The sequence below is a fragment of the Esox lucius genome, chromosome 8, assembly GCF_011004845.1.
Source record: "Esox lucius isolate fEsoLuc1 chromosome 8, fEsoLuc1.pri, whole genome shotgun sequence".
NCBI lineage: Eukaryota > Metazoa > Chordata > Actinopteri > Esociformes > Esocidae > Esox > Esox lucius.
Genome location: NC_047576.1, coordinates 37,407,776 through 37,696,133, shown reverse-complemented (window position 1 = coordinate 37,696,133; position 288,358 = coordinate 37,407,776). Strand labels below are relative to the sequence as shown.

Below are 288,358 nucleotides of genomic sequence, written 5' to 3'. Positions count from 1 at the left end.
AAGGTGCCATTAATGACTGAGTAACTTTTGAAAAGACCGCTCGGTAAGAGTATAACTTTAGCGTAACCTGTCTTATGGATCCGTATTTCCAGGAGGTAATATGAGACCAGGCGAACTTTCCTATTCATGTAAGTTCGAGAAATTGAAACTGACCACACCTGGGAAGTTATTTATTTTGTTGTCTTTTTTCTTTCTCTATGTGGACGGCTCTGATTTTATTTAGTCAGAGATTTTGGTCCGCGTGTAGAGGGGCCCCTCCTAGATGTAGGGATTCCCCTCTAGTTTTGGAAGTAGAACCCGTACTTCAGAGATGGAAGTCATTAATATTAAGCGTTTGTGTTTATGTGTTAAGTTTCATTTTGTTTTACAGACAGAAGTTCATTAGTTCAGGCCTTCTAGGGATGCTTAAACATCTAGGTAAACATTTTGACTTTCATAATGACTGAAATGCATCATCAAAAATATAGAATAATCACACTTAATGTAAACGGATTACATAATCCTATTAAAAGAAGTAAAGTAATAGCCAAAATGAAAAGGGAAAAACAAGATATTTTGGCAAGAAACACATCTTTCGAATATTGAACATGAAAAGTTGCGGAAATTGGGTTTAAAAAATTCATATTACTCCTCCTTTGAAAGAGGAAGTGCAAGGGGGGTCGCTATACTAATTTCAAATAAGGTAAATTTCCAGTTCTCCTCACAAATTTCTGACAAAGAAGGGCGATACTTATTGGTCAAAGGTTTTATTGACCATAAAGAAGTTACATTAATGAATGTCTATAGACCACCCGGACATGATAAACAGCTGATCAAGAAAGTTTTTAATGTGATCTCTACGGAAACATCAGGTGTATTGATTTGTGGGGGGGACTGGAACATCCAGCTACAGCCATCCTTGGACTCCTCAAATATAACAAAAAATATAAGACCTGAAGCGCTTTATGTTAAAAAATTGCTTAAAGAAATTGGAATGATAGATATATGGAGAGAACTGCATCCATATAATAAACAATTTACCTTTTTTTCTCATCCCCACTCTGCATATTCAAGAATTGATTATTTTTTTATGCTAAATTTAGATAGACATAGGATTATAAATTATGATATAGGGATAAAAGACGTCTCCGACCACGCAGGGGTATACTTAACTTTACATTTAGACAACAAGCCCAAAGAGACTTTGTGGAGACTAAATACTAGTCTTCTGAATGACCCTCAGTGTCAAAAGTATCTAAAGATAGAGTTTAAAGATTATATGACCCATAATGACAATGGAGCAGTGTCTCCAAGCACATTATGGGATGCGGCAAAAGCTGTTATTAGAGGTAGACTCATGATGTGGTCGGCCCAGAAGAAAAAGGAAAAAGAGAAACAAATTAAAGACCTGATTGGGAAATTAAAATCACTAGAAAATAAACATATGGAGTATGATGACCCTAGTGTTCTAAATGACATAATGGACACTAAACGTACCTTAAACAACATATATGAAAATCAAGTAGAGAAGAGAGCTAAACTAATTAAACAAAATTTTTATGAAAATGGCCCTAAATCTAAAAAATTGCTAGCATGGAGAATACGTAAACAGCAGGCTGAGAGATTTATACATAAAGTAAGGGACCCCAGGACCAATGAGATGTATCATAATTTGGAAAACATACAGAATGCCTTTGAAACGTACTACACAAAATTATATTCTCAACCTCGATCAACTGAGTCAGCCGTCATATCATCCTTTCTAAGTTCTTTAGACTTACCATCTATAGGGACAGAGCAAAACAAATTAATAACTCAGGAGATAACAGATGATGAGATAAACAAGGCAATATCAAGATTAAAAACAAATAAAATGCCAGGTGCAGACGGGTACCCATCAGAATGGTATAAAACCCTCCGGGAAACAATAACACCAATGCTAAAGGAATGTTTTAATTATGTTCTGGGAGGTGGTGATACCCCATTGTCCTGGAGACAAGCCGTAATCTCAGTGATTCCTAAAATGAGCCGTAAAAACAAAACAGAATGCGGCTCCTATAGACCTATATCAGTTTTAAACATAGATTATAGATTATATGCGTCAATACTTGCAAAACGATTGGAAAACATAATCCCGGATTTAATAGACACAGATCAGACAGGTTTTGTAAAAAACAGGCAAACCCAGGATATTGTGAGACGGGCTCTCCACCTCATTGACCATATGAGAAACAATGATATGGAATCCGTAGTTATAAGTCTCGATGCCAAAAAGGATTTTGACTCCGTCAGATGGGAATATTTATATTTGGTCCTTAGCAGATTCGGGTTTAATAAACAGGTAATTGGATGTTTGAAATCCCTATACTCTTCTCCTACGGCTAGAATAAAAATAAATGGGGACTTATCTAAAACAATTGTTCTTGAAAGGGGATGTCGACAGGGTTTCCCCCTTAGTCCCACTCTATTCGCCCTCTTCATAGAGCCTCTGACACAGGCAATTAGAGAAGACAATGATATAACGGGGGTAGTAATAGGAGACACACAACATAAGATATGCGCATATGCAGATGACATACTTGTGACACTTACCAGTCCTAATGCAAGTTTGCCTAAATTACTATCTCTTCTTATAGAATTTGGTTCGTATTCCGGCTATAAACTAAACCTACATAAAACTCAAACACTTACTTTCAATTACGAACCACAAGAAAATATTTATAAAATCTGTCAATTTAAATAGAAAAGTAATTCAATTAAATATTTAGGGGTACAAATACCGAAAGAGGTCTCGGCCATTTATGACCACAATTACATTCCTATAACAGCTGATATTAGAGCAGATTTAAACCGTTGGTCATTATTACCAATGAATATGTACAACAGAATAGACGCTATAAAGATGAATATACTACCCAGGCTGCTTTTTCTTTTTCAATCATTGCCCGTTGAAGTGCCCCTCAAGCAATTCAATGATTGGAATAGAACTATCTCATCTTTTATTTGGGGAAAACAAAAACCAAGAATTACATTTCAAACATTACAACTCCCCAAGGACAAAGGTGGTATGGCTCTACCATGCTTGGAAGATTATTATAGAGCAGCGCAGTTACGTTCTCTGGTCTGTTGGTGTGACCCCTTGTGTGATGCAAAATGGAAGGACCTAGAGAAAAATCAAATAAGCATACCTCTCCAGTCTATACTGGGTGAAAAAACTCTCCTGAAAAAACTTCTGAAAAATTTAAATAACTGGATAGCAGTCCCTCTTAAAATCTGGCACAAACTACTTAAAAATAAGGAATTTGAAAGAAATGCACGAATATTACGCTGGATTAAATATGATACAGAATTTGCACCAGCTGGACTGGACGGTAGATTAAAACATTGAACCAATTCAGGTATCACTTCATACTGTATAATATCCTCCACTGACGGTTTGCATACTTTCAAAAAACTCATAGATACTTACAATTTAAGGAAGGAAGATTTTTTTCAGATACCTTCAACTGAGACACCACTTTGATAAACACATAAAAACTACTGGAGAGAAGGGAAAGGACCTGATTAGAGTATTTGTTGATGCATATAAGGGTAATACTAACAGAAAACTGATTTCCAGGTTATATTCATGCCTACAGTTAGAAAGGGGACTTTCAACAATGTATGTAAAAAGGAGGTGGGAGAAAGAAGATAACATAAAGATAAGCGAAGATGACTGGTTGAATATATGTAGGACACAATCTACCACTTCCAGCTCAGGTCTGTGGAGGGAATTCACCTGGAAAAATACTTTAAGATTCTTTATAACCCCTAATATAAAAAAGTCACAGAGTAACAACTCTGAACATGGTCAGTGTTGGAGAATGTGTGGTAATACGTCTGCTGGTCACTTTCATATCTTTTGGGAATGCCCTATTATTTCTTTGTATTGGATAGAGGTGGTAAGGGCAATAAAGTCAATAGTCGGCTCAGAGCTCGAGTTTAATTTCAGTGTTATATATTTAGGAAATCTACCTACAGAGCTGAGAAAAGTAGATAGATATTTGTTACAAATACTTTTAGCAGGTAGCAAGAAAGCAATAACTAAGAAATGGCTAAGTAAAGATTCACCAACAATTGCTGAATGGATAGAAATAGTTAGAGAAATTTATCTTATGGAACATTTGACTTTTGCTCTGAGACATGCCCAAAAGAAATGTGAAATGTATTGGGAAAAATGGATATCTTATCTTAATACAAATTGAGACGTATAAGCCCTTCTTTATTTATTGTTTTTTCTTTTCTTGTTTTCACATGATGTTGGACAATTTTGTTAATCATGATGATTTTGCCTGATGTCCCTTGGTCTGTCTGTCTGCTCCCCCTTTTTTTTTTTTTTTTTTTGTCAAATATAAAAAAATAAAGTATAAAAAAAAAAGTTGTAAATTATCTTTTCAATGTAGCATGTTCTGTCTGAACGTTAGATAGAACCAGTGAAATGACATGTTGTTGTAACTGAAACTTCAATGTTGTTCTCTTTTTATTGGTCTAACTAATCAGCCACATTTGGTATTGCATGATGGTTCAGCAAGTTATTTCAATAACTCATTGCCAACATAAACATGTTTTTTTCATTTTATATAATTTTTGCCAATCTGACTAAATGTTTTTATACTACATAATTAGAAAAGGGCTAAGGGCTGTCAGGTCCCTATACAACCGAAGCAGGAGCTTGGTCCGCATTGCCGGCAGTAAGTCAGACTTGTTCCCAGTGCATGTTGGACTCCGGCAGGGCTGCCCTTTGTCACCGGTTCTGTTTGTAATTTTTATGGACAGAATTTCTAGGCGCAGCCAGGGGCCGGAGGGTGTCAGGTTTGGGGACCACACGATTTCGTCTCTGCTCTTTGCAGATGATGTTGTCGTGTTGGCCCCTTCTAACCAGGACCTTCAGCATGCACTGGGACGGTTTGCAGCCGAGTGTGAAGCGGTGGGGATGAAAATCAGTACCTCCAAATCCGAGGCCATGGTCCTCAGTCGGAAAAGGGTGGCTTGCCCACTTCAGGTTGGTGGAGAGTGCCTGCCTCAAGTGGAGGAGTTTAAGTATCTAGGGGTCTTGTTCACGAGTGAGGGAAGGATGGAACGGGAGATTGACAGACGGATCGGTGCAGCTTCTGCAGTAATGCAGTCGATGTATCGGTCTGTCGTGGTGAAGAAAGAGCTGAGCCGCAAGGCGAAGCTCTCGATTTACCAGTCAATCTACGTTCCTACTCTCACCTATGGTCATGAGCTTTGGGTCATGACCGAAAGGACAAGATCCCGGATACAGGCGGCCGAAATGAGTTTTCTCCGCAGGGTGGCTGGGCGATCCCTTAGAGATAGGGTGAGAAGCTCGGTCACCCGGGAGGAGCTCAGAGTAGAGCCACTGCTCCTCCACATCGAGAGGGGTCAGCTGAGGTGGCTTGGGCATCTTTTTCGGATGCCTCCGGAACGCCTTCCTGGGAAGGTGTTCCGGTCCCGTCCCACCGGGAGGAGACCCCGGGGAAGACCTAGGACACGCTGGAGGGACTATGTCTCCCGGCTGGCCTGGGAACGCCTCGGTGTCCCCCCGGAAGAGCTAGAGGAAGTGTCTGGGGAGAGGGAAGTCTGGGCATCCCTGCTTAGACTGCTGCCCCCGCGACCCGGCCCCGGATAAGCGGAAGAAGATGGATGGATGGATGGATAATTAGAAAAAACTTTTCAATGTAGGATGCTTTTTTTAGGTTTAGATTACTTACGAAGTGGGAACGGGATGTGTATAGCTTTTATCCATGACAATATGTCTTAGTTAAAATGTACCTTTAAAATGCGTTATCTAGTTGATGTTAAATTTCTGTGGGATCGGGGTCATTTCGCAGGCACCAGGGTTTTGTGTGTGTGTGTAGTGAAAATGAATGCAAAAAGACTAAACCAGTTAAGTTAAGCTCTATGACACATACTAGTAACAATTTACTGGGTTATCTTCGTCGTGAGGGCCAGGTTGTTGTCAGCGTATTATGCTGCCTGGCACTTGACCTCCTCCCTGTAAACTGACTTTTCACTGATCAGGCCTACCGCCGTGGTGTCGTCTGTGAACTTGACAATGAAATTGGAACTGTGTACAGGAACTCAGTCAGAGGTGAAGAGGGAGTATAGGAGGAGGCTCAGCACGCAGCCTGATGGAACACCAGTGTTCAGGATCAGGGTGGAGGAGGTGAAGTTGTCTAACCTGACAGACTTTGGTCTGTTGGTTAGGAAGTCCAAAGTCCAGTTGCAGAGAAAGGCACTGATCCCTAGGTCAGGAGGTTTGTAGACTACCATAGAGGGGATGACCATATTGAATGCTGAGCTAAAGTCTATGTACAGCAAAAGCTGTAATGTGTGGCAAAAGCCATACATTACATAGATGCTATTTATGGTGGAGGTAAACATAATGAGAAACTAAATATTCAAACTTGGTGTGATGTTAACGTGTGACCAAGAAATCTAATGTCTAGATGCTATACCAACACTGTACACCTGTATAGCACCATGGTGTAGTGGTTAGACCCATCCACTCATGTGGGAGACCGGGGTCCAAATCCAGTGAGGGTGGTAACCACTTTTATCATATTTAATTGCGGGCCGGCTGAACTAGGCTTGCCTGGTTCCTTTTCTGGTTTAATTATTACAACTTGTACTCTTAAAATGTTCACCCGGCACAGCCCGAAGAGAACTGGTCACCCCTCTGAGGCTGTTTGTCTCTAGGTTTCTTTCTAAATGTTGGGCTTCTTAAGCTGTTTTTCCTAGCAACTGAAATTCAACAATGTGGTTGTTTGCTCTTGGGGTTTCAGGCTGGGTGTTTTGTAAAACCACTTTGTGACAACTGCTGTTGTAAAAAGGGCTTTATAAATACATTTGATTGATTGATTAAGGTATGCCAAGACCAGTCTTTCGAAGCACTTCATGATCGTGGGGGGGAGTGCAACAGGTCGGAAGTCATTCAGACTTGATGCAATCGACTGCTTCGGCATTGGCACAATGGTTGCGGTCTTAAAGCATGTGGGGACAACCACCTGGGCCAGTGACAGGTTGAAAATGTCAGTAAAGCTGACGGCCAGCTGCCCAGCACATGCTCTGAATACACATCCGGGGAGGCCATCTTGGGGGAACTCTGCTTTTTAAAGGCTGGATCTTTGTTGTCCCTGTCAAAGTGTAAAACCTTTATTAAGATTCTTTGTTTAGGGAAGCCTACATTTGTTTCGCAGTCAAACTTAGCTAAGTTACAAGTGAAATAATAGCACTAACAACTTCTTTGTGCCCCATATGCAATATTTTTATGTTATGTTTGTTACTAAGCATATATTTAACTATGCCAACTTAGACCAGGTTGCTTTCATAATGTTAGTCACATAAAGGGAAGTGATTGGGAGATGTATGACAATAACAAATAAGACATTTACTTTGTCTTTAAGCATGGCAAGTTTAACCATTATGTTCTGGATTAGCCATTAAACCACCCAGACAGAGTGATGATACAGTTCGTTCTCTGATCTAGGCTGGAGGACAGGAAGGCAATGGCCACCATGAGGCTATTGGTGAGTATCAATCAGCAACGGAGTTCATTTTGGAGATGGGAGACAACAGAGCATGGATTACCCAAGTGACAACAATATAAATATACAGAATTCAACTACAGAATATAGTACCAGTCAAAGGTTTTTACATGCCTTGAAGGGTTTGTCTTTATTTCTACTATTTTCAACATTTTAGGTAGTAATGAAGCAATCGACATATAGAATTATTCAGTAACAGGAATAATGTTAAACACAATAAAATCCCTCCCTACATGAGATGTCTATTTCACCCCTCTTTCCCAACATACAGGACCTGCTCTGCTAGTCACATCAAATTCCTAGAGCAAACACATCTTTCTGTCACACTTCGTTTCAGTTCTCTTCACCTAACGATTGGCATCATCTACAAAAAATGATAAAACAATCAACTTTTTTAAACATTCCCAGGAAGAGGAGAAGTTACCCTGCCCGGAGGAAGCCTGGGGCCCGCGTCTGGAGCCAGGCCCAGAGGGAGGGCTCACCGGCGTGTGCCTGGTGGCCAGGTCTGCCACGGAGCCAGGTCGGGCATAGCCCGAAAGAGCAACGTGGCACCCCCCTCTCCATCATATGGGCCCACCACTCATGGGAGGAACCGCTGGGGTCGGGTGCGCTGCCATATGGGTGGCAGTGAAGGCCAGGGGCCTCGACGGACCAGACCCGGGCGGCAGGGGCTGGCTCTGGGGAACGTCACCTCTCTGTGGGGGAAGGAGCCGGAACTTGTGAGGGAGATGGAGTGCTATCAGTTAGATCTGGTGGGGCTTACATCCACACAGTCTCGGTTCTGGAACCGTACTCCTGGATAGGGGATGGACTTTATTCTTCTCTGGAGTTGCCCAGGGTGTGAGGCGCCGGGCGGGGGTTGGGATAGTCACAAGCCCCCGGCTGAGTGCCGCTATGTTGGAGTTTACCCCAGTGGATGAGAGGGTCGCCTCCCTACGCCTACGGGTTGTGGGGGGGGAAGTTTGTGCATATGCCCCGAACAGCAGTTCGGAGTGCTTGGCCTTCTTGGAGACCCTGAAGGGAGTCCTGTATGGGGCTCCAGTAGGGGACTCCATAATGGGACACTTCAATGCACACGTGAGCAATGATGGAGACACCTGGAGAGGCATGATAGGGAGGAACGGCCTCCCTGATCTGAACTCGAGTGGTCGTTTGCTGTTAGAGTTCTGTGCTAGTCATGGATTATCTATAACGAACACCATGTTCAAACATAAGGATGCTCATAAGTGTACGTGGTACCAGAGCCTAGGCCGAAGGTCGATGATTGATTTTGTGATCGTGTCATCGGATCTGAGACCGCATATTTTGGATACTAGGGGAAAGAGAGGGGCGGAGCTGTCAACCGATCACCATCTGGTGGTGAGTTGGGTCAGGGGGTGGGGGAAGACTCTGGACAGACCGGGAAAACCCAAACCGGTAGTGCGGGTGAACTGGGAACGTCTGCAGGAGGCCCCCGTCCGAAAGATCTTCAACTCACACCTCCGGCGGAGCTTTTCTGGCATCCCTGTGGAGGTTGGGGGCATTGAACCTGAGTGGTTGATGTTCAAAGCCTCCATTGCCGAAGCTGCAGCGGGGAGCTGTGGTCTAAAAATCTTAGGTGCATCAAGGGGCGGTAACCCTCGAACACTGGTGGACACCGGTGGTCAGGGAAACCATCCGACTGAAGAAGGAGGCCTTCCGGGATATGTTATCCCGGAGGACTCCGGAGACGGTTGCAGTGTACCGACGGACCCGAAGGGCTGCGACCTCTGCTGTGAAAGAGGCAAAACAGTGGGTGTGGGAGGTGTTTGGAGAAGCCATAGAGAAGGACTTTTGGTCGGCACCAAGGTGTTTCTGGAAAACCGTCCGCCACCTCAGGAGGGGAAAACGGGGAACTATCCAAGCTGTGTACAGTAAGGATGGGACACTGTTGACCTCAACTGAGGAGGTAATTGGGCGATGGAAGGAACACTTTGAGGAACTCCTAAATCCCACTAACACGCCCTCTATAGTGGCGGCACAGCTGGAGGCTGATGGGAAAGCATCGTCAATCTCCATGGCAGAAGTCACTGAGGTAGTCAAACAACTCCACAGTGGCAAAACTCGGGGGATTGATGAGATCCGTCCAGAAATGTTGAAAGCTTTGGGTATGGAGGGGATGTCTTGGATGACACGCCTCTTAAACATTGCGTGGGAGTCAGGGGAAAGTGCCTAAGGAGTGGCGGACCGGGGTGGTGGTTCCCCTGTTCAAAAAGGGGGACCAGAAAGTGTGTACCAATAATAGGGGTTTCACACTTCGCAGCCTCCCTGGAAAAGTCTACTCAAAGGTACTGGAAAGGAGGGTTCGGCAGATAGTCGAACCTCAGATTGAAGAGGAACAATGCGGATTCCGTCCTGCTCGGTTGTGGCCAACATAGACATCATATATAAAGGCTAGATACCTTGTCCGCGCTAAAGGCTAATGGAAGTCGACGTCCGCACATGGCGGCCATCTTGCCACAGGCCGCTCGCTCACTCGTAACATTGTGTTTTATGGTGCATGTACTTTTAAATAACCATAACTTGCACATTTTTCTACCGATTTTCAAACGGTTTGGTTTGTTATAAACGTCAGAGATAAAGTTATGACACTGCATACATATGAACCATTAAAACCATGGACTTCCATATGAAAATATCCTTGAACAGAACCAGACAGGTGTAATGAATATACAAACAAGGTATGTATGTGAATATACAAACAAGGCTACAGAATGGCAACAAAACATATACACTTTTGTACTATTATAATAAAATTACTATTATAAAATAATTTTAATTACTACATGTTTTTCTTTATGCCGGATAACAAGCATCTCTGAACTGACCATATTTCAGCCCTCTAGGTCACTTGACATGACTTTAGAAACAACGGAGCCCTAGCACCAGGTCTTGTGAAGCTGTGTGCAAAAGCAGATCAATATAGAATGAAATTGAGTACTTTAGACCATTATTTGCCAAGGTATGGTCATGCGTATTGTAAAATGCCCTATGGAAACTCCCCATAGGACTTTGTCAGACAAAATGCTGACCATAAAATGCTTACTGTGGGGCAACCTCTTCGTGTAGAAGCATAATGAAATCAAATGAAAGGTAACACTGATGTTACTTGTAGACTATTTGGATTGTATGTCAGGGGTTCTGATATAGAATGACTACAAAAAATATGGAATAATTACACAAGTCTCTATTTTTAAACTATTATAAGAGTGACATTTATTTGCACACAAAAAATAGGTACATGATTCCCCTTTACAAATATAAATAAATCATTTATATATACACAAATAAATAAATGCTGTAGAGAGCACTACACTACTGTTGAAGTAAAAGAGGACAGTACCTTGAAAACACATACCTTGGGCTAATGCCCTTTGAAAAGGACAGTTTTATTTAGTTTCTGTCGCATGTTGTTGCTCTGTAAGCTGAGGACTGTAATTCTGGCGATGTGGTGCAGCCTTAACTTAAAAAACAGGGACAGAATTATTTTTAACAGCCTATGGTTGTGGATGTCTATCCCATACTGTCTATCCCAACACAAAAATCCTCTGAACCGATCCTTTTTCAGACAATGTAAACAACCTCAAGCAGTTTGATGGGCTGTGATCGTCTGGTACTGCCTGATGACTGCCGAATGACCCACTCTGCTGCCCTGATGACACTCATGGTTCCCTCTGATGAAATCACCAGACCTCCATTGTTTTTTAAATTCAGCATGTGGTAGCTCTGGTCCTTGATGGCAGATGCAGCATGTCACCAGGCTGGCACGGCAGACATCACACGACAGCTTCTTCAGAGCCTGTCGCACAACAAATCCTGAAATTTTAGTTAGTAATATTATAACTAATAACAATAATCATTAATAAGCATGGGGAAATTAAGGGAACACTTCCCCTTTTTGGACAATCATGAGATTGTTTTTCCCCAGATTGTGACTATTGGCACTTTTGGTTATAGTGAAAATCGACTTTCAGTTAGCCTTCACCTGAAATGTACATGAGAGCGTTGTCCACAAGACCATCGAAGTGGACGGGAAGGTAGCTGTGATCATGTACTAGGGCAGGAATGTCAGCAAACGGGGATGTTCTCCTACTGCTGCAGAGGACACATCTACAGCTGACAGGCTTGTAGAGGTGTCGATGACAGCTGGTAGGGACTCTGTGTCATCCTGGGCAGTCACATTGCCTCTGCATGGTTTAACAACCCCACACTGGGCCATCAGCTTTACATCCTAAAGATGTACTTGAACTGGCTGGCATTAGGGTTGTTATTCGTTTAAGGAAAAAAAAGATATACAAGAATTGTACACAGATATTCAATACATGCTTTAAAATGTTTTATGCTTAAAACATTTTTACAAAAAAAGACTAATTAGAACTAGCCACCCCTGAATGATCTTTCCACATAAAATAGGTTGAATGACACTATCATACAATTCAGACTGTATCAGTGATGATAAGTTCTGCAAACAAATAGTCAAACACAGGCATTTTTCTAAATACTCAAAATGGTTTGTGACACTTCCAGGTATTGTGTGTCTTAGGGTTAGGGTGTATGTCTGCAGAAAACACATGTTACCAAAAGTAAAAAAACATATGGACCGACAAACTGAAAACAATACAAGTCACTTAGTGTTACAGCTGGTAAATATAAATTATGAACCCTACCAGATACTCTGATGGAGTTGAAGAGAAGCTCCAAGTGGTCCTGGCTGAACCTGTAGGTCAGAACATATTGCTGTCCTTCAAGCAACAAAGGAACCCACCGGATTGAAAAGCATGTGCAACTTTGCTGGTTAGCAGCTAAACTGTAACGTTAGCTGCCATAGGTCTCACTCAAAGCTTATTGTTATTAGCCAGCAAATAACTACAACCACATCCACAAATATTGTAATTTATACAAAAGATTAGTTGTCATAAAATCGTTATTTGTGTCAGTAAAACCTCTATAATCGAACAGCTCATTTGTGATAACTGCCTTGATAACTTGCGCAAGTAGCCGTGATCCAACTATGCTGCACAATTTAGATGTTTTTAGAATAGAAAAGTTGCAATTTCAACATTTTCAAGCATTCAGAATTATAGCCACGTTAATAACATTTGTAAGAAACCAAACTGTAAATCCATCAAGGTTTCAGCGAGATAAGAGTATTTGTGTTAGTGCTGATCACTCACCTTATATTAGGTACCACAGAGCCCGACAGGAAGCCTGCCTGTGACAAGATGGCCACCGGTGATGCCGGAAGTGAGTGCGCCTTGAGACATCTAGCCTTTAAATAAGATGTCTATGGTGGCCAATGGCACATTGTGAGCAACATTAAAGAAACACTTCCGGGTCACGAAAATGTGAACATTTTCAAAATAAAAGATAAAATGTCAGCAACAATTGCAAATACACAGTGCCCCTTGATTTTTTTGCATATGATTACTCTATCCACTCTCCTGAACATATCATACAATACATTCACTGCGGCATATAGAATAGTTTTTTCTCTATGAGTCAATGTGTATTTCATATTCATTGAGTTACATTGTGGCCAATGGTATGGGCGGAGTACAATGCCAGCAACAATTGCAAATACACAGTGCCCCTTGATTTTTTTGCATATCACCACTCTATAGAGTTTCCTGAACATTTCATACAGTACATTCACTGCGGCATATAGAATATTTTTTTCTGTATAAGGCAGTATGTGCATGTACAGTCTATTATAGTGTTTTGCATTGCAGCCTAAAGAGGGTGTGGAAAATATTGTGTTGCTAGATGTAGCACACCATTCCCCATGATTAGACAGATTTGTCTTACTCTACACACTCTCCTGAACATTTCCTACGTTTCTTTCTCTGTGGAATATTCAAAAGTTTATGAGGCAATATGTATTCCATATTCTGTAATTTGCATTGTCTGAATTTTGTCTGAATGTTTTAATACCCACTTTTTTAATGACTCTTAAATATGATCAAATATGAATTTCTGTCAATGTTTCGAGAGATATATTTTCTTAAACAATGAATTAACTTATCTTTGAAGTAATACGTTGGCATCTTTTATTTAGAAAAATTTCACATTTTCGTGACCCGGAAGTGTTTACTTTAATGTCGCTCACAATGTGCTGATATTAGTTATGGGAAGTTCGACTCTTTCTACTGACTCGGATCTTGTCGAGTCGTTCAGTAAAATGTTTGATTCATTTCGTTAATTTGAGTCAATAAACAACCGTACAATTGAACGATAAAACTGACCGAGTCAGTCGTTCACGAATCTTTTTACTTAGGCTTGTTTTCATCATGGCATCAGTAATCAAATAACTATATTAATTATGATATTCTGCATTCAATTATCAGTTATAAACATGTCTTCATGATGTTCCTGCCTTGATATATTTTTATCGGCGAATGCACATAGAAGTTGATCGGAGACCTGAGCTGGAGGACCAGGTATGAAGCGATCATGTTGTAGTAATCCGCTGTCAAACGTTCGATACGACACAATTGAACGAGTCACTAGAAAAAAAGGACTCGTGTGTCCCGAGTCACTAAAAATATTATTTCAAAACGATCGAATCGTTCGCGAACTGCACATCACTAGCTGATGTATCAACAGCCAGCATCAATTGAAAGATTCTGTACGGATGTGTTTTCGTTAACCAGGTTTATGTTGCGGCACAGCAATGACCTGTGCAACTATATCACTATAACTATTAGCAAGCCTCTAGATAGCGTGCTACTGTTGATAGCTAACATGTCCGCCCAGCAAGCTCAACTTGCGACCTAAAGCGGTACTTCCTTATTCTGTAGTATTTCTTGATCAGTGAACCAACGTTTCTTTCTAAATAACGCCGACGTTAGGTAACAAAGGCTGAGTTGGCTAACGTTGCTACACAGTGAATATTTTCAAAAGTTTCGTATAATTTATATATTTTGTATTTTTCATAATTAGCACGTTAGCTAGCTAGTGCTTTTGCAATGTATATAAAAAAGCTACCTGTACGCTAACGTTTTCTAGCCCGCGGTTCAGACACAATGTGGTTTCGATCAAGAATATTTTCTGCAGTTTGCGTGTATTGTCATCGAAGTTATTCTTATGTCAGTTAGCTAGTTACGTTTGTACAGGTTGATTAAATTGTCATTTGAATTACGGGTTGTCAGTAGTTAATATTGAGTAGTTGGGTAGCCGTCTTCAAATGAAGATTATCTGTGCTGTCAAGATGCACATCACAGTTCTATGCAGCCTATTGCTTGTTGCTCAAGGGCAGATGGATAATGACGAATGGATTGATCCGTATGATATGCTGAACTACGATGCAAGTACCAAGACCATGAGAAAGCCTTCTGAGGTACAGTACAAGGGTCATTCCGCAGAATCATTGCCATTTGCATGTTGTAACTTTTCAAAATTACACTATTTTTCAGCACTGTGTTCAATAACACCCGTTTAACTATTCAAAATGTATTATGGTCAATCTCAGGCAATTTTTTTGTAAGGTTTACAAGGTTTCTTAATGGAAGGTGGTTGCATTTTTATCAGTCCTGTTACCAAAACTCTTAGAACTTTTAAATATCAATTAAAAGTCATGCCAACTAGTTTCTTTGTTTTTCCCTCAATTAAGAGGATATTTTACAGAAATAAGTGGTTACTTGTTCAAAAAATATATATCTGCAGCTAAAAAGTAACAGCATATGCAGGCAAAATGGAGAAAAATCGATCATGTGATTTATCATACAATTGTTTAAATGATGGCCCAAACATAATTGAAAAATAAATTGTTTATCTTAATTTTTTTAATAACAGGAATGAACATTGGGTAACAGGAATTTGTGCTTGTGAGAATAACTAGATGTCAGTCAACTTCCTTTAAATAAAGAAAACAGAGGTCATTATATTTGGCAAAAAAAATACTGTAGTCTAAAAGGCAATATAAAAGCTGTAACAATTGTGTGCATGCATTTGCAAGTCTGTGTGTAATGAGTGTGGGCTTCTGTGACTGCTTCTTTCCTAAATACAGGTGCTAGTCATAAAATTTGAATATAATCAAAAAGTTGATTTATTTCAGTAATTCCATTCAAAAAGTGAAACTTGTATAATGTATACATTCATTCCACACAGACTGATATATTTCAAGTGTTTATTTCTTTTAATTTTGATGATTATAACTGACAACTTATGAAAAACCCAAATTCAGTATCTCAGAAAATTAGAATATTGTGAAAAGGTTCAATATTGAAAACACCTGGTGCCACACTCTAATCAGCTAATTAACCCAAAACACCTGCAAAGGCCTTTAAATGGTCTCTCAGTCTAGTTCTGTAGGCAACACAATCATGGGGAAGACGACCATTGACACCTTGCACAAGGAGGGCAAGACACAAATGGTCATAGCTAAAGAGGCTGGCTGTTCACAGAGCTGTGTCCAAGCACATTAATGGAGAGGCGAAGGGAAGGAATAGATGTGGTAGAAAAGTGTACAAGCAATAGGGATAACCGCACCCTAGAGAGGATTGTGAAACAAAACCCATTAAAAATGTGGGGGAGATTCTCAAAGAGTGGACTGCAGCTGGAGTCAGTGCTTCAAGAACCACCACGCACAGACGTATGCAAGACATGGGTTTCAGCTGTAGCATTCCTTGTGTCAAGCCACTCTTGAACAAAACACAGCGTCGGAAGCTTCTCGCCTGGGCTAAAGACCAAAATGACTGGACTGCTGCTGAGTTATGTTCTCTGATGAAAGTACATTTTGTATTTCCTTTGGAAATCAAGGTCCCAGAGTTTGGAGGAAGAGAGGAGAGGCACATAATCAACATTTGCTTGAAGTCCAGTGTAAAGTTTCCACAGTCAGTGATGGTTTGGGGTGCAATGTCATCTGCTGATGTTGCTCCACTGTGTTTTCTGAGGTCCAAGGTCAACGCAGCCGTCTACCAGGAAGTTTTAGAGCACTTCATGCTTCCTGCTGCTGACCAACTTCATGGAGATGCAGATTTCATTTTCCAACAGGACTTGGCACCTGCACACAGTGCCAAAGCTACCAGTACCTGGTTTAAGGACCATGGTATCCCTGTTCTTAATTGGCCAGCAAACTTGCATGACCTTAATTCCCCATAGATTTTCTTTAGGGTTGTGATGATGCGATATGCCAGACCCAACAATGCAGAAGAGCTGAAGGCCACTATCAGAGCAACCTGGGCTCTCCTATCACCTGAGCAGTGCCACAGACTGATCGACTCCATGCCATGCCGCATTGCTGCAGTAATTCAGGCAAAAGGAGCCCCAACTAAGTATTGAGTGCTGTACATGCTCATACTTTTCATGTTCATACTTTTCAGTTGGCCAACATTTCTAAAAATCATTTTTTTCCTATTGGTCTTAAGTAATATTCTAATTTTCTGAGATACTGAATTTGGGATTTTCATTAGTTCCATCCATCTTCTTCCGCTTATCCGGGGCCGGGTCTAAGCAGAGCTGCCCAGACTTCCCTGTCTCTGGACACTTCCTCCAGATCTTCCGGGGGGACACCGAAGCGATTTTCATTAGTTGTCAGTTATAATCATCGCAATTAAAAGAAATAAATATTTGAAATGTATCAGTCTGTGTGGAATGAATGAATATAATATACAAGTTTCACTTTTTGAATGGAATTACTGAAATAAATCAACCTTTTGATGATATTCTAATTTTATGACCAGCACATGTAGTTCTTGCATAGTTTGGAGCTTTGCTTTGGGTCATTGTCCTGTTGTAGGAAGAAATTTACTCCAATCAAGCGCCATCTACAGGGTATGGTATGGCGTTGCAGAATAGTGATAGCTTTCCTTCTTCAAGATCCATTTTACCCTGTACAAATATCACACTTCACCACCACCAAAGCACCCCCAGACTATCACATTGCCTCCACCATGTTTGATAGATGGTGTCAGGCCCTCCTCCAGCCTCTTTTAATTTGGTCTGCTTTTCACAAATGTTGTTCCTTGTGATCCGAACACCTCAAACCCTTGATTCGTCTGTCCTAACACTTTTTTCCCAATCTTCCTTATTTGTGTTTTTGTTCTTTTGACCATCTTAATCTTTGCTTTTTATTGGCCCGTCTGAGATATGGCTTTTTCTTGGTAACTCTGCCTAGAAGTCCAGCATTCCAGAGTTGCTTGTGTACTGTTGACATTGTGACTAGTGTTTTGAGGGTACTATTTAACGAAGCTACCATTTAAGGACCTGTGAGGTGTCTGTTTCTCAGACTATTCAATTTAATGCCGCATTTCCACTTGTGCTTTACCCCGGTACCATGGCTAAACCGGTAATTTATGCTAATGTTTACAAAAAATAAAAGGAGATTTTTTTTCTGGTAGTAAAATAAAATAATAACGCCATGCTCAGGTTGTTTACAATATGGTGTTTGAACTTGAGTAATTAAACACATTTCTTCCTCAAACTCCTGCGACCGGCTCCTTCTCCACCTACACTCGTGACACTGCAACTGTAAGCCAGTTCATTCATTATTTAATTTAATAAGTGTTTTGTCAATAGAATATAATTTAATAGAGCATTGATGTAAGTTTGTGTTGTTATAGGTTGTCCTTGCTACATCTTGGTCTCCGCGCTCCGTTTTTCCATTGAGTCAATGGCGTTGTACCATGTTCGGTCGTTCCAACTATTTCTGTTGTGAGTCTTTGCTTCCCTGTACTGTTGCTTTATTTTCTTTATTTTATAAGGGATCTCTTTGTTAGATCAGATGGAAAAACCATTACGAGAAGCCTAAAGCAAACGTTACACATCACAATTCGAAATGAACAACATGCCGTGTTTTCACCGCATGTAACGTGTCAACCTGCAAACCCTGCCCTAAGTCCTAATATCCTAATATCCTGGGCTTGGCACAAAATGAGAGCCGGGCTACTCGGCCACGGCCGAGTATCCGACTGGCGCTGGCCCATGTTAATGGAACCAGAAACATTGCTGGACTTTAGTGTAAAACACCAGTGTTTGGCACCAGTGGAAACCAGGCATAATGTTTTTGTCCGCTTGCTCAGTTGTGCCCCAGGGCCTCCCACTGTGTGAAGGGAGTAGTACACAGCATCTTACGAGGTCTTCAGTTTCTTGACAATTTCTCACATGGAATGGCCTTCATTTCTCAGAGAATAGAGTTTCAGAAGAAAGTTATTTCTCTGGACATATTGAGCCTGTTATTGAACCCACAGTTGCTCTTTCCCAAGCTCAGGATCCTGGGTCTTAACACCTCCCTTAACAACTGGATCCTGGACTTTCTGACAAGCAGATGCCAGGTGGTGAGAATGAGGTACCTCACCTCCTCTGCACTGACCCTGAGAATCGGAGCTGCTCTGGGCTGCATACTCAGTCCCCTCCTGTACTCCCTGTTCATGTATGACTGTGTGGCCACACACAGCTACAACGTCATCCGTCAACACCATCCTGGGTCTCATCTCCAACAATGATGAGACCGAATACAGAGAGGAGGTAAGTGACTTGGGAACATGGTGCCAGGACAACAACCTCTGTCTCAACGCAAGACTAAGTAAATGATTGTGGACTTCAGGAAGCGGCAGCGGGGGATCACGCCCCCATACACATTGATGTGGCTGAAGTGGGGAGAGTCTCTAACTTCAAGTTCCTCAGTGTGTTCATCAAAGATGACCTCACCTGGTCCAGGCAAGCAGACTTCATGGTAAAAACTGCCCGGTATGGTCCGCTGCTGATCGCAAGGCAGTGGAGCTCATCATCGGCTGCCATCTCCTTCTGTGCAGGGCATCTACCATACACAATGGAAGGTCATAAAAGACTATAGCCATCCAGGCTATGGTCTGTTCACACTGCTGCCGTCTGGTAGGCGTTACTGGAGCATCAGGACATGTACTTCCAGACACAGTTTTATTGCACCTTTAATTGGCACAACACTTCGTCTGTGCTAACACAATTGCAAAATAGCTTTCTAATGATCAATTAGCCTTTTAAAATAATAAACTTATTAGCATACAACGTGCCATTGGAATACAGGACTGATGGTTGCTGATAATTGGCCTCTTTCCGACTGTGTCGCTATTCCATTAAAAATCAGCAGTTTGCACCTACAGTAGTCATTTACAATGTTGAAACTGTATTTCTGATCAATTTTATTTTTAATGGACAAAAATGCTTTTCTTTTGAAAACAAGGACATTTCTCAGCGACCCAAAACTTTTGAAAAGTTGTGTATATACCGACATATTTAAAATGGCTATTTCATTCAAACTTCTCACTCCTTACTTTCATTCAGTCCTGTTACTCTTCACACATGCCATCAATGATAGTATCATGAGAAGAGTTAGCACCTTCAAGTGGTTTACCAAAAAAAACATATAATCTAAGAAACAATTTAGGTAACAGGACTGAATGTTGAGATTGACATTCTCGGTCATACATACAATATGATATCAAAATGCAGAAAAAAGTGAGAACTTTTGGTCTTCCCATGGCCTTCAGGAGATTCAGATGATGCTTCTTCCTGTTGCTCATGTGACCTTGAATGTGTCAAGGTAATAGGACTGAGTGCAAACCTGAGGACATTACCTTTTTATTTTAGCTTACATATTATACATATCCAAATGTTTTTTATGTCTAAATTGGAAATAGTTGCACAATAATAAAAAAATAAGATTTCTGAATGATTCTAATCATTTTATTTCATGGTGAAGTGTAGTATTAAAGACTGGGGACGGGCTAGAATAAAATAAATTCAGGGTTCTAGGTAGTTTTTAATAATGTTTTACATGATGGATCATCAAATTACTATTAGGACAAAGTGCAGGGCAATGCTTGATAATATAATGTATTAAACAGATACTTTTCCTGCATAATTATACATATAATGGCCTGGGGACAGAAAAGGCACCGATTTGGTCCGAAGCTTTGAATGTCGTTGGTCACGGGGTGTTGTACTTTGAAACGAGCTATCGATACAATAGAGCTCGGAAAACCGAACAGTGCTTCAGAGCTTTGTGTTCATTCGTCCTATCCCTAATTCACAGGCAAAAATGTATCAAGCTGCTGACAGCATACATAATAATTTGATGCAGGGTTTGTTGATTGGCAAATTCATAGTTTGCAGCTATAAGCACAATATAGTGACAATACTGTATGTCAATTAGGGCTGCATGATTTGGATAAAATACTGAATCGCAATTTCTTTGACAAATATTTCAATTATGGTTGTGATTTGTGATTTTCAAACAAGGTTTTAAACAGTTTAGATAATCTCACTTAAAAATAGAGATCATAGCCTACATAATGTGCTATTAAACTGAATAAAAATCAAGTGGAAGTCCAGTGTTTTCTATTTTACAGTTATTACCAATTTGAAGGTTCAGCCTGTGTTGAACTATTCGTTTAACTGCTAATTTAATGCCATGGCATTTGTGCCATTGCCATAGCTGGTTAGGCAACATTTCTCATCCCTTGAGGTATGTTTTTTTCCCATATTAAGTTTGATTGTAGGCACCGACATTGAAGCCGAAAATGTTAATAACCATGCTGGTGTGTGAGACAATATATTGGTGCCACTTGGTAACTTGAAGCAGATGGAAAAAACAAGTATTTAAACAAAATCCCTTTGTTCTGTCAATACCTAGATCGTACCCAAGGGGCAAGCTGTCCCCCCACCTTACCAAGGACCTAAGGATACTGTAGGTAACCTTTTCAACTCAGAAGGGAGAGACACCATCTGGACAATAGAACAAATACATTGATGATTTAAGCAGATTGAAGGAAGACCCAGTGATCTACTGATACCATTCAATGATGACCATAAACAAATACCAGATCCCCCTCTCCCACATTCCTTTTCTTATCTAAACATGTGGTCTCAGTACTTTAATCATTGAATCCTTTATACATTTATAGAATTAAGTATACATAAGTTCTAGGAATTTCGTGGCAGACTTCTGTTTGGTTTTGCGATTGTCTCAGTCTACATTTCCCTTAAACTTTCAATTTGGGTCAAAGTTACCTCCCTGGCTTGGTAATTGGACTCAACTTTATCTGCTAAACATGTAAAAGAATATCTTTTGGTGTCAAGAATGGTTGAGTCGTGATAAAATAAAATACTTTTCACATCACTCTGTCAACTAAATAGGCAAAAGCAATCGATATCGGGAGCTCTCGGTGATTGTGAAATTTTCCATTAAATTGACAGCTGTCAAAAATGCCTCTCATAAATACTGCACTGTATGTATTTAGTTATTTTATATTGAATAGTTGGGCTCTGATAAGAAGCATGGGGGGTGGTCAACTGTTGCTGGAACAAGACACTGGGGCACCTCCAACCCTATTGGATTGGCTGTTTATAGCAGACAGTACCTATCTTGGTAGATTGTTTGAACTCCGATGGATGGCTGTGTTGCCAGGTGAATGTAACTTGTGCAGTAAATTATGGGTTTTACTTTCTCACCCCTCTGCTCATATACTTGGTTCTGATCCATGACCCAGGGCCATCAGCTAGAAGGCTATATGCAAACAAAGATGAATTGTGAATGTACACAAAGTATGACAAAATACTGTCTTGGTTTATTAATATAATTGGTAAACTAATATTAGTCATTTTCTCAGCAGAGCAATTATCCCAATGTACCCACTAAAAGAAGGGAATACATCCAGGACTCTAATCAAGTGGAATTAAAGGAGTGTAACACTAGACTGGAAAACTTACAAAGAGTGGTAAAGATTACTTTTTTTAATAACAAACATTATTTTGGAAAACATCTCTTAAATGGTTATACATGGCAGTGTGGTGAGAAGGCGATAATTGATCTGTCACTTTCCTGTTTTTTTACACCTCCAGATTGAAGATTACAAGCAGAAGATGAAACATATTTCCCAGCAGCCTTCATGCAACCCAGTGTTCAAGCGATTCCTCACCAAGCTTTTGAAGGAGATTGAAAAAGTTGGCATGGTAAATATGGAATTGGCAAATATGTCAATGGCATCAAATCCTTCGTCATCCAGGAACTGCATACACACTCTGGCCACATGAGGCATTGTCCTGCATCAGGAGGGACCTAGGGTCCACTGCACCAGTGAAAGGTCTGATGATGTATCTGAGAATTTCATCCCGGTACCTTCCCGGTAACAGCAGTCAGGGAACTAGCACATGGAGGTCTGTGTGACCCTCCAAGGATATACCCACCAGACCATCACCTACCCAGTGCCAAACCAGTCATGCTGGATGGTGTTGCAGACAGCATAATGTTCACCACGGCATCTCCAGGCCCTTTCACGTCTGTCACATGCTCAGTGTGAACCTGCTCTCATCTGTGAAGCCATTGAGGAGCCAAAGGTGGACCTGCCAATTCTGTTGTTCTCTGGCTTATGTCAATAGTGCTGCACAGTGCTGGGCTGTGAGCACAGGTCCCACTAGAGGATGTTGGGCCCTCCTGCTACCCTCATGGAGTCTGTTTCTGACTGTTTGGTCAGAAATATGCACACCAGTAGCCCGCTGGAGGTCATTTTGTTGGGCTCTGGCAGTGCTTCTGTTCTTCCTCACACAAAGGAGCAGAAATCGGTCCTGCTGCTGGGTTGATGCCCTTCTACGGATCTGTCTAGCACTCCTTGTGTAACGGCCCGTCTCCTGTTATCTCCTCCATTCTCTTGAGTCTGTCCTGGGAGACACAGCAGACCTTGCGATGGCTCATGGGTGTGCCATCCTTGAGGATCTGGAATACCTGTGCAACCTGAATGGGCTGCCGGTACCGCCTCATGCTACCAGTAGTGACAAGGACACTGGCAAAATGCAAAACTGGCGAGGAATCAGTCAGGAAGGATAATGAGAGAAAAATTGTCTGGCCACCACCTGCAAAACCATTGCCTTTTTGTGGGTTGTCTTGCTTTTGGCTCTCCAGTGCACCTATTGTCTCTTTCATTTGCAACAAAACATGTGACATTGATTCACAATCGCTTATGCTTCCTAATTGGACAGATTTATATCCTTGAAGTTTAATTGACTTGGGCTTGTACTGTGATGATGTGTTCCCTTAATTTTTTTGAGCATTGTATGTTACAACCTTTTTAGGTAGATGCTGTCTTTCACGTGCCGATAATTTGTGCATTTTTATTTCTTTCCATACACCAGGCCAGTGATTTCCTGAATGATATGTACTACGATGCCAAAGTGAAACTTTCTCGGCAAGCATTGGCAGAGATTCAGAAGCTTTTGAAGGGCATGGATAGCTGGAGAACAGGGGCTCTAGACGATGCCCTGAGCCAGATCCTGGTTGAACTCAAACCGCATGACTATGAGGCTTGGAGATGGCACTTTGAGGACACGTTTGGTGTGGAGGTTAACACCATCATAAAGGTGAGAATGTGTTGCAGAGAAGAAGAATGGGTCTTTCCTCTGTAGTCTTTAATGTTTTTGTAGTGACGTATACTACCTTTCGAAAGTTGGTTCTCTTAGATATGTACTTGTTTTCCATGACAACATACATGACATGAGGTTGAATAGGAAAGGTTGAATAGCAAAATTTATTGGAAATATAGTCGTTGACAAGGTTAGAAATAATAATTTTCCTTGAAATAATAATTGTCCTTCAAACTTTCCATTTGTCAAAGAATCCTCCATTTGCTGAATTTTTTGAGGTAAGCTGAGGAGATTTCACCCGTGCTTCCTGAAGCACCTCACAAGTTGGATTGGCTTGAATGGGCACTTCTTACATACCATACAGTCAAGCTGCTCCCACAAAAGTTTAATAGGGTTGAGATCCTTCTTACATACCATACAGTTCAATAGGGGGTTGGTGACTGTGCTGGCCACTCCATTATAGACAGAATACCTGCGGACTGCTTCTTCCCTATATAGTTTTTGCATAGTTTGGAGCTGTGATTTGGGTCATTCTCCTGCTGTAGGAGGACATTGGATCCAATTGGTTTGCGTCTCACGGATGTTCTTCTTTGTGATCCTTTTGCTTTTGCATCATCAATAGTATGATGTGCAACATGCATGAATGGTCTCATCTCTATTCATTCAATCACATATCTGAACTGAGCTAATCTACTAAACCATTTGAATGTAACCTACCATCTAGTCCATTGTTTTTGGAGCACAAACTTTGCCCTGTAGGCTTTAGCTCAAAGCTAAATGTTTCTATTCAATTGATGTCAACAAAGCTAATCAGACAATGGTATATGATATCATTTATTTAACCACTTAAGTAGCATTTGCAACAGTCAATAGACTTGTATATCTAGCTAAATCATATGTCAATAATGGTTGAATGAAGTGTTACATTTCTGGATTTGGATATGGAAACGAGTGAAACACCAAGTCTCCTCTCCCAGGTCCCTTGTACCTTTCTTTGCAAACAAAACACAGTCGAGGCATTTTGCACAGTGACAGAAATATAACTGATGTCCACTGACGATTTTCACGATAATAGGCCAGCTAGAGAAAATCTCACTTCACGTTGCTTCTGTAGGTTAAAGTTCACTCCCACCCCGATTACGTCATTGCCGAAGGACAGAATCTGTGTTGTTGCTGTAGGACATAGTTCACCAGTGCCGGTTTGGATAGATCAAATTTCCCCTGTTTTTTGATCAGTGTACAGTTCTATGCTTTCACAACAGATTACTGAATGTAATTTGAATTGTTTTGGAGTAGTTTTCGGCTTGCAATGCAGTTTTGCTGTAGGGGGAGGAATAGTTTTCTCTTTTCTTTTTATTGGCCTGTCTGAGACACAGCTTTTTTTGCATAATTTAAATGACAAAGAAATCCTCCCCTCTTGAAAGTCATCAGCCCCTGGACAACTTTTGTTCATGGCAGCTACTTTTATCTAATACCTTGCTGGTTAAAACAAACGATTAACTGGTTACAGTCCTAACCTGCTTACCTGTTAAATAGATACAGATCAGTAAACAAAACACGTGTTGGATAGGCATTTGATTTCCAAAGTGGGGAACTTCAACCTACTTACCAATAATGATTAGTTACTTCAGCACGATGGACACAAAGCTAATAATTCTAGCATGGATGGCTGCCTAATCCTATGGGCTATTAAGCTATTGTCTTTTGACGTAACCATCCCATACTTACATTGACAGTGGAATAAAGCGATTTAACGAGGCTTACAACACTACTAATTACAGAAACATGAATACATGGTGAATGAAACCAAGGATGTACAGTACCATTATGCAGTATGACAGGATGCAGCAACACAAATAGACATTGCAAAGCCCAAGTCAATGACATTACAGACACCTAAGAAATAAGAACGTACAACAACGATCCGTCTACGCTGTAAGCCAGGCATCCTTTTCGTAGTTGATCGATTGAAAGTGCCACACAAATCCTTTCCCTGACTGGGACAGGGCTGCAAGGTTGGTTTTCCGCAATTTCCCATGTTTTCTCAAATTGCTTTGCCAGTAAATCCGGCACAAATCAATTCATTCTCCTCCATTGTGTGTTAAAAAACAAAAGGGCTCAGTACAAATCTAAACAGAATCTAACGGAAAGCACTACATGTAAAAATTAAACTAAATCTTAGATGTTCCTACATTATGTACTAACCTGTGTTATCTCAGTTAGGTAGCTGGCTCTCTGATCACACCACCTGAAAAATGCACACATAGACGACTAGGCAAGCTAGAAGGCTGCTACGTGCCAAAGAATAGGCTTATTTTGGCAAACTCAATCTTATTGGTTGAAGAATATGACAATCAACAATATCCTCCCCATTGGCTTCAACAGAAGATGGGATTCACTCGAAATTCTATAGGTCTCAGGATAGATTTTGGAAAATCTGATTGGACAGCACGTGGAAAATCTGATTGGATCAAAGCTCTAATTTATCTGAGCTGCACTGGAGACAGCACAACCGAGTGAGAGAAAAAAAATGAAGCCGTGTCAGTAGATTGATGGGAACGAACTATGTAAAATACAGCTAGTGTTAATGAATATATATATTAAATTATAAAAATATAATTTTCTGATGAAAAGGCCTCTGGTCAGCAGATCAGTTTCATCATTAAAGACCATTTCTGAAATTTCTGACGTAGTTACAAAATACAACCCCATTTCCCAATTATAGTCTACCTTGCTATATTGTTCAATTGCATTATATTTAGTTTTTATTGATTGCAAATGAGACTAGAGTGATCCTCAGGAAAATAACACATCTTAGAAGGTTGCTCAATGAATATTCAGTATACTCTTTAACAGTACTACTGTCCTAAAATAGTTTCAAAATATAATTTTAACCAGTTGAAATCAGAATACTGCTCCATATCTAATAAGCAACATGATGTTCATGGGCTGTTGTGGTGGCAATTTTCGTTGTCATAATATACAATTCTGTAATTGTCAGTGCATTCTGAAATAATATGCATTAAGAAATCACGCTGATGGGCCTTCAGTGATATTTGAAAATGTACTTGTGAAACGGTTTAAATCTGTCATTTGATGCTATAGAAGTAGCGTTTGAAGCATTTTTCACATTCTGAATTGCTGAAAAACCATTAAGGCCAACTTAATGGGTCCCAATTGCAAATATGTTCCTTTGGAAGAGATGGACTTATATACCTCTTTTCAAGATTTTATTTTAAACATGGTGAGCATGGTGAGCTTGCAAATGTGAGAAACCTCAATAGCGCAACCATGTGGCTGATAAACAAATATTTGCAGTCATTATTGTTGTATCATCTTTAACATATGCCCCAAGTATAATTATTATGCCCTTATCCTTGTAGGAGACCTCTTTACTAGTAGTTGCTGTGTTAACTCAAAGTAACATTGAAAAACCATGAAGTATTTAAACAGAATTGGTCCAGGAATTTAAGTAATCTACAAAAATACCTACACCATCTGCGTACGATGCATGCCCTTTTCCTCATGTGAAGCGCATATTATTCACCTGTTTTGGAGCTGGAAATTGTGTAAGTTGGCGATTAAGATATTGTACATGTCAATATCGCAGTTTTGATTATATTTCAATTAATTGTGCAGCCATAGTATGCAATTGAAATAAATCCAAAATAATTGAATTTATTCCAATCAAGTAAATAAGTTACAATACAAAACATAGTTCCATACAAACATAATTCAATGTCCTACCAACTAGTCTAAAAGTCTACCAAGTATACCATAAGTATATAAAACACTATAGTCCGAAGGTGTGCTAGGAGCTTTTGTTAACGATAGACTGCAAGAACTAAGTCAAGCTTCACTCTTTATTCCCGACCACAGACTGATTCCAAACACCCCAATTGCATCTATAGTAGGATCACCTCACCTTGGCGAAAACAACAAAGATACCGGCATTCACACATTTACATATATTCAATTGACACCATCCAAAACTAGATACTTGGTCTTGCATGATTCTTCATTCAGTAAACATTTACCTGTAACAAACAATACATGGAGAGTTGAAACACGCACAAAAAGACCAAACATCAGTGCTGTTAATCAAACGAAAGTCATATTTCTACTTTGTTGATTTGTCCATCCTCACACCTGGTTTGTCTGAGCAGCTGAGGCTACCTTGGCCCCCACCTTGTATATCTGTTTGTTTCAGGAGGTGTATTAAATAGACCCAATGGTGTGAGATTAGGATGTCCCACTGAGTTGTGTGATGGCAATTTCATCCATCAGAACTTTTAAAGGAGTAAGGACAGAGACAAAATTCTCTTGCACAATTTAATAGTTTATTTGCAAATAGAGAGACTCGTCAAATGCTTACAAACTAATCATCCGAGATGTCTCTGAAGTAGATACATGAACAGTTCGTATTTGCTGCCCAGCTGTCCTGTCAATAAAACAAATTCCCTTTGTTCTATCAATACCTAGGCTTCACTCAAGGGGCAGGCTATCCTCCCCCACATGGGTAACCTCTTCAAATCAAGGAGAAGACTCAAAGCATCTGGACAAACAATAGATTGACTCTGATGGGTTATATTTTCAAATTTATGAGTAACCCTATAATCTGCTGATACCAGTCAATAATGACCCTAAAACACCAGATCGCCCTCTCCTACATTCCTTTTCTTATACAAACATGGGGACACAGTTGAGTCGCCAGACATCATGACACCTTCACAAACCTTTCAAAACTCATCTTTCATTACACTGCAACACTGTGTGGAATCCTGCCTGTAAACAATCACAAAACTTGTTTGCTCGCCTTCCCTTACCGAAGAAGACCGGTATAGTACTACCTAGTCCAGTGTGGAATCATGTGGGGAGGATAGTACTGCAAATATCTAAAGCGAGTGTAAGGAGATTGCAAAGTCAATGCAAACTGATAGACGGACTGGTGAGACATTTTAAATGGGGAATATACCAGTCACTTATATTAATTACAAAAAGATTTGAAACATTAACTAAAACAGTGCAGTCATACAGAAAAAAATCTTTAATATTGCCCTTTTAATATTCTGGTGTCCATCAGCTTGTTTCATCCATGCACTTGACCACTAGGTTCCATCAGTATTATGAATCTTTCTGTGATACTCAACAGACTTGGTGGCTGCCTGGGCCCTCTTTATAATGACACTAATTGGTTTAATGTAATGCAAAGTCTTCGTGTGTAGACATCAGCACATCCATATATTATCCGGTTACTTCAAATGCTATCTATCCTTTTAAAGTTTATTTTTTTCCTTCCAGATGTCAGTGTGTGTCATAATCATTGTGGGCATCATCTGCACCGAGCTGTGGTCTACAGTATCCTGGTTTGTCCAGTTCAAGCGAATATTTGCCATCTGCTTTCTCATCAGTCTGGTCTGGAATTGGTTCTTTCTCTATGAGGTAAATTACTAATACAAGACTTCCATGCATTTTGTTACATTCTTACATGCTAATAGGCACTTAATTTTGCTTTGTCATCTAGTAAATAAACAAATGTATTTCAACATTTGAAGTGCTGAATGTCCCCTAGGAGGTTTGCTGTCACTGGCCTTTTTTAGTTTATTGGGTGTCTCAGTGCAGCCAGTGTGCTTTTTCTTGTTCATACACCATGGATCTTGTGTCAAACTGCTGTGGAAGCTACAGCTGGCAGTTGCCAGTACCGTTGTGATCAAAAGTTTGCATACCCTTGGTGAATTGGTAATATACAGTATCTCTCAGAATTGAGTACACCCCTCACATGTTTGTAAATATTTGTCTTTTCATGTGACAACACTGAAGAAATGACACTTTATTACAATGTGAGTGTACAGCTTGTATAACAGTGTAAATGTGCTGTCCCCTCAAAATAACACATCACACAGCCATTCATATCTAAACCGCTGGCAACAAAAGTGAGTACACCCCTAAGCGAAAATGTCTAAATTGGACCCAATTTGCCATTTTCCCTCCCCGGTGTCATGTGACTCGTTAGTGTTACAAGGTCTCAGGTGTGAATGGGGAGCAGGTGTGTTAAATTTGGTGTTATCGCTCTCACACTCCCTCATACTGGTCACTGGAAGTTCAACATGGCACCTCACGGCAAAGAACTCTCTGAGGATCTGAAAAAAATAAGTATTGCTGTACATAAAGATGGCCTAGGCTATAAGAAGATTGCCAAGACCCTGAAACTCAGACCATACGCCGCACACTGCATCAAATTGGTCTGCATGGCTGTCGTCCCAGAAGGAAGCCTCTTCTAAAGATAATGCACAAGTAAGACCGCAAATACTTTGCTGAAGACAAGCGGACTAAAGACATGGATTTCTGGAACCATGTCCTGTGGTCTGATGAGACCAAGATAAACGTATTTGGTTTTGATGGTGTCAAGCGTGTGTGGCGGCAACCAGGTGAGGAGTACAAAGACAAGTTTGTCTTGCCTACAGTCAAGCATAGTGGTGGGAGTGTAATGTTCTGGAGCTGCATGAGTGTTGCCGGCACTGGGGAGCTACAGTTCATTGAGGGAACCATGAATGCCAACATGTACAGTGACATACTGAAGCAGAGCATGGTCCCCCCCCCCTTTGGAGACTGGGCCACAGGGCAGTATTCCAACATAAAAATTACCCCAAACACACCTCCTAGACGACCACTGACTTGCTAAAGAAGCTGAGGGTAAAGGTTATGGACTGGCCAAGCATGTCTCCAGACCTAAACCCTATTCAGCATCTGTGGGGCATCCTCAAACGGAAGATGGAACAGCGCAATGTCTCTAACACCCTCCAGCTCTGTGATGTCATCATGGAGGAGTGGAAGAGGACATCCACATTCAACTGTAAGACATAACAAAATGGCACAAAATTAAAACAAAACACAGCAACAAAGAAAAGTCTAAGATTGTTTATTCCATTAGCCTACTTAAAATATATTAAAATATACAGTGGATATAAAGTCTACACTCCCCTGTAAAAATAACAGGTTTTTGTTATGTTAAAGAATGAGACAAAGATAAATCATGTCAGAACTTTTTCCACCTTCTATGTCCAATAATGTGAAAATTCAATTGAAAAACAAACTGAAATCTTCGAGGGGGAAAAATTAAAACCTTACAATAAACTGGTTGTCATTTAAGTGATGCCGATTAATCACAAAAAGTTCAGCTATTCTAGTAGGATTTACCTAACATTTTCTTAGTTGCATCTCAGAGCAAAAGCCATGGTCCACAGAGAGCTTCCAAAACATCAGTGGTATCTCATTGTTGAAAGATATCAGTCAGGAGAAGGGTACAAAATAATTTCCAAAGCGTTAGCTATACCATGGAACACAGTGAAGACAGTCATCATCCAGTGAAGAAAATATGGCACAACAGAGACCTTACAAAGAACTGGACCACCCTCCAAAATTGATGAAAAGACGAGAAGATAACTGGTCAGGGAGTCTTCCAAGAGGCCTGATGCAACATTAGAGGAACTGCAGGAAATTCTGGCAAGTACTGGCTGTGTGCTACATGTGACGACAATCTCCTGTATTCTTCCTATGAATGGGCTCTGGGGTAGGGTGGCAAGACGGAAGCCTTTTCATACAAAGAAAAACATCCAAGCCCGGCTTAAGTTTGCAAAAACAAACACCAAAAGCATGTGGGAACATGTTTTGCTCTGATGAAACAAATGTTGAACTTTTTGGCCATAATTCCAGAATTATGTTTGGCAAAAAAAACAACACTGCACATCACCCAAAGAACACCATACCCACAGTGAAGCATGGTGGTGGCAGCATAATGCTTTGGGGCTGTTTTTCTTCAGCTGACATTATAATTTCTTACAGTAATCAAACTTTGCTCGTGCTAGGCTACTTCAGCTAAGTTCCATCTCTGGGGGAAACTCTGTGTTTAGAATGTTAGACTATATAAATTCAGAACACAACGTGTACCGACCCAAATGTCCTTGTGGGGAGGAAAATTACAGCTGTTTATGCAACCATGTTATTCATATCGCGTCAAACTGTGATTGCTGTATTCCAAACACATGGGGGAGCTAGAATGCTGAAAATGCTATTTGTTCTCAAAAATCGACAATACACACAATGTTCGCAGTGTTCTCCTAAAATAACAGGTTATAATGAAATTAAAAGCTAAATGTTTCTAGTTGCAACTTCATCACTGATATAATTACGAAAATTTTTAATAAAGAAATACACCAATAGCCTACACAGAAATAAAGACTTTGTTTAAACATTTTAATTGTCTTAGGAAATAATAAAATACAAAGCAGAACTATTTGTTACGATCATAGTTTTGATCTATGGCATTGTAGAAAAACACATTTATTACATTTGGCGAATAGGCTGTCAGAGATTACTGGTATTGTATTTAATAGACATGCGTTGGTCGCTTAAATAGCCATTCTGTATACTTGCCTACATTTAAACGGCAATAAAACACACATATGATTCAACAAATGTTTTTTATTTAAATTAGTCAGCAAAATAAACTCTTCACAATCTTTGGGAACTGATCATACAGTATAGGCGACACCATGATATTGCTATGATCTCATTGTCCTCTGGGTTAATTTTCTTAATCGATCCTCTTCCTCTTTTTAACAGCAAGCCCTAATCGTGGCAAGCAAATTGTGCCGTTCGCTTGCCTGACTCCAACCTTTATACAAAAAAACTAAAAGCAAATCGCAGGTTTCTGTGCTTTTGAAATTGCACATGTTCAAATTGTGATTCCAGATTATTAGTATAAAGGTTGGAGTCTGGCAAGCGAACGGCACAATCGTGTCAGTCTATCTTCAATCGCTCTTACAACACATCTTCCCCTACCTTTTGCTATTTTAAGACAAAGATTTACATTTCAAATGTCCAGCTGTATGTCTCAAATTGGTCAATCAAACTATACAACACATTGTTCTGTTCATGCCTTTCACTTGTTCCAATTTATTAAAAGTATTCTTAAAAAACCCAAATTCCGTGTTGGCTACCGAAAGTAATAGCCACAACCCCATTAAGTAACATCATGCGCTGGTCAGGGAAACGGTACTAGCTGTGCTAGTACTCTGAACAGTAAATTAACTAGTCAGAAACATGAAGATGGGGCGTGGAGCCCACTGCGAAAGAATAGTGCGGAGTAGAGCTTCCTGTTAAGGAGAGGAAGAGGATCGACTAAGAAAATGAACCCAGAGGACAATGAAATCGAGACTAGGGATGATTTGGTGCCAAAAATAAATCAACTGTTGTTTGGGAATATTTATTTGCTACGATCATAGAATATCGGCATGAATAGCTTTACCAAGGCCTAAAGCATGCTTGATAAACTCATTTAATTTGATAAATAAAGGAAAGGATGATTTACAGTGTTAGACATCTGCCATTTTGTATAGTGGTTTTAATAATTATCGCATACCTGTTTGTCAAGGGAGAGAGTAATCCAATTATTTATTGCAGCATTAGAAAGTCTTGTTCATGAGGTTACGGACCTGGTCTTCCTTACACAACCACTTCTCACTGTAATGTTGGTTACAAGCTGATATATACATTGAAGGGTGTGTCTACCTAGCAAAGATCAGGGTTCCAAGACCGTAACCCCCATGCCAAATGGTCAATGTAAACATTCCTGCGGTTATTTGGGTGCAACCTACAGAGAGATGGTCTAAATAGAGGTTTCTGTTGTTCTCATTATCTAGGCACACCCACTTCCAATGAAACATACCTTCACATTGTAATTGTTAATGCTCAGATTCCTCAACAGTGTCACAGTGCCACCCATGATCAAGACAGCCTCCGGCTGCTGGCACAGCTTTCACAGTGCCGCATTCAGTCTCCACTATTAAGCACATCTGTTCCAGATCATCCAGGACTTCCCATCATTATGCACACCGAATCCTCATTACTAGGCCTACAGCTAAGGAAAACTGTGCATCAGGGTTTACGTTAGCCAGCAAATGCTTTTTGCCATTATCAGGTATTCTGCCAGATGAAAATATCAACCGCCAAAATGTCCGGTGGGAAATATGCCAAATTAATTTGGAAATAGATTAATAGGATATTAAATTGCCTAATATTGTGTGACCTATATGATCTGTTGCCAAGAAAACAGCGAGCCTCTGCATACTCTCACAATAAGACATTACTGAGTCATGTGACTAAGCTCGGTGCGAGAATCAAAAGCAACCCAAGCACAGCATAAGGCTCCGAAATGTCGAAGGTGAAGCAGACATAACCAGGCCAGTTTTAAAAAATCTAGTAATTCTGCAACTGGCCAATTATTTAAACCGAAATACAATTATTTGACTGGAAATATAGCTGTTGATTACAACGATTACATTTGCATTTATGTAGGCTAATTGCAGACTTCTACCAAGTACATTACTTTGTGTCAAATCTGTTAAAATTATTGTATTTTATTTTTATTTTTTGGTTTGTTACATTGAGCTCAATGGGGGGTTCCATAGCACATTTCCACTTGTCATTACAGAATATTATTCTTGATTTAGTATAATTACTACTATGCTACTAGTATACTGGTTCCTGTTTATTTTCCTTTTTTTTTTTTTTAAAGAGTTAACAACCAAATTCATGGTGCTAGAATATGAGCCCTGTAGGTAGCATCTTAGGCTGCTAGAATACTGGTGGCCAAAATGTTCATACATTTTTACCCAATGCTAAATAAAAAAAATTGAATTGTCTTGTCCTGTTAGATTGCCTTTGCTGAACACCAAAACAAAATGGTGAAGATGGAGGGCGTTGATGCGAAATGCACTGGAAGAAAGAAAATTGATTGGTGGGATAATTTGAAGGGTGAGATGATGATACAAATAAACATCTGAGCTTGCACAAAATATCTTCCCACATGCATATAAAATTTTCCTCATATTAAATAATGTCAAAGATAATAGTAATTGAATTATGAATATATTGTAAAATGAAAATATTTACCTCTAGTACTAAGACACTGCACTCCTTCCTGCCTTTGCACCAGATTGGGGAAGAGTAACCTTTACTCTCCAGGATGATCCTTGTAAGATGTACTACGAAGTCCTCATGGTCAACCCCATCCTTCTTGTACCCCCAACTAAGGTAACCTGCATTTGGTTCTCAACTGATTATTCTTCAGGAGCAAAATTTGACAATCAGGATTCAGTCGTGACCCTTATTGAATGATAAAAAAAAAACATACTGTATTCATGGGCTTTTTCCTGGTTTAAGTTCAAACGAAATAAAACATGAATATGGTTTTATGGTTTGAAAGACAAAAGATGGCATTTATTCGCCATTAGAAAACAGCAAAATGTTTATCAATTCAAGGGAATTATCCATTATGTATTACATATTTTTGAGGCAGATGTCATAACAGACTTATGTAATAAATAAGGCTTATTGAAAGTGGGACACAACATTTATTGTCAATTAACAGTATTTTAGTGCTAATTAAATCTACAAAATGAGCCTCTCAATCTTCAATTAACTCATGAACCACGTAAATGTTCTGAACAGTATTTTTTTAACCATGACATTTTGAGTGCACTGCGCAAACAAATTAAGGGAACACATAACTCATCACAGTATAACATCAAGTCAATTTGTCTTCAGGGATATCAATCTGTCCAGTTAGGAAGCATAAGCGATTGTGAATCAATGTCACCTGTTTTGGTGCAAATGACAGTAACAACAGGTACACAGAGAGGCAACAGCAAGACAACCCCCAAAAAGGGAATTTTGCAGGTGGTGGCCACAGACAATTGCTCTCTCCTTATCCTTCCATCTCCTGGAGGAGACACCAGGAGACAGGCCATTACACGAGAAGAGAGGGACAGGGCTGTAGAAGGTCATCAACCAGCAGCAGGCCCGGTATCTGCTCCTTTGTGTGAGGAGGTACAAGAGGAGCACTGCCAGAGCCCAATGGAGGAGCTGTGTTTAGCAGTTATGCTGTACACAACTGGTATTAACTACCAGAAGATCGTGCCCAAAACGTATCCATTTTTAAATCCAGGTTAAAATCACTTTTCACATGCCTATGACTGGGCACTTAAACTTAACCACACTGTTTAACCTTATAGCTTCCTATGTTTTTGTCCTGGTTTTATATTTTCTTATTATTTTTGTTATTATTATGTTTTCATTAGGGTTTCAGCAGTTCACTGGTGAAACCCTATTGTGTTTGTGTTTGTTCTGGTTCATTATTATTATTAGGGTTTCAGTAGTTCACTGGTGAAACCCTATTGTTTGTTCCGGTTCATTAGGGTTTCAGCAGTTCACTGGTGAAACCCTATTGTGTTTTTTCTGGTTAATTATTATTATTAGTGTTTCAGTAGTTCACTGGTGAAACCCTGTTGTGTTTGTTCCGGTTCATTATTATTATTATTATTATTATTATTCTGTCAGAAAAGGGTGTTTTTTGCAAATTCCTGTGAGATTAAATGGCTTAAAGGGGCTCATTGTTATAGTAGTAAAGGGGCTATGGGCTGCAACTTCTGGTGCAGTGGCATGCATGTCGGCCTTATGGGAGCCCTGTCACATGCCTCCAAAGTTGCTCTTTTTGCAAGGTCACCACGCCCACCCCTTGTGACCTAGAGTATTGGAAATTAGTAGATAGGTGTATCTGCTCATGATGATTTTTCCCCCCATTGTGTCCCATAAAGAAAACACACAAAAAAACTCTTCAAATATTATATCAACCAGACCATTATGTCAAAAAACATGGATGCTATTGACCAATGAACGTGAGGGGGTGTGGTTTTGCACATATATAGACACATAATTCTACTTGGTATGTATGTTGACAAGGACCATACGGCAAAAATGACTGCAAGGATTTTCTTATCACCCACACGGTGGCACTATTGACATTAGAATGGTCACCATATTCACTCTGTTTGAGGTACAGCCATGAAAAGAAGTAGATAAGTCAGTCTCCTCACAAGGAACATATTTGCCATTGGGAATCATTAAATTTGCTTTAATGGTTTGGCGGCCATTTTTAATTTGTGATAAACACTAAAAAATTCACTTCTCTGGCAACAAATGTCCGATCTTCAAGCACTTTAATATTTGACTTCTATGGACGATGATCTTCAAAGGTTGTATCAATCAGGCCAGTATGTTAAAAAACATGGCCGCCCTTGACAGATGAACATGGGCAGAGGTGTAGTTTTGCACATATATTGACACATCTTCTATAAGGATATTGGTATTATGATTCTACTTGGTGCGTATGTTAAGAAAGATGATACGACAATATTGACTGCAAATATTTTTTTATCAACCACATGGTTGCGCTATTGAGGTTCCCCACATTTGCAAGCTCACCATGCTCACCATGTTTAAAATAAAATCTTGAACAGAGGTGTCCATGTTCTCTAAAGGAACATATTTGCAATTGTGACCCATTAAGTTGGGCATAATGGTTTTTCAGCATTCTGAATTTGTGAAAAATGCTTCAAACGCTACTTCTATAGCATCAAATTACGTATTTAAACATTTTCACAAGTACATTTTGGAATATCGCTGAAGGCCCCTCAGCGTGACAAGTATGCACGGACAATTCCAATATTGTATATTATGACAACATAAATTGCCACCACAGCAGCCCATAAACACCCTGTTGCTAATTAGATATGGAGCAGTATTCTGATTTCAACTGGTTAAAATTTTGAAACTATTTAAGGCAGTAGTATTGTTAAAGAGTATACTGAATATTTATTGAGTAACCTTCTAAGATGTTATGTTCCTGAGGATCCCTCCACTTGTCTTATCAATAAAAAATATGCTAACCAGCAGACCATGGTTTGTGTTACTAATGCCTTTATTTATGTGATTATTCACTATTTCACTAAACATGGTAAAAAATTATGAATTTCCGATTCTTGCATATTTATTAATGGACAAATATGATGAGTGAAAAACACCTTTATGAAGGTTATGTTGAGCTTGTTTGGCTAATTATTGTTTACGTGTGCAGCCATTAATCTGTCATTTGCAACATTAATAAAAACACTACTCTGTTGGAAATATAATGCCATTGAACAAAATAGTAAGGTAGACGATAATTGGGAATGGGGTTGTGTTTATTAACTATGTTGGAAATTTCAGAAATTGTAATTAATGACACCCTAGTTAACATTTTGTCGCTAATAATTACAAAACTTTGAAGACTTGATAAAGTTATTGTTTGGTATACAATAAGATATTTTTCAAAACTGCTGCTGACCAGAGGCCTTTTTTGCTGGCCTAGTGATATCAGAAAAGTTTATATTTATTTTCATTAACGCTAGATGTATTTTACAAAGTTCGTTCCCATCAGTCTACTGACGTAGTTTCATTGCTTTTCTCTCCCTCGGTTGTGCCGTTTCCAGTACAGCTAAGATAAATCAGAGCTTTTATCCAATCAAATTTTCCACGTGTTGTCTCCGGGTGAAGTGTGTAAAGACCTTATTTTCCATCCCTCCACTGTAATGTACAAGGGATACTTTTTGCGGAAAAACTTTTTAGTACCGCAGTGAATGTATTGTACAAAAGAGTTTGTAAAATTACAAATATAATGTGAAATCATGGGGCACTGTGCAAAACTATATATTGTTGTCCCTCTTTAACCCCAAATGCAACACAGTATACTGTACATGGAATTCATATTGCCTCATTAGTTAGCAGCTAGTGGCTTTTATTAGGAGTCTGGCTAGTTTCTGCATCTAAAATTATTCTGTTGACATGGACATTATAACAGACAGTTTAGGTATTAATAATTTTCCCTTTAGATATGTCGTTATGAATTCCAGCCTCAGTAGCTAATTTATCCATTGTTTTGATTTGTACAATGACTTGGTACTAAAGCAAATATTTAGTGGAATGCAATGTTGCCATGATTATTTAATTTTAAAAAGCTACCTAGCAGAGTACAAAACATTGCTAATGTTAGTGATAAATGCTATCCATGTATAGCTAGTAACATTAGGTGAATGAATGCTAGTTTAGCTAGCTAGTAGCTAGTAATGTTAGATAATTGTAATATATTTAACTAACCTCAGTTTAGTATAACATTAGTCCTTCAAAAATCATTTTGGTGACATGAACATTATAACATACGGTTTAGATAATAATCTGAGAGAGTGTGTTGTGTTCAAGCCTCAGTAGATAATCCATTCTCAGTATAGTAATTTTGTATTTTCATTGGTTTCTACACCACCACTTCTGAGGGCTAAATTAACATGAAATCTGACTTGTAATTTAACAATAACATTATCATTTTCATAGTCAACATATTTTTACAGTAAGAATAGAGAGGGTATTTTCCAAATAAATGAACATCTGGAAAGGTATTGGTTTTATTGTTGCCATCTGTATTTTGATCATTGAAAATAAACAATTCTAAAAGAAATAGTTTGCTCAATCATTGATGGTAATATGCATACTTAGGTAAACATACCTTTAAATATTATAATGATTATCTTCTGACCCCTTCATTATCGTACAACAAGCAAAAGCTGAATTCATTTATATGCTCTGCACTGGGGAAGACTGATCAACATCCATAGTTATATTTACCATACAATTATGCTACATTTATTACATTTTGAAAACATCAAGCCTATTTACATTGTTTGGTGCTATGGGTGTTATACTGCTCTCATCGTGTCAGATATTTGAAGTATCCATACTTATTTGTTGCAGAATATTTTATTATAATACCATATGAGGTAAGTGTCCTGAAAACTATTGCAATGTAACATGCAAGTAAATTCAGTTTGGCCATAACACTTTGTTCTTCTTTGTCACTCAGTGAGATTTCATTTGGTGCACATGATCAGGGTTGTGTCTTTACTTTGTGTTAATGATGTTTTCACATGGGGGTGTTTTCATTTGAGTATTTGTTTTTATGTTGTATTTTTATTTTGTTTTCTTTGTAAAGCACATTGAATTGCTTCAACATATGAATTGTGCTATACATATAAATTAGCTTGCTTGCTTACTTACAAAATGACCGCCAGCAGGCTACTGGTGTGGATGTTTCTGATCAAACTTGTCAGAAACTGATTCCATGATGGTGGCCTGACATCCTCTAGTGGGACCTGTGCTCACAGCCCAGCACCATGCAGCTCAATTTGCATTCGCCAGGGAACACCAGAATTGGCAGGTCCACCATTGGCGCCCCATTCTCTTCACAGATGAGAGCAGGTTCACACTGAATACACACGTGAAAGTGTCTTAAGACGCTTATGCTGTCTGCAACATCAACATTTTCCAAAACCCTCCAGCATATTATGGTCATTTATGATTGTGTATTTTTACAAACAACATGGAGTCAGATTATTAGATATTAAATTATATTGTTGGTCATAGATTTTCTTGCACAACATTTTCCTACCTGTCCACTCAGTAAATAGAAAGGGGTTAACCTTTATCGCCCATACTTCATTTGGCCAAAAATAAGTAACTGGTTGTGTCTGTGCACAGACACAGATGAGCCAAAAAGTTAATTCCGGACACTGACTCCAGCCCTCAATCGGTTGGTGATTTTGGTTTCCACTGACCGTTGTTACATCATATTGTTCTCAACGGATTACGCTATGTACAGTAAAGATTTTGATCTGTAATATATTTTCATTCATCGAGACCTGATGTGGGATTTAAGTGTTCCCTTAGTTTTTTAGCTGTGTATATGGAAAAACAAACATGACCCTAATTAGTTAGCAACCTATGGGAGAAATTACTTGTAAATCAGTGGTAGCAACCTGGATGTAAGAGATGGTCTACTTGGGACTGAAGTATCCTTCCCTCTACTTGATAGAGCTGTGCTTTATGCAATTTTGGATAAACAGCTCTGGAAAAAATGAAGAGACCACTGAACCTTTTTCTTTCCTTTCCAAAAAAGTTGAAAAGAAAGGTTTTGAGTGAGGAACAGAAGAGTTAAATGTATAGGGCCACTGAAAATTGAACGCTTCTGGTCCTCGTTCAAAAAGAAAAAGGTGCTGTGGTCTCTTCATTTTCTCCGGAGCTGTATATATTCTTCTTATTTTACCTGTCCAAATACAGTTGGAGAATAACGTTATTTCTGTCTCTGTAGGCAATCACTATGACCATCACCAACTTCTTCACTGAGCCTCTAAAGCACTTTGGCCAAGGGATTAGCGAGTTCCTCAAAGCTCTCCTCAAGGACCTCCCAGTCACCCTGCAGATCCCTGTGCTTATCACCATTGTGCTTTCCATCCTGGTAAGGGCCCAGACAACACAGAACAACTCAAACAGTCTTATCTAATTCACTTTGAGTAAAATATAATTATTATATTATTACATGTTCCCTTAATTGTTTTGAGCAGTGTAGTAACAATGTCATATAAGCTAGCATTTCTGTAGCTAAACTCTTAGCATGAGCCTAGAATATGTTCTTTGCAAACTGAGTCAAAGGAGTTTTTACAGTACTTCACTATGTACAATGTCTTAAACATTACAGAAAATTATAAGCAAAGCTCCTTAAGGCACAAATGTGACAGAATTTGAGAAACTGGGCTTATTAGCAAAAAATTGGGTTTTGCATTTTATAAAGGTCCAGATTCAGAGCTTTGAAATTATATATAAAACAATATTGTTTGATAAAAATATGGTAAAGATATGCTGATTTAAACGTTGATAATGTGCTATACTTAGTTCTGAGAAAAGAGGCTTGAAAGAAGAGGTGCACTTTGTTTATGCCCATTCAGCGCAGCTCACCACCTCTTAGGCCTTAACCCCACCCGGCTATTTAAGTATTTAAATGGGGACACTCTGGCCTTGTGCTAAACTGGTCTGGTTAGTCTCTAATAAACACATACTATATCAAACCAAATAAATATACGTTTTCTTCACATGGACTTCATACATCACGTAAAAACGGTACCATGAAAGGTGAAGTAGGTTAGCAGCAGGATTCATTAACAAGAAACCAGGCAAGCCTAGTTCAGCCGGCCCGCAATAGAAAGTGATCGTGGCTGTCCTCTCAAGATTCAAACCCTGTCTTTTTAACCACTACGCCACAGAGCTGATTCTTTGCAGTGTGTCAGTATAGCATATTGACATTATATAATATTGTCATGCATTAACATCACGTCAAGTTTTAATATTTTGTTAGACACCATTAAGCATCATTTTAAACTGAGTAACGTTTCTTAGTAATTTTACCACCACCACAAATAGCATCTATTTACTGTATGGCTTTTGCCACTGGCCGTTTTATCAGCTTATTAGCCATTCGTGAATGACATTGATATAATAACTACTGTATCAATATAGGTGACGATAACTGACTTTTACTTCAAGTGAAAAGACAAGATAATCGTGTAGCCAGCGAAGTGTTTGACTGTCCTGAAGAAATCCTAAGACATAATTCAAAAATCCACCAGAATAGTCGCAATATTATAGTTAACTAGTGTTGGCTGTTCTTGTAGCAGCAAGATATTATTTCTTACAAAAATGATGCCACCATTGAAGTATATAAGCGATATAGTTAACAATCTAGTTTGTCTATTTAGTCTGTAATTTTATGTTTAATGTCCGTTGCAATGTTGTTCTTGTCTGTTGTTTTTTTACATACTAGATTAACTATATGGCCTTATACATTTCAATTATGGCTTTTATTGTGATAATGAAAATCTTAGTGCTGCCAGTATAATACCATGCTGCTAAAATAACGCTAATGAAGCCTCGTTTGGCCAATACTACAGTAAACAGTTTCATTTTAGGTTTCCCATAGCTACAGAAGGTTGTAGCCAGTTAAGTTTTTGTCTATTCTGAACAAATCCTCTTTTACCACTTGCCGTTTTAACAGCTAATTAGCCATTCATGAATTACATTAAGTATCTATCAACATAGGTGACGATAACTGACTTTTGTCAAGTGAAAAGACGAGAGAATCGTGTAGGCAGCAATGTGTTTGTCAATCCTGAACAAATCCTAATATCCACCAGATCTGTTTTATTTTACGCTTCATATTACATAGTTACAAGGTTATTGCCAGTGAAATTTTTGTCTGTCCTGAACCTCAGGCATAATGCGTTTGGACGGTTACGGGAGTTGAACACGGGACCTGTTGTTCCGCAGCCCGTGTCTCTAACCACTACATTATTTAACATGGTGTAGTCAGTCAGGGATGGACTCACTCAATAAGAGACATTCTAGGCGTGCTCCGCTTACACGTCTGGCAAAAAACAGTAGCAGCAATGTCAGTGCAGATGGACAGCCACTGAGCCATTATATGGTTCTAGATTAGGCATAATCACACACACACCCGGATGAATGACCGGTCAATCAGTTAGCTTATTATCACGTTAAGTGACTTGTTCACTTTTGCGAAGACTAGGCAAACATAATAGCTAAGCATAATCACACACAATCTAGAAACCAGAAAATGTTAGCTAGCTGGTAAGTTAATGAGGTTACCTAGCTAGCTAACATTAACAGTAACGTCAATAGCTATAGCTAGTTAACTAGCAATACAAACGACTTGGACATCTTTTTGAAAGGGAATAATCTGTAGCTATTTAGCAAACATTACACTTACCCATATACATGTATCGCGGCAGACAGAAACAAATATCCTCTGATTACATCCAAAGTTGTTACATTTGTTGTTTGAGTTTAGTCTGTTGACGTTGAGTCTTTTCGCTACCGTTCACACTCAAGGTGTTCAATACTCCAATAATCTATGCATCTTTCGTTGTCGCTATCATAACTGCCATGATTGTCCTTTTCTTGTAAATGTAATCCGTAAACTGTTGTTTTATACAAGAGAAGCAAATGTTTTCTTTCCACCATTGGCACTGCAATGAAATGCCTACATTTTCCCTGAAAGTTTCAAACAGTATCAAAGTCTAGGATTTCCTCATCATTGTCTGGTTCATCTTCTGAGTCATGGCATCATTGTACTCCAGAAAGTAGTATCTCAGAACTTCGTTGATAACACCAGCAAAATTCAGGGCAGCAATGTGATTCTCACAGCTGTAGCAATGGGTTCGCAGTTGTCCATTTTTTTAAATCCCGGAATCACAATGATTTATTAACAAAGCATTCGTATTATGACAAAAGATATTTAAATGATAGACCAATCAGAACTCAGCATGTCCAGCCCCTTCATTATCTCAGCCAATGAAAGAAAGTCCTGTATTTTCTGCAGGTTAAACAAGGGTTTTAGTTTAAAATTGTATTCGCATTTACACTTCGCATACTAGTTTTTTATTAAGTCACATTAAAGTTCACATCTTCAAGAAGGCATTTCTGCAAAAAAGACAAGGTCCCAGAACATGTTTTTCTTATAAACGGCTTTCCAGAAAAATAGTGATTTGCAACATATGCCCAGTTTCCCGAATTCTGTCACAAATGTGAAAAGGATAACAACAAGAGCTAGCTAAACCTCCCTGAGAAGGATTATCAACAAGGTTTTCTATAAAGTCACATGACCTTCATAAAGACTATATACAAAAAATATCCACCAGACGGCACTGAAAACAAATAACATGACACTGCTGTTTCCTATTCCTACTTATTCTTACTCTAAAGAATCTTGACACTTCCAAGTTGGTATTCAGAATTATGTTCTTTAATTACTAAGCACTCAAAAGCTAGTTCATGTTACACCTTTTGGTGAAGATGAACCACGAAGGATCAAACAGTCAGTGAATCAATTGTTAGTTTGGGGGAGAGGTGTTCTGATTCCATATCTAGAGCTAGGAAATATAGCTCTAGATATGTAAGTATATACATAATTGTCTAATTCCCAATGCATTTTTAGTTTGGGAGAAAATATTTATTTTAAGTTTAAAGACCTAAGTAATATATTTATATTCAAATATGTTTTTGTCTGTCTAGTTAGAACAGTGTTTTCCATTGGAACTGCAGCAGCACTATTTTGTTGCAGTGGTTTTTATAAAAAGTTGGAAAACACCTATTCCGTGGTTCAGTGTCTTAAGTTTGATTTAGGTTATTTTGGTAGTTGTTTTAGATTTGAATAGCTTTTGTATTTTCTACAACTGCTGTAATTTAAGTGGGATAAGAAGCAGTTTTTTTCATGGTCGAATGAGAGAGCCCCTCCAAGAACTGCCACGTGGTGGAGGGGTTTGAGTAGCATGAGTGACCCTAGGAGCTATGTTGTCTGGGGCTATATGCCCCTGGTAGGGTCTCCCAAGGCAAACAGGTCTTAGTCGACGGGTCAGACTACGAGCGGTTCAAAAACCCCTTAAAGATGTATACAATTTTGAGTACCGTGACGTCGCCCGGTATGGCGCAGCCGGGGCCCCACCCTGGAGCCAGGCCTGGGGTTGGGGCTCGTATGCGAGCGCCTGGTGGCTGGGCCTTCCCCCATGGGGCCCGGTCGGGCTCAGCCCGAAGGAGCGACGTGGGGCCGCCTTCCTGTGGGCTCACCACCCACAGGAGGGACCATAAGGGGCCGGTGCGAAGAGGATCGGGCGGCAGTCGAAGGCAGGGGCGTAGACAACCCGATCTCTGGACACGGAAACTGGCTCTAGGGACGTGGAATGTCACCTCGCTGGCGGGGAAGGAGCCTGAGTTAGTGCGTGAGGTTGAGAGGTTCCGATTAGAGGTAGTCGGGATCACCTCTACGCACGGCTTGGGCTCTGGAACCACACTCCTTGAGAGAGGATGGACTCTTCACCACTCTGGAGTTGCCCATGGTGAGAGGCGGCGGGCTGGTGTGGGTTTGCTTATAGCTCCCCAGCTCTGCCGCCATGTGTTGGAGTTTACCCCGGTGAACGAGAGGGTCGTTTCCCTGCGCCTACGGGTCGGGGATAGGTCTCTCACTGTTGTTTGTGCCTACATGCCAAACGGCAGTGCAGAGTACCCAACCTTCTTGGAGTCTCTGGGAGGGGTGCTGGAAAGTGCTCCGACTGGGGACTCTATCGTTCTACTGGGGGACTTCAACGCCCACGTGGGCAACGACAGTGACACCTGGAGGGGCGTGATTGGGAGGAACGGCCCCCCTGATCTGAACCCGAGTGGTGTTCAGTTATTGGACTTCTGTGCTAGTCACAGTTTGTCCATAACGAACACCGTGTTCAAGCATAAGGGTGTCCATCAGTGCACGTGGCACCAGGACACCCTAGGCCGCAGGTTGATGATCGACTTTGTTGTCGTCTCATCTGACCTGCGGCCGTATGTCTTGGACACTCGGGTGAAGAGAGGGGCGGAGCTGTCAACTGATCACCACCTGGTGGTGAGTTGGATCCGATGGCCGGGGAGGAAGCTGGACAGACTCGGCAGGCCCAAGTGTACTGTAAGGGTCTGCTGGGAACGTCTGGCCGAGTCTCTTGTCAGAGAGATCTTTAACTCCCACCTCCGGCAGAGCTTCGACTGGATCCCGAGGGAGGCTGGAGATATTGAGTCCGAGTGGACCATGTTCTCCACCGCCATTGTCGAAGCGGCCGCTTGGAGCTGTGGCCGTAAGGTCTCCGGTGCCTGTCGAGGCGTCAATCCCCGAACCCGGTGGTGGACACCGGAAGTAAGGGATGCCGTCAAGCTGAAGAAGGAGTCCTATCAGGCCTGGTTGGCTTGTGGGACTCCTGAGGCAGCTGACGGGTACCGACAGGTCAAGCGGGCTGCAGCCCGGGTGGTTGTGGAGGCAAAAACTCGGGCCTGGGAGGTGTTCGGTGAGGCCATGGAGAAGGACAATCGGCTGGCCTCGAAGAGATTCTGGCAAACCATCCGGCGCCTCAGGAGAGGGAAACAGTGCCCTACCAACGCTGTTTACAGTAGAGGTGGGCAGCTGTTGACCTCAACTGAGGATGTCGTCGGGCGGTGGAAGGAGTACTTCGAGGATCTCCTCAATCCCGCTGTCACGTCTTCCATTGAGGAAGCAGAGGATGAGGGCTCAGAGGTGGACTCGTCCATCACCCGGGCTGAAGTCACAGAGGTGGTCAAGAAACTCTTCTGTGGCAAGGCACCGGGGGTGGATGAGATCCGACCTGAGTACCTCAAGTCTCTGGATGTTGTGGGGCGGTCTTGGTTGACACGCCTGTGCAACATCGCGTGGCGGTCGGGGACAGTGCCTCTGGGATGGCAGACCGGGGTGGTGGTCCCTCTTTTTAAGAAGGATGACCGGAGGGTGTGTTCCAACTATAGGGGGATCACACTTCTCAGCCTCCCCGGGAAAGTCTATGCCAGGGTTCTGGAGAGGAGAATACGGCCGATAGTAGAACCTCGGATTCAGGAGGAACAGTGTGGTTTTCGTCCGGGCCGTGGAACACTGGACCAGCTCTATACCCTCTACGGGGTGTTGGAGGGTTCATGGGAGTTTGCCCAACCAATCCACATGTGTTTTGTGGATTTGGAGAAGGCATTCGACTGTGTCCCTGGCGGCATCTTGTGGGGGGTGCTTCGGGAATATGGGGTCCTGGGTCCTTTGCTAAGGGCTGTCAGGTCCCTGTACAACCGAAGCAGGAGCTTGGTCCGCATTGCCGGCAGTAAGTCAGACTTGTTCCCAGTGCATGTTGGACTCCGGCAGGGCTGCCCTTTGTCACCGGTTCTGTTCGTAATTTTTATGGACAGAATTTCTAGGCGCAGCCAGGGACCGGAGGGTGTCAGGTTTGGGGACCACACAATTTTGTCTCTGCTCTTTGCAGATGATGTTGTCGTGTTGGCCCCTTCTAACCAGGACCTTCAGCATGCACTGGGACGGTTTGCAGCCGAGTGTGAAGCGGTGGGGATGAAAATCAGTACCTCCAAATCCAAGGCCATGGTCCTCAGTCAGAAATAGGTGGCTTGCCCACTTCAGGTTGGTGGAGAGTGCCTGCCTCAAGTGGAGGAGTTTAAGTATCTAGGGGTCTTGTTCACGAGTGAGGGAAGGATGGAACGGGAGATTGACAGACGGATCGGTGCAGCTTCTGCAGTAATGCAGTCGATGTATCGGTCTGTCGTGGTGAAGAAAGAGCTGAGCCGCAAGGCGAAGCTCTCGATTTACCAGTCAATCTACGTTCCTACTCTCACCTATGGTCATGAGCTTTGGGTCATGACCGAAAGGACAAGATCCCGGATACAGGCGGCCGAAATGAGCTTTCTCCGCAGGGTGGCCGGGCGATCCCTTAGAGAGAGGGTGAGAAGCTCGGTCACCCGGGAGGAGCTCAGAGTGGAGCCACTGCTCCTCCACATCGAGAGGGGTCAGCTGAGGTGGCTTGGGCATCTGTTTCGTATGCCTCCGGAACGCCTTCCTGGGAAGGTGTTCCGGTCCCGTCCCACCGGGAGGAGACCCCGGGGAAGACCTAGGACACGCTGGAGGGACTATGTCTCCCGGCTGGCCTGGGAATGCCTCGGTGTCCCCCCGGAAGAGCTAGAGAAAGTGTCTGGGGAGAGGGAAGTCTGGGCATCCCTGCTTAGACTGCTGCCCCCGCGACCCGGCCCCGGATAAGCGGAAGAAGATGGATGGATGGAATGAGAGAGAATTAGTTGAATATAATATTAATATGCTGTATTCTTTTCAAACTGTTTGGGAAGAAGTTGCTTATGCATTTCAGAGTCACATACTATTAAAGCTGGTAATGTTGCAATGCGAGCTTTAGAATTTCGAAGAAATCCCATTATTCTAATTTGAAGTTGAATATTTTTAGAAAGTATAAAATACACACTCCTAATGGATTATTAGGAACACCTGTTCAATTTCTCATTAATGCAATTATCTAATCAACCAATCACATGGCAGTTGCTTCAATGCATTTAGGGGTGCGGTCCTGGTCAAGACAATCTCCTGAACTCCAAACTGAATGTCAGAATGGGAAAGAAAGGTGATTTAAGGAATTTTGAGCGTGGCATGGTTGTTGGTGCCAGAAGGGCCGGTCTGAGTATTTCACAATCTGCTCAATTACTGGGATTTTCACGCACAACCATTTCTAGGGTTTACAAAGAATGGTGTGAAAAGGGAAAAACATCCAGTATGCGGCAGTCCTGTGTGCGAAAATGGCTTGTTGATGCTAGAGGTCAGAGGAGAATAGGCCGACTGATTCAAGCTGATAAAAGAGCAACTTTGACTGAAATAACCACTCGTTACAACCGAGGTAAGCATTTGTGAAGCCACAACACGCACAACCTTGAGGCGGATAGGCTACAACAGCAGAAGACCCCACTGGGTACCACTCATCTCCACTACAAATAGGAAAAAGAGGCTACAATTTGCACAAGCTCACCAAAATTGGACAGTTGAAGACTGGAAGAATGTTGCCTGGTCTGATGAGTCTCGATTTCTGTTGAGACATTCAGATGGTAGAGTCAGAATTTGGCGTAAACAGAATGAGAACATGGATCCATCATGCCTTGTTACCACTGTGCAGGCTGGTGGTGGTGGTGTAATGGTGTGGGGGATGTTTTCTTGGCACACTTTAGGCCCCTTAGTGCCAATTGGGCATTGTTTAAATGCCACAGCCTACCTGAGCATTGTTTCTGACCATGTCCATCCCTTTATGACCACCATGTACCCATCCTCTGATGGCTACTTCCAGCAGGATAATGCACCATGTCACAAAGCTCAAATCATTTTAAATTGGTTTCTTGAACATGACAATGAGTTCACTGTACTGAAATGGCCCCCATAGTCACCAGATCTCAACCCAATAGAGCATCTTTGGGGTGTGGTGGAATGGGAGCTTTGTGCCCTGGATGTGCATCCCACAAGGCAAAAGGGGGTCAAACACAGTATTAGTATGGTGTTCCTAATAATCCTTTAGGTGAGTCTATATCAAAGTTTTATTGAAGCAACTCAATCCGGGCACTTTATACACTTTATTTATGTGCATAAAGTTAATGAGTGATGCTGTTCCTTGGACCGATTTAAAAGTGTTAAAAAGGCTGCTAAATGTTTTTAAAGTATGTATTGTATCAAGATGTTGCTTATAAATCCACTCAATCCAGACAAGCTATTCTAGCTGCCTCACTAATAGTTAGGGGTGTAACGATACATATCCGTACCATACGGTACAGGACGTTTGGTTTGGTACACATTTTGTGAACCGAATTAATGATCCGAAATATTGATATTTTCCAATAGTTGGATGGCGTCGTAGCTAAAAAAATACGACCCCCTATTATACCGAGGTAAAGTTGGTTTTATATTCAGACATTCAACAGACATTCAAAGAAAACATTTAAACTTGCATTCTTCACTGATAACAATGACTTTTCTAAATATTCTGTATTAGGTTGGACAACTTTTGCAAGCCTTTATTTGATCAAACAAATCCAAATTTTATGCACATTCTCTAACATAGAGACATGTTCAACATTTTCAAAATGCTAATATTTTTAACATGGAATTTATTTGAAAAACTTAATTCAAAATATTCTCCAGTAGACTGGAATACTTTCATTACCTTTAAATTGATCTAAATTGTACACTTAGATTTTATGCACATTTTCAAACTTTGATAAATGCAATTGTCACTAACTTTTTCAAATAAATTCAATGTTCAAAATATTTTGGAGTCGGTTGAACAACTCTACAACTTTTAATTCGATGGAAGTAATACACTTAGATTTGATACACATTTTCTAACTTTGATGAACAGGATTATTTTGCAATAACCTTTTCAAAAAAATAATAGAAACTTAATTTCAAGGTCAAAATATTACACAATAGGGTGGACAACTTTTTATTTGTTCCAGACTAGAATCTTCAACATTCCGCAAACTTTGAGTTTTATTGCAAAAACTTTACCAGAATGTTTCATAGAAACTTCATTCCAATTTAAAAATATTCTGCAGTAGGCTGGACAACTTGTACAACTTTAAATTTGACGTAAATCGTACAATTACATTTTATACACATTTTCTAACTTGCAAAATTACTATTATATCGCAATAACTTTTACAAAAATAGTAATAGATACTTCATTGCTGGTTCAAAATATTCTACAGTAGGCTGGACAATTTTTATATGTGGGTGAATTGATTTCCTGCCTGTTGGGCCCTGTCCGGGGCCACCGTGTCGCCGGACCCCCCCGTTTCAGTTCCAAGGTGTTACGCTGCTATATTATTGTGCTGGGGGATATGAGGAATGCACTTTCTAACTTTTCTCAGTCTCCTCCAGTTTAAAATTTTAGGAGGAGATGAGGTCCTGGTCCACACCTGCGGAGTACCTGGTTTGGGGGGCCCGTTGCTGTCCCTGTCCTTGTCCACCTGGTCATACTTTTGACCTAGTCTAGAATCAAATAGACTCTGGATTTAGCCCAGAGAAATGTATTTATTATTCTAATTGGACTCTTAATATCTCCCCTGGCACATCCAGAAGAGGACTGGTCACCCCTCTGAGCTAGGTTTCTTCCTAATATTTGGCCTTCTTAGGGAGTTTTTCCTAGCCACTGAAATCCAACACTACTATTGTTTGCTCCTTGGGGTTTAAGGCCGGGTGTCTCTGTAAAGCACTTTGTGACAACTGCTATTGTAAAAAGGGCTTTATAAATAAATTTGATTGAAATTTGATTGATTATAAACTTTACATTTTTCAAAATAGTACACTTAGATTTTAAACACATTTACAAACTTTGAAAAATAGTTTATCGCAATAACGTTTTTAAATATTATCATAGAAACTTAATTCCAAGTTCAAAATATTCAATATTAGGCTGGACAACTTTTTTTTACCTTTTATTTGATCGAAATAGTACATGTAGGTTTCATACACATTTTCAATCTTTGAAAAACGCTGTTTTAACGCAATAACGTTTTCAGAAAGTATCATAGGGTGAACATTTTTACAGAAATTACCACTGGAATCTTCAAAATTCCGCAAACTTTTGAAAAACACAGTTTCATTGCAATAACTTTACCAAAAGGTTTCATAGAAACTTAATTCCAAGTTCAAAATATTCTACAGTAGGCTGGACAACTTTTACAATTCAAGCCTGCAGGGCACTCTTTTGGAGTTTAACTCCAAAAAGACCAGTTAACCAAAGTTAACCACAGGTTCCTGTTGATCTTATGATGGACATGTGTTGTGATATAAACAAACGAACCGTCAACAATGAAATAAAAGCCTCTTATTTACGAGAGCGGTTTGAGAGACCTCCAGCTTACAGTGTGGTCTCTGCTCAGGACTGTCCGACCGACGAGCTAGCGGCCCGGGCAGGCACTAACTGGCTGTCGCATCACTTCATGGAGCTTCTCAACTCCGAAAACTTTGAAGCAAATTGTCAATTTCTAAAACGTTGTCAGAAGTGAATTTAGTGATTAATAAGATGGCGATGTGGTGTTTGGAGACTCCAAAGCACGTATCACTCTGCAGTTACTGTGCTCAACGAACAGCGGGTGCTGCTGTGAGCCCCTCCCCCGTCCAAAAGCACTCACAGGCGGTCAGTCTCTCAGTAGCCTCGCGCAGCAGTGAGGACACTCACACCACTCCGCGTCCAGGCTGCAAATGAATCGCGCATGGCCGCCGCCGTTCCCGCCCTGATTTACAGAGCGAGGTGTAAATGTGAATGTTTCTAAACTCACTCACACACAAAAATAAATCACTGCATTTGACTCACATACCTGCATTCACTCCAGTCTAGTGTCTTGTCCAAGTTGGCTTGTGCCATCTCTCGCTAGTCTAGTTGTTATCTATCGATATCAATTTACTTCAAAAACCAAACAGTCTTTTTAAAGACTTCCCACAAACAGTCTTTTTAAAGATTATCCCCATCTCGGCCATAGCCAGTAATTGTTTCTTAGCTCTTAGCTAACTACCCCTCTGCCTTTTTCACCGTGTTGCAACACCCATGCGAGACACACACCCACTCACTCACTCACTGACTCACTGACAAAGAACTACAATCGTTAAGTCTTAAAATAAAATTTGCATTGCCCATAAAATCATTATTTTGTTTGTTGAATTAAATATCGTGCCTTAGTCCCGACTGATTAGCCGCCGATACTAGTCTCTCAACATAGCCACACACACGCACACATCTTTACATCGTAGCCTAAACTTTATTGAAAACACAACCAATCCACATCCAAATTATTTTCAAAACCAAACAAAAATGGAGAGATTTGTAGTGAGGACCAACAAGGCAACCGACGCACCACCACCTGCAAAAAAGCTTCGAAGGTACGATGAAGCATAACTGCAGTTTGGGTTTACATTCATGGCTGATCTGAGACGTCAGTGTGTCGTGTGTGCCGAGGTGCTGGCAAACGACAGCATGAAGCCCTGCAAACTTAAAAAGGCACCTCGAAACAAAGCATGCTGGCATTAAGGATAAACCGGCTAAATATTTTAAAAGAAAGGTTGATGGCCTCCATCAGCAACAGGCAGCAATTTCAGTTCACAGCACTGTGTCTAAACAGTGTTTGGAGGCATCGTATGTAGTGGCCAAAAGAATAGCTAAACTGGGTATACTGCTTACAATTGCAGAGACTCTCATTTTGCCGGCCGCGCAAGACGTGCAGAATAATGATAGGGGAGAGTGCAGCAGCCAGGCTCGGTGCAGTACCACTGTCCAATGACACAGTCGCTAGGAGAATTTCAGACATGTCTAATGATATCAGAGAGCAACTGATAGAGTTCATAAAAAAGAGTCCTTACTACGTGCTGCAGCTGGACGAATCCACTAATATTGCTGGGCAGGCAATGCTCCTCACCTATGTCAGGTATCTGCAGGACAAGGCGATTTTGCCGGCCTCTTCAGTCACACACTAGCTCCTCTTGTGAAATGGACACATTGCATGGTCCATCGCGAAGCACTAGCTGCAAAAAAAATGCCAGTTCTCTTTGACTCCATGCTGAACCAATCCGTGAAAATGATAAATCTCATCAAATCACGGCCGCTAAACTCTCACATCTTTGTGGTCCTCTGCCAGGAGATGGGGTCAGGGCACGAACAGCTGCTTCTGCACACTTAAGTTCGCTGGCTCTCCAGAGGGCGGGTGTTACAGCGGTTGTATGAGCTGCGAGAGGAGGTGAAGTGTTTTTTGACAGAAATCAAATCAGATCTGGCGAAGCATCTGGATGACACTATGTGGCTTTTGTCTCTGTCCTTTTTGGGCGATATATTTGACCGCTTGAATGGCCTAAACCTGTCTTTGCAAGGCCGCGAAACTCATATTTTGCTCCTTGCAGACAGAGTGGACACCTTCACACAAATACTTGACCTCTGGCATGGCCGCATCAGTCGAGGGAGCTACGACATGTTCCCCAGCCTTGCAGACTTTATCACTGATGCAGGCACGTCACACGATTTCTCCTCTCTATTTCAGTCAGCGTCTGAGCACCTGTCAGCAATGAGAGAACAATTTGCGACGTACTTTAGAGGTTTATCGCTCTTTTGCGTGGGTTTAAGATCCATTTGTGTGCACAGCAAAGAGCTGTCATATGATATGCAGGAACAGCTTATTGAGCTGAAGAGTGACAGTAGGCTGAAGGAACTCTTTACCTCCTGCCCTCTTTTGTCATTCTGGGCAGCATTGATGCAGGAATACCCTCAACTCTGTGACGTCACCTTGAACATTCTCCTCCCTTTCGCGTCGACATTTGTGTGAGGCAGGATTCTCAAAAATGACTGCACTCAAAACGAAATACCGCAATTGGACACAAATCAAGGATGATTTGAGGCTATGTTTATCAGACATTGCGCCAAGAATTGAGGTTCTTTGCAAGGCAAAGCAGGCTCAGGTCTCACATTAACATCACCTAAAAGCTGTAAAAGTTGTCCACCCTAGGGAATAATATTTTGAACTTGGAATTAAGTTTCTATGATGGTTTTTGAAAAATATATTACAATATAATAGCGTTTATAAAAGTTTGAAAATGTGTACAAAAGCTGAGTGTACTATTTCGATCAATTTAAAGGTTGTAAAAGTTGTCCAGCCTACTGGAGAATATTTTGAACTTGGAATTAAGCTTCTATGATACTTTCTGGAAAAGATATTGCGATATAATAGCGTTTTTCAATGTTAGAGAATGTGCGTAAAGTCTAGGTTTGGTAAAGGCTTGTAAAAGTTGTCCAACCTAATATAGTATTTTCAAAAGTCAGTCAAAGTTATCAGTTAAGAATGCAAATAGTTGTAATGTATAAAGGTTTACTTTGAACCCCAGTTGAACCCCTGTTGAACCTCTGAATTTATAACCAACTTCGGTACCTATTATCGGCGACCTTACCGTTTTGTTCAATAACGTTACATTTTTTATTTCCATTACAAATAACACATCATAACCTTCCCTGAAGTGTTTTCTTGAAAGCTAACTGCATTGCTAAACTTCGGATTAAGAAAAAATGAAGACTGTAGTACAGAGCGCCTTCGTGTGGACCACAAAATCCGATAAATTCAAAAAAGAATTACCAAATAATTTCCCCCCCATTGCTGCTGCCAAAAGCTGTTGTTTTTTCAGGTAAATCTTGTCTTTTAGGTCAATGTGTAACGTTTTTAATACAAAACATGCAGGTATACAGCAAATCATAATTATTAATTAATAGATTTAGTGATGCAGATTAGCATAGACTAAAGGCATTGCAGTGATGCACTTCGGAAAGTTAGAGAAATAATGTTACTGAAGAAATACGCATGTCATACAGTGGGTAGAACAAGTATTTGATACACTGCCGATTTTGCAGGTTTTCCCACTTACAAAGCATCTAGATGTCTGTCATTCATATCATAGCTACTCTTCAACTGTGAGTGACGGAATCTAAAACAAAAATCCAGAAAATCACATTGTATGATTTCTAAGTAATTAATTTGCATTTTATTGCATGACATAAGTATTTGATACATCAGAAAAGCAGAACTTAATATTTGTTACAGAAACCTTTGTTTGCAATTACAGAGATCATACGTTTCCTGTAGTTCTTGACCAGGTTTACACACCCTGCAGCAGGGATTTTGGCCCATTCCTCCATACAGACTTTCTCCAGATCCTTCAGGTTTCGGGGCTGTCGCTGGGCAATACGGACTTTCAGCTCCCTCCAAAGATTTTATATTGGGTTCAGTTCTGGAGACTGGCTAGGCCACTCCAGGACCTTAAGATGCTTCTTACGGAGCCACTCCTTAGTTGCCCTGGCTGTGTGTTTCGGGTCGTTGTCATGCTGGAAGACCCAGCCACGACCCATCTTCAATGCTCTTACTGAGGGAAGGAGGCTGTTGGCCAAGATCTCGCAATACATGGCCCCATCCATCCTCCCCTCAATACGTTGCAGTCGTCCTGTCCCCTTTGCAGAAAAGCATCCCCAAAGAATGATGTTTCCACCTCCATGCTTCACGGTTGGGATGGTTTTCTTGGGGTTGTACTCATCCTTCTTCCTCCAAACACGGCGAGTGGAGTTTAGACCAAAAAGCTCTATTTATGTCTCATCAGACCACATGACCTTCTCCCATTCCTCCTCTGGATCATCCCGATGGTCATTGGCAAACTTCAGACGGGCCTGGACATGCGCTGGCTTGAGCAGGGTGACCTTGCGTGTGCTGCAGGATTTTAATCCATGACAGCGTAGTGTGTTACTAATGGTTTAGTAGTCTCCGGTATCGGTCAAGCTGATAGCACTGCAGGTACAGGTAGCGGAATACTCTGCTTTCAAACGGCCAAAGTAAGCCATGTCAACTGACTGCTGGACATGGGTGCAGTGTGGTGGGAGGCAAAGTAGTATGACTCATTTCCTTTATGCCGCCGCAAGCACCTCTGGTTACGTGTGGCTCTTTTGTCCATCGAAGACTAGAAGGAGAGGGCGCTCCTTTACTGCATGATGTGAAATGTGCTGAAACCACTTCCTGAACAGGCTCCCATCGATGTATCCAGTTGATGACTTTCCATACAAAGCTTGAGGGGGCCTCCCAGTGTGTAGTGCTCATCAGGGAAACACTTGGTGTAGATGATGAATGGGGGGACATCCTCCCCAGATGCATTCAGACAGGCCAGTACAGTTATGTGTTCCCTGATTCCCGGGGCCTGCTGGTACACAATCTTTGTGCCTCGTGGAACCAGCACTTTGTGCCTGCTCTGGTCGCTACAAAACCCAGACTCATCCCAGTTGTAGACTTGTGTGGGTTTCTCCCTCAACCTGCTCTCTTCCAGAATCTTCTCATATGTTATAAAGAAGCTATCCATCGTCGAATAGTTGGCGCACAGAGCTCGCCCTCTGTCCAGGGTGTCTGGCCTTCTAATGCTTAAGTTCCTGTTCCTCCTCCTGAACATTGTCTCCCCTTGGTGCTGAAATCTACAATAGAATATAATCAACTATCCAGGATAAAGCTAAATTTTTTTGCATCACATAACACAAATGAGTGAATGAGTCAATACACCGATCCCCATCTACCTTTGTATTTTGTCGGCATACCAGCCTTCGTCTGGTAAAAGGGAACCCATGTCTGGCCCAGTAGTGACAGTACTGCACCAGAGAATTTTCATCCTCTGGTTTAAGAACTGTCGGGGGTCCACATCGACTGTCATGTTCACTCGGCCGTTCAGCCTGTCTGCCAAGGTCTGCCTAGGTACACCGTAACACCTAGGTAAATTAGAAAAAACTTTATTAGCAGATGAAATATACATAGACAGGTTAATCACCTCAAAACAATAGATAACTAACCTTGGCCGCGCAGCAGAGAGCGATCCCTGCCCCACAAACATCCCTGCCCCGCTGTAACAATCAATTTAACCAAACGTATGCATATGTATCAAAAAGCTGAATAATGTTACTAGTTAAAGTGAATACTGTCAGGTTTCTGAAAAGGCTCAAACAAAATGTAGCTAACAAAATCGCTCTAACTGTGGCTTTTTATATGAAGTATGCATATTTTGGAATAAGTTTCCTTTTCACACTCCCATTATGGTTAGTATTGTGGAGTAACTCCATGTTGAGCCTTCCTCTTGTTTCATGGCACCCATTAAACTCAGTTACTATTTTTATACTCGGTAAAATCCAGTTTTTTTGTGTGGGGGTTTCACCCCAGTAACTGAGTTACAAGGACATTTGTATCTTTGCAGTTACTAGGTGTATTGATACAGTATCCAATGCCTGATTAATATTATACTCCAAGGGATATTCAGTGTCTGCTTTTTATTTAATCTACCTCGGTTTTTGTGGTTGAGTAATTAAAAAATCATGTCAACTGCTATTATTGCACACAGTCCATCCATAAAATGACTTGTTAGGCAAGTTTTTACTAGTTTAAATCCCAGGACTGCCAGTGAAAATAACTGCCTGCTGTTTCAGTTCACTAGGTACTCAGTATGGCAGCCTCTTGCGAGGCTACCTTCCACTCACACCCAGCTCATTACTATGTAACACAAAATGGGTTGCAATGACTAACACACAGCTGATGAAAATGTATTACCCTTACTATTGCCAGTGCTGTCAACATTTGTCTATTATTTCATAGCAAATACTTGCAGCTACACCACATGTACTTATGTAAATGGAATTTTTTTGTTTAGGTTTATGTACTTTATTATATTTTTATTGAATTAACCCTAGCCCTGACTTCACATCGCAGTTATACTAACTGTACAGTTTTTGCCAGTGGAGATGTTTTCCTGTATGTTAACGAAGCAGTTTATTCTTCATCTTCCTCAGTTGTTTATGTACGGTAGCGCGCAGGCGGCCATCCTGCATGGCATTACCAGAACGATGCCCATCGGTGGGCCTATGGACCACCCTCCTCCAGCTATGGAACAACCCCAGCCCAGTCTGAGAGTGTTAGAACACGATCCAATGGCAGGGGGGGATGCGTCTCAAGGTTCCCCTCCTCTGCTCCGATACAGACCAGTACCATCAGTCAAGCAGGAGGCTCAGGATCTGGACAGGGCCTATGTCCCTCCGATGAGGAATCTCCAGGAGCATATTAGGGTGAATGTGGAGACCCTGAGGAATGCTGATCTGCCGTTAAGCGAGGATGAGATCGACTCAAAAAGACAGGAGAGTTTATCCGACACACTGTTGCCGGAGGATGGCTCCAATGTGGAGGATGCCAACACTCCAAGAGGAGAGGATGCCGACACCCAGATTCAGGAAGAACCAGTTTTCTCTGGTGCCATAACTAGAGGCAAAGACTCTCAGGAAGCTAATGCCTCTCAATCAAAATCCAGTGAGAGCAATGTAGCATGTGAATCGAAGGCAGTGGCTGATGGGCAGGCTAAGCAGAACGCCATGAGGCAGCCCATATCTACTATGCAAGGAAATAATGTAAGTGGTTTGTGTTGATCTTTACAGAGTTATGGATACAAAAGTGTTTCCTTTAGAAACATTGGTCACTGGGGGCTAAGCAAATGCAGCCTGACATTCTTGGTTTTCAGCTGCTAGACTGGAAGTAGATACTGGAAGTTGTGCCAGCACAAGCCATTACACTAGCTTTGTGACAAATTCTTGAAACTAGTACCTAATATTAAACTTCAGAGCCAGCACCTTAAATGTGTAAATGATATGAATAATATTCTGTCATTTAATAAATTGCAGACAGATCCAGAGCGTTTCATGAGCATTGTCAATGTGTATGACCCTCAACACATGAATAACACCATGTTTTGTTTCATAAGCTTTCTGTTAATGGGTTCATGAATGTCAAATGACTATTTTGGGTTTGATGATCCTGTCCGTAATGACAATGTTTTGCAGTAACTAACCATTCTAATATGAAATGTGAATGATGGTATGGTGTTGTATTATTATAGGTGTATTCAGATATGTCTGTATAATTGAATATTACTATATACACTGCTCAAAAAAAATTAAGGGAAAATGTAAATGACACAACGGGTAGGAAATACATTTTAAGATCACTCTCTTTCAAAAGTTTAGACTATTCCCAGTTCATATAATGACACGATTATTGATTTTATAGAATTACCGTTAATAAACTATTAGGCTGTATCTTTTGAACTGTTCAAGCTACAAACACAAAACCAACTTTGTTACACCAGTTAAGCTATCCCTAATTCAAATTTGTGAAAGTTATGTAGCTCATATCTACCACTCAAAGATTTTGAAATTTGTTCAGAACAAAATGACGTAACAATGGTCAATGGAAACCAACTGGTTGAGGGCTGGATTCAATCTCACCCCGAAAATCTAAGTAAACAATTGAAATCACAGGCTGTTCCAACTTTCCTCATGGCAACTCATACTGTGACTCAGTAGTGTGTATGGCCCCCACGTGCCTGTATGCACTCCCGACAATGTCTGGGCATGCTCCAGATGAGACAGCGGGTGGTGTCCTTGGTAACATCCTCCAAGACCTGGATCAGGTCTGGGGAACGTGAGGCTCAGTCAATGGCATCAATGCCTTCGTCATCCAGGAACTGCCTACACACTGTGGCCACATGAGGCTGTGCATTGTCCTGCACCAGGAGGAACCCAGGGCCCACTGCACCAGCGCTAAGGTCTGACGATGGGTCTGAGGTTTTCATCCCAGTACCTAACACCAGTCAGGGTACCGTTGGCTAGCATGTTGAGGTCTGTGTGTCCCTCCAAGGATATGCCTCCCCAGACCATCACTGACTTACCGCAAAACTGGTCATACTGGATGATGTTGCCAGCAGCAAAATGTTCACCATGGCATTTCCAGACTCTTTCACATCTGTCAGGTGCTCAGTGGGAACCTGCTCTCATCTGTGAAGAGACTGCTCTCATCATGCTTTTGAGACTGTGCTGGGAGACACAGCAAAGCTTTTAGTGATGGCACGTATGGATGTGAATGGGCTGCAGGTTCCGCATCATGCTACCGGTAGAGACAAGGACACTAGAAAAACACAAAACTAGAAAAGTTACAGTCAGGAAGGATAAGGAGAGAGCAACTGTCTGTGGCCACCACCTGCAAAACCATTCCATTTTTGGGGTTGTCTTGCTGTTGCCTCTCCAGTGTACCTGTTGTCACTCATTTGCACCAAAACAGGTGACATTCACAATCGTTTATGCTTCCTAACTGGACAGATTGATATCCCTGAAGTTGAATTGACTTGGTGTTATACTGTGATGAATGATATGTTCCCTTCATTTTTTTGAGCAGTGTAGTTGTCTTTTCATGTTGGCGTGATCTGTTTCTAAATATCGCTCTTTACTGTTTATAGATGCCGGAGAAGTCATCAGAAAAGAAGACTTCATCCATCTCAGGACAGCATGTTCAAACTGTTGGCCTGCCTGTACCTGAGACTGAACCCACTTCTCTAGCACTGTAGGAAATATTATTGTCATTGATGAACTGTGTTGCTTGCCTTCAGCACCATATAAATCCAGAAGCTGTCGTAGTCAGGGCTTTTTAACAATTCTCAAGCAAATGACTGCCATTCTGAATGTAATTATTTCTTAATAAACATAACACATTTAGTATCTCAAGTTCTTGTTTCATACATTTGGAACATCTATATTCTCAAAAGTGTAATACATCTATAAATTACACCATCAATATTAATCCATTATTTATTTTTGCCAGGTGTTGAGAGGTATGATATGATGGAAATGTATTTGAAAAGAACAAAATATAATTTTTCTAATCATCTTCCAGTGATTCTCAACCTTTTTCGGGCAAGCGCCCCCCTATCCATTATCCGGGGGCCATACTGCCCCCATCAAATAAGATGTAGGCTATTTCCCCTTAATGATTATTATTATGATAAGTATTATTGTTGTAATTATTGTTGTTAATGTTGTCATCAAAAATCATTAAAAAAACACAATTGAATGACAAACAACTGATATATTAGTTTCCCAGAGAAACGAACAGCAGCCAATCAGAAACAGCTAGCAACATTCAATTCTTAACAGCCCATTCATCTGAACAAGGAACATTAAATGCAACCTTGTAATAGAAAACAACAATGACCAGAGGGAATTTAAACAGACATGGACATGTTCTAAGGGTGGCAGATGGCGAACGTGTGACAAACATTAAACCTTTTTACTTTGACGATTCTTCCAAAAAAGCAGGTGTGAGAATTGACCACAGGCAGTGTGAAGAGCCGCATTTCCAGATTTCATTGACAGTATACTGCTCAATCACCCACGGACTCCATAATAAAAACGTTCCAAAGGCTATTTTTTCTATACAACATTATCTGTAAACCACCCCAGTCCATTGTTGACTGCACATTTGTATTTAAAGTAGCCCAACTGGATGGCAAACCTCACCATCTGGTAACATTGGTGAAGAGTGGAAAATCGAAGTGAGCAGGTACATTATGGGTTATTGTAGGCTGGAAGGTGAGGGCTCTCAGCTAGTTTGGCAACTGCGTGGCCGTATCAGGTGTGATTCTATTTGTTATCAGTGGTACGCATACACCTGGGTCATTTCTTCAATGCGATGCAATTTCTGTTCCAAGGAAATATCACTTCTTAAGTCGTGTAAACTCCTGTAATGTGGATTCTAATAGGTTTTAAATATATAAAGACACTGGACAGAAGAAGGACTCTGAGAGCACTTTTTAAAAAGTTAATGTTCCTTTGTGTTATATGACATGTTTTATACATGCTGTTAAAAGTTTTTAAATAAACTGTTAGAAGCAAAATGAGGGGGCCTTTTCAGCATAAAATGCATAAATGTCTTAATGAACTTCAATTTACTGTACTGTGTTTTTCAAATCCAATCCAACAGTTTTTTTTAAGTGCTGTCAAACAATTAAAATAATGAATTGTGAATAATCACCTGTAGTTAGAATGTGTTAATGTGTTCCTAAATAAACACATTTCTGTTTAGAAATCAGTGCATTATGTTAAAGACATTGTTTTATTGTAAACTATGGACATTGTTTTATTTTAAATTAAATAAGTGCAGGAGCTGTCTATTTCCAAGTTGGTCCATTAAAATAATGGCCCTTAAATGTCTCCCCTCAAGTTCTCACAATGACTGAGAGAATCCATTTTTATCCCATGTATATCTAAATAGTAAATTGCTGGTCTATGATCCAATAGTTCCACCATCTTGTACCATTGTGCTCTTGATCAAGGCACCATGTATATTAGCAAATATAGTTGCAAGCAAAAATGGGACGGTGTCATCTTATATGGCCCCGTCCCATATAAGATGAGCCCGTATAATAACCCCATATCACCAGGTATGAGCTGGAAAGGTCAGACACTGACACTAAGTATGAATTGAGAGTTGAAATGGCGTACAGTGTATTGAACTGGATCAAATGAAGTGGGTGGCTAAGAAAGTGCTGCTGGCAAAACCCTGTTTATTTAGCCCCATGAACTGACACGTTATATGGATTCTATATACCCTAGTGATTAATTCACAAATGCCATGTTCCACTTTACAACATTAATTTAATAATCAGCCATTTTGTCTGCTATCTTTTATTTTATCTCTTAGCTGTGAACACCGTATAGGGCAGGGGTAATCAAATGTTACCCTATGAGGGCCGTTGCCTACTGGTTTTCTGTTCTACCTCATCATTAATTGGACCCACCTGGTGTCTTAAGTCTGAATAAGTCCCTGGCAAGAGGGTTGCAATGAGAAAATGGAGTGGACCCAGATTTGAAAACCCCTGCTATAGGTAGACGTGTATAAGACACAGGTATGCCGATTGCCAGGTGATTCAGAGTAATAGTTGATTTTAAATCAATTTTCACTGAACAAAATATCCAAGATGGTGGACATGATTGGTTATTGATGCAATGTTGCACCTCCTGGGGAATTAGGCATGTAGACAAAGACTCAGCAATCTAGGTCAATTGGGCTGGAAATAGTGTAATTGTGAAAGAAGTAAATTAGGTTCCTGTGGCACCCCCTTTGAATCAATCGGGTCTGGTGTCTGTGTGGTAGGTATACATGGTCAATGTTTTCATTGTGGCATAATGTAATGCATGCATGAAGTGTATGTATCGATAAGTTTTGCACTGGTCAGCTATTTTGTTCGCCATCTTGTAATATATCTCTTTGCCTTTACCAATCTATAAGGGGACATTTTTAAGACAAATAAGAGTAAGAACTTCTTCAGTCATTAGCATAACAGTTAATTATTTCAGGTTTAATTGTATATACGGGAACAAACATCATGACAAAAAGAGTACAAGTACATAGACCAACACAGAGTGGTGTCATGACATTGTTCAGATTATGGCATTTCAGATTCAAGCTTATATTTCTCTTTCAGCACTTGCAAAAAATTTACATACAAAGAATTGTTGTTGCCATGATGTAGCCTAGAGAATGCAAGGTTGCATACAGACATAGATCCAGGAGTCATAGGTAATCATAGAATGTCAGTTGCCCAGACAACAGTTGCCCAGAAAACTCACACACGACAGCAGTGGCATGTTACTATTGGTGGTTTTGCTAACTCAACTCTCCCAATGAGGAATAGAGTCCTGTTCACTTCTATAATACAAGGAGCTGGAGCCCCACTGCTGCTATTAAGACGTACCCCCAAAAGGGAGACTTCTTCTAGTGTTCTCTGCTAGGCCCAAGGCATAGTCTACCACACATAGATGCAGACTAGGAGCATTACTCAGCCGACATTCCATTAATTACTGCCCCTGAACACAGATAGAGACATCATGAGTTGATGATAGGGAAAGACATGTTGTTGAGTATATGTAAATATTTCAAGCATACAGAGTACAAAAGCCTTCTAAAGGAAGAAATATCCAAGAAGGCAGACATGATAGGTCCTTGATGCAATTTTGTACCTGCAGGGGAATGAGGCATGTACGCAAAGAACCAGCATTCTTGGTCAATTGGGGTTGAAATGGCATCATTGTAGAAATAACGCATTAAAGTGTGGCATGTGGCGCCCCTTGTGGAGGAATCGGTTTGTGTTTCATTGGGGATAATATACCGTGTCTGTATTTTCTTTGTGCCATAATGTAATGCACACATCAAGTGTATGCATCCATATCATTTACACTAGTCAGCCATTTTGTCCAACATCTTCTAATATATCTCATAGCCTTTACCACCCTATAGACAGACGTATAAAACACAGGTATGCCGATTGCCAGGTTAATCCGAGTTACTGTTGATTTTGAGGACATTTTTATAGGTTTCATATGATGTTCACTGTACAAAATATCCAAGATGACAGACATGATTGGTTCTTGATGCAGTGTTGCACCTCCTGAGGAAATAGACATGTAGACAAAGAATCAGCATTCTAGGTCAGTGTCTCCCAACCTTTTTCCGTTACTGTACCCCCAAAATGTTTTTCCACTGCTTTCATTACCCCTGAAGTACCCCCTCATGTTAATTTCACTAGTAAGCCTATGGTGTCATGAGTGTTTTCAAGTACCCCCTGTGGAGAGGCCAAGTACCCCCAGGGGTCCTAGTACTCCTGGTTGGGAACCACTGTTCTAGGTCAATCAGGGTGCAAATAGTGTAATTGTGAAAAATGTTAATTAGGGCGTGGCCTGTGGCGCCCCCTGTGGAGGAATCTGGTCCAGTGTCTGTGTGGAAGGTATACATGGACAATATTTCCATTGTGCACTAATGTAATGCACACATGAAGTTAATTCATGCATTTGTTTCACGCTGGTCAGCCATCTCTTAGCCTTTACCACATGTAAACTCACCTAAATGATTATTAGGAACACCATACTAATACTGTGTTTGACCCCCTTTAGCCTTCAGAACTGCTTTAATTCTACGTGGCATTGATTCAACAAGGTGCTGAAAGCATTCTTTAGAAATGTTGGCCCATATTGATAGGATAGCATCTTGCAGTTGATGGAGATTTGTGGGTTGCACATCCAGGGCACCAAGCTCCCGTTCCACCACATCCCAAAGATGCTCTAGTGGATTGAGATCTGGTGACTGTGGAGGCCATTTCAGTACAGTGAACTCATTGTCATGTTCAAGAAACCAATTTGAAATGATTCGAGCTTTGTGACATGGTCCATTATCCTGCTGGAAGTAGCCATCAGAGGATGGGTACATGGGGGTCATAAAGGGATGGACATGGTCAGAAACAATGCTCAGGTAGGCCGTGGCATTTAAACGATGCCCAATTGGCACTAAGGGGCCTAAAGTGTGCTAAGAAAACATCCCCCACACCATTACACCACCACCACCAGTCTGCACAGTGGTAACAAGGCATGATGGATCCATGTTCTCATTCTGTTTATGCCAAATTCTGACTCTACCATCTGAATGTCTCAACAGAAATCAAGACTCATCAGACCAGGCAACATTCTTCCAGTCTTCAACTGTCCAATTTTGGTGAGCTCGTGCAAATTGTAGCCTCTTTTTCCAATTTGTAGTGGAGATGAGTGGTACCCGGTGGGGTCTTCTGCTGTTGTAGCCCATCCACCTCAAGGTTGTGCGTGTTGTGGCTTCACAAATGCTTTGCTGCATACCTCGGTTGTAACAAATGGTTATTTCAGTCAAAGTTGCTCTTCTATCGGCTTGAATCATTTGGCCCATTCTCCTCTGACCTCTAGCATCAACAAGGCATTTTCACCCCCACAGGACTGTTTTTCCCTTTTCACACCATTCTTTGTAAACCCTAGAAATGGTTGTGCGTGAAAATCCCAGTAACTGAGCAGATTGTGAAATACTCAGACCGGCCCGTCTGGCACCAACAACCATGCCACGCTCAAAATTGCTTAAATCACCTTTCTTTCCCATTCTGACATTCAGTTTGGAGTTCAGGAGATTGTCTTTACCAGGACCACACCCCGAAATGCATTGAAGCAACTGCCATGTGATTGGTTGATTAGATAATTGCATTAATGAGAAATTGAACAGGTGTTCCTAATAATCCTTTAGGTGAGTGTACATACAGGTGCTGTTCATAACATTTGAATATCATCAAAAAGTTGATTTATTTAAGTAATTCCATTCAAAAAGTGAAACTTGTATCATGTATTCATTCCACACAGACTGATATTTTTCAAGTGTTTATTTCTTTTAATTTTGATGATTATAACTGACAACTAATGAAAACCCCAAATTCAGTATCTCAGAAAATTTGAATATTGTGAAAAGGTTCAATATTGAAAACACCTGGTGCCACACTCTAATCAGCTAATTAACCCATAAATGGTCTCTCAGTCTAGTTCTGTAGGCAGCACAATCATGGAGAAGACTGCTGACTTGGCAGCTGTCCAAAAGACGACCATTGACACCTTGCCCAAGGAGGGCAAGACACAAAAGGTCATAGCTAAAGAGGCTGGATGTTCATAGAGCTCTGTGTCCAAGCACATTAATAGAGAGGCGAAGGGAAAGAAAAGATGTGGTAGAACAAAAGTGTACTAGCAATAGGGATAACCGCACCCTGGAGAGGATTGTGAAACAAAACCCATTCATAAATGTGTGTCCCAGAGTCTGGAGGAAGTGAGGAGTGCCACAGAATCCACATTGCTCGAAGTCCAGTGTAAAGTTTCCACAGTCAGTGATGGTTTGGGGTTCCATGTCATCTGCTAGTGTTGGTCCACTGTGTTTTCTGAGGTCCAAGGTCAATGCAGCCATCTACAAGGAAGTTTTAGAGCAATGCTGACCAACTTTATGGAGATGCAGATTTCATTTTCCAACAGGACTTGGCACCTGCACACAGTGCCAAAGCTACCAGTACCTGATTTTAGGGCCATGGTATCCCATTTCTTAATTGGCCAGCAAACTCGCCTGACCTTAACCCTATAGAAAATCTATGGGGTATTGTGAAGAGGAAGATGCGATATGCCAGACCCAACAATGCAGAAGAGCTGAAGGCCACTATCAGAGCAACCTGGGCTCTCATAACACCTGAGCAGTGCCACAGACTGATCGACTCCATGCCACGCTGCATTGCTGCAGTAATTCAGGCAAAAGGAGCCCTAACTAAATATTGAGTACTCATAATTTTCATGTTCATACTTTTCAGTTGGCCAACATTTCTAAAAATATATATTTTTTATTTGTCTTAAGTAATATTCAAATTTTCTAAGATACTGAATTTGGGATTTTCATTAGTTGTCAGTTATAATCATCACAATTAAAAGAAATAAACATTTGAAATATATCAGTCTGTGTGTAATATATATACTTTTTGAATGGAATTACTGAAATAAATCAACTTTTTGATGATATTCTATTTTTATGACCAGCACCTGTATGTATATTCATTCCTCACAAGACAATTAGAGGACTACATATGATCACTACCCAAACATAAGAGGCTAAAATATTAGTCAATTTAGGAAAACTATTGACTGTTAGGAATGAAGCTAGATTCCCATCAAATGTCCTGTAGTTCTTGTCTTCGGTCTTCGCTGTCTTGTATCAGTGATGTAAAGTTCCAATATCAGTTTTTGCAGTCAGTGATGTGGACCCAGCAAATTGCCTGTTTGTCGTAACAAGTCGATGTAGGTGTGTAGTGGAGTAGTGAGTTTCCAACAGTTCACTAATTCAAGATAAACACCACAACAATGTCTTCCACTGTGTTGGGACCATGTGACCTTTCCAGTCAACAGGCACTGGTACTCTGACCTGTAGTATGTGGAGTCCTTCAGGATTCTCCTCTCATCTTGCTGTCGACGATTCATCTGGAAATGGAGTGTGATGCCAAGTGATCTGACCCTGGCATCGTTCTGCTATGTGAGTGGTCAGGAAGATTTGGAACAGATTTCACCCATGTGGTTGTAGAAATCCTTCTTGAACATGTTGCTGGTACTCGCATACTCAGTTGTCTGTGTCCAGTCAGTGATGTGATTTATCACCAGAAACGGGTTTGTGATGTCCTGATCTGTTGATAGTATAACTGAAAAACAACGATTAGTGTGGTTCAACAGTCCATCTGACTTTCATCCACTGGGTATTGTTCTATCAACTCCCAACAATGAAGACAATAGATCAGTCCTGAAACTTGTGGATCTCAGAAGTTCCATCATCAGGGTGAATCGTACACCCTATTCAGACAAGTTTCCATAAAGCTCTGTCAAATTTCCTTTTCCATCCAGAACTGGCTTGGTTGATGTTTCATTCAATGTGCTATTTTTATGCAGTGTTTTATGCACGCATCCTGGAGGAGGCAAACATAATATTAGCAAAAACAATAATAAACAACCGCAGAAATTTTGCCGGAGCGTTGCACATACCAAAAGGCATTACGGTGTACTGCACATAGTTGTCAGGTGTTACGAAAATGTCTGAAGCACGAGGGGTCAGAGGCACTTACCAGTAACCTTTCAGCAAGTGTAACTTACTCACATATTTAGCAGAGCCTATCCTGTTGATACAGTCTTCCATCCCAGGCAGTGGGAAAGAATCCGGCACTATGACAGAATTCACACGACGATAGTCTGTGCATAAGCGGGACGTACCGTCTGGCTTAGGAACAAGAATACATGGAGATCTCCAGGAGCTGTTACTGGGCTTAGCCATGTCATTCTTTAATAAGTACTCAACCTCACCTTTCATTATTAGCATTTACTCAATAAGGATGTTGCCGAATGGGAGCGGTGTCCCCCACATCCACGTCATGTTCCAGGACAGAGGTCCGACTGGGAACATCTTGAAACACAGTAAGAAAACAGTTTATCAAGGCAATAAGACCAGTCATTTGATCGTTGTTCAAATGCCCCATTATCGAGGGTAATGTCTTTAACATTTCTGCATTACTAAGGTGTTCACACATTTGCAACATATGGCGTAACATCAACCCATCGTCGTTCTCCTCTAGGTCTGTGCCAGGCTGCAGCACCACCGCAGCCACGCTGGAGACGGCGGGCTGGACCGGCAGGCTGAACGAGCCGTCAGAGGAACACTGTGCATGATATGGCTTCAACATGTTAACATGGCACACACAGGAGGAGCGCCTGCGATCTGGTGTCCTTATAACATAATTGGTGTCACTAAGTTTCTGGTCCACAAGATATGGCCCTAAAAAACAGGCTGATAAGGATGAGCCAGGGACTGGCAGTAAAACTAACACCTGGTCTCCTGGCATAAATGACCGATCTACTGCTGTTTTGTCATGACGTACTTTCATGCGTTTCTGGGCAGAAGAGAGAGACCCCTGAGCTAGCACGCATGCGGTGTGCAGTCTCTCCCGCATCTAACTGATGTAGTCTAGGCCATTCTTGGGGGCTCTACTGGGAGTAGGAGACAGGACATGCTCCTTCAACAGTTTCAGTGGACCTCATGGCGTGTGTCCGAACACGAGGTCTGCAGGGCTAAATCCCAAAGACTCCTGAACTGTTTCCCTTATTGCGAATAAGACAAACTGGCATCCATGCAGTACTTCCTAAGCATTGCTTTGAGTGTTTGGTGCCAGCGTTCGAGGGCACCCTGACTCTTGGGGTGGTACGGGCTGGAGACCTGGTGAGTAATAGACAAAGTCTTTAGCACGGTAGAGAACAGTTTGGACATGAAGTTGGTTCCTTGGTCAGTTTGGAGCACTTTAGGAAGTCCGAATGTGGAGAAGAATTTTATCATAGCCTTTACAACTGTTTTAGCCATAATGGTACGGAGAGTGATAGCCTCTGGGTAACGGGTAGTGCTGCACATAATAGTAAGTAGGTATTGATTACCTGGCCGGGTTTTCAGCAGTGGACCCACGCAATCAATGATTACACGCTCAAACGGTTCCCCCATCACTGGGATCGGATGAAGTGGCGCACAAGGAATGGGCTGATTTGCTTTACCTGCGAGCTGGCACACATGACACGTCTTACAGAACTGCACAATGTCAGACTTTAATCCTGGCCCAAAAAAATGCCGGAGGACCCTGTTGTAGGTTTTCGTCACCCCTAAATGACCGGACTATGCAGGATCATGAGCTAGTGACAGCACCTGCTGTCACAATGGTGTAGGAACAATGACTTTCCGAACTGCACTCCAGTCGCTAACAGCGTTATGCGCTGACCATTTACGCATCAAAACCCCTGCGTCTATGAAGTAGGCGGTCTCCCTAAGCTTGGCCTCCTTAGGAGACACTACTGACTCAAAACACTTCATATTAAATGAAGCCACTGTAACGGCACAGAATTGGGCTTATTCTCTAGGCCTTGTAAAAGGACGTGTGAGCCGCAGTACTTCTCAGCAGACCAGGGCAAACTGTCTGTGAGAATGAGTGACTGCGCTGCACCAGTGTCTCGAAGGATCTGAATGCTTTTCTGATCGGCTGGCTTTCCCGTTACCGAAAAACAACCGACAGACACAAATGGAGCATAGACGGGATCTGGGTTTACTGCATCCACAGAGACAACCAATGTGCCTGGTAAACGAGGCACAGTCTGAACGAACCTAACACCTTTTGGTTTAGCGGTCGACGGCAGGGACTGTTTCGGTTTGCCTTTCAAAACCGGGCAGTCCGATATCACATGGCCTATTCGGTGACAGTAAAAACACTTGCGGGCCTCAGGCGAAGGTTTAATGTCACAGGATGAGAACCGAGGCGAACAAGACGCTGATAACGTCGCTGTTCAGCTTTCAGAGCGAATACGGTTTTGTGGGTTAAGGAATACTTGTCTGCCAATACAGCTGCCTGGGACCTCGTCGCCACCTTCTGTTAATTTAAATGAACAACAATATGGTCAGGAAGGTGGTTTTTGAATTCCTCCAGCAGGATTAATTCCCTAATTTCTGTGACGGTTGTAGCCTTGCTGGCTGCACACCAGCGATCAAATAGAGATTCCTTGTCTCTAGCAAACTCTACAAAGGTGCGATTTGAGGGTCTTTTGTAGTTTCTAAATCGCTGCCTATAGGCTTCTGGAACCAATTAATACACCCTTAGTACTGTTGCCTTTACTAACTCATACTGCAAACTGTCTTCCAGGGAAAGACCGGCTACCACTTCCTTGGCTTTCCCAGACAATTTACATTAGAGGAGGAAAGGCCAAACATCCTGTGGCCAATGTAGCGCGGCGGCCACGCGCTCAAAAGCAGAGAAGTAGCTGTCTACTTCGGCCTCCCGAAAGGGTGGCACCAAAGCAATATTCTTGCTGACGTCAAACTGGGCCTGCTGACGAGAAGGTGAGGATGACATACTGAAGCCTGCCTCTAACTCCAGCTGTCGAATTCGTATTCTCGCCTCTTTGTCAGCTTCGGCCTCTATCTCCTTCTTTCGTACCTCTAAATCGAACTCCATCCTTCTGGCCTGTTCCCTATCTCTCAACTCTCTTTCCAACCAGGCTACCCTCACCTTGAGCCTAGCGGCTGCTGAATCAGATCCGGAACCACTCGACTGAGGAGACAATGGGTCAAACTTAGGCGGTGTCAGGGGGGCGCCAACAACTCCCTCCCGTGCACCGTCCTCTGACCGTGCAGGGGAGACAGAAACAACAGCTCCGTTCTCACCAGCCTCCTCTCCGAAGTCCAAGCCCTCGCTTTCCTCATCCTTTAAGGTCAGAACTGAAATATGGTAGTGGGCAGCTATAGCGAAGAGGTCTGCTTTCCACAGCCCTACCAACTGGCCAACCGAAGGTGATTCACAGAAACTAGAGATGGCCGAGTCAGCCATATGTACGCACGCCTGCCTACAGACCTAGACCTGGCGAACAACGAGACAGAACACCTATCTCACGACCACTGCCTCCACACCACAAACACCACAGAGGCACTCAGTGTAGCGGGGTCGTATGGATCGTTTGGATCCCGGACGAGCCCCCACTTATGTTACGGGCGCCTCCCGGAGGAGAGCGTGCAACACCCCGCTACACGTAAAGTACCCTATGACTTGACAGAATGGGTATGGGGTCGTGGGTGCGAGTATGGACGACAGAGGCAGGACTACCGTTCACAGGATTATTTATTTAACACAACGGTAATTCAGGGAAAAGGGGTTGGGCGGAAGCAAAGAACATAAAAATAAACCCAAACCCTCTAACCCTACCTTACCTGTCAAACCTAACTAGCACCTCTTGCGCCGGTGCTCTAACCAAACTACAGGGGGTGTTCCCGCCCAGGTCTGACCTAGTGATCATACATCCCCCCTGCTTTCACTTCATTAAGTCAATGGAGAGTGACACCAAGAGTGAAAGCAGAATCATGGCGAATACGGCCACAAGAGGAGCCATTCTGAACTCACACTAAACCCTCATCATTTCAGGATGGAATTGTAAAATAGAGAATTGGTAATTGGGATGGATCTGGAATCCATTCGATATGGAGTTGCATACTGTATATTCATCAAAACAACAAAATGGAAATAATAAAAACCCAAACATTCACTAACACAATCAAAGAAATCAATGTGCAACACAGTCGCTTGTATGATGGAATTATAAACCATATAACCTATTGACACATTTGTCTTACAGAGCTGAACAACTCTCAAATTCTTTAATTGGCATTTATATGCATTTATAATATCCTGACGTTTCTTGGCAACATGCCTAACTAAATTGGTTTACCCACTAGGGGATAAGCTGTGCAACTAAATTGTAGGAGATAAAAACTCCAGCCCGTGTTCCAGTGGTGTACCTACTGCAACCACCAGGGCGATTGTATTAGCATATCTGCAGCACCCAAATTTAGCATTTTTACAGGCAACAACCAAACTACCTTATGACTAACAATGTCTTGATTAACCTTCTACATTTAAGTAAAATTCTCCAACTTTGATTATTAATTTTTACAAAATTTTTATTCCAAATAGTGGCGGTCAGCCAAACACTAAATCACAACTTATATTTTGACCATGTCTGTGGTTCTATTAACATCAAAATTACTCTTTCATCAACAATAGAGGATGACATTTGGTCTCTACCCTCACTGCAGTTGGTTTCAAAATCATACATTTCAATGTTATAGCTATTGAGTGGAAAATGTGTCCAACTTTGATTATCCCAAAATTGGTTCTCATGCCCATTTCTTATCAGTAGTCATTGTACCATAATGTAATGCACACATGAAGTTTATGGATGCATTTGTTTTACACTGGTCAGCCATTTTGTCCTCCATCTTGTATTTTATTTCTTAGCAGTGATACCCTATAAGGAGATATGAATAAGACACATGGTTGCCAATTGTCTGGTCAATCAGAGTTCTTGTTGGTTTTAAGTCAATTTTTAGAGGTTTCATATAATGTTCACTGCACAAAATATTCAAGATGGTGGAAATAATTGGCTCTTGATGCAGTGTTGCACTGCCTGGGGAATTGGGCAAGTAGACAAAGAATCAGCATTCTAGGCCAATCGGGGTAGAGATGGCACCATGGTAAAAAATTGAATGGGGGCGTGGCCCGTGGGCCCACCTGTGGAAGAATCGGGTGGGGTCTCTTTGTGGTAGGTAGATGTGGTCTATATTTTCCAATTTATAACATTTTGCTATAATGTAATTCACACATGACGTGTATGGATGCATTTGTTTGAAAGTTGTCAGACATTTTGTCTGCTATCTTGCAGTGTGCTTATCTCCTAATGCTTTTTGTCTGCATCTCCTAATGCTTATCACCCTATAGGGGGCATGAATGACACTCTTGTAAGCCAAATGGCAGGTCAATTGGGACTTATTGTTGATTTTGAGTGCATTTTTATAGGCTTTGACAAATTTTCCCCACACAGAAATATCTTTAGGCTTTTTGTTCATCATGAGAAATAAGGCAGGTTACACAAAGAATCAGCATTATAGGTCTATTGATGTGGAAATGGCATCATTAAAAAAAAAAAAAGCATTTGGGTGTGGCCTGTGGCGCCCCCTATGGAGCAATTGGGTCACATCTCTTTGTGGTAGGTACATGTGGTCCATATTTTCAGTGGTCCAATTTATACAATTTTTCACTAAGGACTTTTTGAGTTATTCAGCGGTTTCAAGGATTTTTTTAAATAATAACTAATATATGTCGTCGGGCGGTGGAAGGAGTACTTCGAGGATCTCCTCAATCCCGCCGTCACGTCTTGCATTGAGGAAGCAGAGGTTGAGGGCTCAGAGGTGGACTCGTCCATCACCCGGGCTGAAGTCACAGAGGTGGTCAAGAAACTCCTCGGTGGCAAGGCACCGGGGGTGGATGAGATCCGACCTGAGTACCTCAAGTCTCTGGATGTTGTGGGGCTGTCTTGGTTGACATGCCTGTGCAACATCGCGTGGCGGTCGGGGACAGTGCCTCTGGGATGGCAGACCGGGGTAGTGGTCCCTCTTTTTAAGGAGGGGGACCGGAGGGTGTGTTCCAACTATAGGGGGATCACACTGCTCAGCCTCCCTGGGAAAGTCTATGCCAGGGTTCTGGAGAGGAGAATACGGCCGATAGTAGAACCTCGGATTCAGGAGGAACAGTGTGGTTTTCGTCCGGGCCATGGAACACTGGACCAGCTCTATACCCTCTACAGGGTGATGGAGGGTTCATGGGAATTTGCCCAACCAATCCACATGTGTTTTGTGGATTTGGAGAAAGCATTCGACTGTGTCCCTCGTGGCATCCTGTGGAGGGTGCTTCAAGAATATGGGGTCCTGGGTCCTTTGCTAAGGGCTGTCAGGTCCCTGTACGACCGAAGCAGGAGCTTGGTCCGCATTGCCGGCAGTAAGTCAGACTTGTTCCCTGTGCATGTTGGACTCCGGCAGGGCTGCCCTTTGTCGCCGGTTCTGTTCGTAATTTTTATGGACAGAATTTCTAGGCGCAGCCAGGGGCTGGAGGGTGTCAGGTTTGGGGACCACACGATTTCGTCTCTGCTCTTTGCGGATGATGTTGTCGTGTTGGCCCCTTCAAGCCAAGACCTTCAGCATGCACTGGGACGGTTTGCAGCCGAGTGTGAAGCAGTGGGGATGAAAATCAGTACCTCCAAATCCGAGGCCATGGTCCTCAGTCGGAAAAGGGTGGCTTGCCCACTTCAGGTTGGTGGAGAGTACCTGCCTCAAGTGGAGGAGTTTAAGTATCTAGGGGTCTTGTTCACGAGTGAGGGAAGGATGGAACGGGAGATTGACAGACGGATCGGTGCAGCTTCTGCAATAATGCGGTCGATGTATCGGTCTGTCGTGGTGAAGAAAGAGCTGAGCCGCAAGGCGAAACTCTCGATTTACCGGTCAATCTACGTTCCTACTCTCACCTATGGTCATGAGCTTTGGGTCATGACCGAAAGGACAAGATCCCGGATACAGGCGGCCGAAATGAGCTTTCTCCGCAGGGTGGCTAGGCGATCCCTTAGAGATAGGGTGAGAAGCATGGTCACCCGGGAGGAGCTCAGAGTAGAGCCGCTGCTCCTCCACATCGAGAGGGGTCAGCTGAGGTGGCTTGGGCATCTGTTTCGGATGCCTCCGGAACGCCTTCCTGGGAAGGTTTTCCGGTCCCGTCCCACCGGGAGGAGACCCCGGGGAAGACCTAGGACACGCTGGAGGGACTATGTCTCCCGGCTGGCCTGGGAACGCCTCTGTGTCCCCCCGGAAGAGCTAGAGGAAGTGTCTGGGGAGAGGGAAGTCTGGGCATCCCTGCTTAGACTGCTGCCCCCGCGACCCGGCCCCGGATAAGCGGAAGATGATGATGATGATGATGATGATGATGATTGAAATAAAAGATCTAGTATCTTAAAATATTAGAATAAAAAATTTACAATACAGAAATATTCATGGAAGGTTGACTGAAATGGAAAAGTGTGGTAGGAAAAGGTGCACAAGGAACAGGGATGACCCGAGCCTTGAGAGGATTGTCAAGCAAAGCCGATTCAAGAACTTGTGGGTGCTTCACAAGGAGTGGACTGAGGCTGGAGTCAGTGCATCAAGAGCCACCACGCACAGTTGTGTCCAGGGAATGGGCTACAATTGTCACATTCCTAGTGTCAAGCCACTCCTGGACCAGAGACACTGTCAGAAGCATCTTACCTGGATGAAGGAGAAAAAGAACTGGACCGTTGCTCAGTGGTCCAAAGTCCTCTCTTCAGATTAAAGTAAATTGCTCTGCTGACAAGCTTCATGGAGATGCTGATGTCCTTTTCCAGCAGGACTTGACACATGCCCACAGTGCCAGAACGACTAGTAAGATTGAAAAAATAAGATACACCAGACCCAACAACACAGATGAGCTGAAGGCCACTATCAAAGTAACCTGGGCTTTCATAACACCTCAGCAGTGCCACAGGCTGATTACATCCATGCCACATCCATGATGCAGTATTTCATGCAAAAGGGAACTTGACCAAGTATTGAGTGCATGAATTAACGTACTAAGGAAACCTCTGCAGGTGTTTTGAGTTAATTAGCTCTTCTCATTTCTGTATTATGAATTTTTTATTCTAATATTTTGACATACTGGATTTTTTATTTCCATGAGCTGTAAACCGCAGTCATCAAGATTGAAACAAAAAAAGGCTTGAAATATTTCACTTTTTGTGTAATGAATATAGAATTTATGGAGGTGTCACTTTTAGATTTGAATTACAGAAGAAAATTAACTTTTCCACAATATTTGTTTTTTTTTAAATGCATCTGTATATACTTTCCAAAGCCAGTTTAATGAAAACTGGGGTGCTAATTATTTGGACCCCTATAATTTCTAAAAAATTCTCAAAAAATTGCCACAATTCCAAAAACAACTTTTATTAAAAAGTGATTTTGCACTGTTTTTTATATACACCACACATACATATATATAATGTTGGTCACAAAAAAAGGTGTTTTATAAAAAATATATGTTGATTGATAATGTCCATTAGTCATGAATATCCGTGTGTCATTTAGCTGATGGTCTTCTTAAGGACGACAACGTTTATAAATGTAAATGACTAGGCCAATAAAGTTTATTCAACCCATGCATGAAACCTAACCGCCTTAGGTATTTAGACTAATAGTCAGAGACAAGAACTAACAACACAAATATAATATTTTCTCCAAAATGTGCAACATTGTCAAGTACAATCAATCACTCTTTATGCCACCGTAAAACTTGCATCTAACAGTTGCTTGGCTTGCAAATATTCAGTTGATTTTAAATAGAGGGAGAAGATTCTACAAAGCAACAAATGTTTTGAAAAAAAAAACTGAACTTGGTCTAGTATTTTTGTTTGCAGTGCAAGAGTTAACTGCATAATTAAACAATAGGTTTAGTACCAAATGCACACAGAGTATCATGAAAAGTTGAAAAACTCATTCAGCCTTCTGCATTTAATTGTTTTTAACATTTGATGGTCTAAAAAAACAAAATAAAATGACCAACGCAATGTCATCCCTGTTAGAATTCAAAAAACTCTTTAACACATTTTTCTGTATCAGACACACAGATTTCCTCCTCTTCGTAATCGTCAAAGTTGCTTGTGTCTCCTGGTCCTCTGCACTTTGGTATGAAGGGAGCTTCCACCTCAATAGGAACAGTGGGTAAAAACCACAATAAAATTATACATAAGGTAAAACATGATAAAGGCAATTAAAATGAACATTCCTCTCTAAAAGGATTGAAAACATTTCATAAAACAATTTGGTAACACTTTACTTGAAGTGTAGTGTTATAACATAGTCATAACTCTGTCATAACCATGTCAAAACATGTTGTCAGCTGATGATTTTTTTTTATATTGTGACAAATATTGCATTTGTTTATGACAGGTTATAACACCTACGCAAGTCGGTCAAAACATAATAAACCATCCTGTAACACCAGTCTTCTTATGAACAGTATTTTAATATTACAATTCATTATAAATGTTATACATCAATGTAATCATGCATGAAGTGATGTCAGATATTTACCCAATGCTTTGTTTCTCATGACTAGGATGCCAGCAGTAGATTTTAGGAGCCGGACATTTCATTATTTTTGTGACTAATGACCAATATATGAGCATGTACAGCCAGCTGATAGGCCTATCTGGTTCTAATGATTATGGTCATAATGCTTCTTTTGTATTGTCATAAAATGTATTTTGTTCATGTAAAGTGACAAAGGATGGTCATAATGATATCATGACATTTTCATAAACTGTATTTTGTCAGTTCATGTAAAGTGACAAAGGATGGTCATAATGATATCATGACTTTCATAAACAATTTTGTCAGTTCAAGTAAACTCACACAATGTTTAGTAATTTATTCAAAATAAAATGGCAGGAGGGTCATGGTACATTACTTTCTATAGTATATAAAATATACACTAACAATTGCCTGACTAGTCTCCTTTTGTCTAAAGATAAGGTATAACACATTAATATATACACTACTGTTCAAAAGTTACGGGTCACTTAGAAATGTCCTTGTTTTAAAAAATGTCAGAAACAAATAACTTTCTACTGAAAAGATGACTCTGGGATGTTGACCTTCTAGGCAGAGTTGCATAGAAAAAGCCATATCTCAGACTGGCCAATAAAAATAAATTATTAAGATGGGCAAAAGAACACGGACTGTTACAGAAATATCTTGAACAGATGTATTTTTTACAGGAGATCTGGTCCTCGTTTGTTTGTGACACACATGTCTGAATGATATCCGTAGACAATTGGGTCCTCTGACCATTTATTAATCTTCCTAAACCAACAAGTGTATCTGTTCTTTGTTCTTCAGGAATGTGGCCTACTGTCTTGAAAGGGTCATTTAAAATGTTCCCCTGGCCACTTGGGGGAAGTAGGGACAATTTGCCCATTTGGGTAAACACTTAGGACAGGATAGAGGAAGACAACCGGGGGCAGGAAGGGATACAGGAACATAATTATCTTTACAGGATGAATATGCAGATTCTTACCCCCACCCATTCTTGTATACGTATTGAATGTATTTCCAGCTGACCCCAGAGATGTTTCACGGTTTGATCTGTAAGCTTTGATACCACTCTCCTTGCAAGAAATTGATTGAGTTGGAAAGCACTTGTCCGGAGTGGATTGCGAAACTGGTCAGCACGGCTTCTTGACGGACAATATTGAACTCTGGAGGTGAGGACACAATTCAGTTCACTAACTGGGTGGCGGTTCGACCTTAAAATTTAATTCTGCAGATAAGGCTAGGCCTTGTGGACATGTAAACAATTGTGGATGAAGTTAGGTTTTCCGGTTAATGGCAGTTTTAGTCAAAGGCGGATGCTTTGGCTGAAGGTGCAGTTTGAAGAATATGGACAAGGTAATGTAAAGGAGATGCTGTTGGAATGGTAAGTTGTTTGGAAGACATAAGCTACTATATGTGGAAGGTGAAGGCTTTATGGAAGTTTGTGTGGGGTTTACTGATCTTGTCAACCCGCTCAGGTTGTTGCGGACCTGGACCGTGCCTTTAACTGATCCCCACCCTTCGGTGGGGTTCTGCCAGGCTGATTGCTTGGAGACAATATAGTCATAGCCTACAAAAAAGGGTAAAACAGCCAAAGCAAGTTTATTCCCCATAACAAAATGAGGTGACCATTTTTAAATGCTGAATTGCATAGCATAGCATAGCATAGCATCATCTTCCGCTTATCCGGGGCCGGGTCGCGGGGGCAGCAGTCTAAGCAGGGATGCCCAGACTTCCCTCTCCCCAGACACTTCCTCCAGCTCTTCCGGGGGGACACCGAGGCGTTCCCAGGCCAGCCGGGAGACATAGTCCCTCCAGCGTGTCCTAGGTCTTCCCCGGGGTCTCTTCCCGGTGGGACGGGACCGGAACACCTTCCCAGGAAGGCGTTCCGGAGGCATCCGAAACAGATGCCCAAGCCACCTCAGCTGACCCCTCTCGATGTGGAGGAGCAGCGGCTCTACTCTGAGCTCCTCCCGGGTGACCGAGCTTCTCACCCTATCTCTATCTCTGGGGGAATGCTGAATTGATTTTGGTTAAATAATGCAGTTTTTCTTTGTTTACCAATGATATCTGAAATAACACTTGTGTTTTAAAAACCCAACGCCTGATACTCGTTGATGGAGTTTAAATTCTAAAAGGGTTGATTGATGTAGCTGAGTTTAAGGGCTAGATTGGGTGTCCTTGGGATTACTCATTGAGGTACTTTGATTTTAGTGATATCATACAACTGTTTTCTGTCAACCTCACAATTATTATGAGTTTTCTTAATTTCCACCCTAATGTTGAGTTGCTGTGTAGATATGAAAAGGAACTGCAACAATATTAGATGGGTAGGACAATAAATCTGAACCTTCAGTTAACGAAGGATATCGGCTAAGTTGAAAGAATAACATATCTTACCACAGACACTGAGGACTGTGTCAGATTTTTTATGCGTAGAAACTTACATTTCATATATCTTTATTAACCTCCTAAGACCTGAGCTTTGGTGCAGGAAGCCTAAAATATCCACATACCGGGTCTCAGGAGGTTAAACAATGCATTTAGCCTTTATTTATGGCCTACAATAACTGGGTAAAGCCATGGGGGGGGGGGCAGACCCTCTAGAATGACCCCAACCTTTCCCATTAAATCAGGGTAGCCTATTACTAAGGGTTAAATTTGAGTGTTCAGACTTGTCCCACCTGTGGTAATTTCCTCAACATGAGCTTATTCAGTTTTGGGATAATCAAACATTAAGTGAAAGCTAGATATATTTTCCCCTCAATAGCTTTAACGCTGAAATGTATGGTTTTGAAACCAACTGAAGTGAGGGTGGAAACCAAAAGTAATCTCCCATTGTTGATGATAGCTAGCAAGCAAGCAGGTTTATTTATATAGCATAATTCATACATCGAAGCAATTTAACGTGCTTTACAAAGAAAAATATATGAAAGTACAATAACATAAAAAGAAATACTCAAATGAAAACAACAAAGCAAATGAATGGGATAAAATGAGATAAAAACATAGGAAGCTACAAGGCTAAACAGTGTGGTTAAGTTTAAGTGCTCAGTCATAGGCACGTCAGAAGAGAAGTGTTTTTAACCTGGATTTAAAAATGTATACGTTTTCGGGCATAAGTGCTAAATGCAGCTTCTCCATATTTATTTTGGACTCTGGGCTCTACTAGCTGCCTGTGTTCATGGATCTAAGAGCCCTGCTCGGTTTATATTCTGCAAACATATCAGAAATGTATTCGGGTCCTAAACCATTCAAAGATTTATAAACTAAAAACACCACTTTGAGATCTATTCTCTAACTGACTGGAAGCCAATGCAAAGATTTAAGAACTGGTGTAATGTGCTCTGTTCTCTTGGTCCTGGTTAACATTCTAGCAGCAGCATTCTGAATGAGCTGCAGTTGTTTTACAGTCTTTTTCGGGAGTCAAGTAAAGAGGCCATTACAGTTTCTTCTAGGGATTTTTTAATAAATTTTATTAAAATGTGACATAATAACCAAGTTATGTCTTGGTGGTCAAGGTGACGGTACAGAGTCCTTGTTAGACTGTGTAGATCTAATGTTCCATCTAATACTTATAATTGTTTCACTAATGAAACACGCAGATTCATTACATTTCACAGTGGATATGAGTTCTGATGCAATCTGCTTTATTGGGTTCGTAAAATTGTCGAACATGACAAATAGAGTGCGGGTATTGTTGACAGACTGACATTAAGATAGAACAAGACGTGATCAAGGTATACATAAAGTTGTGATTTTAGGGTTTTGGCTGACCACCACTATTTACTGTAAAATGAGAATGAAACAAAATAGGGGTATGTCCCTAAACTTTTTGCGGTTAATCGAGACATTATGTTGTTTGTCTTTTTTCGGATGAGCGACCTTGTTTTTGATTTTGTTTGTGAATATTTTTATTGACTTTGTATTTTGAAAAATATACATTATGAAGCTCCTTATCGAATGGATTCTAGATCCATCGCTACTAGCTATTTTCTCTTTTTCATATCCATCCTGTAATGAAGGCCCATGCGGGTACAAGATCTTGTGGCAGTATACACTGTGATTCTGCTTTCACTCATGGTGTCACTTTTCCATTGAATTAATGAAGTGAAAGTAGTGGGGAATGTATGATATGATTAATTATGATGGAAAAGAGCTGAACTGAGGGTTCAAAGCGTATCAAATTGGTACTTAAAGAGTTAAATAAAGAATTGGGTTTCACTTGTTTGCATAGTTATAATGGAGCATTGGCATCTGTTATGTTTTACATCTTCCAGTCACAGTATTTGTCTTATTTGTTTTTTGATAATTGCTAGTTTGATGTAAAGCCTAACATGGTCATGGTTGAGTAAAAAACATCTTACCATTTAGATTTGGCTTACCATTTAGATTTTGGGGTTTGATTGTAGTTTTGAGACAAAACAATCAGATGTAATTATATATCAAATGAGTAGATGTCTGTTTGAAATAAGTGAAATCAGCCAATGGAACAAGACCATTTACACAATATTTACGGCATATTTTTGTAATGAACACCCGGACCAGAGTTGTGTGGGTCCAATTGCAGAAGTGCAATGGTAGATTTATTGTTACGTCGCACAAGGGAGTAGGCAAGCCCACAAACGATGAAGACAGGCAGAGAGTCGGAAACCAGAATATCAGTCCTTGAAGGCGAAGGCACAGGCAGGGATGAGCAGAGACGCGAAACCGAGAAACAGGCAAGAAGGTCAGGAAGCCGGGTGATCAATCAGCGGAGGCTACAGTACAGGACGGGAGAGACGGTAAGGATATCCAGGGGCAGGCAGGGAGGTCGGTGTTCCGGGAAGGCAGTCCGTACAGGTAACCACACAGGTAGGGTAGGCAGGGAGAGACACGACGGGCGGACGAACAGGTCAAGACGCAGGATTCTGGAAACGAGGAGAGAGGACGGGACAAGAGGGCAGAGAACACAACAGGCTGGGAATCAACTACTAAGGAGCGCGCGATAGAATGCTTGGCAGGTCCACTGGGAACAATACCTCACACTGGAGGGGAGGAAGAGCACAGGTTAAATAGAGGGGTTAACAGGGCACAGGTGTTCAATATTCAGGTGATTGGGATCTGGAGTGTTGGGTGCGTTCATGCGTGCTGGGAAGTGAACTAGTGACAGGTGCGGAGCGTGGCAGGGAGGAGTCGGACCGGGAGTGACGGGAAGACCTCACAATTTTCTAAAAACAAGCGTTTTAATCTAGCTTGTTAAGAAATATATACCTTATTTTAAGGATGGTAGGGTTTCTAACATGAAAATAAGATAAATATACTTGATAACCCATATATTTTTTGCAGTGTATGAACTGTTTTTGACATTGATACATCAATGTAAGCAAGCTATGTTAATAGATGATGAGTAATTGGAACAGTAATAGGAAATTGCAGTTTGGTTATTTGTTGGTCATTGAACCTATACCAACTATAGAAAATAATTATTTTCTACACTGGCAGAACAGAAGCGCCAGAAATGTTAGTACTTTAACTATTCTGTTACAGTTTACAACTGTTCCAAACTATTTAGGCAACTGAAGCAGAAAGACATTGGATATTCAGGTTTACAAGTTTGTTAAGTGTTTGGTAGGAAGGTGTTCTAATGCATTAATGATAAGCAATAAACTATTGAAATTGATGAATTTCTGATTCTGTACTGGGTAGCTGAAACTAATCTTTTCAAAGAGAATTCACTGACAGGTACAGAAAGCGATTCAGCAATCTCTGGGTTAGAGCCCAGAGTTTGAGTTCGGCTATAAGGACATTGCAGGTGAGATCCAGGACAACTGTGAGATGGGCTGAAATAAGAAACTAGCCCTATGGATCTCACACAGACACATGTACTGTCCCACTGCTGCAAGAGGGTTTTACTCCCCGTGGTGTAAAACGTGGTGCAGAGTCTCTAGTAATGCTTGTTCCTGACAGCTGGACTAATTCTTGATGATTCGGCCTGGAGATGAAGATACATCCAATGATGTATCGAATATTTAAATATTCTCCTGTCAGAGAGATCTTTAATTCCCACCTCCAGCAGAGCTTCGACTGGATCCCGAGGGAGGTTGGAGATATTGAGTCCGAGTGGACCATGTTCTCCACCGCCATTGTCGAAGCAGCCGCTCGGAGCTGTGGCCATAAGGTCTCCGGTGCCTGTCGAGGCGGCAATCCCCGAACCCGGTGGTGGACACCGTAAGTAAGGGATGCCGTCAAGCTGAAGAAGGAGTCCTATCAGGCCTGGTTGGCTTGTGGGACTCCTGAGGCAACTGACGGGTACCGACAGGCCAAGTGGACTGCAGCCCGGGTGGTTGTGGAGGCAAAAACGGGCTTGGGAGGAGTTCGGTGAGGCCATGGAGAAGGACTATCGGCTGGCCTCGAAGAGATTCTGGCAAACCGTCCGGCGCCTCAGGAGAGGGAAACAGTGCCCTACCAATGCTGTTTACAGTAGAGGTGGGCAGCTGTTGACCTCAACTGGGGATGTCGTCAGGCGGTGGAAGGAGTACTTCGAGGATCTCCTCTGTCCGCCGTCACGTCTTCCTGGGAAGGTGTTCCGGTCCCGTCCCACCGGGAGGAGACCCCGGGGAAGACCTAGGACACGCTGGAGGGACTATGTCTCCCGGCTGGCCTGGGAACGCCTCGGTGTCCCCCCGGAAGAACTGGAGGAAGTGTCTGGGGAGAGGGAAGTCTGGGCATCTCTGCTTAGACTGCTGCCCCCGTGACCCGGCCCCGGATAAGCGGAAGATGATGGATGGATTTTTTCCGGGCCCATATTCAGAGGCCATATGTGGCTCAATTTGCATGAAACTTTGCATACCTGTTCCCAAGAGATGCCCGATAAACCTTGACCATTACTTTATCTATACACCCCATTGTGGTGCTGTAGCACTTAGTCAAATTATGAAGGTTTCAGCATGCATTTCTCATGAACCAAATGTCGTAGAGTCATGCAGCCAAGTTCCATACATGCCCCTTCTAATGCTGACCAAATACTTCTCTGGGGTCTTTCACATTCGCCCCTTGGATTTTCCTGAATTTGGTGAAAAACTCGTTAATGACATTTCCTCCGGGACCACTGAACAGATTTGCATGCTGTTTGTTGTGAAGGACCTTTGAACCATTATCTTTAAAAGTTATATAAGAAAAGTTGATATCTCAAATAGTATGGCCGAAATTAACGTATTAAATTGTGCTGGGCTTTAGAAGTCCATTAATCCCAAATGGAATATCAAACAGCTACAAAACGAAACACACTCGTAAATGTGTCTGTAAGGAATGAACAAAAAAAGTCCCATACAGAAATACCTCTTGGGGGCGCTATAAACATCACCAATGTTTCTCACGATTTTGCCGTTAATAAAAACACACTTAAACGACATCTACTAAGAAACCGCTAAACGGATTTGCACACCGTTCGCTGAGATGGACCCCATGTCAAACAATGCGCACGTAATAGGCTAATTACTTTTACATGGGTGTGGCACTTTGTCAGGCAATATATCCCGTCAGGAATATCCGAGACTTATGCCCTTTATCATAGCACTAAACATCAGGTCCATGGTTTAGTGCTATCAACCAAATAGACCATAAGGGGGTGCTACAACGACAACTTTGAGCATTTATGAACTGTAAAATACACACTCTAAGGACATCTCTTCGGAGACCACAGAACATATTTGCATGCCGTGTGCTGAGAAGGACCCTGGGACCAGTTTCTTCAATTTAATTATTTGGAATTTTGATATGTCAGACGATTTGACCACAATAAGTGAATGAAGTAAAATCACCTAAACACCATCTTCTCTGATATCATTGAACAGATTGGCATGCTGTTTGATTGTGAAGGATCTTTGGACCATGATATTTAAATGTTCCATATGAAAAATGTACATCTCAAACAATATGGCAACATTCAGTCCCCAATGTTTTGTGTTATTCTCTTTCTTTATTTTGGACTATTAATTTAAAGGAACTCTTATTTTGAAGGAAGAGCTGGTGTAATGGGTGTGTGAATGTGCTAGAATGTTGAGTTGGAGTTGGTGGTTCTATTAGCAGTTACGGCTATCTTTAAATCTATGGGAGGAGCCATGGCAGTGCCTGTGAGTCAATGGGGAATGGGTGGGTTGTTGGGAACATTGCAGCATTCATTCCTCGAGGGTAATATTCTAACCCTATTGAAATTATTATTCAAAATAAGTCAATTTTATCATTTTATTTTCCCCTTGTAAAGAAGACCTTTATTTTAATATTCGTTGCATTTCTTGTAAAAAAAAAACGATATAATATTTTAGGGTATACCAGGTAATATGTTTGACTAAAGAATTTGTTTCTGTGTTTAAAAAAAAAAGTGAGATTAGTTTCTTGTTAAATGTTACAGAAATCATATTATTGTACACATTGATATATGTTTTTAGCAGATCTTTTTTCTAACTCATTTCCCTTGGTAAGACATTACTTTTGCAGCAGGTACGGTTTTTTGCTATGTCAATTAATAATCAATGACCTTGTCACATCCAGTCTCATCGACAGCTTAATTTCAGAGTGGCAGGCAGGCCAAGGCAACAAAAAAATACTCAGAGCCAGAGGGTATCAAACACTGACATTTCACCTCTTTGTTTCATAATCATTTCTGGTACTTGTATGTGCAGCTAGACTTCTTTGCAACAGAAGCTGCTTGCGCATGAGTTTTCCTGAAGCGAAGCATTATCGCAAAGTAAGGTGAGTTTGATTGAGCTAGTTAACAATCTAATTTCTCACAATGTTGTGCACAAGCAGGTAAAGCATACATTGCCCGCTCTCTCATTGATATAGCGATTTAGTTCCTGTTTCAAACAAGATTGATGGCAGATAACGACCAAATATCTTACAGCTGTTTTGTATGCGTTATGGTAGCTAGCTAATTTACTTATTGAGCAACATGAAGTTCGGTAGGTAGTTGATTAGTGCTGTGTTGGAGAGCTACGCTATAGACAGCTAACAAAGCTGTTTTAAGACAGGCAATAGAGCACTCTACTAGCATCAGTCTAGATGAAATCATGTAAGCTATTGACGACCGATATTAAGACGTTTAAGGAGAGTTATCAGAGGGTCTATCAGTTATCTACCAAATTCTTGAATATTAAAACATTTGTTCACGCTGTAATGACGTTCTACATGTTTCACTGTCATGGTAATTCAGCCTACATGACTTGATGCACCATGTCTCAGCAGGATATTCAATTGTGTACAATTAGAGAATTCAGGAGCTTTACAAAAATGTTTCACCCTCACTTAAAAAAACAAAAGTTCCAACTCTTTATTTTACTAACTTAAATGTCGAAGTTGCTTGGCTAGTTTTAAAATAATTTTAAACTATCTTTGCAATAGTGTTTTCCATTTTCAGTGTGTACATTTGCAAGGTGAATTCTGAAAGACACTAAGGGAAGTTTTTACAACACCTCATCCTTAAATAATTCTAACCTGCTTGTTTGGTACTAGAAAATTGCATCAGTAAGTGATGTTCTAGTACCACATTAGCAATTTGGCATGATCACTCAAGGATAAGGTGTTGTAGGAAATGAGGCCTCTGTAGATTTAATCAAAAATACTTAAATAGTAATGTTTTTACATAATTGATGTCCCGACTATACTTTGAAAAGTTGAATACCACGTTGGTGAATAAGAGTTACAATTTCCTTTCAAAACAGCAACATTTGTAAATTATTAAAAAAAATTGGCCCCCAGTATATAACTTTTATTGTCCTGTTAGATTTCAGATTAATTCCATGGCCAAAATAAAGGTTGCCATAAAATGTATTTCAAATTGACTAACAATATTTGTTTTATAGATGCCACGCCAACCTGGATTTATGTGTGTTTTGTGCGCGTGTTCAAGAGTGAAAAGTTCTGTTTGATTCCCAATGGAGCCAAATGTTGTGTCCTAGGGCAAGGCACTCTACTCTAATTTACTCCAGGAAAATGTACCTGTACTTATTGTAAGTCGCTTTAGATAAGAGCAAACCTGCTAAATGACTAAAATGTATACAGTACATATCTTTTATATTAATGCATTTGATTTGTCTGTTAACATATTATTTTTATTTACAATCTTCAAAGGGGAGTAAAACAAAAATGGAATTTGATTCCTTTATTAGAAACTTGCTAAATTAGCAATAAAAATGATTTGACATAACTACTCAATATTGGTAATGGTGTGATTGTTATTAATGTACAGAAGTCAATTCTCTAATTTATTACCTACATTATCTTGCCTGGCTAGTTTTCATATATCTTTTTAACTTAACCATTCAAGTAGTCATTTTCAATGGGTAGCTTTGAAAAATTTAGCTTTCTACTTTTATTACACTGATGCTTAGAATGTTTTTTTGTAATAATCTAAGCTATTCCACAATCAAAGTCAATTGACAATGTGTGTCATTAGGGTTTCAAACGTATGCCAAAATCCAGTTATGTTTGTTCCAGTTCACTAATATTGTTCTTCTGGCAAAAAACTGTCCTTAAGGTACCTAAATTAATATAGTAAAGCATCAAGAAACACAACTTCTGGTGCAGTGGACATGCCAATCAAACATGCCTCATGGTGGCACAAGCCTGTGAAGTTGGACATTTTAAAGGTTCACCACACTCATCCCTTTTGACCTAGTCTTTGGAAATCAGTCCATAAGTGTATCTCCTCACTATGAACATTTTTGCCACTGAGACCCCAAAAAATCGCCATCGTGGATTTTCAGCCATCTTAGTTATTTTGAAAAACACTTAAAACTATACTCATATGGCAGCAAATGACATATCTTGATGTAATTTGACATTTGGTATATATGTAGGAAGATCTTCAAGTGTTGTATAAACCAGACCAGTATGTAAAAAACTACATGGGGTCACCATTGGACAGGAAAAAACATCCAACATTGGGTTAATGTCTGTACACGTGTGCAGTTTGTCTTTGACCCTACATACCATATTGCATAATTTTCATGCTAACAAAATGCTGAAACCTACTAAATGCTGCTTGCAGCTTTAATTAAAGTTGGAAATGTAAAGACAATTGCTTAGTTACAGTAACATATACATTCCATGGGGCTTCAAAGTTTCCTTTTGTCATTACTTTATCCCCTTAATCGCTGCTTGCAGCTATATTTTATACTTATTTTACTCCAACAGATGTTGGTAGTCAAACATCTCTGATTTAATAAATAAATAAAATGTGTATGTTTTTTAATGTTCTGTTTGAATATTGAATACATCCACATTGTTGCATTTTGAGCTGTAGATTTATTTTCTGTTAAAAAAAACATTCTATTTGCACTCTAAATCTGGATGTATATATGTATATTGTTGTGAAGGATATTAAAGAAATAAATTTGCAGTTGACAGGAATGCAGATGTAGTTGGACATTGTACAGTGAGGATAAAGTAATAAAGATATTCAGGCATACGAAAGTACTGAGTAAACATTAAGTATATGTAAAAAATTGGTAACTGTTCAATTAAAAGTACATTTATACATCATAAGACAGTTTATTATACTGTGATGATGATCAAGCTGTGAAGTGAATTGTGTATTATGTTTATGTACAGCAAAATGAATTTGGGGAATGGAGTTGACCCTTTGGGACATGACAAATTTCCTTAGTCTCCTGAGATAGTTTAAAAAGTGCCCATTCAGGTTTTGTAGTGCCAAACCAGGCTTCATAGAGCACAACCAGGCTTCGTAGTGCCCAGCCAGGCTTCGTAGTGCCCAGCCAGGCTTCACAGGGTCCAGCCAGGCTTCACAGGGCCCAGCCAGGCTTCGTAGTGCCCAGACAGACTTCATAATGCCCAACCAGGCCTCACAGTGTCATTATACTTTGCAATCTCCAACAGATGAACAGTCTATATACATTGATTTATAAACAAAGCTAATCTATTGGATAAAGACTTGCAGCTAAATTCATAGTATAGAATTTAATTCATTCACAGAACACCAAAAAGCAAATGGAAGAATAGATGTATATTAAAAAAATATATATTGTGCTTTATAAACACATGTATGTATGCTATTTTTTTCAGAGACCAAAAGTCTGTAGCAACTTTTTTCTATACTGTTTGCTAAACAAAATATGGTTATTGTTTATAAAAGTAATAACTTCAAAACTGTGAGATATTATTAACTCAGTAGCAAACAACCTGTGATTTAACAGCAGTTGAAGTCCCATTCAAAAGCCCCACAGAGCCCAAGTCCAGCCCACCAGCCTACAGTGCCCCTGCTGACAGTGCCCATCTGCACCCAAACCCTTCTCAAATTTTGATGCAATCTATCTGATATTACTGTGGTAAGAAAATGCTTTCATTAGATGAGCGAAGACTGGTGTTACAGAATGGTTTATGTTTTGACAGACTTGCATTGGTGTCATTACCAGACATAAAAACACAATATATGTCATAATATTTCAAAATATATGTATTATTACAGTGTCGTGACAGGATATGACCGTGTTATGACCTTGTTAGGACACTACACTTAGTGTTATCAACAATTTATAGGACAAACTTATGTCTAGCATAATTTTTATGAAAGTGACATTAATATTATTAATAATATAATAGCCCAGTGTGGTTAGAAAACAAATATTCCTGTTGTGAACACAATGGAAATACCAGAACACCGACATGTAGAATATAATAATAATGACATTTGTGTGTAAATGCTGTTTGATCAAAATGCCAGAAATTTCAGAATGTTAAAGATGGAAAGGAACTATTTTTCAGAATGTTTATCTTATTTTAATAAACCAATGACCATTCATCAGTGGTTAGGCTCTAAGACCATACAGCACAGGTGTCAAACCGGTTCCACGGAGGGCCGAGTGTCTGCAGGTTTTCGCTCTCACCTTGTACCTGATTGATTAATGAGTTCACTAATTGGTTAATTTCTACCCCCACCTGGTTGTTCAGGTCTGACCTGGGAACCAATTTAAAGGAAAACCCAAAGACCTGCAGACACTCGGCCCTCCGTGGAACCGGTTTGACACCCCTGCCATACAGTATCAACCAATCAGGACTGTGTTCATATTAACACTATTTTTTTCATTTGTTTTCCAAAAAACATATAAGACTGAGCGTTTTAAATAATTTAAGGCTTAAAATGATTTTAAAACACAAGAAACCAGTGATTTATAAAATTTATGATTTAAAAGGAATGCAGTTGGGACATACTTTCCTCTCATAGATAGCGATCCAGTCCGTTGTGGCAAACCACTTGTGATTCTTGATGTCATTCACTCCATTCTTCAGGTTGCCATAACGCTTTGTTAGGTCCACCTGGAGCAGGTTCCTAAGCAGGTCTTTCAAGTCGTTGCCGAAGAGGGAGGGGAATCGTACCTACAACACAGAGTTTTGGGTTTTAAATGCATAAACTATTGTAAAGCTAAGACTAAATGTAACTGGGAACCACAGAAGGAAGGTTGGCAAATTACCAGAACATCAACAGATACCATATAGGCTGAAATCTTGTTTGTTTGTATTGCATGTCAATTTAAATAAGCAAATCACCCACATGAATAATAGATTCAATTCAATTCATAATACTTTATTGTCTATCACATAAGGACTCACATAGAATTACAATAAAACACAACAGTTCCTTAAATAATAAGTTTCTCTTTTTGTCCAGAATGTGAATGTTGAATGCTGTATATATGTTGAATGTGAAAGCTGATTCAATAAGTGACCGGTATACTGTTGATAAGATGTCCTGTCTAATATTAAAATATTTCAGCGTTCAACATGCGCTGTTGGGCCTTTTTGTAGAGCTAATCTGCATGTTGTGTGAAGGACACATGGTGGTTGATATCAGTGCCCAGATATTTAAAGATCTCGACCTATTCCACCACCTGCCCCTCCATCCTGAGCGGTCCAGAGAGAGGGTGTTGGGTATCAGGTGCCGGTTTCCCATTGCAACACTGATCTTGGATGTTACTGATATTCAGTTCCAGGGAGCTCTCCTGGAACCAAAGGACCATGTTGTCCACTGACTGCCTATATGCGTACTTCAAAGTGTCAGTCCTTTGCTACTGCAGGTTATAGTGTTTGTATATGTGACAGAATTCCTGAACGGGGTCCTATCACAAAATTTGAGTATGCCTTTTTTATTTTATAAAGTAGTATTAAATGTAGGGTATAATGTCAGAATGGTGATTTATGACCCTAGAGGGCAGGACTTCGAGATTGATGTGACAGGTGGGCGGGACATCTGGTTTGTAGGCTGGGACTTCCGGTGTGACGTATGGACTTCCTGTATGACGTGTGTTAGGGTGGGACTTCTGGAGTGACGTATGCATGTCAGATGACTTTGTAATTTATGATTACATTGATGTGTCCATGTTTGACTATTTACAACGACTGATGAGCAACCCAGACTTGTGTTATAACAAATGGGTCTTAGGGTTCCGGAATGTTAAATTCCCAGACAATAAGTAAGTGTCAGCGGCAATATGATTGGTGTTTAACAAAAGGGTGACAGGATCCAGCAATTGTATAAAGCCCCTGGCATTTTATGTTCGGACAATTGGTGCAACAGATGTAAGTTTACCACCCACCAGTTGTAGGACATGTTTTACAATGTAGCATGGAATTATGTGTGGGAAACTTGCCTTTGTGTAAGATATAAAGAAGGGGGCAGGACTTACAATTTGGAAAGTTTCAGCCCATTTTTTATTTTAACAAGAGATTAGCCTTATGATCAGATGTGCCCAGTTGTGTGGTCCCGTAGGAACCACTAGTACAAACTGTAGTATACGATGGTTGGTTATCATGCCGTATTTCACACAAGGTTTGTAGTCAAACACAGCACTACAGTTAACATTGCTTGAGCAGTGCTTTTATTTTAAAGGAAGAAGCAATGCCTAGGCCAACCAGACATTATGACTAGTGTCACGTCCTGGCTGTGCCCCTAGCCATCTCTGCGCTGGGCTCGGGGCATAGCCAGGACATGACAGGAGGTGGCATTTAGCCACCTCTAATCCTTGGTCTCCCCAATTGGAGGCAGGTGTTGGTCATTGCCTCCAATTGGGGACCCTATTTAAGTTCATTGAGTTGGCCATGCTGATGTGGTTCATTATTATTATTTTTTTTCCCCTGTTCAAGATAACCCACGTCACTGGTTGCTGCTTTTCGTTTTGTTTGATTATTTCTGTTATCAAACATGGATTATTTGAACACCTTCAACTCTGCGCCTGTGTGCTACCACAACCTTGTACATGACAACTAGGTTGATTCTATCATGGTTTGGGTTTGAAATATAGTTAAAAATAAAAACAACGATTCTGGTATGAGCAATGGTGATTTTTGTAATAAAACTGTTTTTTTTAAGTCAGCATTACCATACCATACCATCTTCTTCCGCTTATCCGGGGCCGGGTCGCGGGGGCAGCATTCTAAGCAGAGATGCCCAGACTTCCCTCTCCCCAGACTCTAGCTCTTCCGGGGGGACACCGAGGCGTTCCCAGGCCAGCCGGGAGACATAGTCCCTCCAGTGTGTCCTAGGTCTTCCCCGGGGTCTCCTCCCGGTGGGACGGGACCGGAACACCTTCCCAGGAAGGCGTTCCGGAGGCATCCGAAACAGATGCCCAAGCCACCTCAGCTGACCCCTCTCGATGTGGAGGAGCAGCGGCTCTACTCTGAGCTCCTCCCGGGTAACCGAGCTTCTCACCCTATCTCTAAGGGATCGCCCAGCCACCCAGCGGATAAAGCTCATTTCGGCCGCCTGTATCCGGGATCTTGTCCTTTCGGTCATGACCCAAAGCTCATGACCATAGGTGAGAGTAGGAACGTAGATTGAACGGTAAATCGAGAGCATCGCCTTGCGGCTCAGCTCTTTCTTCACCACGACAGACCGATACATCGACCGCATTACTGCAGAAGCTGCACCGATCCGTCCATCCTTCCCTCACTCGTGAACAGGACCCCTAGATACTTAAACTCCTCCACTTGAGGCAGGCACTCTCCACCACATACGGTAACAAAACCGTTAAAGCACCCATATTATAACTGCTTTTCAACAAGTTAAAATAGGTCTATAAGTTCCATAAAACATGTTTCTGAAGTTGTTTGCTGGAAATAGCTTGTAGGAAAAGATTCTTACCTCCCTCTATTACCCTCTGTTTCAGTCCCTTTTAAAGTTTTCTGTTTTCTGCTGCTCATTGCATATTCATTAGCTGCTGCTCCTTTGCCCACGCCCACTCTAACTGTTACCATGGTAGCGGGGAGAGCATAGTAGTAATGGTCTAACGTAATTTGCTAGCGTTTAGCATTACCTTGTACTATGTGGCAAAACACTAGCTAGCTAAAATGTTAGTTTGCCAAAACACTTCTTGGTTAGTTCGTATAGAATTGCAAAATAAAGACTTGTCTGCAGGTATTCCACGCAAAGTTGGAATTGCGCACTCTTTTAGCAAAAGTTTCTTGGCTAATCCTGCCTTGTACTGACCGAAGTTGGAGAAACAGCCCGTCTCAAAGTAGTTAGCACAAACCAAATTTTTTTGACAACAGTAGCAGGGACATTGCCTTCAAAAATGAATTCAAGCCATGCCGCTCTTCTGTCCTCTGCGGCTGGGACGCGATGGAGTGTTTTGTGCTCCTCTTTACAGCCAACAACAGCACAGTTTAAATGGTGCTTCGACATGGTGCTTCTGAATCAGTAACAACATGGAGGATATCAGAGAAGAAGTTACTGCTGTACCTGGTGGGTGGAGCCTATAGACGGTGGAGACATATTATATATGCTCTGTTGGGTGGGGGTTTAGGGTGGGAATTGTAGATGTAGTGATTGTATGAGTTAGTGAACTGTTGTAAGCTGTTGTAACCAATGTAGATGTATTGATTGTATAAGTTAGTGAACTGTTATAAGCTGTTGTAACCAATGAAGCAGAATATTAATTGTTTGTAATATGAGCTGAAACTGAAGGAGCAAGTAGGAGAATAGGAAACCCTGTTTAAGCAGTTGCCGGGGAGAGAAAGATTTAGTATGTCTGTTTTGTGAGAAACAGGTCACAGGTCAGAGACACACACACATAGTCGGACAGACAAGACAGAAACCAGAAGGGGGGCAAGGGGATACTTGCAGTTATCCTATAAGGAATAGAACTGAGATTGGGCCAATGGTACACACTTTGTAAGATAACGCCTCTATCTTTTTGGTCGTAGTAGAAGTATAAAAATGATGTTTTGAATGTTGATCCTTAGACATTGTGCGGCGACACGTGTCTCCAGAAGCTTCTGTAATAAATGGACATATGATACGGTAATTGACCTGACTCCTGGTGTTTTATTCTCCTTTCCAACAAACCAACTCGGGGAAGTGTTAGACTTCAAAAGAATATTCAAATTTTTCGGACTGTGACGTCATAGTCCGAGGACTTTTCGAACAGATCACCCAGATACTGAAGACAGAGGACATTCAGAAACCCATATCTCACTCAAAACAGCATGGATGTTTTTTTTTTTCAAACTTTGTATGCGTGTGGAAGCACCAGAGACACAAAAGAACACCCCAAAACCCAGAAAAAGTGATTTTTTCATAATATGGCACTTTAAAGGTCTGACCTGTCTCAAAGCAAAAAGTCATTACGCTCAACAGCTACAACACAACCATTGTTAACTTGGAGACGCTAACACGTCTGGTTGACTACTTTGTACATTGCGAGGGTGATGATGATGACCACATCCTCGCTAACGCAGACAGAACTGTGAGAGGTAAAAGAACATTCACATTCAAAAACCGAGTGGTGTCTAAGTGTTTCAGAGTTGTGTACAACAAGCGTGTACTGCTCCCTGATTACAGCTCAAGGCATTACCGGTAGTAAACCACATTCTAGGATGGATAGCGGTTTTGAACCGCGACTTCAACACCCATGCAGCTGTGTCATTATGTCACGGCTTCGGGGTTTAGATGAACAAGGAGGAGCAGGAGAAGGCGTGGTGGAAGGATATTTTAATGGTATCCAAAAGAAATATACAATATATGTTTGACGAAGCGTCGCACAGCTCTTTGACGGTAGAGACAATCACACACAAAGACAGGGGGAGCAGAGGGAACATATATACCGGGGGTAATAGCGATGATGAGGAACAGGTGCACTAAACAGGACACAGGTGAAATGTATGATGAGACGGTGGTGTCAGAAGGCCGGTGACGTCGACCGCTGGAGCCCGCCCGCTGCAGGGGGAGGTGAACCAGCAGAGGTCGCAGTTGTCACACATTAGTGTAACTCGGGTAAAACATATTTTGTGAAGATGTTGTTGGATAATGCTGACGTTTTCTCCATAGAAATTCAGAATATCGTCTGGGTTTATTCACGTTAGCAACCGCTGTATGACGAAATGTTGAAGGTGAGGGCAATTACTTATATATATATAGGTCTACCAACATCGCGGTGTGATGAAAATCTGCTACTGATTCAGAAAAACAACCTTTTAATTATTGGCGATTTAATGAAAAGTGCATCAGAGATTTTGGAGATAGGTTACGGTGGTGTGAATATATCTGAGTGCAATTTACCTTGTTTGTTAAAGGCAAATCTAGTATAACTATTAACTTGAACACAAACTACCTCATCTTGTTTAAAAACCCCTGTGACAATCAGCAGGTCAGTATTTTAGCCAGACAGATATGTACTCCGGTCTTTCTCGATTCTTCATGGAGATTTTTAAAGATGCAAAACATCCGCCTTTTGGTTATTTACTTATTGACTTTAAAGCTACAACACCAGAAGACTACCGTCTGAGAACGGGGTTATTCTCAGGGGATTGGCCTGTTGTGTACGTTCCTAAGAAAGTTTGATAATGTCTAAATGTATTAGCAGAAATGTACCACTTTTGAAGATGTTATTTAAGGCACCATCATGTCAACAACATTTTATTTAAGAATCAGCCTCCACCGACCTCATTCTATCACTCTGTGAAATAGCGCTTAATCTAAGGCGCAAAAATATATAGCCTTAACAGAATCGCAGCTCTGAAAAGTAAAGAGACAAAAAGCCAAAATTATAGAAAGAACTCTTCAGTCGCAAGGAAAAGAAAAAACATCAACCAATCTGGAGGTTTTCTACTACCGTTCCTAAGCGTTCCAGTTCCGTTCCTAACCAGTCTAATTGCATCGAGACTTAAACAACGATCATGCTCAGAAATGTTTTCTGGTGCCACAACATCAGTTAGAAAAATGTCGACTAGCAACAATGTAAGACAATCTGTTGAAAATGATTTGGACTCATCGATTCGCAATATACTGTTGAAACCTGATATGGATTTACATGAGAAAGCTGAAAGATACTCTGCCATTTTACAAAGATTTTTGACTGTTGTGAGACAGGGGGATCTTGATACAAATACACTGACCTTAGGTCTACCCGGGTCTAAGACTGGGGCTGATGTAGTGAACGTGCCTGAGACTAAGCAAACCGTTGACCGAAATGTTAACCTTGTTGATGAAATTTTGGATAATGTGCCTGTGAGGCATAGGAAGAATTTGAATATATTCTTAATAGAATGCACATGTCTAAAGATTTGACTTCATGGAATTCAAATGGTGAACTCATTTTCAAAGTAGAGATAATCAAGGGTTCACACCCTAGATAGAAGGCCGTTGGGGTGGGGAGTGTTTTTAGAGGCTATGGCATGTTTTAACATGCTTTTACAACTATTCCATATGTGCTTGTATGTCGTAAAATCGATTTGTATAAACAATCGTCTGGCGATACAATGGATGATTTAGCCAGTCCCCCAGCAACTGGTTATCAACCAACCAAAGCTTTCCTTCTACCCCCTACCACGGACCCCACAAAATGGCTTCCATTTTAATGTTTTTATTTTATAATTTTTTATTATTTGTGATTCATTTTCAAAGTGTATGTTTTACCTTGAATAATTGTTGTATGAAAAATCCTATGTAAACATTCATGTGGCTTCACAAATTGTTAAATTTTTTAATAATAAAGTTCACATACACATTTACTTTTCTATTTCTTCAACAACCATGACACAAATTAAACGATTCACAACATTGGGCATGTTGTATGCAATTAAACATTTGCTTATCACACTTACTCTGGTACATCTTAGCTTCAAACTTTGAGACTAGGACATCATTTTCTCAAAAATCATCAATATAAAAAGTCATAGCATCTTTTTAACTCAGACCTCTTGTTATTAGATAAAGAACGCACAATGTTGTCCACACGTGGTTGAAACCATGTCCTGTACTTGTTTTGAACTGAATTCAACATTCTCAAAGGTTTGCAGAAAGGCACTGATTGTCTGTTATGTAAACAGCCAGCCAGTGCTCCCCGGGGTGATTGCTCGGGTGTGTTTTAACAATCATCATTGATGCAACATCTCGGACTGGTCCATTAGGTAGTCCATTTTCCTAATAGTAGTCAACCATGACTTGTCGCCGGTTAGACACTTCAATAATGGAGTCAAAGATTGAATAAACAACCAAATTAATTGTTTGGGTTAGTGGTTGTCTGAACCTCATCTCAAGTCGTACATTCCCTGACTTGATGAAGGATAGGTGCTGACCACATTCCTCATCCGGCGCGCAGTTGAATGCATAAAGGGCATAACTGTGTAAGAAGTCAGACCTGTCAATAGCCAAGGCTTAGTCCTTCAGGTGTTTTCCTGAAGCTAAGGCCAATTGGTAAAATTAATGCACAGCTGACCCTGTTGTATAATTTGGTTGGAATGGTTTGCTAGGAAATTGCTGACCGTCTACATACATAGCCATAAACTCCAAATTATAATGTATGATATTAAATGGATATTTTGTGTAACTTCCTGTAAAATAAAAAGGTCATAAAAATAGGTTCTCCTGGTTGCAAACGCGACCCCTAGCTGGTAAACTAAATGTCTTCATACACACTCTTTCAATTGGGTACTTGGCAGTGGTTGAGAGTAGTGCTTGAGTATGTCCAAGTTTCACGTCTGGCAAAACAGACACTTTCTTGACAAATAGTGACGCAAATAACATATGCAAATGATAACGAACATTCCCCTGCCCCCATAAGGCAGAACTCATCTTTACCGCAGACCATCCTAACGTCATTTAACATGAGTTTCTCTTGAAAGAAGATATCGTTATGAACAGGGCCAATCATTTCAAATGTTGTACTATCTGCTGAATAAGCAGCCCTTTTCATCCATAGTTCTCGCCTGCAGGGTCCGTAACATCCATGTGACATGCGGTGTCCTTGTAAAACAATTCAGCTGAAAACTGTGTTTAATGTATCACATCCATAATTCAGAATGCTCTCTATAATGGCTCTGTAGGGGTCTGGGTTGCTACTCTAGCTAATTAAACGATCACCCAAGGAGACATCCACTTGTGAAAATAGGGTGGCTATCAAATAGTTGATAACCCCAACTACGCGCCCCGGCATCACTATTAGTTCCGTCCGGTTTTGTGACTTTTACACGTAGCTACAACAAAGTATTGTTTAGATCAACCTAGTCCATTTCCTGCAATAAAGAACTCCAGAGGGGCTGCGTCTGATACTGCTGATTTCAATGTATGTATTTTTCTCAATAGATGTTGAGAACTCTGTTGGATTCATTCACTAGACATAAGGTGTAGGAGTGCCATCTTCCTAAAATATATTCTTAATCAACTGTTCCCTTTGACTGTCCTTCTAGCTGTATGTCTTCTTTTGACCGTAGCTCTTGTAGTGTGACTTGTCTTACGTCACTGTGACACCTTCTTTCTTTTTCCCTGCATTATGTACAGTTTTCAACAGGGGATATTACTGTTACCAACACGTTGATAATGAATTATATCTGTGTAGATGTATAGGGTGTTAAACCCTGTTGGAGTATTTTCTGGGAATGGGGCATACCACGGGGCATACCACCTTTCGCCTGGTTTTAAGCCTAATATCTGTTCAAACTTTGCTCTAAAATTTTAACTAAAATGGGACTCACCTTTTAGAAACATTCTATTTTAAAATTCTTCATATCCCGCCCGTACACCATATGGTTTATATAACTGTTGAGCTCTGCCACTAGTTTTACTATGCCGTTGTAATAACCAGTGTTGAGTTCATATTTCCAAGTTTTGTCATGTTTTCGAGTCATGTAGTTCAAATGCGTTTTCACCCCATGTAAAAGTCTACCACATATGTGGGTATTGGAATTCTATCAAAGATACTTCCCAATCACCTTTCAAATCAATACCTTTGGCAAATTTTGTGGTATAGCTTGAAATCATATTATTTGGATAGACATGTCTCGATGAGTTACTGGGCAGCGTTATGTAGAAGCCACCGTCACCCATGCTGATCTCTGTCAATGTAAATGACGTGATCCTGAAAATCCTGGAGTTTTATCCAGTTTTATAGGTCAAGCACTTCTTCCGAGGGTATCCAGCTGTTGAATTTCTCAGGCCAACAAAGCCATTTCACAATACTCATTTTCTTCTCTTTTTGTACTTTCTCATCCAAAACTGCTTCCACTTTAAAGGTTTTATCCTTAGCCACGATAATTTTAAGTAATTACTGTTCATAATAGGTCCCAACTATCACATCACCATCGTAATATTTTATTCTATGTACAGGAGGTACCCTAGGAATGCATTTTTTTATTGTAAAATATTCATCAGTGTACCCTTTTTCATAGCTTTTTGTAAACACTCCTCTCAACTTTGAGAGTCTCACAGTATCCCCAACCTGGAACTTTTAGCTTTGATTACCATTTCTCATTATTGTTGTACCATACAGGTTCTTGAGAACTAGTCTAACATTTTCTTCACAAACGTCAACAGGCTTCATGTTAATAGACCGATGGTAGGTATGGTTTTAACCATGAACTAAATCTTGAAAAACCTCTAAATACCGATGAGTTCTGGCAGCTGTGAGAAACCTCCACATGTGTGATTTAATTGTTTTATTAAATCTTTCAATGATACTCACTTTTACATTTCCTGTAGCAAAATGTTTTATGTTTTACTACTTCATAAATATTTCAAAATGTGAATTAAAAAACTCCTTCCCCCTTTTTTTTTTATGGTATTCTTCCTTTTTTTAATGTCTTCAAATGCTTGCTCTACCTCAATAGCGCTTTTATTTCTCAGCACACAAATCCGTATTTGCTTAACACATCTATGCATGTTAACATCAATTTCATGTTATCGTTTTCCACACTGTAAGCACTCATGTCAACCAAATCCAGCTGAAATTGTGAATTTATATCATGAACAATAATTATATTTCTTTGAAAATATTTAGCTACAGGCCTGTGTAGTGTGTATGTATCCTGGGTGAGCAGCCAGTTATCGGCCTCGCCATTTTTGAAGATTTCCCCGGTTTTTCCAAGCACACTCTTTTCAAACCCTCTCTACCCACATAAGCACCAGGGTTTGCCGGGTAGTAGTAAATACTTTTCATAACCTGTTCAGACTCTTTGCTTTCGTTGCTCCATACAGTACCCTCATTAAATTAATCCCGGTTCTCGCTCAGGCTCTGTGTGATGTTCAGCTCATGCAGAAAATGAACATCCGATGCATTCAAAGCCTTGAGCAACACATGTTTCAGGCGCTGTGTTTAAACTGTTTAAACATAATGGATCTCAAAAAAATTATCAGGCAGATCGAGACAAGAATGTCTCGTCTGGCTCTGGTGGTCCACTTCACATCCGATGCATGCTTTGTGGAAAATAGCCGCAACAATGTTTTCCAGAATCATACCCAATGTTGCTTTGATGATCTTTAAAACTTTTGGTGCAATGTGTTTGTCCATTTTGTGATAACTCTTGTTAGCATGTGAAAGGTATGACAGATTAAGAGGTCCTAGCTGATCATCAATCCGGTCAATCCAATGATAGTTTCTTGTTGGGTATGCCGGTGGAATCGAGCTGTCGGGGTCAGGGGTTCCGTAGAAGGCTTCAGCATTGTCACCCCAGGCGTCACACAGCCAGTCCTCAGCCTTGGGTTCTTCAATCACCGCTTGGTTGTGATCTTGAGAATTTTTTTGTAAATTCTTCCGACTGCTTGATAGTCACAGGCGGTATGTCTGTTTTTAGGCTGTGTTGAGGACGGTGTTAGCTTAAGTTGGGGCTTCAGGGTCTTACGCCAGCCGAACAGTCCGCACTTGCAGTCACAATCTAACCCGCTGACATTATAGACAAATAGTTCCAATCTAACAGTCATACTGTTTCATTCCCTCAACAAATTTAAACAATTTCAACATCTACTGTTTTATGTGTGCCCTGTTTTGGCCCCAAATAAAACACTTGTCAAAAGGAGTTCCATAAACTGGCATTAAAACCATTTGATCAGTCACACCTTAAACTCTTGGCCTTCGGGTAATTCATAAAACGCAACCTCCAGTATCTCTGTGTTGAAAATGAATCCACCGATCCGACCGTCATCCAACTTCCATTCCCGTGCCAACATATCCTGGTGTAGTTGATGGATTTGGGTTAAACTCTGTATTGGTTTCTTCTGGGCTGGAATGTTGATTGCATCTCTGCTGTCCATTTGTTATCTCTTACTGACTCGCTGAGCAGCGGTTAAGCGGTTAGCTTTCAATGGTGTTTCACCCAAAATGCTGATCGCTACACAAGCCGCCATGGTTTATTACTCAGTTTAAATACAAACACCACGACAATCATCTCATAAAACATGAAAGGTTAACACCCACCAGTTGTAGGACATCTGTTGTAGCACTTATTGGAACATTAAAAGCCGGGGTGTTATGGTATTGCTGAACCTTGGCGCCCCATTTGTTAAACACCAAACATCTTGCCGCTGATATAACACTTATTTATTGCTTGGGAATTGAACATTCCGGAACCCTAAGACCCCATTGTTAAACATCAAACATATCGCACCTGTTTATAACACTCGTCCGGGGTGCTTATCAGTCGTTGTAAAACATCAAACATGGACATATCAATGTAATAATAAATTACAAAGTTACCGGACATGCATATATCATTCCAGAAGTTCCGCTCTAACACACGTCATACAGCAAGTCCATATGTCACACTGGAAGTCCCACCCTGAAAATTGGATGTCGCGCCCACATGTCAAATCAATCTGGACGCCCCTCCCACCATAAATCACCAAAGTGACACAATATACCCTACATTTACTACTTAAAGGTCCAGATTCAGAGATTTGTAGTGGTATATAATAAAATATTGTTTGATAAAGTTATGGGAAAGGTTTTCTGCTTTAAAAGCTGATAATCTGCTCTACTTATTTCTGAGAAAGAGGCTTGAAAGATTCACACTTGCCAGAGAGCTGGTGTTTGTTTATGCCCATTCAGCGTAGTTCACACTCTTTTAGGCCTTAACCCCTCCCAGCTATTTAGGTATTTAAATGGGGACACTCTGGCCTTGTGCTGAACTGGTCTGGTTGGTCTCTAATAAACACATACTATATCAAACGAAATAGAATAATACAATTACATTTTTTTCACATGGACTTGATACACCAGGTATAAACAGTATAGTGAAAGGTAAAGTAGCTGAGCAATAGGGTTCAAAATAAATTATAGCAGCAATATAAGTGCAAATAGTTGGAGTGCAGGTGAACAGCCACTGAGCCATTATAGATTAGGCATAATCACACACACCTGGATGAATGACCGGTCAAGCGTATTATCAAACTATGTGACTTGCTCACTTTTGTAAAGACTATGCAAACAAGAGTTAAAGATAATCACACATACGTGGATGAATGACCGGTCAGTCAGGTAGCTTATTATCAAACTAAGTGACTTGCACTTTGTGAGCTACCCAACAAACAAGCTAGAAAACCAGGAAATGTTAGATAGCTGGTAAGTTTATGTTGTTACCTAGCTAGCTAACAGTAATGTCAGGAGTTGTACTTAGATCACAATCAATACAAACGACTTTGAAAACCGCGGACACCGCAGAGAGCCGCACAGGCCCGCACAGCCAGGCCGCAAAGGCTACGTGCACCAGCTCAAAAATCTAAAAGCGCGTAGCTACGCGTATGTGAACCGCAGAGCTGCACAAACGATGACTGGTTGGATGGCGGAGGGAGGGTTTTACACAGAGTAGGGAATTTCGGCAACATTTGACTTCCTGTATGAACTAAGATGAAGCAACAATGGAGGCATGGCTCCAATCAATGAACAGTTGATAGTATGGGAGAAATTATGGGCGGAGAGCCCGCAACTTGCCAGGAAGCTGATGAGGGACAAATATGTAAGAATAAAGAAGAAATTGAAGAGTAAAAGTGGCGATGCAGGTGGGAAAAGTACCTCAGTTTTATATAATGCTTTCTTGTCTGTCCGGGCACATAAAAAACAGTGAAACCCACTCCAATTTGGGCAAGGACACCAACATTTTTTCTAATTGGCAAATTCAGTGTTTATTACTTCTACTACAATTATATTAAAGATTTGTATTAGCAACACAGGAAACAAAAACAAAACTTAGTTAAAGTTTTTCTCAATACAGAGAGTTATCCCTATGGATTGGGAATAAACGACAATTTTAGTCACGTTATCTGAGAAACTAAACTGCATCTTAAACTGCAAGTACTAAAAGTCTATACTCCAGTGATTCTGTTGCGTTCATTTTACCAGTTGTTTGTTTGCATGGCTGTGTTAATTAGCTTACTACTCTGTTAAATGTAGTTATTTTTTAGCTATCAATTTTGCTGCCACAATTGTATCTGTAGAAACAGATGTTTTATGTAAAGCAAGTTTGGCTAGCTAACACTAATAGTACTATTTTGCCATACTATCTAGTTCTTCATCCAACATTAAATCCGGTTTTCGACATGATTTTTCTTCAGATGAGTAAATGGTGAAAGTGAAAGGGGAGTCAGTGAAAGTGAAAGGGGAGTCAGGTGTCAGGCAACTTTACTTTAAAATGGAATGAAATTAAGTACTTAATTGAACCTGAATAACTTTATTAATTAGGAGAAATGATTATTACCATCTCTTAAAGGATCTGCTGAACAAGCACACTATATTCTAGTTAAATTGTTATTGTATTGTTTACCAACTATAAATTTTTCTTCTTGTGTGAAGTTTTCGTTCTCTACAAGCGAACATACCAGGTGCAAAGCGTCTTCTCTCTTTCCTTCTTTCCTTCCCCCTCTTCATTTAATTTGACTAGTTCTCTCAAACGCGCCACTCCAGAAACCATCTTCCCCGATCTAGCTAGTTAGCTACCTATTATATTGTTTACCAACTGTACAGTTACTTCTTCTGTGAAGCTTTCCTGATCTACAAATGAACAAACCAACATTTTGCGCAACATCGTGTTAAGAAGTGCAAAGAAGTGTAATGGCTATCTACACAAGAAGGCCGCACAATTATATTATTGCTGAGCACGTCTCCATACACACGCACATGACATAGAAGCATAAATCAGGCTTGATGCATATACATGTAGGAATGTTTTGTGGCAGACTGAATATCCTTTGATTACATACAAAGTCCTTCGTTGTTTGCGTTTAGTCTGTGAACCTTATTTACAGCGTGTCTTTTCGCTAGCGTTCACACAAAAGGCCTTCAACACTCCAAGAATCTATGCATCTTTCATTGTCGCTATAATAACTGCCATGGTTGTACTATTTTTGTAAATGTAATCCGTGGACAGTTGTTTTATACAAGACGAACCAGTGTTTTCTTGATACTGTTTTCTTCAAGACAAGCACTGCAATGAAATGCCTCAAATGTTTTGAACAGTATCAAAGTCTGGGATTTTCTCATTTTCATCTGATTCATCTTCTGAGTCATGGCATAATTGTACTCCAGAAAGTAGTATCTCACAACTTGAGATTTGTTGATAACACCAGCTAAATTCAGGGCAGTGATGTGGTTTTTGAAAGACCCGGGGTTGCAATTCTATTAAACAAGTACGGGTATTATGACAGAAGTCGGTGACTTGGCAGACCAATCAGCATGTCCAGCAACTTTATTATTTCAGCCAGTCATGTCAAACAAAAGTCCTATATTTTCCACTGGTTAAAGAAGGGTTTGTGTTTTTAATTGTATTCGTATTTACACTTCATATACTAGTTTGTTATTAAGTCATGTGAAAGTCCACATCTTCACAAAAGCATTTCTGCAAAAAAGACTAAATGTCCCAGAACATGTTTTTCTTCTTAAAAACGTCTCTCCTGATAAGTTGTGACATGCGACACACACATGTTCAGGAATTCTGTAACATATGGAGAAGAACATGGATGACATAACACAGCCCTGTGGGACCCCAGTATTTACAACAATGTCGCTGGGTTTATGACCATTAATTCTGACGTGTTGAGGGAGGAGACCTCGGGGTAGGCCCAGGACTAGGTGGAGAGATTATATTTCGACACTGACTTGGGAACGCCTCGGGATACCCCAGTCAGAGCTGGCAAATGTGGCTCGGGAAAGGGAAGTTTGGGGTCCCCTGCTGGAGCTGCTGCCCTCGCGACCCGATACCGGATAAGCGGATGAATATGGAGAATTTCCAATCCAATCTCATCAATAGCAATAGCCACCTTCCTGGAATCCTGTTTAGCACTATTAACTCTGTCATAAATCCGGTGTCTGGTGTAGTGAATGAGGCATCAGTAAATACTTGCAATGCATTCAAACAGTATTTTTTGGATAAAGTTTTGTCTATTAGGCAAACCATCACACAAGCCCCTGCTGTTGCCATTCCCTCCCAACCGACACAATGTGTGCTGGAGACTTTTGATGCAGTTACTCTTGTGGACCTAAAAAAAGCTGTCCATGAGTTGAAGCCTACCACCTGTCCTCTACACGCTGTTCCTGCCAGGATTTTGAAAGAGGCTATTGACATCATAGGTCCTTTCCTTGTCTCCTTCATAAACAGCTGTCTTAGTTTGGGCACTGTTCCCACTGCTCTCAAGCACGCCATTGTGAGACCGCTGCTCAAGAAACCCAACCTTGATCGCTCCATACTGTCCAATTTCCGCCCAATATCCCACCTGTCATTTCTGTCCAAGCTGATGGAGAAGCTTGTTTTCACCCAGCTTCAGTCTCACATCCAACTGCACGGCAGTTGGATAAATTTCAGTCCGGGTTCAGGTCTAGACATAGCACCGAATCAGCGTTACTGAGGGTCCATAATGACATTCTCAGAGCCCTGGACAGTAAAAGCTCTGTGGTTTTGGTGTTACTGGACCTTACCGCTGCATTTGACACCGTGGATCATGCCATCCTCATCTCCCGTCTTCAACATGTTGTCGGTCTGCAGGGCGCAGTGCTCAATTGGTTCTCTTTATATCTCATTGACAGAACTTTTTCAGTTATGCTTAATGATTTTTCCTCCTCAGCTTTGTCATCCGGTGTGCCTCAGGGTTCCATTCTCGGTCCTATTCTGTTCTCACTCTTATGTGCTGCCACTTGGTTAACTCATCTCCAATCATAACGTTCAATTCCATTTCTACGCAGACGACCTTCAGATCTACCTTCCTGTGGTTCTGAACAACCGTTCTGCGCTGGACCCTCTCTATAACTCCATTCAGGACATTAAACTGTGGCTTTCTCAATCAATCAATCAATCAATCAATCAAATTTATTTATAAAGCCCTTTTTACAACAGCAGTTGTCACAAAGTGCTTTACAGAGACACCCGGCCTTAAACCCCAAGGAGCAAACAACAGTAGTGTTGAATTTCAGTGGCTAGGAAAAACTCCCTAAGGTCGAATTTTAGGAAGAAACCTAGAGAGGACCCAGGCTCAGAGGGGTGACCAGTCCTCTTCTGGCTGTGCCGGGTGAGATATTAAGAGTCCAATTGGAATAATAAATACATTTCTCTGGGCTAAATCCAGAGTCTATTTGAATTTAGACTAGGTCAGAAGTATGACCAGGTGGACAAGGACAGGGACAGCAACGGGCCACCCAAACCAGGTAATCCGCAGGTGTGGACCAGGACCTCATCTCCTTCTAAAATTTTAAACTGAGAAAAGTTAGTAGTACATCCCTCATATCCCCCAGCACAATAATAGTGTCCGGTGACACTGTGGCCCTACCCGGGGGAGGCCCCGGACAGGGCCCAACAGGCAGGAAATCAATCCAACCACATTGCCAGGCATCAACCAAAGGGACACCCACCAACCGCAACCCCCCTGAATGAGGGCCGAGTATTGCTAGCGGCGTACAGCCCAATTGCACAAGTGCGCAACAGAGAGTCAACAACAAGCCAGTGACTCTTCCCCGAAAGGCATTGGAGGGAGGGCATCCCAGTGGCAACGAGAGCCCACCTGGCAAGACAGCAAGGGTGGACAGTATCAAGCCTACTGGTCACCTTCACGCCCCCGGGCCAGGCTACACCTAATTATAAACCGTGCTGTAGAGATGAATTTTTAGTAGACACTTGAAAGTTTGCACTGTGTTTGCATTTCTAACCTTAATTGGCAGATCATTCCACAGGAGTGGAGCTCTATTAGAAAATGCCCTGCCGCCAACTGTTTGTTTAGAAATTCTAGGTACAATTAAAAGGCCTGCAGCTTGCGATCTAAGGTTACGTGTAGGTATGTATGGCTGGATCATTTCAGCCAGGTAAGTAGGAGCAAGTCCATGTATTGATTTATAGGTTAAGAGCAAACCTTAAAATCAGCCCTAACCCTAACAGGCAGCCAATGTAAGGACGCCAGGACAGGAGTAATGTGTTCAAACTGTTTTGTTCTAGTTAGGATTCTAGCAGCCGTGTGCAGCACTAATTGACGTTTATTCATTAATTTGTCTGGATAACCAGAGAGAAGAGCATTGCAGTAATCTAATCTAGAAGTAACGAAAGCGTGGATTAATTTTTCTGCATCAGTTTTTGATAGAAAGTTTCTAATTTTTGCGATGTTTTGAAGATGAAAATAAGCAACTCTTGAGACATATTTTATATGTTCCTCAAAGGAGAGGTCAGGGTCAAGGGTAACGCCAAGGTTTTTTACAGTTTTTTGGGATACGACCATGCAGCCATCGAGGTTCACAGTGAGATCTGCTAGCAACGCTCTTTGTTTTTTGGGTCCTAAAAGGAGCATTTCTGTTTTATTTGAGTTTAAGAGCAAGAAATTCTCTGTCATCCACTTCCTAATATCTGAAACGCATGCTTCCAAAATAGCTAATTTAGTGGCTTCTCCATGCTTCATTGAAATATATAACTGTGTGTCATCAGCATAACAGTGAAAGTTAATATTGTGATTTCGGATTACATCGCCCAGAGGGAGCATGTATAGTGAGAACAATAATGGGCCCATAACCGAGCCTTGAGGAACTCCAAAGCATACCTTTGACTTGTCAGAGGATATGCCATCCACACTAACGAACTGATATCTTTCAGATAAATAAGCTTTAAACCAGGCTAGAACATGTCCACGTAGCCCAATATTGGTTTCCAGTCTCTCTAAGAGAAGGGAGTGATCAATAGTGTCAAGATCAAGAAGCAACAGGACGGATGCGGAACCTTTGTCTGAGGCCATTAGAAGGTCATACTAAGGAAGGACTGGAATATTTCATAAATGTTTTTTGTCTTTAGGAAGGCATTCAGTTGTTGGGAAACTAAAATTTTTGAGAGGAATGGGAGGTTCGATATTGGCCTATAATTGTTTAATATGTCGGGATCTAGATTAGATTTTTTTAGAAGAGGCTTAATTTCCGCAATTTTTAGTGAGTTTGGTACGCATCCGGAGGAAAGGGAGCAATTTATTATGTTCAGCATTGGCTGACCTAGCACAGGAAATAACTCCTTAAGTAATTTTGTAGGAATCGGGTCTAGCTGAGAGTTTGTGGGTTTAGAACTCATTACAAATTTTGTAAATGTGTCGAGCGATACGGTATCAAAAAATTCAAGTGTCCCCATTGAGACCTGGTCAGGGAGGTTCAGGAAATGTTTTGGACAACTGAGATTTTGAGGACCATAACTATTTAAAGAGTCAGTTATTTGTTTTCTAATGGTGACGATCTTTTCATCAAAGTAGTTCATGTATTCATTACAACTAAAGTGAAGACCCACTTCACTTGCTAAGCTTTGCTTTTTTGTTAACTTTGCAACTGTATCAAAGAGAAATTTTGGATTGTTTTTGTTCGCCTCAATCAGGTTGGAGAAATAAGCTGATCGAGCAGACGTGAGTAGTTTTCGGTATTGTAGTGTACTGTCTATCCAGGCTAGTCTAAATACTTCCAACTTGGTGGAGCTCCACTTTCGCTCCAATTTTCTGGAGGCTTGCTTAAGTGCTCTAGTATTGTCGTGTACCAGGGAGCAAGTTTCTTGTTGCGTATTTCTTTAGTTTTTAGTGGTGCAACTATGTCTAATGTATTTCGCAGTATTGAGTTTAGATCCTCGATTAGATCGTTTACAGATTTATTTACTCTGTCATTTATGAGCGAACTAGTAAGAATATCAAGGAATTTATTTGTAGTCCGAGAATTTATAGTACGGCTTTTGAAACTCATTGTTTGGGGGGCAAGTGGAATTCTTGTTTTAACGGTAAATGTAATAAGACAGTGATCCGATAATCCAGGATTTTGGGGGTAAATTATTAGATCTACAATATCTATTTCTCGTGACAGGACTAAATCTAAGGTATGATTTTGGCAATGTGTTGGACCTGAGACATGTTGGATGAAACCCATTGAGTCAATTATGGCTTCAAAGGCTTTTTGAAGAGGATCATTGGACTTTTCCATATGAATATTGAAATCGCCAAAAATTAGAATACTATCTGCCATGACTACAAGGTTAGACAAGAATTCTGGAAACTCATTGAGGAACAATGTGTATGGCCCGGGGGCCTATAAATAGTAGCTATGTAAAATGATTTATCGGCCTGGTTAACTTTCATGAGTAAAACTTCAAAAGAATGAAACTCTGTGATATGTTTGAGAGTAAGTTTATATTTACTGTCATAAATATTAGCGACACCCCCTCCTTTTCGGGACGCACGAGGGATATGATCACTAGTATAGCCAGGAGGAGAGGCCTCATTTAAGGCAGTGAATTCATTAGGCTTTAGCCACGTTTCACATAAACCAATAGCATCTAGTTTATGATCAGAGATTAATTAATTTACTGCAACTGCATTTGGAGCAAGAGATCTAATATTTAGGAGTCCCATTTTGAGATGCGAAGTGATACAATTATTTTTATTTTTGACCGAGGTGGAGGAAGGCTTTATCTTAATAAGGTTGTTTTTGTTAGCACTACCTTGTTTAACTTTTCTCAGCCTATAACGAGTCACAGTGGCAATAGGTAAAGCTGTACTAACTACTCTGGCTATGCTATTGACAGACTCCACTATGCTAGCAGGCTGGCTAACAGCCTGCAGCCTGACCTGCACCCTATCTCATGTTAAAGCTATAGGAGTGAGACTCCTGTCAATGTTCATAGATAAAAGAAGAGCACCACTCCAGCTAGGATGGAGTCCGTCGCTCCTCAGCAGATCAGGCCTGGCCCTATTTCTGGGAGAGTCCCAAAAAGAAGGCCAGTTATCTACAAACTCTACCTCCTGCGACGGGCAGAACTCCGTTTTCAGCCAGCGATTGAGTTGCGCAAGTCTGCTGTAGAGTTCGTCACCACCCCTAGCTGGGATGGGGCCAGAGACAATTACTCGATGCCGACACATCTTTCTAGCTAATTTACACGCTGATGCTATGTTCTGCTTCGTAACCTCTGACTGTTTCATCCTAACATCGTTGGTGCCAACTTGGATAACAATATCTCTGTACTCTCTATACTTGCCAGTTTTAGACTTCGCTAGCACCAACCCCAGATTTGCGGCTGATTCTTTAGTCTAATACTGCGTGTAATGGAATCGCCAATGACTAAAGTTTTCCGTTTTTCAAGGCCACCGGTAGAACATGCCTGCCGATCATTCCCCTCCGAAGACGGCTCGGGCCTTAACTCCGAATCCAGTGGGGAAAACCTGTTCAAAGTCTCAGTTGGTTTTAGCAACGATTCAGGTTTAACTGGTCGACGGCATTTTTTCCCAGTGACCAAGAGAAAGTTATTGCCCGGCTGCAGGAGCTATGCCGGGGGGCTAACAAAACTATTGTTTCTACCTGGTGGCACTGACGGAGATTTTTCTATTTCTACACTAGCATAATCCTTGCCTGGCATTTGCGTCAGAAGCCGAGCATCTAACTCTGCTATCTTTAACTTAAGACGAACATTCTCCTCCGTGTTGTTGCTACAACAATTACAGTGATAAGGCATTGTAAAAATACTTAGCCTCAGGTGTTCAGGGGTGAGTAGTTATATTAATTATGTCCAAAAAGAGTCCCGGTGTAGAAAAGGGTAAGAGGTCAACAGATAAATATTGCGTTGGTAAAACTCTAAAATAGAATTTTGACCAATTAGTTTATATCGAGTAAATTCGAAAAAGTTTGGCAGGTAGCCAGGTAGGTAACAGCAAGCAGAGTACAGCACGTCAACAATCCCACAATGCAGTTCGAGCAAAAGTGCTTTCCTTCACTTGAATGAAGGTAAGACTGAATACATTCTGTTTAGCCCGGATTCACCCTGCAGTTCTCCTAGTTTTGGCCCTCTCACACCCCAGTTTGCACCCACTATGCGAAACCTGGGTGTTATTTTTGACAAAAGTATGCAATTTGATAAACAGATTAGTGCGGTTGTTAAGGCGAGCTTTTACCAGCTAAGGCTTCTTAGTAAGGTCAAAACATTCTTGTCCTAAGCTGACCTTGAAAAAGCCATTCATGCCTTCATCAGCTCGAGGATTGACTACCGTAATGCCCTCTACACTGGACTTAATAAATCACTCCTCAATCGGCTTCAACTGGTACAAAATGCAGCAGCAAGTTTCCTCTCAAACACCTCCAAACGCTCACACATCACCCCAGTCCTCTGCTCGCTCCATTGGCTTCCGGTGCGGTTTAGGGTGGAGTACAAGGTCCTGCTGTTTGTATTCAAGGCCATCAATGGTCTGGCCCCGGCCTACCTCGCCGAATTAGTAACGGTCTACCAACCTGCTAGAGCTCTCCGCTCCTCTGAACACAACTCTCTGGTCGTTCCCAAGTTCAAATACAAAAAGTTTGGTTGCCGATCATTTGCTGTCCAGGGCCCAACTCTGTGGAACGCTTTACCACCATCCCTGCGAAACATCACCGTGTTCAGTGTTTTTAAATCGCAGTTGAAAACACATCTGTTCAGACAGGCTTTTAACACGTAATCTCTGACTCGACTGCTCATTTTATGTATTTTATGTGTATGTATGTGTATGTGTATATATATGTATATATAAAAAATTTTAACATTTATTTATCTTATATTTTTATATGTTTTTTATATTCTTATTTGCACATTCTTATTTGTGCTTATGAATTTACAATTTTAATGTGATTTTACTAATAATTTTATTGCAAGTTTGCTCGCAGAATTAAGGATTTACGACAAAAAGGCAATTGGTTCTTGCCAAACCAAAAGCTGCGTTGACATCAATCACAAATGTTGATTATAGATGCGTGTTACGAATCAAGACATAGAAAGCACTTATATGTTGGGTGTCCTACAGCCCCTTCTCATAATAGGCACCCACATTAACGTTTTTTTTCTCCAATATTCCGTATCGAAAGCGCTCCAATATAGGCTATTATTTAGCCGCGTTGAAAGCGAGAAGCTGACGAATGAAATGGATAGGCTTAAGAAATAAGAGTTTGTTAGATTTTACTGATGTTGAGGACAATTAAACTCTAACATTAGAAGGCATACCTTTGGATAACCAAAGGTGACTTGCTCACTATAAAAATCTTCTAAATGTTGTGTTATTTCCAAATGTAGATACAAATAAGATCCATTAGCTTGTGGTGGAAATACACATTAAAACTAGTATGTTTCGTAGTAAAACCTGATAAAAAGAAAATGTATGTTGTAAATTATCATTTGTTTTCAGTTAATACTCCATAACATACCTTCACTCCATCATCCTGTTGTAGCTTATTCTTTCCTATACCTTATGAAGTTCACCCTTACTTACCATGTAAGTTCCTAGTAGGTCCATCATATTTAACTAGTTGTACCAACAACACTTACAGTGTAAGTACTAGAAAAGAAGGCTGTAATTTGAAGCGGTGTCCATTCCCACGTAGTTACAGTGTAGTTACTAGTAAAGAGGGCTGTAATCTGAAGCGGTGTCTGTTCCCAAATAGTTACAATGTAGTTACAAGGAAAGAGGGCTGTAATTTGAAGCGGTGTCCATTCCCACGTAGTTTCAGTGTAAGTACTAGGAAAGAGGGCTGTAATTTGAAGCGGTGTCTGTTTCCACATAGTTACACGATTACAGCCCTCTTTACGTGTAACTACACTGTAACTACACTGTAACTACGCTGCTCCACACTGATCAGAGCAGGGGCGTAGCTGGTGTTGATCAGGATCCATTCTTCCTTGGGGTCAATCCTATTGAACCTGGTGTAGAAGGTGACACTCTGTGAAGGAAGCGGGATCTGGCCACTGTATCTGGATTGGTTTCTGAGCTCTGCTCATCATGTTGTTCAGACACTGTCATGCCTCTCTCGCATTTCCCCTGTTGAACCTCCGCATATTATCTTTGTAGTGAAGCTTGGCCACCTTGGTTGTGGGCTTCAACTCCCTTTTCAGTTCATTTTTTCCTCCATCTCCCTGTAAAAATGTCAATTTTTTTAGGTTGAGACAATGTTTAAGCTCCCCGGTGACCCAGGGCTTGTAATTAGGATAAAGTCTTACCTGTTTAGTTGGAATGAGGATGTCAGCGCAAAATGACATATATGAAGAGATGGAGTCACTGAGTATGTTCAAATCATGTTTAAATACCCCCAGACGTAACTCAGTAACGCTCTTTTGTTTAAATACCCAGATCCAGTCAGCATTATGCTACGTTACTGAACTGTATACCTACGACGTTGTAGGTTATGTGAGGGATTTTTATAAAAATGCCCTATACTCTCACACTTAAATAAAATATCAATACATAAATCAGATAATAAACACAGATAATCAGCTTTGACTGAAATATTTCTTGGTCTACCTGACCTTGTATCAAGAGACCCCCCAAATTTTAAACTTCTTAAGTCATTTGCAATGCTTTGAATATCTTTTTATATCCTTTTTCATCTTTATAAAGTTACATTACCTTGTTATGCAGGTCTTTTGACAGTTATTTTCTGCTCCCCATGGCTCAGTATCTAGCCTGCTCAGTGCATCTACATGAGAGCTAACAAACTCATTGACTATACACTGACACTAATTGCAATTAAAAAAGCCACAGGTGTGGGAAATTAACCTTTAATTGCCATTTTCACCTGTGCGTGTCATCTTGTATGTCAGTAAAAAGGCCGAACAAGGGTATGTAAACTTTTGATCAGGGCCATTTGGGTGATTTCTGTTATCGTTATGATTTAAAAAGGAGCCAAAGAACTATGTGATAATGAATGGCTTCATATGATCACTATGCTTGAAGAAATATTTTCAGAATCAATGCAAATATTTCACGATTTCTGCCAGGGTATGCAATCTTTTCTTATGTATTATTATCCTTATTTATTCATTATTATATTAGAAGTGTTTTTTACTCTGTGTGCTTGATCAAATACACAGGTACTGAAAGACTTGTCTCTCTCTCTGTCTCCAACTTTTAAGGTCAGTGTCTTGTGTTCAGGGGCAGTGATGAATGGAATGTCGGCTGAGCAGGGCCTTGGCTTCTTTTAGCTGTAAGAGAAACAGGCCTCTGCCTGTGCCATAAAACCGCCATATGAAACTGTTCTCTAGGAGGAAGTTCTTGAACACCAGTATTATTACTTACATCCTACAGGTGAACAGAGCTCTATTCCTTATTGGGAAGAGCATAGTAAACTAAAGTCCCCATATAGTAAATGTCCAGATTGATATAGCTCAGTCTTTGACCGGGTTGTCTGGGCAACCGACATTCTATGATTTTCTGAGCCTCCTGGAGTTATTTATGTAACCTTGCATTTTTAGACTAAATCATAGTGGCTACTATTCATTGTACGTACATTCTGCTAATGCTAATTCCGTCATCTGTACTTTTGGAAGAGAATATAAGCTTGAAACTTGAAATGCATAATCAGAACAATATGTCATGACGTTACTCTGCTGGTCTCTGTACTCATTCTCTGTCAATGTTGTAACGATTGTTCCCGTGGACCACGTAATTAAATCAACTGTTATACGAACAACTGAGAAGTTTTATTCTGATAAATCGCAAACATTTTCCATCTTCAAACTGTACATTCATTGTTAAAGGATGAAGCAAATGTTTAAATGAATGAAAGTAATTTTCATGACACCTATCCATAGCAACTAGTAGTGTAACCAGGGCATTCAGGAGGTGTTAAACTTGACCACAGGTCATGGGGGCAAAATGTGTTTAGCTGCATTCTCAACAACTTGATTCATGTTCACCATAAAATAATTAGAGACACTTCAAACTCTTGTAAGAGGTTAATTTTTGTTTTATATACAATTTTGAAGGATGTAGTACATTTATCTGAAACAAATCAATCCAATAGTAAATTAGATTCAGAAACATATTTTAGTTTTATATGTTACAGTGGTGCCACACATTTTCAACTGAACACCTACAATATAATGGTATTTTAGACTCATGGTCTCAGGAGACCCTAAAATAACTTTTAGCAGTAATTGTTATCTTTACATTTTATTTGGTTGGACAATGGTAACATTTGATCATATCTAGAGCTTTACTATAATAATTGGGGCTTTTTATCTTTGTTGAGATGTTGGAAAAGAGTAAATAAAATTTCCAGCGAATTCATATCAATATTGTACTCTCATCTTTGATGAGTTAAGTTAGTTACTAATAGAGATTATCAAGACAATGGCATTCCGCAGCGCTTTTTTTAACATCTGAAAGCCTGGTAAAGCTTATGTTTTTTGCATAAAACCAGAAAGTGTAGCATGGGAACTGACCAATGAAAGTAATCAATTAACTGTCTAATGGTAGTCACGAATGGGCATTCTAGGATATTAATGGCGGTAACTGGACATTCAGGAACGACCACATTTAGTTACGCCCCTGAATTTCGATTTGCAATTAAACCACATTAGCTAATTGAGACACTTATGTTTTGTAATGCGAGACAGGGAAATGTTTTTTGTAGAGTAACATGAAGTGCTCTAAAGCAGTTTTTTTTATAACAAAGATAGGTGTTACATGTACTTACTATGAACAGAGAATGTAACATCAACACTTCATAACCATTTAGGTATTCTATGAACAAAGAACTTAGTAAATAGACATAGACAGAGATTCAAAGAAAGTCAATCTGTAATTCAATTTATTTGTTGTTAGCAAGAAGTATTATCTCCTGCTGTAGCCCAAGAAAAGATCAGTATTTCATGGGGAACTAGTTCATGGATAAAATGACTGAAATGTAAACCATTTCAAATTCTGGTACCCATGACTGTCTTTTTAAAACCCTAATGCCAAATGGCTTATGTGTCTTTGCAAGATCACTTGGGGTTGTGATATGGTTGTTTAGTATATGTCAAATTGTGTTGAAATATAATGTTATTAAACAGTGTGCTTGTTCACTGAACATTTCATCCAAAATAATATTAATAAATACGTTTTCTGGCCTAAAACACATAACAATGAAGTGGAATATGAAATTTTATAAATTACAACGTGTTTGTGAAAGATTCCTCTAAATGCCCATTCAAGTAAATTAACGTGCAGCAAATTTGTGTTTCACAAAGGCGCACACCATTTCTGTTTGAATTCTGAGGAAGAATAATATGAAGATGGATATCTATAAAAATGTTTTAAACTTGTAAGTAGCGACTCACAAATATATACAGCGAGTCAAAAAAACAATGCAACTGTCAAATAAAAATCACTGTCAAGAAATATATGCATATAGTTTCACAAACATATGTTAAAATCCCAAAACAAATCAATGAATCATTAAAACAAAGGATGATTAGGAAATAAATGTAAGACCGTTTATTATGCTTAATAATTTTTCTGTGAATGTTACAGCATTTGTTACCTGCATTTTACAGATTTGTGACTTGCATTACATTTGAGAGTCCTTACATATTTGTGAGTTGCTCCACATATTTGTGAGGACTGCTACATATTTGTGGGGCAAAGGTACAGGATGGCAGGCAGGCTGAGGGTCAGGGCAGGCAAAGGTCAGTAATCCAGATAGGTGGGGCAAAGGTAAAGGTCGGAATGCAGGGTCAGGGCAGGCAGAAAGGTCAATGCCGGGAAAAATAGGCATCAAGAACAATCAAGAGGCAGGGGCAGAGGGAAATACTCTGGTAGGCTTGATGAAAAAAAACGGACTGGCAAAGGCCAAACCTAGAATACACAAATATATATGCTGGGGATAATGCAGAAAATGGGCCACACATGGTGGGAGGTGGAGACAATCACAAAGACAAGTGAAACAGATCAAAGTGTGACAGATGTGTGCTGTCGGGGATACTGCAGGACTGCGGATGAAATACAAACTTGAGATTAGGTACATTGTGCACAATAGATGTTAAACCAATAAATAACATTACCTCATTTATATAAATGTTATGTTTTACTAAAAAATCCAGAGGACGTACTACCCAAATACAAGACACTTCTGAAAGACTTCAAGAAAACCATGAGCATAAAGGAAAGCTGCAGGACAAAACCACTATTGCCCTTACTGCAATTAAAGCAGAGGTATGTACAGTTGTACAGTTTTACAGTTGAGTGGAAAACCATGCAAACAATCTCACTTGAATTATTAGTGTTTCAGCAGTTCACTTGTGGAACACTATTGTTTTTGTTACCGTTGGTTATTATTTTTATTAGTGTTTCAGCAGTTAATTGGTGCTGTGACTTGCCTCCACAGTGGCCAACTTTGGAAGCTCATCACTACCACCCCATGTGAGTGTTGAAAATTGGTACATACAGTGGGGAGAACAAGTATTTGATACACTACCGATTTTGCAGGTTTTCCTACTTACAAAGCATGTAGAGGTCTGTAACAAAAATCCAGGAAATCACATTGTATGATTTTTTTATAATTAATTTGCATTTTATTGCATGACATAAATATTTGATCACCTACCAACCAGTAAGAATTCCGGCTCTCACAGACCTGTTAGTTTTTCTTAACAAAGCCCTGCTGCAGTGTGTGCAAACTTGGTCAAGAACTACAGGAAACGTATGATCTCTGTAATTGCAAACAAAGGTTTCTGTACCAAATATTAAGTTCTGCTTTTCTGATATATCAAATACTTATGTCATGCAATAAAATGCAAATTAATTACTTAACCCTTTGACGCGTATTCGAGTCAATGAGAGAAGCTTGCAATGCAATGTATGTAGTGTTCCTTACCTGGCAAGGTGACTGTTCAAATGCTGGAACTCTGAGTGAGTACTGAACTCACGTGCAAAAAAACTCACGCTGGGGGGTCGTTAAGGAATATTTGAAACTCACGCGTGAAAAGGTTAAAAATCATACAATGTGATTTTCTGGATTTTTGTATTAGATACTGTCACTCACAGTTGAAGAGTACCTATGATAAAAGTTACAGACTTCTACATGCTTTGTAAGTGGGAAAACCTGCAAAATCGGCAGTGTATCAAATACTTGTTCTCCCCACTGTAGGTCTATCTCCTCACAATGAAAATGTTTCTAATTGAGACTCATAAAATCTGCCATATTTGATTTTGCACCATTTTGGATTTTGTGAAAATAGCCTAAAACACTACTCTTACAACACCTGGGGTCCAATCTTCACGTCCGTTTACATTTGGCATCTATGGACCAATGTCTTCAAATGTTCTATAAGCCAGGCAAGTGTGGAAAAAAACATGGCCACTATTGACCAGTGACCACGTGCCCGGGTGTGGTTTTGAACATACACCATAACATTATGACCATCTGCCTAATATAGTGTAGGTCCCCCTTTTGCCACCAAAACAGCCCTGACCCATAAAGGCATGGACTCCACTAGACCTCAGAAGGTGTGCTGTAGTATCTGGCATTAAGACGTTTGCAGCAGATCCTTAAAGTCCTGTAAGTTGCAAGGTGGGGCCTCTGTGGATCGGTCTTGTTTGCCCTGCACATCCCACAGATTCTTGATTGGATTGAGATCTGTTGGAATTTGGAGGCCAAGTCAACACCTTGAACTTGTTGTTGTGTTCCTCAAACCACTCCTGAACCATTTTGCTTTGTGGCAGGGCGCATTATCCTGCTGAAAGAGGCCAATGCCATCAGGGAATACCGCTGCCATGGTATGCCACAATGTTCCCAGCAGAACATTGCCCAAAGCATCACACTGCCTCCGCCGGTTTGCCTCCTTCCCATAGTGCATCCTGGTGCCATGTGTTCTCCGGGAAAGCGACGCACACGCACCTGGCCATCCACGTGATGTAAAAGGAAACGTGATTCATCAGACCAGACCAGGCCACCTTCTTCCATTGCTCCGTGGTCCAGCTATGATAATCACGTGCCCACTGGAGGCGCTTTCGGTAGTGGACAGGGGTCAGCATGGGCACACTGACTGGTCTGCAGCTACGCAGCCCCATATGCAACAAACAGATGCACTGTGTGTTCTGAGACCTTTCTATCAGTGCCAGCATTACCTTTTTCAGCAATTTGCGCTACAGTAGCTTGTGTGTTGGATTGGAACACATTGGCCAGCCTTCGCCCCGCACGTGCATCAATGAGCCTTGGGCACCCATGATCCTGTCGCCGGTTCACCGCTTTTCATTCCTTGGACCAATTTTGATAGGCACTGACCACTGCAGACTGGGAACACCCCACAAGGGCTGCAGTTTTTGAGGTGATCTGACCCAGTCGTCTAGCCATCACAATTTGGCCCTTGTCAAAGTCGCTCAGATCCTTATGCTTGTAAATTTTTCTTTCTTCTAACACCTCAACTTTGAGGACAGAATGTTCACTTGCTGCCTAATATATCACACCCACTAACAGGTGCCATGATAACAAGATTATCAGTGTTATTCACTTCACCTGTCAGTGGTCATGATGTTATGGCTGATCGGTGTAGTTTATGCACACTACTATTACAAGGATAATGACATAAACATTTTACTTTGTCAATATGTTGACAAAGATGATACAACAAAAATAACTGCAAGTAATTTTATGTCAACCACACAGGGAGCTATTAAGGTTTTCCATGTTTGCAAGCTCACCACACTCACCAAATTGGAGTTAGAGCCCTGAAAGGCAGCAGATTAGTCCACTTCCTCACAAGGAACATAATTGTAATTGGGACCAAAGGCCGACTTGAACTGCCACCTTAACGTGGTGGAGGGGTTTGAGTACCCGAGTGACCCTAGGAGCTATGTTGTCTGGGGCTATATGCCCCTGGTAGGGTCTCCCAAGGCAAACAGGTCCTAGGCGACGGGTCAGACTAAGAGCGGTTCAAAAACCCCTTAATGATGAAAACGAACTTGTGTTCTGTGACGTCGCCCGGCATGGCGCAGCCGGGGCCCCACCCTGGAGCCAGGCCCGGGGTTGGGGCTCGTTCGCGAGCGCCTGGTGGCCGGGCCTTTCCCCATGGGGCCCGGCCGGGCCCAGCCCGAACGAGCGACATGGGGCCGCCCTCCCGTGGGCTCACCACCCACAGGAGGGACCATAAGGGGCCGGTGCAGAGAGGATCGGGCGGCAGTCGAAGGCAGGGGCCTAGACAACCCGATCCCTGGACACGGAAACTAGCTCTAGGGACGTGGAACGTCACCTCGCTGGCGGGGAAGGAGCCTGAGATCGTGCGTGAGGTTGAGAGGTTCCAACTAGAGGTAGTCGGGATCACCTCTACGCACGGCTTCGGCTCCGGAACCACACTCCTTGAGAGAGGATGGACTCTTCACCACTCTGGAGTTGCCCATGGTGAGAGGCGGCGGGCTGGTGTGGGTTTGCTTATAGCTCCCCAGCTCTGCCGCCATGTGTTGGAGTTTACCCCGGTGAACGAGAGGGTCGTTTCCCTGCGCCTACGGGTTGGGGATAGGTCTCTCACTGTTGTTTGTGCCTACGGGCCGAACGGCAGTGCAGAGTACCCGACCTTCTTGGAGTCTCTGGGAGGGGTGCTGGAAAGTGCTCCGACTGGGGACTCTATCGTTCTACTGGGGGACTTCAACGCCCACGTGGGCAACGACAGTGACACCTGGAGGGGCGTGATTGGGAGGAACGGCCCCCCTGATCTGAACCCGAGCGGTGTTCAGTTCTTGGACTTCTGTGCTAGTCACAGTTTGTCCATAACGAACACCATGTTCAAGCATAAGGGTGTCCATCAGTGCACGTGGCACCAGGACACCCTAGGCCGCAGGTCGATGATCGACTTTGTTGTCGTTTCATCTGACCTGCGGCCGTATGTCTTGGACACTCGGGTGAAGAGAGGGGCGGAGCTGTCAACTGATCACCACCTGGTTGTGAGTTGGATCCGATGGCGGGGGAGGAAGCTGGACAGACTCGGCAGGCCTAAGCGTACTGTTAGGGTCTGCTGGGAACGTCTGGCCGAGTCTCCTGTCAGAGAGATCTTTAACTCCCACCTCCGGCAGAGCTTCGACTGGATCCCGAGGGAGGCTGGAGATATTGAGTCTGAGTGGACCATGTTCTCCACCGCCATTGTCGAAGCGGCCGCTCGGAGCTGTGGCCGTAAGGTCTCCGGTGCCTGTCGAGGCGGCAATCCCCGAACCCGGTGGTGGACACCGGAAGTAAGGGATGCCGTCAAGCTGAAGAAGGAGTCCTATCAGGCCTGGTTGGCTTGTGGGACTCCTGAGGCAGCTGACGGGTAGCGAAAGGCCAAGCGGACTGCAGTCCGGGTGGTTGTGGAGGCAAAAACTCGGGCCTGGGAGGAGTTCGGTGAGGCCATGGAGAAGGACTATTGGCTGGCCTCGAAGAGATTCTGGCAAACCATCCGGCGCCTCAGGAGAGGGAAACAGTGCCCTACCAACGCTGTTTACAGTAGAGGTGGGCAGCTGTTGACCTCAACTGGGGATGTCGTCGGGCGGTGGAAGGAGTACTTCGAGGATCTCCTCAATCCCGCCGTCACGTCTTCCATTGAGGAAGCAGAGGATGAGGGCTCAGAGGTGGACTCGTCCATCACCCGGGCTGAAGTCACAGAGGTGGTTAAGAAACTCCTCGGTGGCAAGGCACCGGGGGTGGATGAGATCCGCCCTGAGTACCTCAAGTCTCTGGATGTTGTGGGGCTGTCTTGGCTGACACGCCTGTGCAACATCGCGTGGCAGTCGGGGACAGTGCCTCTGGGATGGCAGACCGGGGTGGTAGTCCCTCTTTTTAAGAAGGGGGACCGGAGGGTGTGTTCCAACTATAGGGGGATCACACTTCTCAGCCTCCCCGGGAAAGTCTATGCCAGGGTTCTGGAGAGGAGAATACGGCCGATAGTAGAACCTCGGATTCAGGAGGAACAGTGTGGTTTTCGTCCAGGCCGTGGAACACTGGACCAGCTCTATACCCTCTACAGGGTGATGGAGGGTTCATGGGAGTTTGCCCAACCAATCCACATGTGTTTTGTGGATTTGGAGAAGGCATTCGACTGTGTCCCTCGCGGCATCCTGTGGAGGGTGCTTCGGGAATATGGGGTCCTGGGTCCCTTGCTAAGGGCTGTCAGGTCCCTGTACGACCGAAGCAGGAGCTTGGTCCGCATTGCCGGCAGTAAGTCAGACTTGTTCCCTGTGCATGTTGGACTCCGGCAGGGCTGCCCTTTGTCACCGGTTCTGTTCGTAATTTTTATGGACAGAATTTCTAGGCGCAGCCAGGGGCCGGAGGGTGTCAGGTTTGGGGACCACACGATTTCGTCTCTGCTCTTTGCGGATGATGTTGTCGTGTTGGCCCCTTCAAGCCAGGACCTTCAGCATGCAATTGGACGGTTTGCAGCCGAGTGTGAAGCGGTGGGGATGAAAATCAGTACCTCCAAATCCGAGGCCATGGTCCGCAGTCGGAAAAGGGTGGCTTGCCCACTTCAGGTTGGTGGAGAGTGCCTGCCTCAAGTGGAGGAGTTTAAGTATCTAGGGGTCCTGTTCACGAGTGAGGGAATGATGGAACGGGAGATTGACAGACGGATCGGTGCAGCTTCTGCAGTAATGCGGTTGATGTATCGGTCTGTCGTGGTGAAGAAAGAGCTGAGCCGCAAGGCGAAGCTCTCGATTTACCGGTCAATCTATGTTCCTACTCTCACCTATGGTCATGAGCTTTGGGTCATGACCGAAAGGACAAGATCCCGGATACAGGCGGCCGAAATGAGCTTTCTCCGCAGGGTGGCTGGGCGATCCCTTAGAGATAGGGTGAGAAGCTCGGTCACCCGGGAGGAGCTCAGAGTAGAGCCGCTGCTCCTCCACATCGAGAGGGGTCAGCTGAGGTGGCTTGGGCATCTGTTTCGGATGCCTCCGGAACACCTTCCTGGGAAGGTGTTCCGGTCCCGTCCCACCGGGAGGAGACCCCGGGGAAGACCTAGGACACGCTGGAGGGACTATGTCTCCCGGCTGGCCTGGGAACGCCTCGGTGTCCCCCCGGAAGAGCTGGAGGAAGTGTCTGGGGAGAGGGAAGTCTGGGCATCCCTGCTTAGACTGCTGCCCCCGCGACCCGGCCCCGGATAAGCGGAAGAAGATGGTATGGTATGGTATGGCCGACTTTTTCTTTAGATTACTCTGAAGTAGCCATGCTGTTGCTTTGCAGTCACTGAGTTAGCTAGCAAGCTCAACACCATTTCTTACAAGGATCCGGTTCACTATTTCAGTTCAAACGGACACATTCTATTAAGGTAGGCAACCTATTTAGAAACAGTAAAGTGGTGTTACCTTGAGTTAGCTAGTTTGTTTGCGTTAATTAGTGTATGTTCACTGAACAGTATAGTAGGACCAAACAGCAGGGTAACATCAGCTGTCGCTCGCTTGTTAACTTTTCCCTAATCATGGTTTAGCTTGTTATCATGTTTGATCGAAAAATGTCTAAAAGAAAATCCATGTAAATATATTCAACTGTGGTAGTTATCTAGTTAAACTAACTAGCTACAGGTTAAACTAACCTGTTTATACCTTGTACGTCAATTCATAGGAAACCTAGCTTTACGAAAGTCTGACATTACAGTACTTCTCATGCAAATTGATAGCAAATTTACAAGGATGCATGAGCTGAGGCAGAAGATGCCACATAACAATACAGAGTCTAGGATGTGCCCTGGAGGTGAAGATGGAGAATTTGTACAGTGAGTGGCTCAGTACTAAGTTAGCTAGTATTCTTTATGATTGCATGATAAGTCAACAGTTGATATGCTTAGCTGATGCTCCCACTTCCTTTTTACAGGAGTGTTTCCAGATTCACTAAATGAGCAAATCTATTTTTCATAACTTCCACATTGTAGACACAGTGAAGACATCAAAACTATTGAAATAACCAATGGAATCACATAGTAACCAAAACAAGTTTTATACTGCTCAAAATACATTTGTTCAAAATAGCCACCCTTTCCCATAATGACAACATTGCAAGCTTTTGGCATTCTCAACAATCTTCATGACGTAGTCACCCAGAATGGATTTTAAATAAATAGTGTAATGGTTAGAAGTTAATTTGTGGAATAATTTTCCTTCATATAGTGTTTGAGCTAATCAGTTGTTTTGTGTCAAGGTAGGTTTGATATACACTTGGTAATCCATATTATGGAAATAACAGCTGAAATAAGCTACAAGAAACTATAATAAATCATTACTCTTATACATGACGGTCATTCAATCTGGAAGATTTCCAAAACTTTATTTAATTGCAGTATCAAGTGCTGTGATTAAACAGTCTCTCATGAGGACCGCCACAGGAAAGGTAGACCCAGAGTTACCTCTGCTGCAGAGGATTAGTTCATTAGAGTTTGCGGTCTCAGAAATTGCCATTTAACTACATCTCAGATTCCAGCCCAATTAAAAGCTTAACTGTGGTCAAGTAACAGACACATCTCAACATTAACTCTTCAGAAGAGAGTTGTGTGAATCAAGCTGTTTGAACAAGAAGGAGAGTGGTGCTGCAGCATCACATAACCTGGCCTCCATAATCACCTGACCTCAATCAAATTGAGATGTTTTGGGATGAGTTGGACCGCAGCGTGATGGAAATACAGCTAACAAATGCTTAGCATATGTGGGAAATTCTTCAAGACTACTGGAAAAGCACTCCAGGTGACTACCTTATAAAGCCGGTAGAAAGAATGCCAAGAGTGTGCAAAGCTGTCATCAAGGCAAAGGGTGGCTACTTTGAAGAATCTAAAATATAAATGACTGTTGAAAATAGTAAAGATAATGAAATCCCCTTGAATGAGTATGTGTGCAAATGTTTCACTAGTACTGTACATTTGATGTCCCAATTACTTCTTGACTGGCAACTGTCTCTGTTTCAGTATTTTCACAGGTCAAAGCCATTGAGCTTAGCCTATAGTGTTGTTCCTTAGCCCACAGCTCATTAGTGATATGTCTTGTCATATGGTGCATAGAGTTAAAGTTGGAAGTTTACATACATCTTAGCCAAATACATGTAATCTCCTTTGCTCACAATTGCTGACATTTAATCCTAGTAAATATGCCCTGTGTTAGGTCATTTAGGATAACCACATTCTTTTAGAATGTGAAATGTCTGAATTATTTCACATGGAAATTATTTTTGTTTTATTACTTTCATCACATTTCCAAAGAGTCGGAAGTTTACATACACTCAATAAGTATTTGGTAGCGATGCCTTTAAATTGTTTGACTTCGGTCAAATGTTTTGGGGAGCCTTCCACAAGCTCCCCACAATAATTTGGATGAGTCTAGGACAAGGCAAATGCCATGTGTCCTATATTCATGAAACTTGTTCCCCAAGTACATCTCCTCACTATTTTTTTTTTTGCCAATGGGTCTCAATGTCCACTATATTAGATTTTCTGCCATTTTGGATATGTGAAAAATTATTAAAACAAAACTCCTATAGCACCAAATGTCTGATCTTCATGTTCTTTGATATTTTTCTTCAATAGAACAAGGTCTGTAAAAGATGCATAAACTAAACCAGTATGTCAAAAAATATGGTTGCTGTTGATCAATAAACCTTCAAGTGGGTGTGGTTTTGTAACTACAAGCATATTGATGAGACACCATAGATCGTATTATAATACAACTTGTTAAACCTGTTCAGAACCTTGACAGGACACACTGTTTCCAAGGATTTTATATAAAGGAGATATATTTGCAAGCTCACGCCACTCCCTCCATTTTACATAGGGACTGAACAAATGGTGGATATGTCCAAGTTCTCACAGCGAACATATTTGCCATTCAGACCCATTACGTCAGCCTTGATGGATTTTCGGCCATTTTGAAAATGTGATAAAATCTTCAAAAGCTACTCCTGTAGAACTAATTGTCAAATTTTTTTCATTACATGATATTTCTTATCTATGGACCAAGGTGATTTATCATTGCATACCCCAGAAGAGTAAAAATAACAAGATGGCCGCTATTGACCAATCAATCTTCCAACAGTTGTGGTTTAACACATATATGCATATAAATCAGGTAGAATTGATCATATTTTAAAATAATTTGATGCACATGTCGATAACACTATGACGAAGTAACATATGAAAGTAAATTTGACCACAAGGTGGCACCATAGCGGCTATATGGCCTTTTCTAAATGTGATTTAAATGTGGTACACATAATCAGGGTTATAAATGTAACTAATTAATGAACTGTCTCAATTTAGCCACATGGGGGCACGATTGGAGAAGAAATATAATTCAAGCTTCATTTGGAGAATCTATTAATAAATGGTGCTTATGGATCTCTCAGCTCAAAAGTAGTGCAATAAGGTCAATAGTAGCCAGAAGCACACTCATGGCTGCTTGCAGCTATAATTTTTATTTATTTTTATCTCACCTAGTTGTCAAGTATTATTGGATGTTTAAGTGTATCATTAATGTATGCTGCCTTCAGTCATTGAATACTAATAACAACGTTATTACTGGGGTGTTTTTCCCACTACAAAAAATACAAAACATTTCTTTCTTATGGCCTATAGTAACATTTTAAGAGCAAGGAAAACACTGGACCCTCCTAAGTTACTTTATAATGATTTTCTCTTCATTTGCACCTGCTTGGGTGCACCTCATCCAAATTTTAGCATCCAAAATTTCTGCTACCTTTTTCCACATAAGGAAATTGCATTTCTGTTTCTATTTCAAATTGCACAATTTTCTTTTTTTTAATATTAAAAATGTTCTGTGATTTGTTGGGTGCCTTTAACAATGACTGTATTTCACATTCAGCTCAAATATCTGTGTCCACATAATGTAAACGGAAAGACAACTTTACAGTGGGTGAAATAAAAATGTTCACATGAATGTAAGACCTGTTTTTGATAAACTGTTATAGCACCAATTATGCCATATCCTCCAGATTAGAAGAGAAGGACCATTTGGCTTATAATCAGTGCACAATTCTAAAGACAGCATCCGTGATGGTATGGGGGTGCATTACCGCACATGTAAATGTTTTTTTCAGGGAAGGCCTTGCTTATTTCAGCAAGACAATGCCAAACCATATTTTGCACGTATTACAACAGTATGGCTCCATAGTAAAAGAGTCAGTCCAGACCTGTCACCCAGTGAAAACATTATGAAACTAAAAATACAACAAAGGAGACCCCAAACTTTTGAACAGCTGAAAATCATTTATCAAGCAACAATGGGAATACATTTCACTTTCAGAACTACTGATATTTGTCTCTTCAGTTCCTAAATGCTAACAGGGTATTGTTAAAAGAAGACGGAGGTGATGCAACACAGTGGTAAACATGCCCCGAACCCAACTATTTTGAAATGTGTCGCTGGCATCAAATTCAAAATGGGCATGTATTTTTCCAAAAACAATGACTTTTATCCATTTCACCATTTGATATCTTGTCTTTGTAATATGTTCATTTATACATAGGGATAAGTGATTTGCACATCATTGCATTACATTTTTATTTGCATTTTACGCAGCATCCTAACTTTTTTGGAAACGTGGTTGTAATATTGTAAATGTCATTATATCTCAGTCCAAATGGTGTGGATATCTACATTTGGTTTTGATTCATTTCCTGACAGGATTTTTGTTTTGAACATACCCTCTCATTTTGAAATGTTACATGATTTAACGGCTGTGAAGGAGACTCTGCTTCATTTGACTACACCAAACTTGCATTGTAGGTGTAAGTACTGTGGATATATGTGGCAACAGACACTGCTTCAAATTACAGCCCTCTTTCCTTGTACCTAAACCATGTGTTGGACAATAGGCTCTAACAAGGACTAAAAGCAATGTGGAGGGCACAGATAAACAACTAAACCAGTCTCTAGTCTGAGAAATAGAAGCTTCACATGTCCTCAGCTGACAGCTTCTTTGAATTCTACCTTTCAAATGATGCCCATCACATCAGGACTGCAATTTATAGTCTGTGTTTATGGTCTGTTTTTAGATTAGACAACCGTTCAAAAGTTTGGGATCACTTATAAAGGTCCTTGTTTTTCGAAATAAAAATGTTGTCCATTTAAATAACATCAAAATTATCATAAATAAAGCATAGACAATGCTAATGTTGAAAATCAATAGCTAGAAATGGCAGATTTTTTATGGATATGCGTACAGAGGCCCATTATCAGCAACCATCAGTCCTGTGTTCCAATGGCACATTCTGTTCACTAATCCAAGGTGATTTTAAAAGGCTTATTGATCATTAGAAATCCCTTTTGCAATTATGTTGCTGAAAATGTTGTGCTGATTAAAGAAGCAATAAAACTAGTCTTCTTTAGAGTAGTTGAGTATGTGCAGTATCAGCAATTGTGGGTTTGATTACAGGCTCAAAATAGCCAGCTAAACAAATAACTTTCTTCAGAAATTCATCAATCTATTCTTGTTCTGAGAAATTAAGGGTATGACATGCCAGAAATTGCCAAGAAACTGAAGATCTCGTACAATGCTGTGTACCCCTTCAAAGACCAGCGCAAACCAGCTCTAACCAGAACAGAAAGAGGAGTGGGAGGCATCAGTGCACAACTGAGCAAGAGGATAAAACAGTGTGAGAAACAGATGCCTCTCATATCCTCAACTGGCTTCATTAAATAGTACCCGCAAAACACCAGACAGAGGAAGATAAAAAATTGTTACGGACAAACAAATCAAAGTTTAAGGGGTTTGAATCACAAAGAAGAACATTTGTGAGACTCAGACCAAATGAAAAGATGCTGGAGTAGGGCTTGACACCATCTATCAAGCATAATGTGATGGTGGGGGGTTAGTACCGGGTAGAATGGATCTTGAAAAAGGAAGGCTATCACTCCATTTTACAATGCCATGCCATACCCTGTGGATGGTGGTTTAATTGGAACTAATTTCTCCTACAACAAGACTATGACTATGCAAGAACTATGCAATAACTATTTAGGAAAGAAGCAGTCAGCTGGTAGTCTGTCTATAACCTGGTCTATTCATTTTCAAACATTTTGCTGGCTACATACAACATTCAGTAGCTACGTTATAGTAAGCCTAAACTAAAACAGTTTTTTCAATTGACAAAAAAGTCAGTTATAGTCACCTAGTGATGGCCATTTGAGGCTTCATTTGCGTTATTTTAGCAGCAGGATATTATGCTGGCCGCACTCAGATTGTCTATCACAATAAAAGCCATCATTGGAATGTATAAGGCAATATTGTTAACAATCTAGTCTGTGAAAAAGAACAGGCAAGAATAACATTGGAACAGACATTAAACCTAAAATGTACAGACTAGATTGTTAACTATATTACCTTACTATATTACCTATATTACCTTACTTTTATATGGAAAAAGAAAATCTGAGCACTGCTAGCATAATATCCTGCTGCTAGAAGAACGGTAATGAAGCCCCGAATGGCCATCACTATCGTCACCTATATTGATAGATACTGTATCAATGTTATTCACAAATGGCTAATTAGCTCTTAAAACGGCCAGTGGCAAAAGAGGATTTGATTAGGATAGAGAAATACTTTGCTGGCTAAAACCTTCGGTAGCTACATTATAAGCCTAAAATGAAACTGTTTACTGTTATATTGTGACTATTTCTGGTAGATTTTCAATGTCATTCAAGACTGGCTAATAAGCTGTTAAAACAACCAGAGGCAAAAGCCATACAGTTCATAGATGCTATTTGTGGTGGAGGAAAACTTAATAGTAAATGTTATTCAGTTTAACACAATGGTTAATGGTGTCTAAAGAAATATTGAAACTTGACGTGATGTTAATGCATGACAGAATTATATAATGTCAAGAGGCAATACAGACACTTGGCAGATGTATAGCTTGGTGGCGTAGTGGTTAAAGACACCGCCTTCCACGAACAATGATCAATGCTTTTTATTGCGGGCCGGCTGAACGAGACTTGCCTGGTTTCTTGTTATATTTCTTCTGCAAGAAACATTTGAATGTAGCCATATCTATACACTGTAGGTCAAATCCCATTAGTGTTAGGGGTTAATATTTCAGATGTTTTTAGTGTGCTGACTGCAAACAAACCTAAGCCTACCTTGCCAGACACAATCTTCTCATAGATCTGGATTGGCTGATCGGCAAAGAATGGAGGGTACCCAGCGGCCATCTCATAGATCAGTACTCCCAGTGCCCACCAGTCGACAGCTTTGTTGTAGCCCTAACAGAATACAATTGAATAGAAAGAAATGAAAAAATTAACCTCTCTTAATTTTTTCCAGAGCTGTATATACACACACCAATCAGCCATTACATCATGACCACTGACAGGTGAAGTTATTAACACTGATAATCTCATTATCATGGCACCTTGGGTGGGATATATTAGGCAGCAAGTGAACATTCTGTCCTCAAAGTTGAGGTGTTAGAAGAAAGAAAAATTTACAAGCATAAGGATCTGAGCGACTATGTGTCCAAATTGTGATGCCTAGACAACTGGGTCAGATCACCTCAAAAACTGCAGCCCTTGTGGGGTGTTCCCAGTCTGCAGTGGTCAGTGCCTATCAAAATTGGTCCAAGGAATGAAAAGCGTTGAACCGGCGACAGGCTCATTGATGCACGTGCGGAGCGAAGGCTGGCCAATGGGTTCCAATCCAACACACAAGCTACTGTAGCGCAAATTGCTGAAAAAGGTAATGCTGGGACTGATAGAAAGGTCTCAGAACACACAGTGCATCAGTTTTTTGCATATGGGGCTGCGTAGCTGCAGACCAGTCAGGGTGCCCATGCTGACCCCTGTCCACTACCGAAAGCGCCTCCAATGGGCACGTGAGTATCAGAGCTGGACCACGGAGCAATGGAAGAAGGTGGCCTGGTCTGGTCTGATGAATCACGTTTCCTTTTACATCACGTGGATGGCCAGGTGCGTGTGCGTCACTTTCCTGGAGAACACATGGCACCAGGATGCACTATGGGAAGGAGGCAAACCGGCAGAGGCAGTGTGATGCTTTGGGCAATGTTCTGCTGGGAACGTTGTGGCATACCATGGCAGCGGTATTCCCTGATAGTTGCCATCACTTTCCTGGGTACACGGCACACACTTACATGGCCATTTACGTGATGTAAAAGAAAACGGGACACATTGGACCAGACAATCTTTTGCCACAGCTCCAAGGTCCAGTTCTGACATTTGCGTGCCCATTGTAAGCACTCTTAACGAAGGACAGGGGTCATCATGAAAACTGACCGGTCTGTAGCTATGCAGCCCCATACACAGCAGGGGGCGATGCGCTGTGTGTTGTGACACATTCCTTCCGTAACTATCATTAAGATTTTAGTGACTTGTGCCACAGTAGACCTTCTGTCAATTCGGACCAAAAGTGAAAGCCTTCGTTGCCCTTGTGCATTGATGAGCCTTGGGTGTGCAACACCGTATCACCAGTTCGTGGTATGTCCCTCCTCAGACCACAGTATGAACTCACCACTGCAGACCGGGAGCACCCCACATCTCCTATCAGAAATGTTCTGACCCAGTCGTCTGGCCATAACAATTTTGCCTTTGTCAAAATCACTTAGGTCTTTACTCCTGCCCATTTCTCCTGTATCCAACACGTTGACTACGAGAACTGATTGTTCGCTTACCATCTTATCTACCGAGACCTTGACATGTGGCCTTGTTAGAAGAAGAGCTTTGATATTTGCTTCACCTGTGAGTGGTCATAATGTTTTGGCTCATGAGCTGGTCCAAAAAAATTTATGAACAAAATATATTCAAAATATTTAGTGTACATTTTGTAATTGATTGAGAACAAAATGACATAAGTGGTCAATGGAACCCTAAATTGCTGGATTCAAACTCCGAAAATCTAAGTAAACACTTGAAATCGCAGGGTGTTCCAACTTGGGTGAGTGCCTACACACTCTGGCCACATAAGGCTGGGCATTGTCCTGCACCAGGAGGAACCAAGGGCCCACTGCACCAGCGTAAGGTCTGAGGTCTGTGCAACCCTCCAAGTATATGCCTCCCCAGACCATCACGGACCCACCGAAAAACCGGTCATGCTCGATGATGTTGCAGGCAGCATAACGTTCACCACAGCGTCTCCAGACTCTTTCACATGTCACGTGCTCAGTGTGAAACTGCTCCAATCTGTGAAGAGAACAGGGCGCCAGTGGTGGACCTGCCAGTTTTGGTGTCCTCTGGCAAATGCCAATCGAGCTGCATGGTGCTGGGCTGTGAACACAGCTCCCACTAGAGGACATCAGGCCCTTATGTCACCCTCATGGAGGCTGTTTCTGACATTTTGATCAGAAACATGCATACCAGTAGCCCACTGGAGGTCATTTTGCAGGGCTCTGCCTGTGCTCCTCCTGTTCCTCCTCAAACAAAGGAGAAGATACTGGTCCTGCTGCTGGGTTGATGCCAGTCTACGGCCCTGTCCAGCTCTTCTTGCGTAATGGCCCATCTCCTGGTATCTCTTCCATGCTCTTGAGACTTTACTGGGATGTGCTATACTGGAGGAGCTGGACTGCCTGTACTACCAGTAGTGAGAAGGACACTAGCAAAATGCACAACTAGAGAAGAATCAGGAAGGATAAGGAGAGAGCAACTGTCTGTGGCCACCACCTGCAAAACCATTTTCCTTTTTGGTGGTTGTCTTGCTGTTGCGTCTCCAGTGCATCTTTTTGTCACATTTGGATGTGAATACACTGACTTTGGCACCAAAACTGGTGACACTGATTCACAACCACTTATGCTTCCCAAGTGTACAGATTGATATCCCTGAAGTTTAATTAACTTGGTGTTATACTGTGATGATTATCTCTTCCCTTACTTTTTTTGGGCAGTGTAGATACACACATACAGGTCTGGAAAAATGAAGAGACCACTGCATACTTCTTCCCTTTCCAAAAAAGCTGAAAAGCAAGGTTTTGAGTGAAGAAAATAAGCATTCAATTTGCAGTGGTCTCTTAATTTTAATCCTTCTGTTCCTCACTCAAAACCTTCCTTTTCAACTTTTTTGGAAAGGAAAGAAAAAAGTGCAGTGGTCTCTTAATTTTTTCCAGAGCTGTATGTTATCTTGGATAATTTAATATAATAAGACTTACATTCTTCTAATGTGCAAGAACTTCAGAATTCAGATTTTCTAGGACCGTAGCTTTTAGCGCTATCAAGGCACTTGACCTGTAACTCAAGTATCAAAGACTCTGACCTAGTCACTGTCTGTAACACTAGGGACTCAAATCTAACATCAATGTTTAAGTGACTTGGCAACATCACTCCAGCTGGCAAAAATTGGACAGGAAGGCCCACCTTGCTAAGGATAATCTCTGGAGCCAGGTACTCTGGAGTTCCACACAATGTCCAGGTCCTGCCTTTTACTCTTTTGGCAAAACCAAAGTCTGTAACCTGAATGCAGTGACAAGAGATATAGAACCATAAAATAATAGCAGTACAGTTACTTAAGTACATATTAGAACAGCTTTGAAGAGACAATCAATAGCTAATCTATTATACAGACAGTATAAACAAATGGATTTGTCATGATATAATGGGATGATATAACCAACAGCATTACTTCTGGTACACAGGAAAAATCACTATTTAGCAAGTGTACGTTTCAGCAGAGGAGAGGACATCAGGCTCATAGATTTGTTTGTAACTTCAAAGAGAGGAGCTATTTCCTATTCCGACTATTCAATCTATTCTTTTAAAGACACCCACCACTAGGCTATCCTTCCCCTATTTTTAATAAATTCAAGCCTAGACGTGATGTTCTTGTTTAGGTTTCATTTCAGAAGAAATATGCAGGTTTCTGATATATATGTTTAGGAATTGAGGAGGGAAAATGTTGTAGTTCATGTGGATAGGATAACTAACAACACACAATGCTACCTGGTGGGGGTTGGCATTTGTCCGGCTGTTGCCATTTGATAATTCCATTGAAACTTTATTGGATTCTAATATCACTAATATTTGGATTTGCACAGGACATTAATCTTTCAGATACACTATTCTAAGTTCCCTGTGTTATTGTATTACATTGAAAATATTTTTTTATTCAGACGAAAGTTCAACAATATTTTATATTGTACAACTCTGATATACTTATGGTTATATTTATGGTTGAAACTCTTATCAATTAACAAGTGATGTTGTCATAGATGTGAAATGGAGAACTGAGCAATCAAGTTGTTTGGATTGATTGGATTGGCTCTTATAAAGGGAACACAGAGTGAACCTTCATTCATTACATTGTTGACGAGGATAGCAGTACCATGTCTTGTTGTTTATTGTACACTTATCAGGGATACAACATTTGGAGGCACTGCTAAGATTGAATGCACCGTGGATTGACTCCAGGAGATAGGTAGACTACCCCAAATGTCATTCAACTCAACAACTCAAGCAGATGACAACGCAAGCCATTTAGGCTACAGTGGTGCTAAAAGAGACTGTGGAAGTCATGCATGAAATCTGAGGTCATTGTGGATACCGCAAAAGCATCAGTCTACTCGGCTAAGGAAACTTACATTTTACTGTCATTTTCTAGGTTTGTGTGAAGATAGATCCATTTGTGTTGGAGGATGTAGGGACATTATATTCACTCTCTAAAGATAATTGTTGAAGCATGTGATTGATCTTAATATTATGGGGTCAAAACAACAGAATGCAATTGGTAAAAGTCATACGTTTATTATACCTCATACAGTTAGGTCAGAAAATATTTGGACATTGACACAATTTTCATAATATTGGCTTTGTACGCCACCACAATAGATTCAAAATGAAAAAACTGAGATGCAATTGAAGTGCAGACTTTAATTCAAGGGGTTAAACAAAAGTATTGTATGAAACATTTAGGAATTGCAACCATTTTCCTATACAGTCCCCTTATTTCAGTCACCTGAAAACAAATTATCTGTATACATAAGGAATGTTTTGTTTTCCTTATCGATATCCCTATTCAATTTGTTCATGTTTATGTTTGTTGTAATTGATAAGAAAGTTACAGAGCTTTGTTTTAAATTGCAAGATGGCGGAGCTATGACATCAGTAAAAATCTATTAATTGTAAGTACATTTGACAATAGGAGGAAGATGATAAAAAGATGTAACCAAGTTCTATGCTTTCTCTTTGTTACACAATCATAAACACACACACACACACACTCTTAGTGAAACATAAAAAAAACATATACTTACAGTGTCCTACCACTGCATTTTCCATTGACAGTGTTTTTGTCTATGGCCTTAGAGTTACCCCTCCATGGCCATGTCTGTGTCTATGCCTTTCGAAAGTGGATTGTATTTATGCCAGCGGCATACATATGTCTTATACATGTCTCCCTCATTGGGTGTTAAAAGTTAAGAGACTTTTCTGTTTTTGAGAAAGATAGTAATTTTATGTTATCAGGAAGCAAAATAATTACCTGTTTTCCACCGACTTCAATACGCTATTCACAAAAATAAACTGTATAAAGGAGTATTTCTTTTTATTAGTGATATCCCAGCATACTTTTCGGCTGTTCATTTTGTTAATGATTGTTTGTTGTAATTGATAAGAAGGTGAAAGATCTTTGTTTCTTGTGCCATCTTGTAACGTATGCCCATTGCTACACCTTTGAAGGTTTTTTGTGGATTATGGTCATATTTGTGTGCCAACCATAGACAGGAAGACCATTCTGTTTGGTGTGCTTCAACTGAACTATGAATTCATAAACTGTGCTCTTTATGCAAACTCTGGCCACTCTTAAAATTACCTTAAAATCTCCAGTTTGTCCGATTGACCTGATTGTGGGTGTGGGTGTGTCACATTTGTGCCTCCCAATAGGGTTGTGAGGAATAAGAGATACATTTAAAGATGGTGGAACAATGACCAGAGTAAAGAGAAGGTTAATGTAAGTCCATTGGACAATAGATGGTAGGTGATGCAATGAAGTAACCAACTTCTATGCTGTCTGTATCGCTTTGTCACTCTTTCTCACACACACACACACTTGGTGAAACATAAAAAAAAAAAATATATATATATATATATACACACACACGCAGTGTCTAACCACTGTGTTTTCCATTAACAGTGTTTTATCTATGGCCTTAGAGAGTTACTGTTGAGTCAGAATTCTGTATGACCATATACATACAAACACAAATGTCCCCTGCTAGACTTTCCTGTGCTTACCCTATAGACGAACTTCTATAGGGTATCTGTTTATCTCAACATATATTATACCTGCAGCACTTTCTTAGCCAACCATACCTGAATTTGGCCTATGCAAATTGCCTTATCAAAAAACCTAGACATTGTGACGTGGGACATGGTTTTCAAGAATTACTTGCTAGGTTATAAATAATCCAAATAGTGTGTCAATTCATGGGGTCAATACAGGGTTCAGCCAGCAGCAATTTCTTAGCCACCCATTCCATTGGCTCGAGTGCAAGACACCTGAATTTGGCCAATGCAAATGGCCTTATAACAAAAAAAAATTATGTTGTGTGGTGGAAAATGGCTTTAGAGAAATACTCACTAGGGTATAAATAATCCATATGAAATTACAGGGTATAGCCAGCAGCACTTTCTTAGCCACCCACTCCATTGGCTCTAGTTCAATCTACTGTAAGCCAAATACGGTTATGCAAATTGCCTTATAAAAAAGAATTAGACGTTGTGAGGTGGAACATTGAGAATAATTCACAAAGGTATGAAGAATCCTTATAAACTGTCAATTCATGGGGGAAAATAGAGGGTATAGCCAGCAGTACTTTTTTAGATCCCCATTCCACTGGCTCCAGTTCAATACACTGTAAGTCAAACATGGCTATGGAAATTGCATTATAACTGAAAACCTAGATGTAGTGAGGTGGAACATGGCTTCTGAGAATATTCACTAGGGTACAAATAATCCATATAAATAAATACATGGTCACAGTGTCTGACCATGTCTGACCTTTCCAGCTTGTAACTCGTGACCTATTTCTCTATCCTTGCCATATAGGAGAACCCTTTCCCATTGTTGCGTGCAACTATATTATTATTATAACTTTTTCCCCCTTGAAACCACTGAATAACTCAAAAAGTCCTTAGTGAAAAAATATATAAATTGGACCACTGAAAATATAGACCATGTATACCTACCACAAAGAGACCCAACCCGATTGCTCCATTGGGGGCGCTACAGGCCACGCCCAAATTCAGTTTTTTCACAATGATGCCATTTCCAACCCGATTGACCTAGAATGCTTATTGTTTGTGTACCTGCCTTATTTCTCATGATGAACAATAAAGCCTCAAGAACCCATGAAATCCGTCATCTTAGATTTTTCTGTATGGTGAAAACTTTGCAAAATCTATAAAGATTTACTTAAAATAAACAATGATTCTTATTGACCTGCCCTTTGACTTATACAGTGGGGAGAACAAGTATTTGATACACTGCCGATTTTGCAGGTTTTCAAAGCATGTAGAGGTCTATATTTTTTTTATCATAGGTACTCCTCAACTGTGAGAGACAGAATCTAAAACAAAAATCCAGAAAATCATATTGTATGATTTTTAAATAATTAATTTGCATTTTATTGCATGACATAAGTATTTGATCACCTACCAACCAGTAAGAATTCTGGCTCTCACAGACCTGTTCGTTTTTCTTTAAGAAGCCCTCCTGTTCTCCACTCATTACCTGTATTAACTGCACCTGTTTGAACTCGTTACCTGTATAAAAAGACACCTGTCCACACACTCAATCAAACAGACTCCAACCTCTCCACAATGGCCAAGACCAGAGAGCTGTGTAAGGACATCAGGGAAAAAATTGTAGACCTGCACAAGGCTGGGATGGGCTACAGGACAATAGGCAAGCAGCTTGGTGAGAAGGCAACAACTGTTGGCGCAATTATTAGAAAATGGAAGAAGTTCAAGATGACGGTCATTCTCCCTCAGTCTGGGGCTCCATGCAAGATCTCACCTTGTGGGGAATCAATGATCATGAGGAAGGTGAGGGATCAGCCCAGAACTACACGGCAGGACTTGGTCAATGACCTGAAGAGAGCTGGGACCACAGTCTCAAAGAAAACCATTAGTAACACACTACGCTGTCATGGATTAAAATCCTGCAGCGCACGCAAGGTCACCCTGCTCAAGCCAGCGCATGTCCAGGCCCGTCTGAAGTTTGACAATGACCATATGGATGATCCAGAGGAGGAATGGGAGAAGGTCATGTGGTCTGATGAGACAAAAATAGAGCTTTTTGGTCTGGGTCTTCCAGCATGACTACGACCCCGAAAAACACAGCCAGGGCAACTAAGGAGTGGCTCTGTAAGAAGCATCTCAAGGTCCTGGAGTGGCCTAGCCAGTCTCCAGACCTGAACACAATAGAAAATGTCTGTATGGAGGAGTGGGCCAAAATCCCTGCTGCAGTGTGTGCTAACCTGGTCAAGAACTACAGGAAACGTATGATCTCTGTAATTGCAAACAAAGGTTTCTGAACCAAATATTAAGTTCTGCTTTTCTGATGTATCAAATACTTATGTCATGTAATAAAATGCTAATTAATTGCTTAAAAATCACAATGTGATTTTCTGGACTTTTGTTTTAGATTCCGTCACTCACAGTTGAAGAGTACCTATGATAAAAATTACAGACTTCTACATGCTTTGTAAGTGGGAAAACCAGCAAAATCAGCAGTGTTTTAAATACTTGTTCTCCTCACTGTAAGTGTCTCAAACATGATGCCCTATAGAGTGATAAGAAATAAAAGATCCATTGCAAGATGGCGGACAAAATGGCTGACTAGTGTAAAACAAATGCATTAATACATCTCAGGTGTACATTATATCATGGCAAAATTATATAAATTGGACAACTGAAAATATAGACCACATACACTGTGTGCACAATTATTAAGCAAATTGTATTCCTCAAGATTTATTTTATTATTGAACAAACACAATGCTCTTAGTCAGTCCAAAATATAATTGAACCTCAAACCTGAACAAAGAAAAAATTTGTTTTGATCTTTTTCAGGGAAATACATAAGTGTGCAGAATAATTAGGCAACATATAGTGTGTAGAATTATTAGGTAACTAAATTACAACAATAATTTCTCCCAAGTCACTTATTTATTCAGAAGTGCAACAAATAAGTAACACAAAATAACATTTCTGGCCTTTCAAAAATATTCAGTGACTGATATTGCTACCATTCTTTTCAATAACTGCCATGAGCCTTCTATCCATGGAGTCTGTCAGTTTCTTGATCTGTTCGGGATCAACTTTCCCTGAAGCAGCAACCGCAGCCTCCCAAATGCTGTTCAAAGAGGTGTATCGTCTTCCCTGACTGTAAATCTCACGTTTGAAAAGGGTCCACAAGTTCTCAATAGGATTTAAGTCATAAACCCTTTAATGATGGAAAACATTTTGAGGACCGTGACGTCGCCCGGTATGGTGCAGCCGGGGCCCCACCCTGGAGCCAGGCCCGGGGTTGGGGTTCGTATGCGAGCGCCTGGTGGCCGGGCCTTTCCCCACGGGGTCCGGCCGGGCTCAGCCCGAAGGAGCGACGTGGGGCCGCCTTCCCGTGGGCTCACCACCTGCAGGAGGGACCATAAGGGGTCGGTGCGTAGAAAGATCGGGCGGCAGTCGAAGGCGGGGGCCTCGACAATCCAATCCCTGGACACGGAAACTAGTTCTAGGGACGTGGAACGTCACCTCGCTGGCGGGGAAGGAGCCTGAGATTGTGCATGAGGTTGAGAGGTTCCGACTAGAGGTAGTCGGGATCACCTCTACGCACGGCTTGGGCTCTGGAACCACACTCCTTGAGAGAGGATGGACTCTTCACCACTCTGGAGTTGCCCATGGTGAGAGGCGGCGGGCTGGTGTGGGTTTGCTTATAGCCCCCCAGCTCTGCCGCCATGTGTTGGAGTTTACCCAGGTGAACGAGAGGGTCGTTTCCCTGCGCCTACGGGTCAGGGATAGGTCTCTCACTGTTGTTTCTGCCTACGGGCCCAACGGCAGTGCAGAGTACCCGACCTTCTTGGAGTCTCTGGGACTGGGGACTCCATCGTTCTACTGGGGGACTTCAACGCCCACGTGGGCAACGACAGTGACACCTGGAGGGCCGTGATTGGGAGGAATGGTCCCCCTGATCTGAAGCCGAGCGGTGTTCAGTTATTGGACTTCTGTGCTAGTCACAGTTTGTCCATAACGAACACCATGTTCAAGCATAAGGGTGTCCATCAGTGCACGTGGCACCAGGACACCCTAGGCCGTAGGTCAATGATCAACTTTGTTGTCGTTTCATCTGACCTGCGGCCATATGTCTTAGACACTCAGGTGAAGAGAGGGGCGGAGCTGTCAACTGATCATCACCTGGTGGTGAGTTGGATCCGATGGCGGGGGAGGAAGCTGGACAGACTTGGCAGACCCAAGCGTACTGTAAGGGTCTGCTGGGAACGTCTGGCCGAGTCTCCTGTCAGAGAGATCTTTAACTCCCACCTCCGGCAGAGCTTCGACCGGATCCCGAGGGAGGATGGAGATATTCTCATGTTCTCCAACTCCATTGTCGAAGCGGCCGCTCGGAGCTGTGGCCGTAAGGTTTTCAGCCTTCTTGACCTTGGCCATGTCTCTGAACAATTGACACCTGGTACTTCTGGATACTCCAGGTAGGTTTCAGTTCTGGAATATGGTGGCACTGGGGCATAATGGGTTCCTGGGAGCTTCACGTTTAATACTTCTTCAGTCTTTTGCAGTTAATTTGCATATTTTCTTCTCCATGCATTTTTTGCACCCCAGTTGAGTATTCGCAACAAAACTTTGAGTCTCCAGTGGTCAAGACTAAATATTTTAGCTATTTCAGGAGTGTTGCATCCGCCTGAAAAGCATTTTAAAATTTATGACTTATCACTGTCCGTTAAATCTTTTTACCGGAGGTCATGAATCTGCCTAATAAATATGCAAACCTTGATATAAGGTGTTATTCACTGTTGCCACACCCTTTACACAAATACACATCACTTGAAAATGATTCAATCCAATGAGCATTCAAGTTTATATGGTTAGTAATTGGATTTGCATAGAAATAATAATACAATCAGAATACTCACTTGCCTAATAATTGTGCACGCAATGTATACCTATACACAAAGAGAACCGAACTGATTCCTCCACAGGGAGTGCCACAGGCCACGCCCACATGTAATTTTTTTACATTGATGCCATTTCCACCCCGATTGACCTAAAATGCAGATTCTTTGTATACATGCCTCATTTCCCATGATGAACAAAAAAGCCTCAAGAACCCATAAAGCCCTAATACATTACACAATTTCCGCCCCGATTGACCAAGAATTCTTACTCTTTGTCAACACGTATCATTCCCCAGGAGTTGCAACAATGTATCAAGAAGCAATCATTTCCGCCATCTTGGATATTTGTACAGTGAACATTTTATGAAACCTATAAAAATCGACATAAAATCAACAATAACTCTGTTTGACCATATATTTAACCAAAATATTTTTAAGTGCAATAAGTTGTTATGGCTACTTCCCTGTGCTAACCACTTCGCAGGAGGACCCCGTCCCATGGTTGCTTGCAACAATATTTTTTAATATGGTACAAGAAGATAATATACCATTATATCAAACACAGCTGAAAGCTATTTGGTTTGATAAATGAAACTTAGCATTGTCTTTGTGTTTGTTTTTGAGTTGCCACAGCATACAATAGAATGGCATGTCTTAAGGTCAATATTAGGTAAAAAATGGCAAAAAAGAAACTGCTTTCTCTAGAAACTAATCAGTCAATCATTGTTTTGAGGAATGAAGGCTATTAAATGCTTCAAATTGCCAAATAAAATGAAGATTTCATACAAGGGTGTAGACCTGTCTTCACAGTCTTCTAAAGATAATCCCAGTAGTTATTGTTAATTATTCAGTAGTTTAAGGGTGTGCACACTTATGCAACCAGGTAAGGTTTTTATTTCTCATTTTCCCCCTCAAAGATTACAGTTTGTTTTTCAATTGAATTGTTCACATTATAGGTCACTATAAAAGTGGGAAACTTCAGATATGATTTATCTTTGTCTCATTCTTTTACATAAAAAAACCTGGCATTTTAACAGGGGTGTGTACACTTTTTATATCCACTGATGGAGCTGAAGTAGAGAAAGTGTCCGAATTTAAGTTCCTCTCTGGGTTTATCAAAGATGACCTCACCTAGCCCAGGCAAGCAGACTCTGTGGTAAAAACTGCCCAAAGTGCCTATACTTCCTGAGGTATTTCAAGAAGTTTGGCATGTCTGCAAAAACTCACCAACTTTTACAGGTGCACCATTAAGAGCATCCTCTCATGTGCATTACTGCCTGGTATGGCCTTAGGAAAGCATGGAACATCATAAAAGACTACAACCACTCAGTCTATGGTCTGTTCACACTGGTGCCACCTGGTAGACGTTACCAGAGTATCAAAACACACACTTCCAGACTCACAAACAGTTTGTACCCCCAGACCATAAGGCTCCTCAAACAGCTAACACTGATCTATTGATCACATGTACACATCATATGCTCTGGTCACTTTTTATGTATATTCATATACAATAGCACATTTAATGTATCCATTTACATTTGTGCTCATAAGATTGCATACACTGACAGAAATTGTGAAATCAATCAATCAATCAAATGTATTTATAAAAGCCCTTTTTACAACAGCAGTTGTCACAAAGTGCTTTACAGAGACACCCGGCCTTAAACCCCAAGAAGCAAACAACAGTAGTGTTGGATTTCAGTGGCTAGGAAAAACTCCCTAAGAAGGCGGAATTTTAAGAAGAAACCTAGAGAGGACCCAGGCTCAGAGGGGTGACCAGTCCTCTCCTGGCTGTGCCAGGTGAGATATTAAGAGTCCAATTAGAATAATAAATACATTTCTCTGGGCTAAATCCAGAGTATATTGGATTTTAGACTAGGTCAGAAGTATGACCAGGTGGATAGGGACAGGAACAGCAACGGTCCCCCAAACCAGGTAATCCGCAGGTGTGGACCAGGACCTCATCTCCTTCTAAAATTTAAAATTGGAGGAAACTGAGAAAAGTTAGTAGTACATCCCTCATGTCCCCCAGCACAATAATATAGCAGCGTAACACCTTGGAAACTGAGACGGGGGGGTCCGGTGACACTGTGGCCCTACCCGGGGGAGGCCCCGGACAGGGCCCAACAGGCAGGAAATCAATCCAACCACATTGCCAGGCATCAACAAAAGGGACACCCACCAACCGCAACCCCCCTGAATGAGGGCCGAGTATTGATAGCAGCGTACAGCCCAACTGCACAAGTGCGCAATAGAGAGTCAACAACAAGCCAGTGACTCTTCCCCCGAAGGGCAGAAGTAACGAAAGCATGGATTAATTTTTCTGCATCAGTTTTTGATAGAAATTTTCTCATTTTTGCGATGTTTCGAAGATGAAAATAAGCAACTCTTGAGACATATTTTATATGTTCTTCAAAGGAGAGGTCAGGGTCAAGGGTAACGCCAAGGTTTTTTACAGTTTTTTGGGATACGACCATGCAGCCGTCGAGGTTCACAGTGAGATCTGCTAACAACGCTCTTTGTTTTTTGGGTCCTAAAAGGAGCATTTCTGTTTTATTTGAGTTTAAGAGCAAGAAATTCTCTGTCATCCACTTCCTAATATCTGAAACGCATGCTTCCAAAATAGCTAATTTAGGGGCTTCTCCATGCTTCATTGAAATATATAACTGTGTGTCATCAGCATAACAGTGAAAGTTAATATTGTGATTTCGGATTACATCGCCCAGAGGAAGCATGTATAGTGAGAAAAGTAATGGGCCCAGAACCGAGCCTTGAGGAACTCCAAAGCATACCTTTGACTTGTCAGAGGATATGCCATCCACACTAACGAACTGATATCTTTCAGATAAATAAGATTTAAACCAGGCTAGAACATGTCCACGTAGCCCAATATTGGTTTCCAGTCTCTCTAAGAGAAGGGAGTGATCAATAGTGTCAAAAGCAGCACTAAGATCAAGAAGCAACAGGACGGATGCGGAACCTTTGTCTGAGGCCATTAGAAGGTCATTTGTTACCTTCACGAGTGCAGTCTCAGTACTATGATGGGATCTAAAACCGGACTGGAATATTTCATAAATGTTTTTTGTCTTTAGGAAGGTATTCAGTTGTTGGGAAACACATTTTTCTAAGATTTTTGAGAGGAACGGGAGGTTCGATATTGGCCTATAATTGTTTAATATGTCGGGATCTAGATTAGATTTTTTTAGAAGAGGCTTAATTTCCGCAATTTTTAGTGAGTTTGGTACGCATCCGGAGGAAAGGGAGCAATTTATTATGTTCAGCATTGGCTGACCTAGCACAGGAAATAACTCCTTAAGTAATTTTGTAGGAATCGGGTCTAGCTGAGAGTTTGTGGGTTTAGAACTCATTACAAATTTTGTAAATGTGTCGAGCGATACGGTATCAAAAAATTCAAGTGTCCCCATTGACACCTGATCAGGGAGGATCCGGAAATGTTTTGGACAACTGAGATTTTTAGGACCATAACTATTTAAGGATTCAGTTATTTGTTTTCTAATGGTGACGATCTTTTCATCAAAGTAGTTCATGTATTCATTACAACTAAAGTGAAGACCCACTTCACTTGCTAAGCTTTGCTTTTTTGTTAACTTTGCAACTGTATCAAAGAGAAATTTTGGATTGTTTTTGTTCGCCTCAATCAGGTTGGAGAAATTAGCTGATCGAGCAGACGTGAGTGATTTTCTGAATTGTACTGTACTGTCTATCCAGGCTAGTCTAAATACTTCCAACTTGGTGGAGCGCCACTTTCGCTCCAATTTTCTGGAGGCTTGCTTAAGTGCTCTAGTATTGTCGGTGTACCAAGGAGTAAGTTTCTTGTTGCGTATTTCTTTAGTTTTTAGTGGTGCAACTATGTCTAATGTATTTCGCAGTATTGAGTTTAGATCCTCGATTTGATCGTTTACAGATTTATTTACTCTGTCATTTATGAGCGAACTAGTAAGAATATCAAGGAATTTATTTGTAATCCGAGAATTTATAGTACGGCTTTTGAAACTCATTGTTTGGGGGGCAAGTGGAATTCTTGTTTTAACGGTAAATGTAATAAGACAATGATCCGATAATCCAGGATTTTGGGGGTAAATTATTAGATCTACAATATCTATTTCTCGTGACAGGACTAAATCTAAGGCATGATTGTGGCAATGTGTTGGACCTGAGACATGTTGGATGAAACCCATTGAGTCAATTATGGCTTGAAAGGCTTTTTGAAGAGGATCATTGGGGTTTTCCATATGGATATTGAAATCGCCAAAAATTAGAATACTATCTGCCATGACTACAAGGTTAGACAAGAATTCTGGAAACTCATTGAGGAACGATGTGTATGGCCCGGGGGGCCTATAAATAGTAGCTATGTAAAATGATTTATCGGCCTGGTTAACTTTCATGAGTAAAACTTCGAAAGAATGAAACTCTGTGATATGTTTGAGAGTACGTTTATATTTACTGTCATAAATATTAGCGACACCCCCTCCTTTTCGGGACGCACGAGGGATATGATCACTAGTATAGCCAGGAGGAGAGGCCTCATTTAAGGCAGTGAATTCATTAGGCTTTAGCCACGTTTCACATAAACCAATAGCATCTAGTTTATGATCAGAGATTAATTCATTTACTGCAACTGCCTTTGGAGCAAGAGATCTAATATTTAGGAGTCCCATTTTGAGATGCGAAGTGATACAATTATTTTTATTTTTGACCGAGGTGGAGGAAGGCTTTATCTTAATAAGGTTGTTTTTGTTAGCACTACCTTGTTTAACTTTTCTCAGCCTGGAACGAGTCACAGTGGCAATAGGTAAACCTGTACTAACTACTCTGGCTATGCTATTGACAGACTCCACTATGCTAGCAGGCTGGCTAACAGCCTGCTGCCTGACCTGCACCCTATCTCATGTTAAAGCTATAGGAGTGAGACTCCTGTCAATGTTCCTAGACAAAAGAAGAGCACCACTCCAGCTAGGATGGAGGCCACACCAAGTTTGCCCCTGACTGGTGTTTTGGACTGATCAAGCAGTGCTTCTGAAAGACCAGAGTGAACACTGGTGAAGGACAGCACCATGAAAGAGGTGAAGATCCCACAGCTGGTTAGACTGGAGAATGGTACTGTGCTGGTGGAAAGTTATGACTGGCAACAACACCTGGCTCCAAACTGCAGACCAGAGCTTTAGGTAATTATCATTGTCATAGCATTGTATTTGTTTATTGTTATGATCTAAACAAAATAGCTGGTATGTAATGTTCCAATATTTTGGCTGTTTTTATGTTTTACAACTTTAATACTCTGGAACCTGGTGTTGTTGCCAAGCAGAATCCAGACTCAGTCGGGACTCGACTCCAGCTGCTGCGTAACTCTGACGTTCTCCCTCCCAGAGATGGCCTGCTTGTACAAGCACCACCTGGACTGGACAAACATACCCCTTTGAAAAGATCCATGAGTTTTGGAATGTAGAGGCCATGGACATCACTTGCCCTCAACCAAAACCAAGGGCAGGCCCAAAAAAAAGTACTTAAAATGTAGATCCCCTTGCTGATGTGTGATGTGGACAACCCAGTCCATCAATACAGTAAGACGCCTCAAAGGCTGTTCACTTGCACTCTCAAACTATCTGCACTTATATTGCTGCTACTATTTATTATGTTTTCTGCTGGGAAGCCACTTTATCATTCACTGTACTGTTTATACCTGATGAATCAAGTGCATTGGGTGGGATACTCACAAGCCCCGGCTGAGTGTCGCTATGTTGAAGTTGACCCCAGTGGATGAGAGGGTCGCCTCCCTACGCCTACGCCTAGGGGAGGGAATTTGACTGTTGTTTGTGCATATGCCCCGAACAGCAGTTCGGGGGTATTTGGCCTTCTTGGAGACCCTAAATGGAGTCCTGTATGGGGCTCCAGTAGGGGACTCCATAATTCTGCTGGGGTACTTCAACGCACACCTGGAGAGGCGTGATAGGGAGGAACGGCCTCCCTGATCTGAACTCGAGTGGTCGTTTGTTGTTAGAGTTCTGTGCTAGTCATGGATTATCTATAACGAGCAACATGTTCGAACATAAGGATGCTCATAAGTGTACATGGTACCAGAGCACCCTAGGCCGAACTTTGATGATTGATTTTGTGATTTTTTCATTGGATCTGAGGCCTCATGTTTTGGACACTCTGGTAAAGAGAGGGGCAGAGCTGTCAACTGATCACCATCTGGTGGTGAGTTGGGTCAGGGGGTGGGGGAAGACTCTGGACAGACCGGGAAAGCCCAAACAGATAGTGCAGGTGAACTGGGAACGTCTGGAGGAGGCCCCCGTCCGAAAGATCTTCAACTCACACCTCTGGCGGAGCTTTTATGGCATCCCTGTGGAGGTTGGGGGCATTGAACCTGAGTGGTCGATGTTCAAAGCCTCCATTGCCGAAGCTGCAGTGGGGAGCTGTGGTCTAAAGGTCTTAGGTGCATCAAGGGGCGGTAACCCTCAAACACCCTGGTGGACACCAGGGTGGATATGTTATCCCGGAGGACTCCGGAGACGGTTGCAGTGTACCGACGGACCCGAAGAGCTGCGACCTCTGCTGTGAAAGAGTTAAAACAGCGGGTGTGGGAGGAGTTTGGGGAAGCCATGGAGAAGGACTTTCGGTCGGCACCAAGGTGCTTCTGGAAAACCATCCACCACCTCAGGAGGGGAAAATGGGGAACTATCCAAGTTCAAATACGTTCACTGTAAAGGACGATACACCATATCTACTCAATAAAATCAAGGCAACAGTGTAACGAGGACGTGCGTGGAATTAGTTCCCGTGTTTCTGGGCATCTTTGTGTGGTATTGTTCGATGTAGTGTACCGTGCATTTGACAGAACACTTAATCCATTTGTTTGCGCTTTGAAGCTTCCCTTCTTTTGGGGATATTTGTTCGGTTGTGATCAGTTGTTTCCCCTTTTGATTTTGGGAATATTACTTTGATAAAGAAATAGACTACGACAACTCCTGCGTTTGGCTCCTTTTCCCTGCACACCACCACAACATCTTTGACAAACAGATTACAAGCAATAATATTAATTAAATATAACTATGTTTGGCATTGAGTGAATATAAATTAAAGAACACTATTCATAGTTATCCATTTCATATGAGTAGATTCCAAATGAAAACAAAAAGGAATTTGTTTATTCCTTTTTGTTTCTCGATATAGGTTCTCTTACCTTCTAAAATAAAAACAATAACTTGTATGTAGGTTATGTGAATGGCCTGTCTTTGCAGGTCTCTGCCAGGGACTGTAGTGGGGCTATCCAGTTCCTTTCACTGCCAATGCATATCTCTAGTCTCCTAGAATACTGGCGTATACTATTTGTCTGTAGGTGACATGAAAAAGTTATTAGAAAAACAAGAGATGTTATTAGAAAAAGATGTGGTCCGAAATGAATATGCTATGAACGGCGTGTCTTTGCATGTCTCTCCCAGGGAGTGTAGTTGGGCTATCGAGTGGATTTCACCGCCAATGCATAGTCTCCTAGTTTTGTGGCATATAAGATTGTCTATAGCTGACATGAATAAATTATAAAAAAACGAGAGGAGTTTTAGAAAAAGATGTTGGAATTTTGTTTTGTTATTTAGCCTAATACATTTGTAGAATAATAATCTTCAGTAAAATAAGCAGGTAAAATTCAAAGAGAGACGATAGGATGCATTTGTTGAATTGGTAATTGGTGACTCGCAAACACGATCCTTGGTATTTCATTTAGTGAAATAAGTATTTAGCATAATACATTTGTAGATTTACATTTTAGATTTACATTAGATTTATATTTTTGATGAATTAGCCTACAAAATCAGTTGAATCTCCTACTGAAAAATTGTAAGGTGTGATAAGTAGCCTATAACAACTGTTATCCCACTTACACTATACTTAATACTTGTTTGCCTTAATTGCATATTTTGTATTGCCATTTGTACTGCATTTGCATTCATTGCACATCTACACATTCCACTTTTAATATGCATATACTTAATACTTCTAAATAATTGTACATTTTCTGACCCTCTATTTGTACCTCAGGTTAGATGGTACTGCATTTCGTTGTACTGTACTATTGTACTGTTCAATGAAAATAAAGTTGAATCTAATCTATTATCAATTGTATTATGTTTCAATAACAGCCTTATTAAGTTTTGATTAAGCTATTATTGAAACATAATTGGCGTAGGCATTTGGCAGTTCTAGTGATAAATGTGCAAGATGCCCCATCTACCAACCATTGTGTGTCAGCAACACTCTCCCATTCAAAACAGGAATGGGTCCATATATACATTTAAATAGGGACCTGGGCCTAGTCAGGCATGGGTCCCTATATACATTTAAATAGGGACCTGGGCCTAGTCGCTGGACAGTAGCACTTGTGTCATAATAGCAAGTCATCCATATGACCTCTTAATAAGCCTACCTCTCATGATTGTGACCGAGAATTAAATGTTTCAACCATATGCCTCAAGCAAAAATACTGTATTTTTTAGGAATGTCTGGGTTAGGATATCGGTATTCATTCCAGAGAATACTGTCAGACCTTGGGCAAGACTGGTTGATTGCTTATACATGACATAAACTGCAAATTAGAACACATAGCCTAGCATAGAAACAAGATATAATTGGAAAAACTAAATTGCTCAAATTGGCATTTTTTCTAGTGTTGCCACGACTCAATGTGTTTCTCATTAGTTTTCCTCAAATTCTATCTACAGTTTACAATGTCTTAGTCTGTAGTTATTTGGTTAAGAAATAACATTCCTATTTAATCCTTTAATGTTTTAAATGTTTTCAGCAGTTGGCATTTGATGTTCATGAAAACATTTCCTGTCATGTTCATTTATTTGCCACATAAGCAGAGAGAAATTAACATGCTAATATATTCGTTCAAAATCAAATGTCTTGCAAGCTGTCGAATGAAAAATAAGGTAAGCTATAACTTTGTGATTATCACTGCTAACCCTTTGCAGATATTATTTAAAATACATTGCGTCTCCAACGTTTCAAACTGGCGTTTGATTAAAATAAACTGCCTATTCTTCTCCATAATGTTTGTACTTTAAAATATTAAATGTGGCCGAGGAGGAGAATATAAACTTAAAATATCCCTGAAATTGTTTTCATTCCCATTGCTCATACAACTAGAGGGCAGTTTGAAAAATAATGGTCTAAGAATCACTGGAGAACATTGTAGCGACTCCCGACAATGTTCTCAAGTTAATTCGTTTAAACACACACCCTGCATTACTGAAATTGTTTTCATTCCCAGAGCGCATACAACTACAGGGCATCAACGAACATTTTCACACTAAACCGAACAAAGAAATTGAACACTAGAACCAACAAGACAGAAGTTTTCAGGATTATAAAATAAATACATTTATTTAAAGAGAAACCTAAAACCAGCCACGTGTCATCACTATAATATACATATATACAGTGGGGAAAACAAGTATTTGATACACTGCCGATTTTGCAGGTTTTCCTACGTACAAAGCATGTTGAGGTCTGTAATTTTTATCACAGGTACACTTCAACTGTGAGAGACAAAAATCCAGAAAATCACATTGTATGATTTTTTTATAATTAATTTGCATTTTATTGCATGACAAAAGTATTTGACTACCTACCAACCAGTAAGAATTCCAGCTCTCGAAGACCTGTTAGTTTTTCTTTAAGAAGCCCTCCTGTTCTCCATCCATTACCTGTATTAACTGCACCTGTTTGAACTTGTTTGCTGTATAAAAGACACCTGTTCACACACTCAAACAGACTCCAACCTCTCCACAATGGCCAAGACCAGAGAGCTGTGTAAGGATATCAGGGATAAAATTGTAGACCTGCACAAGGCTGGGATGGGCTACAGGACAATAGTCAACCAGTTTGGTGAGAAGGCAACAACTGTTGGCGCAATTATTAGAAAATGGAAGAAGTTCAAGATGACGGTCAATCTCCCTCGGTCTGGGGCTCCATGTAAGATCTCACCTCGTGGGGCATCAATGATCATGAAGAAGATGAGGGATCAGGCCAGAAATACACGGCAGGACCTGGTCAATGACCTGAAGAGAGCTGGGACCACAGTCTCAAAGAAAAACATTAGTAACACACTACGCCGTCATGGATTAAAATCCTGCAGCGCACGCAAGGTCCCCCTGCTCAAGCCACCGCATGTACAAGCCCGTCTGAGGTTTGCCAATGAACATCTGGATGATCCAGAGGAGGAATGGGAGAAGGTCATGTGGTCTGATGAGAAAAAAATTGAGCATTTTGCTCTAAACTCCACTCGCTGTGTTTGGAAGAAGAAGAAAGATGAGTACAACCCCAAGAACACCATCCCAACCGTGAAGCATGGAGGAGGAAACATCATTCTTCTGGGATGCTTTACTGCAAAAGGGGACAGGACGACTGCACCGTATTGAGGGGAAGATGGACGGGGCCATGTATCGCGAGATCTTGGCCAACAACCTCCTTCCCTCAGTAAGAGCATTGAAGATGGGTCGTGACTGGGTCTTCCAGCATGACAACGACCCGAAACACACAGCCAGGGCAACTAAGGAGTGGCTCCATAAAAATAAGCATCTCAAGGTCCTGGAGTGGCTTAGTCAGTCTCCAGACCTGAACCCAATAGAAAATCTTTGGAGGGAGCTGAAAGTTCGTATTGCCAGGCGACAGCCCCGAAACCTGAAGGATCTGGAGAAATCTGGCCAAAATCCTTGCTGCAATGTGTGCAAACCTGGTCAAGAACTACAGGAAACATATGATCTCTTTAATTGCAAACAAAGGTTTCTGTACCAAATATTATGTTCTGCTTTTCTGATGTATCAAATACTTATGTCATGCAATAAAATGCTAATTAATTACTTAAAAATCATACAATGTGATTTTCTGGATTTTTGTTTTAGATTCTGTCACTCACAGTTGAAGAGTACATATGATAAAAAATACAGACTTCTACATGCTTTGTAAGTGGGAAATCTTGTAAAATCGGCAGTGTATCAAATACTTGTTCTCCCCAGTGTATATTTAAACACATACATATCCAGCAAATTAACCAGACTACTGACTGTATTTATCCCAGCTTGCTTGACACAAGGCCCAGGACCTGGTCTTCATAGAGCAAAACTTAAAGGTTTGTTTATAAACGTGTAGAACAGGGATGAGACGATAGACGATTTTAGTACTAATCGCCATGGAAAATACTCACGATTATGAAATCGTGGAGACATTTCATAATAGGGATAATCGTAAATTGGTTAATCCTCAAGAGTGACTTGAAATGTTCTGCCAGTCGCTGAAGTTTCCCTGACTGCTTGTTTTATTTTACAAGTGGAGCGCACTTCATCTCAAGTTGTACTACGCCACTAAACAGCCTCTGCAATGTATGGTCACTGAAGCTGAATGGCTCTGCTATTTTAAATAGAAGAATATTGTCAATTAGTTAATTCTCAAATGTTGTTATAAGTTGGGATTGTATGATATAAAAGAATAAACTAGTTACTAGTCTAACCACTACACTTACTAGTGTAGTGGTTAGACTAGTAAAAAAAGCTTCTGATCATGTCTCCACTTCCTGCTATATGCAAATACCTGTCCATTCCATTACCATGGAAAATAAGCAGTTGAAACAATGTTGAGCACAAACAAATCAATGATATCCTAGAAGACATGAAGCTACAATGCATGCAAAAAAAACCTTGTTAACAAACTGTAAACTGTAGAAAATATGAATAGAATATACATTATACACATGTCAATTTAGATTTTCAAATTATAATTTCGTTTATATTGTAGGTTAATTGTTAATGCTTTCCTACTGAAAATGTGCGGGCCAAAATAACATTGACTATTTACAGGATCTGCACAATACATGATGCTCACAACATAACTTGGAGTTGTTATAATGAATTATAAAGTTATTATAAAGAATCGACACATCAAATAGGCCTATCCTTAGCTAATATGGCACATAAAAGTGCATGCACCCACAGGTCAGTACCGGTAAGAATCCTCAGATAAGAATCCTTATCCTCAGATAAGTGACTTGAAAAATCTCTTGGTGGTCATTGAAGTGTTCCTGACTACTGGATTTATTGAACTGGTGGAGCACATATCTAAATCTTTTTAGATTAGATTCAACTTTGTCATTGAACAAGTACAAGTACAGTATAACGAAATGCAGTTAGCATCTAAGAAGAAGTGGGAATAGAAGAGTTCAGATTTACTTATTAAGTATAATGTATGTTACAGATTTGACATACAGATGTGCAGTGTAGGGGGACCGGAGGGTGTGTTCCAACTATAGGGGGATCACACTTCTCAGCCTCCCCGGGAAAGTCTATGCCAGGGTTCTGGAGAGGAGAATACGGCCGATAGTAGAACCTCGGATTCAGGAGGAACAGTGTGGTTTTCGTCCGGGCCGTGGAACACTGGACCACCTCTATACCCTCTACGGGGTGTTGGAGGGTTCATGGGAGTTTGCCCAACCAGTCCACATGTGTTTTGTGGATTTGGAGAAGGCATTCGACTGTGTCCCTCGCGGCGTCCTGTGGAGGGTGCTTCGGGAATATGGGGTCCTGGGTCCTTTGCTAAGGGCTGTCAGGTCCCTATACGACCAAAGTAGGAGCTTGGTCCGCATTGCCGGCAGTAAGTCAGACTTGTTCCCAGTGCATGTTGGACTCCGGCAGGGCTGCCCTTTGTCACCGGTTCTGTTCATAATTTTTATGGACAGAATTTCTAGGCTCAGCCAGGGGCCGGAGGGTGTCAGATTTGGGGACCACACGATTTCGTCTTTGCTCTTTGCGGATGATGTTGTCGTGTTGGCCCCTTCAAACCAGGACCTTCAGCATGCGCTGGGACGGTTTGCAGCCGAGTGTGAAGCGGTGGGGATGAGAATCAGTACCTCCAAATCCAAGGCCATGGTCCTCAGTCGGAAAAGGGTGGCTTGCCCATTTCAGGTTGGTGGAGAGTGCTTGCCTCAAGTGGAGGAGTTTAAGTATCTAGGGGTCTTGTTCACGAGTGAGGGAAGGATGGAACGGGAGATTGACAGACGGATCGGTGCAGCTTCTGCAGTAATGCGGTCGATGTATCGGTCTGTCGTGGTGAAGAAAGAGCTGAGCCGCAAGGCAAAGCTCTCGATTTACCGGTCAATCTACGTTCCTACTCTCACCTATGGTCATGAGCTTTGGGTCATGACCGAAAGGACAAGATCAAGGATACAGGCGGCCGAAATGAGCTTTCTCCGCAGGGTGGCTGGGCGATCCCTTAGAGATAGGGTGAGAAGCTCTGTCACCCGGGAGGAGAGCAGAGTAGAGCCGCTGCTCCTCCACATCGAGAGGGGTCAGCTGAGGTGGCTTGGGCATCTGTTTCGGATGCCTCCGGAACGCCTTCCTGGGAAGGTGTTCCGGTCCCGTCCCACCGGGAGGAGACCTGGGGGAAGACCTAGGACACGCTGGAGGGACTATGTCTCCCGGCTGGCCTGGGAACGCCTCGGTGTCCCCCCGGAAGAGCTGGAGGAAGTGTCTGGGGAGAGGGAAGTCTGGGCATCTCTGCTTAGACTGCTGCCCCCGCGACCCGGCCCCGGATGAAGCGGAAGAACATGGATGGATGTGCAGTGTATAGATGTGGAATGAAGGCAAATGCAGAACAAATGGCAATTCTAAATGCCACTAAACATCCTCTGTAATGTATTGTCAATGAAGCTGGCAACCGTATACATTTAGAGATTGACATGTTTTTAGAGTATTAGTTAATAATTAAAAACCTTCTTTGATATAATTTTATTGTAATGGCTTTTTAAATGCACAAGAACAATATTTATGTATTGGAAGAATATCTGATCAGCCTTTTTGAGCTAGAAACTAGAGCTAGAGTTGTAATTGGGATTGGTATTAATCGTAAATCGGGGTTTAATTTTGGCCAGGATAATCGTGGCATGAAATTCTCATATCGTCCCACCCCTAATACAGAAAGAAAAAAACACTTTCTGAGAAACGTTGTTTTATATTAGATTGGACATGATGACTCATCTTTCTTACAAAATAAAAAAAATAAGGCCCCATATAAAAATGGATGTACAGGTGCTGGTCATAAAATTAGAATATCATCAAAAAGTTGATATATTTCAGAAAATCCATTCAAAAAGTGAAACACGTATAATGTATACATTCATTCCACACAGACTGATATATTTCAAATGTTTACTTCTTTTAATTTTGATGATTATAACTGACAACTAATGAAAACCCAAAATTCAGTATCTCAGAAGCTGCAGTTTGCCAGAGCAACTGAGGACATGATGTATGATATGGAGACTGACCCCGGTGGATTTTTGGTTTCCTGATCAAATTAGCATTAATTTAAAATATGTTAGTGTGAATGCCAGTTTCTTTGTTTCATTGTTTTGCCTAGGTGAGGTAATCCTATTATAGACGCAATGGGGGAGTTTGGAATCAGCCTGTCTGGGTGGGATAAATAGGGAAGCTTGACTTAGTTCTTTGAGTCTATCATTAACAGAAGCTCCTAGCACACCTTTGTGCTATAGTGTCTTAATTGCTTATGGTACTTAATTGACTTGTAGACTAGTTGGAAGGACGTTGAATCATATGTTTTGTATTGTAACTTTATTACTTGATTGGAATAAATTGTATTACTTTGGAATACAGATTACTACATCATTCCTCGTTCATCTTCATACACAAGCTCATAGGGCCGACCTGGGCAAACACCGGCCCGCGGGCCACATCCGGCCCATTTTACGTCCCTGTCCGGCCCGCGTGAGGCCAATCATAAATTATAGGGATGCACCGAAAAGTCGGCCACCGAATAATTGACACAATCTTTTCTTTCGGTATTTCGGTTTTTGGTTTTCGGCCTTTGGAAATTATTATTTTGAAAAGTGTTACGTTTGTATTACTGACGTATGGACGTATATGCGTGCGTGAGCTGAGAGTGAAGGTGAACAGCGACAAGTGACGCTAGCCAGGTTACCCTCAAGATGTCGGCTCACGCTAAGAAAAGAAAAGTTGATAATGAATGCCGTGTTTTCAACAAGACATGGACTGCCAAGTATTTCTTTACAGAAAATAAAGTTAAAGCCGTTTGCTTAATCTGTGGTACCATAGGTCGCTGTGTTAAAGGATTATAATCTGAATCGCCACTACACGACCAAGCATGAGGATAAATACAGAAATGTGTCTGATGAAGAGCGCGCGTGGGAGTCTAATGCGTTGCTAGCAAAACTGCAAACCCAACAAGTACTTTTTACGAAACTTCACACCCCCAGAGATGCAGCTGTCAGGACAAGTTATGTAATTTCTCACAAAATCGCCAGAAAAAGTAAGGCGTTTTCTGACAGAGAGTTTATTAAGGAGTGCTTATTGGACTCTGTTGCGTTGTTGTGCCCGGAGAAAAAGGGCGCATTTGAGAATGTGTCACTCTCCCGATGCACTGTAACGAGGCGGGTTGAGGACATCGCTGGAAACTTGGAGCTTCACCTGAAGAACAGAGCGGCCGACTTTGACTATTTTTCTCTGGCTTTGAATGAGAGCTGCGATGTACGTGACACCGCCCAGCTACTCATCTTCTTACGTGGGATAACTGCAGACTTTCAAATCTCGGAGGAGTTGGCAGCCATGCAGTCAATGAAAGGTAATGACAACAACCACTGGTAATGACTTGTTCACAGAGGTAAATGCATGTTTGGACATGTTAGGACTGAAATGGGACAGCTGGCAGGTGTGACAACAGACGGTTGTACAAATCTGACTGGGAAAAATGTTGGAGTTTTAAAGAGAATGCAGGATAAAGTGACAGAAATGAACCCTTTGCAGAAATTGACATTTTTGCATTGTATTATACATCAGGAAGTGTTATGTAAGACAGTGTTAAAAATGAACCATGTTGTTGATGCTGTAACTAAAACAGTTAACTTCATCCAAGCGAAATTCAGGTCAGTCTCACTGCTGGACTTTTACTCCTCCCTCAAAGAGGAGAACTTTCCACACCTGAGGAGGCATGCTCAGAGGATTCTAATCCTCTTTGGATCTACCTATGTATGTGAACAGACATTCTCAGTGATGAAGTTCAACAAATCCAAACACAGATCCTCTATCACTGACCACCTCTCAGCTGTCCTTCGCATAGCCACTTCAATGCCCTTGTTCAAGCCCAGAAAAGACTGGATTATTCTCACTGAAGAGGTAAAATGAGGTGGAAAACATTACAAGTTATTGTTTGTTGTATTGCTGTATTTCTATAAACTTGTTAAGTTGTTTGTTGTTTTTCATTGTTTGTGGAGATTAACAAGTAAAAACAAAATTGCACTGATTCAATAATTGCCTTTGTTTTCTTATTTGACCTATACACCACAATTCCACATTGCCTAATATACATATTTACAGAATATTTTTATTCTTCCGATTATCAGTACCAGCTATTCAAAATATATAATTAGTACATTTTACAATGGAAGAAAGTTGAGCAGAATTTAGTTCAAGTTATCGTTGGTGTGGCCCTCTGACACAATTCAGGTTTCTCATGTGGCCCCTTGTAAAAATTAATTGCCCACCCCTGTCATAGGGCTACTGGTAATAACACACACATAAGTAAGTCTAAGCGACCAGACTTGGTATCCCTGAGTTCTGGATTTTCAAAGCAGTATGGTTAGGGCCAGGAACACATGACATTGACTACTCATCCCTGAGTCGTGGTCATCATAACATTCTGTGCAGCCCCAGGAATAGATGCCATTTTACTGTATGGTTTGTGTTAAACGACCTGCACCTTATAGGCGCTTATGATAGGCACATACGCATACGTAAATCGAAGTGACCAGACAGGTCATCCCTGCGTTCCGGGTTACTACACAATCCCTTGGTTTCTGGACTTGATTGATGAGGGGCATTAAGGATAATGTAGGCCGTGAAACACATGATCTTTTGAATGCTTGGCTGGTGATGAAAGATTCATTGATGATTGTGTATATTTACAAACAATAAGGAGTCAGATTATTAGATATTAAATTATCACATAGGTCAAAGATTCCCATTTGCATACATTTTCCTATCCTGTCCACTCAGTAGCATTCGAAGAGGTTTACTTTTATCCCCTATGCTACACCTGCAAGTAAGAATTTTCACCTAGAACTTGATTGTTTGCACTTATCTTAATTGGCTTGGATCTTATCTATACGATCAGAGTTACTTTGTCACCATTTGACATGCAGAGTTCCCCAGGGATCAATTCTCGAACCGCTTCTGTTCAATCTCTATATGCTACCTCTGAGCCAAATTCCACAGAAGAACATTAACTACCATAGCTATTCAGATGATACTCAAATATATATGGCTCTCGAACCGAATGAAAACAGCTGAATAGACTAACTGTGTCACTATATAGATTACATAAATAACTGGATGAACCAAAATTGTCTACAATTTAACAAAGATAAAAAAAGATTGTGTTTGGCAACAAAAATAAAAGAACTAGTATTAGTAAAGAGCTGAATTCTCGGGCCATAAAAACCAGGCCCCAAGTGCGTACTCTTGGTGTTCTGATAGACTCAGACCTCACATATCACAATCATATCAAAACAGTCACCTCAACAGCATTCTATCATCTTAAAAATACACTGCTTGCACAATTATTAGGCAAGTGAGTTTTCTGATCGTATTATTATTTCTATGCACATTTTCCAACTCCATACCATATAAACTTTAATGCTCATTGGATTTAATCATTTTCAGGTTATATGTATTTGTGAAATGAGCGACGCTGTGGCAACAGTGAATAACACCTTATATCAAGGTGTGCGTAATTATTATGCAGCTTCATGACCTCAGGTAAAATGGGCCAAAAAGTGAATCCACCAGAAACAGTTGCAATATAACCGTAAACTGTTTTATTTCAGGCTTACTATAATGTAGATACTAACGGTTTTAGCCAGCCAAATTTCCGTCTATGCGGAATCATTTATAATGCGTATTTTGCTTCGCCTAAGAGGAGATACAGACTCGGGACCTTTAGTTCACAAGTCCGCTTCTCTAATCACTACGCTATTTAACAAGGGGTAGTCAGTCAGTAAGAGACATTCTCTCTTCTTAGCCGACATCGCTTACGCAGTCCGGCAATACACTTTCTTGCTTGCTATCTTTAGTCACAATGGTTTTAGTAATGTGTCCTGTCGTTTATTTGAATTTCTTGCTACCCTGTTAAATGGTTTTATATACACTGGTGGCGAAATATTTGAATAATATACAGATTTGGCTGTTTCTAAAGGAAATTGGTACTTTTATTAACCAAAGTGGCATTCAACTGATCAAAGTATAGTCAGGACATTACCGATGTAAAAAAGAGCACAATCACTATTTGAAACATACATTTTTGATCAAATCTAGACAGGCCCCATTTCCAGCAGCCATCACTCCAGCACATTATCCTAAGTAATTATGCTTACTTTTTTATTTGGTATTAGAAAATAAATTCCTATTTTATCAAACACAGCTGAAAGCTATTTGGTTTATTGAATGAAGCTTAACATTGTGTTTGTGTTTGTTTTTGAGTTGCCACAGCATACTGGCACGTCTTAAGGTCGATATTAGGTCAAAAATTGCTAAAAATTAACGTCTTTCTCTAGAAATTTGTCAGTGAATCATTGTTTTGAAAAATTAAGTCTATACAATGCTTGAAATTGCCCCAAATATGAAGATTTTATACAAAGGTGTAAAGTGAAGCGGGGGTTGTAACAATGTTGAGGTGTGTGTGTTGCGACATGTCCCGATGTCCAGTGGGGGGGTTCCTTTAAAAGTAGGGGAAGATTAGAAGAATGTCGCATGCTGGAGCTGTTGCCAGTCAGGCATCTAACTGTCCTTGACTGTTGATAAGTCCTTTACGAAAGAGTCGCAACATAAACATGCTTTGGAATGTTGAGTAATTAAAAACTGTAGTTCTCGTGACTGGCCTGGAATTGTCAACATTCATAAGAAATGTAAAAATAACTAGGACTAGCAAACAAGGGTATTTGGCGCAGTGTTAGCCATTTCAAGGCATAAATTTGCATAAAACCATGACCTATTGATATAAATAACTCTACTAAATCATGGGTACGCTCTGGCCATCGTCCTTGGATTTCTATTATTAAACACATATGGACACACAATGTAAAACATAAACTGACCAATTATGTAATATGTTAGTTTTGGTTTAACCAAGATAAATGGTAGTGTGTTCAATCTCTTAATATTTTCTGTTTAACGACAACACAGACATTGTAAATTACATTATATAGCTAACACATTTGGAAAATCTTTGGTTTTCTGCTTCTGTACCTGAATGTACCCTCGATGATCAATGAGAAGGTTTTCAGGCTTCAGGTCTCTGTAGATGAGGTCTAGTGAGTGGAGGTACTCAAAAGTGAGTACTATCTGAGCTGCATAAAATCGTGCATGAGGTTCACTGACGATGGAAGAAAAATGTCAGTTCACATGACAAACGTGATTTTATAAAAAATAACAAAATCCTTGCAACCTTATAATACATAGTTTGCAGAAATTATTTTTATAGTATTCAGACCAGGCTATCATGATGCCAACATTTTTATATTTACCTGAACCTCCCGTTGCGCCTCAGATGCGAGAACATTTCTCCTCCTGGAACATACTGCATCACCATATAGAGATTTGAGTTGTCCTATGGGGGAAATAAAGTTAGAAAACATTTTTAAGGCTTATTGTTAACCTACAAAGTGCTACATGGACTTGCTCCTAGTTACCTGTTTGATATGGTCAAGCCAAACATACAGTGGGGAGAACAATTATTTGATACACTGCCGATTTTGCAGGTTTTCCTGCTTACAAAGCATGTAGAGGTCTGTACTTTTGATCATAGGTACACATCAGCGGTGAGAGATGGAAAAAAATCCAGAAACTCACATTGTATGATATTTTAATTATTAATTTGCATTTTATTGCATAACATAAGTATTTGATCACCTACCAACCAGTAAGAATTCCGGCTCTCACAGACCTGTTACTTTTTCTTTGAGAAGCCCTCCTGTTCTCCACTCATTGTCTGTATTAACTGCACCTGTTTGAACTCATTACCTGTATAAAAGACACCTGTCCACACACTCAGTCAAACAGACACCAACCTCTCCACAATGGCCAAGACCAGAGAGCTGTGTAAGGACATCAGGGATAAAATTGTAGACCTACACAAGGCTGGGATGGGCTACAGGACAATAGGCAAGCAGCTTGGTGAGAAGGCAACAACTGTTGGCGCAATTATTAGAAAATGGAAGAAGTTCAAGATGACGGTCATTCTCCCTCGGTCTGGGGCTCCATGCAAGATCTCACCTCGTGGGGCATCGATGATCATGAGGAAGGTGAGGGATCAGCCCAGATCTACATGGCAGGACCTGGTAAATGACCTGAAGAGAGCTGGGACCACAGTCTCAAGGAAAACCATTAGTAACACACTGCGCCGTCATGGATTAAAATCCTGCAGCGCACGCAAGGTCCCCCTGCTCAAGCTAGCGCATGTCCAGGCCCGTCTGAAGTTTGCCAATGACCATCTGGATGATGCAGAGGAGGAATGGACTCTTGCGTGGACTCTTAATATCTCACCCAGCACAGCCAGAAGAGGACTGGTCACCCTAGCCACTGAAATTCAACACTACTGTTGTTTGCTCCTTGGGGTTTAAGGCCGGGTGTCTCTGTAAAGCACTTTGTGACAGGTGCTGTTGTAAAAAGGGCTTTATAAATACATTTGATTGATTGAATGGGAGAAGGTCATGTGGTCTGATGAGACAAAAATAGAGCTTTTTGGTCTAAACTCCACTCACCGTGTTTGTAGGAAGAAGAAGGATGAGTACAACCCCAAGAACACCATCTCAACCGTGAAGCATGGAGGTGGAAACATCATTCTTTGGGGATGCTTTTCTGCAAAGGGGACAGGACGACTGCACCGTATTGAGGGGAGGATGGATGGGGCCATGTATTGCGAGATCTTTGCCAACAAACTCCTTCCCTCAGTAAGAGCATTGAAGATGGGTCGTGGCTAGGTCTTCCAGCATGACAACAGCCAGGGCAACTAAGGAGTGGCTCCGTAAGAAGCATCTCAAGGTCCTGGAATGGCCTAGCCAGTCTCCAGACCTGAACCCAATAGAAAATCTTTGGAGGGAGCTGAAAGTCCGTATTGCCCAGCGAAACCTGAAGGATCTGGAGAAGGTCTGTATGGAGGAGTGGGCCAAAATCCCTGCTGCAGTGTGTGCAAACCTGGCCAAGAACTACAGGAAACATATGATCTCTGTAATTGCAAATAAAGGTTTCAGTAGCAAATATTAAGTTTGGCTTTTCTGATGTATCAAATTATTTTGTCATGCAATAAATTGCAAATAATTACTTAGAAATCATACAATGTGATTTTCTGGATTTTTGTTTTAGATTCCGTCTCTCACAGTTGAAGTGTACCTATGATAAAAATTACAGACTTCTACATGCTTTGTAATTAGGAAAACCTGCAAAATCAGCAGTGTATCAAATACTTGTTCTCCCCACTGTACATGTACCCTAAGATCACAAGATGCAAGCCTTCTTATTGTACCTAGAATTTCACATGGCTGGAGGCAGGGCTTTTCCGCCACAGAGCTGCCATTTAAATTGGAAGATGCAGACTGCATCTCAACCTTTGTCTACAAAAGACTCTTCATTAAGTCCTATGATTAAGTTTAGTCCTGGTGTCCTGTTTGACCTAAGGAGGACATGAGAACAAATGACTCGAAGTTATCACTGCCTGACATTCTCCTGGTTGTTTTGCCAATCAGGAGATTGCATTTATTGACCTGCTAGTCTTCTAATTATGCAATAACATTCACTTGGCCGATAAGGCTAGGTTATGTACTTAGAATCTTCAACAGCACAGCCAGAAGAGGACTGGCCACCACTCAGAGTCTGGTTTCTTTCTAGGTTTCTTCCTAATTTTGGACCCTACAAGGGAAGTTTTCCTAGCCACTGTGCATTCAATCTTGTTGCTTTGGGGTTTTAGGCTGGGTGTCTGTAAAATTACTTTGTGACAACCGCTGATGTAAGAAGGGCTTTATAAAATACATTTGACTGATTAATTTTGCGATCCTGTGACTGCACTGGCCACTCATGAACCGTCTTCTTTGTGATCCAGACACCTGAAACTTCGATTTGTCCATCCATATGTTTTTTCCCCAACCTTCCTTTGTCCAGTGTCTGTGTTTGTTTTCCCCATCTAAATATTTTTTATTTTACTGGCCAGAATTGAGATATCGCTTTTTCTTTGTGTTTTGTGGGTACTATTTAATGAATCTGCCAGTTGGCCACTTGTGAGGCGTCTGTTTCTCAAACAAGACACTAATGTATTTGTCCTCTTGCTCAGTTGTGCACCGGGGGCCTTCCACTTTTCTTTCTATTCTGGTTGGTGACAGTTTGTGCTGTTCTGGGAAGGGAGTAGTACACAGCATTTTACGGGATCTTCCGTTTCGTGGCAATTTCTGGCATTCTTAATTTCAGAACCATTTTGGACCTGCAATCAAACCCACAATTGTCTAAAGAAGGAGAGTTTTTAACACCACTAACATAATTGCAAAAGGGTTTTCTAATGATCAATTAGCCTTTTAATAATCAACTTGGATTAGCAAACACAACATGCCATTGGAACAGGAACACAAGAGTGATGGTTGCTGATAATAGGCCTCTGAAAGCGTATGTCGATATTCCATAAAAAATCTGCTGTTTCCAGCTACAATAGCAATTTAAAACATTAACAATGTACACTCACCTAAAGGATTATTAGGAACACCTGTTCAATTTCTCATTAATGCAATCATCTAATCAACCAATCACATGGCAGTTGCTTCAATGCATTTAGAGGTGTGGTCCAGGTCAAGACAATCTCCTGAACTCCAAACTGAATGTCAGAATGGGAAAGAAATGTGATTTAAGCAATTCTGAGCATGGCTTGGTTGTTGGAGCCCGGCGGGCCGGTCTGAGTATTTCACAATCTGCTCAGTTACTGGGATTTTCACGCACAACCATTTCTAGGGTTTACAAAGAATGGTGTGAAAAGGGAAAAACATCCAGTATGCGGCAGTCCTGTGGGCAAAAATGCCTTGTTGATGCTAGAGGTCAGAGGAGAATGGGCCGACTGATTCAAGCTGATAGAAGAGCAACATTGACTGAAATAACCACTCGTTACAACCGAGGTATGCAGCAAAGCATTTGTGAAGCCACAACACGCACAGCCTTGAGGCGGATGGGCTACAACAGCAAAAGACTGTTGCCTGGTCTAATGAGTCTCGATTTCTGTTGAGACATTCAGATGGTAGAGTCAGAATTTGGCATAAACAGAATGAGAACATGGATCCATCATGCCTTGTTACCACTGTGCAGGCTGGTGGTGGTGGTGTAATGGTGTGGGGGATGTTTTCTTGGCACACTTTATGCCCCTTAGTGCCAATTGGGCATTGTTTAAATGCCACGGCCTACCTGAGCATTGTTTCTGACCATGTCCATCCCTTTATGACCACCATGTACCCATCCTCTGATGGCTAATTCCAGCAGGATAATGCACCATGTCACAAAGCTCAAATCATTTCAAATTGGTTTCTTGAACATAACAATGAGTTCACTGTACTGAAATGACCCCCACAGTCACCAGATTTTAACCCAATAGAGCATCTTTGGGATGTGGTGGAACGGGAGCTTGGTGCCCTGGATGTGCATCCCACAAATCTCCATCAACTGCAAGATGCTATCCTATCAATATGGGCCAACATTTCTAAAGAATGCTTTCAGCACCTTGTTGAATCAATGCCACGTAGAATGAAGGCAGTTCTGAAGGCGAAAGGGGGTCAAACACAGTATTAGTATGTAGGTGAGTGTATATACTCTATTTCTGATCAATTTGATGTTATTCTAATGGAGAATAAAATTGCTTTTCTTTCAAAAATAAGGAAATGTCTAACTGTCCCCAAACTTTTGAATGGTAGTGTATTTGCAAGGTAACGCTATCTAAATTTTTTACACAAAGTGTATGGCTCATATTTTAGGATGTTCTAAAGCTGCTGACTTACCTTGAAGGAATATTCCAGTCTGACGAGAAAAGGAAAGCACACCGCCTGCAGTATTCTCTTTTCATTTAGAGTGTGTTCTATCTGCTTCAGCTTCACCACCTGTTAGAGCAACAAGATTCACCGATGTATGTGAAGTTACAGCATATATGAAATGAGAAAGTAATTGTTGAATTTTCTTGAGTACAATTCATAATGTTTGCAAATGTATCCAACAAAAAATATTTTAATGGCTTATAAATGCCTATAGGAATTGACATTAGAGTTTGTAATAAAATATACCTGCCATTTTGAAAGCTTCACCCTCCTCATGATTTTTCCTAAATAGGTTTAAATAACATTGTTCCATTGTCAGAGTTCTAAACTCAGGAAAGCAAAACTATTTAAAATCTATTTATCAGTATTTATTTTACCCTGTTTTCAGACTTAAAATCGCCAATAGCCCATGACACTTAGCATTAGTACCCAAATGATATCCAATTTTGAGCCGAGCCTGCTCACGGAAAAGATTCGGAATGCCTATCAACACCGCTGTTGAGAAATGCTCTCCTGATGCATGGTGGGTCATTTCAAGAAATTTCTTTTAACTTTTTTATTATTATGCTTGCATACAATACAGAGATGACAAACATAACATACGATTTTTAACATTGAAAAAAATGTCATATAAAATGAAATAACAGTATGTACAATGTCATCTGAACATACACAAAGAAAGAAATAAGAGAAATTTGTGTTATAAAAAATGCAATAATTTCACGAGGGTAAGACATGTTATATATTTAGAGTATATAAGTTAAAGTCATTACAGTTTGAAATTGTTTTAATTGCTTTCTTATTTACTGAGGATAAAATAGTGTTAGGTTCAAAAACCCCTTAATGAAGAAAAAAATTGTGTGTCCTGTGACGTCGCCCGGCATGGCGCAGCCGGGGCCCCACCCTGGAGCCAGGCCCGGGGTTGGGGCTCGTTCGCGAGCGCCTGGTGGCCGGGCCTTTCCCCATGGGGCCCGGCCGGGCCCAGCCCGAACGAGCGACATGGGGCCGCCCTCCCGTGGGCTCACCACCCACAGGAGGGACCATAAGGGGCCGGTGCAGAGAGGATCGGGCGGCAGTCGAAGGCGGGGGCCTAGACAACCCGATCCCCGGACACGGAAACTAGCTCTAGGGACGTGGAATGTCACCTCGCTGGCGGGGAAGGAGCCTGAGATGGTGCGTGAGGTTGAGAGGTTCCGACTAGAGGTAGTCGGGATCACCTCTACGCACGGCTTGGGCTCTGGAACCACACTCCTTGAGAGAGGATGGACTCTTCACCACTCTGGAGTTGCCCATGGTGAGAGGCGGCGGGCTGGTGTGGGTTTGCTTATAGCTCCCCAGCTCTGCCGCCATGTGTTGGAGTTTACCCCGGTGAACGAGAGGGTCGTTTCCCTGCGCCTACGGGTCGGGGATAGGTCTCTCACTGTTGTTTGTGCCTACGGGCCGAACGGCAGTGCAGAGTACCCGACCTTCTTGGAGTCTCTGGGAGGGGTGCTGGAAAGTGCTCCGACTGGGGACTCTATCGTTCTACTGGGGGACTTCAACGCCCACGTGGGCAACGACAGTGACACCTGGAGGGGCGTGATTGGGAGGAACGGCCCCCCTGATCTGAACCCGAGTGGTGTTCAGTTATTGGACTTCTGTGCTAGTCACAGTTTGTCCATAACGAACACCATGTTCAAGCATAAGGGTGTCCATCAGTGCACGTGGCACCAGGACACCCTAGGCCGCAGGTCGATGATCGACTTTGTTGTCGTTTCATCTGACCTGCGGCCGTATGTCTTGGACACTCGGGTGAAGAGAGGGGCGGAGCTGTCAACTGATCACCACCTGGTTGTGAGTTGGATCCGATGGCGGGGGAGGAAGCTGGACAGACTCGGCAGGCCCAAGCGTACTGTAAGGGTCTGCTGGGAACGTCTGGCCGAGTCTCCTGTCAGAGAGATCTTTAACTCCCACCTCCGGCAGAGCTTTGACTGGATCCCGAGGCAGGCTGGAGATATTGAGTCCGAGTGGACCATGTTCTCCACCGCCATTGTTGAAGCGGCCGCTCGGAGCTGTGGCCGTAAGGTCTCCGGTGCCTGTCGAGGCGGCAATCCCCGAACCCGGTGGTGGACACTGGAAGTAAGGGATGCTGTCAAGCTGAAGAAGGAGTCCTATCAGGCCTGGTTGGCTTGTGGGACTCCAGAGGCAGCTGACGGGTACCGACAGGCCAAGCGGACTGCAGCCCGGGTGGTTGTGGAGGCAAAAACTCGGGCCTGGGAGGAGTTCGGTGAGGCCATGGAGAAGGACTATCGGCTGGCCTCGAAGAGATTCTGGCAAACCATCCGGCGCCTCAGGAGAGGGAAACAGTGCCCTACCAACGCTGTTTACAGTAGAGGTGGGCAGCTGTTGACCTCAACTGAGGATGTCGTCGGGCGGTGGAAGGAGTACTTCGAGGATCTCCTCAATCCCGCCGTCACGTCTTCCATTGAGGAAGCAGAGGATGAGGGCTCAGAGGTGGACTCGTCCATCACCCGGGCTGAAGTCACCGAGGTGGTTAAGAAACTCCTCGGTGGCAAGGCACCGGGGGTGGATGAGATCCGCCCTGAGTACCTCAAGTCTCTGGATGTTGTGGGGCTGTCTTGGCTGACACGCCTGTGCAACATCGCGTGGCAGTCGGGGACAGTGCCTCTGGGATGGCAGACCGGGGTGGTGGTCCCTCTTTTTAAGAAGGGGGACCGGAGGGTGTGTTCCAACTATAGGGGGATCACACTTCTCAGCCTCCTCGGGAAAGTCTATGCCAGGGTTCTGGAGAGGAGAATACGGCCGATAGTAGAACCTCGGATTCAGGAGGAACAGTGTGGTTTTCGTCCAGGCCGTGGAACACTGGACCAGCTCTATACCCTCTACAGGGTGATGGAGGGTTCATGGGAGTTTGCCCAACCAGTCCACATGTGTTTTGTGGATTTGGAGAAGGCATTCGACTGTGTCCCTCGCGGCATCCTGTGGAGGGTGCTTCGGGAATATGGGGTCCTGGGTCCTTTGCTAAGGGCTGTCAGGTCCCTGTACGACCGAAGCAGGAGCTTGGTCCACATTGCCGGCAGTAAGTCAGACTTGTTCCCTGTGCATGTTGGACTCCGGCAGGGCTGCCCTTTGTCACCGGTTCTGTTCGTAATTTTTATGGACAGAATTTCTAGGCGCAGCCAGGGGCCGGAGGGTGTCAGGTTTGGGGACCACACGATTTCGTCTCTGCTCTTTGCGGATGATGTTGTCGTGTTGGCCCCTTCAAGCCAGGACCTTCAGCATGCACTTGGACGGTTTGCAGCCGAGTGTGAAGCGGTGGGGATGAAAATCAGTACCTCCAAATCCGAGGCCATGGTTCTCAGTCGGAAAAGGGTGGCTTGCCCACTTCAGGTTGGTGGAGAGTGCCTGCCTCAAGTGGAGGAGTTTAAGTATCTAGGGGTCCTGTTCACGAGTGAGGGAAGGATGGAACGGGAGATTGACAGACGGATCGGTGCAGCTTCTGCAGTAATGCGGTCGATGTATCGGTCTGTCGTGGTGAAGAAAGAGCTGAGCCGCAAGGCGAAGCTCTCGATTTACCGGTCAATCTACGTTCCTACTCTCACCTATGGTCATGAGCTTTGGGTCATGACCGAAAGGACAAGATCCCGGATACAGGCGGCCGAAATGAGCTTTCTCCGCAGGGTGGCTGGGCGATCCCTTAGAGATAGGGTGAGAAGCTCGGTCACCCGGGAGGAGCTCAGAGTAGAGCCGCTGCTCCTCCACATCGAGAGGGGTCAGCTGAGGTGGCTTGGGCATCTGTTTCGGATGCCTCCGGAACGCCTTCCTGGGAAGGTGTTCCGGTCCCGTCCCACCGGGAAGAGACCCCGGGGAAGACCTAGGACACGCTGGAGGGACTATGTCTCCCGGCTGGCCTGGGAACGCCTCGGTGTCCCCCCGGAAGAGCTGGAGGAAGTGTCTGGGGAGAGGGAAGTCTGGGCATCCCTGCTTAGACTGCTGCCCCCGCGACCCGGCCCCGGATAAGCGGAAGATGATGCAAAAAAAAAAAAAAAAAAAAATAGTGTTAAGGTACATTTTGAATTCTTTCAAAAAAACAATACAAATTTGTTTGTTATAAGTGAATTTACATTTATGGATATAAAATTTGCCAATAAAATAAATTAATAACGAAACAGGCCTTTGTTTTATTGGGGTCAGAATGAAAGTATCCAAAAATAAGATCTTTAAAGTTTACTGAAATATCTTGCTGGATATTATCTTTAATATATATTTCTATATTTTTCCATAGTTGTTCAGTATAGTAACATGACCAAAACAGATGAGAAACAGTTTCTGTATGAACTTGGCAAAATGAGCATCAATATTACTCTTATATTTAATCATGAAACTTTTAACAGGGTAACATTTATTTATTATTTTGAAGGACACTTCTTTTACTTTATTAGTTAGAAAATATTTCTGCTGTAAGGACCAAATCTTTTTCCAATTTACATTTTTAAATAAATTATTCCAGTAAGAGATTGCAGGGGAAACAGAAACGATATTTTCAAGAAAAAGGGATCTAACTTGATTATTTCTATCATTTTCGGTTGGCTCAGGAAAAGTAGTAATTATAGTAGGAGAATCATTGCAGTTTTTAAAGAGGATACAGATTCCTGTTGGTATTGCCCCCATGACTACGACAAACTCTTTAGGTGTAACTGACATATTGTATTTAGAAGAAATTCTGTGTAAGTCATTAAAAAACCTTGGTTGTTAAATAGCTGACGTACAAGAGTAAGCCGTTATCAAACCATTTATCAAAAAATAAAGATCTATTTTTGTATAAAATATTTTGATTATTCCAAATAAAGAATTTATGGGGGGTGAGATTGCGTTTGTATATTATAGCCCGTGCCAAAAGTACCTGTTGGTGAAACTTTGATAGTTTGATGGGTACTTTTGAAATGTTGTAATTGCACATCAATAAAAATCTTATACCCCCAATATGTGAAAAAGCTTGTTGTGGGAAGATATTCCAGATGGAGTCTTGATTTTTCAAATATCGATGAAGCCAATTCATTTTAAAAGTATAATTTAAAGAACTAAAATCAATCAAATTTAAACCACCTTTGTTATAATTGTTTAGAATAACTGATTTTCTTCATATAGTGGTTTTTATTTTTCCAGACAAAATCTGTCAGATCTCTATCAATCAATTTACATGTGGACTTATCAACATAAAGAGATTGGGCTGCATAAGAGAGACGAGAAAGTCCCTCGACCTTGGTTAGCAAAACTCTTCCTTTAATAGATAGATCCCTTTGAAGCCAGCAATTAAGTTTTTTCTTTGTTTTAGCAATAATCTGATTAAAATTTGTTTGGCATCTATTTTTATCTTTAGTTACTTCAATACCAAGATATTTTACAGTGCTTTTAACAGCAATACCACAAACTGAAGAAACATTGCAATTTTTAATGGGCAATAATTCACATTTATCATTATTCAGACTTAGACCAGAAGCTCTAGAGAATGATTGAAGGATATTTAAGGCTACAGGGACTTGAGAGGAGTCTTCTAAAAACAACGCTGTGAGTAGTTAGTGTAGGGTATATTGTGTCAGAATGGTGATTTATGGCCCTGGGGGGCGGGACTTCCATATTGATGTGACAGGTGGGCGGGACATCCGGTTTGTAGGGTGGGACTTCCGGTATGACGTATGTTAGGGTGGGACTTCCGGTATGACGTATGTTAAGGTGGGACTTCCGGTATGACGTATGTTAGGGTGGGACTTCAGGAGTGACGTATGCATGTCCGGTGACTTTGTGATTTATGATTACATTGATGTGTCAGTGTTTGATGTTTTACAACGCCTGATGAGCAAACCAGACTAGTGTTATAACAGGTGGGTTATGTTTGATGATTAACAAATGGGGCTTAGGGTTCTGGAATGTTAAATTCCCAGGCAGTAAATAAGTGTTGTGTCAGCGGTAAGGTGTTTGGTGTTAAACAAAAGGGGGCCAGGGTTCCAATGCCTTGTGGTACAGATGTAAACTTCCATGTTTTTGCAATGTGGTTGTAACATGGTGTTTTTCCACAAACACGGAGTTACACGTGAGAGACGTGTTTTTCTGTAAGATATAAAGAAGGGGATGGGACGGGACTTACGAGTTTGGACAGTTTTCAGCCCAACATTCCTTTTAACAAGAGATGGGCTTCAAGGTTATATCTGCCCAGTAGTAATGGTCCCTAAATAACCACTAATACAAACTGTAGTATATGCAGGTTAGAAACCATCCCGTGACTCACGGTTTGTAGTCCAACACAGCATTACAGCAAACTAACATCGCATGAGCAATGCTATTATTTTGAAGGAGCTTCCATGGCCCAGGGCCAACCACAAATTTCGCAAAGGTGGATTGTGTCGCGGTTGGGGGTTTTAAAATATTATATATAATATTATAAATAAAAACAAGTGTATGTATGAGTTTTGTAATAAAAATGGTTGTTTAAGTCAGCATTAACTTCTAAGTTGCATTATAAGGCAAAACGTTACAAAGTTACCAGCAAGGTCGCGTATAAATTTGCATGAACAACGGGGAATCGTTGACAGGTAAGGATAGGTTATTTCAGGTAATTCAAAACATTCGTAAAGGCGTCTTTTGAAATTGTACAACAGAGATCAACGCAAGATTGTTTTCTACACATTGGTAGAAATGTTTAATAATAGGCAACGTTGGTTAAAAAAAAATACTATAGTGTTTGTGTTAGTATGGGGTTATGCTGTCACTTCCGGGTGAAGATGTGCTGCATTCTCTTAATGACCAACTCGTGAAATCTGATTTTGTATTGCTGTATTATGGTCCTGTGTTTGTTAAATGTTGAACTGATTAATGGCGATATGGTGACAATAGCAAGCGTTTATATGTAAGCAGATGAGTTTATCGTTAATATATACAATTCTATTAACGAGAACGGCTGTTCTACCAGAAAGGATATAGCAATATATTTGGTTGCCAAATGGCTACAAAAATCAGAACTAAATAGTTAAGTTTTATCCTGAATTTGTATCATTGCAGCATGTATAGTTCTAACACAAATTGAATCTAACGTGAAGAATGATGACATGTAACCAATGACAAAGTTAAGAGGCGTGACTTGCTGGAGGAGCCCCGGCTGCGATGTGAAGACAGTAACTAAACCCTGCAGCATCCACAAAAGACAGCTGGTGTTTCAAGCGTGGAGTATATCGTTTCTGTTGTAAGTACAAGTTATTTTATTTGAAGTAATTTATTTGAATTGTGATGCAACTTTTTAAGAATTTGTAAATCAATTTTACGATTGCGCAATCCATTCATTTTTAGCTGTCTTTCATATTGCCTGTTTAAATCTCCGGTTTAGGTTGAGCGGATTTGAACACCGACCGTGTTTGGTAAACACATTTTTGGACCTCCAAGTCTTGGTAAGTAGACTTTTGACATTATTGTTAATCAGCTTTAATTACCTGTATATGCTTGTTAATCCTATTTGTATTTAGTTCAAGTGACCGGCATCTGTGTCAGTTGGACCGGGTGGTCAGACTGTGATCTTACACAACCTGAGCAGATACTTTGTGTAAGTTTAATTATTTACAGATATTTTTAGTCTTGTTCTAAAGTGTTATTATTAATTATGACTATGCATACTGACCATTGGTACAACATTCTATATTCCAACAGATTGAGGACAGCCGGGTGATGATACAAAGTACATTACCACAATGGGGTCAGTTACGGACACCCTTCCTTGTGGCTGCACAGCGTGAGGGAATTTTTGTTTTCTTTCAGGCTTGAAAGCTGAAGGTAATACAGCGAACTCTTCAAAACTGTGCTGTATGTAAATGTATGTTTGAGTTAGAATATTTAAATCTGAAAAGTGGATTGTTATTTATACGTTAAACCAGAGAAATGGCGAAAGATAATGCTAACGACAGTCCAGACACGGAACAGCCAACAACCTCTACAAATAATCAATCGACCATTCCCCAAAATACAAATGAACCAACCGCTACTTTGTTACACAGCGATGCGCACAATAATCCTCAGATACAAGGCTTGTTAACCGAGCTTAGTAGCCCCCATTTTTCACACGATCTAGTTGACACTCCTTCGAGCTCTCTGATGCAAACTCAGTGCAGTGATGGCGATGTTAGAGTTATACAGCGTAATGCGTTTGACAATGTTGAATTACGACAGTTGATAAATTGACAAAATACTGGTGAAGTTGGTGATTTTGGCACATTCTACGCAAGTATTATGGCAGGCTTGGATACTTTGATTGTTAGAGCCTCAGACTTTGTACAAGGGCCTGGTGATCGTCTGCAGATTGAGTTGATTGGTGAATCTCTGATAGATCCCGTACATGTGACCATGAGAGCGGATGAATATAATGAACGCACGTTTGGTAATTAACTTGAAAGTGTTATGCAGAGTAATGCCGAGATTATGATTGATGAATCACTAGAACTGGTGGTACAAATTGTCAAAAACCGTGAGGGTGGTGCCCCGCGACGTAAAGCTCAAACATTGTTGATAGATCAGATTATCAATAAAAAAAGAAGACATTTATATGTGGCTGTGAATAATGATTCTACGTGTTTTTCTGTTTGTTTGATGGGTATGTTGAACCCGCAGTACACATATCCCGAGGCCCTGGTTAGTGGTCGTGAGCTACATAAGGGGGCTGGTTTAGCGTTAGATGAATGTGTGTCATTCACAGATATGGTTCGGTTTGAAGAAATGACAGGGTGTAAAATAGTTGTCTTTCACCGAACACGGGATGGTCACTTTACCAAGTTTCAAAACAGCGAGGAAACCCACCCTAGAACTGTCTTTATGTACTTACACGATAACCATTTCTACGGTATCATGAATCTGATGGGTTTTCTGGGTGTGTCTTATGTTTGTGACTGGTGCTATACCGGTTTCAACACACGTGGTGATCATGGTTGTAAACATAGCTGTAGTGTCTGTCTTCATGAAGATTGTCATACCCAACCCCGTAACACAAAGCAGTGCCTTGACTGTAAACGGATATGTTATTCAGATTTTTGTTATAGCCAGCATAAACGTTTTGAAGCACCACAAAAGTGTGGATCGTTGGGTTAGCAGGTGACCAGAAGAAATACTGTGTCGATTGTGGTCGCTATTACAATGTCAGTATTACCAACTATAAAGCACTCCGGTGCATTGCTAACATGTGCCCCAATTGTAATGTGGATCTGGCTTTTGAAATGAATCATCAGTGTTTTAAAAAACCCTCCAAGCCCGAGGACCCCAGTGAGCGCTACATATTTTATGATTTTGAGACTATTGCCAATCCAGTGAATGGTGTACACACTGCAAATTTTGTGTGTGCAATAAGCTTTGATAACAAGACGTGGTGTTCAGCCGGAGATGGTTGTGTCACTGCTTTTTTTCAAAAGTTTAGGCAACCGAAATATAATGACTACACATTTATAGCACACAACTCTAAAGGTTTCGATGGTTACATCTTGATGCAGTACCTTGCTAAAAATGGTATTGGCACGACACTTATTGCTAATGGTAGCAAGCTCATGATTTTTACAGACAGCACATTCAATCAGAGATACATTGATAGTCATTGCTTTCTACCTATGAAGCTGTCAGCCTTGCCACGTGCTATGGGTTTTAAGGATTCGAAAAAGGCTACTTTCCTTACAAATTTAACATCAAGGAGAATGAGAACTATGTTGGCCCCATCCAGAACCGCATCACTATGGTGTGAATACCATGATGGCTAAAGAAAAAGATAAGTTTTGGCAATGGTATGCAACTGTTTCCGCAGACCCCTTTGTCATGCAGGATGAAATAAAGGCTTACTGTGTGAATGATGTGGTCATCTTGAGAGAGGGTTGTATGCCCTACAGACTCGAGTTCCTGGAATGTGGTGGTGTTGACCCATTCCGGTCAATTACAATTGCTTCGGCTTGCATGAAAGTCTTTTGCAACAGATTCCTCACCAAGGACACCATTGCATTGGTCCCCTCAGACAACTAGAACCGTTGTCAGAAGACATTCTCAAACAGCTCAATCCAGTGGCTTGAATATGTGGCCTCCGATGAGAATATATCAATACAGCACGCCCTGAACAGGGGTGAAGTGAAAATCGGTGCCTACTACGTTGATGGATATGCTGAACGCGATGGTTTTAGCATGGTCTATGAATTTCTATGTTGTTTCTGGCACGGTCACCCAAAGTGTCATTGTTCAACAAGCATCAATCCAATGACAAAGATTCAGTATGGGTTGATGCACCAGCAATGGTTGACAAAGCTAGAGGCTTTGAAAGAACAACACAACGTACATGTTCAATACATATGGGAGTGTGAGTGGAACCGGCTTAAAAACACATCCGCAGATGTCAAAGCTTTCTTGGGTTCTCCAGAGCGCCTTGACCCTCGGGATGCTCTTTTTGGTGGTCGTACTAATGCGATTCATCTGAAGTTTACGGCTCGAGAAGGGGAGACTATTCAGTATAACGATGTCGGTAGTCTTTACCCATTCTGCAACAAGACAAAGACTTATCCGATTGGGCATCCAGACATAATCTTTCGAGATTTCAAACCACTAGACAACTACTTTGGTATTGTTAAGGCTACAGTGTGTCCACCGAAAGGCCTTTATCACCCCGTTTTACCACACAGGGTTGGTGGTAAGCTGTTCTTTCCATTGTGTAGATTATGTGCAGAGTCTGAAAACCAGGTAACTGATTGTTCACATACTGATTCAGAAAGATCTTTAACCGGTACCTGGGTTTCTATTGAGCTGGTTAAGGCTGTTGAGAAAGGTTATCGCATTGTGAAAATATTTGAAGTCTGGGATTTCACCAGGACATCAGATGATCTTTTTGCAGATTACATGAGAACATTCCTGAAGCACAAGCAGGAAGCTAGTGGCTTCCCACCATCTGTGGTTGACGATGAGGCTAAAGACCGGTATATCCGTGAATATCATGAAAAGGAGGGTGTGCAGCTTGACAAGGAAAACATTGTTGTAAACAGTGCTAGGCGATCTTTAGCTAAATTGGCAATGAATAGTCTTTGGGGTAAGATGGGTGAGCGGACTAACCTTAGGAACACAATGTTAATTACAGATCCGGAGGAGTTTAGCCACTACCTTTTTTCCAGTGAAATAGATGTTGGTTATTTCTCGTTCATCTCAGACACTGTTGCGATGGTACAGTGGCGTTACACAAAACAGACACCAATCAAACCACGTAACGGCAACATTTTTATTGCCGCGTTCACAACCGCTTATGCTAGACTCGAGTTGTATTCACTCTTGGAGAAGTTGGATAGACGTGTACTCTACACAGACACTGATTCCGTGATCTTTGTCACACGCCATGGGGATTGGGTCCCCCCACTGGACCCGTTCTTGGGTGACTTGACCGATGAGTTACCGGATGGTGACAGCATAGCTCAATTTGTTAGTGGTGGGCCAAAGACATATGGTTACTAAACCGTTAAAGGTCTGACCTGTCTCAAAGCAAAAGGCATTACGCTCAACAGCTACAACACAGCCATTGTTAATTTGGAGACGCTGACACGACTGGTTGACAACTTTGTACGGGGTGAGGGCGGTGATGAGGATCATGTCCTTGCTAATGCAGACACAATTGCTAGAGATAAAAGAACATTCACGTTGAAAAACCGAGTAGTGTCTAAGCGTTTCAGAGTTGTGTACAACAAGCGTGTACTGCTCCCTGATTACAGCACAAGGCCTTATGGGTACTAAACCACAGTCTACATGGCTGATAGCGCTCCGGCGCCACGCCGGATTTCCGGCGTACAGATGTGTCTGCGAAAAAAAAAAAAAAAATCAGTTTCGCGTTCGCGTGATCTGACAATTCCCAAGATCTGAGTGGCGCTTTCACTAAACCACACCAGTAAGCCTACTTCAGCCAATCGGTAATAGGGTAGGGGCTGGTCTTGGGTTTTGGCCAATCAGATTGATTCAGCTGTCACTCCACGTGCGAATTTGTTTTGTTTCCCACACTGGCAGCTCGAAACGCGAAAAGTCATGGAGCGCAACTTTATGAAGCCAGGGGAAGACCCCAAACTCGTCGATAAAGGCATAAAGAATAAATGGCGCTGGTCTTGGATAGAGGAGGTGGGTAGAGACGAAAAGCCCTTTGGAAGCTGGTGTCAAAAACTCCGGCAAGCAGGAGCATGTTTCTGCACTTTGTGCGCAAGGAAAATATTATATGGTACTAGCGGGGAAAAAGTGCTGCCACGGCACGAGTTAGACCCTAGTCATCAAGCAGCTGTCCGAACAATTCAACACACCTCACGTTTGCCGGGGGCAACAGCCACAGCAGATATCCGAGCCTCGATGACCGATCGCGTGGCTGATTTAAAAATTCGCTTGTGCTCCTTCATTGCCGAGTTTGATCTGTCGTTTACAATCGCTCGTCCACTCGTCACTTTCTGTCAGAAAGTTTCTTCCCACTCTTTCAAGGCCAATCCAAAGCATCATCTGCACTGTCACCTAACACGTTGAAAAGGAAAGGTTCTGCTAACCAAAAAACCTGTTCAAAAAGGAAAAGGGGAAAATATTTTCTGTAGTAAACTGTATTTGCTTATTTTTATTTATTTCTCACTGTTTTTCAGTTCTTGAAGCACTTTAAATTATTGCCAATTGTGTTCTTAATAGCAAATGGTTTTGAATAAACAAATTGAGTGTTGTATTACAAACGGTTTTGTTGCACTGTAACTGTTTAAAAAATATATTTAATATAAATGGTGCATTTTTCAGAAAAATGTATATCTCCTTGTTCATGCCCTTAAGTCAGTGGTTGGGTTACTAATCAATAGTTTACTTTTGAGTATTATAATTGCCACCCACTGACCTTTCTTAATATGGCTGTAGTATCTGTAGTCTCAGTATGCTATACAAGCAATAAGTATGCAGGTAAGTGACTGTATAAATAAGTAAGATAAGTAAAAGCAGGGATGGATTAAAGAACAGGCCCAGGGTCCCAGGAGCTCTGGTGCTCTACAAAAAGATGCTACTGTAATATAGGCTTGTATTGGGTTTGTTCATCTCATGTCTGAATGATGTCCATTTATATCCACAAAAGTCACCAGAATCTATAATATTTAATAATAATTTAAGGCACTATTTATCAAAATGTTCTTCCAGGGGAGCACACCCCTGGATCCCGCTTGACAGTTATGTTGATCAGGGCATATATCTTGGCTTAGAGGCCCGCTTACCTCCCAGGGAAAAAAAGTTCAGGCTCAGGATTTTTTTCTACTATCACCCCTGAGTCTAGGATGGATAGCGGTTTTGACCCGCGACTACAACACCCGTTCAGCTGTGTCATTAGTGGCCCCAGTAACTCTGGTAAAACATATTTTGTGAAGATGTTGTTGGATAATGCAGAGGTTGTATTCTCCAAAGAAATTAAAAATATCGTCTGGGTTTATTCATGTTGGCAACCGCTGTATGACGAACTGTTGAAAGTAAGGGAAATACATTTCATAGAAGGTCTACCAACATCGCTGTGTGATGACAATCTGCTACCGATTCAGAAAAACAACCTTTTAATTATTGACGATTTAATGAAAAGTGCATCAGAGAGTTTGGAGAGTTTTCACACAATATTCACACCACCGTAACCTGAGTGCAATTTACCTCGTCCAAAACATGTTTGTTAAAGGTAAATCTAGTAGAACTATTAACTTGAACACAAACTACCTCATCTTGTTTAAAAATCCCGCGACATTCAGCAGATTAGTATTTTAGGCAGACAGATATACCCCGGTCTTTCTCGATTCTTCATGGAGAGTTTTAAAGATGCAACACATCCGCCTTTTGGTTATTTACTTATGGACTTTAAAGCTAAAACACCAGAAGACTACCGTCTGAGAACAGGGTGATTTTCAGGGGATTGGCCTGTCGTGTACGTTCCTAAGAAAGTTTGATCATGTCTAAACGCATTCGTAGAAATTTACCACTTTTGAAAATGATATTTAAGGCACCGGCAAGTCAACGAAAAGTTATTTTAGAATCAGCATCCACCGACCTCATTCTATCACTCTGTGAAATAGCGCTTAATCTAAGGCGCGGTAATATACCCTTAACCAAGTCGCAGCTCTGAAAAGTAAAGAGACAAAAAGCCAAAATTATATACATGTCTAGAAAGAACACTTCAGTTGCAAGGAAAAGAAAAACCATCAACCAATCTGGAGGTTTTCTACTGCCGTTACTAAGCGTTGCAGTTCCATTCTTAACCAGTCTAATTGCATCGAGACAGGGTTAAACAACATGGAGCATGCTCAGAAAATGTTTCTGGTGCCACAACATCAGTTAGAAAAACTGCGAGAATCCAAAACGACTAGCACCGATGTAAGACAATCTGTTGAGAATGATTTGGACTCATCGATTCGCAATATACTGTTGAAGCCTGATATGGATTTACATGAGAAAGCTAAAAGATACTCTGCCATTTTACAAAGATTTTTGACTGTTGTGCGCCAGGGGGAGCTTGATACAAACACTCTGACTTTAAGTCTACCCGGGTCTGAGACCGGGACTGCTGTAGTAAACGTGACTGAGACTAAGCAAACTGTTGACCGAAATGTTGACCTTGTTGATGAAATTTTGGATAATGTGCCTGTGAAGCGTAGAAAGAATGTTGAATATATTCTTAATAGAATGCACAGGTCTAAAGATTTGACTTCATGGAATTCAAATGGTGAATTAGTTTTCAAAGGAGAGATAATCAAGGGCTCGCACCTATTGGATCTTGTTAAAAGTGTGACAGCTACCAATAAAATTGCTGACGATAGAAGACCGTTGGGGTGGGGTGTGTTTTTAGAGGCCATGGCATGTCTCAAAATGCCTTTTACAACTATTCCAAATGCGCATGTAAGACGTAAAATCAATTTGTATAAACAAAAGTCTGGTGACACAATGGATGATTTAGCCACACCACCAGCAACTGGTTTTCAAACAACCAAAGCTTTCTTTGAACCTCATACCACGTAGAGCACGGGCTAAATAGAGGGGTTAACAGGGCACAGGTGTTCAATATTCAGGTGATTGGGATCTGGAGTGTTGGGTGCGTTCATGCGTGCTGGGAAGTGAACCGGTGGCAGGTGCGGAGCGTGGCGGGGAGGAGTTGGACCGGGAGTGACGGGAAGACCTCACAGTTGAAACCAGGTCCTGTACTTGTTTTGAACTGTATTCCACATTCTCACAGGTTTTCAGAAAGGCCTTGATTGACTTGGGAAAATGCCATCATCCGTTATGTAAATAGCAAGCCAGTGCTCCCCAGGTTGATTGCTTGGGTGTGTATTAACAATCATTATTGATGCAACATCTCGGACAGGCAACCTAGGTAGTTGGTCACTTGCCAGCACACCATAGAAATGGGTCCTAGATGAAAATTGGTTCACCACACTGGTCAACTCTGCGGTATTCATTTCCACACAGTTCTCCTAATAGTAGTCAACCATGACTTGTCGCCGGTTTGACACTTCGATAATGGAGTCAAAGATTGAATAAACAACTAAATTAATTGTGTGGGGTAGTGGTTGTCTGAACCTCATCTCAAGTCGTACATTCCCTGACTTGATCAAGGATATGTGTTGACCACATTCCTCGTCTGACGCGCAGTTGAATGCATAAAGGGCATAGCCGTGTAAGAAGTCCGACCTGTCAGTAGCCAAGGCTTGGTCCTTTAGATGTTTTCCTGAAGCTAAGGCCAATTGGTAAAATTCACGCACTGCTGACCCTGTTGTGTAATTTGGTTGGAATGGTTTGCTAGGAAATTGCTGACCATCTACATACATAGCCATAAACTCCAAATTATAATGTTTGAAATTAAATGGATTCTTTGTGTAACTTCCGGTCAAACGGTCATTGTCCACCAATCCGATTACAATACATTTTGGCAGAGGTCCTAAAAATAGGTTTTCCTGGTTACAAACACGACCCCCAGCCGGTAAACTAAATGTCTTCATACACACTCTTTCAATTGGGTACTTGGCATTGGTTGAGAGTAGCGCTTGAGCGTGTCCAAGTTTCACGGCTGGCGAAACAGACACTTTCTTGACAAATAGTGATGCTGATAGTATATGCAAACGATAACGCACATCCCCGACCCCCATAAGGCAGAACTCATCTTTACCGCGCACCATCCTAACCTTTATGTCAACGCCGTTTAACATAAGTTTCTCTTGAAAGAAGATATCGCTATGAACAGGGCCGATCATTACAAATGTTGTGCTATCCGCCGAATAGGCTGCCCTTTTCGGAAGTCCATCGTTCTCGCCTGCAGGGTCCGTAACATCCATGTGACCTGCGGCATCCTTGTAAAACAACCCAGCTGAAAACTGTGTCTTTAATGTATCACATACTTAATTCAGAATGCTCTCTATAACGGCTCTGTAGGGGTATGTGTTGCTACTCTGGCTAATTAAACGATCACCCAAGGAGACATCCACTTGTGAAAATAGGGTGGCTATGGGATAGTTGATAACCCCAACACGTGCTCCGGCATCAATATTAGTTCCGTCCGGTTTAGTGACTTTTACACGTAGGTACAGCAAAGTATTGTTTAGATCAACGTAGTCTTCGCCATTCCCGGCAATAAAGAACTCCAGAGGGGCTGCGTCTGATATTGCTGATAGGGTCGGTATTTCAATGTACGTATTTTTCTCAATAGATGTCTGTGTGAATGGAACTGTGAATAAATCCAACTCTGTCTTCATACATTCACCAGACATACGGTGTAGGAGTGCCATCTCTCTAAAATATATTCTTAATCAGATTTGTCGTGTTCCCTTTGAGTGTCCTCCATGATACCCTGGTAAACCGTTACCGGCCTGTGTTGTGTAGTATTCAACATACCTTTGAGGATCATCATAGAGCTTCTGCAGTTGCATCTTAAACTCTAAAAGATTGTTTGACGGGTCTGAAGTGTAGTTTTGCAATCACCTTCCCCACTACAAATGAAACCAGCTGGTTTTGATCAGATTTTACTTCAATACAGATCTCATCAAATTGTCTCTTACTAAGAGGTACGTAGTGTGGCTTGTCGTACGTCACTGTGACAACTTCATTCTTTCTCCCTGTAATATGTACAGTTCGCAGCAGTGGGACATGACTGTCACCAACACATTGATAATCAATTATATCTGTGTAGATGTATAGGGTGTTAAACCCCACCAGAATATCTGTGGGGTATGTTCCGTACCATGTGGCGGACCACCACTCGCCTGGTTTTAACCCCAATATCTGTTCCAGTTTTGCGCTAAATTTCAAACTAAACTGGGGCTCACCTTTTAGAAACACTCTATTTTTAAATTCATCGTACCCCACCGATAAACCATGTGTTTTTATATGACTGTTGAGCTCTATCACTAGTTTTAATATGCTGCTGTAATAACCGGTGTCGAGTTCATATTTCCAAGTTTTGTCGTTTTTCAAGTCAAGTAGTTCAAATGCGTTTTCGCCCCGTGTAAAAGTTTTCCACGTATGCGGGTATTGGAACACTATCAAAGATTCTTCCCAATCGCCTTTCAAATCTATACCTTTGGCAAATTTAGTGGTATAGCACGAACTTGTGTTGCTTGGATAGACATGTCTCGATGAGTTACTGGGCAGCGTTATGTAGAAGCCACCGTCACCCATGGTGATCACAGTCAATGTAAATGACGTGATCCTGTAAATCCTGGAGTTTTATCCAGTTTCTAGGTCAACCACTTGTTCCGATGGTATCCAGCTGTTGAATTTCTCAGGCCAACCAAGCCACTTCACAAGACACATTTTCCTCCCTTTCTGTACTTTCTCATTCAAAACTGCTTCCACTTTTTTCCACTTTTATCCTTAGCCACGATTATTTTCAGCAATTCCTGTTCATAAAAGGTCCCAACTATCACATCACCATCGTAATCTTTTATTCTATATACAGGAGGTACCCGAGGAATGCATTCTGTTATTGTAAAATATTCATCTGTGTACCCTTTTTCATAGCCTTTTGTAAACGCACCTCTCAGCTTTGAGAGTCTCACAGTATCCCCAACCTGGAACTTGTAGCTTTGATTACCATTTCTCGTTAATGTTGTGCCATACAGGTTCTTGAGAACTAATCTAACATTTTCTTCACAAACGTCAGCAGGCTTCATCTTAATAGACCGATGGTAGCTATGGTTGTACCCACGAACTAAATCTTTAATAACCTCAACATAGCGGTGGGTGTTGGCTGCTGTCAGATACCTCCACATTCGTGATTTCATTGTTTTATTAAACCTCTCAACAATACTCGCTTTGACATCATTTCCTGTAGCAAAATGTTTTATGTTGTACTTCTTCATCAACATTTCAAAATGTGAATTAAAAAACTCCTTCCCCTTGTCCGTTTGGACTTTTTGTGGTGTTCTTCCTTCTTTTAATATGAATCGGATGCGGTTCGAGACATGAATGTCTTGTCTGGCTCGGGTGGTCCACTTCGCATCCGATGCATGCTTTGTGTAGAATAGCCCCAACAACGTTTTCCAGAATCATACCCATTTTGATGATCATACGTTGCTTTGATGATCTTTAAAATTTTTGGTGCAAGTTGTTTGTCCATTTTGTGATAACTCTTGTTAGCATTTGAAAGGTATGACAGGTTAAGAGGACCTAGTTGATCACCAACCCTGTCAATCCAATGGTAGTTTCTAGTTGGGTATGCCGGTGGAATCGAGCTGTCTGGGTCAGGGGTTCCGTAGAAGGCTTCAGCGTTGTCATCCCAGGCGTCACACAGCCAGTCCTCAGTCTTGGGTTCTTCAATCACCGCTTGGTTGTAATCTTGAGACATGTTTCGTAAATTCGTCCGACTGCTTGAATGTCACCGGCGGTCTGTCGGTTTTTATGCTGTGCTGATGAAGGTGTTGGCTTAAGGCGGGGCTTCGGGGTCTTAGGTCAGTCAATCAGTCCGCAGTCACAAACTAACCCGCTGATATTTTCCGGAAATAACTCCAATCTGACAGAGTCATACTCTTTCAGCCCCTCGACAACTTTAAACAGTACATCTACTGTATTATGTGGGCCTTGTTTTGGCCCCAAATAAAACACTTTTCGAAAGGTGCCCCATAAACTGGCATTAAAAACCATTTGATCAGTCACACCAGCCTTAAACACTTGGCCTTCGGGTAATTCATAAAATGCAACCTCCGGTTGTTCTGGGTTGAAGATGTATCCCCCGATCCGACCATCGTCCAATTTCCACTCCTGTGCCACCATATCCGGGTGTAATTGATGGATTCGGGTTAAACTCTGCATCGGTTTCTTCGGGGCTGGCATGTTGATTGCATCTCTGCGGTCCATTTGCAATTTCTTACCAAATCTGCCGAGCTGCGTTTAAGCTGTTAGCTTTCACCGGTGTTTCAACCAAAACATTGATAGCAGCACAATCCTCCATGTTTTGTAATGTGTAGGTAAGTTCGCTCAGGCAAGACTGAATGACCAACTCCGATGTCAGCGTGGTTTAAATACACATACCACGCCAGTCAACCCATAAAACATGAAAGGTTAACAAACACCGTTTGTATGCCAGCTGTTGCAACACTTGTCAGAAGATAAAACACTCGGGTTTTATATTTGTCGAACACCATTTGCTCTACACCAAACACCTCACCGCTGACACAACACTTATTTACTGCCTGGGAATTTAACATTCCGGAACCCTAAGCCCCATTTGTTAATCATCAAACATAGCCCACCTGTTATAACACTAGTCTGGTTTGCTAATCAGACGTTGTAAAACATCAAACACTGACACATCAATGTAATCATAAATCACAAAGTCACCGGACATGCATACGTCACTCCTGAAGTCCCACCCTAACATACGTCATACCGGAAGTCCCACCCAAACATACGTCATACAGGAAGTCCCACCCTAACATACGTCATACCGGAAGTCCCACCCTAACATACGTCATACCGGAAGTCCCACCCTACAAACCGGATGTCCCGCCCATCTGTCACATCAATATGGAAGTCCCGCCCCCCAGGGCCATAAATCACCATTCTGACACAATATACCCTACAGTAACTACTGCTGTGTCATCAGCTAATTGACTATGATGAATTTTGAAGTTCCTACAGTGATGCCTTTTAGGTTACTCCTTGTATTATGCAATTTAAGAAATTGTACTGCAATTAAAAATAAATAAGGAGACACTGGACATCCTGTCGAACACCACGATTAAGGAAAAATCTGGGAGAGGTACTGTTTTTTTGTTTAATGGAACTATTTCCATTTACATATAACATTTTAACCTTCTTACAGAATAACTCACCAAATCCAATTTTTTAAGATCTTGAAATAAAAAATGGTGTTCTAAAGTATCAAAAGCTTTGTAATAATCTAAGAAGAAAATGAAGCTGTCATTATTAATTATATCAGAATAATCTAAAATATCTAATATTGTTAGTTATGTGTCTATTTTGCATGAAGCCAGACTGTACTTCATCAATAATAGAATTATAGAATAACTTTTAATCTTTTAGCTAATAATGAAGCAATTATTTTATAATCATTATTTAGTAACGTTATTGGACGCCAATTATCTATTTAAGTAATGCTTTTATTTGGTTTGGGAATTAAAGTGATCAGCCCTTGGCATAAAGTAGGAGGGAGAGACGATTTGTTTTCCTTAAAGACGTTTATTAAAAAAATGTTTTCTATGAATATGTGATAAATCTCTGATGTTAGACCATCTGTACCAGGGGACTTGTTTGTTTTTGAATAATTAATTGCTTCATCAATTTCTTTTAAAGTAATGGGAGAATCGCAGAGGGCATGATCGGCATTACCTAATTGATTAATGAATAAAAATGAATCAAAAATATTATGAGCATGTTGCTTGCTAAATTTAGATTTGTATAAATCATGATAGAATTTGGCACAAAAATTAGCAATGACTTTTTGGTCTTCACAGACAATTCCATCAATCATAAGCTTTTCAATCTGATTTCTTTCCATTTGTTGTCTTTCCAATCTAAAGAAATAAGAAGAATTTTGCTCACCTTCCTCAATCCATCTTTTCCGTGATCTAACAAACGCCCCCTGAGCTTTTTGTTTATAAACCTCATCCAACGCATTTTGATGTTGAGCAAGCTCAACCTTTTCAACATCAGATAGAACCATTTTAGATATAATATTTGAAATTTGACATATTATAACCCTTTCATCCCTGTTTTTCTTTTTAGCCAATTTGCTACCAAAAGTACGGATGTATTTACCAATTTCACATTTCACTAATTCCCAATTACTGCAAAAATGTTTTCCATATCAGCTCTTTCCCAATAACTAGTGATTATACTTTTAATTTGATCTGTTACTTCCTTATATTTAAGCAATGAATTGTTCAGTTTCCAAAAGGAGGTAAATCTTTTTAAGTTAGCAGTATCTGGAAGAGGGATAAATATAGATATGCATTTATGATCAGAGAGAGGCGATGGAGTAATATCTGAGGATACATTATTTAGATCACTAGAAATAAGCCACACATCGATAAGAGACTCGTTTGAAAGAGAATTGTTGCTCCATGTACATTTCTTTTGAGAAGGATGAGTTTCTCTCCAACTGTCGAGTAAAGAAAATCTCTGCATAAACCTCTTCAAGTACAAACTTGAGTTATCAGGTGACTTTGGAGGCCATCTATCTACATTGTTCTCCAACGCCACGTTAAAATCCCCACTGAAAACTAAAAAAGAATTTGGGTATTTAGTTAGCAATTTCAATACATGTTCTTCTACTTGATCAATACGTTTTTCGTTGTCTTTTTGATTATTAAAATCATAAATATTGACAATAATACCTGTTACATTTGAAATATTCAGTACAAGGCAGATATATCGCTCACCTGGAACACAGTTAGAGCGTACAATCTTCCCATTGAAATGTTTTTTAAGGATACAAACACCAGCTGAGTTACTTGTTCCATGAGTCATCCACAAATCAGATCCCCATTGAGATCTCCAAAAAACATAATCCTCTTTAGTTGAACGGCTTTCTTGCAAAAAACAAAAGTCCGATTTAAATTGTTTAAGAAACAGAAAAATTGCTTTCCTTTTTGTAACATTTCTTACCCCTCAAGTATTAAAAGAAATTATAGAAAGAGACAAAGTGAGAAAAAAAGAAAGAAAAAGAAAAACCCTATAAGCTATAAACTTATTGTAGATGTATTGATTGTATAAGTTAGTGAACTGTTATAAGCTGTTGTAACCAATGAAGCAGAATATTAATTGTTTGTAATATGAGCTGAAACTGAAGGAGCAAGTAGGAGAATAGGAAACCCTGTTCAAGCGGTTGCTGGGGAGAGAAAGATTTAGTATGTCTGTCTTGTGAGAAACAGGTCACAGGTCAGAGACACACACACGTAGTCGGACAGACAAGACAGAAACCAGAAGGGGGGCAAGGGGATACTTGCAGTTATCCTATAAGGAATAGAACTGGGATTGAGCCAATGGCACACTTGCTTTGTAAGTTAACGCCTCTATCTTTTTGGGCGTAGAAGAAGTCTAAAAATGATGTTTTGACGGTTGATCCTTAGACATTGTGCGCCGACACCTTGTCTCCAAAAGCTTTTGTAATAAACGGAATATGCGGTACGGTAATTGACCTGACTCCTGGTGTTTTATTCTCCTTTCCAACAAACCAACTCGGGGAAGTGTTAGACTTCAACAATTTTGGGGGCTCGTCCGGGATTGGAAAGAGGAGAAGGAATTAGATCTGGTCCAGATAACCTACGCGAGTTTCACAGGTTCAGAGCCGGCTCATGATAAAGGTAAGCAGAGCCTGTTATATCTAAATCTGCATATTGGCTATGAACTAAATTTTGAACCTGTGGAAAACGTATTGGTATACTGGTTTAAATTCAGGAGGGCGAGGCAATTGGTATGGGTTCTGGGGTTGACTACCCTACGCCACTTCCCGACGGGGACGGTGGAGAGTTGCGAGTTAGAGTCTTGGCAACCAGTCGGGTTAGAGGCCCGAGGACTTAGGGGCACCTCGAAATACTTATTGTGTGTAAAGGTTCAGCTGGGTTAGAGGCCCAGGAAGTTTGGAACTCCCCGAATTTTTATAAGAGAACTGGGTTTAGTTCCCAAAAGTGTTGGGTCAGGGACCCGTTCAGCTGGGTTAGAGGCCCAGGGAGTTTGGAACTCCCCAAATTTTTTGTAAGAGAACTGGGTTTAAGTCCCAAAAGTGTTGGGTCAGGGACCCGTTCAGCTGGGTTAGAGGCCCAGGGAGTTTGGAACTCCCCGAATTTTTATAAGAGAACTGGGTTCAAGTCCCAAAAAGTGTTGTTAATTATTCTGAGTCTGGGACTCACAGTAACATAAGTCAGGTTGAAATGGACGGGGAGTTTGAGAGAGAACTGTTGAGAGAAGTGTTGAATTGTTTGTTGTCAAGGAGAAGTGAGGAGTAGAGTAAATTGTGTTTTAAGAGAATTCCTGTCTGTTTGTAAGGAAGTGTGTGAAAGGAGACTCATTGGGAGTGATGCGCATAGTGGATAAATTGACAGTAGATGATAGTGATATTTGCTCGAGTTCTAGAAAAGGGACATCTGGATAGATTGGAAGAAGGGTTAATGAAGAAAATAGCCAGATAGACAAAGATTTAGTGGGAGATGTGCCACGAGAAAGTATTCAACAGTGGACAAAGGTTTTGGTCAAGTTTTGGGTAATTATTTGTGTAAACATAGTTTTCTTTAAAGTGGTTTCATTCAATTGTTTGAAAATATTGTAAAGGTGGTCTGTTGGTTAAGTTTGAATGAGTCCAGTTAAAGGATAGTGAGAGGAGTCAAATAGATAAGACGGCTTTTGGCTGCCGTCCCAGAATGTAGGGAGTAACTCTAAGCATCCCAATCCAGAACACAGAGACACTCTAGGAGAGAGGTGCAAAAGATGACAGACACACCAAATGAAATTCAGGGAAGTAGATTCCCAATATTAAAATAGATTCAAATAGAGCAAAATCAGCTTCTATATTGTAATATTAAAATGGCAATTGCTTTCCCATTCCAATTGGAGAATTCTGTGTACACGAAATTGTATGAAAATTGAGCTCATCTAAATTATGAAACACGACAAAGACATGTCAAATTAGAATTTGACATGTCTTTGTCAAGAAAATGAGGGCAACATTTATGAAACATTGGTAAAATAGTAATTCCCAATTTAGGACATTTATAAGAGATAGCCATTAGATTGGGGTTTACAATTGTTGATTAACACATAACTTTAAATTCAGTAAGTTAATGCTAAACTCTCCAGTCAAGGTTTTAACTTTGTGTTGTGCAAGATTCCATCTTTGTTTCTCACAGAGTAGGAGTCCTGAATCCTGCAACCCTGATACACCTTGTCCAATAAAGGGGTACCTCACACAGATGGCCCAGATCATTCTAAGGCCAAACCAAGCCCAGACCTTTGAGAGACTGCCTTGGGTTCAGAATAAGAATATTGGACACTGATGGTTCCAGCTGCACCACAGTCAAGGAGAGGGTGGAGGAATGGAGAGACGCATGCAGAACAAAGAGGCTCCTACATCCATGACTGTAACAGCCAGGAGCCACTTGACTGGACATGAGAAAATTAAGGAGGAGAAAAAGGGAGGAGAGATAGAACCCCCAGCACATGAAGATGACTTGGGGCTTGGTACAGACCGGGTACAGAGTGGTATATTGTCTTTAGACACACAGAATAGCAAGCCCATAACTCAAGTCACTGGAAAGCAAGATAAGAGAAAGTTGAGTAGGAAGGCGTAGTCACAGAGCGAAACAGACACTGAGGGGGAGGTGAAACCGTTAAAGGCAAGGGCAGAGAAAGAGGAGCGAGAAGGGGAGGCGATTAGGAGAAAATAAACAGGATGAGATTACAGGGGCCATAAAGAGAAGGTCAGGCCATACTAAAGGCAGGTTAGGTGAGGACTCAAGGTCGGGGTCGGACGATAGTGACACAGTGAGAAGGACCAGAACTAGGCAGAACAAAGGGAATTCACATAGAGGACGGGTGTTACTCACGGGGCAAGCAGTAGGGAGATGGACTGACTCGGACGAAGACCCTGACGCAGACATTAGTGGAGTTGGGAGTAAGGGAGACACAGACGTATACCCTCTGCCGTGTTCGCCCCCACCAGAACATAAACTGCACCATGACACAGTAGAATCAATTCAAAAGACTCAAAATAAAATGTATACGCGGTCACAAGCAGGGGAAGCTAGTTGTGCTGGGTTTCAGCTGCCTCTCTTTAAAGTGGGAGGCGGCGAACCGCGATATAAACCATTGGGGCTGGGAGACGTACAGGCACTGGTAGATAAATTACCCTCGATGGGAGAGGGAGGTGGACTATGGTTGTCACAATTTGATAAACTCACAGCTGGTCAAATGTTGGCACTGGGGGACTGGAGGGTAGTAGCCGCCCGAGCTGTGTCCGCCCAGGCTATGACTGAGATAGAAAAAGGGGCCGCCACTAGGCGGAGCCCTGATAACACCCCTTTCAGTCAGGTGGTCGGGCACATAGCCACGGCCCTGAGGGAACGATTTCCCTTGCCCGCTGGGGCCCCGATGCCCAAGTTACCTTGGGAAAAAGAGCAGCACCCTAGACAGTATCTAGAAGCATGTAAAGACACATGGGCCAAACACACAGGGCACCACCCAGGGAAGGGGGGTCTGCAGCAGGAGTGGTTTAGAAGGGCGGTCTTAGAGGGACTTCCAGAGAAAATAAAAGAGGCAATGATGGCAAATCCTGACTTGCCGGGTAGGGAATCACATGTATGGGAAAGACACATAGTGCATCATATACAGAGGGCTAAAGATGAGGAGACAGAGAAAAGAAAAACAGATACAGGAACTGAGGGAGAACCTGTTGCGCTTACAGCTGGGTGAAGCCAAAGTGAGATTCAATGAAGGGAAAACGAAACACAGACAGATGGCAGCCCTAGGCTCAGGAAAACCTGACACACCCGATTTATACCCTGTTCCCACATAGGCACCCCAAACTCACAGTGGCCGGGGGGCCTTCACCGCGCCCTATCGACCAGGGACTCCGAGGGGAGGTTATGGTAGGGGGAGGGGGCGGGGTAGAGGCAGAGGCAGAGGGGCTCCAGGAGCCCAAGTCCCATACGGAACCTGCTTTACGTGTGGTGACCCGAACCACTGGTCCAGAGAGTGCCCACAGAACACTGCAGGGGGCAGAGGATACCCAAACCAAGGGGCAGCTCCAGTTCCCAACCCACACGCCGTCCCACCACCTAGTGCACCTGGACAATACCCACTCTCTTATGAGGGAGGGTGGGACCAGGCATGACGGTCTACAGGGAGGGAAGGGGACAGCGGGGGAAGGGCAGACCCTATGCTGTCCCTGAATGTCGACGGGAAGGACTTCCCCTTTCTGGTTGACACAGGTGCCACTTTTTCCACCATCACCGCCCCTCCCGTCACAGGACTACTATCCTCCAAGACAGTGGAAAGTTGTGGGGTTTGAAGGAGTGGGACAGACTTTGCAGTGACATTTCCTCTTAAAACGATACTGGATGGACTAACTGTCACGTTACCAGACGGGACATCGGCGGTGTGCGGACCTGAAACCACACAACCGGTGAAGGGTGAAATAGCAGAGATATACTGGGGACTATTGACACCGGAAAGGCCGGATAAACAGGGTATTTTGTCCCAGTACTTCAAATGGAGGCTGTGGATCTCCCTCCTCGAGCCGTACTTTCCTCTGCCAGACCCCCCACATGTAACCCTATTTTATGATCGGCAGGGTGATGAGGTGTATAGAGAGGGGTTTGGGGATGTAGTGTGTGGGGACACGTGGCAGGTCGGGTCTAAATTCATATATGTAGGAAGGGGTAGCGGCAGATGTACAGTTGACAGAGGAGCAGGATCAGTGGTACATGATGGCGGAGAAGTCCGTCCCGTATGTGTCACTGGCCCTGCATCCTAAACATCAAGCAAAAAGACCTGGGGCCCATGGTTAAAAGGGCGGTCGAATGTACTGATTGGACACTCACCCAGGCGCCAAACGTATTGTACTCACACAGCTGTAAGACGTAAAAATGGTTCACCTGCATTGACCTGGCTAATGTTTTTTCTGTCTCCCACTGGCAGAGGAACTTCGTGATATTTTTTCTTTCACACATAGGGGTCGACAATGGCGATACACGACCTGCTGCAGGCGGCCCCGACGGTGGCCGCCTGCATCCAAGCTACAATGACGGTCCTCACCAGACTGGCAGAGAAAGGGTTCAAGGTGTCAAAAGAAAAGCTACAGCTGGTAAGGACGCAGGTGTCCTTTCTGGGCAGAGTAATCTCGCAGAAGGGAGCGGGGCTTTCCCCAGCTCACCGCACAACCATCCTCCACCATCCTAAACCCACTACTGTACAGGAAATGCTATCATTCCTGGGGCTCACGGGGCACAGCCGCAATTACATCCCAAACTATTCAGGGCTCACAGAGCCGCTTAGAGCGCTAGTTAAGGAGCAGGGAATGCGTAAACTTAAAGCCACTCTCAATTGGACTTGCCCGGCCGACCAGGCCTTCATTTTGCTGAAACAACAACTAGCCACCGCAGCTGATTTGGCAATTCCCGACTACACAAAACCCTTTTTTCTAGATGTTTCTGAAACAGGACAAGTCATGGATGGGGTCCTGTTTCAGAAAAAAGGGGGAGATAGGAACATCCTTATGTACATAAGCGTAGGATTTGACAAAACCGAAAAAAGGCACCCCACCTGCACACAGCATGCAGCGGGGGTAGCGAGACTCATTCAAAAATGCGCACACATAGTGATGGGGCATCACCTTCAGATACTCACAACACACAGTGTAGTGGCGTATGTAAATTCACAGATGTTCACTATGACTTCCCTCAGGCAACAACACCTAAGCAAAATTCTCGGGGCTCCAAATTTGATTTTCACACATGAAGGGATAAATATTGCAGACCAAATGGGGACGGGGCTACCACATGAGTACGCGCAAGAGGAAGTGAGGTAGTGAAGACCCGAACCGATCTGGAGGCAGAACCCCTCCCAGGGGCAGAGGACCTCTTCACTGATGGGTGCTGTTTCAGACACGAACAAGACGGGCTGAGGGCGGCCTTTGCGGTAGTGAAACTAACACCAGAGGGTTTAGTCACGCTGAAAGCAGAGAGGCTCCAGGGGATGCAATCAGCCCAGAGAGCAGAAGTTAGAGCACTAATAGAGGCCCTCAGACTGGCCCAGGGAACAAAAGTAAACATTTACACAGATTCGGCATACGCAGTAGGCGCAGCACACGTGGAGCTAGGACAGTGGTTAAAAGCGGGGTTTAGAACAGCAGGAGACAAACCGATTAAACACGAGGCAGAGATGAGAGAACTAGCTGAGGCCCTAGACCTGCCCGAAAAGGTAGCCATCATAAAAAAAGGACACGATAATTCAAATAGTGTAGTAGCTCAGGGAAACCAAGCGGCAGACACAGCAGCAAAACAGGCAGCAGGGTACACTCCGCGAGTGATGGTGGTAAGAGCAGAAGAGGAAGTGGGGTGGGGAGAAGGCCCTGAGAGAGACGGGCTAGTGAGACATCAAAAGGGGGCTTCCCCACAAGAGAAAACAATTTGGCAACAGAGAGGAGCAACAGAGACGAGCGGGCTCTGGAGAGGGCCAGACGGTAGAGTAATACTTCCACCTGCCATGCGGGGAGATAAATTTGCAGAAGCCCACGGGTTGGGCCATGTAGGGCCAGCACAGATGTTGAGGAACTTGTGCCATTGGTGGCACCCGTTTATGGTAGACATGGTACGTAACTACACTAGGACATGCACCATCTGCACACACCACAATCCAAAACCGACGATCAAACCTGAGATGGGGGCGTTCCCCATGACGACGAGACCTGGACAAGAGATAGTGATAGACTACACGGACATGGGGGAAACTATACGGGGGTGCCGCTACACGTTAGTGTGTGTGGACATGTTCACAGGGTGGCCAGAAGCCTGGCCGGCAAGAAGGGAGGACAGTCAGACAGTGATCAAGTGTTTAGTGAACCAGTACATTCCCAGACACGGCTTCCCAGAGAAAATTAGGTCAGACAATGGGACTCACTTTAAGAACAGTGATTTACAGAAGGTAGAGAGCTTATTGGGCCTAAAACATGCTTTTGGCACTGTATACCATCCATAGTCCCAGGGAAAGGTAGAAAGGATTAACCAAAACTTAAAAAAACAAGTTGGCTAAGATATGTGCACAGACTAAATTGAACTGGGTGGATGCACTGCCACTGGCACTCATGACGATTCGATGCTCGTTAAATCAGACCACGGGGTTCACCCCATACGAGCTGCTGACGGGGAGACAGTTTCCAGGACCAACTGCGGGGCCTGCGGTCCCGGAAGGGGAAAAGTGGCCCAAAGACCATAAAGTGTATTTTGATGAATTGCGAGCTCTCGTTTCAGAATTCACCAATAGAGTCGGAGAACGGAGGGACCTGCACCCGCTGGACCATAACCTGCCCCAGGCGGAGTGGGTGTTGCTGAAGGTCATCAAGCGAAAGTGGTCGGAGCCAAGGTGGACGGGTCCTCATCAGGTGGTGGAGAGAACGAGTCATGCGGTCCGCCTGAGGGACAAAGAAGAGACCTGGTACCATTGGAGCCAGTGTACACCAGCGCAGGAGCCAGGAAGGTCGTTAACGGACCTCATCCAAACCGGGAAGGAGGAGCTTTCCCCAGCGTGGACGGAAGGAGGACCAACACCAGCCGGACCGGTGCCAGGAGCGGACCCCAGGACACGGCGGGACTACGAGCGAGTGAAGGAGACAGAGGACGGCGTCAGGGGAATAGACTCTTAGGGGAATTGTATAAGTTAGTGAACTGTTATAAGCTGTTGTAACCAATGAAGCAGAATATTAATTGTTTGTAATATGAGCTGAAACTGAAGAAGCAAGTAGGAGAATAGGAAACCCTGTTCAAGCGGTTGCTGGGGAGAGAAAGATTTAGTATGTCTGTCTTGTGAGAAACAGGTCACAGGTCAGAGACACACACACGTAGTCGGACAGACAAGACAGAAACCAGAAGGGGGGCAAGGGGATACTTGCAGTTATCCTATAAGGAATAGAACTGGGATTGAGCCAATGGCACACTTGCTTTGTAAGTTAACGCCTCTATCTTTTTGGGCGTAGTAGAAGTCTAAAAATGATGTTTTGACGGTTGATCCTTAGACATTGTGCGGCGACACCTTGTCTCCAAAAGCTTTTGTAATAAACGGAATATGCGGTACGGTAATTGACCTGACTCCTGGTGTTTTATTCTCCTTTCCAACAAACCAAATCGGGAAAGTGTTAGACTTCAACATTATACTACAGAGATCATTTGAACCGGTCTCTGAAAATAAGTTAAATATACACACAGAACGATGAGAACCGCAAACTCTGTACTAGTACAAAACGAAATAGTGCAAATCAGAATTTAGATTTCAATATTCATAGACTATGAATAATCTATTTTCTTATAAGAAAGATCTTGCTTCTGCAGTGCAAATGCAGAGCCTATAATAATAATAATAGGCTTCTAACAAGAGGTAACTGTCTTCTTTTTTTTCTATAAAGAACGAGATTGAAAAAAAAATTCTGAGATTAGGATGCTTAAATTATATTTGTCTTCATTCTATATATATATATATATATATATATATATATATATATATATATATACACACACACACATACAAGGAAAGGACATTTGATGTGTCATTATGTGAGGAAATGGACACCATTGTAAAGAACTACAAGACAGGCATTCACACAGAGAAATGGAAGCGAAAGAGAAAAGGAAAGGGATATGATTAAGCTATTAACAGAAGGAAATAGTCAACTGGCTAGCGTAGCCAAAGCGAGGAACATGCTAAAGAAAGATTAGGAAAAGACAGAGGAAAAAGAAAAAAGGATAACCGTCCACCACACAAAGGGATACAGTGCCCAATGGTGACAGGAACAGTAACAATTGAAGGAGAAGTCGAGATGGAGGGCAGCATGTAGAGATTTCCACCCTAGCAAGGGACAAAAAGGGGAAGGAGAAACCTACATTGAAAATGGATTGCTATGGGAAGTGTCTTGAGATGCTGTAGCCAAGAGAGCAAAAGAAGAGAGAGAAAGACAGAGAGGGGACGCAGAGAAGAGAAAGGAGAATGAGGAGGCAGATATGGAATGGTTCCGTCAAAAAAGAGAAAAAGAGTTGAAAGAAAAGGCAGCAAAGTTGCACCAGGAAAGTGACAAACAGAGACAATATGAGAGCAATATGAGAAAATAACGACAGCTAAGTGACGAATTAGACCAAGTACGCGATCAAAGGGATGAAAAGAGACAAGGATTTTACCCAAAGGGCGGGCTGTCCCCCCACCTTATCCTTCTCAACTCCTGAGGAGTCACAATGTCTGGACAATCATCAGATAGACACTAAAGGGTTATACAGATTTACGAGTAACCCTCTAATCCGCTGGTGCCGGTCAAGGATGCCCCTTAGGCAAAACCCCAGATCCCCCCACATTCCTTTTCTAATCTGAACATGGGGACTCAGTACCTTTAACTAGTAACCCATTCATACATCAAGTATACCTCTGTGCAAGAATTTCCACAACAGGACGAGCCAGAGGCTGTGGGTTAGAAGGGGCAGGTGTGGGGGCACTAGTTGTATCAAAAGGATATGAATTGCGAGATCTGAAGCAAACACAGGCACCAATAGTTAAACCACCTGCACAGATGCACCCAATCCTGATAAAGGGTGATAATCCGTAGCATGTGCCATAGGCCATGCAGGACCTGGAGGGTCTGGTTGCTAAATTACCCAACCTCCACTATGGAGCTGGGAAATGGATAAGGAGGTTAGAAAAACAGACAATGGGGAAATTGCTGGCAGTGGGGAATCTGAAGGACTTGTTGGCTAGAATAATGGGAACGACACAATATGGAGTCGGTGCTGATAGACAGTGGCCTGGCACAGATGATAGGAACGTTCATCGGAGATGGACAGACCTTTGACCCATATCGACAACAATTGTGGGGGGCGTTAAGGGACGAGCACCCGGCCATAATAGACTCTGATGTACTGAAAGGGTCTCACAGTCAACCCCACTATACCAGTAGTGAATGTGTATACACAGCCCCCGGACAAAACAGGGGCCAGATAAATGGGCAGAGGAATCAGTATAGGGGACCAAGGAACCTATCAGGAATCTATCACTCATTACTGCTATAACTACGATGTGTTTGTATAAAGAAACACTAATAGCCTACACAGAAATAAATACTGTTGGTTTAAACCCGAACGGGCGACGTGGGGCCGCCTTCCCGTGGGCTCACCACCCACGGGAGGGACCATAAGGGGCCGGTGCGAAGAGGATCGGGCGGCAGTCGAAGGCAGGGGCCTAGACAACCCGATCTCTGGACACGGAAACTGGCTCTAGGGACGTGGAATGTCACCTCGCTGGCGGGGAAGGAGCCTGAGATCGTGCATGAGGTTGAGAGGTTCCGATTAGAGGTAGTCGGGATCACCTCTACGCACGGCTTGGGCTCTGGAACCACACTCCTTGAGAGAGGATGGACTCTTCACCACTCTGGAGTTGCCCATGGTGAGAGGCGGCGGGCTGGTGTGGGTTTGCTTATAGCTCCCCAGCTCTGCCGCCATGTGTTGGAGTTTACCCCGGTGAACGAGAGGGTCGTTTCCCTGCGCCTACCGGTCGGGGATAGGTCTCTCACTGTTGTTTGTGCCTACGGGCCGAATGGCAGTGCAGAGTACCCGACCTTCTTGGAGTCTCTGGGAGGGGTGCTGGAAAGTGCTCCGACTGGGGACTCTATCGTTCTACTGGGGGACTTCAACGCCCACGTGGGCAATGACAGTGACACCTGGAGGGGCGTGATTGGGAGGAACGGCCCCCCTGATCTGAACCCGAGTGGTGTTCAGTTATTGGACTTCTGTGCTAGTCACAGTTTGTCCTTAACGAACACCATGTTCAAGCATAAGGGTGTCCATCAGTGCACGTGGCACCAGGACACCCTAGGCCGCAGGTCGATGATCAACTTTGTTGTCGTCTCATCTGACCTGTGGCCGTATGTCTTGGACACTCGGGTGAAGAGAGGGGCGGAGCTGTCAACTGATCCCCACCTGGTGGTGAGTTGGATCCGATGGCGGGGGAGGAAGCTGGACAGACTCGGGCTGCAGCCCGGGTGGTTGTGGAGGCAAAAACTCGGGCCTGGGAGGAGTTCGGTGAGGCCATGGGCTGGCCTCGAAGAGATTCTGGCAAACCATCCGGCGCCTCAGGAGAGGGAAACAGTGCCCTACCAACGCTATTTACAGTAGAGGTGGGCAGCTGTTGACCTCAACTGGGGATGTCGTCGGGCGGTGGAAGGAGTACTTCGAGGATCTCCTCAATCCCGCTGTCACTTCTTCCATTGAGGAAGCAGAGGATGAGGGCTCAGAGGTGGACTCGTCCATCACCCGGGCTGAAGTCACAGAGGTGGTCAAGAAACTCCTCGGTGGCAAGGCACCGGGGGTGGATGAGATCCGCCCTGAGTACCTCAATTCTCTGGATGTTGTGGGGCTGTCTTGGTTGACACGCCTGTGCAACATCGCATGGCGGTCAGGGACAGTGCCTCTGGGATGGCAGACCAGGGTGGTGGTCCCTCTTTTTAAGAAGGGGGACCGGAGGGTGTGTTCCAACTAAAGGGGGATCACACTTCTCAGCCTCCCCGGGAAAGTCTATGCCACGGTTCTGGAGAGGAGAATACGGCCGATAGTAGAACCTCGGATTCAGGAGGAACAGTGTGGTTTTCGTCCAGGCCGTGGAACACTGGACCAGCTCTATACCCTCTACGGGGTGTTGGAGGGTTCATGGGAGTTTGCCCAACCAATCCACATGAGTTTTGTGGATTTGGAGAAGGCATTCGACTGTGTCCCTCGCGGCATCTTGTGGAGGGTGCTTGGGGAATATGGGGTCCTGGGTCCTTTGCTAAGGGCTGTCAGGTCCCTGTACAACCAAAGCAGGAGCTTGGTCCGCATTGCCGGCAGTAAGTCAGACTTGTTCCCAGTGCATGTTGGACTCCGGCAGGGCTGCCCTTTGTCGCCGGTTCTGTTCGTAATTTTTATGAACAGAATTTGTAGGCGCAGCCAGGGGCCGGAGGGTGTCAGGTTTGGGGACCACACAATTTCATCTCTGCTCTTTGCAGATGATGTTGTCGTGTTGGCCCCTTCTAACCAGGACCTTCAGCATGCACTGGGACGGTTTGCAGCCGAGTGTGAAGCGGTGGGGATGAGAATCAGTACCTCCAAATCCGAGGCCATGGTCCTCAGTCGGAAAAGGGTGGCTTGCCCATTTCAGGTTGGTGGAGAGTGCTTGCCTCAAGTGGAGGAGTTTAAGTATCTAGGGGTCTTGTTCACGAGTGAGGGAAGGATGGAACGGGAGATTGACAGACGGATCGGTGCAGCTTCTGCAGTAATGCAGTCGATGTATCGGTCTGTCGTGGTGAAGAAAGAGCTGAGCCGCAAGGCGAAGCTCTCGATTTACCAGTCAATCTACGTTCCTACTCTCACCTATGGTCATGAGCTTTGGGTCATGACCGAAAGGACAAGATCCCGGATACAGGCGGCCGAAATGAGCTTTCTCCGCAGGGTGGCTGGGTGGTCCCTTAGAGATGAAGAAGCTCGGTCACCCGGGAGGAGCTCAGAGTAGAGCCGCTGCTCCTCCACATCGAGAGGGGTCAGCTGAGGTGGCTTGGGCATCTGTTTCGGATGCCTCCGGTCCCGTCCCACCGGGAGGAGACCCCGGGGAAGACCTAGGACACGCTGGAGGGACTATGTCTCCCGGCTGGCCTGGGAATGCCTCGGTGTCCCCCCGGAAGAGCTAGAGGAAGTGTCTGGGGAGAGGGAAGTCTGGGCATCCCTGCTTAGACTGCTGCCCCCGCGACCCGGCCCCGGATAAGCGGAAGAAGATGGATGGATGGTTTAAACACTTGAAATATCTTAAGAAATAATATAATACAATGCACAGCAATTTGCTTAGATTATGCTTTTGAAGTAGAGTATGATAGAAGAACGCATCTTATGACAATTCTCAAATTGACTTTAAAACCGGCAGTAGGCTATACTCTATACTCTCTTACGTGGTCAGACTACCTTTTAATTTCACTTCCTGTTTATTTGTTCTACAATGCTGAATAAAGTTTGAGAATGAGAGTTCAGTTGTTGGAGAAACTAAATTATTATATCCTTATTATGACTGGCTTTGCTCTGTTGATTTGGGCAAACTATAAAACCAAGCACAAACTATCAAACCAAAAATATGATACTGTATTTTCTGCTTTAACACCTAAACTACACCGATCAGCCATAACATCATGACCACCTGCCTAATATTAAGTAAGTATGTCCCCCTTTTGCCACCAAAACAGCCCTGACCTGTCGAGGCATGGACTGTACTAAACCTCTGAAGGTGTGCTGTTTTACCTGGCACCAAGACATTTGCAGCAGATCCTTTAAGTCCTGTAAGTTGCAAGGTGGGGCATGCATTGATCGGACTTGTTTGTCCAGCACGTCCCACAGCTGCTCGAATGGATTGAGATCTGGGGAATTTGGAGGCCAAGTCAACACCTTCAACTCGTTGGGTCCCTAGAACCATTCCTGAACCATTTTTGCTTTGTGGCAGGGCACATTATATTCTGCTGAAAGAGTCCAATGCCATCGTGGAATACTGTTGCCATGAAAGGGCGCACATGGTCAGCAACGATGCTCAGGTAGGTGGTACGTGTCAAAGTAACATTCACATGAATGGCAGGACCCAAGTTTTCCCAGCAGAACATTGCACAAAGCATCACACTACCTCCGCCGGCTTGTATTCTTCCCATAGTGCAGCCTGGTGCCATGTGTTCTCCAGGTGACGCACACGCACCCGGCCATCCACTTTATGTGAAGGAAAACATGATTCATCAGACCAGGCCACCTTTCTCACTGCTCCGTGGTCAAGTTCTGACTCTCACGTGCCCCTTGTAGGCGCTTTCGGCAGTGGATAGAGGTCAGCATGGGCACTCTGACTGGTCTGCAGCAACGCAGCCACATACGCAATGCGAAAAACTGAATTACAGGATTTGTTTGTTTTAAATATCAAATTAATTTGAAGAACACAATAAGGTGTTCAGGTCTTAGGACAGGAATACATTAAAACAATAACTTGAAACAACACACACTATAGCATTTTCATTCGTTTATTAGGCTATAAATTAAAACACACCGCACATAAATTCTTAGTATTATTTTGAACTTATTTCCATCATGTTCACAGGAGGTGCTGAGGGTGTGCTATCTTGATGCATGTCAGCTTTCCCAAGCGAGCTGCCCAGCTTTCTTAAAACTCAATGCCATGACTGTTGCTACTTCTATAGAAGAATACAAATCGAGACTTCACAATCTCAAACATCTAGGCCTTATACTCAAGGACAGACAAATCAGCACTATTGATAGAAAATGCGGTTAAAGGGCTTTACCGGTTTTAAGAGCCCTGATAGGAAATGGGCAAGAGAAACTTAACACAACACAGATGTGCTGACTAACTCTGAAAAAAGGACCATAGATAGGACGTGTTGCCTGTTACTGATGGGCCCCACACGTCCTGTCCATACATTCTGTCCATACCTCCTTCTAGGAGTTGCCCATGTAACTGACATAGGCTATATGGATAGGTCCATTGACCATAGGTTGGAACATACCATACAAGGGTCTGTTGTAGGATAAACCTTTCTTATTGGAGGGTATTGCAATGGTTGGTTATGACCACTGGCCACCTCCTATGTATCCTGGCATAAAAGACTGTGTTGCCTCTGTAATTATGCGAGAGAGAGAAAATTTGAGAAAAATGGAAGGTCAACATCATAGACTCATGCTGAATGAAGGTGGCTCTCCCCTGACTTCCGGTTGTATTTATTTTTTTCATGGATCAAACTTGGACAGAATCTAACAACAAATTACACTACAAATTACCCCTATATAATATATTCCATTAAGGGAATTGGGAATCAATATTTTATATCTCAGGAATTATGCAATACATAATTTTGAGTTTATTTAGACTTAAGGTCAAACTGGCCAATACATTTCTTTGAATAAAGGTCTGAGAGTTATAAATAACTGCCTTTCGTTTTGTGCTACTGTTTTCGCACAACACTTGAATGATCAAACAACATAATAGCATACGGAGTACAGACTGTACATACAGTTGTGCTCAAAAGTTTGCATACCCTTGGGGAATTGGTCATATTTGTCTCATCTCATCTTCATTCGCTTATCCGGTATCGAGTCGCGGGGGCAGCAGCTCCAGCAGGGGAACCCAAACTTCCCTTTCCTGAGCCACATTTGCCAGCTCTGACTGGGGGATCCCGAGGCGTTCCTAGGCCAGTGTCAAAATATAATCTCTCCACCTAGTCCTGGGCCTACCCCGAGGTCTCCTCCCAGCTGGACGTGCCTGGAACACCTCCCTTGGGAGACATTCTAGGGGGCATCCTTACCAGATGCCTGAACCACCTCAACTGGCTCCTTTCGATGCAGTTCGTACAAGGGTGAGTTCCTCACGGATGGCTGAGCTTCTCACCCTATCCCTAAGGGAGAAGCCAGCCACCCTTCTGAGAAAACCCATTCCAGCAATCTAGTTCTTTGAGTCATGACCCAACCATGACCATAGGTGAGGGTAGGAAGGAAAATTGACCGGTATATCGGGAGCTTTGCCTTCCGGCTCAGCTCTCTTTTTGTCACAACGGTGTGGTTAAGCGAATGCAATACCGCCCCTGCTGCTCTGATACTCCGGCCAATCTCCCGCTCCATTGTCCCCTCACTCGCGAACAAGACCCCGAGGTACTTGACCTCCTTTACTTGGGGTAACGCCTCATTCCCTACCTGGAGGAGGTACTCAGATTTAAAGGTGCTAATCCTCATCCCAACTGCTTCGCACTCGGCTGCGAACCGGTCCAGTGAGTGCTCAAGGTCACAGACCTTTGATGCCATCAGGACCACATCATCCGCAAAAAGCAGTGATGAGATCCCCAGCCCACCGAACTGCAACCCCTCCCCACCCCGACTACGCCTCGATATCCTGTCCATAAAAGTTACAAACAGGATTGGTGACATAGCGCAGCCCTGGCAGAGGTCAACCCCCACCTGGAACGAGACCGACTTACTACCGAGAACCCGAACACAGCTCTCACTTTGGACGTACAGGGATTGGATAGCCCTCAGAAGGGACCTCCTCACCCCAAACTCCCGCAGCACCTCCCACAGTATCTCCCGGGGGACCCGCTCATACGCCTTCTCCAGATCCACAAAACACATGTAGACTGGATAGGCATATTCAAAGGGCCCCTCCAGGATCATTGCAAGAGTAAAGAGCTGGTCGGTTGATCCGCGACCAGGACGGAATCCGCATTGTTCCTCTTCAATCTGAGGTTCGACTATCTGTCGAACCCTCCTTTCCAGTACCTTTGAGTAGACTTTCCCAGGGAGGCTGAGAAGTGTGATACCCCTGTAATTGGCACACACCCTCTGGTCCCCCTTTTTGAACAGGGGAACCACCACACTAGTCCACCACTCCTTAGGCACTTTCCCCGACTCCCACGCAATGTTGAAGAGGCGTGTCATCCAAGACATCCCCTCCACACCCAAAGCTTTCAACAGTTCTGGACGGATCTCGTCAATCCCCGGGCCTTTGCCACTGTGAAGTTGTTTGAATACCTCAGTGACTTCTGCCATGGAGATTGACAATGCTTCCCCATCAGCCTCCAGCTCTGCATCCACTATAGAGGGCGTGTTAGGGGGATTTAGGAGTTCCTCAAAGTGTTCCTTCCATCGCCCAATTAACTCCTCAGTTGAGGTCAACAGTGTCCCATCCTTACTGTACACAGCTTGGATATTTCCCCGTTTTCCCTTCCTGAGGTGGCGGACGGTTTTCCAGAAGCACCTTGGTGCCGACCGAAAGTCCTTCTCCATGGCTTCCCCAACTCCTCCCACACCCGCTGTTTTCCTCTTTCACAGCAGAGGTCGCAGCCCTTCGGGTCTGTTGGTACACTGCAACCGTCTCCGGAGTCCTCCAGGATAACATATCCTGGAAGGCCTCCTTCTTCAGTCGGATGGCTTCCCTGACCACCGGTGTCCACCAGGGTGTTCGAGGGTTACCACCCCTTGATGCACCTAAGACCTTTAGACCACAGCTCCCCGCCGCAGCGTAGGCAATGGAGGCGTTGAACATCGACCACTCAGGTTCAATGCCCCCAACCTCCACAGGGATGCCAGAAAAGCTCAGCCGGAGGTGTGAGTTGAAGATCTTTCGGATGGGGGCCTCCTCCAGACGTTCCCATTTCACCCGCACTATCCGTTTGGGCTTTCCCGGTCTGTCCAGAGTCTGACACAGGTGTGGGAAATTCACCTTTAATTGCCATTTTTACCTGTGTGTCAGCTTGTGTGTCTGTAACAAGGTACAGTATGTAAACTTTTGATTAGGGCCATTTGGATGATTTATGTTATCATTATGCTTTAAAAAGGAGCCAAACAACTATGTTGTATGAATGGCTTCATTGGATTACTATAAGTTTTTTTGCATGATCAGTCATAATTTCAAATCAATGCCAAAATGTCACAATTTCTGCCAGGGTATGCATATTTATGAGCACAACTGCATCTTGAGTCTAGCCTTTCCAAAAGGTTTCTGAAGCCCTGTTAATCAACAGTATAAATGGGACGTTGGTCCATGCATAAGAACTCTGCAGCTGCCCTGTTAAGTCGTTTTGCGTCAATGGAGTTGCTATCATATTTTCTTTTAAAAGCTCTTGCAATACTAGGATGACTAAATAAAGGTTCTGAAGCTTTCGGTGTGTTGATTCCATTTGTTTCTATCTGTGGGTGAGAAAAAGAAGACTAATGAAAATATGTAATCATGAATAATAATAATGATTATACATTAAACTTTAAAGAGGATGCTAATCAATAACATCCAAAGACGTCAGACATCATATTTTGTGTCCACAGACCATTTGAAAAAATAGAATGAAATAATTCTTATCTAAATTGTTATTGTGATTTTCTTTTACATTTTGCCCAATTTAAATATGATTACATTCAATGATGAGACATGTTGGAATAATATTGTGTCACAAATTAAATCATATGCATTTGGAACAACATGTGGTTGAGTAAAGGGCTAACATTTTTTTTTTTACATTAAATATACCCTTAAACAATATCAACACTTACACTAATCCACGTTGACTACAACTTTTCTTTACTTAAGGCAATAATATAACTAATTGTTGTAATTTATGTAGTCAGTTGTTATACGTCAGGTTCACTTCACACGTCCTCCTTGTCAAGTCATGCGGTTTCACCCGTTGCTCACAGAGAATGTGTGTGAACCTGGCGTAAGGATAAAAATGTAAAACTCATTATATTATGAATAAATAACAAGGCAGTAATCCTGACACTTTACTTGAAATGTTTGTTATCATACTGACCTGTCAATCTTTAAATTCCCTGTAATTAGGGATGAGCCAGGGACAGATGTTTAGCCAGGTTGGACATATTCTTTCCTGAGGTGGCACACGTCTTGAAGCATCTTTTGCAAATTGGTGAATTTAGGTCTGTTGGTTCTCCTTTTTTGTTAGACTTGTATGCAAAATAGTGCCAGATTTCACTCTTAATGCTCTGCTTTTCAATTAGTTTTAGAACAGTAATATAACAAAGCTATGAGGTGCCAAATCATCACAGGCTGAACAGCCATCACAGGCTGAACGTTTACCAAACTTAGCTGAATAGCGCCATCGTGTTGTGGTACCAAAAATAAAATAAATATGATACTGTACCATTTAAATGTTTTGGGTATTGAGGAATGTCAATATTACCGGTAGACCTGCAACCCTAGTTCCAAATAACTCTACGGAGGTTGAGCACTTGTGCGCCTGTCTCAGAGTGGATGGTCCGTTCATGTGGACCAGGGGTATCTAAACAATTCCACGGAGGGCTGAGTGTTTGCAGGTTTTTGGTTTTTCCTATAAATTGGTTCCCAGTTCATACCTAAACAACCATGTGAGGGTAGAAACTAACCAATTTGTAACCTAATTACTCAATCAAGTACAAGGTGAGAGCGAAAACCTGCACACACTCAGCTCTCCATTGAACTGTTTGGACACCCCTGACGTGGATGAAAGCTGCACAAAAGAGTTTTGAGAATGTCAAACGGTTTATCGTTAATAACTCTGCCCTAGCTATATTGGATCCTGCTCTTCCTACTATTGTACCCACCGATGCATCAGACTATGGGTGGCGTTCTTACCCAGATGCACCCCGACGGAACAGAACGCACTGTTGCATGTTTCCCGTTCATTCTCATCACCGGAACGCAAATACTCAGTGGTGAAGGAGGAAGCATTGGCCTGTGTTTGATCGTTGCAGCAATAGTGAACGTTCCTGTGGGGCACACGTTTCACACTGAGGACAGATCATCAGGCTTTGACTACTACGCTAGCATCTAAGGGTGCTCTTTGGAATGTCCCTAGTGTCAAGAACTGTTTTCTTTACGCAGCTAGATTGAAAACAGCTGGTGTAAGTCTAAAAGTGATGTTTGCCTGGAGCTGTGTCCTTACATCCCTAGAGGCGATGAGCTCGCTGTACAGGATTGTATAATCTACTGTGTCCCTACCGCCATCAAGACGCCACTCTCCAGAAATGTGGAGGGCCCTCAGAGACCTGAGGTGCACGAGCGCCCATTCCCAGATCTGCACCGCTAACAGGTGGAGGGGCAGAGACCTGACCTCGCCCTGCTTGTTTAAGTAAGCAACCGCAGTGCGATTGTCTGTCCACACCAACACGTCCCGACCCTGCAGGGTTGGTGCGAAGTGCAGTAGCACACGTCTGATCATGTCCAATTCCAGCCAGTTGATGTGGCGCTCCGATGGAGACCAAACCCCTTGACTGAATCCGACTGGCACGTCCCGCCCCAGCCCGTCAGGGACGCACCCGTAAACACTGGGACCTGAAACGACACTCTGCCCATGGGAACTCCACGCAGCTGGTGTAGGGACACACTCTGCCCATGGGTAGGGACACGCTTGCTGGTGCCTGTTGCACTGTGTGGCAGACTGGTTTCACTCACTCTTGACAGCCACTAAGGCGCTCAGCATCCAGAAATCACAATCCATGAGTTGCTACCTGTGCCATCACAGGGAACTGTGCCATTGAACACACGAGCCCCTACTAGGGTCCGGAAAAGCCCTGGGGGCTAAGTGATTATGTCAGGTAGATGCTAGTGTTACTTAAGCAGGCAAAGTGAGAACAAAACATTTGGTGATTTTTTAGATATTGTTCATGTTCTACTATATATTTTAGAGTCAGTGTTATGGGCTATTGTGGGTGACAGGAATATAACGGGATAACAGGAAGGGATAGCTTTTTCTTAGAGTAAGTTTTGTTTGGTTTTTCCTCCGTCTTGTATGGTGAACAAGGTCAGTGTTGACAGTGTTGCATTATATATTCGAAAGAGAACGTTTGTGGGGAGAAATGAACTGAAAACCAGTACTACTTGAATGCCACTTGTCAGCCTTGCTGTGCAATCAGTTGATTCAATGTTTACCCTGGAACCGCAAGGTTTAGCCCACATTTTCTAACCCTATCGGCAGAATAATGCGTTGAAGGTTTTTTCATGGAGTGGAGAATTGCTTTCTGAGATTTAGTCTACATTGCAAAACGTAATTTAAAGTCTGTTGCACATTTATGGCAGCCCCTCTCCAGCGCACTGTGCCACTGCTCGTGTGTCATAAAATCAAGCAAGAGTGCCATTCTATGGGGTCTTTAACAGTTGTTTAGATAACTGTCAGGAGTTAATCACACACACATTTTCAGCAAAAGTGGCCACCAAATGATCAGATATGGTCATTGGCCCATAGTTGTGCTAGGCTGACACCTACAGCTAGCCAAATATAAAAAACCAAAAAACATGCTTGCTACCAAAACAGAGAGCACATGCTTTCGGCAGAGCAGCAGTTATCTTCAGTGTAATGCATTAATGATGTAAGTCTATAACCAATAACTTTATCATGCTCATAAAAATAATGCTGTCCTAAAATTAACTTTCATTTACATACAAATTATCAAGTTTAGTACACAGTGACATTACTTTGACTTCATGTATAGAGCCTCCGGCTCATCGCAAGTGACCAGTAGAGGCTGCACAGCCTTCGGCCACTATCGGACCCAAGTTCTGCCGATAGCAATACTTTGTAAAACATCCTATCGGCGCTGAATATTCTACCAAATGATTAATCGATCGACCCTTTGTATGTGTATTGTCTGTAGCAGAAGGCATAATATTTGGGCTGTATATAAGGTGAAACAGCAACAATGTGAAGTTAGAACAACTCATTGCCCTTTGCTGTTTTCTTGTTCCTGTGCAATGAATACATTTAAATAGTAGTTTATTGTTGTTTCAGAGTATTCTTTAGAATTTTTCTTTAAAAGTTGACTTTTCCACAATGTTAATGCAAGATACCCGCCTTCTGTTTGTCCAGAATCTTCATGGCGTAGAACTGTTCTCTTCCACTATGTTTCACCAACATAACTCTACCGAAAGAGCCAGTGCCCAGAGTCTTCAGCCTGTCAAACTCATCCAGGCCAGTTGTGCTCTAAGAAAGAAAACACATCTGTTATATTTGACAGCAAACAGTGAAGTGACATGTAGCCAGAATAATCTCACTATTATAGCAGAGCAGTCCATGTACTAGCAGAACTCACAGACAATAACATAATATATTCATATGCATTTGGCATATATTCATTGTTTGCTTCAAAAAAGCCCAAACAAAACTATTAAGATACTAGGAAATTTTGGTGGTCGTTTTAAATATTAAGAACAGGATTGGTTTCCAGTACTATTGTGGGCTCGGGCAGCTGCTCTGTTGGGCAAGGTGGAGTTCTCTGCTCGCCCCACTGTGGTGTCAGACCAGCTATGCTCGACTGCGCCACCTGCTGGAGCCTCTGTCTCCATGGTTACGGCTGTAACGGATGGGGAGATGGACGGCTCGGCCCAGGTGATGCGTGCAGTCAGTGGCTGGCCACAGCTCCCCAGCTGCGTGCTTGCCCGCACTCTCTGTTTTACTCAGAGTGGCGTCGGCTATGCGCACTGCCGGGCTGGTTAGACAAGACGCTGAGGAAGGGGTACGCGCTGCAGTTCCACTGCCCGCCTCCCCTGTTTTCGGGGGTCGTAGAGACCGTGATGGTGTCTCCTTTGAAGGTCGCTGCCCTACAGTAGGAGATTGCGGACCTTCTGGACAAGGAAGTGGTGGAGAAGGGGCTGTACTCCCCTTACTTCCTGGTGCCCAAGAAGACGGGGGGGCATGAGGCCGATTCTGGGCCTGCGCATTTTGAAAATATTGAACGTATCTAAGAAACCATTTTACATGCTAACGACGAATTGTCTCCTGGAGTACGTGCACCCCGGGGATTTTTGCATCAGCATCGACCTGAAGTATGCCTATTTCCATGTTCCTATCCTGCCGTGCCACAGGAAGTTCCTGCGGTTTGCCTTTCAGGGCCGGGCATACGAGTACATGCGGAATCTGTTCGGATACGTGTTGGCCCCCCTCACTTTCACCAAGTGCGTGGAGGCAGCGTTGGGGCCGCTGAAGTGTCAAGGTGTCAGGGTTCTGGCCTACTTGGATGAACTTTTGGATCAGGCGCACTCGGCGGAACAGGCCGGGTTCACACGTTCAGGTTGGTGACTCAGCTCACTGGAAAAAGAGCGCTCCTCAGCCCTGTCAACTGGTGGTATTTCTGGTGCTCCAGTTATCCACGATCAGAGGCCACTCTGTGGGCCTTGGCCCACGTCCGGCTGTTACATACGGTGTCAGTGTACGCGGTCATGCCGCTCCTGGGCTTGATGTCATCAGCCCACGCGGTGGTTCCACTGGGCCTGCTGCACGAGGGGCCTTCGGCGCTGGTTCGCCCGCTTCCATCTGGATCTGGTGCGTCACCAGCGATGGTTGGTCAAGGTCCAGAGCTCTCTGGAGTCAGACCTGGCGTTCTGGAGAGTGCCGCACACTCTGCTACGTGGGGTTCCCATGGGCAGAGTGTCGTTTCAGGTCCCAGTGTTTACGGGTGCGTCCCTGACGGGCTGGGGCGGGACGTGCCAGTCAAGGGGTTTGGTCTCCATCGGAGCACCACATCAACTGGCTGGAATTGGACACGATCAGACGTGTGCTACTGCACTTCGCACCGACCCTGCAGGGTCGGGACGTGTTGGTGTGGACAGACAATCGCACTGCGGTTGCTTACTTAAACAAGCAGGGCGAGGTCAGGTCTCTGCCCCTCCACCTGTTAGCGGTGCAGATCTGGGAATGGGCGCTCGTGCACCTCAGGTCTCTGAGGGCCCTCCACATTCCCGGAGAGCTCAATGTGGGACAACGAGTGGCGTCTTGAAGGCAGTAGGGACGCCGTGGCTGATCCCTTACCGCCACGGGGCATTGACGCAGGCGAACGACATGATCAGGGCGTTCCCTGTGCCGGGTCAGCCGCTACGGGCCTGGCTCCTGAGAGGGCCAGGCTGCTGCAGCGAGACTGAGGAGGTCGCGAGGGTGGTCATTGGGGTATTTTTGCCCGCTGGTGTGAGGACGCAGGGGTTGACCCCCTCTGTTGTGACTTGGGCAGTGTCCTGTCGTTCCTGCAGCGTATGTTTGAGCAGCAAAAATCCCCTGGCACACTCAAAGTGTACGTTTGATCAATCTCAGAGTGTCATGAAGGGATCAACTGAGTGTCTTTGTTTAATCATCCCTTGGTGAAACGGTTTCTGGTCAGGTCCCGCTGTTTCCGGCCGGTGGCTCGGTGGACCTTGCCACAGTGGGATTTGGCTTTGGTTCTGGAGGCGCTGTGTGACACGCCGTTTGAACCGATTGATCAGATACAGTTGAAGATGCTGTCCCTTAAAACTGCGCTTTTGTTGGCTCTGACCTCTGCTAAGAGGGTCAGTGACCTTTGTGCGCTGTCGACGCAGCCTGGCTGTCTCTCCATCAACAGCAATGGTAGCAGGGCCGTGTTGCTCCCTAATGTTGGGGAAGTTTCTGAAGCCTGATGCATTCTTACTGATTAAAGGACTTGAGTCCCATTGTTTAGATAGGTAGAGGAATGTGGGGGATCTGGTATTTGCCAAGGGGGTATCATTGACTGGTATCAGCTGATGAAATGGTTACTCTTTATCTCCTCATCTGTATAACTCATCAGGACATCTATTGTCTGTTCGGGTTCGGTTGGAACTCTTAGAATTGAAGAAGTTACTTATGGCAGGAAGGATACGGTGGGGGAAGATAGCATTTGACTTGTGTGATAGAACAAAGGAAATGTGTTTGATTGACATGAGACAGATGGCAGCATCTTACCACACCCCTTTTTCCTATGTGATATATACGGTTGAATGAGCTATATTGAGTGAGAGACTATCCACTGTTACTTTGTAACCATCCGTACTCTGTCCTTGCAAGTATATTAAACCGTTTATTGTGTAATTGATTTCTCCTGTCTTACCTACCATTTTCATAGAACTATTTGGACTTTAGAAATTGCCATCACACTAACCAGGCCTTTCTGCACAAGGTGATCAAGGTGTCGATTTGTTCCATGAAGATGGTGTTGTGGCCGTTTTCTCCTCCTCCCCATGCGGGAGTGAGGAGAGGTTGCATCGTTTGTGTCCGGTGTGCGCTTTGCACAGTATGTGCTTTCCCACAGCTCTTTGTGTGTCACGGTGGCCCCAAGGCAAACAAACTTAAACACTTATCGGTGAAATAAGCAAGTTTCAGCACTCAACAGAAACAGTCTGTTGAATAGGCAGGCACTGAAAATTTAAATATGCAAATCACACCTCTCATGGCCATCTGCCCCATGGCTATAAAAGAGGTCAATAGGCAGGCACTGAAAATTTAAATATGCAAATCACACCTCTCATGGCCATCTGCCCCATGGCTATAAAATAGGTCGTCATACCACATTCTGCCTCCCGACATAGCTTTTTTCACAAGAAAAAATCAGTCAGTGACCGGTCAGGATATGAACCCTATGGGTGACGCTCCACTCATAGAACTGGAGTTACGAAAGTAACTGGATCGAGGGATATGTGCATGACGTGGAAGGTAATGCATGGATGGTGACCGACTTTGTTTGCTGGATTCAAAATGTTGCTAGTTAGCTAGCTAATATATTGAACTTCACACTACAACGTTAGGAGCTAATGCTAGTCGATGTTAGCATATGTAACCACACCAGACTGTTTCTGTTGAGTGCTAAAATTTGCTTATTTCACCGACACTCAAGAGGAGCGAGACACTCAGTGTGAGAGCTAGGTCTTCTCACTCAATGTGTACAAATGAGGTGCCTTACAACATTCAGGTATCATGATTGTGGATAAACTGCTCAGTTTACTGAGTGGTGCCACTACTAGAACATATCCGCTTGCTAAACGTTCAAATGTTCATTTTCAATTGTTCACCTTTCCCTGCTCTACTAAAATTAAATCTGAAGTTGATGTATAGCTGAAAGTGTATTGGAACCATCAATCAAAATAGCTTGTTTCCAAGCAAGACTGGGCTGGATGCTACTGTTGGTTATTAGCTTAAATAAGTGTTTAAGTTTGTTTACAGATATGGGTTGCTCAGTTCACAGAGTAGTGTAGAGTTCAGGAAGGTACTCTTCAAATGTAAATTAAGGTGTTACATAACACTTGCTTGCCTAAAACAAATAAGTTGGTATACATATCTCTGAATGTGTTCTCAAACATGTTTGATTATTCTTACAGGTGGAGATGTCCCTGGAGCACCCATTCATTGGTAAGAGAACCTGCACCTGCAAAGCTGGCTTGGGACAATGCAATCACCTGAAAGGACTGCTCTACACACTTGCCCACTACATTAAAATGGGGTATACATCCAGGGGCGTAGTTTATGGGGGGGATGGGGGGGAGGTAACCCCCTCAATATTCAAATCCATCAGTTACAACCCCCCCAATATTTCGACATGAGAATTACAGTAGATCAAATGAAAAGTATGAAGAATTCATATATTTTGTAACAATAATTTTTCCTACTCAAATATGAGTTTGTCATAATCAAATAGGAAAAAAAATAATAATAATACTCCCCTCCATTGAACCGATTGGTAACGCCCAAGGCGCACTTTTTCCAAAACAACGCGAGTGGAGAGCACACGAGTCACGACGACGGGTAACGTTCAAAAATGAAGAGAAGCGCTGCACAGCGGACTTTATTTAACTGCTGGTCAGAGAGGGATGTAAAAAAACAACAACCATGTACTGAGAATGAGGTATGAGAATATTGTGTAATAGCTAAGTACACACCAGTGAAACCAGATATATTTTAGCTAGCTAATCTCCATTTCAATGTATTTAACTTATAGCTCACTTATCAGTATAACAAGTTACCAAATCAGCCGTCTGTTTTGCTAGTTCATTTTTCAATAGTGTCTGTAATTATCAATGACAAAAGTATTCACATCGGTGTTTGTTTTCTTCCTAAATTAATCTGACTTTTTAACGAATTGGATGGATGAACGATTTACTGGCGGTTTCTGTACTTAAGGCGAGACACGGCAGGCAAAAACATCGTTTTTTTCACTGGTCAATGTTGAGATTTGGGGCTCTATGGGGGCTATTTGTCTTCAATAACATGACTTCTTTCAGACTTGTGGTGTAAAAAAAGTCAAAAATACACATTAGGTCTTTATTTTACTACATTTCTAGTCTATTTGAGTCTCTTGATTTCGCCTAAATTCATCAAAAGTTGTCGTTCTAAATCAACTTGCTGCTCCGTGCGATCGCTGTTTGTACCCTGTCATATCATATATCACTGGAAAGGTCTCTCTCTCATGGTGAGTGCTGTCGGGTCTAAATATGCTAATTTCCTTTTTATCAGCAAGCAATCGTCAAATTAAAATTGGGCATTTTACTCTAAAAGCGGATCTCAAGAATTTGTTGTTGGTTGTGAGAGACGCAAGCAGATATTTGGAGCTTTCATTTAAACTGTGTAATCATAATCACTGTTCTGTGCCTTTGAGCAAGTGGTGTATCTAAATTTAATGTTTACAGTTGTTCAAGAGCCCATGTGTTTCCCTTTAAAAAAATTAAATGCATTAAAATGGAATGTAAAAATCTCTAAATAAATGTCTAAATTTTGTCTCTTTCATATTTGTATATGTTGATTTTGTAATCAGTTAAAGCATATAGAAAGAAAGAAAGAAAGAAAGATGATCCAATAACAATACACATGAAAAAAAAAACAGGCAGCACACAACTTTAAACCCCCCCAATGTTCAAACCAAATCTACGCCCTTGTATACATCTGTCCCCCCAACTGCAAGCAATACATCTGTGCCTTAAGCCTGGCATGTTCCATCAAGGATATTAGGTCTCAGCCCAAGAGCAGTTAGAACTGTCGCAGTATCCAAAATCAAACCACCAATTACCAACACACCACCAAAGAAAAAAAAAGAAAACAAATGCACTCTGAGGGGATCGTCTCCAATTTGTATTGCCCTGTGCCACTTCCATTACCTACTGCTGAATTTACAGAGAATCTATGCAGAAATCTGTTTAAGTAAGAGCCAGATGTTGAAGTTACTGGAAGCTAATCTTAAGGAGCCTGCTGATCTGGTCTCCACATACTTTGGGGACATTCCACGGGGTTCTGTATTAAGTTACCAAACTCACAGTCCACTGTACATTTCCAGTGAAAATGGCCCTCAACTTCCCCTACAACCACAGCCATGTTCCTTTAGCACTGTCCTAGATGATATTGAAGCATATTACTACGGTGGTCTGGCTGTCACAGTCTGATGCAGAGCATCTAGAAATGGAAACCAGACGACAAAGCAATAGCAAGACCTGGCATCAAGTACGAGCCAAACGACTGACATCATCATCTTTCAAGAGAATCTGCTCACAGGATTTGAGACTTTGACAGTTTGGCAGCCAACATGAAAAAGAAACTTTGCACACAAACTAAAGCGATGAAGAGAGGCTTAGAAATGGAGCCAGGTGCTGCTGCTGAGTACAAAGATATCACTGTAAATTAAGTCTACCCATGTGGATTTGTGATTAACCCCTATGCCCCATACCTGTGCCTCGCCTGACAGGAAAGTGAGTGACCTTAGTGCAGCACCAACCTACGGACATCTGGAAATCAAGTGTCCAGACAAGGACAGTTTCAAAGACTGTGCATACTTGTACTGCAAGGCTGATGGAACCTACACTCTGAAGACCATCCATGAGTACTACTTCCAGATGGTTGGACAGATAAGTCCAGTATAACTGGTATGAAATTTCAAGATTTATTTTTCAAGTGCAAACAGGACCATCACCTGGAGCATGTCTACTTCAACCCTGAAGAATGGGAGAACATGAAATCTATACTTGAAATTTTTGTATTACATACCTGCCTTGTACATAAAATAATCGATGAACAGTTTAAAGAAATAGTGCTTTATTTTTCACAGGTTTTGTGACAATTATACAGTGTATAAAAAATTAAAATGTAACTGTAAAACAGCCCTTCAGTGTAATTTATATTTTATCAAACCTTTCCATAAAGAGAACTGTTCTTAAGAACAGAGGGCCTTGGAAGATATATAAGAGGGCAAAAACAGTTAATTTAGAGCCCACTAGTGTCATTGGTAAGACTATCAAATATGTAATACTCGTTGATCCTCCTAATGGCACGCTCGACATGAATGCGAAGTCTGGCTATTGCTTGTGTCTGTCTAACCTCTTCTGGGCTGAAATGTTCACTTGGGCCTAAAAAGTGTGGGATCACCAGGGAGACATTTCTGAAAGAAGGTCCTTGATGAGAAAGCCTTTATTAGCCATGACCTCATCGCCTTCCTCAAGTAAAGATAGGATCCCTGATTCTCTTATCTCCTTGTCAGATATCGAACCTGTATACAGGTCACTGACAAATGTCACTTCACCTGATGGAGAGATACCAATTAGGCTCTTAAAGGTGGTATTACCTTTGTAGTGAGAGTATATTTCAGAGTTTTGAGCTAGGTGTGTGCACATGTATTTCCATACAGTCTAATATAACTCTTGTAAGTGGGAAAGTGCTTTAGAAACAAGGAGGGATATGTTCGTTTCTCTCGAAGGCCAAATTGGAAGTGATCCTAACATGAAATGTAGGAAGCTTGTCCAGGTTACAGTTGAGTGACACATCGAAGCGCACTGCAAGGTCCTGTTCAGGAAAACCTTGCTTCAGATGACAAATAAAAAGGAAAAATAAAAAGGATTGCTAAACCCCTGCCATAGAATTTCCACATCAGCTTGCCTTAGTCACTGTGCTTGACTCCACCCTACCATGTTTTCTGCAGTAGGCTGTAGGGCTCTAAACACTGCTTTGTGTTGTAATCTGGAAAGCCTGCGTAAAACAAGTTCATATCGTCGCCCTGGAATCTTGAAAGGAGAAACTGCTTGTCTTGAAGCAGTGCTATTAATTCTGCTTAATCGTTGATGGTCTTGTGGGCGTCCTCAATTTGCTCCAGTGGCAATTCAGCATAATCATGATCAGGGTGTGGAGGGTCTTTTCACTGGAAGTGCAAGGGAAAAAAACACATATTTAGGAGAACACAATTTAAACTAGTGATCAGTCTCCAATCTGAGGTAATTCACATGTATACTTCCATGAAGTGCCTAAAGGGAAAGAACTATTACTACTAAATGTTGTAATCAAAGCTCTTATATGTATCTAAATAGTTAGCTAGCGGTGACAATATCATTAACTAGTTACCACAAAGCCAGCTATCTGCACATCTAGTGGTGATTAACATGCTATTTAGCAACTAGATGTGCAGATAGTTGGCTAGCTATACTCACCATAGGTAACTGGACCATGTAAGTTTGCTAGTGAGTTAGGACCGGGTAGCTAACAGAGGTTAGCTTGCAAGCTACTGGGTTAGCTATCTAATTAAGCTATCAACTTTGCTTACCATTGACAAACAGCAATATAGGTAACTACTATGCTTCAACTTACGCTTCTCTACTGCTATCTCTTTTTAACAAATGTTAAATGTCAATGTTTATAATGGTATTGTTACATTTGCGAACCATCCCAAGTCACCTAGCTGACACACAAACTAGCACAGCTAAACATAAATAGCTCAATGGCTTTAATTGGTCTGTATATGTTATAACTCAGTTTCAACAAAAATGTCAGTTGGAACCTTATAATTCTAAGCTCACGTAATATTGATAAGGCACTTTTCATGGAACCCAGTGTAGGGAATAAAACATGTTCTGCTCAGGGATACACTTATTTACCTCAACTCATTGGAATTCAAATCAACCTGCAGGACTTCTTCTTCACCAACGGCAGTGGTTGCATGACTGGAAAGCATTACACAGAAAATGTGTAACATGAAAATCAGTCCAAAATACATATTGTGGAATTTAACCTTGAAATACCTTGTAGTCCAGGCAAACAAAGTTGGCACGACACCCTTCTTCAACTTTCACATGCCAGCCAGTGTCTTCAAGAAAGACTCTTATGTGAAGTGATCTAAACATACTTTTGTGTCCACGTGGATCTGTAATGTTGGATATAAAATGTATTTTACTGTTTTATAGTTACTAATGATGTATGTTAAAACGAGAGGACAGTTTCGGGTTAATCAAGACGTAGCTATTTAGGCTTACATCTTACCTTGAAATGGCGACCAGGATCTCTTCTTATTTTTGAATATATTCACAGCAAAGTACAGGATCTTTTGAGAAACAATGGAAGGTTTGACCTTTAAAAGATGTCTTTCTTTTGGAAAAGGTACATTTGGGAAGGCAGAAGTGAGTCGACATTGCTGGTATCCAGTGGTCCAATGCTATTTCCGTACTCCTCAGCCTCATTTTGGTTTTAAGAGGGTGACGTAGGTGAATAAGGCGAATAGAACATTGATGGTGACAGGCCAACTGAACAATATTTCTCACTGCCAGAGTATGTTTGCAGAGTGAAAATGGAATGGAGTGAGGAGTATGCATAATTTGGCTTGAGGTTTGACATGTTGGAGTGGCGGGTATTTGTGCTGCTCCTGGTATGTTCTGGTAGCGCTCAGCCATGAGTTCTAAACATGAGTTCTTTGATCGTTAAATTAAGGCTCTTATTGAAAAGTAATCACTGTAGCATAACACCCTAATGACCAATGATAAACATTAAACTATGATGACAATTTAAGGTGCACCTATTTCGGTAACACACTTTGAGATACCCAAAACATGAATATTACAGCAAATACAGTACCAGTCAAAAGTTTGGACACATACTCAAACAAGTATTTTCCACATTGTCAAATAATAGTGAAGACATAAAAACTATGAAATAAAATGGAATCTTGTATTCATCTTTTTCTTTACAAAATGTATTTATACTTTGGAATCTTTGAAGTAGCCACGCTTTGCCTTGATGACTGGGGTTGGTGCTGGTACGGTCTATCACTGGTATAGAGAGTACTGAGATACTATTTACGTAGGCACCAGCGACATTCTGTTTTAAGTAAGAGCCATCTGTTTTTCATTAGGGCACTTTACTTTCTGGATGAAAGGTGTCGAGGTGTGTTGTACATTCCATTAGCTTTGCACAGTTCAATTATTGTTTCATTACTGAATATGCAATCTCTGCAGTGAAATTAAAGCTGTTATGTTTGTTCTCCCAGCTCGTCAAGTACTAAGCTTTTCACCCCCAGCAGCAAATTTGCCCTGGCAGCATATGGGTGAAAACGCTGGAGGTATTTAATACCTTGCGCTAAACTAAGTGTTACATTTAAGTCCAATTCATTAAATGTATGCAATAATTTCAAACATGGGCTGCCCTTTGTCACCGGTTCTGTTCGTAATTTTTATGGACAGAATTTCTAGGCGCAGCCAGGGGCCGGAGGGTGTCAGGTTTGGGGACCACACGATTTCGTCTCTGCTCTTTGCAGATGATGTTGTCGTGTTGGCCCCTTCTAACCAGGACCTTCAGCATGCACTGGGACGGTTTGCAGCCGAGTGTGAAGCGGTGGGGATGAAAATCAGTACCTCCAAATCCGAGGCCATGGTCCTCAGTCGGAAAAGGGTGGCTTGCCCACTTCAGGTTGGTGGAGAGTGCCTGCCTCAAGTAGAGGAGTTTAAGTATCTAGGGGTCTTGTTCACGAGTGAGGGAAGGATGGAACGAGAGATTGACAGACAGATCGGTGCAGCTTCTGCAGTAATGCAGTCGATGTATCGGTCTGTCGTGGTGAAGAAAGAGCTGAGCCGCAAGGCGAAGCTCTCGATTTACCAGTCAATCTACGTTCCTACTCTCACCTATGGTCATGAGCTTTGGGTCATGACCGAAAGGACAAGATCCCGGATACAGGCGGCCGAAATGAGCTTTCTCCGCAGGGTGGCCGGGCAATCCCTTAGAGATAGGGTGAGAAGCTCGGTCACCCGGGAGGAGCTCAGAGTAGAGCCGCTGCTCCTCCACATCGAGAGGGGTCAGCTGAGGTGGCTTAGGCATCTTTTTCGGATGCCTCCGGAACGCCTTCCTGGGAAGGTGTTCCGGTCCCGTCCCACCGGGAGGAGACCCCGGGGAAGACCTAGGACACGCTGGAGGGACTATGTCTCCCGGCTGGCCTGGGAACGCCTCTTTGTCCCCCCGGAAGAGCTAGAGGAAGTGTCTGGGGAGAGGGAAGTCTGGGCATCCCTGCTTAGACTGCTGCCCCCGCGACCCGGCCCCGGATAAGCGGAAGAAGATGGATGGATACAGTGTATTACCATTAGCATATTAGGCTATGTTATGCTATGTCATATTGTTCCTGAGCATTTACTGCCAATTGGGTCACGTCAGCATAGTAGATTTCAGTTCATAATGTCCTTATATGTAACCAATTGTCTGTGATTTGGCTATGACATCTTATGGCCTATTCATCCCCATATTTTGCCCTGAATAACCAACAGTGATTCAGGAGGTCCCTCTGGCTCTTGACCCCCACTGTGACGCCATCATCTGACTGTCCATTTCAGAGATTTCCCAGAATTCGATAAGTCTCCCCCTTCTTTCTCCTATTCCTTTCTACTCTTTTCCTTTCTACTCCTGCCAACTGTTTGCTTACTATCTATGTGTGTAAGGAGGCATAGATACCACATATGATCTAACATCATATGTGGTGATCTAACATATGATACAAACACCATATATGATGGTAGATCACCACATAATATGCAAACACTACATATGATGTTAGATCAAATATCATGCAAACACCACATATGTTATATCACCACATGATGCAAACACCACATGTTAGATCATTGGACCCGCCTCCTTGTGGCACCTCCTGTTAGTACCTTTATGAAGGAAAGCAAATTTTCCATCATGTGCAACATTCCTGGGAGTGTGTAACCCTTATATTAATCCCTTTTTCACTGTTGTATGTTCTAGAAACTTGAAAATTCATAATGTGTCCAAAGTGGCCAATTTGGCACAAAGTGGCCAATCTGGAAAGGACATTTTGGGCTTGCTTTACAAATGACTAAGTTGATAATTTAATTTTATATCAAATGGCCATAAAACTTTACCCAGATTCTGCAGACATCTAGTAGATCAAGTGGAAAGTTCCTTCAGGTTACTATTCCATGTTTGGCCTTCCCCACTGCAACTCAAACATGAGGAATTTTGTACAAAAAAACGCATGTTTTTGGTTTGTTTTTTCTTCTGCCAAATCTATTGTGTTATACTTTCCTGCATTCATTTATAATTCCTGCAAACTACAGAGTGTCTTCTTTCAAATGGTACCAGGTCATGAGCTACAAGCATTTAGATTTGGGTACATCATTTTAGGCGGAAATTGACTTTTTTGGCCTTATCCCTGACAGGTTAATGTAGATTTCCAGAGACTCCAGAATGAAAACCAAGCTCTTGAGGGAGGAGAACCAAGCCCTGAGGGAAGGCAATGCACGAGCAGGTGAGAACATGCACTCTTTCTTAAGTTGTACTTTTTTGTGTGTAATGTTGGTTCAGAATTACCATATGCCTTTCATTTTGTAGCTTCGGATGACAGTTGGGACAATGTTGAAGACGTGTGCTCGCACTGGGCAATCAGGTACAACTTGTGGTTCACCTGTGGTTCTTAGTTAAATTCCCACTGGGGCCACCTGTACATGTAGTATAACTAGATATAAATATCATAGTTTAGTATTTGAGGGACCAGGACTGACTACTTTATTATTTTATTCTGGGAACCCCTGTAAGTGCGTTACGCGATACCTGAAAGGAGCATCTGACCGTGAAGGCGGAAAAAGGCGCCGCACAGCTGAGAGGGACCCACAGCCGACCCCTTAAACCTAGGCTGACTTCTGACAGCCCAGCATCACTGACAACTGGAACACTTTCTTTATCCTGCAGTCAGTAACATCAAGAAGCCAGAAGTGCCAGACTACACTCACCAAATCCACCCTGTTCACTGTGGAAATTACTTTTTTCTTAGTATTTTAACTTTAGAATTGGCTTATTTCATTCCGTCAGTGCTTAACGATTCTATTATAGTTTGTAAATCCTATTTCATACCTGTTACTTGAAATTGCACATTAACTAGAACCAAAATTCTACTTTCGTTCCATCAGTGTGCTTAACTGTTATTCTATTAATAATAGCTTGGAAATACTATTTCATACCACTGATACTTGATATTGCACATTACCTGGTACCAAATATTCTACTTACTGTTTTTAACATGAGCTTTTTTCATTCAGTCACAGTGCTTAACTGTTATTCTATTGTTAAATATAGCTTGTAAATCCTTGTGCCACAGGTCAGCATTGCAGTTATAATGGTCTGTTCTACTACAGTATTTACCTCCGTATTTTTATATATATGTCAAGTTTTGTTTATCACAGATACAAGAGACACAGATCTTATTACAGCACAGTGTAAATCTTGTGCTCCAGGTCAGCAATGCCATTATAATGGTCTATTCTACTCCAGAACTTTACTCTAAACTATTACCACTTATCCTATTGTTAGAAATGGCTTGAAAATGTGATGTTATACCTCGATTTATTTGGTATCCTGCACATTCTTTGGTACCAAATATCCTCATTACTTGGGAAAAAAAGGCAGTTTTTTTTTGTAAGGAAGTTTTTTTTTAACCAAAATGTAATTGGAAACCTGCATGTTCTGTAGTGTGTGTATTTATATATTTTTTTCTGCCTGTTATTTATATTTCAGTGATCTGACTCATCTTGTTTCAATGACAGTTACTGTACTTTAAAATGTGGGATTAACTGTTTGACGCGTACGGTCACACCAGTGTGATCAGGCTAGAGTGGTCCCTGAAGCGTACGATCACACTGGTGTGATTAGAACGTCATGTTTAGAACGCACCATTAGCATGCCTAGCTACAAGTAACGTAACAATGGCTGGTCAGACCGCGCTGTTATTTACTCATATTTAGCTCAAACAGTGTTTATAACTTTATTTCCAGATTGTAATTGTTTCAAGACCATACTATGATATTAACCAGGTAGAAAGCATTCAAATCGGGACAAGTAGTGTTACTTACGTACCAACAGACAGCCAACACTAATACACAAAAACGAATTATATTAGCGACTACTACCGATCAAAACCATTGCAAAAACTTTCTAGAAGTTACGTTACCCGTTGTATGCATTTTATATAATTTATTCATTTTCACTGCACTGAATTACTGGTCACGATTTGTTAGCTAGCGGGCAGCTGACGTTTGCTAGCGGTTAGCTGACGTTTTCTAGCTAGCTACAGTTATAAATCAACCAACTTTTGCAGCTCTTAGAATTCGAGTCAAGGAGAGAAGCTTGCAATGCAATGCATAAAGTGTTCCTTACCTAGCAAGGTGACTGTTCAAATGCTGGCGTGAGTTCAAATGCTGGAGAGAGTACTGAAGTCATGCACAAAAAAACTCACGCTGGGGGGTCGGTAAGGAATATTTGAAACTCACGCATGAAAAGGTTAAAACGCCAAATGGAAATTTGTCTGGTTTGCTCAATCATTATTCTTGATAAACTGCATGCTATAACTATTAAATATATATATATATACATAAAAGTGGCAGATCGCTCAAAAATAGCGTTTGCCGCGGAATGTCCGCCTTCGGTATAACGGCGGCTGAATGGCGGTTGGCCCGCGGGCCGGCTGCAGAACGAAGGCGGCTGGCGGTGAGCCGGCAAACGTGTTTGCAATTACGACATTCTGACGCTTCTACTGTCTCTGGAGGACCGCCTCCGGCCCGCCGACTCATTGCTATCTGGGACATTACCTCAGTTACCCAAAAGTAAACCACAAAGTATCCTTTTACATCACAAACACCTGCGCTAATGAGTACAACCTAAATTAACAAATATAGTGACTTATTTGTGCGCAGAGCAAGTCATTTTTGTTTTTTAACTTTTCACCACAAACGCTGCCATGTTGAGTGATGTCAAACCTAACATTACTTCTCGGAGCTCCTTAAAAAGCGTTCAGGTGTATTGTCCGGTATTTTCCCCACTCGAGGTTGGAACTTTTCCACCTCCCAGTTGCTCATGAACACACCTTCCAAAACAGAGAGGTTTGATTCAGGTAAGCACTAAATACGTCCACTATCTATCGAAAACTAGCTAGCTTGCTTGCTTGCTTACCTGCATATAGTCCGTTCTTGTGGTTGTTTTAAGTTATAAACTACAAACAAACTCAAGAACCACAAACTGCTGACCGTGATATTTTGACAGTAGCAGGAGCACAAAGGCCATGGTGGCCGTAGGGCATGTAATGATTTTCGGCACAACGACATGGCCGTCGTGAAATTCCTACGCCGGTGCTTTGCCAATACCCAATTTAATGTAAAATCACGATTATTTTTTTCACAATAATTTATTGATATTTTGATCTCTATAATCAATGTTTCTTTTTTATGCTGTCGACAGCCTTCATTTAAATCACTGTAGTGTCTGCTGAACGGGCATGTTTCTTTAACAGTAATATTTGTTTAAATAACACAAAATCTACCTGATAAAAGACTGTTACTGTATTCCCATGGATGTCGTATTCCCAAATGCTAGCGCCAAAGCGGCCACGACTTTTTACATTAGACGACATTGTTTATGTGTTGTTTGGTTAAAAACATCCTTGCTCTTTGAAAGCGATAAAGATGTCAAGGTGAGTAAGAAAAACTGTGGCTATAAGTTTAGAGTTTTATATATTTTATTTTGTGAAATGTTAGTAAAATCTTTTAGATGACAACAGCTACCCTGTCGGGATAACTTGATAGACAAGCACATCAGCTGTGGAGGACATTTTTTTGCTTAACTCAGTCTTGTAAAGGAAAGCGTTGCAGTAGCTGTGTAATCTGCTAACTAGTTGTTTTCTCGCGTTTCTTCCGATTTCATTCATTGCTAAGTAGACAACTAATTGTCCAGTTTGTTTAGTCTGTCAGACTAAAATGAAAGAGGTCTGCCTGGAAATGTGTTTGCTTGTGGAGCAACAAGCTATCACTTTCACTAGCTGGCCAAGAGTAGAGGCAGTAATGTATGCACTTCGCTGATGAGGATGTCACTTGATCGTGATGACTTGCCTTATGCTTACTTTATTATGATCTGCTTGTGCTGTATCTGTTTGTGTTGCCATTATCCAGCAACTTTGCACAGCCATTGAAGAGGAGTGGACCAACATTCCACAGGCCAAAATCAATATCCTGATCAACTCTTGCCTTATGCTTACTTTATGATCACATTAGCGGTACAGACCTAATTTGACTGATGGCTCCCCAGTGAGCAATCGATGGCGGGTCCCCAGTGTTTTGCTGCTGGTAGGCTGCAGGAGGTTATAATGTCATACAGCCAGCGGGCCATCAGCTTTTGCCACTTTTCTCATGATCTCAATTTGCATAAGCTAATTTGCATCTCAGACGGCTTTCCACCAACGGCCGGCTGCGTTACATTGGTGGCTAGCCGCCGAAGAGAGGGCGTGCGCTGTGATTTGCTGTATCTGCTTGTTTTGCCATTTTCTTCCAGAAGAGATGCTATTGTACACCTTTTATTCTTGTACTGATTATTTGTATTAACTTTAGTAAACCTAGTGTACAGAATTTTGGTCAACATTGGTAGTTTATAAATAAAATAGACTTTGACTTTTGCACTATTGTGTAAAGGACCTTTGTGTAGATATGTCCAGTAAACACATAGAAACAGCCGTCTCTCGCCATTGCTTACCATAATATTTTCCCAAAATTATGGCCATTTTCCACTGCATGGTACTCGCCTATAGCCTCAACTTTAATGCTTCATGGGGGAAAGGTCTTTACTGTGTTTAAACACCGCCGTGTCCGTAGATGGCGCTATAGCGAATTTTAATTGCACGTAAGTCAAGACAATCGCCATTTTGCCAGGAATCCCACGCTGTAGTATGACTTGGTTTTTTCGTTCAGGAACAATTCTTGTTCAAAATGTGTAAGGTATAAGCTATATTACAGGAGCCATAAGGAAGAATCCTTCCAACCGGGATGCCACTGACGAGGCTGTCCAGAACCAGGTCCCCAGGTACCAGAAAGGGGCCGCTGACCGTGCAGGTGGGAGATGTCGTGGCGGTACAAGGGACCTGCCACGACATCTCCCAGCACAACTAATATCCAGCACAACTAATATTGCTGCTAAGCTGCAGTACTGTATTTCTTTTTTTTTTTACTGCTGCTATGTACATTGTTATATGTATATTTAAAAATTGCATTATTCTCTTAATATTTTTATAGCTCTGTGTGAATGTTTTTAATTCTGACTGTAGTTGTAGTGTTATGCCACCATTCATAAGCTTATTGCACTGATGTATCTATGATTCTATAACTATTGATTGCTGCTAGGTCATACTTTTGTATATTACTGTAATTCTAGCCCTTGTTTATTTTGTATTGTATTATGTTTATTTTGTACTTTTACATTCAAATACTGTAATTTTACTATCTGTTGCTGGACAAGTTTTCTTGCACTATTTAATTTTGTAATTTGTTTATTTCAATTCATTTGCACATGTTTATTTTGTATGCTTGCTGTATAATGCATGTTTTTTTTTTGTATGCATCTTGCACTATTTGAAATAGATTGTTTAGATTTTATTCAGTTCATTGTCATTTGTGATATGACCAAAATTATTATATATAAAACCTAATATTAGGGCGTGAGGCATCCCGCTGGGTTTAGTGCATAAAAGCGTCTAGCCGCCGTCGGGTGCCACTGGTGAGCCGCTGATCAGGGTATTGTTAAAAGGCATTGTAATGAAAGCGATGCACAATATAAAAAAACATGGCCTTTTATTGTGGCCAGCCTAAGGCACAGCTGTGTAATAATGCTGTCTAATCAGCATCTTGATAAGCCACACCTGTGAGGTGGATTGATTATCTGGGCAAAGGAGAAATGCTCACTAACACAGATTTAGGCATATTTGTGAACAATATTTGAGAGAAATAGGCCTTTTGTGTACATAGAGAAAGTCTTAGATCTTTGAGTTCAGCTCATGATAAATGGGGGCAAAAACAGAAGTGTTGCATTTATAATTTTGTTCAGTGTATTAATCAGAAAGATCTCCGTTCACATGTTTGGATGTCTGACAAATCAAAGGCAGGTTTTGGTGGCTAATCCAGATTTGTAACCAATTGTTCTCACTGTATATGCTGCCTCTTGGGGATGTCATTGGGAATCAGAATGTAAATTTTTTTGCGCTATGCAGACGACACATGGTATATTTTGATTAAACGTGGCAAAGCCCCAAAATGCCCTACACTGGAAGCATATGCTTCAAACATAAAGACGTGGTTGATATCTTTTTAGTTTTAAACTTACAAAATTAAATGCTCTGTTTAGGACCCAAGAAACATAGATTTGTTGTCAGATCTCACAGTGAACCTCGGCTGTGGTAGTCAAATCCCAAAAAACTGAGACTTTGGCATAACTCTGACCATGATCTCTCTTTTGATAAACATATAAAATATATTTCTAGTTCAATTTCTTTCCCATTATTTGAACATAAATAAACTTAAATTAGTGCTAAACCCCAGCGGTGTCCCCAGAATTGTTTTCTTTCAGGAATTCTATCATCCTGTTGTAGTATATAGGCTAGTTGAAAACTACAGCAACAACTACAAATTAAAGCTGCAAGCAGCATTTAGCGGTTTTCAGCATTGAAACTACTACAAGCCAGAAGGCACATATTTTCAGCTTACATCCCTTGTTGCAATATGGTTTTTCCTCTCCTAAAGTGCCCCCCTGTGGCCAACTTGAAACATAATTGACTCAAAGTAAAATCACAACCCTGATCATGTGTACCAAATGTAATCTCACTGAGTGAAAAAGAACAACAGATATTGTGTAATGGCTGTTATGCTGCCGCTGTTTGGCTCAATTGAATTTACTTGCATGTTACATTGTAATGATTTTCAGGACATTTCCGATAAAGATGGATACTTCAGAAGTCTGACGCTATAAGAGCAATACAACACCTTAAGCACAAAACAATGCAACTAGGTAGTTGTTTGAAATTTTCAGAATATAATAAATATAGCCTAATCGTATATTAAATATAACTGAATGGAAATTTCAGTCTTCCCCAGTGCAGAGCATATTAATGAATTCAACTTTTGCTTGTTGTAAGATGGGGTCTGAACAGATAATCATTATCATTTTCAAAGGTATCTTCACTTCAGTATGTGTATTAACATCAATGATTAGGCAAACTATTTATCTTAGAATTGTTTAATTTTGATGATCAAAAGGTGGCAACAATAAAATCAATATCTTTCCAGATTTTTATTTATTTGGAAAATACCCTCCCTATTCTTACAGTAACAATATGTTGACTTTGCTAGGGCATGGGCATATAGCCTACAGGCCCATGTGTTGTTGTTAAATTACAACTCAGATTTTAATTTAACTGCCACATCTCCAATTTAAAGATGCAATTAATAAGTTTAGCCCTCAGAAGTGGAATTGTAGAAACAAATGAAAACAGAGAAATGACTTAACCACTGAGAATGGATTGTCTACTGAGGCTTGAACTCAACACCCTCTCTACAAAAGGCACATTTTTAATAGCTAAAGCATTGGCTATATAAGGTTCATGTCACCAGAAAGATATAAGGTGAACTAACACTCGTTTAGACTGAGGCTCTTTTAGCAATTACTTCTGACTAAATAATTAGTGGAATGCAGTGTTGCATTCCACTAAACATTTGCTTATATTAGCAAGTCATTGTACATTATATTAGCAAGTCATTGAAAACAGAATTAACTTAGTTACATGAGCATAGATTAGCTACTGAGGCTTGAAAGCATGACACCATCTCTAAAAAGGTCATATTATTATTAACTAAACCGTCATGTCATGTCATGTCATCTTCTTCCGCTTATCCGGGGCCGGGTCGCGGGGGCAGCAGTCTAAGCAGGGATGCCCAGACTTCCCTCTCCCCAGACACTTCCTCCAGCTCTTCCGGGGGGACACCGAGGCGTTCCCAGGCCAGCCGGGAGACATAGTCCCTCCAGCGTGTCCTAGGTCTTCCCCGGGGTCTCCTCCCCGGTGGGACGGGACCGGAACACCTTCCCAGGAAGGCGTTCCGGAGGCATCCGAAAAAGATGCCCAAGCCACCTCAGCTGACCCCTCTCGATGTGGAGGAGCAGCGGCTCTACTCTGAGCTCCTCCCGGGTGACCGAGCTTCTCACCCTATCTCTAAGGGATCGCCCGGCCACCCTGCGGAGAAAGCTCATTTCGGCCGCCTGTATCCGGGATCTTGTCCGTTTCGGTCATGACCCAAAGCTCATGACCATAGGTGAGAGTAGGAACGTAGATTGACTGGTAAATCGAGAGCTTCGCCTTGCGGCTCAGCTCTTTCTTCACCACGACAGACCGATACATCGACTGCATTACTGCAGAAAACCACACTGTTCCTCCTGAATCCGAGGTTCTACTATCGGCCGTATTCTCCTCTCCAGAACCCTGGCATAGACTTTCCCGGGGAGGCTGAGAAGTGTGATCCCCCTATAGTTGGAACACACCCTCCGGTCCCCCTTCTTAAAAAGAGGGACCACCACCCCGGTCTGCCATCCCAGAGGCACTGTCCCCGACCGCCACGCGATGTTGCACAGGCGTGTCAACCAAGACAGCCCCACAACATCCAGAGACTTGAGGTACTCAGGGCGGATCTCATCCACCCCTGGTGCCTTGCCACCGAGGAGTTTCTTGACCACCTCGGTGACTTCAGCCCGGGTGATGGACGAGTCCACCTCTGATACCTCATCCTCTGCTTCCTCAATGGAAGAAGTGACAGCGGGATTGAGGAGATCCTCGAAGTACTCCTTCCACCGCCCGACGACATCCTCAGTTGAGGTCAACAGCTGCCCACCTCTACTGTAAACAGCGTTGGTAGGGCACTGTTTCCCTCTCCTGAGGCGCCGGATGGTTTGCCAGAATCTCTTCGAGGCCAGCCGATAGTCCTTCTCCATGGCCTCACCGAACTCCTCCCAGGCCCGAGTTTTTGCCTCCACAACCACCCGGGCTGCAGCCCGCTTGGCCTGTCGGTACCCGTCAGCTGCGTCAGGAGTCCCACAAGCCAACCAGGCCTGATAGGATTCCTTCTTCAGCTTGACGGCATCCCTTACTTCCGGTGTCCACCACCGGGTTCGGGGATTGCCGCCTCGACAGGCACCGGAGACCTTACGGCCACAGCTCCGAGCGGCCGCTTCGACAATGGCGGTGGAGAACATGGTCCACTCGGACTCAATATCTCCAGCCTCCCTCGGGATCCAGTCGAAGCTCTGCCGGAGGTGGGAGTTGAAGATCTCTCTGACAGGAGACTCGGCCAGACGTTCCCAGCAGACCCTTACAGTACGCTTGGGCCTGCCGAGTCTGTCCAGCTTCTTCCCCCGCCATCGGATCCAACTCACCACCAGGTGGTGATCAGTTGACAGCTCCGCCCCTCTCTTCACCCGAGTGTCCAAGACATACGGCCGCAGGTCAGATGAGACGACAACAAAGTCGATCATCGACCTGCGGCCTAGGGTGTCCTGGTGCCACGTGCACTGATGGACACCCTTATGCTTGAACATGGTGTTCGTTATGGACAAACTGTGACTAGCACAGAAGTCCAATAACTGAACACCACTCGGGTTCAGATCAGGGGGTCCGTTCCTCCCAATCACGCCCCTCCAGGTGTCACTGTCGTTGCCCACGTGGGCGTTGAAGTCCCCCAGTAGAACGATAGAGTCCCCAGTCGGAGCACTTTCCAGCACCCCTCCCAGAGACTCCAAGAAGGTCGGGTACTCTGCACTGCCGTTCGGCCCGTAGGCACAAACAACAGTGAGAGACCTATCCCCGACCCGTAGGCGCAGGGAAACGACCCTCTCGTTCACCGGGGTAAACTCCAACACATGGCGGCAGAGCTGGGGAGCTATAAGCAAACCCACACCAGCCCGCCGCCTCTCACCATGGGCAACTCCAGAGTGGTGAAGAGTCCATCCTCTCTCAAGGAGTGTGGTTCCAGAGCCCAAGCCGTGCGTAGAGGTGATCCCGACTACCTCTAATCGGAACCTCTCAACCTCACGCACTAACTCAGGCTCCTTCCCCGCCAGCGAGGTGACATTCCACGTCCCTAGAGCTAGTTTCCGTGTCCAGAGATCGGGTTGTCTAGGCCCCTGCCTTCGACTGCCGCCCGATCCTCTTCGCACCGGCCCCTTATGGTCCCTCCTGTGGGTGGTGAGCCCATACTAAACCGTATGTTATAATATTCATGTCACCAGAATTATTTTATATGGACTAACGTTAGCTTAAACTGAGGTTAGTTAACCATATTTCCGTTAGCTAACATTACTAGCTAGCTAATGTTGTTAGCATTTATCGCTAACGTTAGTATTTTTTTATAGACTCTGCTAGCTAGTTTTGTTTAATGAAATAATAATGGCAACGTTGCATTCTACTAAATATTTGCCTATAGTAGCAAGTCATTGAACAAATGAAAACAGTGGATTAATTTAGCTACTGAGCATAGATTAGCTTCTGAGGCTGGAAAACATGAAACCATATCTAAAACGCAAATTATTAATAGCTAAACTGTTATTTGAGATAGAGTAACTAGCATTGTTGCTATTTTAGTGCCCTTGCTAGCTGTTCTTCTGGATTAAATTATCATGGCAACATAGCATTCCACTAAATATTTGACGGGTAGGGGTGCAACTATTCCCCAAATCCTCGATGCGATTGGACCCTCCTGAGATTTGAACCTGGATTGCCCCTGTGAAAGGTTGTGTCTTTAACCACTATGCCAAATAGCTATACATCTATCTATTGTTGGTATAGCCTAAGCATTAACATCACATCAAGTTTGAATATTTCTTTAGACACCATTGTGTTAAACTTAATAACACTTCTTAATAAGCTTTTCTCCACCACAAATACTATCTATGAACTGTATAATTGGCTTTTGCCACTAGCCGTTTTAACAGATTATTAGCCATTCGTGAATGACATTGAAAATGCATCAGATATAGACGGCATATAATAGTAAACAATTTCATTTTAGGCTTATAACGTAGCTACTGAAGGTTTTAGCTAGTTTTTGTCTGTAGTTTTTTATTAAATTTACCTCCACCACAAGTAGTGTCTATGAACTATGGCTTTTGCCACTGGCTGTTTTAACAAATTATTAGCCAGACTTACTAGTATCTACTAACTTTCTAGGAATAGCCATAAGAATTTAGCAATTGCTAATGAGACTGAAGATGAACTTTTCCCTCTCTCTCATCTTCATCCGCTTATCCGGTATCGGGTCGCGGGGGCAGCAGCTCCAGCAGGGGGCCCTAAAGTTCCCTTTCCCGAGCCACATTTTCCAGCTCTGACTTGGGGATCCCGAGGCGTTCCCAGGCCAGTGTCGAAATATAATCTCTCCACCTAGTCCTGGGCCTACCCCGAGGTCTCCTCCCAGCTGGACGTGCCTGGAACAACGCCCTAGGGAGACACCTCAACTGGCTCCTTTCGATGCAAAGGAGCAGCGGCTCTACTCCGAGTTCCTCACGGATGGCTGAGCTTCTCACCCTAACCCTAAGGGAGAAGCCTTCTGAGAAAACCCATTTCAGCCGCTTTTACTTGCGATCTAGTTCTTTCGGTCATGACCCAGCCTTCATGACCATAGGTGAGGGTAAGAAGGAAAATTGACCGGTATATCGAGAGCTTTGCCTTCCGGCTCAGCTCTCTTTTTGTCACAACGGTGCGGTAAAGCAAATGCAATACCGCCCCCACTGCTCCGATTCTCCGGCCAATCTCCCGCTCCATTGTCCCCTCACTTGCGAACAAGACCCCGAGATACTTAAACTCCTTTACTTGGGGTAAAGCCTCATTCCCTAACCGGAGGAGGCACTCCATTGGTTTCCTGCTGAGAACCATGGCCTCAGATTTAGAGGTGCTAATCCTCATCCCAACTGCTTCACACTCGGCTGCGGACCGATCCAGTGAGTGCTGAAGGTCACAGACCATTGATGCCATCAAGACCACATCATCCGCAAAAAGCAGCAATGAGATCCCCAGCCCACCAAACTGCAACCCCTCCCCACCCCGACTACGCCTCGATATCCTGTCCATAAAAGTTACAAACAGGATTGGTGGCTTTCAACGTTTCTGGACAGATCTCATCAATCCCCGGAGCTTTGCCACTGTGGAGTTGTTTGACTACCTCAGTGACTTCTGCCATGGAGATTGACGATGCTTCGCCATCAGCCTCCAGCTCTGCCTCCACTATAGAGGGCGTGTTAATGGGATTTTGGGAGTTCCTCAAAGTGTTCCTTCCATCGCCCAATTACCTCCTCAGTTGAGGTCAACAGTGTCCCATCCTTACTGTACACAGCTTGGATAGTTCCCAGTTTTCCCCTCCTGAGGTGGCGGACGGTTTTCCAGAAGCACCTTGGTGCCGACCGAAAGTCCTTCTCCATGGCTTCCCCAAACTCCTCCCACACCCGCTGTTTTGCCTCTTTCACAGCAGAGGTCGCAGCCCTTCCGGTCTGTTGGTACACTGCAACCGTCTCCGGAGTCCTCCCGGATAACATATCCCGGAAGGCCTCCTTCTTCAGTCGGACGGCTTCCCTTACAACTGGTGTCCACCAGGGTGTTCGAGGGTTACCGCCCCTTGTTGCACCTAAGACCTTTAGACCACAGCTCCCCGCCACAATGGAGGCTTTGAACATCGACCACTCAGGTTCAATGCCCCCAACCTCCACAGGGATGCCAGAAAAGCTCAGCCGGAGGTGTGAGTTGAAGATCTTTCGGACTGGGGCCTCCTCCAGACGTTCCCAGTTCACCCGCACTACCCTTTTGGGTTTTCCCGGTCTGTCCAGAGTCTTCCCCCACCCCCTGCCCCAGCCGATGTCAACCGATGGTGATCGGTTGACAGCTCCGCCCCTCTCTTTACCCGAGTGTCCAAAACATGCGGTCTCAGGTCCGATGACACGATCACAATATCAATCATCGACCTTCGGTCTAGGCTCTGGTACCACGTACACTTATGAGCATCCTTATGTTCGAACATGGTGTTCGTTATAGATAATCCATGACTAGCACAGAACTCTAACAACAAACGACCACTCGAGTTCAGATCAGGGAGGCCGTTCCTCCCTATCACGCCTCTCCAGGTGTCTCCATCATTGCCCACGTGTGCTTTGAAGTACCCCAGCAGAATTATGGAGTCCCCTACTGGAGCCCCATACAGGACTCCATTCAGGGTCTCCAAGAAGGACAAGTACTCTGAACTGCTGTTCGGGGCATATGCACAAACAACAGTCAGAGAGAGGGGGGGTGCCACATTGCTTTTTCAGGCTATGCCCGACCGGGCTCTGCGGCAAACCCGGCCACCAGGCACTTGCCGGCGAGCCCTCCCTCTGGGCCTGGCTCCAGATGGGGGCCCCGGGCTTCCTCCGGGCAGGGTAACTCCTCCTCTTCCTCGTTTATACATATGTTTGTTTTGAACCTTTCGCTGCCAAAGCTATTTCATTTCATGGCACAAATGTTTTTGTTTCTCTTTCATTCGTGAATGACGTTGATACAATAACTATAGGTGACGCTAACTGACTTTCTCGTCAAAAGAAAAGACGAGAGAATCGCGGAAACCCCAACTCTATTACTTCCCAAGGGGTTTTGATAAAGCCTATATTATTACCCCCAAAGGCATGCACAGATGCGTACCTTTGAAAATCCACCAAAAACTGTCGGAATATAACCGTAAACAGTTTTAGTTTAGGCTTACTATAATGTAGCTACTGGATGTTGTATGTAGCCAGCAACATGTTTGTCAATCCTGACCCAAAAAGCATGCACGGGTGCATACTTTGAAAATCTACCAGAAACAGTTGCAATATAACCGTAAAGTTTTTTTTTAGGCTTACTATGATGTAGATACTGAAGGATATAGCCAGCAAAGTTTTTGTCTCTCTGGAACAAATCTAAATGCATAATTTCGACCGTGAGGTGATTTGAGTCTATAGCTTGCAGGTCCGCTTCTCTAACGCTATTTAACAAGGTAGGTAGGTCAGTCAGTCAGTAAGAGACTTTCGCACTTCTAGGCCCGGCTCCGCTTACGTGGTCCCACAAAAATAAAACAAAATATCCATTTAAAATTGTTTTCATTGGTGGCAACTATGTCCAGCACCAGGTCTATTTTAATATAACCATTTACAACTTGGAATTTATTTGGCAAGGCTGCAAATCAATTGCCATACATTTTCGTATTGTAGAGTTTATTGGTAGTTTGACCCTAAATGTAGCTAAGACAGTAGGTTGAGTGTTTTCTTTCCACTTTAATCAATTTCTTTGTGATGCTCACTCTCAATTAACCATTATCTAAAACTGTTCATGAATCTCCTACCAGGCTCCTAATAAAAGCCACTAGCTATTAACTAATGAGGCAATATCAATTCCATGTATAGTATAGTGTGTTGCATTGGGGGCTAAAGAGGACTACAAAATATAGTTTTGCTGGATGTAGCACAGTGCCCAATGATTTCACATTATATTTGTAATTCTATAAACTCTCCTGAGTATTTTGTACACTACACTCACTGCGGAACTGAAGAGTTTTTCTGCAAAAAGTATCCCTTGTATATTACAGTGGAGGATGGAAAACAGTGTGGTTGAATATACAGTGGGGAAAACAAGTATTTGATACACTGCTGATTTTGCAGGTTTTCCCACTTCCAAAGCATGTAGAAGTCTGTAATTTTTATCATAGGTACTCTTCAACTGTGAGAGACGGAATCTCCAGAAAACCACATCTTGTGATTTTTAAATGATTAATTTGCATTTTCCCCTCCATGAACTGCCTCCTTAACGTGGTGGAGGGGTTTGAGTACCCGAGTGACCCTAGGAGCTATGTTGTCTGGGGCTATATGCCCCTGGTAGGGTCTCCCAAGGCAAACAGGTCCTAGGCGACGGGTCAGACTAAGAGCGGTTCAAAACCCCTTAATGATGAGAAAAATGTTGAGGTCCGTAACGTCGCCCGGTATGGCGCAGCCAGGGCCCCACCGCGGAGCCAGGCCCGGGGTTGGGGCTCATACGCGAGCGCCTGGTGGCCGGGCCTTCCCCATGGGGCCCGGCCGGGCTCAGCCCGAAGGAGCGACGTGGGGCCACCTTCCGTGGGCTCACCACCAACAGGAGGGACCATAAGGGGCCGGTACGGAGAGGATCGGGCGGCAGTCGAAGGCGGGGGCCTAGACAACCCGATCCCTGGACACGGAAACTAGCTCTAGGGACGTGGAACGTCACCTTGCTGGCGGGGAAGGAGCATGAGATCGTGCGTGAGGTTGAGAGGTTCCGGCTAGAGGTAGTCGGGATCACCTCTACGCACGGCTTGGGCTCTGGAACCACACTCCTTGAGAGAGGATGGACTCTCCACCACTCTGGAGTTGCCCATGGTGAGAGGCGGCGGGCTGGTGTGGGTTTGCTTATAGCTCCCCAGCTCTGCCGCCATGTGTTGGAGTTTACCCCGGTGAACGAGAGGGTCGTTTCCCTGCGCCTACGGATCGGGGATAGGTCTCTCACTGTTGTTTGTGCCTACGGGCTGAACGGCAGTGCAGAGTACACGACCTTCTTGGAGTCTCTGGGAGGGGTGCAGGAAAGTGCTCCGACTGGGGACTCTATCGTTCTACTGGGGGACTTCAACGCCCACGTGGGCAATGACAGTGACTGGGAGGAACGGCCCCCCTGATCTGAACCCGAGCGGTGTTCAGTTATTGGACTTTTGTTCATAATGAACACCATGTTCAAGCATAAGGGTGTCCATCAGTGCACGTGGCACCAGGACACCCTAGGCCGCAGGTCGATGATCAACTTTGTTGTCGTTTCATCTGACCTGCGGCCGTATGTCTTGGACACTCGGGTGAAGAGAGGGGCGGAGCTGTCAACTGATCCCCACCTGGTGGTGAGTTGGATCCGATGGCGGGGGAGGAAGCTCTCGGCAGGCCAAAGCGTACTGTAAGGGTCTGCTGGGAACGTCTTGCTGAGTCTCCTGTCAGAGAGATCTTTAACTCCCACCTCCGGCAGAGCTTCGACTGGATCCTGAGGGAGGCTGGAGATATTGAGTCCGAGTGGACCATGTTCTCCACCGCCATTGTCGAAGCGGCCGCTCGGAGCTGTGGCCGTAAGGTCTCCGGTGTCTGTCGAGGCGGCAATCCCCAAACCCGGTGGTGGACACCGGAAGTAAGGGAATGCCGTCAAGCTGAAGAAGGAGTCCTATCAGTCCTGGTTGGCTTGTGGGACTCCTGAGGCAGCTGACGGGTACCGGCAGGCCAAGCGGACTGCAGCCCGGGTGGTTGTGGAGGCAAAAACTCGGGCCTGGGAGGAGTTCGGTGAGACCATGGAGAAGGACTATCGGCTGGCCTCGAAGAGTTTCTGGCAAACCGTCCGGCGCCTCTGGAGTGGGAAACAGTGCCCTACCAACGCTGTTTACAGTAGAGGTGGGCAGCTGTTGACCTCAACTGGGGATGTTGTCGGTACTTCGAGGATCTCATTAATCCCGCTGTCACGTCTTCCATTGAGGAAGCAGAGGATGAGGGCTCAGAGGTGGACTCGTCCATCACCCGGGCTGAAGTCACAGAGGTGGTCAAGAAACTCCTCGGTGGCAAGGCACCGGGGGTGGATGAGATCCGCCCTGAGTACCTCAAGTCTCTGGATGTTGTGGGGCTGTCTTGGTTGACGCGCCTGTGCAACATCGCATGGCGGTCGGGGACAGTGCCTCTGGGATGGCAGACCGGGGTGGTGGTCCCTCTTTTTAAGAAGGGGGACCGGAGGGTGTGTTCCAACTATAGGGGGATCACACTTCTCAGCCTCCCTGGGAAAGTCTATGCCAGGGTTCTGGAGAGGAGAATACGGCCGATAGTAGAACCTCGGATTCAGGAGGAACAGTGTGGTTTTCGTCCGGGCCGTGGAACACTGGACCAGCTCTATACCCTCTACGGGGTGTTGGAGGGTTCATGGGAGTTTGCCCAACCAATCCACATGTGTTTTGTGGATTTGGAGAAGGCATTCGATTGTGTCCCTCGCGGCATCTTGTGGAGGGTGCTTGGGGAATATGGGGTCCTGGGTCCTTTGCTAAGGGCTGTCAGGTCCCTGTACAACCGAAGCAGGAGCTTGCCGGCAGTAAGTCAGACTTGTTCCCAGTGCATGTTGGACTCCGGCAGGGCTGCCCTTTGTCACCGGTTCTGTTCGTAATTTTTATGGACAGAATTTCTAGGCGCAGCCAGGGGCCGGAGGGTGTCAGGTTTGGGGACCACACGATTTCGTCTCTGCTCTTTGCGGATGATGTTGTCATGTTGGCCCCTTCAAACCAGGACCTTCAGCATGCACTGGGACGGTTTGCAGCCGAGTGCGAAGCAGTGGGGATGAGAATCAGTACCTCCAAATCCGAGGCCATGGTCCTCAATCGGAAAAGGGTGGCTTGCCCACTTCAGGTTGGTGGAGAGTGCCTGCCTCAAGTGGAGGAGTTTAAGTATCTAGGGGTCTTGTTCATGAGTGAGGGAAGGATGGAACGGGGGATTGACAGATGGATCGGTGCAGCTTCTGCAGTAATGTGGTCGATGTATCTGTCTGTCATGGTGAAGAAAGAGCTGAGCCGCAAGGCGAAGCTCTCGATTTTCCGGTCAATCTACCTATGGTCATGAGCTTTGGGTCATGACCGAAAGGACAAGATCCCAGATACAGGCGGCCGAAATGAGCTTTCTCCGCATGGTGGCTGGGCGATCCCTTAGAGATAGGGTGAGAAGCTTGGTCACCCGGGAGGAGCTCAGAGTAGAGCCGCTGCTCCTCCACATCGAGAGGGGTCAGCTGAGGTGGTTTGGGCATCTGTTTTCTTCCCACCGGGAGGAGACCCAGGGGAAGACCTAGGACACGCTGGAGGGACTATGTCTCCCGGCTGGCCTGGGAACACCTCGGTGTCCCCCCGGAAGAGCTGGAGGAAGTGTCTAGGGAGAGGGAAGTCTGGGCATCTCTGCTTAGACTGCTGGCCCTGGATAAGCGGAAGATGATGATGATGATGATGATTTGCATTTTATTGCATGACATAAGTATTTGATACATCAGAAAAGCAGAACTTAATATTTGGTACAGAAACCTTTGTTTGTAATTAGAGAGATCATACATTTCCTGTAGTTTTTGACCAGGTTTGCACACACTGCAGCAGGGATTTTGGCCCACTCCTCCATACAGACCTTTTTAAGGTTTGTCACTGGGCAATACAGACTTTCAGCTCCCTCCAAAGATTTTCTATTGGGTTCAGGTTTGGAGACTGGCTAGGCCATTCCAGGACCTTGAGATGTTTTTTACGGAGTGACTCCTTAGTTGCCCTGGCTGTGTGTTTCGGGTCGTTGTCATGCTGGAAGACCCAGCCACGACCCATCTTCAGTGCTCTTACTGAGGGAAGGAGGTTGTTGGCAAAGATCTCGCGATACATGGCCCTATCCATCCTCCCCTCAATACGGTGCAGTCTTCCTGTCCCCTTTGCAGAAAAGCATCCCCAAAGAATGATGTTTCCATCTCCATGCTTCACGGTTGGGATGGTGTTCTTGGGGTTGTACTCATCCTTCTTCCTCCAAACACGGCGAGTGGAGTTCAGACCCAAAAGCTAAATTTTTGTCTCATCAGACCACATGACCTTCTCCCATTCCATAGGCAAACTTCAGACGGGCCTGGACATGCGCTGGCTTGAGCAGGGGGACCTTGCGTGCGCTGCAGGATTTTAATCCATGACGGCGTAGTGAGTTACTAATGGTTTTCTTTGAGACTGTGGTCCCAGCTCTCTTAAAGTCATTGACCAGGTCCTGCCGTGTAGTACTGGGCTGATCCCTCACCATCCTCATGATCATTGATGCCCCACGGTTGAAGTGTACCTATGATAAAAATTATAGACATCTAATTTTATCGTGGGGAATTAACATGCTTTGGCTATTATACCCTCTGTGTTAGGCCATTACTTTATTGGATGCAAATTAATTAATGAAAAAAATATATCACCCAACATAAAACAAATGTTTGAATACACAACACTAATATTTGAAGCAAGAACTCATCAAAATCACTCATAAACCACGCTGTGTGTTGATTATTCTTTTACTGTGATGTTTTCATGATTGTTTTACTCTATTGTTTATGGGTCTTCATGGGAAACAGCGTGTTTTCTTAACGTTAAAGACTATCACCATGTGGTTACAGACTTCTACATGCTTTGTAAGTAGGAAAACCTGCAAAATCGGCAGTGTATCAAATACTTGTTCTCCCCACTGTATATTACACAACCCCGCTCCAAAGCTAATGGGCACAAGCAAATTAACAACAATAAAAACTTTTTTATACATTTGATAATGTTCTCTACATTAACTTAAGCTCTAAACATTTCTCAGTGTGCTCCACCTCATAATATTCTTTAACTTATGTAAAGTATTATTGAAATAGTAATTTTGTTTCATTTATAATTTCCCCCACTTAGTTTTCCTTTGAAATTGTTGCATACACAATAGGGTTGTCAGAAATTCCAATATTTTGATACTACCGTAATACCAAATTTCAAAAGCAGGAGACGTGGAGTCGTTTAGAAATAACGTTTTACATGTTTTAAATGTGGAAGCACTGACTTGCGCTCACGAACGGTGAGACAATAACACATAAAGACAGGGGAAGCAGAGGGAACATATATACTGGGGGGAGTGCTGAGAATGAGGACCAGGTGTGCTAAACACGACAACAGGTGAAATGTTAATAAAATGAATGAAAAAGCTGCACACTCTAAACTCAAATGCATATCTTTTTTTTTTTTTATAAGACCAACGTTTCGACAGACACGCTTGTCTTCATCAGGGTACAATGAAAAACACTGCAAATCACATGCTTTTATAGGGTATTGTGGGACACACACAGGTGCTTGTAATATGTCAATCAGAGAGATTATCTAATTGGACAGTAAAGGAATAGTGAGTCAAAATTTAATAAGGAAACAAAATAAAGAATAAATATATACAAACAGGAATACACCAAAGGCCACAATGGCACTAAGTTTTATCAGTAATCAATAGCAAACCATGTTAAAAATGAATACACAAATCAGATAAATTATTTCAGATCATAATACATTTTGAGACCTAATGGAGCAAGGGTCCTTAAATTAAAGATCCATGCCGCCCGCCTCTCTTTTTAACAATAAATTGTCAAGGTTGCCTCCTCTCCTAGGAAGGGTGACATGTTCAATGCCTATATAGCGGAGAGATGCAATAGAATGATTAATCTCAATGAAATGAGGAGCAACAGGGTACGTTGTGTTTTTACACCTAATGGTGCTACGATGTTCTGAGATACAAACCTTTAATTCTCTTTTTGTTTTACCCACATAGTGCTTACCACAAGGACACGTTAACAAATAAATGACAGCCTTAGTAGCGCCCATGATTACACCTTTTTTAGGGATAAGTTTTCCTGTTTGGGGATGGTTAAAAGATGTACACTTAAAGGTTCCATTACATTGAGCACAGACATTGCATATGTAGTTACCATCAGGTAAAGGAGCCAACAGTCGTTGACCATGGGTAGTTAGAGAAGGTAAATCGGAGTGTACTAATTGATCTCTAAGGTTTCGACCGCGAGAAAATACCACCAGAGGAGGGTCCTGAAACACCTTACTAATAGCGGTATCTGATTTGAGGATGTGCCAGTGTTTCTGAACAATTTCCTTAATTCGTTCAGAGCATTTGGAGTAGCGTGTGGTTAAGACACAAGAATGTTTCTTTTTATGAGGCTGTCTTAGAAAGAGATCAGTTCTAGGTTTCTTTTGTATTTTCTCCACAGCCCTACTAATTTGGTTGTTGCTGTACCCTCTTTCTTTAAATTTGCCTTGCATTTGAGTCATGTTTTTGTCAAAGTCAGAATTATGTTTACAGATTTGTTTAATGCGACAGAGTTGGCTGTATGGCAAGCTGTTTTTCAGTGGAAGAGGATGATAGCTATCTGCTCTTAGTAAACTATTACGATCAGGGGGTTTCGTATAGAAATCAGTAAATAGCACATTGTCCTCACAGATAATTAAAAGATCAAGAAAACGTATTTGTCTTGTGTTAAACTGCAAGGTGAAATGTTGCCTGCTGAAGGGGGAGGGGAGAGGAGAAGCAGCAGAGGGCGCAGTCGTCACACCGTCCCACTCACTTTTGGAAAGGGATGGACTGTGGACACTGGACAGAGCAGTCACTCAGGATAACATTCAGAATGTGATTTTTTTTTAATGCAAGGTTGACATTGTTTGCGATGTCTTTGTTATGACAACATAAAGACATCACAAACAATGTCAACCATGCATAAAAATTACATAATTGACCAAATGACAACATTCATAATGATTCCTTCATGTGTCATGTCAAATAAAGTGTTACAGTTTTGTTTGTACATTCGCAGTAAATTTTGCATTTGTAATTCTTTTTTGACGTAAAATTGTAGGGACGTTTTTACTATAAGCCCTTTGGGGTTTCCTACCTCTTGCGCTGTCCCTGATATGTTTCTTTTCATATAATTTTGTTTTATCACTTACTTTGTGCTGATAAATAAATGAAATACAAAAAATTATGTTTCTAAAAAAGCGTGATATTTCTCTTATAGTACCAGGGGGAAGCTCAAGAGAATCCACCTACAACGAAAATAACACACTATTAACAAGGGCCTGGATATAGACCGTGTGCCTGGAGCACTGTCGAGGTTGGGAAAGTCAGTCTCTGCTTTTAACAGGTCACCAAAGATGTTCCGATAGCTGAAGAAGAAACAAAAAGATTTACAACTGCCCGAGCACAGACTGATTCATGATGAGCCCACACGCTGAGAGATTTCTTGAACAGCTGCAAGCGATCTGTTCAGTTCTGGACGATGATCGAAAGAAATGGCCCCTCATGCCTAAAGATTCTGAGATTACAATTCTTAAGACTGTAAAGGAGGCATTGAGCCCTGTCAACTCTTTCACAGATGTCCTTAGTGGTGAAAAACACATCACTCTCTCCTCTGTCCTGTCCTGTCCTTAAATTGGAAAATATCTTCTACTTTGACAGTTGAGGAATGTGACAGCAACCTAAAACCTCAACTTACAGAAAATATTGGAGGAGATCTCAGACAAAGATACAAGGACAGGCATCTGCAGCTGAGACTGAACAAAGCCACGTTTCTTGATTCAAGGACAGTTTTTATTACCAAAAGAGAGGAGGTTAAACAAAATCTTATGAACAGTGTCCGTTTACTGGAAATATGAGGCCAAAGTGGGCAAACACCCTTTTCAGGTGCCAAGCAGCCAGCAAAGAAAGCTAAAACAGATCTGAAGGGACTGTTAACAAGCATACGGCACTTTGTGTGTCACACAATACTTTGTTGAAGCACCTTTTGATTTTATTACAGCACTCAGTCTTTTTGGGTTGGAGTCTATTAGAATGGCACATCTTGACGTGGGAATATTTGCCCACTCTTCTTTGCAAAAGCGCTCCAAATCTGTCAGATTGCAAGAAAATCTCCTGTGCACAGCCCTCTTCAGATCACCCCACAGATGTTCAATTGGATTCAGGTCTGGGCTCTGGCTGGGCCATTCCAAAACGTTAATCTTCTTCTAGTGAAGCCATGCATTTGTGGATTTGGATGTGTGCTTTGGGTTGTTGTCGTGCTGAAAGGTGAACTTCATCTTCAGCTTTCTAACAGACGCCTGAAGGTATTGTGCCAAAATTGCCAGGTATTTGGAACTGTTCATAATTCCCCCCACCCTGACTAAGGTCCTGGTTCCAGCTGAAGAAAAACAGCCCCAAAGCATGATGCTGCCACCAACATACTTCACTGTGGATATGGTGTTCTTTGGGTGATGTGCAGTGTTGTTTTTGCGCCAAATATACCTTTTGTAATTATGGCCAAAAAGTTAAACCTTGGTTTCATCAGACCATACCACATTTTTCCACGTGCTTTTGGGGGACTTGATGTTTGTTTTTACAAACTTCAATCAGGCTTGGATGTTTTTCTTTGTAAGAAAAGGCTTCCGTCTTGCCCATTCATATGAAGAATATGGGAGATTGTTGTCACATGTAGCATACCACCAGTACTTGCCAGAAATTCCTGCAGGTCAGTGCTAATTTGCATAAATATTTCGAAAAATAGATTCTCCATAATCGTCCGATTCCAATGGTATATTATTTGTAGCCACTTTCCTGAAGCGTTCCGTGTATAATTGGGGTTTTCCGTGTATAATATGGGTTGTATAGTTGTATAGTTTGGGTTGCTATGAGAACTTTTCACCAGGCAACGACATTGCCTATTCATCTTAGAAAGGCTCATTTGTACATCAGTATAAATATTACAAGCGTGTACATCACTATATATGATGTTTTGAACCATAATACATCGTTTGTATTATATATAAGATATAAAAATTAATATTTTTTCAAAATAGTAGGGGGATGTTCTTGAGTTTTTGGGAAGAAGTTGGTAATTTTTCTGAGTTTATAAAATATATAAGTCCAAACGTAACTAGCGATCTAGTGCTGCCACCTGCTGGCCGTTTTGTGTCATTAAACTAAAGGAACCGTTATATTGGGTTTTTATCTTTTATGTTATAGTGTTTCATTTCTAGGTTGAAGAACCAAATTTTTTGAGGGTGCCTATATTTTTTACCTTCTATTATATAATTATTTCATTATTTTCAACCCAATTACAGTGTAATTTGATATTAAAGGCATGAAAGTATGAGGAAATACCATTGACACAAAATCTCATAATTTTTTTGCCTTTCAAAAAGATGAGTTTTATAAATAGTGACCCAGAAGTCTGTTTTTATGTGTTTTTATTGTAGCCAGAGGGGTTGCTATTAAAAGGATACATCATAATAGGTTGTATCTGTTACAGAAATGAATCTAGGACCCAAAATGTCACACTAGTGAAATCCGGCCGAAAGCCCCATAGGCTACCAAGGGTTAATTTTGCTGTAGGCCTCTTGGAAACCTCCCTGACCAGTTTCCTTCTCATCTTTTCATACATTTTGGAGGGACGTCCAGTTCTTGGTAATGTCTCTGTTGTGCCATATTTTCTCCACTTGATGATGACTGTCTTCACTATGTTCCATAATATATCTAATGCTTTGGAAATTATGTTGTACCCAGACTGATATCTTTTAACAATGAGATCCCTTTGATGCTTTGGAGCTCTCTGCGGACCATGGCTTTTTGCTCTGAGATGCAACTAAGAAAATGTCAGGAACAGCTGAACTTTATTTGTGATTAATCAGAGTCACTTTAAATGATGGCAGGTGTATAATAATGCATTCTATTTAACATGAGTTTGAATTTGATTGGTTAATTCTGAACACAGCCACATCCCCAGTTATCAGAGGGTGTGCTCACTTATGCAACCAGGTTATTGTTTTTATTTTTCATTTTTCCCCCTCGAAGATTTCAGTTTGTTTTTCAATTGAATTGTTCACATCATAGGTCACATTAAAAGTGGAAAATGTACTGACGTGATTTATCTTTGTCTCATTCTTTTACATCACAAAAACCTGGCATTTTAACAGGGGTGTGTAGACTTTTTATATCCACTTTATATGAAAAGAAGCCTGAAGTCAGCGCAGAAGAGGACCCACTCACATGGTGGAAGAAAAATAAGAAAACTTTACCTCAGCCTTAGAACGTGTATTTAGTACATCAGAGCTAATTTGCAGTCCAATAAGGGCACGACTTACAGAGGAGTACATTGACATGCTGGTGTTCCTAGCAAAAACTGTTGCAAAGAAACTTTAGGCTATAGTAATGGGTGTCACTCTCTCACTCACCTCAGTCGAGCATGTCTGCATATAAGAATAGTACTTCCATTACATTTTTATTTCCTCATTTGTTAATTGAAAATGCATAAGATTGCATTGCTTTTCTTTTTTACTTGCACTTTGATCCCTTTTCTATGTGTGACAATCTCAGGTTTTTGAACAAGTGCAATACCTAGTACCTCAGGAAGAATATTGTTTTCAATAATGTAAATAAGTTGTAATTATTGTTAATGTTTACTACAGTTATTCAGCTGTTCTCTGCTAGCCTAGATAAGAAAAGTTGTTCCTTGTTGTCATGTTTAAGCCTTGTTTAACTTGAATAAAAATCTATAAGGTTATGTTCTTGCCTTCAATGTTGTGTCAGTTTTCCTCTGTGGTATCAAAAATGGTATCAAATATCGATTATTTTTCAAGGTATTGTCTCGAAGCAAAAAATTCCAGTATTGTGACAACACTATACAATACAAACTATAGACACACCGCAGACCTTTATTTTGAAGGCAATATAAGAAAACCGGAAGTCTCATTATTGCTGCTGAATCAGGGTGGGAGATTAAAACCAGCCAAATGCGGGTACTTTTTCACAGTATGTTGGTTGTGTTATAACTGTGGGAAAGGAAGAAATGTTGAGGTAAACCTAAACCTTCTGTCATGGGGGTAGAAGCAGGTCGATGAGTTCTAGGACAGGTGTAGATATATTGATTGAATAAGTTGTTAAACTATTGTAAGCATTCAGGCAACATATTAAATGTCTGTATCAGGAGCTGAAACTGAAATGTTACAAGTAGAGAACAGGAAGTCTTAGGGGAGCAGACATCCTGTCTGCGTTTGAGAAACAGGAAACAGGTTAACAACACACACAAATAGTCTGGAGTTCAGAATAGACAGACAGAAAACCACAAAGGGCAAAGATGATGCTTGGGGCTGCATTTACACATATAAGGTATAGAACATAAATTGGACCAATGGCACACTTGCTTTGCTAACTTAACGCCTCTATCTTTTGGGCGTATTTGAAGTATAAATAATGCTGTTTTGAGTGTTGATCCTTGGACATTGTGCGGCGACACTTGTCTCCAGAAGCTTCTGTAATAAAGGGATATACAATACGATAATTGACCTGACTCCTGGTGTTTTATTCTCCTTTCCAACAAACCAACTCGGGGAAGTGTTTGACTTCAACACAGGTTAGAGGAAGACACACATCTGGGGGCAGGAAGGATAAGGAACAAATGTTGTCTTTAGAGAATGAATAAGTAGTATCTTACCACACTCCTTTTAACTGTAATAAATACTGACTGTTCATGTGCTTACCTCAGAGATTCCTCAGAGAGTTAATATGTAAGCTTTTGACACGTCTCTATTTGCAATGTGAAAACATGCAACGTGACTTACCAATTGAATTGTGGGATCGTTGACGTGCTGTACGCTGCCTGCGGTTACCTACCTGGCTACCTGCCAAACTTTTTTTCGAATTTACTGTATATAAACTAATTGGTCAAATTCTACTTTAAGAGTTTACCAACGCCATGTTTTTCATCTGTTGACCTCTTACCCAACATTACTACACCGGAACTCTTTTTGGACATAATTAACAGAACTACTCACCCCTGAACACCCAACGCTAAGTATAATTAAAATGCCTTATCACTGTAATTATTGTAGCTACAACACGGAGGATAACTATCGTCTTCAGGTAAAGATAGCAGAGTTAGAGGCTTGGCTTCTGGCGCAAATGTCAGGCAAGGATAGTGTAAAAATAGAAAAAACTGCGTCTGTGCCACCAGGAAGAAACAATTGTCTTGTTATCCCCCGGCACAGCTCCTGCAGCCGGGCAAGAACTTTCTCTTGGTCACTGAGAAGAAATGCCGTCGACAAGTTAAACCTGAATCGTTGCTAAATCCAACTGAGACTTTCAACAGGTTTTCCCCACTGGAGTTGGAGTCAAGGCCCGAGCTGTCTTCGGAGTGGAATGATCGGCAGGCATGTTCTACCGGTGGCCCGCAGTCGGTGATTCCATTACCCGCAGTATTAGACTAAAGAATCAGCCGGTGATCGTACACTGTTTAATGTGGGGCATATCCACCGACGTAGCCGCAAATCTGGGGTTGGTGCTAGCGAAGTCTAAAACTGGCAAGTATAGAGAGTGCAGATATATTGTTATTCACATTGGCACCAACGACGTTAAGGATGAAACAGTCAGAGGTTACGAAGCAGAACATAGCATCATCGTGTAAACTAGCTAGAAAGATGTCGGCATCAAGTAATTATCTCTGGCCCCCTCCCAGCTAGGGGTAGAAACGAGCTCTATAGCAGACTTGCGCAACTCAATCGCTGGCTGAGCTCTGAGTTCTGCCCGTCGCTGGAGGTAGAGTTTGTAGGTAACTGGCTCTCTTTTTGGGACTCTCCCAGAAATAGGGCCAGGCCTGATCTGCTGAGGAGCGACGGACTCCATCCTAGCTGGAGTGGTGCTCTTCTTTTATCTAGGAACATTGACAGGAGTCTCACTCCTATATCCTCACCATGAGATAGGGTGCAGGTCAGGCCGCAGGCTGTTAGCCAGCCCGCTAGTATAGTGGAGTCTGTCGACAGCATAGCCAGAGTAGTTAGTCCAGCTTTACGTATTGCCACTGTGACTCGTTCCAGGCTGAAAAAAGTTAAACAAGGTAGTGCTAACTAAAACCACCTCATTAAGACCTTCCTCCACCTCGGTCACAAATAAAATAAATGACTATCACCTCGCATCTCAAAATGGGACTCCTAAATGTTAGATCCCTTGCTGTAGGCAATTGCAGTAAATGAATTAATCTCTGATGATAAACTAGATGTTATTGGTTTATGTGAAACGTGGCTAAAGCCTGATGAATTCATTGCCTTAAATGAGGCCTCTCCTTCTGACTATACTAGTGATCATATCCCTCGTGCATCCCGAAAAGGAGGGGGTGTTGCTAATATTTATGACAGTAAACATAAATTTACTCTCAAACACATCACTGAGTTTAATTCTTTTGAAGTTTTACTCATGAAAGTTAACCAGGCCGATAAATTGTTTTACATAGCTACTATTTATAGGCCCCCCGGGCCATGACAATGTTCCTCAATGAGTTTCCAGAATTCTTGTCTAACATTGTAGTCATGGAGGTAGTATTCAAATTTTTGCCGATTTCAATATTCATATGGAAAAGTCCAGTGATCCTCTTCAAAAAGCCTTTGAAGCCATAATTGACTCAATGGGTTTTATCTAACATGTCTCAGGTCCAAAACATTGCCACAATCACACCTTAGATGTAGTCCTGTCACGAGAAATAGATATTGTAGATCTAATAATTTCCCCCCCAAATCCTTGATTATCGGATCACTGTCTTATTACATTTACCAATAAAACAAGAAATCCAGTTTCAAAAGCCGTACTATAAATTCTCGGACTACAAATAAATTCCTTGATATTCTTACAAGTTCGCTCATTAACGACAGAGTAAATAAATCTGTAAACGATCAAATCGAAGATCTAAACTCAACATTGTGAAATACATTAGACACGGTTGCACCACTACAAACTAAAGAAATACGCAACAAGAAACTTGCTCCCTGCTACACAGACAATACTAGATCACTTAAGCAAACCTCCAGAAAATTGCAGCGAAAGTGGTGCTCTACCAAGTAGGAAGTATTCAGACTAGCCTGGATAGACAGTACAATACATTACCGAAAATCGCTCAAGTCTGCTCGATTAGGCTTATTTCTCCAACCTGATTGAGGTGAACAAAAATCTCTTCGATACAGTAGCAAAGTTAACAAAAAAGCAAAGCTCAACAAGTGAAGTGGGTCTTCACTTTAGTTGTAATGAATACATGAACTACTTTGATGAAAAGATCATCACCATTAGAAAACAAATAACTGACTCCTCCTTAAATAGATATGGTCCTCAAAATCTCCGTTGTCCTAAAAATGTCCTGAACCTCCCTGACCATGTGTCAATGGGGACACTTGAATTTTTTGATACCGTATCGCTCGACACATTCACTAAATTTGTAATGAGTTCTATACCCACAAACTCTCAGCTAGACCCGATTCCAACAAGATTACTTAAGGAGCTATTTCCTGTGCTAGGTCTGCCAATGTTGAACATAATAAATTGCTCCCTTTCCCCCGGATGTGTACCAAACTCACTAAAAATAGCGGAAATTAAGCCTCTCCTAACAAAATCTAATCTGGATCCCGACATATTAAACAATTATAGGCCAATATTGAACCTCCTGTTCCTCTCAAAAACCTTATAAAAATGTGTTTCCCAACAACTGAATGCCTTCCTGAAGACAAATAACATTTATGAAATGCTCCAGTCTGGTTTCAGATCCCATCATAGTACTGAGACTGCACTCGTGAAGGTAAACAAATGACCTCAGACAAAGGTTCCGCATCCGTCCTGTTGCTTTTTGATCTTAGTGCTGCTTTTAACACTATTGATCACTCCTTTCTCTTAGAGAGACTGGGCTACGTGGACATGTTCTAGCCTGGTTTAAATCTTATTTATCTGAAAGATATCAGTTTGTTAGTGTGGACTAGTCAGTGGTATGCTTTGGTGTTCCTCAAGGCTCGGTTCTGGGCCCATTATTGTTCTCACTATATATGCTACCTCTGGGCAATGTAATCTGAAATCACAATGTTATGCTGATGACACAGTTATATATTTCAATGAAGCATCGAGAAGCCCCAAAATTACCTGCTTTGGAAGCATGCGTTTCAGATTTGAGGAAGTGGATGACAGAGAACTTCTTGATTTTAAACTCAATAAAAACAGAAATGCTCATTTTAGGACCCAAGAAACAAAGAGCGTTGTTAGCAGATCTCACTGTGAACTTCGAAGGCTGCATGGCCGTATCCCAAAAAACAGTAAGAAACCTCAGCGTTACCCTTGACCCTGACTTCCCCTTTGATGAACATATAAAATATGTCTCAAGAGTTGCTTATTTTCATCTTCGAAACATTGCAAAAATCTGAAACTTTCTATCAAACACTAATGCAGAAAAACAAATCCATGCTTTCGTTACTTCTAGAATAGATTACTGCAATGCTCATCTTTCTGGTTACCCTGACAAATCAATAAATAAACTTCAATTAGTCCTGCACACGGCTGCTAGAATCTTAACTAGAACAAAAAAATGTGAACAAGTTACTCCTGTACTAGCGTCCTTTCACTGGCTGCCTGTTAAAAGGGCTGATTTTAAGGTTTTACTGTTAACCTATAAATCAATACATGGACTTGCTCCTATTTACCTTGCTGAAATGATCCAGCCATACATACCTACACATACCTACATACATACCTAAACAAACAGCTGGAGGCAGGGCCTTTTCTCATAGAGCTCCACTACTGTGGAATGATCTGCCAATTAAGGTTAGAAATGCAAACTCAGTGCAAACTTTCAAGTGTCTACTAAAAACTAATCTCTACAGCACGGTTTATGATTAGGTGTAGTCTGGCCTGGGGGCATGAAGGTGACCAGAAGACTTGATACTGTCCACCCTTGCTGTCTTGCCAAGTGGGCTCTTGTCGTCACTGGGATGCCCTCCCTCCAATGCCTTTCGGGGGAAGAGTCACTAGCTTGTTGTTGTCTCTCTGTTGCGCACTTGTGTTGGGTTAGTTCTCCTTCCCCACTAAGTTCTCCTTCTCCACTATAAATCGTTGTTGATATGAGGAATGCATTTTCAGAATTTTCCCAGTCTCCTCCCATTTTATACTTTAGGAGGTCCACACCTGCGGAGTACCTGGTTTGGGGGGCCCGTTGCTGTCCTTGTCCTTTTCCATCTGGTCATACTTCTGACCTAGTCTAAATATAAATAGACTCTGGATTTAGCCCACATGCATTCCTTAACCCTTTGGCGCGTACGATCACACATTGGTGTGATCAATCTAGAGTGGTCCCTGAAGCGTACGATCACACCGGTGTGATTAGAACGTCATGTTTAGAACACACCATTAGCATACTTAGCTACAAGTAAAATAACAATGGCTGGTAAAACTGCGCTATTGTTTACTCACATTTAGCTCAAACAGTGTTTATAACTTTATTTCCTGATTGTTTCAAGACCATACTATGATATTAACCAGGTAGAAAGCATTCAAATCGGGACAAGAAGTGTTACTTACGTACCAACAGACAGCCAACACTAATACACAGAAACGAATTATATTAGCGACTACTACCGATCAAAACCATTGCAAAAGTGTTCTAGAAGTTACGTTCCCCGTTGTATGCATTTTATATAGTTTATTCATTTTCACTGCACTAAATTACTGGTCACGATTTGTTAGCTAGCGGGCAGCTGACGTTTGCTAGCGGTTAGCTAACGTTTTCTAGCTAGCTAGCTACAGTTATAAATCAATCAACTTTTGCAGCTCTTAGAATTCGAGTCAACGAGAGAAGCTTGCAATGCAATGCATGTAGTGTTCCTTACCTAGCAAGGTGACTGTTCAAATGCTGGCGTGAGTTCAAATGCTGGAGAGTACTGAAGTCACGTGCAAAAAAACTAATGCTGGGGGGTTGGTAAGGAATATTTGAAACTCACGCGTGAAAAGGTTAATTATTCCAATTGGACTCTTAATATCTCACCAGGCACAGCCAGAAGAGGACTGGTCACCTTTCTGAGCCTGGGTCCTCTCTAGGTTTCTTCCTAAAATTCGGCCTTCTTAGGGAGTTTTTCCTAGCCACTGAAATTCAACACAACTGTTGTTTGCTCCTTGGGGTTTAAGGCCGGGTGTTTCTGTAAAAGCACTTTGTGATAACTGTTTTTTTGATTGATTGATATTTGTAAATAAACGGCTAATTGTGCCAAGAGAATTTTGTCTCTGTACTTACTCCTAAAAGAGTTCCTATCGATGGAATTAGCATCACATTTTGGGGGTTCGTCTTTTGGTTACTAAAGCCCTTAAAAAGGGCTTTATAAATACATTTGATTAATTGATTGATATTTGTAAATAAACTGCTAATTGTGCCAAGAGAATTTTGTCTCTGTACTTACTCTTAAAAGAGTTCCTATCGATGGAATTAGCATCACATTTTGGGGGTTCGTCCTTTGGTTACTTAACCTGGTATCTCAAACGGCATTTTCGCCATGCTTAGGTTTGCTGGGTTTAAGATTTACTGCAAGTGCGGCAGTAAATCTTTGCCTGTCTCTCGCGTTTATGATGGACTGGTCATTGACTAGGTCCTGCCGTGTAGTTCTGGGCTGATCCCTCACCTTCCTCATGATCATTGATGCCCCACAAGGTGAGATCTGTGAGACCGTCATCTTGAACTTCTTCCATTTTCTAATATTTGCGCCAACAGTTGTTGCCTTCTCACCAAGCTGCTTGCCTATTTTCCTGTAGCCCATCCCAGCCTTGTGCAGGTTTACAACTTTATCCCTGATGTCCTTACACAGCTCTCTGGTCTTGGCCATTATGGAGAGGTTGGAGTCTGTTTGATTGAGTGTGTGGACAGGTGTCTTTTATACAGGTAACAAGTTCAAACAGGTGCAGTTAATACTGGTAATGAGTGGAGAACAGGATAGCTTCTTAAAAAGTAACAGGTCTGTGAGAGCCGGAATTCTTACTGGTTGATAGGTGATCAAATACTTATGTCTTGCAATAAAATGCAAATTAATTATTTAAAAATCATACAATGTGATTTCCTGGATTTCTGGATTCCATCTCTCAAGTGTACTTATGATAAAAATGACAGACCTCTACATGCTTTGTAAGTAGGAAAACCTGCAAAATCGGCAGTGTATCAAATACTTGTTCTCCCCACTGTATATCAACCTGTCAGCATCCATGCAACAACCATCTGTGACAGTGGCAGAGGTTCACACCAGCCTGATAGCCACCCAGGCTGCTTTAACTAAACACAATAGCAGGTATGTGTGTAAATGCATGTGTGTGGGGCGGAATATTTTGAAATATACATAATTAATATAACATTGTGCTTTGCTGTGTTCTATTATAAGACCTGGACCCAGGCTTAGGTCATACCTAGATTAGCAGCACCCCGAGATTATCTCTCCCTGGCTCATGTGAACTCCACCAAGGACAAGCTGATTGACAAATTCTGCAACGGTATGGATACACTATTTTGTGACTTGAGTGCTCTGGAGTACTACATGATTCAAAACTGGTGGATATCACAAGCTGGCCTGATGCAGATTAATGTAAACGTTATTATCAAGCACATTTAACATTATCTTTTTTTTGACATCTTGAGGTTGACCCCTTTCACTGTATGTGCAACTGTGCAACCTTATGTTTTCCTTTTGGGTGTCTGCTGATTTTGGTTGATGCAGATGTGGAGAGTCTTATAAAGCACTTTGGTCTACTACTGGCCTCCTCTGGGGCTAATTTGCATCTCATTCCAGACCAGTGGACCATCCTCAAGAGCAATCTGTACCAGCATCAAAACATGAAACAGCTGACCTGGCGAGAGATAAATCGGAAACTGGGAGGCCAGTGCCCTGATCTCCTTCAGCTTGTCGATGTAGTTCTGTGTATTCCAGCCTCCACAGCAGACTGTGAACGGGGTTTCAATTTTATGAAACAAGAGTGACTGGAGGTCAGGTCTGAGGTCAGACACACTATCTGACCTGGTCACAGTGCAGCTGTCCACCCTTGACATTGAAGACTTTGATCCCTACTCAGCCATACAGCTGTGGCATCAGGCCAGCGTCAGAGCAAGGAGGCCGGATTTCACTGTCTGCTTACAGCCTCACAATAATATTGGTGTAATACTGTAGTGTATTTCCCTATACTACAAATCCTCAAAAGGACCTATCCCGCCCCCTCCTCCCTCCCATTGGCGAAATACCAAGTTAGAATTCCAAGCGATGTTTCAAGTTTCAATGTTTATTTGTCAAATGCATTGAACAACACAGCGTCATCCTGAACAAATACATTATTTTGACATGGCACCCGACAACTACGTAGTGAGAGATAGGAATTTATAATAAAAAATATAGCCAGACAAAAAAAGTTATGCAACACTATACATAACACTGTACAATAGCAGCAGTTTAAAAGTGTCCTGTAAACTAGCAGCAATTAATTATAGAACATTATAGATATGGCAGGTATGGCAGTAATATACATAACTACCAGCAATTTGGTAGACTTTTTGAATATTATAGATACATATGAGTGTAATAAGCCTTTGAATGGTGGCATAGCACACTACAACTACATAGTGAGAATTTAAGGAGAAAAATGTATATACAGCAAAAATATAGCGTGAAGAGAAAGCAATAATATACATAACACTGTATAATAGCAGCAATTTAGAAAGAGTACTGTAAAGTAGCAGCAATATTGGTAGTGGTATTGAAATTATAGATATGGCAAGTATGGCTATAATATACATAAAGTAAACTAACATCAGTTTTGGAATGAGTAGGACGGGGAGTATAAACTGTATGGTAGAAGAATTGAATATTATAGACACTTAGTACAGCAGTGATGATGAGTCATCATTGATGACATTAGATGACATAGCATAGATACCTTTCCATAAACGATGCCGCCAACAAAGTGGTCCAATTATGGCAAAAAGTACAATAAAGACTGTACATCAAGTGGTGACAGTAAAGCTCTGTGCAGATACTGCAAAGCAGAATCTATTATTAGGCTTACAGTTTATAACAAAAAACAAGCATAACAAATCCTACTCATATACAGTGGATATAAAAATCCTACACACCCCTGTTAAAATGCCAGGATTTTGTGATTTAAAAGAATGAGAAAAAGATAAATCATGTCAGAACTTTTTCCACTCTTAATGTGACCTATAATGTGAACAATTCAATTGAAAAACAAACTGTAATCTTCGAGGAGGAAAAATGAAAAATAGAAACAATGTCCTGGTTGCATAAGTTACTTAAAAAATTATTAGTAACTTCAGCACGATGGACGGAAAGCTAATAATGTTAGCATGCATGGCTGCCTAAGGCTATATAACAGTATACAAATCGAATAACCTCACCATGACATTTGGGTTATAGGGTAATTTCCAGCTTTTCTAGAAAAAGTATTTTCCAGTAAATCCGCCACCAAATCCATTTATTCTCCTCCATTGCGCATTAAAAAACAACAGGGCTAAGCAAAAATCATCAAAACATCAAAAATCATCAAAACATCGAAAGGGAAGCACTACATATAAAAATCTAAACGTCACGAAAGAAAGAATAAATCTAAGATGTTCCTACATTACCTTCTAACTAGTTTGACCTCAGGTAGCTGGATCTCCGATCACAACACTTGGAAAATGCACATGTAGGCGGCAAGCTAGAAGGCTGCAGCCTGTCAAAGAATAAGCTCAACATGGCAAACTCGAAATCTGATTGGTTTAAGACAATCAACAACATCCTCCCCATTAGCTTCAACAGAAAATGGGATTCACTCGAAATTCTGTCTGAGTCCTTCGGTGCAACTCATACTGGCTGTGTTGTTCGGGGCATTTGACAAATAAACCTTGAAAATTGACAAATATATAACACCAGGTAGGCCTATCGCCTATCATTGTTCTTAGAAAGATGCGTCGAGTAGATAACTAAATAACATTTTATATGCCTTGGCTAATATTATCGTAGATATATGTTTTTACCAGCCACCCAACAAACCAAAACCGGAGTAAATTCATCCGTTACTAATCTGGTTATGCAAGTCCACCTTTGCGCATGATCACACACAACTGAGGCGCACCATTCTTATTTTGGTTCAAATAACAATGTTTTTAAAACATTAGATAATAAAATCAAACATGCAACGTGTCATAATTATGTTGTGCACCTATTCTTTTTCAAATGAAGTAATCCAAAAATAATCATAAATGTTTTCAAAAGTATTTGCTATCCAATTACAATATTTTTGTTAGTAATGTAAAGGATTACAGTTACAGTTTTTTTGTAATCCGTTACTCGCCAACTCTGGATACAGGTGACAATCAAGATGTTGTATTGATACAAGTGGAGTGATACTCAGGAAAATACCACATTTTAGAAGGTTGCTCAGTGATTATTCAGTATACTCTTTAACAGTACTACTACCCTAAATTGTTTCAAAATGTAATCTTAAGTTGAAATCACAATACTGTTCCATATCTAGTAGGGATCATGGTGTTTATGGGCTTTCGTGGTGGCAGTTTTTGTTGTAATAATTTACAATTCTAGAATTGTGAGTGCATATTGAAATAATGTGAATTAAGAAATCACGCTGAGGGGCTTCAGTGACATTTTAAAACGTACTTGGGAAAAGGTTTAAATCTGTCATTTGATCCTATGGAAATAGCGTTTGAAGCATTTTTCACAAATTCTGAATTCCTGAAAAACCATTAAGTGCAACATAATGGGTCCCTATTGCAAATATGTTCCTTGGGAGGAGATTAAATTCAACACTACTGTTGTTTGCTCCTTGGGGTTTAAGGCCGGGTGTCTATGTAAAGCACTTTGTGACAACTGCTGTTGTAAAAAGGGCTTTATAAATAATTTTGATTGAAATTTGATTGATGGACTTATATATCTCTTTTCAAGATTTTATTTTAAACACGGTGAGTGTGGTGAGCTTGCAAATGTGAGAACCCTCTATAGAGTTTGGTTGATAAAATAACCTTTGATATTTGCAGTCATTATTGTCGTATCATCTTTGTTAACATATGGACTAAGTAGAATTATTATACCATTATCCTTGTAAGAGATGTGTCTATATATGTGCAAAACCACACCCCCAGACATGTTCATTGGTCAATAGCATCCATGTTTTTTGACTTACAGGCATTTGAAGACATCAGTCCATAGATGCCAAATGTCAAAGGATATGAATATCAGACATTCCATGCTATAGGAGTAGCTTATGAAGCGTTTTTCAAATATTCAAAATGGCTGAGATAATGGGTCCCAATTTCAATTATTTTCCTCATGAGGAGGTGGAGTAATCTACCTCTTTTCAGGGCTCTAACTCAAATGCGGTGAGCATGGTGGCCTTACAAACAAGATAACCTCAATAGCGCCCCTGTGTGGTTGACATAACATTTATTGCAGTGTTTTTTGCCGTATCATCATTGTCAACATTCTGACAAAGTAGAATTTTTATGTCATTAACCTTCTAGTAGTAGTGTGTATATATTTTCAAAACAGCAGCCACACATGTTCATTGGTCAATAGCGGCCATGTTTTTTTCCACATTTGCCTGACTTATAGAACTTTTGAAGACATCGGTCCATAGATGGCAAATGTCAAAGGAAGTGAAAATTGGACCTCAGGTGCTATATTAGTAGCGTCTTAGGCTATTTTCTCAAAATCTAAAATTGAGGAAAATCCAATATGGCAGACTTTCAATGAGAAAAATTTTAATTGTGAGGAGTTGGAGGCTTGCGACCGCGCCTCCTTGTGGCCGATTTGCAATTGGATTGCATCAGAAGTTGTGGCCTTTGGGCCTTTACTGCCATACATATTTGGGCCTTTTTGTGCTTTTTTATCTCACGGAATTTCCCAAAAAAAACGCAGGAGTATAATAATAATAATAATAATAATGAACTGGTACAAAAACAATAATGTTTCACCAGTGAACTGTTGAAACACTAATAATAATAATGAACTGGTACAGAAACAAGTGTTTCACCAGTGAACTGCTGAAACCCTAATAATAATGAACCAGAACAACTTACAGCAACTTTGTTGCTCGGCCCCCTAATGAACCAGAACAAACACAATAAGGTTTCACCAGTGAACTACAGAAACCCTAATAACTAGATAAGTACATTTCCTGAAGAAAATGTGGTGTGCTTGCTAGCTTGTTAAAAAAAAGTATGTATGGTTCAAAATAGTGTTCACCTATGAAAAGGTTTGGAGTCTGTATTTTTTAAGGTTCAAGGTATACTGTTTCTGCGGGTAATTAGCATAAATTAGCATACATGACAGTTGAAGTTCATAAGTGTTTCCAATGATAGGTTTCGTGTCCATAACTCTAATAGTTCAAAAGATACAGATACAGCCCAAACAAGGAGCCCTGACAAGCCACACCTGGAGTCCATAAGGACTCGTCAGGCCAAGAACAAAAGGGACTCCCAGACAGGTTTTTTGATGAGAGTCTGGAATGTTCCAGAAAGCGAAAGTGAAGCATATTGAGCCAACTGCCCAGAACACCGCTGCCCTCGCCGAGGCCTGTGCTGCAGCTACCCTTATTGACCCCCTTGGTCTTTGCATGTTTTTGTTTTCCCTTTTTTTCTAGTTTGTGTTGAGCTTTATAATAAATGCCCGAGGGCTTCCCAGCATCTCTGTGTCAGGCCTATTCGTTCTCCGCACCGCTACAGTGGGTATAGCTAAATTGGTGAAACAAAGTTGGTTTCCTGTTTGTAGCGTGAACGTTTTCAAAGATACAGCCTAATAGTTAATTAATGCTAATTGTGCTAATTAGCATATATAAAATCAATAATCATTTTATAAATTGCAGGGGTTGATACCTTAAATCTGTGAAACAAACTTGGTTTCCTGTTGGTAGCACGAACTGTTCATAACATACAGCCTAATAGTTAATTAAAGCTAATTGCGCTAATTAATACACGTAAAGTCAATATCCGTGTTGAGTTATGTGACTATATTATTGCAGCATACGTTGCATTCGGAGGAAAAGAGTGGACGATAGAGATGAGCCATCTTTAGCCGTTTTCGGGCATATATATTTCACGAGCTGCAGACAAATCAATCTCACGGTCAGACAGCCTTCAGTTTTCAATACGGTAAAACATTTGGGACAAACAAACAATAATGCAAACACGTCTTCTTTAGCCTGCACCTTATTGCCCCCTTGTGGCTCATGCACAATACAGAACAGTACTGGATTACATTCTTAATATACAACTGAGGACATAATGAACATATTTTAACACCCCCACTTGTACTCAGATTGCTATACTCTAAGCAAAAAGAAAAACAACAAAAACAGAGTGAATGTGGACTCCTGTCTAACACATATCAATCTCCAAAAAGAGCACCTGCAAACCTCTTCAGTTTCAACTTATTTACAGGTTTGGTCATTACATCAGCAATCATGTTATCAGTAGAACAATACATCAAAGTAACTCTTCCCCCATTCACAGTAGACCTGATAAGGTGATACTTTATGTCAATATGTTTACATCTTCATCTGTTTACAGGGTTTTTGGAGAGAGCGATTGTTCCCCGATTGTCCTCATGTACTATAGTTTGTGTGTACTTGTAGTTATCTATACCTCCCAGTAACTGCTCTAGATATAGACACTCTTGTATGATTGAAGCCAGTGCCATATATTCTGCCTCGCATGTGGATAGAGCAACAGTAAGCTGTTTTCTGGTCTTCCACGAGATCAGAGAGCTGTTCTTACTAAGGCTCACACAGTATCCTGTGGTACTGCGTCTGTCACTGGTATCAGCCGCCCAGTCGCCATCACTGTAGGCCTGTAAATCTAGTTTCTCACTGTCCTTTCTCCTAAAACCTAAACCTTTCTCTGCTGTGCCTTTGAGATACCGAAGTACATGCTCCACAGTGACCCACTGTTCCTCTGTAGGCTCAGCAAAGAATTGTGACAACCTGCTCACAACAAAGCTTAAATCTGGTCTGGTGCAAACAGTCAGATATATAAGACTTCCCACAGCCTCTCTGTAAATCCTGACATCTTCCATCTTTACTGCATCCTCAGTATACTCTAGTTTTGCTCACAGGGTGTTTCTCTTGTTCTACAGTCTTGCATATTAAAACGGTGTAGTATCTTGTTAGTGTACTTTTCCTGTGACATCTTTACACACCCATCTGACTGACTACAATCAATACCCAGAAAATGTTTGAGTTTGCCCAGATCTTTCATTTTAAACTTTTCTGCAAGCATCTCTTTCACATTTTTCAGTCTCTCTTTATCACTCGCTGCAATTATCAAGTCATCGACCCATATAATTATGATCACTTTTCCTTCTTTTGACTCTTTGGCATAAACACAGTGGTTGGCTGGGTTTTGTTTAAAACCATCCTCAGTTAGGCAATCATGCAAAACCCTATTCCAATTTCGCCCGGATTGTTTTAGACCATAAAGCGATTTCTCTAGCTTATAAACTACCCCCTCTTTCTCTTGATAGCCCTCAGATAGATTGATGTAGATCTCACAGTCTTTGGGGGCATGCAAGTACGCTGTTTTCACATCCATTTGGTGTAGGAGTAAATTCTCCTGTGCTGCTTTCTGTGGGTCATTCTATGAAAATGGTGGCTTTTTGAACAGACAACTTTTTAAAAATGTAATTCTTTTTTTTATACCAAAACCTATAGTCAGATAATAGTCAACCTCTTAACATTTTAAATCAACTTAAATGACAGCTTAATGTATTTTTATATTTTTACTACATTACATTCAAAAATGCTTGTGCTGCTTTTTTGTCACTGGTGTTACCTATATTTTAGATGACAATTCAGGCTTCCCGGAATGTAATTTGACTATTTAATTTGCATACATAATCAAATAAAGAAAAAGTTAATGTAATATTAAGAAATTGTCTTAATTAGTAATAAATTACTTTAATCAGGCATGTGTAAAGTTCTATTGTGTGACATTTTTCTATTTCTACCGTTGTGTTTTTTGTTGTAACATTAAAAATAATTGAGGTTGAGTGATCAAAATTTAATGATCATATCCTTAAAATGCTTACTAATGAATGCAGCAACAGTTAGGTAGATACAAAAAACATATTCTATGAAACTGGGCAACTCTGACGCCAGAAAACCAATATGCCATGTGGTAACACCAGTGACGCAATGTAACACCAGTGACGCAAAGTGAAACCAAAGTGCTTTTCTAACTTCTCCTGCAACTCCTGACATTTTCTTCGGCCTATCTGTGCTACTCTCCTACGCACTCTACGCCCTTGGATTCGTTGTCTGTAAAGCATAAAGATGTAATATAACATTTTATTAGATTTCCAATGTGAGATGCATACAACATAATACAACCATGAAATCTTACTCCATTTCTGTCATGCCTATGCATTGTCTTAAAACCTGACCTTGCAGTACTGGGTTGACTGTCTGGAATGGATGGGGGGGGTCAACACTGTTTTTCCTGCTCTCAATCTCTCTCTGTGTTTTGCCTGTCTGACCCGCCATTTCCTTTGCTCCTGTCTTTTTTCCCTTTCTGTGAGATCCTTCACTCTCTTTCTTTTTTGACCCTCCAAATCTTTTTTTTTTTATCTTTTTTTTTATTGGTATTTAACAAGACAATACAAGACATATTCATTTAAAAGCAAGAAATTACAAACTGTCTCAGTTTAAACCCTACCATAACCCTCCCTCCCCAAAAAGGAGAAAAAATAAATAAATAAATAATAATAAAAATAAATAAATAAATAATAATCAAAAGATAAATAAAGAAGGGTTAACTCTATAGCCCAAAAAAAAAAAAAAAAAAAAAGGAGTTAAAATAAATACTCCTCTCTCTGATATTGGTCTTTCCTTTTACCAGCAACAATCAGTTACTGTACATTAGTGTCAGGGGAGCACGGTAAACCTTTTATGTAGTTTAGGACAGGTTCCCAGGTCTTCTGCAAAGTTTTAAGGGATCCTGAAAGCAAAAATCTTAACTTCTCAAGATTTATACATCTAAAAATGTCTTGGATCCACCTGTTGTGTGATGGGGGAGTCACATGTTTCCATTTAAGAAGAATGGCTTGCCTGGCTAAAACAGAAGTAAAGGCAATAACCTGGCGAGATGCGATAGACAGGTCAGGTCTCGAAGGAATGCCAAACAGTGCAGTCAAGGGATTGGGGTCCAACTCTATGTTAAGAGCATTGTTAAGTGTATCGAAAACATTGGACCAGAAGTCTGTCAACTGAGGACAGCTCCAAAACATATGAAGATGATTGGCAGGGGACTGCTTGCAACGATGACAAGCATCACTCATATCTGGAAATTTTTTTGCCAATCTGGCATTAGTTAAATGAGCTCGATGGAGCACCTTACATTGCAGTAGGCCATGCCTAGCACATATGGAAGAGCAGTGAACCAATCTTAGAGTTTCGTCCCATTGATCATCAGTGATCGAAACACCCAGGTCATTCTCCCACAACTCTCTCAGAAAAACAGTTGGATCTGCATTGTACTTATTAAGTTATAAATAGCTGAAATTAGACGTTTCTGGCATACACCTAAAGTGAGAAAACTATCAAGAGGGTATTCAGGCGGGCGGTTGGGAAAGTGGGGAAACAACTTCTGAACAAAGTGTCTAATCTGAAAAAAACAAAACAAATGGCTATTGGGCAGTTTGTACTTAGCGGACAAGGAAGAGAAGGATGCAAACACCCCATCTTCATACAAATCATTCAGCACGACAAGTCCGTTAGCTGACCAGGTTCGAAAAACAGGGTCAGAACAGGACGGGGAGAAAAAATTATTATTTAAGATAGGTGAGTAAATAGGTTTTCTGTAAACCAAAATGTTTCCTAAACTGAACCCAAATTTTGATAGTGTTACTGACAATTGGGTTAGATGATATTTTACTAATAACTAAGGGAAGTTGAGAACAAATAACAGAATACAAAGTGCCAGTCGTAGAAGTAGTCTCTGAATGGACCCAAGGGGGGCATTTATCAGTGCGGGCAGAATTGTTCCAGTAAAGAATTTTATTAATATTACAAGCCCAGTAATATTGTTGAAAGTTGGGAAGTGCAAGACCGCCTTTAGACTTGGGGAGCTGAAGAACTGATTTTTTGAGTCGCGCCGGTTTGTTTCCCCAGATAAATGAACGCAAAATACTTTATATTGATGCAAATTGGAATATGTTGGAAGAGATAAAGGAATTTAGGTAAAATAACCATTTTTACTAGATTAATGCGACCCACAAGAGACAAAGGAAGTGAAGCCCATCTAGACATGTCTGACTTGGTTTTATCGATTAGTGGTTGAACATTCTTCTCAAATAGATGGTTAAACGAATTTGTGAACGAGACTCCCAAGTATTTAAACCCACCTGAAGCTATTTTAAAGGGAAAAAGAGAATATGAGATCTTACTGGCCTCAGGGTTGACAAAGAATAGTTAACTTTTTTGCAAATTTATCTTATAACCGGAGACACAACTAAATTTCTCTAGAATGTCTAAAATGACTGGCAAGGAGGAGACAGGGTTAGAAATATACAGTAAAAGGTCATCAGCATAAAGAGAAAGTTTATGAACTAAACCATAACGTGATATTCCTTCAAAACCATTATGGCTACGAAGCAAAATAGCAAGAGGCTCTATGGTGAGGTTAAAAAGTAAAGGGGAGAGGGGGCAGCCCTGACGGGTTCCGCGTTGGAGAGAAAAATGGGGTGAATGAAAGCCATTAGTGTGTACAGAGGCAACCGGTGAAGAATAAAGAAGTTGAATCCAAGAAATAAAGTTAGAGTCAAACCCAAACTTCTCTAAAATAAAAAATAAATAAGGCCATTCAACTCTGTCAAATGCCTTCTCGGCATCTAAAGACAGAATTATTTCCGGTGACTCAGATGGGGGGGAACAAAGAATATTAAGAAGCCTCCTAGTGTTAAAGAACGAATGTCTCCCTGGTGTAAAACCTGTCTGATCCAGGCATATTAAAGATGGTAATACCAACTGAAGACGAGAGGATAAGACTTTGGCTAAAATCTTCAAATCAACATTAAGGAGTGAAATCGGTCTATAACTGCTACATGCGGTGGGGTCCTTATCCTTCTTAAGCAACAAGGAGATGGAGGCCTCACATAAGGTTGGAGGGAGGCGGCCTTCCTTAAAAGAGTCATTGTATAGCCTTACTAAGAGCTCTCTGACATATACAGTGTAGCATAGTAATCTAAAAAAGTAGAATTAATCCCCACTTGATCTGATATCAGTTCACCTGATGTTGATTTAACTTTTGAAATCCATCTAGATGCACTAATCTTACGAACCTGGTGTGCCAGAAGCTTCCCCGCTTTATCACCGTGTTCAAAAAAACGTTGCCTACATTGTTTAAGGTGCCTTGCTGTTATGTTTGTTATCAAGAGATCATATTCTGCATGTAACTGTACTCGTTCAGAATAAAGGGTAGGGGAGGGTGAAGAGGCATATAATGCATCTAACTTGTAAAGATCATCTGTAATAGCAGACAGTCTAGATGTTTCAGTCTTCCTTAAATGCGAAACGTAAGAGATTACCTGCCCACGAATAAAAGCCTTGAAAGCCTCCCAAAGAGTGAAACTATTAATACCCGGAGTCTGATTAAGTTCAAAATATAAATTAATCTGAGAAGCAACAAAATCTTTAAATTTATTGTCTGATAATCTAAAAGAGTCAAGTAGGAGGTGCGAGTCTACCAGGAGAAAAAACGACATCAATAGACACAGGAGCATGATCGGAAATGACTACTGTGTGATATGTGCATGCGGTAACAGAATTTAACAATTTATTATCCAGGAGGAAGAAATCAATCCTCGAAAATGTGTGGTGGACGTGTGAAAAGAACGAGAAAACTTTATCTTGAGGATGCTTAAATCTCCAAGGGTCAGAGAGTCCTAGCTGGGAGGCATATTCCGATACTACTTTGGCTGACTTGGATAAAACAGATTGCTTAAAAGAAGACCTATCAAGCGAAACATCCTGGGCAAGATTGAAATCCCCCCCAATATTTATTTGATGATCGTCCACATTTGGAAGGCTTAAAAAATTTTTAACAAAGAATTCGTCATTATCCCAGTTGGGGCCGTATATTGAAACTAAAACGACTGGCACATTTTGAAGTTTACCTGTGACCAACACAAAGCGACCATTAGGGTCAGAAATAGTATGGGTCTCTTCAAACATGACCTTTTTATGTATAATAATAGCAGCTCCACGGGCTCTCTGAGAGAATTTGGAGTGATACAATTGACCCATCCAGGATCTCTTAATACGGAGCAGATCTGTATTTTGCAAGTGTGTTTCTTGCAAGAACATAATATCAGCTTTTAGGTTCTGTAAATGCAATAGGACCTTGGCAGCCTTGACACTATTATTCACTCCTTTGACATTCCAAGAGACCAGACGGAGCCCACAATCTGTCAACGTAGTGACACTAGCCATCATGTAAAGTTAAGATCATAATAAAATCCTGATAGGGTCCATTCTGAAGGAACTGAGGATAAAGAGAATGCAAAAATAGAGAGTTGATGAGAAGAGAAAAAAAAAGAGAAAAAAAATAAAAAATAAAAAAAATAAAAAGGACGAACACCCCCCCCCCCACACTAGAAGACTCGACTGAGCACTCAGGCTCGACCTTGTAAACCACACACCTATCTCACTAGGTCAACCTCCCTCGCGTTATCAAAAATTAGAACCTACATACACCCAGAAACAGCAAAACAAGAAATCAGGAACATGACTTCAACCATACCATACTATAACGTAAGAGATAAGCATGCAAAGAAAGAAGAACAAAAAATAAAAAATAAAATATATATATATATAACGTTGACTAAGCGAGGCACTTAAGATGAAATTGACAAAATGAACCGCCTTACAGAAAGGCATACATTAAACCTAAAATAAAGCATGAAGTTCAAAAATGACATGGCCACTTAGCCCTCAACCAATGGTCTAACTTAATATGAATAGTACCAACATACATTACACAGCAGCACTATCATATTACAAGTCCAATGTAGTATTAATATAAATACAATAAGTGGCCTGCTGCTAAATTAAATATTAATTAGTACCAGTTAGTTTAAAAAAAAAAAAAAAAAAAAAAACAGCCAACAAAGCTGCTAACGTCTACGTACGTAGCACATATTAAACTTGAGATGAAACATGAAATTCAAAGATATTGTGACTACATATCCAATGGCCTAATCAAAAACCAAGCTCATGATCCAACATAATATTAGTCTAGGTGTAGTGAATAGCCCACTTTCAACCTAAGTCTTTAAGAACAAATGCTCTCATAAAAATTACAGACAAAACAAACAAATACAAAAATAAACCCTATGAATATAACATATTAACATGTGTATTTTAACACAACCTCTGTCATTGTGCGCCCATACACATAAAGGTTAGAATCCAACATCTGCAGTACATGTGTTAGGAATGAGCAGCTGACAGACAAAAGTTTAAGTGAAAAGAAAAAGGATATGGAACGAATCGTTTCACAAAGTAGAGTCAGCTCGTACAGATGCCACGTATTTTTCAGCCTCAGTCACCGACGAGAACGACCTCTTACTCCCATCTTTGGCCCTGATGGACAACCTCCCAGGGAAGAGTAGAGTTGGTCTGAGTCCCAGGTTATACAGATCCGCCATCACCTGCCGATATTTAGACCTCTGTGCCATCACTTCGGGCGCATAATCCTTGTATATAGCGATGGGGTTACCTTGGAACATCAACTTGCCTCTTTTAACACGAGCTTCGCGGATAATCCGCTCCTTTTGCTGATAGCGGTGAATCCTGATGATGACTGCGCGAGGCTTCATTCCGGCCGCGGGTTTACTAACGAGAGCCCTATGCGCAAGATCGATCTTGGGTGGAGAAGGCAAAACATCTTCTCCCATGACGTCAAAAAAGAGCTGAGAAAAGTAGTCAGAAGGATGAGGTCCTTCAATCGATTCCGGCAGACCAACTATGCAAATGTTATTACGACGGCTGCGAGATTCCAGGTCCGAAACTTTAGCTTGCAGCTTAGCGTTACTGTCAGACAACGCGGAACAAGTTGTTTCCAGCGCGAGCACGCGCTCATCCAGGGAGTTAGCGTTGGCCTCAAGTGAAGCAATCTTGTTGGAATGGTCAGACACTGCTGACCGGAAACAGTCTATCTTGGCCTCAAGTGCAGATATGGACGACTTAAATTCGGACAAGAGGGTCTGACGGTGTTCGTCCAACAGTTTGGCAATCCCCGCCATGTTGAGCTCACCGGAATCGACGTCTGCGAGGTCCGTTTTAGTTTCTTTTCTGCTTTGCTTGCTCACTTTGGAGGTCATGTTAGCTAAGGGGTAGAAATGTCGTCTGTATGAACCGTTTAAAACTGAAATACACGTATAAATGGGCTTATACGAAGAAGTAAACGCGGGAGAGACACGCAGACACGTCTACTCCATCTGCCTACCGGAAGTCAACTCCCTCCAAATCTTTTAAGTAAGTCTGGTGTTTCTGTTTAAGGTAGGCTGCTCTGCGGTCTGGGTCAGCATCCCTGCGCTGCCTGTAGAGTCTTTTCTTTTCAGCAGCACTTAATTTCGCCATATCTGTCAAAAGGAAAGCAATTTTATGTGTTTACAATATTAAAACAGTAATGAAATGCTAACAAATCTTTATTAATATACTTGTTGAGGCTTTTATGAAACCTTATGTTGAGAAAAAAGTTTGTGGTGTTATTGATTGTCACTGGTGTTATCATCATGTCACTGGTGTTACCTGCAGCAACAGTAACACCAGTGACGATAACACCAGTGACAAATCTACAGACAAAATGGCATATCTAAGATGGCGGCCAAAGTAGCTCAAACCACACTTCTTAAATTGTAAATTAATCACTTAATCATGCAATTTGAAAGATTATATTAATACAATTTCCTTTCCCCTTACTATAAACTGTAGAACACCAGTGACACATCTTAAGTCCTCGCATGAAATTATCAAATTATTCATCAAATTGCTAAGAGGTGAAGAGAGAGTTCACACTCACCATGTGCTTTTCAAAACAGCCACGCCTACAATGAGCCTTTGACCCAGGAAGAAGTTGGCAAAGATGTAGATTTTTTTCAAAGTGGTGTTTTTTTTAAATTGTAACACCAGTGACATGAAATTGAGGGACAGGTATTCCCTGTAAATTATTTATAATATTTAGTTTATATTTAAGTTTTTTAAGTAGTCCACTAAATAACTATACTACTTCCCTTTGTATTATGACATTTAAAGGGGGAGCAAAATATATTATTTAACTCAAAATATGTCACTAAACCACGACTCCTGACCCGAGGGACAAGCCAATTTCATGGTGCTGACCGTGTTCTACAATATATATAAAAAATAGTTTGCAATACAACTGTCTTACATATGTTTTATTAACAATAAAACACTTCAATTAAAACAAAAAACATATATTTTGTGTCATTATCTGACACTTTTAAGTGTTTTTCCTGCTGATTGAGGCCGGGACAGGAAAGCCACCATTTTCGTAGAATGACCCCTGTAGCACAACTCTAACACCCATCAAGTCTGCAGTGGGTGAAAACATCTCCCCATAGTCTACTCCCATTCTCTGGCTGTAACCCTTAGCTACAAACCTTGCTTTATATTTGTCTTTTCCATTTTCATACGTCTTTATGGAGTAAACCCATCTACCCCCCACTGTTTTCTTGCCTATTGGTAGTGTTGTCAGGGTAAAGGTTTTGTTCTCGTTCAGGGACTGGATTTCCTCATCCATGGCTTTTACCCATCTCAAAAAGAGTACGCCAACCCCTCTCTGCAGTTCCGTTTTGGTGTGGGGATTCAAAATCACCACATGTAAACTCCGTTCCGTTATCAAATCTGATGCACTTCACTTTCCCGTAAGGGGATACATCTGCTAGCAACTTTTCCGTAGCCTGTACGGTGTCACTTTTCTTCTTTAGAAAATATATAAATACTGCGCTTGAGTAATCATCAGTGAATGATTGCGCGTATTTGTAGCAATCTATTGACTCTGTGGCTACTGGACCTGCGAGATTTGTGTGTACCATCAGTAAGGGAGCCTTTGCTCTGGTATCAGGGTCCCTATTTTCCCTGAATACACACCTCACACTCTTGTTTGGGTCTGCCTGTTTTGCCCTTGATCTGCATACCTTCAACAATGTTCTGCAACTTAAAAACATTGTCATAGTTACAGTGGCCCAATATCTCGTGCCATGTCTGTATGTCGTGACATGCGTTACACTTATCATTAGACTCAGCTTCAGTGTGCAAAAATTACAACCTGCCGTATACGTAAATGTTAAACCTGGTACCGTCTCTGGTTATCAGCTTTAAAGACAACTGTAGCCCCACTGGTGGTCGCTGCCTTCACTGAGAAGATGCTTTGAGGGTACGACGGTACGAACAAAGCGTCTTTCAGCACCGCCTTGCGTCGCTGTCCTCTGCTGTCGATGAGGGAAACCTCAGCATTACCCCACCGCTGAGCGATCCCGCAGCAACGGGTGCCGTCTGTCAGCTCGACACTGTGCGTTTCTGGCCTGAACACGCAGTCGAAGCTCTTGAACATGGTTATGTCCGTGATGATATGAGAGGTAGTGTTAAATATCATTTTTGGATAATGCTCTTATCAATACATTACGGTAATAGTGTTGGTTGCTATATTTGAGGTATTACGTTCTCTTATACCTGAGTGTAGGCAATGTATGCCAGTTTGAGTTTCTTTTGGATGCAATGATGAGGACGGATGAACAGAGCCGTGTACATGTATGGAATAAATAAATAACTATATAGAAAAGACGCTTCGCTTATACTTTCACGTCAAGTTAAGCCTGCGCAAGTCAGATAACTTAACAGGTAGCCCCCGTGTCTACCATCAGACCCCTCTCCTGGATGCTGCATGGCGGCTGCCGCTGGGTACTGGTCCCTCCGTCTCTCATCTTAAACACATAGTCCTCCGCGTCTTCTGAGGCTTTACTCGCACCATCCTTTTTGCTCTTACTGTCCTTGTCCTTACGCCTGTATGCTATAAAAATCCTGGTCATACAATTATTTGGTAATACGGCGGTGCACAAGTATGCAGCAACTTTGTTCTCCGAGTATATGTTTGCCCTGTTTTTCCACTCTGTTTTTCGCCTTGTCGACAAGCACTTCGACATACAAACGGCAAGATTTATTAAGGATTGGGACATTGTGTGGTGAATCGCATTTTTCATATCGAGTACTCCCGCAGGAGATTGCTCAAACAGTGGGATGTCTGTGGATCACCATACCAGGCGGAAGACGCAAGAGGAGGCTTTGGGACCAACGCCAGAAGCACAGCAGCAGAGCTGGCGCCCAGATCTGATTAAGGAAATCTCCATTCAGGCCACCTATAGCCAGTATCTTCCTGAATAATGCCATATGGCTCAGCAATAAGACGCTAATGTAGCATTGAACAGCTTGCTAATAGCTATTAACAAACTGCATCCTGACGGGATTTTTATTGTGGCCGGGGATGTTAATCATGCAAATTTGAAGACTGTCGTCCCTAAATTCTACCAGCATGTCACATGTCCAACGAGAGGTCAAAATACATTAGACCATGTTTACAGTAACATCAGAGAAAGATATAGTCAAGTCTCTACTCGTCCAGTTTGATCATCTATCCCTCTTTCTCACCCCGGCATATAGACCTCTTATTAAGAAAACAACACTTAGAGTGAAATATATAAAAACCTGGCCTGAGGATGCAATCCCACAACTGCAGGATTGATTTGAGTGTACCATCTGGGACATCTTTGCACAGCAGGATCTGGCAGACTTTACATCAACCTTTATGTTCTACATTAAAACATGTCTTGATAATGTTACTGTTGAGAAACAGATCAGACTTCATCAAAACAATTAACCGTGGATTACCAGGAGTGTCAAGCAGCTGCTGAAAGATCAAGACACAGCCTTTAGGTCGGGAAACACAGAATTTTACAGTGTTACCAGGTAGACACTGGGCCCATACTAATACTATCTATTGACAACCTGTCACTCACTGTGAGTATGGAGGAGTTCAGAAGCGTCCTCCGCGCTGTGAATCCCTGGAAAGCTGCTTGCCCCAACGGTATTCCAGGGAAAGTACTGAGTGACTGCGTGGACCAGCTGTACAAGGTTCTTACTTCCATCTTTAACCTCTCTCTGTCTACCTGCACTGGCCCCAAATGTTTTAAATCTGCCACCATTGTGCCCATCCCCAAGAAACTATCTGTTAGCAGCCTCAATGACTACATACTTGTGGCTCTTACTTCCACTGTTATGAAGTGTTTTGAAAGGTTGGTGTTAACACTAGAACTGACAAATGCCTACGTCAATAAAACTGCCATTTTGAAAGCTACACCCTCCTCCTTCCATGACTTTTCCTAAAAAGCCATATATTACGTTGTTCCGTTGTCAGAATTCTAAACTGACAAACAAAAAAAGATTTAGAGACTATTTACCTGTTTTTTTTTTACCCTGTTTTCCTACTTAATCCGCCAAAAGCCCATGCCACTTAGCGTTGGTACCCAAATGGTACCCAGGTGCTAATTACCCCACACTGAATGCATGACGTCAGTGGATGAATGTGCGATACTCCCAGATCAATGAAAACACAATTAGGCTATTATTGAAACATAATACAAATGATAGTCTACTTAACACATGTTACTGTTTTTCAATAGGAGATTCAGCTTATTGTGTAGGGTAATTCATCAAATTTAAATTGAAAATGTAAATCTACATTATTTTAGGAGGGAAAGATAAACTAAATCGCCCATACATCCTGTCGTCTCTCTTTGAATTTTCCCAACATATTTTACTGAAGATTAATATTTTACAAATGTATTAGGCTAAAGAATTATTCACAAAACGAAATTCCAACGATAACTCATTTCAAACTTTTTGTAATAACTCCTATCGGTTTTTCGATAACGTATTCATTTCACCTATAGCAAAATGGTATATGTCAATAATCTAGGAGAATAGAGCTATGCATTTGTGTTGAAATCAACCCGATAGCCCCACTACAACCCCGGGAGAGACTTGCAAAGACGCACGGTTCACCGCCTATTCATTTCAGACCTCGTCTTTTTCTAATACCTCCTCTCGATTTGTCGATAATTTATTGATGTTACCTATAGGAAAATATTATATGCCAGTTATCTAGGAGACTAGAGCTATGCATTGGCGTTGAGATCATGATGAAACCTTCAATACACACACATTCTTGTATTTTTCTAATTCATTAACCATTTAAAACCAACACATTCTGCATTTCATTACTTTTATTAGAATATTCTGTATAGTTTGATATCTTCGACCCAGTAGATTAACTGATGCTCTGGCTGGATGGTGATGCTGTGAAGGAGAATGTGTATGCTAATAGGGACAATGCGTATGCTAATGACGCCAAATGGCTCTGGTGGTTATAGGGGGTAAAAAAAGGCCTGGCGATTCTAGTGTTAAGCTACATTAAGAGTTTACTACCTCTCAATTTGGACCAGCATCACTTTGCATATAGAGCCAATAGGTCAACACGAGATGCCATCAACACAACCCTCCACACTGTGCTAACACATCTGGAACAACCCGGCTCATATGCAAGAATGCTGTTTGTGGACTTTAGATCTGTATTTAATACCATCATCCCCAGCAGAATGGTGTCCAAACTCCACAGCCTGGGTGTCGGCTACCACACTTGCAGATGGATCAAAGACTTTTGAAAAGACCGTCTGCAGTCAGTTAGGATGAGGTCCAATCATTCCTCTGTCCTGGTCCTCAGCACTGGTGTCACCCAGGGCTGTGTACTGAGTCCTCTGCTATACAATCTATACACCCATGACTGTATACCAATCTACAACAGCAACATTATCATCATATTTGCAGACAACACTACTGTACTGAAATTGATACATAATAATGACGAGTCCAAACACTCACTGCCTGGTGCTGTTACAACAATCTGGTACTCAATTCCTCAAAGAGTTGGTAATAGATTTTAGGAGGAAGAGGGAGGAAACTGCTTCCCTTTAAATTAAATGGGACACTGTGGACCGGGTCAGGGACTTTAAATTCCTGGGAACATACATTGCACAGACTTCACATGGTCTGTTAACATCAATGCCCTTGTGAAAAAAAGCACAACTGCAACTATACTTTCTGAGGTAATTGAGAAAAGTAAATCTGTCCCAGGAATTACTTTTTTCTTTTTATTTATTACTTGTGTTCTGTGGAGAGCATCATCACTCATGACATCCTGGTGTGGTTTTAAAGCTGCACTATGGCTAACAAAAAGGCCCTGGAGAGCATCAGGAAGTCAGCACAGAACATTATAAGCACACAGCTTCCCTCAATGACTGATATATACAGAGCCAGATGTCTGAGTCGTGCAGCACGGATAATCCATGACTGTTCTCACCCAGGAAACAGTTTGTTCACACTGCAGCCTTCTGGGGAGCATTATAGGTCCTTTTGGGCCCGCAACACTAGGCTTATGAACAGTTTTTATCCAAGCACAATAACAGAATTAAAATCATAATCTAAGGAGATTTTTGACTGTGAAATACATACTGCACATGGGAATATGCAGTGTGTATTTTTTTTTACTGTTTATTTCTTTTACTTATTTATTTACTCTTGCCACTATGTGGTTTTTGTGTTCATTTTTTTTTTTTATTCTGTGTGTTAATCTACAGCTGTGCAACGACAATAAAATGTAATCTAATCAAAACGTTTCATTAAAAGAACTGAAGATAGCCTAAACTGGTGAAACAAAGTCGGTTTCTGTAGTTTGAACAGTTCAAAAGTTACAGCTTAGTAGTTAATTAAAGCTAATTATGCTAATTAGCATTCATAAAATCTTAAAACATTTCCTAATAAGAAGTAGGGATAGCCTAAACTAGTGAAACAAAGTTGGTTTCGTGTCTGTAGCACGAACGATTCAGAAGATACAGCTTACTGGTTAATTAATGCTAATTATGCAAATTAGCATGCTTAAACTCTAGACATTTTTCATAATTTGAAGTGTGGATAGTTAAACTGGTGATATTTAGTTGGTTTCCTGTCTATAGCTCAAATGATTCAAAAGACACAGCTTAATAGTTCATTTATGGTAATTACGCTAATAAGCATACGTAAAATCAATAACATTCAATAAGTTGCAGTGGGGATAGCCTAAACGTGTGAAACAAAATTGTTTTCTTGTCTGTAGCTCGAACGGTACAAAAGATACAGCCTAATTGTTATTTGACACTAATTATGTAAATTTGCATGCGTAAACTCAATAATTGTTTCATAATTTAAATTGGGTATAGTTAAACTGGTGATATAAAGTTTGTTTCTTGTCTGTAGCATGAACGGATATTCAAAAGATATATCCTAATAGCTAATTACTGCTAAGTACGCTAACCAGCATACGTAAAGCTACAGCCTAGAAGATCATTAATGCTAATTCTGTTAATTACGCTAATCAGCATCTATAAAATCAATAATCATTTCATCATATGAAGTTGAGATAGCCGAAAACTGGTGAAACAATTTCACCAGCAATTTGGTTTTGTGTATTTAGCTCAAACGGTTCAAACGATGCAGCCTAATAGTTAATAAACACTAATTATGCTAATTAGCATATATAAATGTTTCATCATATGAACTGAGCATAGTCTCAACGTGTGAAACAAAGTTGGTTTCGTGTCTGTAGCAAAACGTTTCAAGAGTTATTCTCAGTAATATCCTAAAGATGTAAATTAGCAATTATACAGTCAATTGTTGATAAACATGTAATATCATTGTTATTTAGGATAGCCTCAAATGTTATCAAAGGTTGATTGGAAATAAAGCATGAACATTTTGAATTCCACACCCGTCATGACAGTAATTCTTTGGCTCTAATTGAAACATGTTAATTTATGCAAGTTTTGAATGTTAATAATTACAAAAGAAAACATAGTATCAAAAATTTGAATATATGCAACTTAAGTTGGGCTAGTCTGAACATCTTAGTGTTGGTTTGGACTTCAGAGCTTAAACATTGTAGGAGGAAATGTGTCTAGAAATTTTGACTAGGTTCTCAATGATACACATGTTAATTTATGCAATATTTGAATGTTTATAATTACAAAAGTGAACATATTATCACAAATCTGAATACAGGGAACTCAAGTTGGGCCAGACTGAAAATATCAGCATTGGTTTGGACTTGATAGCTTTAATGTGTCTATATTTTTTTTTTTACCAGTCATGTCTATGAACACCTTTTTCCCATTGAAATACATTGGTGGCTCATTTAAATATTGATATAGTTTAAAAAGTATAATAGCTATCAAAAAAATCTGCTCAAGCAACACGAGTTAGAGCATTTGGGACCTTTGGGAGTTGGTTTTGTGTTTAGAGCTTTTACCGTTTAGGCTGTAGAGCTGGAGGAATAATAAAAAGAAGTATGAGAGAAACCTATAGTTGTGCTTTGCCTTTGGCAAGCACTCTCTCAGCATGTGGAGTGAGCTCTCCCAGAGCACAAATCGCATCCACATATTGATTTGTTTCAGTGACCATAATATCGATTATATCAGGAGTAAACATTGATAAAAATAATCATATGGGTCGCTGCTACTCCACACTCTTTGCAGACCTAGCATGGTGTTGGTGTTTGAAATGACCAGCCTTCTCCTAGGCACAGCCAGAAGAGGACTGGTCTCCCCTCTGAGCCTGGTTCCTCTCCAGGTTTCTTCCTAAATTTCAGCATTCTTAGTGAGTTTTTCCTAGCCACTGAAATTCAACACTATTGTTATTTGCTTGGGGTTTAAGGCTGAGTGTTTTGTAAAAGCACTTTGTGACACCAGTTGATATAAAAAAGGCTTTATAAATAAATTTGATTCATTGATTGATCCTAGCAGTGCTGCTGAGACACTCACTGCTCCTCCCTGTCATGTCCCGCCACTCCCTTTGTACAGCCCCTCTCTCACTCCGCCAATCTCCTCTCTGTCCGCCTCTATCTCAGACCCCTCTTCGTCCTCCATCTCCAACCCCTCCAATTCATCTTCATTAAATTAAATAAATATTTAATTCATTCATTTGATGTTTTATAAGTTATTCACCCAGCAACATCACTTTGACTGGACAGAAGGCATGATCTTACATATTTTGTGTTTTGGGCTACTATGTGCATTCTAGAATGTACAAATTATTGCCACCTAATTAAATGTAGCTAACATCCCCTTATTATCCTTTTATTATCCTATTATCATCCGTTTCTAGTAGTTGGAGAACAAAATCCTCTGAAGTTCAAAATTTAAATGCACTGGAAAACAATGATACGTTTTGCTATTAAATATATAATTTCAGCTAACCTCCACAGATGTATGGAGGTTGAACACTTTTTTATTTATTTAAAGAATGTTGTGAATGGAAATTGTTTAAGACAAGATCCAAATTGTGAAATTCGACTTGCATGAAAGACCAGACATCATGTCGTACTGTATCAAAGTGATCAGATGTAATTACTTTTTTTCTTCACAAGACAGTATGAAAGACGTTTTAGTAAACACTTGAGAGAAGACTGTGATGTCATTTGTAACACAAATAAAAAATGAAATAAAACATTATTGAACAAAATAGTACGGTGGCCAATAATAATAGGGGATGATGGCTGATAATAGAGGCTCATATTTTTTATCCATGTTGCTAACAAACTCAACAACTTTCCCCCCACAGCAAGAACATTTTCCAGGGGAAAAACTGGTGTACTTGATTAACGATCTTCCAGGAAAAATGCTTCAATGTACAAAACCACACCCATTTGAAGGTTTACTAGTTAATAGTGACCAAATCCTTTTGACATACACACTTGGCTTATGCATCTTTCATACTTTTTACGCACGCAAGGTCCCCCTGCTCAAGCCAGCGCATGTCCAGGTCCGTCTGAAGTTTGCCAATGACCATCTGGATGATCCAGAGGAGGAATGGGAGAAGGTCATGTGGTCTGATTAGACAAAAATAGAGCTTTTTGGTCTAAACTCCACTCATCGTGTTTGGAGGAAGAAGAAGGATGGGGTACAACCACAAGAACACCATCCCAACCGTGAAGCATGGAGGTGGAAACATCATTCTTTGGGGATGCTTTTTTGCAAAGGGGACAGGACGACAGCACCATATTGAGGGGAGGATGGATGGGGCCATGTATTGCAAAATCTTGGCCAACAACCTCCTTCCCTCAGTAAAAGCATTGAAGATGGGTCGAGGCTGGCTCTTCCAGCATGACAACGCCTCGAAACACACAGCCAGGGCAACTAAGGAGTGGCTCCGTAAGAAGAATCTCAAGGTCCTGGAGAGGCCTAGCCAGTCTCCAGACCCGAACCCAATAGAAAATCTTTGGAGAGTGCTGAAAGTCCCTATTGCCCAGCGACAGCCCCGAAACCTGAAGGATCTGGAGAAGGTCTGTATGGAGGAGTGGGCCAAAATCCCTGCTGCAGTGTGTGCAAACCTGGTCAAGAACTACAGGAAACGTATGATCTCTGTAAATGATAAACGTTTCTGTACCAAATATTAAGTTCTGCTTTTCTGATGTATAAAATACTTATGTCATGCAATAAAATGCTAATTCATAACTTAAAGATATTGTTTTAGATTCCGTCACTCACTGTTGTTGAGTACCTATGATAAAAATTACAGACTTCTACATGCTTTGTAAGTGGGAAAACCTGCAAAATCGTCAGTGTATCAAATAGTTGTTCTCCCCACTATATGTGGTGCTAATTCCTACAGTGGGGAGAACAAGTATTTGATACACTGGTCATTGTCATGTTGGAAGACCCAGCCTTGACGCATCTTCAATGCTCTTACTGAGGGAAGGAAGTTGCTGGCCAAGATCTCGCGATACATGGCCCCATCCATCCAGATTTCTACATGCTTTGTAAGTGGGAAAACCTGCAAAATCGGCAGTGTATCAAGTACTTGTTCTCCCCACTGTACATATCTTTTCCACCTTAACCAATATGCATATTTAAAAAAAACTTTATGTACCAAAAAGTACAGTGGAAGAAAGGAAAATCACACCTAAGCCCAATATGCTCTGAGAGATGTTCAGAACTGAAAGTAGAAAAAGAAATAAGCTAATAGCCCGCTATAAATAAATGTAATCACTTTACTACCTTGTTATATTGAACTTAATATTATCCGAAACTATTATACTGTTATTGATCAAATGGGTCCCTCCCAGATCAACCTCAGTGGATGCATGCAAGGAAGTGGTTTACTGACTATTTTGAAATGATTATTTTAGTGGTAAGCATATACAGCCCTGAACATTGAGGTAATAAAAGAAAAACTATTCATAAACAATTCAAGTGAGAAATAAGTATTTTTTACTTAATTGTCTTACCTGTGGTGGACTCTCCCACTTTTGTAAAAAATCTTCTTTTGCTTTTGCAAAGAACTCTTTCACTGAAAGGTGGAAAACAACTAAATTAAATTTTGTAATGACACGTTGTAATGAAATTACCACCTCATTGAAATTGCTTAGCTCCTCCACAAACATTGCTTTGAAAAGCAGATCTCACCTTATCTAAGACATATATAACCAGCAATTGCAATCGCATTCAAAAGGAGACTTGTGTTTGCAGGTCATTTGATGGATGATCATAGTTATTTAACTAGTTAACACAGACAGACCTAGTAATTTTTTTACTGACTTTTAAGTACTGACTTTTAACACTACATGCACAGCATAGACACTTTTGATCATCCAAAACACACAATGGCCCTCATTTATCATTCTTGCGTAGAAACGGGCGTAAATGTTGGCGTAAGATTTTGCTTACACTCCTCTCACCGCCTGATTTATGAAGCTGTGCGTCCCTTTAAAATCCAGGTGTACGCAATACCTGCCCTTGATAAATGCCCCGGCTGAAAACGATCGTCATTAGAATAACACGCCCCTATATATTCAAGTCTCCGCTTCCCCCACGCCCTCATTTTACGCCATGGACACACGGAAGACGGGAAAAAAGAGAAACTTCTCTGACGTGGAGATTGAGACGATCACCAGGAGGTAGAAAGAAATACAATTATTGTATTTGGCAGTGTAAAAAGCGGAATAAAAGATAATGATGTGATGTGGAGTACCATTCATTCACATTAATAATTGCATGACAATTTGTAATATTCGTCTTATTATTTTATATTTATTATTAATGACGTTTATTGTTATTTAGAAGAATAATGTTGTTATTATTATTATTATTTCTATTATTATTATTTAAAATAATTTTTATTATTTTGTCAGTTTGAATTATATTTTGGTAATTAAAAGCCTTTTATTACTGAACCCAGTCCGTGCGCAACTGCCGGGCCTAACCCTGAAACGTCATGTAAAGCACACAGGCTCGCATCTGAAGGAATACATATAAATCAAATGCTTTGGTAAAGTCACACAAATTAAACATTGAAGTCCATGTTTCACAAAAATAAACACTGAAGTTTGTAATTATTATGTTTGTTTTTTTTACAGTGTGTCATAATATATCATATATTTTAGTTTGTCAGTGCGTTAGGAATTTTTTTCTGCGCATTCCCGCACTAACTCAAAACGTGCGTACACCACCTCCTGAGCTGGCGTAGGATTTGAGAGTGCCGTACGCCAACGTCCATATAGATAAATCTCAAAGTCACCGTGGTTTTGGGTGTACGCTGGAAATTTGGTGTACGCACTTTTGATAAATGAGGGCCAACATGTTTAACATTGGAATTGTTCTACTGTTATATTGGTAGGACACATCCATAGAATGTTTTTTCAAAGATAATCACTGAGTAGAGAGAATGTAATCAGGTTGCACTGTGGAAATAGGGAACAAGTAAATTAATGTGCCATAGTTAGCATGTATTGGAACACATGAGCTGAAAAGGAACAAGTTATGACTTAATATGCTATGTAAAAATATATGACGAAAATGTAGTCTGGTGGCATAATTAATCATCTTTAGAAATATTATATATAAAATGTATACAAATTGGGAAACATTGAATCAGTGAAATCATAAAACATTTGCAGACTGGCAATTCTTAATAGATCAGTTAAAGAACTACAAAAGTAATTTGCTTTAGTTTGTGTGTATTCATAGTTAGCTAGACCTACCAGCTGGAACAACACATGCCAGTTCACTTCTCCTTTCTCCCAACCTTCACCAGATGTTCTCTACTTCTGCATGTGCAGTAGAGTAATTCATTATGAAATACTCAATGAAATAACTATAAATTAAATCTCATCTAAAAAGCTAAAGAACATCTGATAAAATAAATTTGACGAACAAGACTTACATTTTAAAATTGTGTAAATGTCAGATCCTGACTATAGGGAAGCCTCTAGGCATCTCTGTGTTGGCCCGGAGGTGCCATTCAGGGCCTGACAGCCGGGATGTCTCCAGGCATCGCTGCGTTTTGTTTGTCCGCAATTAGGGGATCCTATTAAAGTTTCTGTTTCGCTTCCTCATTTGTGGTTAATTGTTTGTGTTGTATGTTCTTCAGATCTTGGTTTGTACTGCTTCTTTTGTTTTGTAAAAGGAATGATTCTGCACTACAGCTCTGTGCCTCATGTCCTGCCTCCAAGCTGTGACAATAAACAGTTGAAAATCATTGCATGCTACCTTCCTGAGGTTATATGGTATACTTTCCTGACAAATACTTTCCATGGCTACTAAAGACAATATATTGTTCAGTGTTAATTGGAGTGGAATGAGAGGTGACATATGAAGTCTTATCCTGACACTAACCAAATTGCAATTGCACTTTTCTACTATCCCCAGCAACAGCACTCTCAATGTGGAGGGTAATTCTAGTTACCAGGTAAAGAACATAAAATCAGTTTGTATGCCTGACCGCATACCTCTGGCCCATCAACAGTTTCTTGTTATATAGTGTGAATAGAAAAGAGTATTTAATGTCTTCTGTAAATGTTATTTAAATCAAGTATAATTGTTGTAGTCTAAACAGGGTATTCATTATTTGTATCTAACCTAGTCTTAGCTATGTCGGTCAGTTAGACAGCAACTTCCTGTCTGTCTTTACCAGGAAATGTAGCTCACTGCTGTTACTATGTGATAAGAGGGGCATCTATTTCTATCAAGCTCTGATGCCTGGCCTATTGTACTAACTGGTAAGATCAACTACATGTTGCACTACCTGAGGCAGAACACGAGGCACAGAGCTGAAGTACATCCTTTGAATGGTTTTACTTTCACAAAACAGAAACAGAAAACAACAAAATGAAAGTATGAACCGGAACTGAAGGGCAGCTGCAGAGAGAGCTAACCCTAAACATTGACCAACAAACTGAAAGGCAAACAGAGACAGAGAAAGGCACATAGAGATGCCTAGAGGCCTCCAGCCAGGACCTGACAACAATGGCTCGTTTTCCTAATTCTGGGCATCATCATATCTAAATTCCCCATTGTGAATGCATTCAAACAAACATTATTGATAAAGAAGTTAACCTATGATCAACCTCTCTTTAATCAATGTCCATGGAATATATGTGTATATCATGTGAATTTGGAAATATTTTGGGATGAGTTAAAGAGAAGAAATGGATCACAAAACAAGGTAAATGTTTTGCTCCCTGGGCATCCTAGGTTTGCTGCTTTCTACTTGCTACCAAAGCTAAACAAGGAGCTACACAACTGGCAGACTGAATTATTTTGCAAGTTATTTTATTTAGATGATATAATTTTAGTATTTAGACCATATGAGAATGTTAATATTCAGCATGTTCAGCATGTATATTCACTATCAATGACAATCTCAAGCTCAACATAGAATTTATCAAAACAAAAATCAGCCTTTTGGACTTGAAAGTCTCACAAAAAGCCACAAAAAAGTTCCAAACAGCTTTCATAACCTTGGATTCATTGAAAATATTCCTTCTGGATCAGTTTCAGCAGCACTGCCACATTTCTGATGAGGATGATCAACATAAAGCTAGTAAAATGGAAACTAGATTTAAAGAATAAAGATACAAAACAATTGTTCTAAATATGTCTGTAACAAAGGCTGGAAAGGAGCAATTTGCTTAGCATACAAATCCACTGGCAACTTTCCTTGAGGGCATTCCAATCACCACAACATTAATAAGACTAAGACATTCTATGACACACTAGAAAATAACTTACCACATACACTCAAAGATACTGTACTTTAATGATTTTCACAAAACACATTTTGTAACAAAAACAAGTTTCTACTTCATGCTATTTTTTTTTATCAATTTACTTTGCATTTGCATTGTACAGTTTTCTTTCTTTGGTTTCTAATAAATACTAAAAGTAATTTTTCTGAATGATTGTCACAACACAGCTCGACCAGTTGCTTTCAGAAAAAGATGCAAATCCTTCAGGCTCAAGGTTAACTAATACATAAAACCACATTTGCATAATGCATATAGTATGAAGAGCAGTCACTTACTCATCTTATCCCAAATGATGGTGAACTCAGAGATATGAGGCACCTCACTCTCCTGGACTTTTAGCTCTTGATTGCTTTTGCGATACTTGTTGAAGAATCGACTAGCTAGGTCATCCAGCTTTAGGAACGAATGATCCTTTCCCTGAGCCATTTATCATTTAATTGATGTGTTTCCCTTCCCAGCAACTAGGTTAATTGATCAAGCTTACAACTATAAAAGTAACCAAAACTGTTTTTCAGCCTGAGGCCATACAGTGAGTGAAACACACTTCCTGTTTGCCTCCAACTGCGAACTGCAATGCTTGGCTAACCACAAACTAAAGTGATATGGGCTTCCTGTAAGAGTATGCTTCAGTTCCGGAAATAAATATAAACTCAGTAATAAGGTTAACAAATCGAGTACTTACATTTTTGTGGGGTTGATAGGCATGTCACTTACTATATGGCTGCAGCTGTTCCTGAATATATTTTAACATGAAAATCAGTATCAGCATCATTCTGTTACCAAGGAATAATCAAAATAGTTTAAACTGCATTTTTTTCTCACCTAATGATGACTCGAAAATTCTTCCCAAGACTAGTAAAATCATCCCAAAAACATCAGCTCAATTCATAGAAGGCCAATCTTTACCCTGAAACACTATTATGGTTGTTCCGGTTCATTAGGGTGTCAGCAGTTCACAGGTGAAACACTATTGTGTTTGTTCCGGTTCGTTATTATTAAGGGTTCTCTGGTAGGAAAAACCAAACTTTTATTAGGAGTCCAAGCAGCGAAGCTGCAGAAATTATAGTACAATTAATTATTTATTTGTCAATTTTTGTGTAAGGCTTTGCAGAAAGAGTTTTGAATATTGAAACAAGTGGAATCAGGTGAATAGTGTTTACAGTTATGGGAAAGGTGTGTGCTTTTTTTGGGAATGACATAGGGGTATGGGTTTTTGTGCTATGTGACCCATCTGGATAACAAGTAGTTCGCTATTTAGCACCGTATTACTATATTTGCATTATAATAATGATGTAAAAAAAAAATTCTGTCGACATACTTTGGTCTTTTACTGATATTATAATGAGAAGTAAATACAAATTGCGCTACCAGTCCTCTGCTGCAACATAGTGGTCGTTTGGTGTAATTATAACCTTGAAATATGGGAAGTACGAGTATCAATCAATAAAAATTATTTATAAAGCCCTTTTGACATTAGCAAATGTCACAAAGTGCTTTTACAAAACACCTGGCCTTAATCCCCAAAGAGCAAACAACAGTAGTGTTGAATTTCAGTGGCTACTCCCTAAGAACTCCCTAAGAATGCCAGAATTTAGGAAGAAACCTAGAGATGACCCAGGCTCAGAGGGGTGACAAATCCTCTTCTGGCTGTGCTAGGTGAAGATATTAAGATTACAATTGTAATAATTAATAAATGCGTGTGGGCATTTGAACTTAAGTCTTATTTTAGCTTAAGCCTGGTTGGAGGCATCACCTGATGGACAAAGAAAGGGACAACACAGAGGATGTGCAAGCACAGTGGCAGCTGAAATCGTCAGGCATCATCTCAATCTGCAACACAACCAGGAGGACTCTGGACAGGGACAGCAACAGGTCCCCCAAGCCAGGTACTCCGCAGATGCGGGCCAGGACCTCATGCTCTCCTATGTTCAAAACAGGAGGAGACTGAGACATTTCAGAAAATGCATTCATTATATCAACAAGGATTTAAAGTGGAGAAGGAGAACTTAGTGGAGAAGGAGAACTTAGTGGAGAAGGAGAATTGACCCTACTCCCCCAGCACAATAATATAGCAGCGTAAGGCCTTGGGACTGAGACAGGGGGGTCTGGCAACACTGTGGCCTTATCTGGGGGAGGCCCCAGACAGGGCCTAACAGGCAGGACATCAATCCACCCACATTGCCAAGCATCAACCAAAGGGACACCCACCAAACGCAACCACCCTGAATGACGGCTGAGTATTACCAGCAGAGTACAGCCCAGTTGCACAAGTGCGCAACAGAGAGACAAGCCAGTGACTCTGCCCCCGAGAGGCATTGGAACGAGGGCATCCCAATGATGATGAGAGCCCACCTGGCAAGACAGCAAGGGTGGACATTATCAAGACTTTCTGGTCACCTTCACGCCCCTGGGCCAGGCTACACATAATCATAGACCATGCTGTAGAGATCAGTCTTTAATAGACACTTGAAAGTTAGCACTGAGTTTGCATTTCTAACCTATATGTCAAATAATTCCACAGTAGTGGAGCTCTATGAGAAAAGGCCCTGCCTCCGGCTGTTTGTTTAGAAATTCTAGGTACAATTAAAAGGCCTGCATTTTGCGATTGTAGGTAATGTGTAGGTATGTATGGCTAGATCATTTGAGCAAGGTAAGTAGGAACAAGTCCATTTATTGATTTATAGGTTAACAATAAAATCTTAAAATCTGCCATAAACCTAACAGGCAGCCAGTGTAAAGAGGCGTAATGTGTTCAAATTTGTTTGTTCTAGTTAAAATTCTAGCAGCCGTGTGCAGCACTAATTGAAGTTTATTTATTGATTTGTCAGGGTAACCAGAAAGTAGAGCATTGCAGTAATCTAGTCTAGAAGTAACAAAAGCATGGATTCGTTTTTTTGCATCAGTTTATGATGATAAGTTTCTGATTTTTGCAATGTTTCGAAGATGAAAATAAGCAACTCGTGAGACATATTTTATATGTTCATCAAAGGAAAGGTCAGTGTCCGCGTTAACGCCAAGGTTTCTTACAGTTTTTGGGATATGACCATGCAGTCGTCGAGGTTCACAGTGAGATCTGCTAACAACGCTCTTTGTTTCTTGGGTCCTAAAACAAGCATTTAGGTTTTTCTTGAGTTTAAAAGCAAGACATTTTCAGTCATCCACTTCCTAATATCTGAAACGCATGCTTCCAAAGTAGCTAATCTTGGGGCTTCTCCATGCTTTATTGAAATATATAACTGTGTGTCATCAGCATAACAGTGAAAGTTGACATTGTGATTCCGGATTACATCACACAGAGGCAGCATATATAGTGAGAACAATAATGGGCCCAGAACCGAGCCTTGAGGAACACCGAAACATACCTTTGACTTGTAATACGGTGCATGTCAGAGGATATGCTATCCACATATACAAACTGATATCTTTCAAATCAATAAGATTTAAACCGGGCTAGAACATGTCCACGTAGCCCAAAATCAGTTTCCAGGACGGATGCGGAACCTTTGTCTGAGGCCATTAGAAGGTAATTTGTTACCTTCACAAGTGCAGTCTCAGTACTATGATTGGGTCTGAAACTGGACTGGAGAATTTCATAAATGTTATTTGTCTTTAGGAAGGCATTCAGTTGTTGGGAGACACATTTTTCTAAGATTTTTGAGAGGAATGGGAGGTTCGATATTAGCTTCATCCAGATTCATATATATTTTTTTTAGAAGAGGCTTAATTTCCATAATTTTTGGAGAGTTTGGTACACATCCGGAGGAAAGGGCGCAATTTATTATGTTCAACATTGGCAGACCTAGCACAGGAAATAGCTCCTTAAGTAATTTTGTTGGAATCGGGTCTAGCTGACAATTTGTGGGTTTAGAACTATTTACAAATTGAGTGAATGTGTCGAGCGATACAGTATCAAAAAATTCAAGTATCCCCATTGACACCTGGTCAGGGAGGTTCAGGACATTCTCAGGACAACTGAGATTTTGAGGACTATAACTATTTAAAGAGGAATCAGTTATTTGTTT

The 288,358-nt window shown here is 41.7% G+C and overlaps 2 protein-coding genes and 2 long non-coding RNA genes across 10 annotated transcripts; 2 read left to right on the top strand and 2 right to left on the bottom strand.

Moving 5' to 3' along the window:
* Positions 1-13,746: 13,746 nt before the first annotated feature.
* On the top strand, positions 13,747-61,189 carry clcc1 (chloride channel CLIC-like 1). Of its 6 annotated transcripts, none has more exons than XM_010867035.3 (11): positions 14,071-14,922; positions 21,196-21,249; positions 22,175-22,279; positions 22,404-22,514; positions 23,691-23,915; positions 29,220-29,360; positions 34,634-34,733; positions 34,915-35,012; positions 40,993-41,139; positions 58,436-59,044; positions 60,925-61,189. In XM_010867035.3, the coding sequence occupies exons 1-11, from the start codon at positions 14,770-14,772 to the stop codon at positions 61,030-61,032; spliced, it is 1,851 nt and encodes a 616-aa protein (XP_010865337.2). In that variant the 5' UTR covers positions 14,071-14,769; the 3' UTR covers positions 61,033-61,189. The 6 variants fall into 6 exon arrangements, with proteins under 6 accessions (XP_019900451.2, XP_010865341.2, XP_010865337.2 ...); XM_010867034.3 differs by having other exon boundaries at positions 22,172-22,279; XM_020044892.3 differs by lacking the exons at positions 14,071-14,922; positions 21,196-21,249 and adding an exon at positions 13,747-14,023.
* A 7,565-nt stretch (positions 61,190-68,754) lies between these two features.
* On the top strand, positions 68,755-72,897 carry LOC117594791. The gene is made up of 3 exons (XR_004576038.1): positions 68,755-69,289; positions 69,448-71,741; positions 71,900-72,897. It is a non-coding gene; the product is annotated as an uncharacterized LOC117594791 (long non-coding RNA).
* A 4,313-nt stretch (positions 72,898-77,210) lies between these two features.
* Positions 77,211-284,902, bottom strand: prkacba (protein kinase, cAMP-dependent, catalytic, beta a). Of its 2 annotated transcripts, none has more exons than XM_029121453.2 (10): positions 284,612-284,902; positions 280,539-280,600; positions 210,659-210,787; positions 167,032-167,130; positions 162,538-162,620; positions 162,260-162,386; positions 135,139-135,234; positions 131,923-132,045; positions 91,587-91,751; positions 77,211-77,988 (listed from the first exon to the last, which is right to left on the bottom strand). In XM_029121453.2, exons 1-10 carry the CDS (start codon positions 284,760-284,762, stop codon positions 77,863-77,865), a joined length of 1,161 nt encoding a protein of 386 aa, XP_028977286.1. In that variant the 5' UTR covers positions 284,763-284,902; the 3' UTR covers positions 77,211-77,862. The 2 variants fall into 2 exon arrangements, with proteins under 2 accessions (XP_028977286.1, XP_028977287.1); XM_029121454.2 differs by lacking the exon at positions 77,211-77,988 and adding an exon at positions 83,207-83,287.
* LOC105008846 lies at positions 217,709-220,429 on the bottom strand. The gene is made up of 3 exons (XR_827706.3): positions 219,610-220,429; positions 219,466-219,531; positions 217,709-218,735 (listed from the first exon to the last, which is right to left on the bottom strand). It is a non-coding gene; the product is annotated as an uncharacterized LOC105008846 (long non-coding RNA).
* Positions 284,903-288,358: the final 3,456 nt, after the last annotated feature.

Coding starts and splice junctions, on each gene's coding strand:
- clcc1 (XM_010867034.3), top strand. CDS start 14,770: ATGAAGATTATCTGTGCTGTCAAGATGCACATCACAGTTCTATGCAGC. Junction 23,916..29,219: donor AGGTTAACACCATCATAAAG/GTGAGAATGTGT, acceptor TTTTCCTTCCAG/ATGTCAGTGTGTGTCATAAT. Junction 41,140..58,435: donor CCATTGTGCTTTCCATCCTG/GTAAGGGCCCAG, acceptor CATCTTCCTCAG/TTGTTTATGTACGGTAGCGC.
- prkacba (XM_029121453.2), bottom strand. CDS start 284,762: ATGGCTCAGGGAAAGGATCATTCGTTCCTAAAGCTGGATGACCTAGCT. Junction 91,752..131,922: donor AGAAGATTGTGTCTGGCAAG/GTAGGCTTAGGT, acceptor TCTGTGTTGTAG/GTACGATTCCCCTCCCTCTT. Junction 77,989..91,586: donor TCGCTATCTATGAGAGGAAA/GTATGTCCCAAC, acceptor GTTCCTATTGAG/GTGGAAGCTCCCTTCATACC.